The sequence below is a fragment of the Lutra lutra genome, chromosome 3, assembly GCF_902655055.1.
Source record: "Lutra lutra chromosome 3, mLutLut1.2, whole genome shotgun sequence".
NCBI lineage: Eukaryota > Metazoa > Chordata > Mammalia > Carnivora > Mustelidae > Lutra > Lutra lutra.
Window position 1 is genome coordinate 127,761,050 of NC_062280.1, and position 288,358 is coordinate 128,049,407.

The window sequence follows — 288,358 nt, forward strand, 5'->3', positions numbered from 1 at the left end:
GCAATCAACATGTGATTCCATGCAACCAAGTTGGCCATTCTGAGAAAGAAGTTTGTGTTTCCATACCGGGTCAATACTTCCGATTTTCTCAGAAGGTAACGGGGAGGCTGACTTGATTTGGCTCTATTTGCGTGGAGAAATAAAAGGGGAGTGTGGGAATCCGGCCCTCCAATGCAGAAGCAATTCAACTTGTAGTCTGTGCTCTAATGCTGTCTAACAACGTTTGGCATGGTTCAGATGTTGGCTATGTGGAAAGGCACGCATTTGAAAGAGTGACCTTGCCAGTGTCATCTGAGGTCACCAACTCACCATGCTGATGAGGCCAGGAAGGTAACATCAGTAGCGAATCTGGCTGGAGTGGCTGACCAGCTGGAGTGTGCAGGCTCTGTCCAAGGAGGCAGGCTGACCCCACTCCCCCCACCAGAGGGTTGTTGCCAAACGGGACAGAAAGCCCAGAGTTGTCATACCAACTGATCTTTCAAGAGAAGCCAGAAACCAGGATGTTCATGAAACACCAGGAGTGCCAAACCAAATATGTGTAAGGCCAAAGCCAACCTCTGGTATACAGTGGTGGAGTTACCTTCATTCTGGATTCTTCCAAACTCATTCCAGCTACACCAGGTCTCTGAGCCATGTGAAAGGATTTCCTGCAAGAGTGTGAGAGAGGTTTCATAGATGCTCCTAGTAAGGGAATGAGGAGTTCCTTGGTTCTCCAGATCTGGAAGGGAGTCTTAAGAATCTCACTTAGAGCTTTCATGCCGTGACTTATACCAGTGGTGATAATGGGAGGAAGGAGGCCGTGTGGCTCCAAGTGTCTGGGTGACTGGGTGCATGGTGGGGCAGACAGAGGACCCCAGAGAAGGAACAGGGTTGTAGAGACAGGTACTCTGTTGAATTCATTTCATACAGAATCCAAGTGACCTCAGAACTCTGGGGTGCAGAGGTCCAGCTGACATTGGCGGGTGGGTTTGTCTTCTTCGCTGTGGTCCCCACGTGGGAGCAACCGAGGCAGTTGAAAGTGGGTGAAGTTGCCCAGAGAGAGGTTACCTTCAGGGAGAAGAGACCACAAAAGGACTGAGACTTCAAACTGGAGGTTCAGGGGTGAGGTGAGCCAAGGAGGAAAGTGAGAGGGTGAGTCTGCAGAGATGGAGGGAGGACCCTGCACAACAAAGTTCATTCTAGAATGAGGAGGATGCTCCTAGCGGCTCCTTGGGGCTGCGGAGAAGAGCACTGTACGAAGTCACGTAGGTGAGCCCCTTTGGGCACGGGGAGGAGTGATGGCAGGGGTCTGGGGATTCTGCGTGGCTCAGTGGAACCCACTGGTGGTGAGCTGGTGGGGGGGTTATGCAGCTCTGTGATATGGGGGGAGGGGGGGCGCTGCCTTTTGTCTCTGACGAGCGCGCTCCAGGCTGGCATCTGCTCGCTCACGGCTGAGTGTTCTGGGGCCTGCAGTGTGAAGCAAAGCTCCAGACTGCTGTCTCCTGGGGAGGCTGTGGCCTGTTTCTGCCTGTTTCCTGCTCCAGAGAGTGGAGAAGAGGGGGTGGGGGATGCCCTAAGGACTGTGGCCTTGACATCACTCTATGGTGCTCCTTGAATGTGAGGGGACCAGAGAAAGGGCCCAGGACTCAGAAGGATGGTGGGTGCTGAGGAACCCCAGCAGGTAGAAGGAGGGATGCTGAGATCGAAAATCCTGGAAAACGAAGAGAGAAATGTTTTGGAGGGGAAACGTCACTGTGTCATAGGGGCCTGAAGGGGAGGGGAACCCGCAAGACAGCACTGGGTGGGTGGTGCACATGGGTCACTGAAGCCTGGCCAGCATGTGTGTGGAGCTCTGAGCCTACCCTTCCTTCTGGGCAGCCAGGACCAGCCCTGCCTCCCTGGGGAAGCAGTCAGCATGCATCACACAGTCCCCCAAATCCAGGTGCCTGTTTGTGCACCCTGAGCACAGGGCTGGGGACAAGGGACAGGGTCCTGTGGCAGGGTCCTGACTGCACCAGAGATGGCCAAGGCCATGGAGGCCTTGGCCAGACCGCTCCATCCTTCCCAGGCTGCCCGGAGGCCCCAGCTCGGGATGCATCTGTTCCTCACTCCGTGGCTCCCTTTGAACTTCAACCCTGCAGAGCACACATAGGGAGAAACCCGCAGAGTAGTGGGAGCGGCCGCCAAGGGCAGGGGACAGGCGGCGGGGCCGGCCTAGAACCTCTGGAGCCGCCGTCTCTGTTTCTACGCCTTCGGTCTCCCTTTCCCTGCATAAAACTGCTCAGGACCCACGTCAGTTCCAAGTTCCAACGTGGAAAATATAGCAGCACACAATATGTTGTTTTGGCAGAAAGCTATGAATTTTAGTATGGAATGTCTGTCACTGGGGCCCATCCAATTAACTCACTTGTCGAGAAATCAGAATAAATAGTTGAGAGGAGACGTCTGGGGCTTCTGCTCAGACCTTTATTTCTTATTTGTTTTCCTGCTTAAGCAGGTCTGTAGTCACCAGCATGTAGATTTAGGGGCGAGGAGGAAAGAATCCACATCTTCCCCCTTGGTTCTCCTCATTTGAGGGAAGAAAAGGGGGGTAGCATCCCTGCCTTTTGGACACGAATTCTGGTGAACCTCTGTCTTACGGATGTGTTGTGGAGGCAAGCCCAGTGTGGTCCCTTCGGGTCACAGACTCAGTGCTTTTGTTCAGTCTGAGACAAGGCCTAGCCCCAGAAATTTCTCTTCCTCCTTAGGTTTTCCACTGTGGCTGGTAGGCGTGGCCGCACCCCTGGAACCCCGGGAAAAGCCCAGCTTGACACACTGGGAGCCCCGTTGCTTCCATTGAGCCCACTGCCAGGGAGGGCCCCCCAGCACTTCCGACCAGGGGCTGCCAATGGCACCCTGAGTCAGGGTGCAGACCTGGAGCCCCGGTGCTAGAGAATCCTGCTATCCCCGCAAGGCCCTTAAGAAAGAAGCACCCAGGATATGTGGCGGGGGAGTTTCCCCGGGAAAGATGCTGGTCGGGCCCACGTTTCTCCTGTGTGGATTCCCAGGGGAGGCACACGTCCCAGCCCTGGGCAGCCCACACCAATCCCCTGGGCTGCTTTCAGAGGAACTTGGCAGAGAAGGAGCCCTTCCTTGGAGCTCTCTCCTGTGGCTGTCTTTACATCCTTGCTGAGGTGGAGGTGGGGCCCAGCGCCCTCCTACAGGGAGCTGCCTCCCATTCCGGAGTTCTGCAGGAGCCCAGTGGGAGTGCAGGTATCTCATAGCCAGAGGGGCGGACAGGACAGTTAGTTCAGGCGCCCAGACAAACACCTGGCCCAGGGTTCCTGGGCACTTTCCCCAGACCTGTGCTTCTGGAAACCGCCTTCCCCCTTCCTCTGAGCCCCCCCCTCCACATCCCTGCTCCCCACTCCCAGCCTCAGGGCAACCTCCATGTTCAAGCCTTTGCACTCCCAGATGGGGCTGACATCAGTATTTCTCCAATAGCTGGGGGAGAGCCCGGTCCAAGGCAAACGTGTTTTCTGACCTTTACTCTCGGGAGCAAGTGCCCTAACGAGGACCTGGAAGAAGGTAGGGCCATTCTGTCTGAGTTTCCACAGCCTAGATTCCACAACCTGGGCCCTCAGTCAGGAGTCAAAGGCTCATTCTTCAAGGGCTGCAGTATAACTGTCTTTGTGCTGTGGTGCTGCTTCCATTTCAAAGGCTTCGCCAGCGAATCGCAAATCGCGTGAGTCATTCCTGGAACCTTCAGGAGTCTCCATGGTGACGGGCTTGAGTGGGCCGGAGGGAAGCCAGCATTCACTCCACTTTGCAACAAGTTCCTCTTTTCTGCCTTTTTTTTTTCCCTTTTCAATAGAGACTAGGGCTGAGGCTTTTTTTTTTTTTTTTAAGCAAATCACAAAATGGAGACTCCCTAAGCCCCTTTTCTATTTTATCAAAAAAACCCGTCTGTGTAAATAGATACTCCAGCTTTTACCTCTCTAGTGAGACCCTAAAAAACTAAACAAAACCAGAACTCTGCATTTGGGGTTTTTAGCTTTGATTTGGATTTTTTTTGTTTGTTTGTTTGTTTGTTTTGCAAGTGTTTTGAGGAAAGATCCTATTTTCTTGTTTACTTCAAGGAGAAGGCTCTGGGTTGTCATTTGGAACAGAGACGCTGGCGACAGGGGCCCCGGAGGGTGGAGGGCCTTGCGAGCCTACCGTCCTACACAGCAGAAGTCTATCAAAACTCTGAAAATACCGTGTAATCACGAACTGTGGAGATGTGCATGTTCTTCCAACTCCCAGTGCCCTCCACACGCACAGAGCGTGTCTTCGTTCTGTAATGTTCAGGGAACAGTCTAGTCCTCTGGGCACATTAGGGAATGAACATTACCATTACTGTGTTGGTCACAAGAATCTGAGTAGGAATCTAGGGAATTTTTTCCCAAATGAGACTAAAAGTTAAAATTTATCGAGCATTGATTGACATGAATACATTTGTATCATCTTTTGGGGGTACAAATCCTGGGTGATTGTGATGTGTCACACCCATGTTCCCATGTCTGTGGGAGGAAATGAGTTTATAAAACATTACAAACTGAGAGTCGCCTGGGTGGCTCGGTCCTTAGGCGTCTGCCTTTGGCTCTGGTTGTGGTGCCGGGACCTGGGAAAGAGCTCCGAGTCAGGCTCCCTGCTCAGCGGGAAGCCTGCTTCTCCCTCTCCCACTCCCCCTGCTTGTGTTCCCTCTCTCGTTGTGTCTCTCTCTGTCAAATAAATAAATAAAATAAAAGCTTAAAAAAAAAAAAAAACCTGACAACATTGCAACCTGAATTCTGCTTGACTTCATTATGCCCCTAGGCTGCAGCGGGATGTTCAGCTTCCTGAAGCCTTACCTGTGGATTTCTGGGGTCTCTGGAGGCATCTCGTGGGTGCTTTGCTCCGTGGGGTGCAGCCATTCTCTACCGGTGGCTCCTGAAGGCTCAGTGTGCTAACCCTTGGCCAGGTGCTAGGCAGAGGGATGGAGAATACGTTTCTCTGCTGTGTTAGTCCCTCATGGGACCCCCAAAGCCAGGCTGTTTGGGGCCACATGGATCAACCTTTCAATTGTTGCTTCTGTCTTCTCTCATCACCTCAGACCTAGCCTTGCCCCCCGGGTAAAGGCTGCATCTTTGTACCTGGAAAACCTACCCTCCTCTGACACTGGAGTCTTTCCTAATGTGCCAGACTCACCCAGTCTTCCTCTGGGTTCTTAGGGATGTAGCATTCAAAGCCAAAGGCCAAGAAAAAATTCTTGAGATGTCTTTGGTGCAAAAAGGTGGCTTTGTTAAAGCACTGGGACGGGACCCTTGGGCAGGAAGAGGTGCAGTGAGGTGGTGAGGGGTGGTGGTTATTTTTACCTACAAGTGGGGAGGAGGTTAGGGAGAGCGTTAAGTCTCTAAGGAATTCTGGAAATAAGGTTTCCAGGACCTTGAGAGGACTAGTTATTGTTAGGAAAGGGTCATTTACTACCGTCTAATAAAACCCGAGTCATGAGACCCCTCAGATGTGTATCAGTGGGCCATATGCTTGGGGGATGATTGCCGACGTGTATATTGGGGAGCTTAGAGATAAAGGAAATTCCTAAAAGAATTTCTATTTGTTAAAGTAGGCTTACAGGATCCAGGGGTGAGGGGGGCGGACATTAGTCTAAGCCTACCTTTTGCCCTTAGTAAGGTGTCCACACCCTGGCAGTTTCGTTCCTAGAGGAAGGTACTCTGCCCTTCTCAAGGACTTGTCAATGGGCTGTAAGTAGTAAGGAAATTTAATAATTTCTCCTCTGCCTTTGTTTCCCACATCACTTAGGATACAAGTCCTAACTTCTGGGGCCGCGGGGTAGGGGGTGTTATAGAGCCTTTGGAAAAGGTGATAAAATCCCTGAAACCTCACAGAGAAGTATAGACAGTCAGGCTAGCTCTTCAGAGACAAGCTCTGAAGCTTATGCCCCTTGGAAGCCAATGCCTGGGCCTCTAAGAACCTACTAGAAGGGAATTTTCTCGAGGGAACTTTCTTAGCCTGCGTTCTTAACCCCCTTGGGGTCCAGTGCAGCTTGCCCTGGTGCGGGACACACCCAGTCCCGGCTGAGGCCTTGCTGTGGGTGTAGCCCAGCGTGCACAGTCGTGGTCACCTCCCTTCTTCTACCCAGGCTGTATACGAATAAGCATGGGTGAGAGAGTATTTACCATCCAAACCTGTCGCCAAACTCGGGACGACCCAGAGTTCCAGCATTTGAAGTTGGAGGACCTACCAGTTATGGGTGTGAGTCCCCATCTAGCTTGCGTTTTCCAAAAAATCACTCATACTGTTAAGTTTTCAAAATTGCGTTCTGCCGATTGTTTTCTTTGTTGTGAGGAAGCTACTTAGAAAGCGAATTTTATCGAAAAGTAAACTTTTCCCTGCCCTGGATATTGCCTTGATGCTCTTGGATGTTGGGGTGGTGTCTGAATTTGTCTCCGAGTCAACACAGACCGGGGGCTTAGAAGCAATGGAGGTTCATTCTCTCATAGTTCTGGAGGCTGGAGGCGCAAAGTAAAGACATTAGCAGGGTCATGAGTCCTTCTGAAGGCTTTAGGGGAAAAGACTTGCTCACTTCTTCCGGCTTCTGGGGGTTCCCTTGACCTGCGGCTCCCATCTCTGCATCTACCTTTTCAATCCTCCTCCCTGTGCATCTCTTATGATGACACTTGTCATTGAATTTAGGGACCACACAGCTAATCCAGAATGAGCTCATCAAAAAAATCCTTCCCTGAATCCTGTCTGCAAAGACCCCTTTGCCAAGTAAGATCACATTCGCGGTTTCCAGGAATTGGGCTGTGAACGTATCTTCCGGGGGACCACCTCTCAGCTCACTACAGTATTGCTTTTACCTCTCAGGAGCTGATAGTACCTGACACACAGACGGAGTTCAGTCGGTGTTCCTGTTTCTGTACTCCTGTTGGAAGAATTGAGGCTGAACCTTGCCCCCAGGCGCTGTATGGGCTCCATCCCCAATAAAGGTGGTGTTTGCAATAAACTCAATGTCTTCAGCTTTCCCTGACTCTGAAATAGCTCCCGGGCTAATTAGAGTAAATAGTTTCTTGCTTTCCCTCAGGGATTTCTGTTACAGTATTTTATGCCATTTTTTCAACTTGCCACACTTCAAGTACGAAGGAGTTATCTAGGAATAAAGCAAATATGTTTGAAGGCTTTTTTTTTTCTTCCCCAGATTAAGGTCTTCTCAGACCCTCAGCATCCGAAAATAACTTGGATTTTATTTATGAGATTAACCTTTTATGTGTACATTTCATAATATTTATTAGGCTAAAAAAGTGCATTTATAAGAGTGTGATTTTTATAGACCTATATTTTAATAGGTGATCTTATTTCTGTCATATGGCATTTTACTGACACCTGATATCAACTTCCAAAGTACCAAGGAAATGACATGCTTTTTCTTTCTTTAAAAATATAGCTGGGTGTGATGCCTTTAATAGAGAGTAAATGAATATAATCAGATTTTCCCCTACTCTGGAGTGCAAATTTTAAGCTTTCATATTAAAATGTACCATGAAGTCTCTCCAGCCTCCCTATCTGGAATGATTTTATTTGACAAGGTTAAAAGTGGCAATGAGAAGTCTGGCTTGGCCAGCAGGAACTTTTTAAAACAACTTCTCCCTGTGTATATAATTCACACAGTACATACCTTGCAATTTCATGCAGTTAGTCATATTTTATTATGAAATGTTTGGAATCTGGAATCCAAAATTAGGGAAGGTCCAAATTCCTTATTCCCTATTCGTCGCGTAAATTAGTTCAAGTGGCTTTATTTTCACTCCCCGTTGTTTTAAATAGAAGGCTTTGGTGGTGGTGGTGGTGGCGGCAATACTTTATTAATAATTTTTATCATCTGTCCATTTTCCAATGAACAAACAACAGAAGAATCAGAAGACAGACAGAGAGCAAGCCCGTCCCCACTCTCAGTGCTCAGAGCATTACCTGGCACATCAGAGAATGGCAGAAAACACCCAAGCTGAAAACATGGCAGAGTGGCTGACCAACACGGGCAAGTTTAAATGGGAGTGTGCACAACCAGACCTGAAGTTTAAGATGCCTTCACATCAGGCCTTTCAACTTCACGTAGTAATAAAATCCAGCAACAACAGGGCATCCATCAACTAAATAAGACTTCACTAAAGGAGTCCGCACTCACCCCTGGGGGCACCCTGCAGACAGATTCCACTTCCAAGTTGAAAGGATGGCTGGGAGCACCTCCTCCACATCGTGCTCTCTGCTCTGCAAACACTTTGCAATTTTCTTTCTTTCCTGAAAGTATTTTAGCCCCAGTACAAATAGGCAGGCTCCTCTGTAAAGACGAGCTCGCTCCTCTACCACAGAGTTAGTCAGCCTCATTGTTTCAAAGTCCTTTGCGTTTGATTTTTAAACTCCCTGACAACTCTATCTGGTTTTAATTAACTTCTTTGAATTCGGTTATTTTAAACTCAAAAGTGTGCCTGGATAAAAATTAGCATTATCAGTGTGTGTCAGAGTGTGCTTTAAACCTGCCTGGTAAGCGTTCTCCTCATTCTAGCTGGTAGTGGCGGGATGGGATATTCATCAAAACACCGGCTCCTCTGTTATATCTTCATGATAGATACTGGCTGGGATTATTCCATGTAGAACTGCTCCCGGACAAAATAAGGTGGCGGGTCGGGGTGGGGAAGAACAACTGATTCTGGCCGTCAGAAGTTAACGGGTGTGATCGCTTACAAGTACACATGTCAATGACCCCGTCTTCCTTATAACGCTTAGCTAGCTTCATGATACAGGCTTTTAAAGACATAACTTCTTCTTCTTCTTCTTTTTTAAATTTTTATTTATTTATTTGACAGAGAGAGAGAGATCACAAGTAGGCAGAGAGGCAGGCAGAAGCAGAGAGAGAGGAGGAAGCAAGCTCCCCACTGAGCAGAGAGCCCGATGCGGGGCTTGATCCCAGGACCCTGGGATCATGACCTGAGCGGAAGGCAGAGGCTTTAACCCACTGAGCCACCCAGGTGCCCCTTAAAGACATAACTTCTTAAGCACCTTCCATATACCTAAGTGTTGGGCCCTACCCGTTGACTCTTTCAGTTTGCCAGGTACAGGGTAGCCACATAATCTCCTGCCCATGCAAAGACCTTCTTGAGGGTGGATGGGGCGCTCTCCGGATGGGATGCCCGGATAACAGGTGTAAACCTGAACATTATGGCGAACAGGCACCTAGGTTTTCCCCAGACAGATGGCGCTCTTCTGTCCCCTGGGCCATTACCAAGGGCTTTAGGGGAGGCCCTGTGTATGCTGGAAATGTGGCTAACTTCGCCTGCTGATGGTTCTTATAAATCTTGGCATCTTTTCTTGCTGGAATCATCTCTTCCTTCCTTCTTGGAGGAATTCCAGTAACTCACCATTTCTGGACCCTGGAACACTTCTCCCACAGTTCTTTCTCTGCTTCCAACGCTCCTGTCTCTTTCCCATATACACCCATTGAGATCCTAGTGATTGTTCAAGACCTACTTCAATGGTGCCTCTTCTGTGAAGGAGTGGGTGGGGAGTCTTTTTGTCACCTAAGCTCCCACAGGGCTGTACGTGTGTCCTTCTCAAAACGCCTGCCTCTCTGCATTTGATTATACTTTTATGTATAGTGTCATGTTCTTGCTGAACTGAGAGAAGGGACCAAGCACGGAACCTGGCCTCCACATTACTCCTTGGGCTTGAGCCCTTGTTTTAGCTACTTCTCACATTTTATTTTAATTCTGATGTTTTTGGTGTATTTTTCTCTGAAGTGTGATAAGAAACAAGAAGATTGAGGGCGCCTGGGTGGCTCAGTGGGTTAAGCCGCTGCCTTCGGCTCAGGTCATGATCCCAGGTCCTGGGTTCGAGCCCCACATCGGGCTTTCTGCTCAGCAGGGAGCCTGCTTCCTCCTCTCTCTCTGCCTGCCTCTCTGCTTACTTGTGATTTCTCTCTGTCAAATAAATAAATAAAATCTTTAAAAAAAAAAAAAAAGAAACAAGAAGATTGAAAGCCTTGCTATATTTGGGATTTGCAAGGAATGGGTTCACACTATTGCTGGATTTCAATGCTGGTCTCTCCATATAAGAGCTCTGTAATCTTGTGCAAGTTACCTAACTTCTCTGTGCCTATAAAATGGGGAAAATAATGTTGCAGGACTTCTCTGCCTTTAGTGCCTGCGATTCTTGGTCATACTGCTTTGAAGAATGAAGACATAGACCAGACGAAGAGTGGTGGGCAGCAAAACAAAGTTTATTGAGCGAGAGTATAAAGCTCCCAGAGAGGGAGAGGGGCCTGAGAAGATTGCCCTGGGAGTGTTTATGTGTAGGGGTTTTTATGAGCTCTTTTGCGGAACTCTCTGAAGCAATCAGGATGTGTCGTATCGTGCCAATCAGGGCTTTGTTTGGTCACGTATCTGTCTGCCTATTAGGTTAACGTTTGCATGCTGATGGTCTTTTTTTGGTGACATCTGGGGCCTTCAGTGTTAACTGCCTTTTGCCCGTGATGGGGACCAATGCCTTGTGGTTAATTGTCTTGTTTTAGGATGTTTTGCAGAAGTCACTTCGGTAAAGCCTGCAACTTTGCACTGTCGGTGTACTCCTCTCTAAGCTGCAAAGCAGGATGGTAGTGCTGTTTGATCTTAGCTGTCCTGACTCCGTATTTTCTTATGGGGGACCCCGGCCCTCACTACCTAACTGTCCAACTCACTCCTAACAATAATAGTCCCTCCTTGCTAGTGGAGTTAGGAGAACTGAGTCTTCACAGAACAGAGCGCAGTAATATGAAACTCTCGATATCCTAGCTTTTATTGTTCTCCAGGCTGCATTTCTGATTCTTGAACTTTTATTCGCATTTTTGACTTGCATTGTGACCAAAGGAAAAGGGAAAGGAAAAAGAAAGGACCAAAGGAAAAAAGCAGTGAGTGCGTGTAATGCAGTGAGGCCTAACGTCCACCTCCAGATCAGGCACACAAACGATATCCTCGGGAAACCTGCAGCCTTCATGACCCAAGGGACACTTGACACGCAGAATGGTGACAGTGAGCACTGCTTACGGCATCATGGTGAAAATTTCTCTTGAGCGTCAAGAGCAGACAGGCCGCCCCTGCCTTCTTAAGGTGAGGTCAGAGAGTCCCTGCACGTCTCTGTCCTCATCTGTGGAACAGGAATGGTAATGGCGCCCACCTCTTGGGGGCTAAAGCAAAGATCAGTAAGTTCATAGATGTAGAGTATTGAACATAGAGCCTCGTGTGTAAAAAGTCCTGGTACAGGTTTCCTGTTCATAGCCTCTGTCCTGGAGGAGGAGTTGAGTGCTGTTGAGAGAGCTGTGTTGGGCATCCTGGGGAAGGTGCCCTTGTATTTCCTTCAGCTGCCGGGAAGCTTCCAGTTAGCTCCACTGGCGGAAATTCAGCAACCAACTGAGAAGGCAGGGGCCCCTCTTTTAATGGAAGCACTGGTGGGGAGACACCCTTTCCCCCTCTCTGGGAGCACCCAGTGCAGGAAAGCCAACTCAACAGCTGGCAGAATGATTGGGTTGGTACAGATACAAGAGTGACTATCTGCAAGGAAAGGGTGGCAAATTAGGGCCATGGAGTCAAAGGCTGGAGAGAGACAAGAAATCTTTATTAATAACCAAGAACAGGACAGGAACTCCCAATGACTGCCAGGAGAAAGGAGGTCAGAGCACCCATGACGGCCTTCAGGTGGGGGCTGGGTTCAGTGGGTTGGCACGAACATGACGGTGGCATCCTGCATTGCTAAAATGACTCACCCAGCCATGGTGAGTACTAAGGCTGATGCACAGCATCCTTCACAGTCCTGGGGACAGAAGTTTGTTCATTCCCAGGGGACATCGGCACCTAACTCACACGTCTGTGCTTGGTCCAAAAATCCACAAGGAAAGGAATTCCACAAATTTTGCTTGCCATATTGTACCAGTATCTTTTTTCTTTATATCTGCCCTTATGGATGCCTATTCCTTCTTCAGCTCTGCCCATGGAAAGAGAGCAAAGGTGGTTTGCATTCTCCTACAGCACACGTGTTCTCAGAGTCGGAATGGCACAGCTACCCTCTGTTAATTTTCACTTAGATCTTAACCTTCTCAGTTTACCTCGCTTGGACTCTGGATAGTAAGCAGTCAGAAATAATGCTTTGTGACCTTTAAGCCAGCACTGGCTGCTTCTCCAACCTTCCCCCTGTGGTTTCGTGAAACACACGGTCCCATTCTGCAATATCCTTATTTCTGAACTTCTAACTTCTTTCCCAGCAGGGAGATGACTCATGCTAAAAGCTGTGTATTACAGCGAGGTTTACTAGGCACACGAAATGCTCATTGGATACATCCTTTCAAATGGTAACAGCTGTGCTTGCAGCCAAGGTGACATTTAGTGGGGGGGGGGGAGAAGGTCCCAGCTTTGCCCTCACCTCTCTTCAGTTCTGGTCCCTTTACCTCCCAGAGGTAAGGAGAAAGATTTCACAAGTGCACACAATTGTGAGCCTCAGCCCCACCCAGGCAGCTTTCCACCCAGTGGGGCTCTGCTCCATGGGAGGCATGACCTTGGGGTGGGCTTAGAATAAACTCCTCACTGGCAGAAGCTGGTTCACATCCCATTTTTTGCTGGGAAAAGTAGATTCCAAATGGCTGCATGGGGAGGGGCTGCCGTGGGGGTGGGGAAGGGGTAAGGAGAAGTTTCTGTAGTGTTCTCCAGATCTTTTAAAACGTGCTGCCATTTGCCCCCAGATGTCCAGGCGGGAGCTCAGGCTTTGAAGTTGTTACCACTCCAGCCTGGGTGGCTTAGAGGAGACCAAGGAACTAAGGCACTCAAGGCCGGTAGGGTCACTTGTGCAAGGACGGTGTGCCCAGCCCCCACTCACCCACTCAGTCCACCAGACCCTCCTGTCAGAGCCCAGCCCGGTTGCTGCCCATGCCCTCTTCCAAAGAGACCTCAAGGCGGTAGACACTTGGTCAAACTACAGGAGTAGAAACGGGAGAGAATCAGGTGCAGGGAGAGGAGAGAAAAGAGGCAGGGGGATGGGTGTTGGACCAGCTTCGGGTGTAGTCGTGGAGTGAGAAATGGTGGGGTGGGTTGCACATATATATACAGGGGAGGATAAGCTGTGCATGATGTCTAGGGGTCCCCACTGGTTTTTAGGAAAATGAATCAAAGATGGGAGTTATTTTGAAATTCCTCTTGGTCACAGGACTGTGTATGTTTTACTGCTCTCTGAGGGTCCAGGCTGGCGGAAGAACACATGCGGAAGCAGATGATGGACCACTCATCTCAACAGGGCAAGCCTGGGGCAGGTTTTCTACTCGCTGGGCACTGGAGTACAAGAGCGTCCATGGGAGAAAAGTCAAAGGCTGAGGGAGACATGGGGATTTGGGATGAACAGGCAATAGTGCTTGTGAGGGGTGGCTTTGGTGTCTGTGCAAACACGTTTGCCATAAACTTTATATTCCTCTGTGGGGGAGCTGGGATCCTGGTCACCTGGCCAGAGGGCTGTGGCCGGGAGCAGGGATACTTTCAGGTCACCATGTCCTCTGTTGTCTCTGTTCTTGGCAGTTGGAAGGGGGAGAGGCCAATGAAGAGAATACTAAAGTTTAGTGTTCTTTCTATGATCAACTTTTGTTGCTGGCACCTTCCTTTGGAAAAAGACACTGATTCATGACTGAACAATCCCTCCACAGAGAGAAAAAAGCATCCTTGCAGTCTCTTAGTGGGTTTCTGTTTACAGGAATGGATGGTTTCCATAGGCTATTCAGAAAATGGCTGAGAGAAATCAGAGCAAAAAGTTGATGTTTTTATTTCTGTCTCTTTCTCCCCACAGATGAGTTTGAAATTCTTGCTCTGGGCCATATGGAGTGGATATTCCAGAAGGAAATTATATACTGCTCTCTGTTTCTACTCAACTGCTTTTCACTTTGTCAAGTGGACCCTTTGAAGCAGCCTTCTCCTTACCTCACATTCTGACATGAATAATTGTTTAATTGCCTTTCCGTCTACACAAGATAAGGAACCATGTCTCAAAATTGTATAATTCTCTTAACTAAACAATAGCAGAACCACCCAGAGCAGTTTTCAAAGAAAGAAAAGAATTTCTTACATATGTTAAGCATTTTATTATTTTCAAAGTGCTTCGTTCTGTAGTATTTTCTTAAATTGGATAATGCGTGCGAAGCACTGTGTAAATTGTATCATATAACAAAGGAGTGAGATTTATAACGATTATTGATTTGATTTTCCTTGTAGGAAAGTGAGGTGCAGGGAGGGGAAGGTGCAGCCCCAAATCCTGACAGTTAAGCTGGGTCCTCACAATGGTCTGTTTCCTTACTCCTCTGCTCTCTCCTGTGCCTCAGGGGGCCTCCCCCAAAGGAGGCCAAAGACTACCTTGGACCAGCACTAGAGGCTTCCCAGGGTTGCGGGCAGGGGCAGGGCGGGGGGGGGGGGGTACTTCAGTGGAGCCCACAGGTGTGTCTCCTGACCTGGGTTACCTCACACCATACCCACTGTCTCCCTCACAGGCTTCAGGCAGACACTTGGCTTTTTATCTTGTTCTGTTGCTGCCATTCACTATTCAGCAGAGCACTTTCCCTCAGGCTGGGGCAGAAGAGTTGTTACATTTTCGAAAATACAGGTACTTTTTCTTTAAAAAAAAAAAAAAAGTGTCCCTAAAATAAATTCACAACCATTTCCATATTTTTAAAAAGCTGTTAACAAATCCTGGTGGTAGGCTATTGTGATGTTTAAGTGTGTTGGAAGTCAGCCTGGGACAGCCCCTCTGGGGGGCTGAAATCAGTGAATGGAGCTGAAACACCCATCAGCGGAGCCCTCCCTGGGAGGTGGCTAGATACTCTAGCTAAATCCCTTGGGGGATGCCTGGCAGGTAGGGAAGGCGACAAGAGAGTGTTTCCTGTGCATCAAAGGACAAAATCAAAAGAGTGAAAAGGCAACTCACAGACTCAGAGAAAATATTTGCAAATAATATATCCACCAAGGGATTAATAGCTAGGATATATAAAGAACTCTTACAACTCAACAGCAACAGAGAGAAAAAAAAAAAAAAAAAAAAAAAAAAAACCCTTGATAAAAAATGGGCAAAAAGACTTGAATAGACATTTCTCCAAAAAAGATATATGGATGATTAACAAGCATATGAAATGTGCTCATTAGGGAAATGCAAATCAAAACCACAGAGAGATACTACTTCATACCCAATCCTGTGGTTATTGTAAAAAAATACCTCCGCCCCCAACAGACCAGAAAGCAAGTGCTGGGGAGGAAATGGAGGAATTAGAACGCATGTGTGCTGTTTCTGGGGCTGTCAAATGGTCCAACTGCTATGGGCAAGGGTATGGCAGTTCCTCAAAAAGTCAAACAGAATTACCACACAATCCAGCAATTCCACTTCTGGATATATACAGAAAAAGAATGAAACCCAGAACCCCAACAAATATTCAGATACTAATGTTCTTAGCAGCATGACTCACAGTAGCTCAAAGGATGGGACCAACCCAAATGACCCAAACCCAATGATGAATGGATAAATAAAATGTGGTCTATCCATACAATGGAATATTATCCAAGCTTAGAAAGGAAGGAAATTCTGGCAATATGCTACAACATACATCAACCTTATAAACACAGGCTAGTGAAATAAACCAGATGCAAAAATGTCAAATACTGTAGGATTCCACTCATATGAAGGGTCTAGAGCAGTAGATTCATAGGGACGTAAAGTAGAACAGTGGTTGCCAGGGACTTGGTGGGGGTTGGGGAAGTGTTTAGTGGAAGCAGAGTTTCAGTTTAGGGATGGTGGGAAAGTTCTGAAGATGGATGGTGGTGATGTTTGCCCAACAGTAGGAACATACTGAACGCCACTGAACTGTACACTTAAACATGGTAGAGATGGTCAATTTTGTGTGATGTGTATTTTCTCAAATTAAAAAAAAATTAAATGGTTAAAATGAAAATTTTATGTTATGTATATTTCACTGCAATTTTGTAAAAGTTGCTAAAAAGTTAACAGAGAGAAAAAGAGGACTTCAAGGGAAATGTTGAGTCCGTTGCTGTGGGGAGAGAAGGAGACAATGAGGTGCTCTCTAGGGAGGAGAGTTTATCATAGCTGCAGTTTGTGAGGGCCAATTAGGGACCCCCTCCCAGTAAGTGCTTGGTTTGAAAGGGTCAAAGGATGGGGTGTCTGGCCCCTTCCCCATGACTGTCTGCCTATCTGATGGGTGATCTCTCCTGCCCCATCATGGATGGCAGAGGGGACAGATAATGCCTGTCGGGGATGGTTCCCAATTCACTCCCTGATTCAACTCCCAATTCAGCTCCCCCCAATTCACTTTGTCACCCCCCACTGTCCTTGGAGGATAAGTGAAGACACACCCTATGGACAGAGTTGGCAGCAGGGACATTGACCCAGAAGTGACATAGAGCAGAAGCTTGTCCCCATCCCTTTTTCTTTTTAAAAACTCCCTTCTGGTTGATTTTCCTTCTTGTTGGACTATATCTTCTAGTAATTCTTTCAGGTAAGTCTGTGGGTGGGACACTTTCTCAGCTCTTACATGTCCAAAAATATCTTCGTTTTCATCCTCACAGCAAAAAGCTAGTTTGATAGTTTGGTTGCATAGAAAATTCTAGAACAAAGTCACTTTTCCTCAGCATTTCAGAAAGCTACTACCCCATTGTATTCTTGCTCTGGGTGCTGAAGATGAAGTGTGATGTCAGCAGACTGTTTCACAGTCTGCAATAGATGAACTGCTTCTTCTCCAGAAGATGATAGGAGTTTTTCTGTATTCCTAATATTCTGACATTTTACTTCAATGTCAGTAGGGGTGGATTTGTCTCATTCCATTTTTAAATGTATCTTGTTTTTGTCCTTCCAGATACATTCAATTTGAGAACTTCAGTTTTAGGAAATTCTTCTCTCTCATTTCTTTAAATGTTACTTCTGCTCCCTTCTTCTAATTTTTTTCCTTCTGGAACTCTTAAAAGATGAGTTGAAGATCTCCTGAATTTAGAGTGTGTATTTCTTACTCTTCTTTTCTTACATTCCATTTCTGTATCCCTATGTGTGGCTTTCTGGGGAGTTCTCTTCCCTCATTCCCCTGCATCCATTTGAATATGTGGCCCACCTACTGGGTTTTATTGATCAATAAGGATACATCTGAACACTGTCTACCCAGACTGCTGACAGGAGAGCTGGAAGTAACTGCCTCCTACTGGGCCCTATTCTTTCACAGTGATGGTAGGGAGAAAGGGGTCCAGCCAGGGTGGTTCTGGTCCTCCTTTCCCATATAAGCAGGATGCCCTTGTGTCTAAGCTACCCAGACTCCTTGCATCCACCCCCCAGACATGATAGAAACTTGGTACTTCCTGAGCCTCTGTGGCAGGACCCTTCACACACATCTTAGACTGTTCTTTTTCCCTTCCATTTGATCCTTTCTGTCTTTTAGGGATTTTCACAGTTTCTGGTTTACCAAAAATTCCCCTTATAGTTTTCTGAGGATTGTTACATTATGTACATTTTCTATCATCTCTGAAAACCTGATGCTGGAGGAGAGGCCATTGTAATTGCTTTGGCCGCCATCTTGAAAAAACAAGGCTTCCGATAATATCTTGACAGAAGTTTGAGATGTAAAAGATAAACACAAGGCACTGTGGTGAGGGGAGACTCCAGAAGTCAGTTTACTGTCTCTCTCACAATGTCCTACAGGGAGGGTGCAGGGAATATCCAGGACTTTGGGGAGCATGGTGTGAAAACCACTACCAACATTTATATCATGGCTTAACATCACTTTTTTCTCCATTGAGATACTTGGAACCCCTTTTGGACCTTCTTTGAAATTTCTATTTTTGGTCCCCAGAGAAATGATCTCTGTTCCTTTGCAGAGAACTGATATGTTCTGCACTCAGGAAGTTCTTCTGCCATTCTTGGCTCTGTTTAGTAAGCCCCAAGTTCTCTCTGATGACCTAGTAGGGAAGGGGGGTGTCCTACTTCAAACTAAAATATTTCAAGCATGTAGTGACTATAATGGCTCTAAGTTCCACCTATGAAGAGATACTTTATAATTACTTGATGTGACTCTCTCCTGGCTGTGGGTATGGCCCAGATGCAAGAGACACCGCAGGTGAGGGACACAGCTTGTCTGCTGCCCACACAGTGGGCAATGGTTGAGTATAAAGCCTCATTCATCTTCTTGTGTGTTACTCTGTGGAGGCATTCTCAGGGCCATTGTAGTACCTTCCGTGAAGATTTATATCTCTTCACAAGTTTTGCAGATTTAGACTTTCTTTTCTTTTGGGCATATGTCTGTATAAGGCTGACCGAGGGGTGGCAAAACCAGAAACATTATTACCCAGATACATTATTCAGAGGTGAAAGGTATTTTATCTCTCTAAGGAAATGAGAAACACTCATATCTGACTAATCAGTGACTTGAATAAGAGGTTTAAACAGGAAAATTAAAAAAAAAAACCTTGGAAGTATTTATTATCAGACAGGCAGACACTTTTTTCTTTTTTTTTTTTTTAGATTTTTTTTTTTAAATTTATTAGACAGACAGAGATCACAAGTAAGCAGAGAGGCAGGCAGAATGAGAAGAAGGGAAGCAGGCTTGCCACTGAGCAGAGAGCCTGATGTGGGGCTCGATCCCAGGACCCTGGGATCATGACCTGAGCCGAAGGCAGAGGCTTTAGCCCACTGAGCCACCCAGGCGCCCCTACACTTACTTTTTTCTAATAATGTTGATAAATGTTAAAAATTCCCTTAAACTATATGGTCATGATTTGGGGTAAAATAGTGGATTATGGAAATGATTCTACTTATTACCTTACTTTCAAGAGCATGTGTATGAAAATAGCCTTTATGTACATCATAGTATGTCCACTCATGTCTCTGATTTTTCCAAAGACTGAGATTTTTTTCAGTTCACCTGGGACCATAAAATGGATTTCTGGCAGGATAACTGGTTGACTCTTATTTCAAATTCAGCTCACTGAATAGTTTGTTGGTGACATACTTATCATCTATTCTCCTCCATCCTCATTCTCTACCCAGCAGCCAACCACTTTCTGCTGGGGATCCATGAGGTTGAACGGACCTCATTTCACCCCCATCTCCACCAGTGGGGCCTGTAGTATAAACTGAGCCAATAAGTAGTTTCCATTTTTCTGGACGTAGACATTTGTTGCAGAGTGGTCATGTGAACTTAGGAGGCCCAATCAGAATCAATCTTCAGATTTCCCTTGAAAGGCCTGGGCAGGGGTGCTCTCTCTTCCCTTCTGGACTAGAATGAGGAAATACCAGCTATGAGAGCTGTTGGAAGCCATAGAGGACCTTAAGGGAATAAGTCTGAGAATTTGACATCAAAAAGGGCAAACGAAGAGCTGGAAATAAATCAGATTCTTGGTGACATTGTTGAGCTACTAGGTCAAGCCTTGCCTGAAGCCAATTACTTATCTTTACCATTTTCAGTTACTTGAGCTAGCAAATTCGCTTAATGGCTTAAACCATATTGAGTGAGGCTTTCTGTCACTTGCTAATATAGTTTATAGATGATGTATTAGTACACAACTTAACAGTTTACAAACCATATTGTTACTTCATTTTCACATCTCCACAGGGATATTCAGAAAGGCTCTATTCCTCTCATTTTACTTGAAGAAAGAGACTGTGAATGCATTGCCCTAGGTTACACAGATGGTTAAGTAGAAAGTCACAGGAGGATAGGAATTATGAACACATTTTGAAGTTGTATTCTCAGTGTCTTTTCTGTACTTTTCAATTAGATATAATGTTTGTTGAATGAATAATAAATTGAAGGCCAGAACCAAATAGTAAAAAAGTAATAGCCTTTGTTTTATTCATTCATTTTCCAACAAATATTTACCAAATGCTTATTACGTATTGTATTTAATTTGTATTTGTGCTAGCCCCTCTAGTGCAGAAGAAAAGAGAAAAAGAAGAAAATTGTTGATGTCTTCAATATTGTCACACTTTTTAAAAAATTTCAACAGTTAAGAGATCATATATATTGTGAGGGAGAATCTTTAGGTTTTAAAATCTTCTCTTTTTCTGCCTCATTCACCTTGAGAATGGACTTCTCAGGTAGGAAGCCATGTCAACAGTTCTAAGTGCTCAGTGTAGTCGGAATAACTCACGAATATTGAATTATTGTCTTCTCAGTGTTAAGTCTCTGTCTGGCAGCATGTTCCGATGTCCACTCATTCAAATCTCTGGGGGACCATTAAGATCGAATTTTACTATTTTAGTTTGTATCATAGTAGATGAAAAATCCATACTTCGCAGGGAAAGGCAATATAGAGGTTTGAGACCCTGTCAGAGTTTAGAGTAGCAAGAAAGCAGAAGGAAGATCACCTGCCGCGATGAGGCACTAACCAAGTAGTCAGGGAGAGTCTGAATTGTAATTCCCCAGGGACAGAATATGGAGCAGAATGAAGACTCGACCAAGGAGTACAACGCCTATTTCACAGAAACCTCAAAGAAACCTAAACTCAGAGAATCAATGGCTGAAAATGTTTTCACGATTTTAAAACTCAGCAAGGGTCCATTTCCTCTTCGTGTCCTGCATGAGAGCAGAGAAAAGGAGAGAAATGCCTCTTGGATGCTTTCTGAAGGTCAGGCTTGGGAAGGTCAGCTCTGGGTAGTGGCGAGAGCAAAGGCTCTGGACTGAGATGGGGCAAGGTTCTAATCCCACCTCCGACAGTTTGAGCAAGTTACTTAATTCTTCTGCATTGCCTTTCTTCACTGGGAAGGCAGTGATAATATTGACCTTAACAGGGGGTTAGAGCAATTAGAAACATGTAGAGAGCGCCTGGCATCTACCAGTCACATAGGATAGCAGCTGTTATTTTGTACTTTTTATATAAGTAGGACAAACTTGGACTCGTTAAAAAAGTGTTGTCACACTTATTTCTTGCTTTTCTTGAAAGGAAAAAAAAAAGACGTATCTTCAAAAGTGTCCAATAGCACAAAAAAGAAAAAAAGCACGAAATGAAAGAACACATGGTACTTACCAGAGAATCAACATTTCTTACTCAAAATTCAATCACGGCTGCATAATGAGGGTGGAACATTGCCCTCTTGTAGCTTTCATTGCTAAATTTACTAACATTCATCTGAAAGAATGAGGGAGGCTTTAGTTCACATCCTTGAATACCATTCGAGATGTCTCATGTTTCTGATAATGTCCTGCAGGACCTTGAGCAAACGAACAATAAAAGAGATGGATGACTGTGGATTATTCAGAAGGTTCTCGGCATTCCTTTCAGAAACTCTAAAAGCGGTTTCTTAACTGTTCACTCATAAACTGGGTGCTGTTTCCCCTTAAGTAATGTCTCTCTTCTTTGAAGTTGAGTCCATGGCAGCTGTCAAAGGCATGATTTATCCCCGTTAAGGACCAAAGGAGGAAGCAAAATGGTGGACGGCTGTTGGTTCTTGCCGTCGCCCCCTGGGGTGATGGATTCCGAGCACACTGAAGGTGTGCAAGGCTCCGGTGTGAGTGGAGGCAGCACGGAGCAGAGCCCGGATCCCCAAGTGCAGTGGGGCGGCCTGGCTGACCACGTCTGACCTAATTCAATCCACCCTGTTCTGATTAGAAAAAATAACAAAATGAAAGTTTGCAAATACTGCCCATAGAAGTAGCAGTCTTGTGTGATACTAATACATTTGGCAAGAGGTTTATGGACAATCAAAGCCATTTAGGAAATATGAGTCCTTTTCCTCTGAAATATGTGATAATTACCCACTTCTAACTTTTTCAGTTCTAGAATTTGAATTTCGATTTTTTTCTTTTGACAGCACATGAATTCCAATTCTGTGATATTCTAAAGGAATATATAAAGTGTCATTGACATGTTTGAACAATGCCAAATGCTTCCTTGTACCCAGCTGCAGAAACTTGAGTGAGCTTATTGGCCACTCGGAATCAGGGAAGCTGACAGTGGGACATCTCACCTGTCTTCGAGGTTGTAGGAGAATTCTCCAACCTTGCCCTTCTGTGTCTCACTCCTTCCACGTCCTGAATTTGGTAATAATTATGTATACCTCTATATCATTTAATACTGTTCAGCGTGTGTTTATTTACAACATAACAAGCAGAGGAATTTCCTTATTTTCACTTTTTGGAGGGAAATGTTGATGTTCAAAGAAATTAACCAACTTAGATAATGATCGGCTTATAGAATCATTGAGTCTAGAAGTGAAACCACACATATTGGATACAAATTGCAGAGTAAATTTGATATAAATCTGATTTTTAAATGTAAAAAATGAAATTACAAATAGTTTGGAAGAAAATGAAAAGGAATATTGTTATCATTTAAGGACTTTATGACTTTCAGGACAAAAGTTATAATGGAAAATATCGTTAGGTTTGAGTATTTAAAAACACACATGTGCTGGGATGTGTGGGTGACTCAGTCGATTAAGTATCCGACTCGTGATTTTGGTTCAGGTCATGATCTCATAGGTTCTGAAATCAAGCCCCGCATCCGGGCTAAGCACACAGTGGGGAATCTGCTGGAGAGTCCCTCTCTGCCTCTCCTCTCACTCTTGCACATGCCTGCTTGAGCCCTGTGTCTCTGTCTCCCAAATAAATAAGTAACTCTTTAAAAGGAAAGGAAAGAAGGGACACATGGGTGGCTCAGTCAGTTAAGCATCTGCATTTCAGGTCATGATCCCAAGATCCTGGGATCAAGTCCCGCACCAGGCTTCCTGCTCAGGGGGGAATCGGCTTCTCCCTTTCCCTCTGCCTGCTGCTTCCCCTGCTTGTACTCTCTCTCATGCCCGCTCTCTCTCTCTCTCTCTCTGTCAAATAAATACATAAAATCTTCTTAAAAAATAAGAAAAAAAAAGGAAAAGAGAAAAAAAACTTATTTCACAAATGAAGACACAAAGGCAGAAGGAGGGAAGCCCTTGCCCAAAGTCACACAGTTGGCAAGGGAGCGCCTGGATTCAAAGCCAGGTCCTGTGGCTCCAGACCATGCTACGGTAGGGGTATAAGTATGCTTTGTGTGCTCCCTTTACATGGTGAGAGAAGGGGGGTGCGGTGAAGGCAGAGATGCACATTGACCAGTTTTCAGTGTTTATCTCAGGGTGGGAGGATTATGGGGAAAAGCTTCTGTTTATTAATTAAAAAAAATTAAATCCAATATATTCTCATTTCTTTGCACTTCATGCGTATCACTGGGTGGTAATGAATTACGAGGTTTTCAAAGTTGCAAAGTTGTCAGAAAGGGTGAGGAAATACTCAGTCTCCTTCTCGTTCTGCTGCTTTGGTAATTTACAGGCCAAAATAGGATTAAAGAAAACCAGCTCAGCTTCCTGAACCCCCGTCTCTGCTAAGCCCTTGACTGTAAAGCCTCACAAAGGCACAAAATGTGGTATGTGATTTTTTTTTTGTATTTTTTTTTTAATTTTATTTCTTTCTGAACATTCTGTGCCTGTCATTTTTTTTCTTCTAAAAGGATTACTGAACTGAGCCCAGCATTCCAAAGTCCTGACGTTCAGACCAGGAGTTGGGCCCCTCTTCCCACTGCTGTCAGCCCAGCATTGCCAAGATCCTTGTTATTTCTGCTCTGTGTTTTCTCACAATCCCGGAGGATCTTGGTGAAAGGAAAAGTCTCTCTCTCTCTCTCTCTCTTTTTTTTTTTTTCTGATTCAAATCATTCTGGCTTTTGAGATTGTAACAAATATCAAGGGGTCTAGAAATAGTACAGTGTTACCTGGTATTAACTCTTTAAAAAAGAGAGAACACACTAGGCTTTTTAAAAACCTGCGTCAGCTTTGGCAACTTGAAGGTGGGCCTGATCAGATTCCTCCAATAACACCAGTGGTGTGGACGGTGATTCTGAGAGTGGAAACAATCTCTGGGGTTGACTGGGTGCCCTGCCCTGTACAGAGGGCTTTGCTCACACTATTCTACAGACCACGCCTAACAGGAACGGGAGGGATGTAAGATCATCCCACTTCTTGTAGGGTTCAGTGGTTTAGACCCTCCTGGCCCCTCAGAACTCAGAATGGGAAGGACTAGGATCTTCAACCTGGTCTGCCCAAGTTCAAAGTCTGTGCTTGACCATCTAGGTCAGGGTCTAAGACTGGAGGGAACTGTTAACGATGTGAGCTGAGGGGTCCGCGTCCCATTCCCTCACCCACCATAGAGAGCATCGAGGCCACGGGGCCCACCCAAAGTTCGTGGAATGAATGGATGCCTGGGTGAATGAATGTATGAACAGAACCACAACCATCTTGCCAAAGAATGTGGAAAATGGTGGTTAAGTGGTTTCTTTTTTTTTTTTTTTTTTTTTTTGAGAGACGGTTTTGGGGGATTGAGGGCCTGGGTGTGGCTTTTATTTGCTTGTGGTGTGGAGTCTCATACCTGGGGCAGAGGGTTCTGGAAATTCTGGAGAGCTCCAGGGGCCCAGTGTTGCCTAGAGAAGGAGCTGCCACATTGGAGAGGAACCCCTGACTCTAGATGCCAGCCACACTGCAGAGCAGGGACTGGCACTGTTTCTCTGTAAAGGGCTAGACAGTAAATATTTTAGGTTCGAGGGCCAGACAGTCTCGATGGCAACTGTTCCGTTCTGCTGCCATAGCGCACATGCAGGGGTATGTCAGCAAATGAGTGGGTCGGGTCTGTGTTCAATAAAACTTTACTTACAGACACTGAACTTTGACCTTCATATAATTTGTATATATCATGAAATATCACTTGTCTTGTGATTTTTTCCAACTACTTAAAAAAATATTCTTAATCACAACTGTACAGAAATAGGCGGCAGGGAGGAGTTGGCCTGTGGACTGAAGGTCAGTGGGAGACATGAACCTTTTTCCATCTAGGATGTGAACTCAGCCATCTAGAGGAGGATGGGGTTTATGATAAATACTTTTCTGTTGTACCACCTGTGTAAGTTTGGGCAAATAACTGGAATTCTTTGTGTGTCTTTATTTCTCCTTCCATGAAACATGAATATGGAGGGGCGCCTGGGTGGTTCAGTTGGTTAAGTGTCTGCGTTCGGCTCAGGTCATCATCTCAGGGTCCTGGGATGAACCCCCACATCAGGCTCTCCACTCAGTGGTGAGTCTGCTTCTAGCTCTCCCTCTGTGATTTTCTCCCTTTCACTCTGTCAAATAAATAAAATCTTAAAAAAAAAAAAAAGAATGTGGAATACAAATAGGGAGTATGAATAGTCCCTAGCTTGAGTTAATCCACTGAAGGCACTTAGAATAGAAAAGTCCTCACTGACTGCTAGCCATCATCGTGATGGCTAAGGTCATGGCTGATGCTGTAAGGAATACAGGCGGATGGGAAATCCCAACAGCGGCTTGGCACGTTTGTTTCTTCCAGGGAGCAGCAGGGATTTGGAAGTTATTATGGGGTTCACTGGGTCCATCTCCTGGCCCTCCCAATGTGCTCACTTTGAAATAGAAGTGTTCAGAGTTGGGTGGGCTCTCAGGCCTTCTGGCGCAACCTTCCATCTAAGGTGGAATCTTACTCCAGTTACCATTACAGAGTCAGCCTTTCTGCTGCATCCAACCCTGTTCAAAATTCTGGAGATGCCCTTGGTTGCCTCCTGTGTCTAACCAATCCTTCTCTTCCTGGACTTCAAGATCCTCCATCCTGATGTTGTCACTGTATCTGGCTGTCCTCATGTCTTCCTTCTTCCTTCTCTGAGTCTTCTTCTGTCCTCTCTCCCAAAAGTCAGTGAACACTTGTAGCTGGCTTGATTTGAGGTCCCTGGAGGTGGGGAACAGGTCTTCTACATCTTCACATCCCAGGCACCTAGCCCACGCAAGCATTCAACTAGCTTTGGGAGAATAACGTCGAACCTTTATTCTCATATGTGGTACTCAGTAGACTTGCTCTTCTCCAGTCATTGGCACTAAACGCTCCATGTGCTAGGTCCTTCCAGCTGCTCCAACATCCTAACCCACATTCTCCTCAGGGCCCTGACAGCAATCAAAAAGATTTAACCAAAGGGCCAAAGAATGTAGCTGGACTGGCCTGGGGAGGCTTCCATGTGAACCCTGCTACCAAGACGGAGTGCTTATTTGGGCAGACAGGAAGCAGTGAACTCAGAGAATAACACAGCCAGAGCCCAGTGAGGTAAGCACAGAGGGAAAGAAGTAAAATTTTCCATTCTAGTTCAGCCATGACTAAAGTTGTCAGGAATCAGTGCAATAACGACGAATTTGAACTGATTTGCATGGGTAAATCTCTTTGCAAATCTGGGCTTTTATTTTCCCATATGTTCCTACTTTAGCTTTCATAAGACTTCAGCAGCTATAATCACAGAAAAAATGATCTGAAGCATGTTCAGTATATTTTTGTTCATTTATTTAACAAGCACTCAATAGTATGTATTATGTGTCAGGTACCATTCTAAAAACTTTATATACAACCACAACACGATGCTGCCTCTCATTCATTTATTCATTCTTCAATAAAAATAAATTGGATATATTCTGTGGAACCACAATGTACTAGGAATAAAAAGGCACAAGATATAGGGTTTTTTTTCCTCCTTGGTTTTAATGGGAGAAACAAACATGTAAATCAATAGCACAGCGCCTGTGATTAGGGCATGCATGGCATATATCATTTGTCCTGGGGACTAGGAGGAAGGGCATGTAACTTACCCCCAAGGAGGTGATGTTCAAACTGTATCTTTAAAGGCGAGTGAGGGTCTGTGAAGCGATGAGGGCCAGTGGGCCAGGAACAGCTTAGGCACAGATTTGAGGAAAGTCAGCCCACACCTTCAGGGAGCTGTGATCCACATTCCACAAGCTTACAGCAAAGTATCTGAGGTTGGAGAGGGGTCCCATTCTGCCGGGACTGCCGTAACGGAATACTGAGGACAGGAGGCTTAGATAGAAATTTATTTTCTCATGTTTCTGGAGGCTGGAGGCCCAGGATCGGGGGTGAGCAGTTGAGGTTTCTCCTGAAGTCTGTCCCTTTGGCTTATAGATGGCTGTCTTCTAGCCATGTCCCCACATGGTGGTCCTTTTGTGCAAGCATGTCTGGTGTTGCTTCCTCTAATTGTAGGAACATCAGTCGTATTGATTAGGGCCCACCTTAATGGCCTCATTTTAATTTATTCCCCTCTTTAAAGGTCCTATCTCCAAACACAGTCACATTCTGTGGTCCTGGGGGCTAAGGCTTCAACATGTGAACTGGGGGGGGGGGAGACCTAATTCATCCATAAGCCACGAGGAGGAGGGATCAAGGGGTCTGAGGCTGGCATGGTGGCTGCTGGAATAGTCCAAGGGAAAAGTGATGGAAGGCAAAGTGAACGACAGACGTGAGGATGGGAAGAGAGTGTTAGATCCCTGAGGATTGTGAAAGGCACCCCTGCATACAGAGATGCCAGCTGGCTGGGATGGAGGGACACTGGGGGAGGCCGTGGGTGGGTGGAGGGAGGAAGTGAGAGGGTGAGTCTAGGATGACGTCCAAATTCTGAACAGAAGGATGGGGATGCCTCCCTGGAAGGAGGAACAGGGGAAGGGGAGCACATCTGGAGGTGGGAGGAGGACAGTGAGTTAAAGATGCCAGTGGAAAATCACAGGGAGAGGTTAGCAGGCAGTTGGGTCCATGGGTCTGAGAATCCAAAAAGAGGTCTAGCCCAGAGCTAGAAATCTGAGGTCATTGAAGCCAAGGATTTTAACAAAGTCATCCAGGGAAAGGGAAAATAGGCAAGCACAGAACTCTGGGACTCAGAAAAAGGAGTGGCTTGAGATGTGGGGGGAGGACCAGAAGAAGACAGAGAGCAGATGATGATTTAATGAGGGTCTATGTGCCCAGTGGGACACTGGATGCTGTGGGGCATCTCTTTCTACTCATATGGAAGTTCCTGGATATAGGCATAGCACAGAAACTGAAATAGCATAGACAATGTGTCAGGCACACCTTGGAGTACTTGCAGTAGCTCATTAAATCCTCACAAAGCCCTGCTATTTATACATGAAGACACTGAAGCATGTAGGAGTGGTGTACTCAAGATCACAGAGTAGACTGCAACTCGGACCCAGCTGATAAGAACCCCAAGTCTAAGCTCCCCACTATGGAGCTAGTCTGCCTCACCCTACACTGCACTAATTTTAGAGATGAAGAAGTTAAGGGTCAGAGAGGTTAAGAAATTTGCTCAAGGTGACATGGCTAGTAAGTGTCAGAGTCGGGTTTTAAATGAAAATGTTGGCACTTTCTGCTATACTGTGCACCTTCTTTACATACTATGGGAAGTGGGAATTGCAGGGACAAGTGTTATCTAGTGAGAGTGGAACAGAAAGTGTCTTACTACTGGCCACACTGGGGTCAGTTTCAGTGGAGTGATGGGGTGGAAGTCAGGTTGTAAAGTCTTGAAGAGTGAATGACAGGCAAGGAATTTAGATTGGTCTTTCAGGAAGTTTGACTATCAAGATAAGAAGGGAGATGGGAAAGTAGCTAAAAAGAAAAGTGGGATGGAAAACTGTTTAAAAATTAGTTTTTGGTTAAGAGGGAGAAACCTGCAGATATTTGCATGCCTAAAGGAAATCCAAGAATGGGGGTCGAGGTGATGCAACTTTGGTTTTCAGTTTGGTGTGAGTTTGGTTAATTTGAATCAGGGTCTCTAACTTTGGACTTCCACTGAGAAACTGAGCCTATAAGCTGGTAATGTTGCCAAAGCACACAGTCACCCCAATGGCAGCAAATGGGGAATGGTTCCAGTCTTTACTTTGCCCAGCTTTAACAGCAGACATAACCACAGACTCATCAATGGGTGATTGTTCTGCTATTAACAGTCTCCAAATCTGAACAGTAACATCTCAGCTAAACTGTTAGTTTCACTTGTAATCTAAGACATACAAATGTAAATACAGGGAGGTACCATACATCCAGTACCAAAGATTTAAAGCCATGAAAACTCCCTGCTGGTGAAGAGACAATTTGGTACAATTCTTTTGGAAAATAATCACGCACTTTCAATAACCTTAAAACACTTCTCTCAGTAATTCCATTTGAGAGTTTGGATACAGAAACAAGCAAAAGTACAGAGATGTTCATTGCAGCATTGTTTACAACGAGGAAAAACTGGAAACACTTTGAGTAGTCATGAGTAAAGATATGTCCACACAAATAGTAAATCCTCTTGATGGAAAATAACATAGTGGCTTCAAATACCACTTACAAAGACAATTTTTGATACTTGATATATATACAGTGTTAAGTGAGAAAAGCAGAATAACAATTCTACAATATGAACACACCATAAATAAGCCAACAGTATAAAAAGGACTGAAAGTATCTTCACTTGCAGTGATTATGTTTGTTTGGTTGGTTCTTTGATAATAAAAAAGATACTAAACAGGAAAAAGTCTCTATAGTTCTCCACTGATTAGCAATGGTTGACATTACAATGTATGCCATTTTTTTCCCGTTTCCTTTTTCACACCGTTCTCTAGCATTTTGGTAGTACATAAATTATCCATAAAGAAATGCAGGTGTTTTACTGAAAATGCATCAAATGAAACCTCTAGATAACACACTAGAAAAGCATCTTTAGCATGTTTTTTTTTAAAGATTTTATTTATTTGACAGAGAGAGAGATCACAAGTAGGCAGAGAGGCAGGCAGAGAGAGAGGGGAAAGCAGGCTCCCCACTGAGCAGAGAGCCTGATGCAGAGCTCGATCCCAAGACCCTGGGATCATGACCTGAGCCGAAGGCAGAAGCTTTAACCCACTGAGCCACTCAGGCACCCCTTTAGCATGTTTTTATTATGCTTGACACCACTTTTCTGTATAAAACAATACACACTCATTTGGAAAATGTAGAAAAATTGTAAATCAGAGAACTATGGAGAAGCAAAGAAAAATTTCATTTAATCCTTCCATTTAGATAATAAATGTTGATATTTTACTTCATAAAGGAAACAGTTTTGGTGGGAGAAACTGCAGTGTTCATTTAAACAAATTGCATATAACTGTGGCATAAAGCTCTTACGCTACATTACACCCCTTAACAAAGCCTAATCATCCACACAATGTTGAGCTCAGTCTATGTGGGCCTGGGCGGGGCTCTGTAGAGGACCTACCTTCTGTTGACCTTACCAACCAGGAAAACAACTTTTGTAGCTGTTGCTCTTAATAAGTAGATCAGAGATCAGAGAATGCTGTAAGTAAAATACAGCTAGAAATCGTCAATAAGTCTAGACGTGGTGCCAGGAGACCAGCTGTGCTGATTCCTGCATTCTTCCCTCTTACTTGGGGACAGGACCAGCCTCTTGTAAACCATAAAAATTAAACCAGGAAGGTTATCAAGCAGCAGATGAGTTTATTCTGGAGTGGCAGAAGAATTGCAATTTGGGACAAACTATGGCAAACCATGGGCAAGTACAGAGAACAAAGGAGAGGGACTTGCTTTCCTAAAGGAAAGGAGGGAGTTGGGAGGGGTTGTAGTGTCTTCTCATTGGCTGGGTTGTGGCAGCTTCTCATTGGCTGGGTTTGTTTCCCGGCACGGAGAAAATCTTCCTTCCTTCTTCCGGGGTATAGAAAGTGTCTTACTGATGGGTCATAGAAAGTAATGAATGATATGAGTGGTATCTGTATAAGAGCTCTCCCTTCTAGTCTTCCCGATCCCATTTTGAATGAGGTTTGCACTATCAATCCCCCCACCCCTCTTCCTTAATCTTCAGCAAACTGATGGCAGTAGAATGTAGCAGGTGCTCAATAAACATTTGTGGAGGTAAACTAAAGGCTTGGGCTCAAATTCCTACCCTATCACTTATCAGTAGATGCTCCCATCCATTTCTTTGGTTTTAACCCTTGTCTTTGAGTTCATCAGTTTCAAATTTCAATTATTAACCCTGTGTTCTCTCAAAAACTCCAGACCCAACTAATTAACTGCCTCCTTCACTTGTCCACTTGGATGTTCTGTAAGTGGCTCAAAATCTCCACCATCAGCATAGGTACCCCAGTGAGAAACTAAATCTCTCTACTCCCTTGTCCTTCTTCTCCTTTTCCATGTATTTGCTCATAAAATCCTGCTGGTTTCTAGTTCAGAAATCTCCCAAATTCATCCTGTCATCTCCATCCCCACAGCTGCTGCATGAAATAGCTCAGACTCTCATTATATCTTACCTGGACTGTTACATCAGTCTCCTACATAGTTTCTTTGCCTTCAATCTTCCTGTTTTAAAACATCTTCTATGTGACCATAACCAAAGGTATCTATCCAAGGTCAGGCATCATTGTATCAAGCTTTTCCTTCAAAACATTAGAAGGCTCTGCATTGTCTTGAGAATCTAAATTCTTAGACAACTCAGACAGCCTATCACAATCTGGCTCCAACTTCCCATTCTGGCCTCATCTCCTAAAACTCATTCCTCTCACCGTAAATAGGCCTTGTCTGTTTGAGCCATACAGAATTCCCATTCTTGCCCTAATAGACCATACTTCCTCTGTTTGCACAAGTTAGTCCAGGATCTTCTCTCCCAACTTCTTATCCATGTTACTCCTTCACTCGGGAGTTCCTATCCTATATCAAAGTCCAGCCCACTTGTCACCTCTTCTAAGAACCCATCCTGGGGCCTTCCAGGTAGAACCAACCACTCTCTTGACCCTGCTCTTGTAGTACTTAGCCAATACAGCTTTAATCGTACTTCTCTTGATCTCTTTGGGGGCAAGAATGAATGCCCCAGTAAGAGTGTGATGGGTCTACAGCTGGTGCCACATCTGTCCCTGTGAACACAGCCCCGGCCTCTGGGTACTGCCTAGAGCCTCAGCCACTTCACTGCTATCCTCTGTGCCGTGGTCCTCGGGCTTCACTTTGTGAGCCAAGCCCCCTGGGTGCTTGTTTCACGGGCACATTCCCCCATCCTCCCCGCAAAAGACTCTTCAGTCATGGTCCATGCATCTTGGGTGAAAGATTTGTTCAGAGAGAATCAGCAATGGGGACTGATCCTGGGGCAGAGGGACCCATGTCTGGGGAAGGGAATGAACGGAGCGCATTTATATTCTGGGACTGCAACAAAACACACAGAAAGGCTCTTCATTCAACTTGATTAAACCTATGCGGGGGTCCATGCTGGGTGAACAGAAAGACAACTTGAAAGTATCCTTGAAGTTCTACTTAACGTTTAGGATCCAGTTTTGTGTCCTGAATTACTCTACTTCGGCTCCCCACAACTGGGCTGACTTGTCCCCGGCTACGCCCAGGCTTATCCTCAGCAGAGCTTTTCACTCAGTGCATGGCAATTGCTGAAATGTGGTGTCCCCTCTAGGAACCACACTGTAAAGGTAGCCAGGCACAGGGGCTGTACTTATCCATCCTAGTCTGCTTCTAGAAGGTTATTTGGGAAACAGCTGTTTAACTGTATTGAATGAAATAGTCCTTTCATACCTCAGGCGACCGAGCACATTCAGTATGTCCACGGAATGAGCACACAGCTGGCGCTCCAGCATCTATAGACTGACTCAACAAACAAACCGACCCCCGGGCCTCTGGGGCCTCCAGAGCTCAGCCTACTGCGGAGGCGGAGGCGGGGGAAGAGGCAGGACTGTCAAGTCCTTCCCGTGGTCCCCAGGACTCTGTGCCCTGAGGCCGGTGGTGGTCCACGTGCAGGAGGAGCAAGCCGAAGCAAGGAGATGAAATCCACGGCAGATTCATGAAGGCTTTATGCAAAAGGTCCGTGATGATCGGTGGAATTTCCACATGGAAAGGGATCCAGGGAGAGGAGCGAAAATGCAGAGTATGGTGTGGAGGGGAAAAAAAGGAAGAAAAGTTAAGAAAACAAGTTGGGAGGCCGTGGTGGGTAACGGACTCCACATCGGGACCGGCCTGGGAGAAGTCAGTGCTGGTCAGAAGTCAGCACCCGCCCCGCCCGCAGACCCCGGCCCCTCTCCCCGCCCCCAGCGGGGAGAGCCAGGGAGAGGGAGGCGTGGGGTCTCGCGCGCGGCTGTTTGGTCCCCTCTCCCCCGAGGCCAGGCCCAGCACCCCCGAGCCGTCCGTCCCCACCCCGGCCCCCGCGGTGTCGGCCAGGCCGGGGGCGGGCCCGGCCTCGGGTGTGGAGCAGCGGACCCGAGGGGGATGAGTAACTCTCCGAGGCAAGCAGGCGCGGCCGGCCGGGAGCGTGCCAAGTTCCAGCCCGACGCGAGCTCGGTCCGCAGCGTCCGGGGTCGTGCCCGAGGCCCGGGAGGGGCGGGCGGCCTCACCCAGGCCGGATAAAAGGGCGGCGCGGCGCCGGCCCTGCTTTCTCCACGCCGGGCCTGCGTCGCGCTGCTCGCGGGCGGGCACCTGAGGCCGGAGCCGGGAGCGCGAGGCGTGTGGGCGCCGCAGGCAGGGCCATGGCTGAGGTGGCGCGCGCGCCGGCCACTAGGCCGAGCCTGACCTCCATCTCGTCGGGAGAGCTGCGCAGCCTATGGACGTGCGACTGCGAGCTGGCCCTGCTGCCGCTGGCCCAGCTGCTGCGCCTGCAGCCCGGCGCCTTCCAGCTGCGCGGCGACCAGCTCGTGGTGCCCGGCCCCGGGGGACCCGCGGCGGCGCGCGGGGGCTTCAACGTCTTCGGCGACGGCCGCGTGCGCCTCGACGGGCAGCTCTACCGCCTCAGCAGCTACATCAAGAGGTGGGTGGCCTCGCCGGGTCCCCGCAGAGGCCTCCACCCTGCTGTCGTCCCCGGGAGCCCGGGGACCCCTCACTCCCTCTGAGTACCCCTTCCCGGACTCTTCCCCTCTTTTGTGACACTTGTAGGTTTGCCTCATTGCTAACGTCACCTGGAGGTGCACAGCTCCCCCAGCCCTGGCCTTTTCTGCCCTTTGCCTTGGCATCTCTCAGCTGCCGCTTGAAGCCGCCCAAGAGGGCAACAGGGCAGGCGCGTGGTGTAGGGCTGGGTGGGGAGCTCGTAACTGGCGAGTGATTCTCCCTTTCTGGCTCCTTAACTGGGTCAGATGAGCTCAGATGGAGACACACCCTTGAAGGGGTATTTGCAGAGGAGACTCATGCCCTGGCTTTGGATTTGTGGGGGAGGGGAGAGGCTGCTCAATTCTGTGTTCTCCTGGCTTCATTCAGGGAGGAGACCCCCTGGAAAAGCCGGCAAAAGTTCAAAGTCTCCCATCTTTGGCCTGCCTTAGTTTTCAAAAAGAAATAAACCATGGCTGAGAAAGGAACAAAGCCCGGTATGAAGTCCAACCCAGGGCTGTGTGGGCTGTGATGTGGGTAGGCGAATTCTGGGAAAATCGGTGCAATGAGTGTAGCTTCCAGGATCCTGGCGCAGAGCTGGGCCCACACTTAATTTGATGGCGAGTGCCCAGGATGCTTAGCTGTTGTGGCCAAAGTGTCTGAAGCATTTCTTAGCAAACTTGCAGCCAGTAGGCTGCAGTCCATCTGAAACAGGCTTTGATCGTCATGGGATAGAGGAGGGAGCTTCATGCTTGATTCTACGTGGTCTCATGCCTTCCAGAGGTCATCCTGTACTTCCGCGTGTATGTGTGTGTGGGGGGCTGGGGGCGGTGTCTTCCACTTGCGCTGCAGAACTGAGTTTCGGGAAATAGGCAAAGCAGTCTAGATTTTGAATCAGAGATGCGTAAGCCGTCCAGCTATGAAGATATAAAGCCTTTGCTACTGGGAACGACAGCAGTGCTGTGGCACCTGGTGGGTGGGATGGAACCAAGAAGGGCAAGCAAACAAAGTGAGATATTTAAAATGCCTTCCTCAAAGCTGCTGGGGAAAACGTTGCTTTTCCACGCAAAGATAGTGAGAGCTTTGAATGCCTGAAAACTGTTCTGCAGCAAGAATTTCTCCCTTTCATAGTGAATTGAATATTCTGACCCATAAGCAGGGGATGATGGGAGGAACTGAGTTAGAAATCATACTTGCAAAGATGGAAAAAAAGGTAACCATTGTATTTGAGCACAGAGTATGAAGATTAAAATGTCCAAAATTAATTGAAACCATAGGTTAGACTTTTGACAGAGCCAGTTTCCTCAATCTTACCAAGCAGTGCGGCAAAATTTAAAACGATGTTGAAGTCTGGTTATTAAACCCTTGCTTTGAACACCTCCTACACAAAAGACTATTAAGCAGCAGTGGTCTCCTGGCAGTTTAGAGTCCAAAATAAATAATGACCAGACCAGAATGCAGAGAGGTTGCAACAACAAGGTTCTCATTGCCCAAGCAGTTGAGGGAGGGCCTGTGGACCCGGGGACAGAGCAAGGAGCATCTGAGAATAATTTGGGTGATCGAAGGAACTATCTGTGTTTCTCTCAGGGGACATGCTATGGCAGGGGAAGTAGATTTTTAGAGGTGGGTGTGCAGTCCTGAAAGACAAACCTGATCTAGATGGAGAGAGCCTTCTAGAAAGGGAGGGAAGACTGGCTTGTGGGCAGCAGTGAGAGGTTTTGTTTTCATAGAGCAGAAAGTGGGCGCACAGTCAGAATGCAGACATCGAAGTTGCCTCCTCAGATCTGCCAAATTTACCCAGTTGTCTTTGGCTTTGGGGATAGCATACAGCTTCCTCTCTCAGAACATTACTCCAAAGCAGTGATTCATTCCCTCCATCCCTCCCCCCTTCTCTTCCCTTCTCCCTTCCTTCCTTCCTTCCTTCTTTCCTTCTATAAGCTTTGACCAGTTTTACTAAAGAAAAACTGCATGATTTACTTCTTACTCATCTGTTCTGGCACAATTCTAAAGATCACAGAATCACCTGGATCAATGACAGCTAGCGTGCGCCTTTTCTTTTCTGCATGCTATGCCCCATTCAGCAATATTGCCACTCCACGCTGGATGGCAGTTTCGGCCCACAGGACATAGTACTCTCTTCCCGACTTCCTCGAAGTCGGGCAGTGTTGTTCAGGATGATCAGTTTCAATCAGTTTTGCCTTGCCAACCATCACAGTCGGCTTGTACCCTAGCACGTATGTCCCACTTTTCATGTCCAGTCAGGACCTAGAGTTGATGGACTCCAGCAATGTAATTTTTCATCTTTTCTGGGGCTGCCCTATTCCTACCTTAAGTGTGGGATGGTCTCCAACCAAGAAGAGCTGTCAAGATGGCCAGGGAATGAGAAAGGCAAGCAATGATTCTTAATCATTTTAGACTAATAGAGCTCCTGAGAATTTCTGTAGATCATCTCCCCAGAGGGGTGTGTGTGTGTGTGTGTGTGTGTGTGTGTGTGTGTGTGTAAGCTTGGATTTCCTTTCTGAGGCCTCGGAACCCTGCGCTGTGTCTTTCATGAGGTCCTTTCCTCAGGAAAAGGTTTAGGGCTACTGACCCTGACATTCCTCTGATTCACTCTTTCAGACAATAGAAGGATGATAACAAGAGGATGGCTCAACTTACTTGATACTTGAACTTTTTTGAAATTCGTGCCCACTAAATACACCTGAGGGAAGCTGGGGTGGAGGGGGAGGCTTAAGGATGGTCACTGGGGCTGTAGAGCTCCTGAGAGCCTTCTTGAAAAATCTATTCTAAATTAGGGGGGATGAATGGTAAAATCTTCCTTGTTATTATTATTATTTTTTTTCTTTCAAGCTCAGAATTTCCATCTGTGTTGTGAACAAAACCTCCTTGGGCTACCAGGTGTAAATAACCACCAACACAAACACTTTTTTTTTTTTCCTATAACGTGATGCAGTGTCTTAGTGAGATTTAGTGGCATGTGTTTGGCAAAGAGGAAGGCCATCCTTCTTTTCAGAGGTCCCTGAGCATGAGTGATGCTGTTTGGGTGATAAACAGAAGTATGTCGTAATAATGGTGGCTGCCGATGGTCACTTGGGCACCAGGAACAGCACAAAGTATTTCACAACTCTTACCTCACAAAAGCTTGCACAGTTGGCACCATTGGTGTCTCCCTTCTTTTTCCAGGTGAGGAAATTGGAACTCGGGGAGATCAAACAATTTACCTAATCCAGGGGCTGATGGGTCCTAGAACAAGGCCTTCCATGTTGCGTCGGCCCACTGTAAGCCTCTGCTCTCAGCCAGCTCCCGAGAAGCTGAAAGGATTCTGGCTTCCAGGAGACAGCAACGGCTTTCTCCAGAGTCTCCTGAACTGGCAAATAAATAACTGGGATTACAGCAGACAGTACATCTCTTATATAATCAGGCAAAAAGGGGAAGTAAATCTGGTGGCCTTGAGGAGGCCACTGGAAGCAGAGATGTGAGCTGCTCCTGCCCATAGGCGACCAGCTGTTAGATGGTGATGGGGACACGATGATGAGGGGACACCCGTTTAGAGGTCAGCCACCTGGGGCAGGGGCTGCTGGGGGCAGTGGGGAGATGCATGGGCCCAGGTGGGGAGGAGTCAGGGCTGGAGCCTGGGGAGGTCTTGCCCCTACCTGCTCCAGGAAGTAGCGGGCTGTGTCTGTGGGCCCAGGCTAACATCTCTGAGTCAACCCTGACTGGAAGCAGGAGGCTTAGACGCAATTGAGACCCCATTTGCTGTGTGCAGCCCTCAGGGGCTCCGTTGTATCCTTGTGTCTACTACTTTGCCTTGATCTCCATGTCTAAGTCTCAGATTTGGCGCCCTGCCCGGGACAACAGCCCCTCACTAGGACGTATAATGCTAGTGATGAAATCATCGTGTGTTGAGCTATGATTTGTATGAGATGACGTCTAGAATCATTGTGGATGAGCACAGGGGTCAGGACCAGATTGCCTTAGTTTGAATCCTGTTTCTGCAGCTTAGCAGCTGGGGGACTTGGGAGATGTCTTAATCTCTGTGACTCCATCTCCTCAATGTATGATGGTAATAATAGTACCAACGGTCTTATAGTGTTGTTCAGAATTTAAATTCATAAGGTCCTTTAAGCAGTTACTGGCACGTACTGATCGCTGGACACCTGTAATATTATTAAGCAGTCCCAAACCAAGCACCTCACACACATGATCAAATCTGTTAGCTTCCTAATGGAGAGCCTTTTGTTAGCCAGATTTTACAGGTGAAAAAACTAATCTCAGCAAAGCTAAAAAAAACTTGCTGGAGTCACAGAGATAGAACTTGAACCCAGATCTGATGATTCAAAAGCCACAGGCCTTTACTGCCTTCTTTCCTCAGGAGTCTTGCTCTGGACCTCCAGCCACATGCTGGTCCCCTTCTGACTCTCAGCTCACCTGGTCCTTGACAGATGGCCATCTGCAGGCCCAAGTGAGGCCACCCCACAGTCCCCAAGGCTTGACTAACCCGGGACTCTTGCTGGGGATGCCTTCTTCCTGCTTTGGTCCAGCCGGTGGTGGGACCTTTTGCCTGACAGAACCATCCCTCTTGTCTGTCTCAGCTCAGGAAATGGTTCTCAACTCCAAAGTCTTCCTGCTTTGCTTTTTCTTATTTAAATAACCAGAACATAAGCTAGTGTCTCTGGGATCCCTGAATGCAGAGAGCTCTGCATTTCTCTGGCATTTGTACGTTTGAGTCATTAACTTGTTTGCAAGCCTCTTAATGGCAGGGACCACGTCTTCCATCAGTGCTTCTCAAACTTGAAACAAGCACACAGTTCTCCTGGGGAGCTTATTAAAACACAGTTTGTAGGTTGAATAAGACGGGGGAGAGGGGTCCAGGACTCCGCAGTCTCCCCAGCTCCTCCGTGATGCCACTGCTAATGACCCAGTGATCATGCTTTCAGCAACAAGGTTTTACCAGTCTGTCATCTTATATTTAAATGGTGCATTTTCTTATGTCTTTCTAATAGACTAGATGCTCCTCGGAAGCCAGGCTATTTCCTTTTGTTTTCTTTGTGTCCCCAGTGCCCAGCACACGTGCTTCATGTTTATTGCTTGAATAAATGGAAGCATGAATACATCATTTCTGCCCCAGGATGGGGGGCATGTACTGAGCATCAATAATGAATGAATGAATGAGTAGATGAACGTGTGTGTCCTTGATTCAAATCACCAGACAGTAGAGTGATAAATCAGAAAATTTTGCTTCTGTAATGTAGAGCTGGGGCTGAAGGAGGGGAGGAAGTGAGAGAAAAGGAGCCGTCAGACAGCTCAGGCTGAGGCCCCACATAAAGCTGTCACGTTAACACTGGAAACACAGCAGGTTCATCCTGTTTGCTCCCAAGTGCAGAGTGCTTTTGCTTAGTGTCACAGCAAAGGATTAGGAAAGCTATAAGCTATTTCTGGGCCTTCTACACAAGGACTGTTCCACATGCGTTCCTCCTTTCCTGGGCTCCACTCTTCATATTTTTTTAAGTGAACACACACCCAGAGACACACATGCGCACACACATACACCCCCTCAGACAGAAGCCACGGGTTTGAATTCTCATTGGCCTCTGCACACTAAATTGCCAGAGCCGAGGGAAATTTGGAGCAGCTTTGCAGTTTGTGCCAGAAATGATGTGGAACCTGGAGGAGCCTCCAGAGAAAGTAGGCATCTCAGAGGGGAATGATCTGATCTCTAAGACACTCTGGATTTGCTAGAAGCAAAAATACAGCATTCTTTCTTGGTCTCATCTTCCAGACATTGCCTTCGTTAAGCTTGTGTTGGCCTTCCTAACTGAAAAAGGGAGGAGGAAATTGGAGCAAGGAAGGAAAATTCTTGCTCATGTATTTTTCAGATGCTCCTGTTGTCCTTTCTCCTGGTCACTCAGATGAACACAGCCCTGTGTGTGTGTCACAAGTCTGTAGAACTTCACCCTACGGCCAGCAGAGTTGGCCGGGATTAAAGACACTAACCATGTTTGTTGAGCAGCTACTATGGACCCAAGTACAAATGTCTTTACTTGTGCTGCCTTGAATCTTCTCTAGAAGGAGCTCCTGTTATAGCACTTCTACAGATGAAGGCACAGGTTCAGGTGGGTGAAGTAATACATTCAAGGTCACAGTGAGTTGTGGTTCTGCAGCTGAGTTCATACAGTCAGTTGGGGCATGAATTAGATCTTCTTATTTCAAATCACTAAACATTGCATCACATTGGTCTGCCTTTCAATCTCTGGATTGAAGCTGGGCATAAGAAGTTTCAGCCTAGAAGCATTTTGGGGCCAGGGTAAAAGCAATGAAGACATGAGAGTTTCAAGGAGCTGCCTTAAACCCTTTGCTTTTCATCCTCAATAACTTCGGCAAGTATAATAAACATCCAGCACCCAAGAAGCAGTATTTGCATCAGTAATTCAGAAATCCGCATGATTAAAGATGAAATAACTAGTCCCTAAAGTAGTCTGGTAAGTCTTATCTTAAAACAAAGCCAGTGATATAATGTCAGATATTTAAATACCTAGGAGACTTCACAACCAGGTCCTCAGTCTTTTTGTATTTTAGTGACTTATGTATCCAAATTTTGTAACAATGAATTCCAAACGAATGCTTACATTTGTTAATTTCACTGGACTTTGAAGGGGTTTAACAATTGTACCATCACTGGGAGGCTGGGAATGATGAATTAAGAAGGTATTTCTTATTTCTGACCAGGTTTAAATAGAGAGTTCATTAAGTAGGGATCTAGCTACAATCTCTTGTCTGTAAATTCTGTTACAGAGCTCTCACATAAATAGCAGCATTTTCACACATCTGTGGCGTCATGATAACTGACATGCTCTGTGGTGATGTTTACAGCCCCATTAAGATCCTAAAAGTGCCTCTAAATCATCAAAAGGAGATTAAATTATGTTGAGCATAGTTTTATTATTCAGGGCATCTTATTAAATTCAGACTCCAGAAAGGATGACTCATGTATAGGTTATGCATTAAACTCTGTGCAGCTATCTGGAAGGCCCTCCCCCACACCTCCCCTGGCCTGGTCCCCCTTCTCTGATCATGAGAAACAACAGCTCTTGGAGCCCCAAAGCATTCCACAAAACCTTCCACAGTATTCTAGGGAAAACTGATTATTTTCCCAATCAGTGGTCATTCTAAATTGAGATTTTCATCCTTTTCATGTAAGCTATAGGTTCGTCAGTACAAAATCGATGGTCCCTCCAACTGGATGTTGACTGCTCTTGAGGGTGGAGGCAAGTACCACGCTGCCATTTGCCCCATCAGAATAGTAACTGGGATGGCGGATTTTCCAGACACACTGTATATCCGTGCCATGTACATGCCCTAGAGAATGACACTCAGACTGCGACTATTGAGAGAGCAGAGGAGTCACCCCAAGGAAAATAAGAAATGTTTAAATGGCTATGAATTAACTCTGTGGTCTACAATTTAGGAGAATATGCACATCGGCCTTGGATGGCTCAGGGGCTGCCCGACTCTGCCCCAGCACCAGGCATAGATCTTGTGGGGGTTTACTTCAGTCGGACTTGTCCTTTTCTTCTTCTGTGGTTCCAAGGGTTGTCTTCCTCTTCTCCTCGTTGGCGCCTCTCCCTACACCCCTGCAACCACAGACCTCACTGACTCTGCAGCCTCTGCCAGGCCATGCTTGCCTGCCCGTGGCAGGTCCTGGGCAGTTGAAGAGATGATGGCAGAAGGGCTGGGAGAACACAGGGAACCCCTGTCCTCCCACCTGCTATCCCAGCCCCACCTCGCAGGCCCTGAGCCCCTCTGGTGTGATGAAGCATGTGCAATGCTTGTCTGGTGCCCAGCACATTATTGGTGCCTGGCGAATGCTGTTGAATGAATGAATGAATGAGAGCAAATGAACTCCGCAAATGGTAATCCCTCTTTCTCCCTGCTTCTCTTTTGCTTCCTTTCTTTAGTGCCTTTTGGCTGTTGGCCAATTAGGACAAAAGAATGGGAACATTCTCTCCCTGCTGATAAGGAACACTAGGGCCTCTCTCTCTTTCGGGTGTCCCATCTCTCCCATTCTCGCTGGGTACTGTGGTGAGGTGCCTCAGGTGAGGATGAGGCAGGAGAGGAACCACAGAAGGACCGTACAAGATCCCTGGTCTGCATTATCTTCCGCAGTCTGTTACCTTGTCATTTCCGCTGGTCCCCACCGCTTACCCCAGACTCCAGCCCTCTTCACCCTACTCCTGAGTGTTAACACCTGCACACTCCTCCCTCCCCTGGGAACACAGCCGCCCTGCATCCCCTTCTCCACCCCAGGACGAGCCCCCTGGCCACCCCCAGTGCCTCCGGCATGGGAAGCGGAGACTACATTAAAAGCCTGGCGAAATACAAGGCAGGAAGCCTTTCAGAGACTCCATCAGGGGTCAGGTTTTAAAAGCTCTCGAAATCAGGTCTGACAATCCCAGGAAAAAAGATAATGATAGAGATTTCTAAGAAACCAAGCTGGGAGACAGACAAGCCGAAGCTGTGTTTTTCTGCCTTGGGGGTAGGTATTCTCCCACGTGCTCGCAAACCATGCCCCACCGGGTCTTGTGGGTCAGCCCCTCCGAGCTGGTTGTGGGAAGTGGGATGGGGCGGGAGGCTGAGAGGACTGCACGGTCGCAGCTCCCTGCAGCGGAGATCCCTCCAAGGCTGTGATTTTCTTGTCAGGCACTGGACAGACAACAAGCCAGAGAGAAACACTAGAGCTGTTTCTCCCTGTGACTAGATGCAAGGAGTTAACAGATGGCAGCACGGCAAAGGCGTGTCCACGTGCTCTGTGGGCTTGGGTGTGGATGGGAAATTAGCCATCTTCTTGAGGGAAGCCGATGTGTGTCTTCTTATCAAGAAGGCAGGTAGAAACACTACTTGGAAAATTCATAGAATAGGGGGAGGAAGCTGGCATGCTGGACGACAAAGTCAAAATGCGAAGAAGTACTCCCCAGGCTGGAATAATGTATGAAAACCAAGGAGGCTAAATTGAATAGGGTCATGGGCAGAAGTTCAACATTATTGTGGTCTTTTTTTTTTTTTCCCTTCATTGCACAAAGCTCAGGATTACAGAGATATGAATTAGTTCATAGGAATATTGGTTGATTGCATAATCTCTGGAGGGGCTGGAATCTTGTCTTGGGATTAAAGAAGGGAAGAGGGCAGGAGAAGAAAAGGAAAATGTCAGACCCACCAGGTTGGCAGGATGACTGAAGACCCAGTTTATCTCACTCAAGTGTAATTCTTCTTCAATCTGGAGAGACACAGAGCTCTTATTGCTTCGAATTAACTCTTCTAGCCCAAAAGATAGATGGTACTGGCCATCATCTCGTGAGGACTTCCCCTGAGAGCCAAGCATTGCGGCCAGGCCACCCCAAAGACCACAGCCATCTTCGGGTTGTGTCTTGATCTCTCATCTGACTAGGGAGGGGATTTATTTATATGGCACAAAATATGACTGCCTCCATAGGACACATTTTAGGGAACTTCCCTCATGAGATCTGTGAATGTGACAGGCGCCTGTCCAGGACATCCTCTTCTTGACCTAGACAGAGGGGGTATATTACATTTGCAATTATCTCTGCATTTTTCATAGATATGTGGAACTGACCAACTACTGCGATTATAAAGATTACAGGGAAACTATACTGAGCAAACCAATGATGTTCTTTGTTAATGTACTGACCAAAAAAGACACCTCAAAAGGTAGGTTATATAAATATTTTTCGTTGGGTTCTGCCCCTTGGGGCTGTGGGCTGTGTCACGCTAATGATGTAGAAGTTGTGCATGGACTAAGCAGGTGAGTGTCAGCTGTGACAAGGGTTGGAGCGAGAAGCAGTCTGGACTGTTAGACCATCTAAAGCAGGGCACTAGACTGCAGAACCTCTAAGTGATCTGAGGGCAGAAGCCATCTGTCTCGGAATTTGTCTTAACTTCCTGTCTAGACAGGAAGTGCTATTGGTTCTGAGACTGCAGGGTTTGAAAAAATGGCTGGGATGATAGTGATGATCTGTAATATTGTGCATCACATACCAAATGCTTACGCATGTGAGGCATGCTCTCGTGTCACTAATTGACACACCCTGAGGGCTTTCATCCAAATGGGAACATTTTTGAGCATGAAAGTAGGTAGTCTTAATTATGCTGGGACTGAGGTATAAACAGGCACTGACCCAGGGGAACTAGGATGCTTAGTCATCCTACCTATGAGGTGCTTATACCCATTTTATAGATAAGGAAACTAAGGTAAAGAAATAAATAACAATTGTAGATGCTTTTATGTTTTATGCTATGGCCTTCAAATTTCAATTTTAGGGGTACCTCTTTATTGTTTCTTCTAAGAAATCAGATTAACTGCCAACAACTCTATTAACTCTAGCTCCAATATGAAAATATCTCTGTTTTCCCTTCTTCCTGCTCAGTGTTATGTGGAGAAAGTCACGGGCATCGTGCTCTGTGATAGAGGCAGAATTTCTTAATTCTCCTTCTAAATAGCATTCTTAAACGGAGTCCAAGGTAATAAGAAACGATCTACAAATTCCAAATAGACTTTCTCAAACATTCATTCTCATTCAGATTTGTGGAGCTGATTCTCTGTTCATTTCATTCAGAATCATTCAGATTCTCTGCTCACTTGATGATTCAGTCACAATGCTCTCTCAGCAGGAGGGGCTGGGAACAGAACACAAGGTAACAAGCCGCGCTTGTTAGAGCATCTGAGCCCCTGATGTTCTTTGGCTTGATGATGACCGGAAACCCCGAGAGTTCTCCAGGAATGTAATTCACAGACATATCAAGTACACCTCCCGCCTGGATTTCGCAGGAGGAATCTTAAGAAAGATTAAGAGACCTCTCCATTTTAGCATTTTAATGAAAGATGCACGGAATGGTACAGGAGGTATTTGTGGATATGCGAGTGGCCTACAAAAGATACAGAGTTGTCTTACAGCTCTTGTGGAAGGAGGTACAGAAACCCAGTGCTGTGTAATTGTGAGGAAAGCCATGAACTAAAGAGCTTCTATGATACAGAAGCTTAAGATGGCCAAATTTAAATTATGAAAATTACAAGTAAGGTAACATGTCTAACCTTGCTGCTAAACTGCATTTTTATGCAAAGTAGAAAAAAGCCACCAGTGGCTCAACACAATTTACTAATACTTTGCAGAAATTTGTCGTAACAACTATACAAATAGACAATGTCTAAGAACGTCAATGGCATCCTCTCGAGTTGTGCAGTGCACAGCCTGACAACCAGTACAATTGTGAACTGTGGTAGCCCTTAGTATCTAATGAACCTAAAGATCTTAGTTTGGTTTGTGTGAAAGTTAATTCGAGGTATCAAATAGCTTGCTTGCTTTGTTTATCTCTGATCTCAAAGAGGACATATTTAAAGTGCCCCCCCAAAATGGTAATTTGAGAGAAAGGAAATAGGGGTAGAAAAAATAAGATGAATAGTGCAAAAGTTAGCTCAAAATATATTCCTCAGGAGTGTAAGACTCATTATTGATGGACCACAGGTCTGGTTCTCAAAGCCAAGGCAAATATTCAGTTCTCAAAGTCACATAATAGCTGGTCCACGGCCTTTAGACAGAGAGTGACCATCTATGTTACATGTCTATCTAGAAAAAAAACGCTTGACTAATAAAGGCCATTAAGCTTGATTCTGGGGACTGGAAAAGTTAAGAAACCGATGGTTTGTAATACTTCAAGTTTTCCTCATGAGCAAGCAACCTTCCCTTTGCTTAAATTGTATAGAATCAGATAGAATTAGAAATAAGGAATTAAAAAAAAGAAAGAAAGAAAAAAAATCAAAACACAACCATCAACAACAAAACAGCTGTCTGCTAGGGCAGTGACGTGGTATCATTTAAACAATACAAAGGACTTCTGCTGGGGACTGTGTTGGGGTCAGGCGTGGAGGGGACTCAAGTCTCAGATTGTCTTGATCCTTCAATCCCTAGACTAGCCCTTTGCATGCCAGGTCTTTGGGGAAGGATGGGGAGAGATGCGTGATGGGAGAAGAAGGCCTGGAGCAGCCTCCTTCTTTGGACTTGGCTGATGTTCTGCTTTGCACATGAGGAAATGTTGGTGAGAGCCAAGTCTGTTTAACTGTCCGGCAAAGCTGTTATGACTTTAGCCCTCCACGCTGGACACAGGCCCTGGGACTCTGTTCTCATCTGTGATCATTCAGGAGACAAAGTGCAGTTAGGGGACCTGATTTTCTAACTGGCTGTTGCAGTTTCCCAAAGCTTCCTTCACGTCTACAGAATTCTCAGGAACATTTGTAGAAATCTGGTTAGGCTTTGCAGTGAGGGTCTGAGGGAGCTTCGAGGGAAGTTACAAATGAATAAAATCTCCCAATAAGGTAGAAATCACTGCTGCATTGAATGCTAAGAAGTATGTTTATATCACCCATGCACACTTCTATTTGAATTCTGCTTCCTGATTTCTAGAAAGAACATATGCATTTCTTGTGAACACAAGGCACCCCAAAATAAGAAGACAGATAGAGCAAGGGATGGACATGGTAATCTCCTCAGTGATTGGAGAAAGCTACCGACTTCAGGTAAGCCTTGGTCAGTCTGAACCCAGGGCTGCTAACCACATAGAAAGGGGTCTGTGCAGTTCATACAAGGCCTAGTCCCTAGAGCTTAATTATAACCAGACTCATAGGTTTTCTATTGTTTCATTATCACTACCAATAAAATGAGCTTGGTTTCTAGCAACTGATCTAGAAATAATAAATGTCAATTTGACCACGTAGTTCATGGGCTCCGGATAGCTGGGATGCAAATGCCAAGGTCTGTTTTAAAAAATGAAAGTCAGCCGTTTAAATATATCTGTCATAATGAAAAAGAAAAAGAAAAAAGGGGTGTGGTATCTTGGCTATTTGGGCCATTGTTAATTCAACGGTATAATTCTATAGTAATATATAATTCTGTAGTATAACATTATAGTTATATCCATGACATTAATTAAATGCTTCTCTCTCTTTCAGTTTGACTTTCAAGAGGTGGTAAAAAATTTTTTCCCTCCAGGAAATGAGGTGGTTAACGGAGAAAATTTGAGCTTTGTATATGAATTCAAAGCTGATGCATTATTTGATTTCTTCTATTGGTTTGGGCTCAGCAATTCCACTGTAAAGGTGAAAGGAAAAGTTCTGAATCTGTCAAGTACAAGTCCAGAAAAGAAGGAGACGATTAAATTATTTCTGGAAAAAATGAGCGAGCCTTTAATCCGAAGGAGCAGTTTCTCTGACCGAAAATTCAGTGTAACTTCCAGAGGTATGTTAAAAATTCTCAAGTACCTGAGGAAGGTAGTTAAATAAAAGGGTAGAATAATATCATGGGAGTGGAGAGTCAATTAGCTGAAAAAGAAAGGCCTCTTGATAAAGGGGTAACAGAATATCACATCATTCAGAAAGTAAGAAGTGAAAAATATTTACTACCAAGAAGAAATACTATGACTTTTCTTTTTAGCCTCCTTAAAGTTTTCTGAAATAGCAGTTAGAGTGTGCAGCATACCCAGAATGTAATTTTAAAATATACTATTCATTGGGGCGCCTGGGTGGCTCAGTGGGTTAAGCCGCTGCCTTCGGCTCAGGTCATGATCTCAGGGTCCTGGGATCGAGTCCCACATCGGGCTCTCTGCTCAGCAAGAAGCCTGCTTCCCTCTCTCTCTCTCTCTCTGCCTGCCTCTCCATCTACTTGTGATCTCTCTCTGTCGAATAAATAAATAAAATCTTAAAAAAAATAAATAAAATATACTATTCATTGGAATACATAGTACTGCTCATTTAAATATGAACAATAATTTAAATATTAGGAAAAATGATGCTTTCCTGATGTGCACATTCAAGGCAACACATGCTGTCAGCTGGGGGAGATCTGTACATGATCAAGATATCTATCTTTAAAATATTTGAAAGGGTTCTCCAGAATTTACAAGACCACAGAAGAACAAATCTTGAGAATGCTTAACCTAACAGATCTTAATCTGTATTTGAAAATCCAGTGCCTCCTCCCTGGGAGCTGGTGAGACTTTTCAGTCTGCTTTCGGCTAAGGCAGATGACATCCATCAAGTCTTGTCTGGATGTGTCTTCTGCTGAGCCCATTCTACTGTCCCACACTAGTCTGGGCTGGAAAGCAACGTTCTTGAACCATGACTCTTGCGGCTAAATGCAAGAAGAAAAGACACAAAGACGAGCAAAATCATACCCATCACTATGAAGCTGCAGTTTTTTTTTTTTTTAAATATTTTATTTATTTGACAGAGAGAGAGATCACAAGTAGAGAGAGAGAGAGAGAGAGAGAGAGAGAGAGAGGAGGAAGCAGGCTCCCCGCCTAGCAGAGAGCCCGATGTGGGACTCGATCCCAGGACCCTGAGATCATGACCTGAGCCGAAAGCAGAGGCTTAACCCACTGAGCCACCCAGGCAGCCCTGAAGCTGCAGTTTTATTAAAGATGTTCAGATGTAAAAAACAGAGTCTTTATTAATTACATTTAGTGAAAGTTGCTTTCTTCCAATGTTTGTAGCAAACATGCTTACTTCTAAGCATTTCTTGTTTTGGAAGGAGCCCCACCCCCCCCACTCGGGCGCATGCGTATGCTCTCCCTCACCCTCCTACTCCTTCCTCTTTCTCCTCTTCGCCCTGGTCCCTCTGTCTCTCTCTCCCTCTTCCTCCTTCATTGTTCACCGCGGGTGGCCCAGCCCAGATGCATCTGCGGCCCTGGCCTCTACTGGCTCTCTGCCCTGGTGAATCAGCCCAGCTCTGTCCACTTGGTCAAAACGGACCTTGGTTCTAGGTGACTAGGCCCCAGCTGTGGGCCTTTTGTCACAAGTGAGCAAACTCTCTCCATGTCTACTCCGACCTGCAGAAAAGCACATGGACATATCCAGCTGGTAGACAAACAGCCAGAAAAAACTGTTCATCTTTCTGAGTTTTTCCGAGGAAGTCAGGAGTCTCCATTAACCATTGAAATGGTGACTTTGTATGCTGTGTGAGTTTTAAGGCACTGTTGTTTTCTTAATGTTGCTGTTTTTCCAGTGATAGTCCTATGCCTTGTTACTCTTCTCAGGTTCAATAGATGAAGTTTTCAACTGCAATCTGTCACCTAGATCATCGCTGACGGAGGCCCTTTTGGCAGAATTGCCATTTCCGAGCGTTTTGGAATCGGAAGAGACACGTGACCAGTTTATCTGATTGGACTGAATGTGTTGTGGTCGCTGCTACCCGCCGGGCCGGTGCAAGGACAGAAGGCTGAGGAGAGGCGAGAGGCAATGGGAGGCGGACGCTTCCACCTGCTTTTCCATCCCTCTGCTCCCACAGAAGGCCTCTGTCTTCCATTTCCTGGGTGATGCCTTGGCAGGCCCGATGCAGCGGACTTCAGAAAAGGAGGGCTTTGGCCCCATGGCCTGAAGGGGTGTCCTCTCCTTTTAACATTTCTCCAAAAGGGCAGAGGGAGCAGCAGAGTCCTACCACCCTGAATGCTTTGCTTAGTGTCCCGGCTTCCTGGGAGCTCCCCTGGCAGACTTTGAGTGTTAACTCTCCACACTGCGTTAATCAGTCCCTCTGCTTGGGACCTCCTTGTCTGAACCCAAACCCAGCAAGCAGGTGGTTAGCAGTGCTATTATCTTGCAAACGTGGCTGGCAAAAAGCCTAGGACATCTTTCACTGGAAGACAAAGAGGTTTCTCATCCTTAGGAGGAACATTCTAGGTAAGGGGTACCCAAGGATTGGCCAGGTTGAGAGGACAGTAACCTTGCCACCCACTGCCTGAAATTTGAGCTTCCTTGCCGGTCTCTCTCATCAAAGTGGCCTGTGTAGAAAGAGGCCAGGTGATGTGGTATCAAACAGTGACTGGGGAAGGATAATGTACAGGGCGGCGTCCTCTATTGGAAGTTCATTAAGTCAGTTGGGTCCTTTAAATAAGCTTTCGGCTATCCTAACACTAAAAGCAAAATACAAGAAAGCTGTATGTAACATTACCATAATACATTGTTACATCAATACAGTTTTCATCTCATAGCTACAATGGAGTTCTTCAAAAAGAAAAAAAAATCTATTTACATATAAAAACCTGCATGAAAGAATCACTACATATGCTTATAATGAGGAAGATTTATGGGTCCTGAGTATAATTTTTCTATCCTTTTTAAACTTCCTGTATTATCCATCTTGATAGCACTACTGATTGTCCCTTCATTTATATTGATATGTTGGGTACTCTATTTGTGCAATTAAAACTTTTCTTAACATTCAACATGGAATCAATTAAATCTGTGACCAAGTGTGTATGAATGTGTGATTTATCCATTGTGCTTTGCAGGTGGTATATTTGCCTTGTAACTTACTAAATGACAATAAGAATTGTAGTTTTCACAGCTCCTTGCTCAAGAAGAGCTTTTTGAGGAACAGGTCTCTGAAGCATTTGGAGAAAAGAAAAAGACTTTGATACTGATCTTTAACAAAAGGGGAAAAGTTCCTTAATAACAGAAGAGGCTAAACATTTGTTATTCAACTCAGTGCAAAATGAAGAATGTTCACAATAAAATAAGTTTTATACCAATGCAAACAAACCTTAAGTGGATATCAAATATTAAATACTTCCCAAAGGAAATAGGGAATCTGTTCACAAAAGTTGAAAAAGGAGATTTTTTTAAAGTAGCTTAACTGAGAAAAACCATCAGTAATCACTCCGAGAATGGACTAAAGATCTGGAAGTTTTCTTTTATAATTAAAACCTTTTCTTTTCATTGAACTAAAACCAATTTTCATTGAATACATTTGCTTATTCAATATTCACTCAGCAAAGTTTTGCAAGCCGCTTCTAAGCCAAGATACCCTGTGCTAATTTGTACGTTAATGCATGTCACAAAGAAGTGCTATTGGGGATTCTTTAAAATTAGTGAAAAGTATATTGGGACAGATCTTTCCGCATAAACGAGGCTTCCATCTGGGTATAAATGCAGCCTAACTCGAATATTTCAACAGTTCGAGGTCAATGGAAATCTGTAGGACAGCAATGATCTAAGCAATTCATCCATTTATTCAAGCCATTCATTCATTCTACAGTCGGACTGAGCCCCTACTCTAAGCAGTGCACGCAGGTGGGTGCTGGTGTGTAAACATGTCTAAAGCACGGATCTTGCTTTCAAGGAGCTTCCAGTCTTAGAAGACAGGTGTGCAAGCTGAGAAGAACAATTAAAATGAGTGCTACGAGAGAAGTTCAAAAAAGCGAACCTCTGAAACACTTGGGGATCCAGTTTTGGAGGTAAAATTAATGACGTAAAGCTGTAAAACTTGGTTGTAAAACAAATATGTGAGGACGGACTTGTCCAAGGGCTTGATTTGTTGAAGCTCTCAGTCCAAGAGTCACCTTGGAGCTATTAATTTATTCCAACAAGAATGCAAATCCAGACACTATCTACAGAGTAAGGGAGGTTTTTTCTCATTACCTCATGGTTATAGTTTGATTTTTGGCTAAAGGATAACATTGCCCCACTTGATTGCCTACCTTAATTATCAGCTCGAATGTGAATGTCTTTTTACTGTTTCAAATCCCCAATCTATCTTCAAAGAGCCAAGTTATGCCCCTATTTAAGAAATTCAAAAGAAAATGCATCCAGTTCTGAAGGGAATTTCTAAAGAATTTCAAAAATGCTTTAAGCAATGGCAGTGTCATTAGAATAAATTATTACTTTGAAGAAGAGAACATTCATTTGGACGGGTAAATGCTGGTATAACAGATTTGAAAGGAGTGTTCACACTTGATATTCACTACTTGAATACACTTGAAAGGACCAGCAGTGTAAAGCATTAGTAATTACCCTGTGGCTGGCCTGGCCCACTTAACCTCTCAAGAGTTCAGATTAGAGGAACACACAAGAACCAGGGAGGGCAGAGCTGGCCCAGGAGGGAGGAGCCGTTTATATTGGATTGACAAGATTTTGACAAAATCAGCAGTCTGGACTTTCTGTTATGGCTTTATTTGGATAAAACGGGAGTAAGCTTGGCAAGTAGCATTTAGAAGCAGGGCTTAGAATCTGCCCCATTAGATTGGATCGTCCTAACAAAATAGAGAACGTTATAGAATTTTCTTTTCTGGATCTTTCAGTAAAAGGATAGCCATTATTCTTGACTGCTTAACAACAGCCCCTCCGAGTGGCAGATAGGAATTCAATGATTTCAGAAAGATCTGGACCTGTGATGGCTAATTTTATGTGTCAGTCTGGCTGGGCAATGGGGCTCAAACATTATTCTTGATATTTCTAGGAGAGTATTTTTGGATGAGATTAATATTTAAATTGGCAGGCTTTAGGTAAAGCAGAATTGCCCCCTACAATGTTAGTGCCCCTCTCCCATCAACTGAAGGCCTGAACAGAACAAAAGACTGACCTCCCCTGAGCAAGAGAAGATTCTGCACAGGTGGCCTTCAAACTTGAACTGCAATGTCCGCTCCACCTGGGGCTCCCTACCTGCTGCCCTCCTTTGCAGCTTTTGGGCTTATCAGACTGCACAACTGTGTGAGCCAATTAGTTAAAATGAAATAAGTCTCTCTCTCTCTCTTTTTCTACACACACACACACACACACACACACACACAAACACACCCCATTGGTTTGTTTCTCTAGAAAACCCTGAATAATACAGACTCCATCACAGAAATTGAGAAAATGTTTTACAAATTAATGAATCAGCTAAAACAAAGGAGAAAAAGCAATATATATATATTTTTTAACATGAAGACACTTGAATAAAAGCATTGCCTATTACTGAGTAATAGAAAGACTTTTGCCGAAATGTGCTAAGCTGGAGAAACTTCACTCAGTATATCCATATCCAAAGTACTTGGGTAAACCTGAAGATCATCTGTGACCTCTCCCAGGCTTTTGGAAGCAGTCCCTGAATCTTTTACACATCCTTTGTTGGCTTGCTCTTTGAATTCTCCTATCAACTAATTTCCCATTCTCCTTCTCATTTGGGAGACATCCTTGCCTGTTGTAGTTTCTGGAGCAGAACCTCTCCAACTTGAATGTGCCTAGGAAACTCTTGGAAGTCTTGCTAAGCTGCACACTCTAATTCAGTAGGTCTGCGTTCTAACAAGTTCCTGGGTGATGCAGAGGTTCGTCCTAGCACCCAGCTAGGTCCATCTCAAACTTTATGAGTCATCTGGGGATCTTGTCAGAAAAACAGAATCTCAGGCCCTGCCTGACTTACTAAGTCAGAATCCATGCTCCCAAGATGCCCAGGTGTTGTGGGCGTGCCTGTTTTGAGGAGGAGCACATCTGTCTTTTCCAGATCTGGGCCCCACCTGCTCTTTCCACAGCTGCAGGCAAGCTCCCATCTCTCTCCATTTCTTACCTACTGCCTACACACTTGGCTTCTCCTCTCTCGTTTGGGTCCTAACTCCCTACCTGACCTCTCCCTCTCCTCCAGCTGGAGACTTCCTTCTTCACAGCAAAAGCTGGGTGTTTCTATCCATGCTGTCCCTTTCCTTTGCCACCCACCTGTCCTACTCCTTCACGTCATGTTCCCTCTGTGTGTATATGTATGTGTGTATATACCCGGGAATTGGAAACAACCATTTAACATTTAGCCCATTCAATTCAACTAATAATACAAATTATTATACAATACATATTTGTATATAATATACAAATATACATATAATACATATGTATTATATACAACTATACATATCTGTATCATGTAATATACATATATGCAATATACAAATATACTCATAATACATAGAATACAAATATACATATCTGTATTATAATAATACAATTATAGAAATTATACAAATAATTCTCAAATTATTTGTTGATCAATTCGTAACTCTGTAAAAGGCATATTAGTAACCTGCATGTCTTAATTTCTCTTCTGGTAGGTGTTATCTTGCTTCTCTTTCCCCTGGAAAAAGAGTCCGGGATTTATGTAAGCTTCTGACCTGGTCCCTTTGCTCTGTTGCTGTAACCCACTCCAGTGCATAATCCTCCTGCGTGGGGGAAGCCCAACTTCCCAGCATGGCCAGCAAGGCCTTTGGCTCAGTGTTGAGCCCATGATGTCCCCTGCCCCCCAGGCTTTCGCTCTGCCTAGTGGCAGCTCTCCCTCTTCGCTTGGTTGCCTCCTAGGCATCCTTGAGAACTCAGATCAGGCATTTCCTGTTCTAGGGCGAACTCCCCAAGCTCCCATAATATCCAGGGCATTTCCCTTAATATCATCCTATAGCTTGTTTTCCGTGCACAGGCAGTGTTCGTTGAGGGAAAGAAGGAAGGGAAAAAAAAAAATCATCTTAATCATTGAAAGGGGTTGCCTCAAGCAACCCAAATTCAGAGGCAGGAAGAGCGCTATAACGGTCGTGATAAAATGGACTTGTACCAAAAATCCATTTTGAAGCAGGAATGAAAGACTATAAAAAGAATGAGGCACAGAGTAGGAATAAGACAAAAGAGCAATACCTTAGGTTTATGTGGCTTTATAATTTATAAATTATTGTTAGAATTATTCATCTTTACCACCCAGCAAGGCAGGCACTGGTATACTCATTTTACAGATAAATTGGGGCTCAGGGATAAGTATCTGCTGGATGCCAAAGGCCCCAGGTAGAAAGTACAAAGAGATCTCCCAGCTCCCGATTCGGTGTGTGGGCCACAATTTCACAGCTTGCCTAAGAGGAGACAAATGGAAGATATTAATAAGAATTCACTTTTGAAATTCTATAGACTCCCTGCTCTGTTTTTAAAAAAAATATTTTTCTTAAATTATGCTATGCCAATTAGCTCAGCCATTTTCAGACAGTAATCTGTTATTGGGTGTTATTTTCCTCATTTAGATGCCACTACTAAATCCTAATTTAGACTCATTCTTTTTAATAACACCCACAGAACTCTATACATTCTACGTGCTCCACCACCATTCATAGCTATCAAATTTGAGAGTCTAGAATGTGTTATATGTATTCCATTATACGGATAGGACTCCTCTCAGAAAATTCTACTTTAGTTCTTAATTTTTAAGCAATACCTTGCATACGCACTCAGGATGTTTACTTTGATGCCTATTCTGTGTCCTTTGACAAACTCTTTTTTTAAAACGTCACCTTCACCTAAGGTCCTACTTTCTCAAATAACCCTTTTGCAGAGAGGGAATAGTTGTAAATTGCTTTCTAAATATGTTGCCAGCAGTCTCTAATGAGTACTTCCTCTCTTTTCTTTGCACCCAGGTGGCTAATAGCTGTGTCCTAGCCTAGAAGCATTCAATTTTACTAAGTGCCTACTATGTGTAAGGTAGTTGCCAAGAATATGAAGATAAAAGTTCCTCCACATTCTGGGAAAAACTGTCACACACACGCGGGGGCCGGGAGAGACGCAATTGAGTCTGTGGAGATAGAACAATTACATTGTCCATCACAAAACGCAACGGTTCCTGCCAGAAACCTCTCCTGGTGAGGAGAAAGGTGTCATACACCCATCCCTGCCCATTCTTGTTTCCTTCTTAACGCAAAGATCTGTGACAACTTTGGCCACAGTCACTTAAGTTGAAAGTTAGGAAGAGATGAAAATCTTCGCAAATCTGACAATACGACTTTCTCTTGAACCTACTCGTCTTTTTGCTTCTCTCTCCAGATAGATAAGACAAGGCTCAGGAAACCTCACTGTGAGCGAGGACTATAGGAATGCACGAAAGTAAGAATCCATATTACTGGGAACACGTCTCTGCTTTCCGCACCCGGTCCCCCCGGCCTGCCTGATGAAGCGCTCGCCCCACACCTCCAGCACCTGTCCGCCCCCCAGCTGAGCTGCAGGAAGTGACCCGCGTCTCCATGGCGACGCGTCACAAAGCAGCCGCGAGTCGCGCGCAGTGCGCAGCACCCAGACCAGCAGCAGCAGAGGGCACCGCCACGGCCTCTCTTGAGCAAGAATGGCACAGCCTGGGCCCGAGGCCGCGTGCCCCTCTCAGAGGGGCCACAAGATTCAGCCAAGTAAGGCTGCAGACCCTGCCGGCTGGCGGGGCAGGGGGGCGGGCTTTCTCCTGGGAAGGGGGTACGCTAGAGCAAAGGCTGCTTTTGTCTGCAAGGGTGTTTGCCTCCCTCGTATGGGTGGGACTCAATTCATGGATAGTCTTCGAGTCAGAGAGAATGAAATGTTCATGACCTTGTCCTTCTACAGCCTTCGCCATAATTTCTTCAGATTCCCTCCCTAAACCATTCAGGTGTTTTTAACCCACCACCCCCCTCCAAGAAGTGCCTAGGAGGAGATGTCAGAAAGGAGGGAATAGTGCCTTTCCAGGAGAACGAGGTCAAAGACAAAGAAGGTACCGGGGTCAGACGCTCTGAAAACAACAGACCCAGGGGTGACCTGACCCCACACGCAGTATCTAGGAATAGTACAGAAGGCAGGACCCCTTAGTGGATCTGCAGAGGCAGCATCCCCCCACGTGGCTACAGCCGAGGCTGGGAACTTGGCATTCAGCTGCCACTTCTACCTAACCTTTGTTGATTTCTCTTTCAATGGAATTTTGCATTTTACAGAGGTAGAGCTTTTCATGCTAATTTTGCATTCAAATGCAGCCGGTTTACAAAGTCAGCTTTTTGTGTCAGTGGGGGGAGAGCCGGTCTAGCTGTGACGCTAGTGGCCTGATTACTGTGTAGTCAGCTCCATTCCTGGTCTTTCTCATGGCAATAATCACCCACCGCAGCCCTCTAGCTGGGTAATTGTGGTTCCATGGTGGCTACAGAGCAGTTGGGAACGGTTCAGCAGCAAAGTCCCTAGAATTGTAGACCAGCCAGAAAGAATGAAATGCATATTTTCAGTCCATTCATCCCTTTGAAAATTAAGGATAGAAAATGAAAATACTTAATTCATACAAAATATACTGAAAACACTCTGTTTCTATATGAAGACAAGGCGAAAAAGAGAAGCAGGGAGGAGAACCTCCTTCCCAGGCTTTCCCCACTACATTCCTTTTGAATCTCTTCCTCTCTTTCCAGCCACCTGTCTGGGTTTCTTTCACTGCTTCCTCTCCCCCTTCTTGTCTGGGGAATGTGAGAGTCCTTCAAGATTAGTTCTACTTGATTTATGACCTCCGTATAGTGGTCATGTCCTACCAAGGGCTTCAAGCCTACCGAAATGTGCCAAAGGATTTCTAAGCTCTCTCACTCACTCCTAATTTTGAACCAAAGTATACAGCTGCCTACCAAACAATTCCATTTGGATGTCACAGAAGGGCCTTGAACTAATATGTACAAAATGATACTCCTTGTCCTCCTAGACTTTGCAGGCCCGTTAGGAGGGTGCCTGCTGCTCAAGGGAGAAGGGAGGGCAGCTTCATTGACACCTTACTTTGATCAGCAAGGCTCATTGATTCTGCCCCAAAGATCCCCTTCCCATGGGCAAGTTTAACTCTTTCTGCCCAATCTTGGGGCTCTACCAGGCACTCTGTGCCACTCCATCTTCCACTGCCAAAAGTGTCATGCTCCAAAAGGTGGGACTGAAGTGTCACTGCCTAGCTTTGGTCCAAAAATAAGGTGAGATTGGCAATGATTACCATGGGCTACTTGCTATTGAACTATATTACTAGATATGGGCTTGTAATTGCTGTTACTGGTTTGAAGGACCGCCATTAATAACCATGAACGGATGGCTTGGAACAAAGGAAATGTATTGTTTCACATTCTGGAGGCCAGAAGTCCCAAATCAAGGTGCTGGCATGGCTGCATTTCCAACAGTAGCTCGGGGGCGGAAGCCTTTCTTGCTTCTTACAACCTCTGGGTGCTGTCAGCCTTCTTGTGGGCTCCTCACTGTGTCTGGACCTCAATGGTCACATCGCCTACTCTTCTGTGTGAAATCTTCCTCTGCCTCTTATGAGGGCAGTGAAATGGCCTTTAGGGCCCACCACTAATCCAGCGTGATCTCCTCATCTCCAGATGTGTCTGCAAAGGCCCCTTTTCCTTATTTGGTACCATGCCCAGGTTCTGGGGTTTGGAGGTGGATGCATCCTTTGGGTCCCTGTTCAGCCTACTCTAAATGCTTGAATCCACCATCCCCTTTAATCCTCCCAACAGCAAGGCAAACTTAGAATTATCAGGGACTGTTCATACCTGCCCACCTATTGGGTTATTGTGGAGGATAAAACAAGTTTCCATACGCGGAAATGCTCTGTAAAGTGTCATATAATATGCACAGGCTAGTTACTATTTTATAATATTTTCAAAACCTCATAATACATTTTCATAATTGTGAATACCTCCAGGGGTGGTAAAGCGCCAGGGTAAAGCAGGGCAAACCAGACCTCGCAGACCTGTCTTCTCCTGCCTTGCTCACTTTGGGCCACTCGCCGGGTCTCAGACTGTCACATCTCATGCCCCTTCCTCTGAAAAATGCTTCACTTCACATCCTTCTGTGGTCCCTGTCCAACTCCTACTTTAAGCCCTGGTTCAGAAGCTACCTATTCTATGAAGTACCTCCAGGACCCTCCCTCGATGCCCATTCTCTCATCCAGCCAGAAAGAATGGCACCTTCTGTGGGAACTCCCATGGCACACGGCCCAACAGTGAGTCTCTAGCTTGTACTCACTAGAGATTCACTGTCTCCTTACTCACCTGGGAGTTCCCCAAGGCCAGGACAGGATCTCTCTGTCCTAGGGCCTACCAGGGAGCTTGGTCCATGGGAGGGGTTCAGGACTTGACTGTAGAATGAACAGAAAATGAAAGAAGGTAGAAACAGGAAGACAGAATCCTGAGAGAGGTGGACACAGGGTTACATAGGAAAACACCGAGGTACTTAATGAGAATGTAGGCAAAAACAGGCGGTGGCACATTCTGGAAATCGGTGTTTTAGAATATTATGATTATAGATTTTAAAGTTATTATTTCTGTTAATGAAGAGGATTAATTCTAATAACATTGTATTTTCAGAAGCTGTGTCAATGGAAGTAGGAAGCACAGACACAGAGCTGACATAAAGACTTTTAGTAAGAAAAGTCATTAAACAAAAAACTGTAGAAAGATGTACCAGCAATTGTGCATCTCATCATTCTAGCCATCCAAGCAGGTTAGAATTAGGGAGAGGGAAGTCCACTTGGTCTCAGGTCCTATAGGCAGCTGGACATGGCCTCTCCTATGCCTGATGCCTTCTGGAATAGGATCTTAGCAATAGGAGGCTGCCAGCCCCCAGCCTGTCCTCAGGAAGTGGAAAGGCCCCAGATAGGGACACCCGGAGGTGGATCTGGCTTGCCCGTGTGATCGATGGGGAGATGTTACCTGGATGTTGTGTTGCCAGGGTTTTTGAGGCCTGTTGTGGGTCTAGCAGGAAATTGGTCTGGCCTGGGTTAGTACTGTTTGCTTTAGGAAGGAGAAAGTGAAATGGTGTGTGGTCTCTGGGCAGAGGATCTTCCTGAGCCTTCCAAGAGTCGCCCTCCGAGGTTCAAATCAGGTTAAGTGAAGGTTTCTTTTAAGAGCAGCTCTGCCTCCCAATTTCTTCCCACTTACTTGTCCATACTTGGAATTCTCTGAACAAAGAACATTCAATTCTACAATTGGAACAAAATGCTTGAAAGCACGAAGTGACTCTCACTAAAGCAGCAGCGTCAGAGAAGAACGTCGTTTCTTGTCGAGTGGGTTCTGGGCGGGGACACGGGGAGTGTGTGTGAGCAGCAGCACAGAGTGGAGCGTGCGGGGGCTAGACTTTTGTTAGACGGGGGAAGCTGGTGGAGGTGAATCCCAGCCAGAGAGGAGAAGGTGGGGAAACTGTCACGGAGCAGCAGGTCCAGCTGCCTGGCTGCCTGCAAGGGCCTGTTAAATTGGGAACAAGAGCTGGTTGGGAGATGAGGAGATGAGACAGAAAGAAACACACAGACAGCAAAATCTAAATGTTTGGTCAGGGCCCCATATGCTAGGCAGTGCATAGAGATTTTAGGATTCTTTGGGAACTGAAGATGTATTCGAGAAGAATACTTTATAGCAATTGTATTTAGGATGCACAAGTGGGAACATCACAATGAGGTGGCCATGGGGGTCTAGCAGAGAGAAGCTAGACCCCAGACAGCAGTATATTCAGACATGAAGTTTCATGTCTGAATACACTTTTATTTATGTAAAAGCATAACAGGTGAATTGCCCAGGTAGGCAGAATGAGAGGACAACTGAGTTAAATTTAAAATCTTTACTCCTAAGAAGTGGGGTGGCACTTCATAGACAATGGGAGGTTGGGGCAGTTATATTCTGTTGTTGTGAGCATGTGCCCCATGGTTAATTCTCTGTCTTTGTCTTTGTGGACCCAGTCCCCCACATTTGCCATAGGCCTTCCTTACCCCCTGCCTCCTGGAAATCCCTCCTTCCTGTGGCCTTTAGGACACCACATACTCTTGTTGACTGCTCTCCTCTGCCAGCCTCCTCATCTGATTCTCCTTCTCCCCAACCTCTTGACGCTCGTATGCCAAAGGCCTTTGGACTGGTCTCCTCCAGCTCTCCTCCTCTCTTGATCCCACCCACGCTCACCACTTTAAATCTCACCTGTGCTGTGGAATCCGGTGCCATCAGGAGCAAGAATCCATTAGAGCTTCTCCTGATGAGTTGGAGGGCTTTCCCATATGACACCATTCCGTGACAGAGAGAAGATGATGAATTAGGAGGCCACTTTTGTAAAACAAAGATGGTGAAAACTAAAATCCAATGTCAAAGTATTTATAAATCTCTAGGTCATTGTATCAGGAGATGTTAAAGCATGGAAAGAAACCAGCACTGTTGTTCACATGGGGTGGGAGGAGGGCTGAGGAGGAGAGTGACAATGAACAGAGGGAGGAAGGAGAGAGGAGAATGTGCCCAGGATAAAACGGGACATGTGAACCTTGTGTAAAATCATGTCATGTGTGTATAGGTGGGTCTTCTACAATGCATGGGAAGCTGGTCACTAAAGTCATAGTGGGCGCCTTAAAGTGATAGCAGGTCAAAAAACTTCGTTTTATATTTTTAGGTGTTGCCTGAACACTTTAAAATAGCATGTATGAGTTCTCAGGAAAAACAATGGACCTGTTTCTCTTTAGGGAGGAACTCAGATCATTTGACTGAGTTTTCCCCTTTCCTATAAGAGGCCGCAAGTTGGCCTTTGTTCCTTTAGACTTTCAATCACTATCCAAAAATTATTTTCTTTTGCAAAATTATTTTAATTATGAAAACAACATATAATGGAAATATTCTGGTTTGCCACATTTCAAACTGTTTTGTCGTCTTTTTGGCAGGGGATGCCACCTGGGATTCCTATGCCACCACCATGAGGACCGCATACACGCCGAAGACCGGAGCCGTGCCTGCTTTAATTCGGTAGATCCCAATTTGTGTCAGGTTGATGTACACAGCTTATACTGTTCACCTGCATTCTATTATTCAAAGTCCAAAGCCAAGAGAAAGAGTAATCGGAGAAGGCTTATAAAAATGTCCACACGGAGAGCCTATTGCATGCACGGTGCTTCTCCAAGCACCAGATAGCCTCCCCCCTTAAGACAGTATCCAGACTTCTTACAGGAGAACTAAGAAAAGGAATATATGGATCCTTCATAAAGTCACTGCAGGTCATGCTTTACAACAGAGACAGTATATAGGTTAACAGAATTGTGCTACCTAAACATGGAGTATGAATCGAATCTATTACCTAGTACCTAGTAGGCAGGTGGTGACTATTGAATGAATGGCCGAATGAAGAACGGTTAGCACTTCTATCACCAATGCTGCTCTGGGAAGCTGGACGGCCATAACCCGCTCACCCTGACCTTCACTTCTCCACTTACTGCTTCCTCAGATGGCTTGCAGCTTCTCCATTTCCACCTGAATTGTGAGTGGTGAGAATTTCTGTCCATCAGCTGCCTCTTTAAGCTCATTAGTGGGTGAGTGAGAGTGGGGTCAGGAAAGCCCTGTCATCATCCCTTGCATCCACGGTGGGTGGGAAATCAGCATGGAGACACTTCACCTGCCTGTGTGAACTGTTTCCAATAAAGATCTTTTCACTCCAAGAGTTTGAGTTGTTGAGAAGTCAAATGGGGTATGGGCAAGACGTGGCTGAAGAGTCAGGCAGAAATGGGTTTTAGCCTCTGCTCCCTGCTCCTCCCCTTATCTCTTCTACTTTCGGCAGGTAACAAGCCAACTATGGCTCAGTTTTATGGTTGGTGAAGTGGGCGTGATGATCCTGCCTCAGGTGGTGGTTCTGAGGATGGAATGAAGGCACTAGAACAGTGACTAGCATCAAGAAGTTACTCAAAAATTTTCGTTCATTTTTTTTCCCCAGCATAATATCTGATAGACTTCCAAACACTACAGGCCTGCAAGACTCTTGATATCTGACTTCCTGGTTATCCCACTGAGTTACATTATGTCCTCTAACTGGGAGATTTATCATCTCATGGTAATGATCATGCCAGCTTCCCAGTCAGTAACAGTTGTCTCAAGAAGAAACATTTGGGATAAAAGCCAAAAACAAATGGGTACTAATGGAGTCTAGGTCAGTGGTCGTCAAATTTGCGTATTTTTTAAGTTCACAGAACACTTTTTATTATAAATTCAAATGATTGTGAAAGATGAATTGCATAGCCCATCCTAAACATTGACATTTTAAACTAAAACTATGAAGTCATTAAAAAATATATAGCCAATGGGTAACCTAAACACCTTAACTTACCGATACTTACTATGATCTTTTTAAAAAATACACAAACTCTTCTTCAATAGACCATTTATTTCATTCCTTTTGCTTCTTGAGCTCTTATTCCACTCCACTTCCTGCAGAGACTCTTACCCTGCTGTAATATATTTTGTGTTTGAAAGCAATTTATTGATCACTGCATTATACTTTGCTGAAACTATTTTAGTATATTAATTAAAATTAATTTTTAAACATGTTATGTGACCCTAAGTACTGAGTTACCGTAATTATTTTTAGTACACAGTTGCTCAAAGCAATAAATATATTACAAATGTTAATAATTACTAAACACAAAAAGTAAGCTCTTTGGAATTGTAACTTAACAAGATAAATGTGACTGTTCTGTTTGCAATTAATTTATGTATCCAGTTTAAAGTGTTATTATTTTTGGAATGGAACTGCATTCAGCATCCTTTTTTTTCTACTTCTCATGTTTATTTTTCAATTTATAGATGCTAGTGTTGAGCAAACTGGTTCATATAAATAAATAGATGTGAATGAAAGGAGTTAAGTGTGGTGTTGTCATTCAAGACTTTGAACTCTTTCTAAGTTATACGCCAGAAATTATATGGTGGTTTTTATGACTGAGCAGCTGACAACTTGGTTGGGTTAGTCTTTCGGTTTTATTGAAAGGAAATAATTAGATGATATACCATCCAGTTATTGAGTTATTCCCTAACTCATTTTCGGAGAAGTATTCTGAAAAGCTACATCTTAATACATGACTATTAAATTACATCAGTTGTTCTTTCACTTGGGAGAAACTTGTTTAATATATTTTTTCTAATTTTGTTGAGGAACAATTGACATGCATCACTGTATAAGTTAAGACATACGGTGTGATGGTTTGATTTACATACATTGTGAAATGATTGCCACAATAGATTCAGCTAATACCCATCTTCTCTTATAGATACAAATGAAACATTTACTATGCATTTAATGAGAGAGAAAGTTCTACCTGTTGAAAATTAATTGATCTGGCAAGCCAGCATGTACTGCCATATGTCATTACATATTTTACAATATAGATAAAATGAGGAATGGCTGTATTGGATTAAATATTTCATAATATGTTTGGGTTTAAAAAAAGACTTAAGTACCCAATTGAATGGCGGATACAAAAATCTGAAGGAAAAAAATAACAAAACTTTTGTGTATTGGTTTTACCTAGTGAATCTCTCAAATTTGCTAATCTCAGAAAAGATCCCAGTTATGTTTCAAAGTATCAGCATTGCCATCCTGTACTACTTCACCTGTTCAGAGATACTCTTCTTTCTAGCTAATGACATGTCCTAGGGATTGTTTTTTTAAACTGAGAAAAATCTTTAAATATGTGGGGAAAAGAGTCATTTGAAGCACTCTATACTCTCTGCTCTCTTCTCAGAGCGTTCTCCTTAAAGAGGGCTGAGCATTCTGTAATGGTTAGGAAATGAAAAACTAGACATTACTCTTAGCCACAGAACTCTACAGTGTACCTAAATTCAGGACATCCCCACATGGACCACATGTCCTGGTTAGAGAAATGCACTCCCTCTCTCGTCCCCTTTCCGCATGCCCTCCTCACCCTCTCAGACCTCCAAAGGCAAGCCCAAAGTAAGGGTATGGGATTTTAATGAAACTGAAGTCATCAAAGGCACATGAAGATTTTCCAAAGGCAACACAGCACAGAAAGCTTTAAGGGAGTTGATTTTCAGATCTCCATCTCTCAGTGTACTCTTTCTTAACATGCCTCTGCCTGAAAACAAACCTCCGTACCTACACAGGGGCTTTCTGTCTCCCATCTTTCTCTTCCTTGTGTCATGGTTAGATGTTACAACTTCACTTTCATTCAGGACCACAGTCCTACCTGAGCCTACACATCTGAACGATAAGTAAAATATTCCATCATCCAGATGTATCCCACTTTCCAGATGTTTGGTTTCTTAAAGACAGTACCTAGGCTGTCTTTAAAGAAACCCAGGCTTCTTTAAGTCCAACCCAGGCTTCTTTAAAGAAAAAGCCAATATGAAATATTTTAGATGTACACAAAAGAATATACAATAAATTCCTAGCCATTATCCACCTACAATAATCAACACATTGACACTTTTTATGTATATCTTCCACCCAGCCTTCCCACTGGATAATGTTGAAGCAAATTCCAGGCATTATATCACTTTAATTCAAAATATTATTTTTATGTATCTCTAAAAGATAAGGATGCCTTAAAAATATGAAACAATACCATTGTCTCAGCTCAAAAAGAAACAATTCCTTAGTATCAAATGGCCAGTCAGCAAATTTCCCCCAATGTCTCATCATTTAAAAAACAAACAAACAAACAAAAAAACTGAGTCAGTTAGAAATTAAATCCAAATAAGTTCTACACATCGCATTTGGTGATGGTTTTTTAACCTCCTTTAATCCACAGGTTCCCCTTCCTTTTCTTTACTGAGAATTTCTTTGTTAAAGAAACAGATCATTGTTTTGGATTTTTCTGATTTCACCCCCACTCTAAAATATTCTTCTTTTCATGCACTTCCTATAATCTACTATTTCAAAGACTTCATCTGATTCAAGCTGGGTGTTTTGACAAAAATACCAGATAGGTGTTGTATATGTCCATCCAGGGCACGTGATAGCTGGTGGACCATCTTCTTGAACTGTGAGTAGGAACTGATGACCATTGGCTGGATGCATAATTTCATTACGGCCTTGCAAACTAGTGATATCCCAGTTCTTCCGTATCTTCCTTTTATTAACTGGAATACTTCCATAGAGGGAAACATTTCTTCACCAAGCATTTGATTACACTGAAGTACTGTTTATGGGGGAGGGTATCTGCTCTTTAAAAGAATTAATTGAAAAAATTACTGAATTTCAGATGGCTGTTCTTTTAAATTCCATTTTAGGCTTCCCATACGTTTGTGAAGAACTGTCCTAAGGCACAGGATTGTTTCTTTTCAAGGGAATCTGGAAATTAAATTATTTCTGGCACCAAGTGTTGAACCAGACAATATTTAAAAAAAAAAAAAAGTTATAAGCAAAAGTATTTGATATGTATACTGCTGTGAGATTTGGTATTTAATCCCTTATTCTGATTTCCACTATCTTTTCTCATAGCCAAAAAAGTATCAGAAGACTAGGATATACATATTCTCTTAGTGACCCTATTCCCAATCAGACACAGTACAATGATGAGTATGTTTGGAAATCACATTCTAAAGAAGATTTGGTCAAAATTGGGACTTCAAGAGGAATCAGAAGACACAAATGTCACCCCAGTCAAGTAAGCTAATATTTACGTATCTATTTAATTTAATGCTGTATCAGTAATCCATAAGAATGAGAGTCTAAATATATCCCAAATTCTTCATCTGTAGTTATGGTACTACTTATACTATTTTTTGCCTACCTTCTCACATTTATTTCTAACCACTTCTCCCTTATCCTCCAAATTTTTAAAAAGATTTAAAAAAAATTGAAATTCACAGGGCATAACTTTAGCCATTTTAACATGAAGAATTCATTGACAATTAGTACATTCGTAATGTTCTGTAACTACCACATTTATCTCATTCCAAAACATTTCCATCATCCAAAAGGAAACCCCACACCCATTAAGAAATTACTTCCTGCTTCCCTCTTCCCTAGCCTCTGGCAATTACAAACCTACTTTCTGTCTCTGTGGATGACATATTCTGGATATTTTTTACGGAGAATCATACAATGTTGACCCTTCGTGTTTGGCTTCTGCACTTAGTATAATGTTTTCGATGTTCATCTACCCTGTATCATCTATCAGTGCTTCATTCTTTTTTATGGTTCCCTTTTATCGTTGAATAATTCTCTATTGTATGTGTATACCACAGTTTGTTCACTCATTTTTCCATTGATGGACATCTGGGTTGTTTCCACCTTGTGGTTGTTGTCAATAATGCTGGCACTAAGTATTTGTGTTTGGCAATATGCATTCTCAAACTCCCAGATCTTTTGTCATCTTGTTTATCTAGAATCCCTTCTCCTGTCCACCAAAGAAACGTATACATTCTTTAAGATGCAGCTTAAAGAGAGCTGTCTCTAATTCCCTTCTCCTCTAGATGGAAATAGACTCTCTTCTGGGCACTATATACCCTTCTTCTACCGTAGAAAGCAATGCTCAACTATAGTAAAGGATTTAATTTACTTGGCTTTCCCTTGGAAAGGCACCTGGATGCATTCAATAGACATTAGGTGGTAGAATGGGAAGGATTTGGTGACTGAAAAGATCTAAAAGACAAGGAAGAGAAAAGAATGAAGGATAACGTTTCTGTTTTTGGCTTGGATGGCTGGGTGTAAGCTGTTACTGTTTGCTGAGCTGGAACGTGGGAAGGACCAGGTTTGGTGGGAATGGCATGGGAGAAATGTGAGTTCAGCTGAAGACATGTTGATTGAAAATTTGTCCAACGAGCAGTTGCATGTACAGGTCTGGAGTCTGTGTGGAGAGGAGAGGGGTAGATGTAGACTTGGGAATCATTAGAACATACATAACCCGTTTAACTTGGTTCTTCATGGCACCCATTTATTTTAATGAATTTACCCCTTAAATATTTGCCTTGAGATCTTAAAATTAAAGAAAAGCAGTTAGTTACAATATTATACTGTGTAGTATACACACACACACACACACACACACACACTTTTATTTTCCCTTTAAAGGTGTTGACGGCTCCCAGCCAAGAAGAGCTAGAGTGACTGGGTGTCCTGTGCATTCTCAGCCAATGGGCAGTAGTGAGGCAGACGGCCCTGTACACTTTCAAACAATGAGGGTTCCACACTAGGCTGCAGCCGCTCCAGCACGTGAATGCTCTTCCCCTCGACCTGGATTGAGGGCCTGCTGCATTGTTTACTCTGCTGAGCCCTCTTGCTCTGCCATTTATTGTTTTTGTTGAATGGTTTTGACTGTGGCTCAGGGCCTGAACTAGGATGAGACTAGCAGATGCTCCCGCTCTGCTAACAGATAGGATTTGCTTCCAAAGAACAGTTGTCCTGGGAGTTAAAATGTAGACTGTGGTTGGGAGCTCCTTCCAGGAAAGGGTGGTGAGAGGGGCGCCTGGGTGGCTCAGTGGGTTAAAGCCTCTGCCTTCAGCTCAGGTCATGATCCCAGCGTGCTGGGATCAAGCCCCACATCGGGTTCTCTACTCAGCAGGGAGCCTGCTTCCCCTTCCCTCTCTGCCTGCCTCTTTGCCTACTTGTGATCTCTGTCTGTCGAATAAAAAAAAGGAAAAGGGTGGTGAGAAACAAGGGCTGGCTGATATATTGGTGGCAATAGGGATGCATCCAAGTGTGGGCAGTTGGGTGGAAAACAGGCTGGGGGTGGGTGAGTGTTGCCTCAGAGGACTAGCACTACCAGGATGAGGATATAGATGTGTGTGCTTGATGAAGCCCTTGGGAATCCCTAGGTTTGAGGTACAGGGTGAAGAAAGAAGCTGTAAATTGAGACAAAGGAGCAGCCCCAGAGGAAAGCCTGAAAGATGTGGTATCTGAAATGCCTGGGAAAGGGATACAAGAGTGATCCATCATCATGTAACTTATCTCTGCTATCTGTGGAGTGTCCCACCAGAAGTCACTGGTGACTGCAAGTCCCATTCAGGATATTGGAAAAAAGCAACTTAGCTGGGCTTACCAGTGACTGGGAGGGTAAAGTCTTCAGGCAGTGGATAGTTATGTGTACTACCTTTTTATTTACTTATGTAAGCAACCAATATTTACTGAGTGCCTAGTATGGGCCAGACACTCTTCTGAGCCTGGGGATGTAGCAGTGAACAAAACAGGAAAACACCCCTATCTTTGTGGAGCTTACACTTTAGTTGGGGAGATGACATCTGATGATAAATATAACACACAGGCAGACTGTAGTGTGCCATAAAAGATTAGAAAGTGATAGTTTTATGGGAAAAAATGAAGAGAGTAAAGGGGATCCAGAGTGGAGTGGGTGGGGGAAGGGTTTGCAATTTGGGATGGGATAATTTGGGGTTGTGTTGTTAGGATGGTGACATTCACACTAAGACTTGAAGGAGGTGAGAGAGAAAGCCATGCTGATATCTGGGAGAGAACCTCTCTCTCTTTCAAAGGCAAAGCCTTAAGACAGGAGCATGTCTGGTGTTTAAGGAATTGGGAGGAAGTCCTTGTGGCTGGAGTGTGATGAATAAAGGAGAAGGAGGAGGTGAGGACAGAAAACAAAGAGAAGTGGGGTTGGGAGGGGATGAGGGATAGAGGTGTGCTGAGTTGGGGGAAGTAAATCATGTAGAGCTCTATAGGCCATTGCGCATGGACTGTGACTATGACTCTGAAACATTTGAGGAGCCCCTGCAGGATTTTGAGAAGAGGGGTCACGTGATTACGCTTTAACAGGAGTGCCCTGGCCGAGAGTAGACTATCAGAGAGTAGATGTGGAAGCTGAGATACTGGTTAGGAGGCAATTGCAATAATCCAGGAGATAAATGCTGATGGCTCAGTCAGACTAGGGTGTTAGGAGTGGTTGGGAGAAGTGGTTAAATTCTAAATATATTTCATAGGCAAATAAGGTTTTCTGATGTAAAGAATGTGGAATGGGAAGCAAAGAGATGGACCAAGAATGACTCTAGGGATTTAGGACTAAAGAGTGGCAAGGTTGGAGGGATCATTAACTGAAATGTAGAATATTCAAGACTGAGGGGCATGCTCAGGGGTTCAGGCATGGGAATGTGGAGTTAGAGGTATCTAAGATTCCAAGAGCACATCTACAGGAGAACGTTGATATAGGGATCTGAGTTGAAGGAGAGGTCTAAGCTGTAGATAAGAGTCTTTGTATGAGAAATAAAATGAGACTGGATGAGACCATTAAGCTAGAAAAGAGAAGAGGTTCAAGGACCAAACCTTGGAGCGCTTCACTTTTCAGAAACCAGTGAAAGAAGCAGCGAAAGGGACTGAAGAAGGGGCAGCCAGTTGTGAAGGAGAAAACCCAACAGAGTGTGTTATACTAGAAGCCAAGTGAACAAAATGAAAAAAAAGGACTGACCATTGTGTGAAATGCTGCTGGCAGGTCAAAGAAGATGAGGATAGAGTTGGCCATTGATTTTAGCAGAATGGAGTTCCTTGGTTGCCTTGACAACAGCAGTTGTGGTGGAAGAATGCTTGGTTAGTGTGAGATGGAAAGCTTCTTGAGGAACTGGCTGAGTCTAGATTTGGGGTGGGAAATGTGCAAGATGAGTCTGGAACATCTTGTCATGCCACATAGCAAAAAAAAAAAAAACCCATAAGAAACTACTAGAGTTATATTAAAATTAAAGAAGTACCTACAGGCCAAAAATGATTTGAGCTTCTATAAGGATAATATATGCAATAGATTGAAACACATCAAATATGCTTAGATCTGTGAGTTCTGTAAAACACACACACACACACACACACACACACACAAACTGGTGACACTTTCAGAGGATGATAAAAACCAATTCATTATCTTAAAAACTGACAAAGGGGGAAAGATCAAGCTTTTCTTTCTGCCTTATCTATATGAACTATGCCACTGGTAAGATAAATGTAGATGAGGGAAAATGTCTCTTTATAAGCATATTCTAGCTAATAAATGAAAAAGAAATGATGGAATATCACCCCTTTGTATCCATTAATCTAGGCATTAAACATCAATAGTTGCTAACATCACACAAAGAGAAACAGCTGTAGGTTATGGTCCTTCTTGCCGCATACAGTCTTGCCAAAGGGATTTATCCCATGTGTAAGTCAGTCTGGATCTAGCTGTCAATTACAGGAAATACAGGGAACAGAGGAACTTGTTAACCTGCATAATGTGTATGCATTCCACACAATCCGGAGTGTGGGAACCTCTTCACGTCAAATGGCATTTTTTCTTCAATAGATTATAAGGGAAAGAAGGGAACGGAGAGGGACCCTGAAGATTAAAAGACACTTTAAAGACACATTTTAGGGACAGGGAATATATGTAACTATTTTGAAGGAATTTCAGTAAAAGGCAGACTGAGTAACACCTAATAACTAGAAGGGAAAATAGGGTGAAAAGAGAGTGTTCCTTTCTAAGAGAAATGAAGGCAAGCTTGGATATTGGCAACCAGGACTCCAAAGAGAGGGTGAAATGGAAGTTGCAAGAGAGGAGTGAGAATTTGGGGGGTCATGGGCCAGTGTGGGCTAAACGCAGTGGACTGTGGTGTACCAGACACAGTGGGCCCTGCTAAAAGCACCTGCTGCTCCATTCCCATCACAGCATAAGTGAGTGCAGATGTGGTGGCTGGGTGGTGTGGTGGGCTGTGTGTGGAGGTTCTCGTCAGAGGACTTCAGTTTTCTCAGGGAAGTAGGAAGCAAGGTTATGAGAGAGTGGGAATATGGAAAAAGGTGCAGGAGGTTTCAAGTTTCATAATCATAAAACTTCTTTGCAGACAAAGAGAGCCTGCCCTCCGCCCTCCTACATGCTCATTCTGAGGCCTCTCCATGGGAGGCTGGGTGTGTCTCGAAACTTGGGGCTCTCAGGGGAGGCAACAGCTATCTGCTTGGGCACTTAGAGCCAAAGCTAGCATGGGTCTTCTCCTCTGGTCTTGGCTGGAGATTTCTGGTTGCAAGTACAACTCTTTGGACTTTGCAGTCACTTTTTCTTGTCTCAATATGAAAAAGTCAAAGAAATTACAAAGTACCTGTGTTACAGCTGCGTAAATTGTTGGTTCCTGTTGACAGGAACCAACAGTGTGGTAGCGGGGTGTAAAGGACCCAGAGGAATATGTACACACAGATATTCAGAGTCTTCATTCAATTAGGGGAACCCATATGGATTTTCTTAAAAACTGTGTTTGTATTCATAGGACGTCTTTCCCTGGACACTACCTCAAGGTCAACCAGCAGCATCAATAAAGAGCTATCTCCCTTGGAAAATCGCTGCTACAGAGGAAGAGGTTAGGAAGGCAATATCAAATCAGTTTGTTACCAATACTAGAAGAGATTTTGTGGACAAAGCAAAAGGTAAACGTGTTCATTTTTCTCCTTTTCCTGGTTACGTGTTGTGCACTGGCGTTACTGTGGTGAACACCCCAGATGCAGTGTCTTCTCTCAAGGAACTCACAATATAGACACAGAAAAAGGCAATTTGGTAAACAAAGACAGTCAAGTATGAAAAGGTGCACCATGTGGAAAATGCTGTGGGTACATGCAATAGGACATGTAGCCCAAAGGGACAGCCTTCCTGGGCCTGAAAAACGAGGATGGAAGAACGTGGAGAAGATGAAGTGGTCAAGTGAAACATGCTGTTTCCAGTTATTGTTATTTTTAAAAATTGAAACGTACTTCTATTAAACTAATGCATGTATACAGTGAAATCAAATTGTAGCATAAGGGCTTATTACAAAATAACAGCCGTTCTTTGACCCCATTGATAATCAGTTCAATCCTTTTAACTGTTTCTTATGTAATCCTCTATATTTTAAAATTTTATGCATATACTGCTATTTTCTTTTTAAGATTTTATTTATTTATTTGACAGAGACATAGCAAGAGAGGAAACACAAGCAGAGGGAGTGGAAGAGGGAGAGGCAGGCTTCTAGCTGAGCGGGGAACCTGAAGCAGGGCTTGATCCCAGGACTCTGGGATCATGACCCAAGCCAAAGGCAGACACTAACACCTGAGCCACCCAGGCACCCCTATACTGCTATTTTTGATTCATCAATTTTAGACATTATTATTATTGACTTCCTGTTATGGTGGTTAAGGATTTGGCTCTCCTGTAACTCTTTCTCACACCCCTTCCATCCATTCTCTCAAAAATTATATTACAAATTCTTGCTTAATTCATTGCTAATATTTATATTATGATGATATGAAGATACGATTATGTAATCATTCACCACTGAGCCAGGTGGTACTTTATGATTGTTTCCTTTCCTTTACATTTTCTTTTTTTTTTTAATTTTGTTTTTTTACCAGAGTTAATAATTGACTTTTTTATATATATATATATATATATATGCTTAGTCTTCTATGTTCCTGTCACTACTTTTTTCCAAATACTTTGTCACATACTTACCAGGATTTTTTCCAAACACAGTTTCAAACATTCTACCACTTCCAGTAGTTTTCCTATAGGTCATCTTTCTGACACCCTTCATCATTTTCCTCTAACCTAGACTGGTTTTTTTGTGGGTTTGCTGACCAACTGTACCCTGGGACTTCCTTTTTCATCATTCTGGGAGTTGCTTTGGCCTCTGCCTGCATTGGATCTTGTTTCCTCTTCTTCATTCTTATCCCTCTTCCCTGGTTTTGGTGAACCACATCTTCTAGTAGTTTCCTAAGAAAGAGTGCATGGGAGGAACTTTTTTGAGTGTGTGCTTCCCAATTTGGAAATATCCTTTTCTCTTCCTTATATTTGTCTGATAGTTTGGCTGGATATAAAATTCTAGGTTGATAATCACTTTCCCTAAGAATCCATTCCTCCAAATGTCTTCTAGCATCCAGGATTTCTTTTGTAGAAGACTGATGCCATTTTGATTCCTGACCCTGTTGTATTTTTTTTTCTGAAAGCACGTAAGATCCTTTCTTTATTCCTGACATTTAAATTTCACAACTGTATGCACTAGTAATAATCTTTTGCCAATGATTATGTTGGACATTCAGGGGGTCTCGAAGCTATAGTCATGTCCTTCAATTCTGGGCATTGTTTCCTGCATAGTTCCTTCCTACTTTTTTCCCAACTCTTTTTTCTGTTCTCTTCTGGGACTCTTATTTGTTGGATTGATCCTCCAATTTTCTTACCTTTTCTCTCCTAGTATCTTTCTCTTTGTATCTTTCTTCTGCTAACTTGAAAAATTCTTTACCTTTTAATGTAATTCTTCTGTTGAATTTTTAGTGTCCAATCTCTTATTCTCCTTCTTGCTAATTTTTTTGTTTGATGAATAAAATTAATAAGGATATTTACTGCAATATATAGACCCCTGCCCTCAACACGATTATTTTTTTAAACAGCATTCTGTTTTTGTTTTATATATGTAGTAATTCTTACAAATTTTACGATATTTATGATATACTTAATTTTCAACATTTTCATCTATTCCTTGCTTTGTCTCTATTTTCTCTGAATGTTTTAATGGTCTAATGAAAATCTGATCTTTTCAAATTTACAAGAGAGCAGAGGCAGATTTACTATGATGCTTATAAAACTTGTCTCAATTCTGTGGACACTTCTGTTTCTTGATGTGAGTATATGGAAAATATTAATCTCTAAGGTTCACCAAACCTACAAGGGAGATACTCAAATCTGATTGGAAGCTATATACAGAGATGGTGTTTGTTAGCTGGTGCTTGTTTTAGGTGGTTAGGTGATAAGCTTTTTGTTGGGAAACCTGCAAATGCCTGAATTTTAGGTCAGTTTCTCCAGGAAGACAAACACTTGGCTGTTGGCATTCTGAGAGTAGGATTGGGGAAGTAACTGGGATCTTTTTGCTTGCTGTGCAAATTCTCACCGAACCCTTCTTTTTCCTTTTTAGCATCCCACTATACCCACCTCCCACTGTGCCTGATGTTGTGGCATCCCAAGCTTCTTTGGTTCAGTTTTGCACCTAATAAACTTCTGGTTAGGAAAGGACAGTCAAATGACTCATGAAGTTAAGAAGATGATGCAGAAACTCTATTCACTCCTTCACCAGGAGTAAACCTTCACCAGGCCTCTTGTTTTCAGCCTGAGCTGCAGTATCCGCCTTCCCCTGCACCTGTTACAGAAACCTTGGGGTTCTGTAGTGTGGCTGAGCTCACTGTTTCGTTATACTCTTCAGCAGTCACTTAGTTTTAGCTTCCTCTAATTTGCTAGTTAATTCAACACATCTGTATTTGACTTACATCTTCTAAAAATGTGTTGACCTCTAATCTATCATTCTGGTGAACTTTGGGGAAGGAGGAGTAAAATATAATATAGATGATCTTTTATGAATCTAAATTGGATCATATTATCCTGTTGCTTTATTCACTGGCTTTGCATTGCACTTTGAATAAAATCCAACCTTCATTTCCTTCTTTCTGTTCATTCTGTCATATGAGGCTGGCCTGGACCTTGCTTCCCTCTTCACTGTTCTTTCTCACTCCATCTTCCTCATTCACCAGACTCCAGTCTCATGGAGTCTCATTCAGTCTCATCTTAAACTCCTATAAGATGCCATTTTTTCCCCCACCTTCAGCCAGTGTGGAGACTGCCCCCTTTGCCTGCATTGTTCTTCTTCCCGCTCCTTCTGTGATTTTACTGTGTCATTCTATAGATGCCAGCTTAAATGTCACCTTGCCTGTGAGAGATTTCCTTACTATTTTATCTGAAGAGGTGTGCCACCCCCTCATTTGTTACCTTCTCGCTCCTTGCACTTTGCAGTCATTTGTTTACTGATTCTTATTTTTTTGTTGTTTTTGTTTTGCTCTTTCCTCCACTATTCAACGGGTGCCCCAAAAGCCTTTATTCACTCAGAATCTAGTGCAATATATATAGTCCAGTCCTGGTGTATAGGAGATGCTTTGCAAATATTTGCTGAATGATGGAAAAAAAATATATTGGAAGTGCACTTTTTGAAGTTAGATGAGTATAGAATCAAAAGACCTCCATACTTCAGATAAACATTAAGGGTGATGGGAAGACATTTGAAATGTCAGCATTCTTAAAAGATGTCTTCAAGCTTCTAATCAAAGTCCTTTCAGTGTGTGCAAATTATCATTTCCCCATGTGTAGATAAATACCCAAGACCTGCCAAGAGTCTCTACTAAATCTCTCAGCTCCATCTGCTTCTCTTCCTCCCCAAAGCCACTGCTATCCGTGTCTCCTCCTTGGATGACCTCTAATCCAGCTCCCTTTCCAGTTTCGTTGCCTCGAATTCATAGCCCATCCTATAGCCATAGTGAGTTTCCAGATGTGCAAATTGATATCACCTTCCAGTTGAGAACCCTTCATTGATTCCCCATTGTCCTCAGGATAAAAGCTAAATGCTTTAATGTGAGTCTGTACAATCTGGTCTCTGCCTGCCTGCCATGCCAGCATTCTCAACCTCGACAATCCCCACTCTCCCTGCAAGACTGACTGCCCTCCTTTCTCCAGACTCACCATGCCCCCAGCAGCCTTATGCTTTTTGCACACACTGCTTCCTTCCTGTGGAACACCTGTCCTTCTCTTCTTTTAGCCTATGTCTATCCATAAGTTAAGTCTAAATATAGGCTTCATTTCTCTCCTGGGAATCTTCTCTGATCCTCCAAGTTTGGATTGGTGGCCCTCCTATATGTTTTTATAGATCTTATTCTTATCTCTTTTGCAGGGTTTATCATCTAATATTGTAATTTTTTTTCTTTTTGGTATCTCTTTCTCTAATGCTTTAAGCGTCTGGAACATAGGGACCATATCTTATCTTTGTATCCTCATTATGGAATTAAGCAAATGAAAGGGAAGCACTAAAGGGTGCTTGTTTTCAGATTCAGGCTTGGAGAACTTGGCTTTGATGAATTGGAACAGCAGGCAGAGATAGTAGAACTAGTTCTCACTTGGCTATATAGATTATGTGCCAGTGGTCCCACTGGTTTTGAGTAGTCTTTGCTGTAGATGTACTTTTGAATTGGGCCTTTCTGCAAATACCATAATAATCTCCAATGGGCCAGTTTCCCTCTTTGGGCTATAGCTACATTAGTGTAATATCACTGTTATCAAGAGAAAAAGAAACAGTGGGAGCTGAGCTCCTGAGGAACAGGGATGGCTCCCTGGGAGGGATCTGGGCCTTGGAGGTGCAGTTAGCGTTGGGTCTGGTTAGCTGTGAGTCATGGTTATCCTGTCCGTCCAAACTTCAATACCACTATGAGGACTTCAGGGGTTGGTGGGATCCTTTGTATCAAGAACTTCTTTTCTTAATAATGCTGAAGGAACTCATTAACGTGAAATTTTAAAAAGGCAATAAAAGCATTAATTGAGAAGAACTAAAGATTTTACTGTAAGCATATATCACATAGTCACTAGAGTGTGGTTCAGGTTTCTGTTCTTTTTTCTTTCATTCCCTCATTAATAAACATTTAGTGAGGCCTGTTACTTTATTAAGTGCTAAGGTATCAATGAAGAGTAAGACTTAACTTTATCTTCAAAGGAACTCAGGGAATCTAGATCTGAGTTTTGTCTTTTCTGGGTCCTCATCTCCAGGGGCTCCACTATGCTGGTTCATCGTGGTGTATGTTGTAAGGACCTATTTAGCCAGAGCAGCTCCATCCTGACCCTGCCCCCCCCCGCCCCCCCAGGGAACTTACTTAAAAACAAGTCCCGGAAACCAGTCCCAGGTAACAAAGCCCAAATACAAGGGTGGGTCAGGCTAAGTGGAGGTATCCAATCGATGGGGGTGCGTACTGTCTCCCTAGCTACCAAAGAGTATGGGCCCCGCCCTTTGAGTGCCTTTTGGGCGCCAATTCTGACCAAGGTGATAGGCTAGTTCAAATATCTACTATTGGGTAAATTGTAATTCAATTGGTCACTTATGTGTGACCTAGCAGGACTATGCAGCTTTCTCTCTGTTACAATTTCATTGGCCACCTGTGCATGGCCAGGCCCAACCACATGGCCATTGCCCTTAAAAGTTAGTCTATAAGGCAGAGAGAGGGCGCCTCTTTGCAGAAGACAGCACTGGCCAGTCAGTTTGATTCTCCATGCTTGGCGCAAAATAAAGCTTTGCTTGACCTTCGCTTTGTATCAGTCTCGCTCCTTTGACCATGGACCCAACAACGTAGACCGGCCCCTCAAGACCCTTTGCAAACTGACCCTCACCTCTCCTCCTTCACCTCAGCTGCTTCTCCCTGACCTGCATACCTTATCCTCTTACCAGCCAGACCATACTTCACAAACACACTGTGTACCTTCTGCTTCTCCTTCTGCTTCAGTGTTGACGTCATCAAAGCTCATCTTTGCCGTGTTTGCCTTTTAATTCATGTCTTCCTTCCCTCTCCTTTGTATTCTCTCTGGCCTTCTGTAGCACCTACTGAAGGCTCCAAGGGAGTGATTCTTAAGCATATGGGGAGCTTGTTCACAGTGTAAGTGTCTGGGTCCCACTTCTAGAGCTTCTCAATGTCTGGGATGAGGTTCAGGAAGTTTGTTTTGGAAAAACCTTCCTGGGTAAGTCGGATATAGTATCTCCGTGTGAGAACCATGGTTCCAAGTGTTAGGTTTAAGACATCACATTCCATATCTGTTTTTCCTGTATATATCTTTCTAATCACACTAGTTTGAAGTTGTCTCAAGGTAGAACATTGACTAAATAATTTTTTATTTTGGCACAGAATACATATAGGAACTGAAAACATTTTGCTATTAAGTGGTAGCTCTAGGGAAGAGGGATAAGCGTATGTATCAAGTACTTCAATGGGAATTTGTTTTTCTCTTATAAAACTCTTAGTAATTTACAAAAACCAAGTTACAGGTGGTGCTTGCCAAGAACAATGCCAGATGATTTTTCAAAATATCTTGAGATGTCCCAATATTAAGTCCTAGAGTTGCCTCTTCTATATAACCTTGTCTTCTCCTTGGGGAGTGTATGAGGTCATTATGAGGCCCATTGAGTATCACATCCTCTTTTCCTGACTCATCTAAATGAAGAGACAGCATGCAGTGAAACTTTCTCTCACTGTTCTGGTCTAGACAGAGATAATTTTTTAAAAAATCAATAGTAAAACACTCTTGGATGCCAGTAGATAACATCATATACTGTTTGATGTACATTTGAATTTATTTTGAAAAGACCTATCGAAAAATGAGTTCAGAACAAGATTCAAGTTTAGTTTCAATAGTAATTGGCGCTATTTGGATATTGTGTTTGATACCCATATTTTTAACACTTTTGTCCTGAATAAAGTTGGTGTTATAAGATGTGCTTCTGAACCAACACTATAGCAAGAATTAAGGATGAACTCACTCTAAGGGACATGTCTTGCAACTCCTCTAATAATCTGGCAGTGCTTGTGGAACCTGGCATTTAGTCAGTGCTTCCTAGATATTTAATGAATAGTTGTTAGTGGAGTTGTTTCAAAGAACTAATAGTGCAATTGTCCATTGATGACAGCAACATTACCTAATCCTCCAGCAATAAGGGGTAAGCTTCAAGTGGTGGTTTTCCAGATAATGCGAATGATATGCATTGCCCCATCTAGAGTGCTGTGAGATCTAACCAATAAAAGTAAAGGATGACCTGTTAAATTTGAATGATTATATATAGTAGATAAACAATGAGTGCATGTACACACTTATGCCAAGAAATTTTTCATTATTTATCTGTAATTCAATTTAACTGGCATCCTATGTCTTATATGTCAACCCTAGCCTTACCTAAACTCTCTCACTCTGCTCCCCACACCTGCCCCAGGACTAGGCAGGCCTACTGGATTGAGGAATGCCTTCTGTGTCCCCCTAGCAGAACAAAAGAGCACTCCTAACTGACCTACAGTATCTTCATTAGAAGCTGCTTCTGATCATTGGAGCATACACTTCCTGTGCCTGATAAAGCAGAAAATTATTTCTTGGTTGAAGGATCCATAAAAACTACATTGTTTGTACCTCTAAATACAAGAAGAGCAGGTTTAGTGTGACCAGTTGGAAGGTACTGCCAGAAGCAAAATGGGAAAATAGGACTCTTATTTTAAATAGCTTACAAGGACTTCTACACTTGTAACCCCACCCCAGCTCAGAAGATTAATGAAAGTTCTCCGATGTCTCTGGAATGGAAAAATTTACTTCCCCGACCCGCAGACACTGAATTTCGACGGAATTACCAAGTTCCAGCTAAAATTCCTGAGTTGCAGGATTTTAGTTTCAAATATGGATGCTACTCAAGCCTACCAGTTTCTTCTCAGGGTCTAGGTAAGTAAGTACTTTGTAGCTTTGAAAGCAACTTCAGAGATTCTGTTCTTGTTCCAAGATTCTTCGGCACGCAGGGCCCCAGCAGGTAATCCTGGTAATAGTTAGGAAGAATGCCAGTTATCTCTGCATCCCTGCAAGGAATCAAAACTCTGTCTAGCTTCAAACCCAAGGAATGAGTAAGTCTTGGAAAAGAACTGATTGCATATGCTATGAAATGAATATATGCTCTGCCTTGTGGTGGGGAGGCGGCGGGCGGGGGGAAAGCAGTTGTTGGAATTGGAAAACAAAAGGAAGGCTCCAGTTGTTATAAAATTACCAAAGAAGAGACTGGGTAGGATTCAAATTAGACTTGTCAGTTATCCACTGGAGGTTTAACCACATGGTACATCTATCAAATATCTTCAGATTTGACAACCATTCTAATGATCCTGATTCCTACTGTTTTCAACAGAGGTTTTTAAAAGTCCCATGGCCAAGCCATCTCGAAGCTACTGGTTAAATGTATAATTTGGTGTCAGTCTGAGATAGTGATCTATTCCTGGCATGGAATTGGAACCAAGTAGTGCTGTAGACAAAAATCACAGGGATAGAAACTTAGCATCTCGAGGTTAGAAGACAGCCTAGAAATCACCTCATCCAGATCCTCACACCATATGGGAATCCCCTTTATCCCATCCTTGCCAAGGGGTGATGTCATCACTTTCGGGGGGAGTGCCCCACCCCCAAGACAACGTTTTCATTTTTGGATACTGTTGGAAAGTTCTCAACAGCTGGAACCTCCCTTGCTTAAACTTTGGCTTTGGCTTTGGTTCTACTTCCTTCCACCAGCTGGCAGTCCCTGTAGAAGGGACATATAGGATCAAAAGCAGTATTTAAGGTGTCCTTAAGATTTACAAAGGTTGGGCATGTTGTAGAAATTAGGGTCTTCCATCACGTTTTCATTGCTTTTTTTTTTTTTTTAAAGATTTTATTTATTTATTTGACAGACAGATCACAAGTAGGCAGAGAGGCAGAGGGGAAAGCAGGCTTCCCGCTGAGCAGAGAGCTGGATGTGGGGCATGATCCCAGGCCCCTGAGATCATGACCTGAGCCGAAGGCAGAGGCTTAACCCACTGAGCCACTCACCAATTTTTTGCCCCAATAATTCCATGACTATCAGAACCCACATTAAATGAACAATACTCAGATTAAAACAAATGATTTTGATTTTGCTTGCACATGATACATCAGTCTGAATTATTTATTAGTCTAAATGTGCAATGAGTGCTGGCTGGACATATTTTCACTGCTCATCCACACACACCTGGGTCACTGAGGGACTCCTCTTAAGGTGTCACCCAGTCTGCTCAGGAGATGACATGAAAGGGAAAGTAGCTTCTATGAAGGCATTTGTTTACTAAGGAGCTGGTGAATGTTACCATCCCACCATACTGACCTGCAGAAGAGTTGAGCATAGGGAGAACTTTTCTGAGAATGGTAGTCACACTTGCGTCTCTGGCCATCAGCCCCAGTCACCCCCACTGCTAGCATCCACCGTCCTGAGTCCCAGCAGCTCTGCATAGCCTGAATCATGGGAGGAATGTCTTCTACTGTGGCTTTCCAGTACCTCAAGGATGCTGACTAAACTCCAAGTGGGGCTCGGGGCTGTTGGGGTTGTGTTTGACAAATGAGGGCGGGAATTCTTTGCTCAGTGACAGCCTCCGTGTCTTTCCTTCCCCTGTGTCCCCCTAGTTCCTGCTGTGCTGCATAGCCACCTGAGGAATCAAGAACGCACAAAGAAGCAGACTATATACCAAAGCGATTACGGAAAATCCCATCTGGATTTCTTAACGATTTTAGACTCATTTACTCCCTCTCAAGTCACAGAGTACCTTCAGGGTGTTTCTTACAAAGGTAGGAGGTCTTAAAAAGGTGGGAGGAGGTCTCGAGTTACTATTGAATAAATTTACAGATAGTAATATGTTGCTTTTCATGCCAAATAGAAATCGTTCCAATGTTTAGCCACTGGAGCTAAATGTCCACAAGAAGATAAACACTGCCTCAAAGAAATCCCATAGTTCTGTGTAAACCTCAACCCATTGAAAATAAATTTGTCTTAAAAGAGGCCCCAGGGACTGTAGCCCCCCTTATTTAAAAAAAAAAAAAAACATCTAGCCTTTCGCTCCTCTCTGATCTCACTCATTTCGCTCCTTCAGCTTCATGATTGCATTTCTCCAGGATGATCTCTGGTTTTATTACAGTGAAGTGATTTCTTCTGTGGGTGTTTGTGCTGTCTCACAGTTTTGTTTTATCTTACATAATCTTTATTGCCTGTTTGATGGTACTTTTGGTGATAGGCTTTTTAGGGTACATGAGAATCTCTGTAGAACACGTAGAACATCCTCCAAAAGGGCAAAGGCCATTCTCAGGGCAGTGTTAGTTGTATTACGAAGACTTATCCCAGCTCTGGGCCTGGGGACTGGAATCTGCTTGGGAGCATCTCAAGGATGGCTGGTCAGCCTGTGCATGTGTAAAATGTCAACTCAGAGAATAGGAGATGGAGGAGAGGAGACGACACTCTTCTACCAGCTGCCCTCAGGATCCACTGCTGGTGATCACACTTGCTGTTACTCCCCATTTTTGAGCATATGCCCCCATGCAGACATATTTATTTCTATAAAGAATATTCATACCCCACTAAACTAGTGTATTATGTAAGTTATAAAACATATTAAATGCTGAAGAAGGAAGTAAAAAGCAATATAATATAATGTTATAGAACATAAATATGTAGAATATAAATACAGGTTCTAATATTTCTTCCCACATGCCACAGACCACCTTCAACCTGCCACTTGGTACTTCAGGCTATGTGGCAGCCACTGCCTTGTTTTGTGCCCTGTGGTCAGGCTTGACTTGGAATGTCCACCAGGTCCTCATTAACTCCAACTGCTCCCTGCCTCCTAGCTGTCTTGGGTCCCCAATCTCTGTCCTTTGCCTGTCCCCAGCTACAATAAGAAGAGTTTGGTCTTCTGAAATCCTCTCTGAAACCCTTTAATGCTAGGATCTTGTGCCCCACACAAAACTGAAACCTTACTGTAGGCAAGTCTGGTGAGGGGGTGTGCATGGGTGTGTATGTGTGTGTAAGGAGGGGAAGAGGATACCTTGCATGATTGCAGACTGAGGGTTGATGGCCCAAAGGCCGTTAAAAGAGCTCAAATGTTGGGTTTCAAGAAGTACCAGAAGCAGGTGTTTTGCCTCACTCTAAGGCACAAGCAGAAGCCTGTGTTTGCCATCAGGAGCCTTGTTCCTCTCAGCAGATGCTTCTGGGCCAGTTTGACCCCTCAGAAGGAAACAAGAGGCTCCTTGAGGTCAGCTGCTCAGATCTTGCAGGGAGGCAGAACAGAAGCTCCCCATCAAGCCCCAGCCTGCTTTCCATTGTTTTTCCAGCTTGAGTTCGTATGTATAAAACCATAGTCCACATTCTGTAATGGACCCCTTTCATCTCTGGAGCCACATCTGTTTGACCCCAAACAGATGAGTCCACCCAAAGCAGATGGAGGCTTCCAACTGCCCAGGGACTTGAAATGCAGGTGGCATTGAGACTTCTCTGCCTGCGTGGAAAAACCAGGTGGCTGCTGGCACCTCTTTCCTTGGTTGTGTGTGTGTGTGATTTGTAATCCAGCCTTGGTGGTGCCCCCCGAGGGTGAACCAAGGACGCCGCAGGTACTTTGACAGCCTCTGTTCTACTTGGATCTACCTTCTCCAAGATTCCTAGCATAAGCTGATTCAGTTGGACTCTTCCAGTTGGGTTTTCTCCCCAAACAAGTGAGACATGATCTATTACCTAACAAGGTAGCTTTAGGGCCAATCTAGGCCTTGGTTGCTTTTCAGGTATCCTGCTGTCCTGGGGCCCTCAGGATGGCACTGGGGGCAGGTACCTGGATGCTCAGGCCTCAGAGCCTTGCTACTTTCCACAGACTAGGGTCTTTATAGGATCTACGGGTTTTAGTTTCTCTTTCCTAGTTTTGCTTTCGAATGACCTACTCCTCAGCCAGCTATGCTAGAGGCTGACAAGCAAGTAGGAGGTTCCCTTTGAATTATTATGCCCCCAAACTCTTGTCATTTTCTAGTCATTTAATTGTCATTAGTGTCTGGGATGACGCTAATGCTTTTCGGACGGTGAGTGTCTCAGCAGAGCTCCTACATGGTAGGGCTGAGCCAGTATGCAAGAGAATAAAAAACTTGGCAGCTACACTAGGCTGAATGAATTATTACCACCTTGCTTAAAGTATTTTGCTGGATTCTCCCTCTTAGAGAGTATTGGGGCCCAGAAGAGGTACATTTTGAAAGGGGAAGGGAAAGGATGCCCATCATGGCCCAAGACAGGGGGCAAGGGAGATGGTGGGATAGAGAAGATTCCAGGAAGACAAGATGAAGCTGGGGAAGTAAGAAAGGAGGAGCAGCTGAAGGCAAACCTGTTGTTTCCAGTAATCCTGTGTATCGCTATCTGGTATTGCGTTCTCTATGACAACTTGAGAGATTTGAACTAACTGTCTTTAGTGGCCATTCTGTTTTCAGAGTTGTCTTAATCTCCGAGTGATTCAGACCACCCAAAGGCTTACCCTTTGTGCCTCCGTTATTTATTAGTAAAGACTGTTATCTCCCTACTTATCCCCCCCCTTCCTTTAAAAGACAAAATTATCTGAAATCTTGTTTTCAGAGTCTTTCAGCTATCACTCCCTCCCCATCTCTTCCAGTCAAAACTCCCATGCATATGGCTATCCAAATGGGAATTTCTTCCTAGAGTGTGATTCAGTATTGCTCGGAATATATCCACTGACTGGAGGAATTTCATTGACTGAATAAATCACTTGATACAAAGATAAATAAAAAACAAATCCTCCCTTTCAAAGAACTCACCATCAGGGGTGGGAGACAGACACACAGGTGTAATGTGATAAGCTCTGTAATCGAAGTAGTCTATGGATGTATTAGAAGTCTGCAAGGGGTACACCCCCGCCCCTGTGGGTTGAAAGAACATTAGGGAAGGCTGCTCTGAGGAGGCCTCTTTTAAGGGTCAAGGGCAGATCAGCATGACAAGGAGAAGCAGGGCCATTCAGAGGGAGCAGAGGGAACAGCATAAACAAAAACATGGAGACTTAAATTGTATCTGTACATAATAAATACAGGTAACATTTGAATTGCAACTGATAGCCTTTTTGAACAGTTGTTTGATTTTAAATTTGATACCATCTCATCTTTTTTATTCATTCATGCTGAACTTGATTCATCTTATATGCTTATCTTTGACATAAGAAGGATTTGTGTTTATTCATTTGCTTGTTTATTTAAAATTAACTCTTTGGTGTAAGATTTAACATAGAGACCTTTTAGGCTTAAAATGACAAGGACCGAAACCAGCAAATGTTGAGAGTACAGAGAGATCTGTTGCTGGTAGGCATGTCAAATAGTAGCATCAGTGTAATATTCGTAACAGATCTGGCAGTTTCCCTATATCTACCCCAAGACCCAGAAATTCTATTTTTTGGTATTTACCCAAGAGAAAAGAAAACATGTGTCCACTGAAGGACTTCTACAAAAATGTCCACAGCCACTGTTTTCTTAATAGTTCCAAACTGGATACGAGACACATTTCCACCAACAGCAGGCTGTGAAAAACTGTTATATGGACAAAATGAAAAACTGCTAGGTAATTAAAAGAAAAAAAAGAATCAGTTATCATTGTAGTCAACAACATGAACTTCAAAAACATGATGCTGAGTGAAAGAAGCCAGACACAGATCTTATGTTTTGTGTGACTGCTTTTATTCAAAGGGCTCCAACAACAGGCAGCACTGCTCTGTGATAAACGAAATCGGAACAGTTTGTCTTGGGGTGGCATGACAGTTCTTTTTGGAGCAGTGGCAGTGCTCTTATTATATGGGTACGAGTTACATGCACACGGGTATCAACCCATCAAACTGCTCATGAAGGACCAGTGTGTTTCACTTTGTGAAAAGTATACCTCAATTTAAGACAATGCTGAGGTCAAAAAAGATATGGAGCAATGTGGGGATGTCAGGTCACAAAAACAAAGAACGAGGAAGAATTGGAGAGTAAGCCTGGACCACACACACACACACACACTCCTGATCTTTAGATCCCAGCTGACACTGAGCAAGGTCACAGGGACACTGCACATGATAACATGGTACCATTCCCACCCTTCCTTTCTTTTGGTTTCTGCTGCACAGATGACAATTGCTAGGAGTGAGAAAAATTTTACAGCTCCACTTTGTAATATTAAAAAGGTATATACACACACACACACACATATATGGAAATATGGAATGAGAATTAGGGAACTATAGCTGTTCAGAATAGGACAAGATTCCTTTAACTTATCGAGATGAGGATGTGGAGGCCAGGGAATTGAAGGGCCCCCTCATGGTCAGTTGTCAGTCAAAGATAGCAAGGCACACTAACAGTTGATGGGTAGAAAAACAGCCCCAGCTTCGAGGAAACTCTGGGAACCATAGCCTGTATTGTTTTTTTTGTCATGACTATTTATTACTATGTTCTTGGTCATAAAGGGTAAGGCAGACCAGGCCCTGCCTAAGTGTTTCATACACAGCATTCCTAATCTAGTCCAACAACTGTACAAGGTGAGTCCTATTTATGTATTCAAAGATGAGGAAATGAAGGAATGGAGAGGTCACATGATTTGCTAATGCTCCCCAGGACAGAAAAGAAACCCAAATCCACTTCACTCAAAACACCATACTTTTTCCAGGAAGCCTTGCTAATCCTTAAAATATTAAGTTTACTCTTTTTTAATCAATAATTATACACTTGTGACTTTTTAGGTGTTAGACATATACCCTTTGATTATTTTGGTCTTTTCCAATTTGTCTATAGATTACTTTTATACGATACTTGCCTCCTTCCTAGAATTCTCTATTTAGCACTTAATAGTTAAATGGAAAACTTCATTTTATTTTTCTTTAATTTTCAGACAGACAAATTCTCGATCGCTTTCTCCGCTCTCACCGTGACTTTGGCATGGGACAGAAAGATAAAGGAAACAGTTCAAATGAAAAAAATTGAAAATCAATAAAAACACTGGATCATTTTCTCAATAATGGAAAAAAATAAGATCTAATTTGTTCCAAATAATATATTCATGGATTTATGTAATTTTGTTTTGTTTTACTTTGTTCTTAAACAGTAAAATCATTTAAGGCCATAAATCCTCCCCCCACCAATGTATCCAATAGGTTTTGCTATAATTTTTTTCCTTTTCTTTTCTGTGTATTTACTTTATGGTTTCAATTTTGATTATATCTCTGACCTAGAAATAATGTAGAAGAGGCTTTTTAGTTTTCCAAAAATTAAAGGATTTTTTAAAAACTTTTTATTGTTGACTTTCTATATAAAAGTTTTTAAAAAAATCTTTGTTTTGGGAAATTTAGCAAAGTTTCCTTTTATGCTAAGTGTGTGATTTGTGTATTACATGAATATAAGAAGAGAAAAAAAAGTATGGTTTATTGTATTTCTCAAATCCCTTATATCTTTGCTTTAATTGTATATTTGAACAGTCAAATTCTGAAAGAATAATATTAAAAACATCCCACAGTAAAAATGTTTCCATTAATTTTCTTATATTTCTGGGGGTTCATGTATATTTATATACTATATATTACGTATACATTTATGTTTATATATATAAATATATATATATAGCTGCTATCTTGTTTATAAATGTTTTTTATAAACTCATATAATATATATATTATATATTTATATATTTATAAACTCATATAAATGTTTTTTATAAGACTCATAGAGAGCTTTTTCAGTGATTAACTTTTTTCTCTCATTACATACAATTCCTCTTTGACTTCATTAATAATTTTGGCCATGAGTTACATTTTAATTGATATTAAGGTTGCCATTCACGCTTTGTTTTTCTTTACCTTTTCTTGGTATACATTTGCCTTCCCTTAATTTCCAATCATTCTTTGTAAATTTCTTTCAGTTTGCTGTTAGAAATACCTTATGTAGGGGTTTTATATTATAACCAATATAGGAATTTAGTCGATAGTATACAATAATTATGATGCTTAACATACTTGGTTTTATGATTTCCATATTGTTTTTTCTTATTCTTTGTTGTTCTTTTTAGTCTTACTTTTCCTAATTTTCTTCATTTTTTTCTTACACTGTTAATTTATTTTTAGAGAGAGAGAGAGAGAGAAAGAGAGTGAGTGGGGGGAGGGACAGTGGGGCTACTGCAGAGCCCCATTTGGGGCTCAATCCCACAAACCTGAGATCATGACTTGAGCCAAAATCAAGAGCTGGATGCTTAACGGACTGAGCCACCCAGGTGCCTCTTACACTGTTAATTTTTTTTTTTTTAGGATTTTATTTATATATTTGACAGACAGACATCACAAGCAGGCAGAGAGGCAGGCAGAGAGAGAGGGGGAAGCAGGCTCCCCGCTGAGCAGAGAGCCCTATGCGGGGCTCCATCCCAGGACCCCGGGATCATGACACGAGCTGAAGGCAGAGGCCTCAAACCACTGAGCCACCCGGGTGCCCCTACACTGTTAATTTTTAAATCATACTATTTTTCACTATACTAGCAACTTTTTAAAATCACACATGGGCATTGCTAAATTTGGATTTCTCTATTAATATATAAAAATTACACTTTCCTATGCTTCCAGTATCTTTTCCTTATAATTCCACCCTTCTCCAGCTTGAGAGATCATCTTTAATTTCCCATCCCATATCGTACTTCCTACTCCCACCTGAGCACTCACACAGATAGTTTGGAATTACTGCATCAAGCTTTTCTTAGGGATTTCCTTACAATTTCCTGTCCTATTTAAAGAAGACTTAAAGCATATAAATTTTCAGTCATATCATCAGTATCATCCATTTATGTTTAACTATCACTTATTCATGCATTATCTTGTTTTCCCAAATGACTAGATCCACGCTTTGACTTACTTTTATTCAGTTAGAATAGTTTCTATGTATATCCTCACATGAGTTACAAGGGTGGCGACACGTTGAATCCTTACTTGTCCCAAAATGTCATTCTTTTGATTAAATGATATCTTGCCTGGGTATAGGATTCTTGGAACTTCAATTTTCTCAAGAGGCCACAGTCATTCCATTGTCTTTTGGTTGAGAGTATAATTTGTAAGTCAGATACTGGTCTGGTTCAATTACTGCCATAAGTGATCTGGGCTTTTGGTTTTGTTTTTCTGGAAGTTTATAAGACTTTCTCTTTACCTTTGGAATATTTCAGTAACTTTTTGAGGCTATGTTCAGTTTCATTTGGAATTTTTCTGTAACTTCAGGTAATTTTATTTCATATTTTTTTATTATGGCCTTTCTTCTCTATGATACTTCTTTCTTTCTGAATATAATAATATTTTGGAGGAGAGGCTTCCTGGATCTGTCTTTTGAGTCTTTTTGATTTTTTTGTTTATAGCTTCCCTTTTTTGGTATTATTTATTTATTCATTTATTTTTATTCTGTTCAGTTAACATATTGTACATCATAAGTTTTTGTTGTAGTATTCAACGATTCATTATTTGCACCTAGTGCTCACCACATAGTTTCCATTTTGAAAAATGTTTTTGACATGTGTTGTATATTTCCTCCTTTTGCCCACTCAGAACATCAGTTTAGTTCTTAGCAATGAATGTTGTGTTTATCCTCTTTTAAAATCCAGGCATCAAATTTTATTTTACCATTAATTTTGTAAAGGTTAGGTCAGTCATTTGGGGCCTCTGAGCCAAGAAAAATGAGCCTTAGAGGAAGGATGGTCTTTGTGTGTTTACTGGATGAGCAGTGTGGGGTGGGGGTGGTGCTGGGCTAACACAGAAGGGGTTCACTTGCTGCTGAAGTGCTCACAAAAGTTCCATGCTCCCTCCAGGCTGCTCCAAGAACAGGATTGACTGCACAGACTGGGTAAAGTTTATTCTAATTGCAAACTCCTCCAGGTTTTATCTTGTTATCTAAGAGTAGCTTGTATATAGTTAGTATATGTTTATCTATGGGTAGCTTGTCTAAGAACCACAAGCCACGAGGGGACATGTCTGGCCATTCTGGAAGGCATAGTCCCACATCTGCCCATCTGGACCTATCAGAGAAGCCTGAAGTCTGAGATCCTTGTGGTGGGCTCCAGTAGACTGCCTTCTCCCATGGCTCTGTGCCTGCTGCTCTCTCATGGCACAGGGTTCGAGGAAAACAAGATTTGTGTCTACTTCAAATCTCTGAACAACATGCAGCTTCACATACAGCCCAGCCTCTCTCAATAGTGTACAGTTCGGTTGTTGTGAGGCATTGGAGTGTAGCCTTGTCTGCTTTCCTGGAAGTCCTGTGGGGCATCTCTCCTCTGCTCCCTTCCCTGAATGACAACTGCCAGCAAGATTTACATGGAGGGGGCAGCTTGACCACTAAGGTTTTTATGGGTCTCTTATTTGGACCTGTTCCACTTTCCACTTTCATTTTGTATTGAAGCAGTAACATCCCCACGGTGTCTCATTTCTTTCAGATGGGTGATTTTCTACCTATGAGCTGGTGTTTGCCATACTTTAGCAGTTGTGGGCCAACACCTGAACATCAAGCTGCTGTTGATGTCTTTCTTGGAGTACTAGGGATTTAGTTGTGGCCGGCCCATAACTTCACATGGATTCTTTCTTGGTTTAGTGTGTGCGGTGTGGGACTTCCTGACTACCTTCGTGACACTCACTCCCCAGCATGGTCCACGCTCCCCTGGGCTCTTGAGTCACATATCAAACATGAGTAGCCACTTCAGTAAATGTTTATTGAACATCTACTCTATGTTAAGCAGTGTTTTTAGGTAATGGGAATTCATTAGTAGTGAAAAGAAAGATACGGAGCATACATTCTAGAGTGAGGGACAGATCATAGGTAAAAACGGACATAATTACAGAATATAAGTGCTACACAAAATATGAATGGTGCTGTGATAGAGAATAATGAGAGGCTTCTACGGGGAAGGAGCATATAAGCTGGGCCTTTAAGAGGAGAAAGATCGGGGCGCCTGGGCGCCTCAGTTGGTTAAGTGTCCAACACTTGATTTCCACTCAGGTCATGATCTCAGGATTGTGAGATCAAGCCCCATGTCAGTCTCTGTGCTCAGCGAGGAGTGTGCTTGGGATTTTCTCTCCTCCTCTCTCTGCTCCTCCCCCTGATCGCTCTTTCTTTAAAATAATAAATCTTTAAAAAGAGAGAGAGAGAAAGAGCAAACCAGGTGAAGAGATGAGGCAACAGCTTTTCAGGCTTGGGAAACAGCAAGGCAAGGCCATTCTGGTAGGAAAAATCTTGAAGTGTTCTAGAAACAGGCAGAATGCCGAGTGATTGAGGTATGGGGAATTGGCTGGGCACAGGGTGCAAAGGGACAGTCATAGAAAAGGAGGCCAAGGAGGCAAGGCTCAGATCACACACGGCCTGAGTGCTGCTGACTGTTGGCTGTATAGTCTCTGTTCTTGTTTCTGTGCTCCAGATTACTTAATACATTCCTGTTGACTCAAGTTGTAGGTCACTCATGATCATGGCTTGGTTGGATGCTAATCCTCCTCTTCAAACTTGGCTGGTAAAACTTTGTCTAGGACTGGATTTCTTAGCCACTGCACACCATGTAGATGCATCTTAGGCTTTCCACCTATCTCTAGAAGAAAGCTCCACACTCTGGGACTCCTAAAAGGGATCGCTCACCTCCCTCCTAAGACTTTTTTTAATGTTATAAAGTTTAATTTTTGTGAAGTTCTATGGGTTTTGACAAAAACATCGAGTCATTGTACAGAATAGTTTCACCACCCTAAAATATCACCTGGGTTTCACCTATTCCATCCTCCCTCACTCTTCCCAAACCTCTTATTGCTTCTTTTGGAAATGGTTTTGGTATTCTAGGGCAGGAGGGCCAAGAAAAGCCACACCAAATCTATTGCCTCGTGGCAGACAGCCTGCAGATGAGTATTACCATCCACCTGGCTGGACATGAAAAGGTATGCTACATAGAGTTGTAGAACAGGTAAGTGGCTGCCATTGTAGAGCCACACATTCTGCCTATAAATACAGTAGTGAGACGGGTAATTTAACTGGTTTCTTCTTGAGGCACTGTGGGAACTGTGGTATTGGCTCCAATTCATCTCCTTCTGTATGTATCCACACCCTTAGCTATGCAACTTTGTAGTCTCTCCTACCAAGTTTGGAACATAGTTCTCAGCCTTTGCCAGGGAGCTTGCCCATGTGACTTGCTTCAGCCAATGGGATGGTAGCAGACATAATCCTGTCCTGGTTCCAGGAGGAGGATGAGAGACTTGTGGAAGGAATCTACTGCTATGGTCTGAATGTTTGTGTGTCCCCAGATTCATACGTTGAGATCCTAATCCTTGAAGTGATTATGAGCCGGTGGGGCCTTTGGAAGGCAAAGCCCTCATGATTGGGATTAGTGTTCTTATAAAACAGGACCCACAGAGTTCTTGGCCCTTTCTGCCTGTGAGGGCCGCAAGACAGCCATCTGAACCAGAAAGCTGTCACCAGACACCTAATATGCTGGCCCCATGATGTTGGAATTCTAGCTTCCAGAACAGTGAGAAATAAATGATTCTTGTTTATGTACTACCGAGTTTATGGTATTTTGTTATAACAGCCCAAATGGACTCATACAGCTACCCCAGCTGACCTACCCTAGTGACCCACAAACAAACTGTGAGTGGGAAATAAATGGGTTTTGTTGCATGCCACTGAGATTAATGCAGCATAGCTAAGTGATGCAGGCACAGTATCTAGATGAGACATCTTGGGAAACCTCAAGATGAAATAAAAGGCTTGGTAGAATCAGTTTACTCTCTTAAAAATATTAAGGCTAATCCCCACTAAAAATGGGTAATGTTTAAAAAGTGGAGAGTGTAGTTGTGGTTCTTTTGTATTTTAAAGACTGCCAAATAGTGAAGGCATTTTAAATACTGAAAACTTCAAATGTTCTCATGAGGCCAGTAGCCACTGCTTATTTTAATGTGCCAAAGGATGTGAATGATTGGTTTAATACTGTTCCTTCTCAGAGCAGATTGTTGAGACCAGATCAGTCAATGCATCCAGCATGAGTTAATTATGTAATACTAGTACCTCTATTATTATATTTCAAAGAGAGTAGTGTTTCAACACAGATAATGATTCTGAAATTATTTCTCTTGTGGAATACCCTGATGGCTTTTTTGATTCCCTTTCTACTCTCTTGCAAAACTCACCCCCGCACACACACACCCAATAAAAAAAAAATTACATATAACAGATTTCTATGCTTTCCAGAAACATCTGTTCTTTGTATTTAACCTCCTGAGGAAACTGTGATATAAATGTTTAAATTTGTTCTATTTTGTTTAAAAAGTGCTTTCACAAATGGAAGAGTAGAAAAATAACATCACTTGAAATTAAAGACTGCACTAATTTATTTAAAAATGAAAGAAAAAGAAAAATCACAATGGGGCATTTGAAGTTGAATTTTCATTATGTCCTAATAATCTTTCTGCATAGGAAGTGTATGAGCCAGAGTAATGCTTCTCAACCTTGGCTGCACGACAGAATGACCTGGATAGATTTTTAAAATCCTGATGCCCTGGCCACTTCCTGGACAAGTCACATCAGAAATTCTGGGCGTGGAACTCAGCAGCACTTGGTTCTAAATTTCTCCAGGTGATTCTAATGTTTATCAAAGATGCAAAGCCACTGACCTAAAGAAGTGACCTAGCTGGCACCTGTTAAGGTCAAGTTGTTAATTCAGTCAAGGTCTGAGCAGGAAAGAGAATCCACCCCATTTGTTTCATATGAGAAAGCTTAAATGGAGTACTGTTTAAATGGACCAGCAATAGAAGGAAGCTATTACCATCTCTAGGCTTGATGGAAAATGTGACCAGAGCCCAGTGAGACCCTGATGCGTGAAGAAGCCCCTGTCCCCCGGGGAGCTGTAGTTAGGGAGGGATAGAGACACACTGCCAGAGACATGGAACAGGGAGAGATGGGGGAAGAAATACTCTGCTCTCATTTTCTTTTTGCCCTTGAACAGAACCTGACCCCTTGTCAATGGCTCCCATTGATCAAGCTCAACGGACTCCCTCCAGAAAGATGTTGAGGGAGAAATAGTGCAAAGGGTCAGCTTCCAGTGGTACAGAGTAGCTAGAGAAGGACATTAAAGGGGCTTTGGGGGCCTAATCAAATTTAAGTAACACAACCAGGCAAACTTTCTGAACCAAAACCAAAAGCAGAGTGTGCGGCCAAGTACTGAATATGATTTCTAAATGTAATTTTATAAAATGCCTTACAAAATATAATTATTCATTTAAAGAATCATCTTAAAAAATAATCACACTTCATGAAAATTGGGATTGTTCCAGAAGATCTAAGGTATATGATTATGAACAGTTTAAACTTTATCATTCATTCAACATTTATTTCAGAATATTTTTTAAGAGCTTTTGTGCCAGACACTATGCCATGCTAGATACAGAATCAAAGACATTAGAAACCATGTGTACATACTTCTGGGTAGAATATTCTGTAAATGTCAATTATATCATTCCTACAGTTCAAATCTTCTGTATCTTTACGGATTTGCTTTTGGAGAGAGGAGTGTTCAAGTCTCTGACTATAACTGGGATTTATCTATGTATCATTTCAGTTCCATCAGCCTGTCCATTCCCTTCCTGTATTTTGAAGCTGCTTTGTTAGGGGCAAACACAGTTCTATGTCTTCCTGAAGAACTGACCCTTTTTCATCATCTATGGGTCCTCTTTAATCCTGATAATACTCCATATTCTGAAGTCTACTTTGTCTCATAGTAATGTAGCTATTTCAGATTACTTTTGGTTAGTTTCTGTGTGATATGATTTTTTCTATCCTTTTACTTTTGTTTTTTTGTTTAAAGTGGGTCACTGTGTGTGTATATACCACATCCTCCTTATCCATTCATCAGTTGATGGGCACTTGGGCTGTTTCCATAATTTGGCCATTGTAGATAATGCTGCTATCTACATCAGGGTGTATGTGTCCCTTTGAATTAGTATTTTGTGTGTGGGGGAAGAAGGAAATAGGTGATAGAGGTGACGGAGGGCACTTGTGTTGAGCACCAAATGTTGTATGAAGTGCCCAATCCATGTATTGTATGCTGAATATTAACTAATTGGAATTTAAAATAAAAATTAAAAAACTAAAGTGGTTTTCTTGTACATAGCAATGGTTGGATTTGCTTTTTTATCTAATCTGATAATCTGTCTTTTTTAATTGGTGTGCTCCTGGAATGCACATTTGATGTGATTATCATCATGATCAGTTTAAGACTTACCATTTTGATATCTGTTTTCCATTTTATTTCATATGTTCTTTCCCCACTCTTTTTCTCTCCTCTCTTGGATTAATTCAGCATATTTTTATTATTCCATCTTTGTCTCCACTATTATTATTTATGCTGCTTTTCCAAATAATTTTTAGTGTTTCCTTTAGTTTCTCCAATATGCATCTTTAATTAATATATATCCAGCATCAAATATTTTACTACTTCCTATGTAGTTTAAAGACCTTATAATTGTATATGCCTAACTCCCCCATTCTTTCTTTTGTGCTATTGTTATTATACATTTTATTTTAACCTATGCTATAAATATATAATACATTGCCATTATTTTTCAGGCAGCTTTCTTTTAGAAAAATTAAATTTTATATTTATTTATTGTATTTCTGGCTCTCTTCATGTCTTTGTGCCGATCTGAGTTTCTGTCTGATGCTATATTCCCTTAGCATTTCCAAAGCTTTTCCTTCTGGGGTAGACTTTAGTGTGAGAGTTAATGTTAATCTTGTCATGAGCTGGGCTGGCTTTGAGGTTTGTTGTTGGTAGGGTTATCCTCGGTACTACAAAGCCTTCGAATTCTTCTCAGATTTTGTTTGAGAATGTTTACTTCTCTTTCATTTATTGAAGATATTTTTGCTAGGTTCAGAATTTTTGTTTGACAGATTTTTTTTTTTTTTTGCTTTTAACATTTAAAGGTGTTACTCCATTGCCTTATTGTTTGCACAATTTCTAACGAGTGTTGTAATTCTTATTCTTAGTCCTCTGCAATATGTCTTTTTTCCTGTGGTTGCCTTCAAATTTTTCTTTTCTTTCTTTCTTTCTTTCTTTCTTTCTTTCCTTCCTTCCTTCTTTCCTTCCTTCTTCCCTTCCAGGAATTTGAGTATAATATTGAGGTTTTTGTTTGTTATTTTGTTTAATTTTTGTATTTATCCTGCCCAATGTTCTCTGCTTTGGCTTGGTGTCTGTCATTAATTTTGGGAAATTCTTAGCCATTATTTCTTCAATATTTCTTCTGCCCTAGACATTTCTTATCGGGCATTGTCAGACAGCTCTTGAATATTCTGTATTGTTCACTTATTTCTGCCCTATTTTCTCTTAGTGTTTCAGTTTGGCTAATTTCTATTGGCCTGTCATCAAATTCACTGATTCTTTTCTTGATCGTGTCAAGTCTACTGATGAGTCCATCAAAGGGAGCTCTTCATCTCTATTTCTACATTTTTCATTTCTAGCATTTCCATTTGATTCTTTCTTATGGTTTCCATCTCTTTGCTGACATTACATATTGTCTGCATTTCCATTAGAATTTACTACAATAATCAGAGTTTAAAATTTCCCATCATATAGTCCCAACATTTTTGCCATCACTGAGTCTTCTTCTGTTGACTGCTTTGTCTCTTGGCAGTGTACCAATTTTTTTAAATTGTGCTTCCATGTGCTTCATAACTTTTTGCTGAAAACTGAACATCTTGTTTGTGACGGTAGAAACTGGAGTAAACAGCTTTCATGACAGGAAACTGGTGTTCTTTTTCTTCCAGTAGACCTTCTGTGTGGAAGTTAGGGTTAATACAGACAGGATGGGACTAAATTTGAGGTTTGTTGTTGCTATAGTTACCTTCAGTGCACCACAGGCTTCAGTTTCCTCTAACAATACCCTGTAGTATAACACCACTTTGTAGGGCAGCAGCTGGCTTTTCAGATGATGTTTTCAATTCCTGCTCCCTCCTCAACTTTGTGTCCTTTGTATATAATGCACCTCTTGAGAATCCATTTGCAATTCTCCCAGCAGTATTCTGCTGTTACTCATTACTCACAGCTTGTTAGTTTCATGGTGGGAGGGTGTTCTTTGTTGTTCTGGTTAAGCCTTATTCTCAGTCAGATACTATGTTCCTGGGTCTTGGGATGTGGCCTTTTTGGGTCTCCTACCTCCCTTCCAGCCATAGTTCCGAGCCCAGTCCTTGTTTCTGTCCCTCCCCCATGAGTAGAGGATGTTTTCATTTCCTTTCCCTCAGCTGCAATGCGTTTTCACCTGTACCCTAAAGGCAGTGTTATTTTCTTTCCCCCTACAGGTTAAAGTTTTTATTCCATAGGGTAGAAGAGAGTCTGGGTAGGGTTTCATGTTCCTCCTGTTGTAGCTGTTCTCCCTAAGGCTTGCACCGTGTTTTCTCTGGAGAATCACCAGTCCCTTCTATGAACTTCTCTTGGCATCCACAGAGAAGTCTGCAAGCAGGTGGGAACTTCCCTTATATGTGCTGCCTCACTGGGCTCCACACACTCTTGCCAGCCCATATTCAGTCTCCATCAAATTACTAACTCTTCTTGTTGAATTCTTTCTGGTGTCCAGCTCTTCTGTCCCCGGTCAACGATTTCATCCTGCAGGTGCCTGTATTTCCTTAAATTTAGGACTAGTTGGTTGCTCTCTGTGATAAGCACAAAACAAGTTGCAAACTTGCAGCTTATCTAGTTTTCTGTTCTTCTACGTGTGGAAATTCTACTCTTTCTAGGTTCCCAGATCTCTGAGTAGAAACGGAAAGTCAGAAATGTAATTTTTTTTTGTCTTTTAACAGTTTTCAACTTCCAGTTACAAGACAAATAAGTCCTGGGGATGCAATGTACAGAATGAAATAATTTGCAATTCTGTATCATATATTTGAAAGTTGCTAGATAAGAGATCTTAAATGTTCTCCTGGCAAGAAAGAAATATGTAACTATATGAGGTGATGGGAGTTAACCAAACTTATTGTGGTGATCATTTATAATATCAACATTTATCAAATCATTACATTGTATACCTTAGACTTATACAATGTTAGGTATCAATTATATCTCAATAAAACTAAAAAAAAATAAAAGGATGAATGTTTTGGCATGTTAATTATATCAATAAAAAATCATACAGTGCTTTAAAAAATCTTCTTGACTAGCTTTTTATAATTGGTGGATATAACTAATCAGTAGTCAGTTATTAACTAATTTTATTAGTTTTTTGTTTTATTTTATTAGTTTAATTTTCTCATTTTTATAGTAACTATATAAACTCCCATAAAATAATTTGGGTAACATGTAATTAGAAATGTACAGGACCAACATGAAGAAAATTCATAAAATTCTCTAAGGAACATGAAGTAAGTCTGGAGTAAATAAAGAGGCAGGATAGTTTCATACAGAGGATTCAATACTGCAAAAATGCCACTTTTTCCTAAATTGACTTATAAATTTAATACCAATAGAATTTTCATGAGTATGGATAGCTGTGTATGTAACTTGACAAAAAAATTCTAAAGCTCATTTGGAAAGAATAAATGTCAAGAATAACCATGAAAATTTTAATCCAGAAGACAATTGGAGAAAATAATTAGGGGAAAATGTCCCTTACAAATATTAAAATGTGTCATAAAGTTACCATACTACACCCTGTCACAGGTGCAGGGGAAAATGAACAGATTAATGGAACAAAAATAGGCCAAGAAAAGACTAAAGTATATGTGAGAATTTGGTATATAATAAAGGTGTCAGTATAAAACCATGGGAAGGAAATGGCTTATTAAATAAATGTCACTGAAAACCAACCACTGGGTGGGGGGGGCATATTAGATCTTTCCCTTAATAAATTGCAGATGGATAAAATAAGTAAATGTAAAATGTCTAAAAAATGAAACCATCCAGGGGCGCCTGGGTGGCTCATTGGGTTAAGCCACTGCCTTCGGCTCAGGTCATGGTCTCAGAGTCCTGGGATTGAGCCCCGCATCGGGCTCTCTGCTCGGCAGGGAGCCTGCTTCCTCCTCTCTCTCTGCCTGCCTCTCTGCCTACTTGTGATCTCTCTGTCAAATAAATAAATAAAAATCTTAAAAAAAAAAAAAAATGAAACCATCCAGACCCTAGAAGAATTTTTTTTTCCCCCTAGCTGGGGTAAAAAACAAAACAAAACAAAACAAAAAAAAACAGATTCTTAAAGACACTACTAAATTTGTCCACCCCAAAATTAAAAACCTTTAGTATGGGCAAAACAGCACCTACTTACCCCTTCCCCCCCCCACCCCAAAGAACCTCTGCCATAAAAGTGAGAGACAATGGAAAAAGTTTTAGTATCACGTATAACAAAGTAGCAATAGTAGATTCAAATAGGTTTTATAAATGAATCAGAAATTCACAAACACCTTAATGGAAAGATGGGCAAAGTTTTGCCATGCTGGCAAAGATGAAACAGATAGTGTTGACAAGGTGGGAAAGGATGCTGTCACGTGTGGCTGGGGAGTGCATCCATTTGTTGCTGCTATTATAACAAGGTACACCAATTGGATGGCCTGAGACAACAGAAATTATTGTCTCACAGTTCAGTAGCCTAGAAGTCAGAAATTAAGGTGTTGGCAGTGCCCTGCTCCCTCCAAAGCCCCCAGAAGAGAATCCGTCCAGGCTTCCTCCAGCTTCTGCTAACTCTAGATGTTGCATGGTTTGTAGAAGCATTCAACCTCTGCCTCCATGGCACACGGCATTCTTTCCATGTCTTTGCAAGACCATCTTATCTCTCTGTGTCTCTGTCCAAATTTCCCTCTTCTCATAAGGGCATTCCTGAAATTAGACAAGGCCCCACCCTATAGAATATGACGTAGTTTGGCAATATGTTTCAGAGTTCCCCCTCATGAATTGACCATAAGGGGATCTTTGCACAAATGGGAAGAGTTACATACCCGGTTTGGTTTTTAAATCAAAGCACTCCCTAAAACTGGAGAAAAATGTCAATGACTTCTATTTCCATTAATAGGGGAGTGATAAGTAAATTCAGAGTGGAACACCATGTGCACATTCAGGTCTCTATTTATTGATAAAGAAACACAGTCTAGGGGCACCTGGGTGGCTCAGTGGGTTAAGCCCCTGCATTCGGCTCAGGTCATGATCCCAGGTCCTGGGTTCGAGACCCGCATCGGGCTTTCTGCTCAGCAGGGAGCCTGCTTCCTCCTCTCTCTCTGCCTGCCTCTCTGCCTACTTGTGATTTCTCTCTGTCAAATAAATAAATAAAATCTTAAAAAAAAAAAGAAAGAAACACAGTCTAGAAGTCTTGCTAAGTGAAAAAAGTAGACTACAAAATGATGTGATGCCAATTCTATAAAGTGGTACAACTTCACATCAGTGTAACATAAAACAAAAATACACTGTTGTATTGTATGTAAAGTGCACGCTGCCCTTTATCTGGAGGAATGGATATCAGATATCTCACATGCAGTGCTTCAAGTCAGAGTGTCTCCAGAGGCTGGGGGCTTAGTCAGTTCAGCCTCTTCCTTCAGCTCAGGTCATGATCCCAGTGTTCTGGGATTAAGCCCCACATTGGGGGTTCCCTGCTCAGTGAGGCGTCTGCTCCTCCCTCTGCCCCTCCTCCTACCTATGCTCTCTCTCAAATAAATAAATAAATAAAAATCTTTTTAAAAAGCCAGAACATCTCCACACTTTTTATAAAACACCGAGAGAGGGCGCCTGGGTGGCTCAGTGGGTTAAGCCGCTGCCTTCGGCTCAGGTCATGATCTCAGGGTCCTGGGATCGAGTCCTGCATCGGGTTCTCTGCTCGGCAGAGATCCTGCTTCCCTCTCTCTCTCTCTCTCTGCCTGCCTCTCCATCTGCTTGTGATCTCTCTCTGTCAAATAAATAAATAAAATCTTAAAAAAAAAATAAAATAAAACACTGAGAGAGACCAAAGGTGATGGAGTTGTATGTAGTGAAGTTCAGAGGAAGAAGAGCCAAGCTAGCATATCTAGCAGCAGAAACGGCTCTGCCATGTACTGACCATGTGTCTGCAGATGAGCCACACCCCATGTGGAAACGAAGATCACAACCGTTTAGGAGTTTATCCCCAAAGAACAGCAGATGAAGTTTTAGACTGGTAAAGTGAGAAGTGCTATTCGTTCATGCTTCTCCTGCACTAGGCATATTTCTAGGCTCTGGGGATTCAGCTGGAAAAAAGATAAATTTATGTCTGTGGAGCTTATATTCTGAAAATAGAAAATTGATAACAGGGGTATCTGGGGGGCTCGGTTGGTTAAATATCTGCCTTTGGTTCAGGTCATGATCCCATGGTCTTGGGTTCGAGCCTCATGTTGGACTCCCAGCTTTCTAGGGAGCCTGCTTCTCGAACCTTTCCCTCTGACCCTGCTCATGCTCTCTCTCTCAAATAAATAAATAAAATCTTTTAAAAAATTGATAACTAATAAACAAATGCATAATGTAATGACAGTTACAGCAGTATGAAGAAAAACATAAACCTATTATACAAATATGTATTTCACATATAATACATCATGTAAGTATATGATACACTGTGGAATTCAGGAATATGAAGAAAAATACAGCAGACTATTGACAGAAAGGCATGAGGGGTTACTGTTTCAGGTGGGTTGGTCAGGAAGACATTTATAAGGTGGCATTGAGCTCATTTCTGACAAAAATCAGAGAGAAGGGGAAAATCTTGTAGATAGCTGAAGGAAGGGCCTTCCACATAGAGGGAACAATGGCAGAAGCCCGTGTGTTCTAAGAGAAGATCACTCTGATACTAGAGAAGCCAGAGGAGATAAGGTCAGGCAAGTAGAAGGGTGGACAGATCACAGGACCCACTGCAGCTATGGATTTTGTGTGTATGAGATGAGAGTCATGGCAGGGTTTTGCATAGAAGATTGACATTACCCAACTTCTGCTTTTAAAAGATGGCTCTCCATATAGAATGTATAGTAGAGAGGCAGAAATTAAGACAGGGAGACCATCATGAGGCTAGTGCCAATGTCCAGCCAAGAGTCACGAGTTAACTCAGTCTAGAAGGTGTTGGTGGGGAAATTGAGGAATGGTTGGATTCTGGAGATATTTCAAAAGTAGAATCTATAGAATTTGTTGGTGGACTGAGAGGGAAAGAGAAGGAGATACTCCAAGAGTTTTTCCATAAGTAATTGGAAAAATGGAGCTGCTATCTGAGTTAGGGAAGGTGGAAGACTGGGGTTGGGTAATCAAGGTTCAGTTTTGGACAGGGTAGCAGTCAAATATAGTTGTTATTATTGCACCCAAGCAGGACAAACTGATAAGAAAGTAAGTTTAATACTAGAGTTACTTTCCTCTTTGTTTCGCTCCCTGGTGAAATTTCCTCTCCACCCCACCCCCAACTTCATGTTAGTATCAAGTATCAATTACCTTCTCTGGTGATGGGATTAACATACCTGGGGAGGAGCAGAGAGAGGAGAAATCTAGCCTGATACTCTAATCACAAACCCTGGAAGTGAGGGGTACGCCACCACCGTGGGCAGAGCTCATCAGCATTGGCTGCTCCCAGCAAAAAAGCAGCAAGATTTTCTTTAGCAGGCATCTCTCTAATCATTAGTAATTGCTCTAGGGACCGAGTGGATACCACTCTAATCAATAAATGAGTACCTGGCAGGTTTTGCTGTCTGATAGCATGACCTGGAGAAGAAGAGCAGGCTCTGCTTTGGGAAGGTTAGAAACATCTCATGTTAACAGGTAAGAAAAGTTACCCTCATTCCTTGCTTTTTTTTTTTTTAATATCTCATAGAATTTTCTAGAATTCTGCTTAAGTATAGAGAGCTGTTTGCCATAACAGTGGATGTTATAAGGTAATTGTTTATGTTGTCAAGGAAGCAGATTTTGCTCCTCAGGAGGAAAGTAAAGGGAAGTTTGTCTCATTCATTGTGGAGCCTGACCACACCCCCTGGCCTGGCACGAACATCAGTGTGCAGCAGTGGATTGGGCTCAGTGTGCTTAACTGGCTGTTGCTATGGAATTTTTGTCTCTGTAATCAGAGCCTCTGCCTTGATCATTTAATTGCACTTAAAAAAAAAACAACACATGAACTTGAGTAAATCCTGAGAACATCACGAGAGGGCTTTTGATTAATGCAAAATTAAAGCTCTTTCAGAAGCAATAATTGAATAAAAAGAACACTATTCAAAGAGCTTTAAGGACATCCCAAACCATTTGAAGATACAGACTCTACAGTCATTATATTAAAATCTGGTTAATTAAAGTACTAAGTGTCATCAAACACTTCAACTTCGGGGTACTTTATTTATATTTGTTTCCATCTCATTTTTTTGTTGCCCTAACCATTAGGTATCTATTTTTCTTTTTTTCCTACATTGCCCAGTCATGTTGGCAGGAGAAGAAGCTTTAGCATTTTTCCAACTCAGTCTTTCAACCCATCTTTCTTACTGGCCAAATGTTGATGAAGTATCATAATTAAATGTGATTTGTTTCTTTGGAGGTGCTAAGATAAAATGTGGTTTTTGCTTGGCAGAAGAATATGTTTTTTGACTGTGGAAAGAAACAAACTGTAAACATAGTATTAGATTAATATTGATATTGACAAAGAATACACCTAAAAGTTTGTTAATTGCTAGCTCCCCAAAGAAGTCAAAAGAAACTATTAAGTTACGGGCAAAGCATCACCTTCAAGCCCTTGGCATAATCATGCTACCAGTAGGCGTGGGTCACTTTGCTTTCTGTCTTGTGAAACTGCAGGTACCATCTGGGGGGTCTTGGGCTAGTGGTCATAGAAGACTCACAACACCTACACATCTAGAAAACTGATTACCTTACAATATCACTTTGTTGGCAGGGAGTGCTCCGAGTTTGGTTAATTCAACAACGCAAAGTGTTACTTAACACAAATGAGCCCTCCTATCCTCCTTGTTCAGGCTTTTGGTCTTACTTTCATCCGGGCCGCTTGTGGTTTTGGCATCTCCAACCCGGGTCCACATCTGAGGCAAGAGAAGAACTAGGTGTCATTTTTTTCCCTTTTTAAAAGCATGAAACCTTTCCCAGTTTCTACCTAGTGGACTTCCAGTCACATTTGATTGGCCAAGTTGTGCCATGTGCTCTTGACTAAACCCAAACCTGCAAGGACAGTGGGTTACTTTTGTTGCCTTAAACCCCAGGATTCACCCCCTGAGACTAGGGAGGAGTCCTGCTTTTCATGAAGGGCACGCCCCCAACACCTCCACAGACAAAGGCAGAGTTCTGTCATCAAAGGCAGGGTGGGGGAGAGATGCTGCTGGATAGAAATGCATGGGGGCAGGGCGGGGAGGTTCTTGTTTTCTTCCTATTTTTTTAGCTGCTCAGTTGTGATCCTCTTACTTTCCTTCCTCTGCCAGTCCTTGAAATTCTGGGATTCCTCAGGACTCAGACTGGGCCCTCTTCCCTTCTCCGTGTACACTCTCTTCTTAGAAAATCTCATCTAGTCCTGTGGTTTTAAATGCCATTTACATGCTGGCAACCCTCCAAATGGGTATCTTCAGCCCATAACTCTCCTCTGAGCTCCACATTTGGCATCCAACTACCCACTTGACAGCTCACTTTTGTGTCTCAGAAGCATCTCAAACATGTACATCCAAAACGGAACTTTTAATTTTCCCCCAAACCAACCCTTCTGCAGAGGCTTTCCCATCCTAATAAACAGCACCTCCATCTGCCCAGTGTTTCAGAACAGATGCACAGGAGTCAGTCTTGACACTTACCTTCCCTGACCACCCATCACAATCACTTTTCTTTTGTTCAGCAGCATCTAGCATGCCATTCCAAGGGTCCAGCCCATAGTAGGTGCTCAATAAATACTTGTTGAAAATTGATTGAATGTGCTTGTGTGGTACATACCTTGATTGGAGAATGGAAGTGTGGAGGTTAGAAAGAGCATGAGGGTAATAATGGGTGGCATTCTGATAAAGATGTTCATTCTGCGATAAATCGAAAGAAACATTCACGATGCTTTCTGAGAGTTCTATGCCATTCTTCCTCCATTTCAAACATAATCCCACCGATCTTTTGACAGAATTTCCAAGGGCACTAAAGTAGGGATGAACATGAAATTTTACAATTTACTTGGATTTCTCTCAGAAGCATTGGCCTCCATAATGCTCCTGATAGCAATGCCACATTTGGTGGTTCAGTGTATGATGAGAGCCCAGTGTGGACTGAAGTTGTAATGCATGACCTGAATTTTCCTTCAATAAGACTTGTGATCAGTAACTAATGAAATGGAAAACTGAGGGATATTATTCTTGTCTTTTCCATCATCAATGATGCTGATAAGCTATGATGTTGAAAAAATGGAGAATTAGGGATGCCTGGGTGGCTCAGTTGGTTGGGCGGCTGCCTTTGGCTCAGGTCATGATCCCAGCAACCTGGGATGGAGTCCCGCATCAGGTTCCTTGCTTGGCAGGGAGTCTGCTTTGCTCTCTGCCTCTGCCTGCCACTCTGTCTGCCTGTGCTTGCTCTCTCTCTCTCTCTCTAATAAATAAATAAAATCTTTAAAAAAAAAAAAGAGGGGCGCCTGGGTGGCTCAGTGGGTTAAGCCACTGCCTTCGGCTCAGGTTATGATCTCAGAGTCCTGGGATCGAGCCCCACATCGGGCTCTCTGCTCAGCAGGGAGCCTGCTTCCTCCTCTCTCTCTGCCTGCCTTTCTGCCTGCTTGTGATCTCTCTGTCAAATAAATAAATAAAATCTTAAAAAAAAAAGAAAGAAAAAGAAAAAAGGGAGAATTATACCTGTCAGCTACTGCTGCATAACAAGCATCTAGAAAATCTTGATGGCGTAGAGCAGTGAGCATTTATTTCCTGTGGCTCTTCAGCTTGCCTGAAGTGGCTCATCTAGAGTGGGCGTTGCTGGGGTAGTTCTTGAAGCTGGGTTTGACAAGGGTGACTTTGTTCCACTTGTGGGTCCCAACCAAAGGGGCAGCAGCTTCCCAAGGGAAGTTTTTCTCAGGTTGATGAGAAAAATAAAGGCACAGGAGGGCAGATGGAAACACTTGAAGTATCTAAAAGCCTAGGCTAAGAACTGGCACACTGCCACTTTGGCCAACTAGTCAAAGCAAGCTATAGGACCAAGAGCAGTACATTTGTGGGAACATCTACCGAACATCTACAGGGCAAGTTGCATGGATATGGGAAGTGTGATGAATCAGAACAATACTTCCATCTGCCCGAGTATATATTACATGTTAAAGAAAACAAGAGAAAGCGGGGGTTCAGCTTGAACTGATCAAGCCCAGGGTAGGGCTGCCTCTCCTCTGTTCCCATCTGCCTGTCACTGTAATTCAAACTACCCCATACGGTCCTTTTGGAATAAACTACCTGAAATAGTCTCCATCCTTCCCAAAGGCATTCCATTAGCTATCTGTTCAGGAATGCCCAGACGATTTCCCAGGCTGGTGCCCTAGATGTTGGTTCCTGTAGTATGGTTGTTATGGGAAACATTTCATTTCACATCTGCTGACACAATTTGCTGCCTCTCTACTTTTTTTTTTTAAAGGAGAAAGAGAGAGACTCATATTCTGATGGCTGTAAAGGATAATGAGTAATTTATTCAGAGCTATATACAAATCAGACTATCGTCTTCCAGACAGAATCAATAATATAATTTTAAGCCCACACACATTTACAAATGCTAACACTCCGGCGCAGCTGGGTTGCCATGGGCAACCAGGGCATGCCAGCTCGTGATCTGAAACAGGCCCATGTCTCCCAGCCTGGTAAGCACATTCTGCAGACAGAATCCAAGGGAGCCAAGGATGTTAGTGTTGGCTCTGATCTGGCTGCCGCACAAATGCACCCCTGTGATGGTTTGGATTAGTTCTTGATTGAACTGCTCAGCTTTTTTAAACTCCTATTTGCACAGGACTTCTTCAATATCCCTTCTGTGACTCTGTTTAAGCAGGCTGGGGGACGGAGTGGGGACCAGGGAAGGAGCTGTGTGGATGGGAGCAGGTGACAAGAAACTCTGCCATAGCTGCTAGAGGTCAGGACAGCAAAGGGTGGTGCTCAGGTCAGAGGTGAGGGAGCAGGCTGGTTAGTAAACTATAAAAGTGGGCCCAATCGGTCTTCCTGCAGGATCAGATGTTGGGAGCTGACTTATGTTAGTTGAGAAAACAAGAGCAAGAAACCAAAAGGCATGAAGGGAAATGGGCTACATGTCCTGGGCAAATGTCAATGCTGGGAATGGGGTGAGAGACATGCAGGTCCCATTAAAAGGGCTACAGGGAGGGAGGGCACACAGGAATGGCCCATGATGGTTCCAGTTAAATATGTCAACACAAACCAGAATTCATGTCAAAGAAGTCTTAGTCAGCTCAGGTAGCCATAACAAAACACCACAGACTCGGTGGCGTAAACTATAGACATTTCCTTCTCACAGTTCTGGAGGCCAGAAGCACAAGTATCAGGGCGAGCATGGAGTCTTGCTGAGGGTTCTCTTCCTGGTTATAGAAAATCAACTTCCTGTATATTCACATTATGGAAAAACAGACCATCCCTCCCTCTTATGTTTATTTTCACAAGGGCACTTATCTCATTCATGAAGGCTCTACACTCATGACCTTATTACCTCCTAAAGGCTGAATCTCCAAGTGCTATCCCACTGGGGATCAGGGCTTCGGCATATATACTGGGTGGGGACACAAACTGAATTATGAGATGTTCCAGGTGAAAGAGCCACTGATATTCACAAAAATCATGAAAACACTTAGAATTAGGTGATGTTTTATGATGCTAGAACATGACCTGTCTTCTCTCGCTGGCCCTTGTGTTGGTCAGAATTCAAAGAAGTGAGTTGGGGGAAATTGGAGGCGGAGACAAACCATGAGAGACTGTGGACTCTTCAGAAACAAACTGAGTGTTTTGGAGGGGCAGTGGGTGGGAGGTTGGGTGAGTCTGGTGGTGGGTATTATGGAGGGGACCTATTGCATGGAGCACTGGGTGCGGTGCATAAACAATGAATTCTGGAACACTGAAAAGAAATAAAAAAAAATAAATAAAAATTAAAAACAACAACAACAACACACAATCAAGAGCAGATGGACAGAGAGATCTAGGCTATATCCCGCCCTGGCCACTGAACAGCAACATGCCTTGACTTGTGAGTGAGGCTTCTACCTCAGTTTACACACCCACTGCAGCCAGGACGTGCCTCAAGTAACAACAACATGAGCAGAGGGTCTTAGGTGAGACTGGCACTGTTCATTCCTAGGCTGGGGAGGAGACTTATAAGCATGAGAGTTATGTGACTAGGGGTAGAGACCTATCAGGATAGTCTTTATTTCCCCCTTATCTTTCTTTAAGTGAAAACATTTAAGTTCTACTCTCTTAGCAAATTTCAATTATGTAATACAGTATCATCACCTGTGGTCACCATGTTACACATTAGATCTTTAGACCTTATTAACCTTATAACTTTGTACCCTTTTATCAACCTTTCCCTATTTTCCCTACCTCCAGCTCCTGACAACCACTACTTTCTTCTCTGTTTTTATGAGTTTGCTTTTTTTAGATCCACGAATAATTGATACCATACAGTGTTTGTCTTTGTCTGGTCTATTTTACTTAGCATAATGCTTTCCAGGTTCATCCATGTTTTTACAAAAGACAGGATTTCCTTCCTTTTTCTTTTGGATAAATACCCAGAAGTAGGATTCCTGGATCATATGGTATTTTTATTTTTAATTTTTTGAGGAACCTCCTTACTGTTTTCCATAACGGCTATACCAATTTACATTCCCACCAACAATGCACAAGAGTCCTCTTGTCTCCACATTCTTGCCTGCATTTGTTATTCCTTGTCTCTTGATAATAAGACATCCTAACAGGTGTGAGGTGAAGAGAGTCTTTGAAGTATAGCAGAGAAATCATAAGAAGCCCTTGGGAGGGGCGCCTGGGTGGCTCAGTGGGTTAAGCCGCTGCCTTCAGCTCAGATCATGATCTCAGGGTCCTGGGATCAAGTCCTGCATCAGGCTCTCTGCTCAGCAGGGAGCCTGCTTCCCTCTCTCTCTTTCTGCCTGCCTTTCTGCCTGCTTGTGATTTCTCTATGTCAAATAAATAAATAAAATCTTAAAAAAAAAAAAGAAGCCCTTGGGAGATCAGCTGACCCAACCACCTCACTTAATAGGTTAAAAAAAAAAATAAGGTCACATAAGTTAAATGATTTGCCCAAGGTCAGAAAACCAGAGAGCAGCAGGCGTGTACAGACAATAGGGCAGTGTGGAGCTCCTGGGCTTCCAGTAGAGGGATGGCATGAGGAAAGGGTCTTCAGGAAAGCAGATCTGGTGTCAAGAAGAATCAGGGATGACAGAATCAAAAGCCAGGGAGACCAAAAATTATTCAGTTTGGGGGTCATGGGAACAGAAGATAAAAGGATGGGATGACTTGTGACTGGGCGGGTCAAGAGGATGGAGGGTGAGAAAGAAGAACGTGATGACCACACTTATGAGTTTGGGCCGCTGTTCAAATAGTGGTTCTGCTTCTAGGTAAGTGGGGAGAAGAAAGAAGTAAAAAGGTCTCAGGCTCTTGGACTGGGCAGCTGGTTCAACAGTGGGGTCATTCCCAGGGAAATGAGACAGAAGCAGCTTTCAGCATACTGGGATCCAAGAGCCATAAGGACAACCAACAGGAGAAATCCTGTAGCCAGTGTAAGATTGCCCTGGATTTCAAAAACAGGGGAACCCCCACCTCCACCTTCCAAAGCTCATGTGAAGACAAGCACCAAGGTCTCTGGCTCCAGAGTTTGCCTCTTGCTCTTCTCTCCCTTGTTCTCAAGTCTTCTGATTTCCTATTTCCCAATATCTGTCCCAAGACCTGATCCTTTTTTATTAACCTGTGTGCATTTATTCCTCTGAATTGTTGACCTTGAGCATCACCATTAGGTGCTTGGCTACTGGTGCACAGGCATGTCCGCGGCATTGACATTTCTGACAACAAGACACTCTCTACACACCTTCCTTTCCTGCCTCCCCTCATGCGCCAGCGACCTCTGTGGGGAGGTCTCCAGTCCTCTGCACTCTAGCCCTCTACTTCTGCTTGCCTGGCGGACCCCTGTTTCTAGCTATCACTACAGGAGCTTCAGTTCAATATGATCTGAAGTGGCACATCTTTTTTCTTCCCCCATGATTTTCTAATAGCCTCTCCTCATTTATATCATCCAGAACTCTGGAGCCATTCATTCTTCCTCTGCCCAGCAACAAAGGCACGGAAGCCTGTTACTTCATACATCCACCCACGTCTCCGGTCCCTCTACTGCTGTGGTTCAGGCCCTCTGCAGTTCTCTCTTAGACTGCTGCAGATAGCCTCTGTCCCTTCTAATCTCTCCTTGCTGCAGAAAGAACCACATTTCTACAGTATCTTGCTAAGGTGGCTCTCCATTGTTTCAGCATGAAATCTCCTTAGTACGACACACCCGCTCCTTTAGGATCTGAACCCCGACTAATTATTGGCCCGTCTATCTTTCGTCTCTCTGTTCAGCCGCTTGCAGCCCCATGACTACAACCAGCATCCAGCTCATTCTTGTCCCTGCACTGCTTTACTTGCTTTGTCTCTTCCCGGAAGGCACTGCCCCTCTAGTTTTCCTGGAAAACTAATACTTATCTCTCCAATAGCTTCTCCTTCGGGAAGCACCTCGCCACCCTGCCTGTCCAGCTTCCTCTCTGTTGTTACAGGGCTCCAACAGGTACCCTCCGACATGGCACTTACGGCAGTGTTAAAATTTTTGACTCACCTGTCTGTACTCTGTTTTATCTTCATAGTGCCAGGGTCTAACCCAATGTCTACAGGTCAAGGGCTTAATAAATGCTGATCCAAGTAACAGAATGAATGAAGACATGAATGGAGAATTCTACCAATGTTATGCCACCATGCCTACCCTCATTCTGAAGGATAACCACTTCCAGAACTCAGGAGCTAGTAGAATAGGTAGGGTTGGTTTGGTTGGTAGATTTGGTAGGGTTGTGGGGAGGGTAGTGTAGATTCAGCTAAGCTGGGTAATAAGTAGAATAACAACAGTGTTTAGAAGTAAAATGGAACCTAGAGGGATTCCTTAGCCTACTTTTTCATTTTAGGAACATGACTGGATGATGAGAAAGCCACTGAAGATAGACCTGACTTAGACTTAGTCTTTCTCATACAAACTTTTCTGTGTGCTACAAATTAGTGAGCTAATTCTTTGATTGTAAAAAAATATTTTTTCCTGGTTACAAAATAAATGTTGATTATAGAATATTATAAGTTGATTGTCTAGGCTCATTGTAGAACATTTAAAATGTAGAGAAAAACAAAGAAAGTAGAAACCATGTGTGGACCTTCCACCAGAGTCAATTTGCTCTTTTGATTTGGCTTTTTGGACTGCAAGGGAAAGAAGTCGCTTCAAGGTAGTTCAAGCCAAGGGATGTTGTGGTAGCAAGTCATGTGGAATCATAGGGATTCTTGTGAAAATCTCAGAGCAGGACACCATCTCTGCATGGGACCTTGATGGGGCTGGAGTGGGGAGTAGCTTTGGACGCAGAGGCTATCTGGGAACCAAGTAGCAGTGGCTCAGAATCTCTCCTATGGAGCCCCACCGTTCACATACATCAGCTTACACCATATGTATGCTTCTTTCCATCCTGCCACAATTCTCTGAACACTTTTCAAAAACCCAGTTTAAACGCTGAGAGAAAGAGACTTGTACTGACTGGCCCAGCTTCTCTTCAATAATCCTTCAGCTTGATGGACATCTTTGATACCTCACCCAATCAGTCATGGGCAAGAGGGTCAAGGGCGCCTGGTCCACTTGCTGTAGGATAGGAGGAGGCAGGGCAAGACTTAGTAACAAGAATAGCAGCAATAGTTAGTAATAATAGCTGACCGGCACGGAGAACATACTCCTATGTCTTGTACATACATTCTCACATTTACTTTTTACCCTGTGAGTTAGGTACTATGATTTTGATCATTTCACAGTTGGGGAAATGAAGCTTTTAAACCACGGAGCCATATATTTATACTCTACCACCCTAAAAACCTGGGGGCGAGTTGTGCATCTGCAGTGCTTCCATTTCCTATCCTCCCCTCTCCTCTTTGTCCCCTTCCTGCAGAGATCTAGTGCCCTCACTTTAGTTGTCCAAAGTAATTCATTTAAATGCCCATGCTCCCGTGTTATCCCTACTCTTTCTCCCCTCTGCTACTCATCCAAATCCTACTCTGTTCCATTCTCCACTGGCTCTCTTCCCCTCCCTTCCTGTTAACCCAGAAAAGCCTGGTTTGGCTGTTTGTTGTTTAAGTACTACCATTTTGGGGGAGATTTTACTCCAGGATAGAATCTGTGTTCTTTTGGTCACATGGAATGAAATTTCAGGGCACCAAGAGTAAGAGACTCTTCAAAGGTTTTTCACAGGCTCTGTAGACTCCGTTTCTACATCCGGCATCCGAGCAATATGAAGGATGATCCGAAGGGGGCGCTCTTTATCACTCAATAATCCTGAACCTCCAGGAAGACCCACAGTTGGCTCTGTAGTCTACAGTTGAGCCTCTGGGTGGGATAACTGGCTTACTTTTTTTTTTTTTCCTTTCTTTTTCCCAGAGCCCAAATTATGGGACCAATAAAATGAAATAAGATTACAAACTTCTTTTGCCTTACTTGGCAACCTAAGAGATGAGATTCTTTCAAATCCTTGTATTTCAAAAAGATCCAGTGAGCAAGAACTTTAAACAAAGGGAGTTTAAGTAAGGGACTAGCAAGCATTACTCTCTCTGAATACACGTGCAAAAGGGCACAGTATTATGTAAAAAAGTCTAGGATCTATTTTTGCCTGTTTCCTTAAGTTTGAAATACAAGGAAAAAGCAACAATATCAGGCACCTTTGGGAATTCTCTTGAGCAGCCCCCCATAACGATTTTGTAAAATTAATAGTAATTAGGATTATTGCTTAAACAACTTGTCATTTATATCTAATTACCAAGCACTACAATAAAAATTATCATGACAAATTCACTTTGTTGTAGGCTTTATTTAATTACAATCCTTAACTTCTATGGATTTTGTCTTAATAGTTTACAGCTTGTTATATTGTCTGTTCAGAACTGAAAATGTTTAAGATACTGTAGTTCTGGGCTTAGATGGGTCTTTTTCTTTTCTTTTTTAATTCTGTTTTCCTTAAAGCAGACTGGGAAGGGCTCCACTTGATGTCTTCCATCTTGGTCAGTTAAGGCAGAGATCCCGCCTCCACACCCCACCCCCAAAGTCCTTTCCTACTTTGGGTGTCCCCTCTGAGAAGGTGGCTGCTTAGGGGGCCTACAAGGCAACTGCATGTGAGGTCATGGGCCATGTTGGTGGGGTGGGAGCCAGTCTCCTTACTGAGATCCCTAATGTGATTGTGTTCTGGGGTGGAGTCTGGATGGCATCTTGGACGCAGCAGCTATCCTGGGCGAGCCGGTAATGCTCAGAGTCCAGACTTGCCCCGCTGGACCTCGGCCTTCACAGGAGCAGGGGCTGCAGAGGGCCAACCCCCTGGCCTGGCTGCTTCGGGCCTGCCTGACCAGGCAGAGGATGCGCAGCCACTCCATTGGAATGGAGGACCTGGCTCAGGGAAGGACACCGCCACACCATGCAGACCTGGTTCGGAGCCTGAGGGCGGACAAGGTAAGGACACAGCAAGTGGGACCATACCTTCGTGGGCCATGCAATCTCTTGGGCAGGATTCCAGGACTTGGCTGGAATCCCCTACGATCCATGGCCTATAACCCAACTTAAAGCCAGCATTCATAGTAGGTATGCTATGTGCTGTGGTCTCCCCCCAGGTAAGGTCTCATTCTTGTGTTTGCTGCTCTTAACCAGCCTTCCCCTGATGCACACACCTCCCAGAGCCTCTTCTGTAACCCACGTGGCCAGCTTCACCATGCTGCTTCCTCTCTCTCCTTTCCATGTCTTTCAGCATTTTTTTTTTTAATGTCTGGCTCCTTTCCAGTATCATTCTTTGCTTTTCAAGGTCACAGTTGCCTCTTTGCATAAGTCAGATTCATGTCAATATGTTAAGGGTGAGAATAAATGCCATCTAATCCATTTTATTTTATTTCAATTCAGCAAACATTTATGGAGCAATATCATGTACTGAGCCCCAGAGAAAACTCAAACTTAAACAAAATATAGTCTCTCAAGACTTTATACAACTAGCACAGATTTTCCTCCAAGGAAATGGTATTAGGATGAGATTTTTTAAATTGTAGTATTAGTAAATATTTATGTAAATGTACACTAGAAATCTCACAAGCACATCAAACTCATGATTTCATAATTTCTATTGTTTAGAATGAGGCTAAAGAAGGTAGAATGCGAAATAAACAAGTCTATTTAAGGAAACATATTAACATATTAAGTAAATAACACAGAAATGACAAAAATTTGTGCAGGTTATGATGGACTCATGGCTAATTTTTGAAGTAGGAGCTCAGTAAGAGAGAAAGATTTGTAGACAAAAGACTCAATCTTAATGAGGAGACAGGAAGATGACAAAGAAGGTTTCATGGAGGAAGTGACAGTAGAGATGGGTCTTCAAAGATAACTAGGAGTTTTTCTAAAGTTGTGAAGGAGATGCCACCCCACGTGGAGGAAAAAGCATAAGCCAAGACACACAAGTGATTGAGGTACACAGGGTCCAAGGAGCAGAAATGGGATTTCAGGGAAGTGAGGCTAGAAGTGGATCATGAAGAGTTAAGAATTAGGTTTTGTTCTTTTTTCTTTGTGACACATGCAGCTAATATACCCAAAGGAGCTTTCCTCAGGATAGGATCTCCATAGTGTGGGTTAGATCAGTTAAATGGTCAGAAGACTAATTTATGGGAATATGACTGGAATCTAAGAAAGAGAGAGACAGGAGTTAATACCAGAGTGCATCTTCCAGAACAAGCACAAGTAGTATATTGTGGAACCTTTGTTTTCTGAGGGTGCATTGAGTCGTGATGGAAAATGGGTGGTAATTCGAAAAGTCTGAAACTCGTGGCTCCCATGTAGGCCTACTCCCACCTTCACTTTGCCCATCAGGCTCTTGTTCAGTCTCCCACGACGATAGGAAGTTTTGGTCATTGTCAGAGGACGGCAGAGCTGTGTGAGGCGTTTTGTGGTTGAGGGTGAGCTGGTTTTAGAGGTGAGGGAAGGGCAGAGGGAGAGAGAATCTTAAGCAGGCTCTGAGCTGGGTGTGGAGCTCCATTTTATGACCCTGAGATCATGACCTGGGCTGAAATCAACAATCAGACACTCAATTGACTGAGCCACCCAGGTGCCCCGAGGGTGAGTTTTTAACTGTTTGTGGCCAGCCTGGGTTTTGGTCCTTTGTTAACTGGGTTAGCCAGTCTGGACACATCAGTAGCACTGGCCACATTATTTGTGACTGGGCTGTGTTTGGCAGGGGACTTGTGAGGCCTGAGGCTTCTGTCGCCATCTTGGAATAGTGACAGGATCTGAAGTTTCTGGCTTGAAGTGTGTGTGGGATGGTGCAGAATCAAGGCTAGGCAGGAGGGTGTGGGTTGAAGCCACTTCAAAGTGAAAGGGCTGGCCTAAGTGGCACAGATTTAAATCAGCTGTGGGAAAACAGGCACATAGCAGCTATTTTTAGTTTGTGTTAGAAACTGTAAAAGCCAGATTTGCTCATAGAGTAGAATAGTGGCTTTGGACTTTTTTAGCTCTACCACTAACTTCTGTGCTGACAGCCAGTGGGAAAGAGCCAAGGAAAGATAGTAGGCAGCAGGGCTGGCCCATTGTGGCCTAGTTCAAGTTTATCATCACTATCCCCAAACTCATTTCATCTGAGAGGGCTCCAACCTTGTTGCTGTGCCATCATCCTAGATCTGCTTCATATAATACTCATCCCTCTCTCAAAGCCTGCTCTTGGGGAAAGACCCCAAAATTTCTTATTTGGGTGGAAAAGACTGCTAATAGCCTAAGTTTACCTTTGCAGAAGTGTTTGTACTTCAGTGAGGCTGAGTAACTTAATGTGGCAAAGGAAGCTCTAGCTGGACTCCAACATCGGTCAGGGCAGTGGGGCCCTTCTTGATACAGTTACAGTACAGTATGTAGGTATTCCACCAACGCGCACACTCAGATATAGTTGGGACTACTTAGAACCTGGCTTTTAAGGCTGGAGAGAGCCTGATCAGGTGTCCTTCCTTGATAAGATAAAGAAACCAAGATTCAGAGGGATGAGGTTAGTTAGGTTTAACTGAACAGGTGTGTTTTGAGCATTTACTCTTTGCCAGACACCATGCTTGATGTAGGGAAGCAATGATGGATAGGATACAGTACCTACCCTTCCCCTTCCCAACATCCCATGTCTATCTGCACAGACTCGGGGTGGGGTCATTGCATCTGCAGACTGCTCTGTCACTGAGAGCGGACAGGCAGGGCACCAGGATGGGCCATGTTGGAAAAGATGCTTTCATTTGGTGGAGCTGTGTGTGACTGGTGACTCATGATTTGTTTCCATGGAGCCTAGAAGAGGAGCCAGCAGAACAGTAACTGTCCTGTCTCTGAAATCTTGGGAGATAAGGTAAAATCCAGCAGGCAAGGATCAAAAATGCAAACCCCGGAATAGTGTAGCTATAAGCTGCTCTCAGTTCAACCAAATTCAGCAGATATTTGTTGAGTGCTTGTTTGTGCCCATTAGAGAGAAGGATATGAGGATACAAAAATGAATGAGGCCCATTCGCTAACATGAGAAAGTCTGTGGCACAGAAGGCTGAGGTTTTTCAGACTGCAGGTGGGTCATGAAATCAGTTCAGTGGATGATAAGCACAATTTAGTGGGGGTGGGGAGGGAAGGGAAGTAGAATAGATATTGAAGGTAGGGGCACCTGGGTGGCTCAGTCAGTTAAGTGTCTGCCTTCAGCTCATGTTATGATCCTGGGGTCCTGGGATTGAGCCCTGCTTTGGGCTCCTGGGTCAGCGGGGAGCCTGCTTCTCCCTCTCCCTCTGCCCCTCCCCCTGCTTGTGCTCTCTCTCTCTCTCTGTCTCTCAAATCTAAAAAAAAAAATCTTAAAAAAAAGTTAGTTTTCACCAAAGCATGACTTTCAAACATTCTTTGATATTATAATCCTCATGAGAATCTGTTAAACATACCTATTATATATACATACCCACTATAAATCATATATGTATATGTGTATGCACTCACAGTGTTTTGTGAAATTTTATATTTATACATATAATTTATAACATGTATGTGTATATATATATATATATATATTTAACAGATTCTTACCAAGGATTGTAACATCAAAGAAAGTTTAAAAGTCATGATTTACAGTATCTAACATTGGAAGGGCTGATATTTCAGGAATTTGTGCCTATGGTAGAACCCCAACCAATACATTAGTGACAGTGTATCAGTTATCTGTCGCCATAGTGACACTGCATAGCTAACAACACAAAACCTCAGTAGCATCCAACACCAAGCACTGGTTTCTCACATGTTTGCAGGGTCAGCTAGAAAGTTCTGTTCATCATCTGGCTACCTCACATGTCTGGAAACCAGCAGGTTATCAGCTGATCTAAGATGTGAATGGCTGGGATGACTGGGACAATTTGAGATGAGTGTCTGTTATCTTTTAACAGACTACTTAGCATGTATTCATGTTGATGGCATGAGCAAAAGGACCTGTGCAAACACTTTTTAAGCCTCTGTTTGCATCACATTTTCTAATTTTCCACTGACCAAAGCAAGTCACCCAGCCAAACTCAGAGACAAGATGGGAAGGCATGGTAATTTGGCAAAGAACATGGGCCATTTGTACAGTTTGCTGCAACAATGAGCAATGAAGTTGGATTTGCTTCGATTGATTCTCTCCTAGACTACTGGTCTTCCCTTGTCTGATCTTGGTTCTCAATCTCCAGTACCTAGAACTCTAGAAGGCATGGCAGGAGCTTCTCTTCCCTTTGCAGACTAACAGGTAGAAGAATTACAGGGGTAGGCAAGGAAGTGCCCTCAGGAGACAGACTAAAAGGGGACATGGGTTGTGAGTTAGGGACCTGGCACCTCCTGGTGAGGCAGGGCTGGAGTGAAGAACAGTGAGGAAAGATGATGTGAAGAAAGCTCCAGGGCACCCTGATGACAACTGGGAACATCCCTGCCCTTCTAACTCTACACTCAGTTTAAGGAGAAACATCTAGTCAACTTGGTCCCGCAATGGGAAGGTTATCCTATGTGTGTTGTAGAAAGAAACCAGACTCTTGGTACTAATGTGATCTTGGGTTAAGTTACTTATCTTCTCTGGTCCTCAGTTTCCCCACTGTAAAGGAAGCGGGATGACCATATGGGTTCTAAGATCCCTTCCAGCTCTCCTTCTTGTCTCTTTCCCTGGTTGCCTTGTTCATGGTGCAGATGTGTTGCTTCAGTTCTCACTCTTCCCTCCAGTGATCATGACAGACAGAGTGAATCCATCCTGGCTTTTCCCTGCCAAGAGTGAATATTGTCTCAGAATTCTCAACATAGTACTTGACCACTACTGTTGACCAGAATGCACATGCAAGGTCAGCTTTGTCATACTTATTTGGTAAGACTGGAGGAAGAATTTCTGTCTCTGTTTCTCTGTCTCTGTCTCTGTTTCTCTCTTTAAACTACTAGGAGGCCATGGAATCTACCCAAGCATCTGGAAAAGCAGCAATATATTCATTTTAGATTAGAGAAGCACGCTGGGAAATGCTTGGGCTTCTCCTTGCAACAAATTTGCATCCTTTTAAAAGCTTACATAAGCTCTAAAATCTCCCCCATTGTGGGAAGTCTTTAATACTCACTGAGGGAAGGGAGAGGAGTGACTCTTCCAATGTCACCATACTTTTGACCATATAACATATAACCATAACCAAAATAAGTAAGAATAACTCTAAGTAAAGGGGAATTTGAGGGTCACACTTAAGGTACTAGCAACTTGAGCTGAAATAACCCACTCTGGTTTTTAGTCTCTCCAGAGGAGGAATATGAATGATAGTGAACAGTATAGGTCTTGAAATCCACATGCCTCTACAATACACTCATCTGTCTGTGTTCCCCTGGGAGCAGGCCCAGACCCTCAGGGGGAGGCTGGGCAGCAAAACATCAAGCTGGGCAGTGAGTGACCCGGTCAGCAGCACAGACAGCCTGTTTTGGGATCCTGGTTTCAGCTGTGGCTAATTGTGCAAAGCTGGGAAATTGCATTGGTCTCCCTGTGCCTCGGTTTTCTGACTTTAAGCTAGGGATCATAATAAGATCTCCTTTACAGAGTTGTGAAGATTAATGGAAATATGCAGAGAAGGTACCCATTGACCAGCTCACAATACACTCAATAAAGGTTGGATGGTAGAGGCAGTGCTGCCTAAGGCTGCAGTAATTACTTTAAAATTGAGGCTGCTCTTTTAATCTTCCTGCTTCTAATATGGCTAAAAACGATCACCTATTTTTTTTTTATTTTTTTAAGACTTTATTTATTTATTTGACAGACAGAGATCACAAGTAGGCAGAGAGGCAGGCAGAGAGGGAGGAGGAAGCAGGCTCCCTGAGGAGGAGAGAGCCCGATGTGGGGCTCGATCTCAGGACCCTGGGATCATGATCTGAGCCAAAGGTAGAGGCTTTAACCTACTGAGCCACCCAGGCGCCCCACAATCATCTATTTTAGACCCATGGCAGAGGGTGGGTTCCAGAGTTCCTGGGATAGTCACCCAGGTCCCCATCCCCCCACCATTTTCTCCTCTACTTCCTAGGTTAAGCTATGATCCTCTTGCACACAAATGCTGTCCCCATCTAGGTTCACTGGAGAACTCCCTGTAGCCTGCCCCCTTTCCTCTTCATCTGGATGGTCTGCCACGGGATCGCCTAGATTTCAACCCATAGAACTCCCCAAACCCTCTGGAGTCATTTTCTCTTTCAGAATCTTAAGACCACAGGATCATATCTATTTTCTGAAGCTATAGAGACAACCTCTCAAGGAACAGATTTTCAAAGGATACTTTATTCGATTAATTAGTCAATTCCCTTGTCGTAGATGTGAAATTACCCCTAAACCAACCCGACTGAGGAGACTCTTACAGTGGGAAGCACAGAGATGTTGGGTTGTAACAATATGAGAGCTCATTTGCAATGCAAATGAGCAACCAGCAGGCGAATGAATTCTTATGGGAAAACCACTCTAATCATAAAAACCACTTGCTTTGGGGAGACTGCAATGTAAGGACAAGCAGAATCATAGGTCCATGAATCCCCTCTAATATAGGATATTAGAGAATTATCCAGGTAATTTTCTATGAAATTGCATTTGAGTAAAGCAAAATGCATTGCTGGGCTATAGATAATATCTTTAAAATTTGACTCCACAATTGTAGACTGAATTATTTATGGTTGTCACTATAGCTATGATAGTTTGGAAATAAAATAGTCAGGCTTTTCTCCCTGTTTTTATTTGTAGGAAAACAAGTCATTCAAGCTTTTTAGTGATACAATGTGACTTGCTGTCGATGGCAGTTACGAATTTTCAAGCTCTGCCAAGCACAGGAGTACCCAGAAGGGACATATGTTTTCTCTGCTTTGTGTTCCAAATTTGCCTTTAAAAACATGCAATTATGTGAAGGCCTGATTTATATTTTCAAGGAAAAGCACAATAATGGCTCTGTTTTGTAGCCGTGTTTCTCCAAAACGTATTTATTTTGCTGCCTTTTCAAAAGAAGTTGGCTAATGATCATTGGTTTTTTGATTTCCGTCACGACATATGAAAATTTGATGAGGTCTGTGAGATTTAAGAACTGTTTTTCTTAAGTGCAATGGAAATTTAGTTAACATAGTTTTGTACTGCAAGCCTGAAAAATACTTACCTTTCATCCATTTCCTTATTTTTGTGGAAAGTGGGAGAAGGGGATGCAGGAAAAACTCCATTTGTAGCTAGGATGGAACAGAATGACGACAATAACAAATAGGAAACCTCGAAAGATCTGAAGATCAGAAGGCTGTATGAGGGTCATGAGTGTAGGAGGAAGTGGGGAGGGATAGAATATTTTCTGGGGATGGGTCTGGGGAGAAAGTGAGGCTTTTTGGGTACATTTTATACTTAAATGAAAATTACCATAAAGCACTTTATAAATTATATAATCCCTCTGGCAGTAGATTTCACATCCTTCATTACTACTATTAGTGATGGCGTTCACACTACTCTCTCAGCAGCATTTCTAGTAAATTTATTGAGAGAAGATGAGCTTGTCTCTTTCTGGATTGGGGAGCCCCCTCCTGGGAGGTAGGGCAATTTTTTGGTTGTTTTTTCTCTTTCAGTAATGGAAGTAGAGAAAGGTCAAAGGCCAATTTTACATAATAAGGGAGTTAGTGGACAAATAATTACACAGTATAGAATATTAGGAAATTTTGAAGCTAAGAGGAAAAGGTATCAGGGGCAATGGAAAGACAGAAGTATAACATATATGTAATGTTTTGATTGCCCTATACAAATCTAGAGTTATTTTGTTTAGGAATACAAATATCTTATTAACATATAGGCTCATAAAGTATTTATATTGTATATTTAAAATCATAAAGGCTCAGAAAAATGCAATGTAAAAAAATGGAAATAATAGCATGTCTTCCCCATAATTTTTCAATCTTAAGAGAAATAATTTTCAAATTCTTTAAAATATTGTTTCACCTCCTGGCACTCACATCTAGGGTGCAGGAAGAGAAGTCACACGCTTTTAAAGGTACCATCTTGTTAGGCCTCAGATTCACATACCTTTTCCTGATACATGTTGTGTGTAAGCCTGGTAAACTCTCATCTGCTTTTTTGGATCTAGAGAAGGTTTGGTCCAAGATGATTTTGAATTCATTCAGTGGTCATAACTTTTGTTGGCTAAGTGAAATGGCCCCTCAGTGTGATGGAATCATCTTTCATACTATTGAGATCATTCCCCTAGTCAGCCTTTTAATATTACCTTTCAGGCCTTGCCAAAAATGTCCTACAGGGAAATTTTAATAGAATTTTCAGGTGGAGTGTTTTCCCATTCTAGAGCTAGGTTTCCAATTTTGTTCCTTGATAAAAGCAAATAAAAAGTAATTATGGGTCCGTTCAAGACAGAATTTGAAAGGTACTTCAATTTTATAAAATGATGGGTCTCTCAATGGCTTTGGTGTCAGTCTGAGTTTTATGGTAAAGGCCATCACCTTGGAAGCTTGGAAGCTGGTCATAATGATTTCAGAGAATGATCCTATTGGGGAAATAGCCAGTTCCATCCTTTGCTATCTTCCTTAAGACTTATGAGATGATGCACAAACACCAGAGCTTGACTTGGCTTTACCAACTGGTCACAGTTTATTCAATCATTCTAAGCCAGAAATTTAGAGATTTTCAATAATGAAAGCCAAATTGTTGAGATCGTAGCTCAGAAACTGGAGGCAATAGGAGACATCCTCTGGTGGTCTGTTTATTGAGCTAAGGACTAAAAGATGGCCCATTTCCCTAACACCAAGAACCTCTAGACATAGCTTCAGAAAATGTACCCCAGAAAAAGAGAACCCAGATAACTTCTCTCTAGACCTCCTCCTGGTTTAGCCTGAGGTGAGACAGAATGGGTGGGATGGGGGAGAACACAGAGGACATGGCAGAAAGCAAGTCTAGTGCACAGGTTGCCTGACAGGAGAGAATCTTTGGACTATGATGTAGCAAAATATTTTCAATCTCCCTTTTCCCATTTCCATCCAGGTCATGATTAGTCTGTGCCCTTCTCCTTTCCTTCTACTACCTCACCTCTTCCTTCCTTCCAGTCCCATCCAGCCAACCTTCCTCCAGAAGTGGGGACTGAAGAGTCAATTGAATTGGAGTAGAAACTAGGAAAAATGTGGGTTGGAATAGCCTAAGTATTACTCAGGGGCTCAGCTATTTCATGGGCCTCTCATAAAGAGAGAAACAATGGGTTCCCAGAAATTGCATTTTATGGGCATTATCATTAGTATTATATGTTTTTAAATTTATTTTCTTTTTGTTTTGATAAGATCGAACATCAAGTGACCTTAGAAGAGCTACAGAACTTGAGTGCACTCTTTCAGGTAGGAATTGACCAGGTGAGCTGTCTAAATATTCATCTGGGTAATTTGATTCTCCCCTTGATGGTTTCAGTGAAAAGTGCAATCCTTTTAATTCCTATAAAATAGCAATGAAGAATAAATTCACCTTAATTGTCATTTTTTAATGGAATTAGAAATAATTTGTGAGTGCATCAGAGAAATGAACGAAAGAAATACTATGTTAGAAGTTGACAGGGTTTAGGTAAGTCTAATTAGACATTCAATCCTTTGGGCTCTTACTCCTAGACTAAACAAAATGCAGCTATGTTCATCATTAATTATTCTTTTTCCCTCCTAGGAGTATGAAAAGAGAGGAAGACAGCTGCTGGACATGGAAACTTTCAAATGCATAATGAAACAGAGTATGAGGTCACAGAATAAAGAAAATGGATTTTATAAATGTTGGATGATTGAAAACCACAGTTAAAACTTTACCTGTATGAACCAATTAATCTTGATGTTCTCTCTGTAAGATCACTCTCAGCTCTAAACTGTGATTTCTGCTAGTACCTACCTGATTCATAGAACAGTTTACCTGGAAAAATATTTTTTTTAAAATTATTGAAAATATGCTAGACCAGCAAGATATTTAGAGACTTTTATTGAAAAGGAGAGAAAGGCTCTTTCTCTATCACTAATTATTTCTGTAGATGGTCCCCAACCTAGGATGCTTTGACTTCAAGATAGTGTGAAAGCCATGCAGTTAGTAGAAACCATACTTTGAATCTTTATCTTTCCTCCAGAGCTAGTGATATGCAGTCTGATCCTCTCTCATGAGGCTGGGCAGCAGCCACAGCACCCAGTCAGCCATGTGCTCACAAGGGTCAACACCTGACAATGCACTGAGAACCATTCTGTACCCAGGCAAACCATTCTGTTTGTCATTTTTAAAATAGTATTCAACACTCCATCATAAAACAGACTTTGTATTAGAAAATGTGGCCCTGCTGGAGACTAATATTTAAGGTGGGCTAGGCTAAGCTATGATGTTTGGTAGGTTAGGTATATTAAATGCATTTTCCACTTACATTATTTTCAACTTAGGATGGGATCATCAGGATGTATCCCATGAAAACTTGAGGAAGATCTGCATACCTATTATTTCCAAAGAGTGTGGATCCCCCTTCAATACCCGATCTGCTGGAATGAAACAGTTTAAACATACCCTCTGCCATATTGTTTAGCCTGGTTATTAACTCAAAATATGAAATCTTAATGAACGGGTATTCAGGCTCCTATAACAAAATACCACAAACTGGGTGGCTTACAAAAAACAAACATCCATTCCTTACAGTCCTAGGGACTAGAAGTTTGAGATCAGGGTCAGATGAGGGCTCTCTTCCAGGTTGTAGACTTTTCCTTGGGTCCTCCTGTAGCAGAAGGGACTTGGGAGCTCTGTGGGATCTCTTTCCTAAGAACACAGATATCATTCACAAAGCTTCCATCTTCATGACCTAAGGACCTCCCAAAGGCCCCACCTCCTAATACCATCACATCCGGCATTAAGACTTCAACATATGAATTGGGGTGTGGTGAATACAAACATTGAGTCCATAGCAATAAATAAGGTTTTATTCCTGAGATAAAATACACATACAAAATGAGAAGCTCTTTAAGTACTACTTGCTAGGTTTCCTGATTACATCTTAAATTATATATAAAAACAAACTCAAGGTAAACCTCTTTGATCTTGTCCCTGAGATTTGAACAAAAACATGCCCCCTTTTAAGTGCAAAGCCCAGAGTTTCAAGGGCTACAGTACAAGTTTAGGTGTGTTTAAAATTTCTTCTACAATGAGAAGTGATCATTAAATGGAACTATTTTTAAACAGTCTCCCCTCTATTTGTGCAATACCATACAAAGAACTTCTGTTGGGAAGAGAGAAGAGTGTTTTAAATGGATAAATTCCTCGGTGTTTTACCAACATTCTAGATCTTTTTAATCAAAGCAGTCTAATTATCTATATTTTTAGAATTCCTGCCCACCTAGTCAGCCACTTATTCCCTTATCCTCTCATTCATTCATTTACTCACTCATTCATTCATTCATTCACTCATTCATTCATTCATTCAGTAAATCTTTACTGGGGCAATATTCACTTAGTAAATATTTACTAAGGGGCTTTATTTTAGCCCCTGTGGCACACAGTCAGTCAAGATACAGCCTAGAGCCACTCTAGAATTAAGCATGGTTGTTATGAGGGCATGTCAACCAGACCAGGAAGTCAGGCCTAAAGGAGTTAAATCTTGGGCTGAGTTTTAAGGGATGAAGGGAATCACTGCATGAATGAAGGAAAGATGGGCAAGGCCTGCAAGAAGGAACAGCATTCCCAGAGGCTCAAAGACAAGAGCCAGCATGATGCCTGTTGCATGCATCTAGGGGAATGTGTGCAAAGGAATGTGGAACAAGGATCAGATTATTTGGAACCATTTGTACTAAGCTTAATTTTATGCAGTATATCACCAAGGAGCCATGAAGCCATGTCTTTCTTCATTTATTTATCAAACAATTAATTGATTTTTGACTATGTGACCACACTGTCTTAGGGTCTTTTCATATTTCATTAGTCTCCAGAATATCAGAATAACTTAATTCAGAAGGAATTGTTATTCTTATTTTGTAACTGAAAAGACAGAGGTTTAGAGAATCTGAATAACTTGCCTGAAGTCCCTCAGCTACTAAGGAAAGCATCTGGGATTCAAATTCTGGTCTACAACTAATGCTCAGTATGTCAGTTAGCATTAGGTTCACCCACAGAGTGACAGAAAACGCTAAGCCACCAAGACTGAAGCAAGGTAAATATTTTCTCTCATTTAAAGTCAGGTGGTCAAAAGGGCCTCATGAAATCATCAGGACAGACTTGTCCTGCTTTGCTGCTCTCCCACCTTCAGCACGTGGACTCCTCTTCATGGCTCAAGATGACAGCTTGGACTCTAGCCAACATGCTCTCATTCTAGGCAGCAGGCAGGGAGAAGAGGCAAAGAGAGATCTACTCCTTTCCTTTAAGGACAATTCCCAGGAGCTCCCTGTGACATTTTTAATTTCTTTAGTCAGAAATTAATCATATGTCATATCTAGCTGTGAAAGTTGGCAGATAAATATGGTCTTTTTTTCTGAGGAGGCATGTATCCAGTTGAAAGTTGCATGGAGCACTGGGTATAGTGCAAAAACGATGAATACTGTTACGCTGAAAATAAATAGATAGATAGATAGATTAAAAAAAAAAAGTTGTGTGTTCTTTAGTAAGGAAGAATGGCTAAGAGGAACAACCAAAGCCCCAGGTCTTCTCCACTATTCTAGGGTTTCATATTCTAGTACTGGCTAAAAAACAGGAAGTATCTCCTTTGCTCTTTCTAGGAAATGTTAACTTAATCAAAAGCTAACGCCAAAAAGGGGAGGGAGGGCACGAAAGAATAACATTTAGGAAGAGCATAGTGTATAGGGTGAGCATTTTAGACAGAGGTAGCATCTACAGGAAGAAGGGTCTTAGTCTCCAAGTCCACTAAGCCTTCAGTGTTGGGGGGGAGCAGAGAGAGTAATGACCTATTTTCTTATTTCTATACCTTTACTATACTTTGCTTAGAATGCTCTCCTCCCCTCTCTTGCTTAAGTAATGACTCTCTGAATTCTGATTTTTTTAGAATATTCCAAGAATCTAGCACCATGTTTGGCACATGCAGGTGCCATGTTGAATGAATGAATGATGTTAAGGAAGTTCAGCCATTGTGGACTTGAAGGGGTATATCCTAACTTCCCTAGAAATTAATAGATGCTTCTCCTTTTAACCTGATAGTCATCTATAGCTACCTGTAGCACAGAACTAATCATTTTGTCTTACACTGTTTGCTTGTTTGTGACCCTACTATACAGTGAATGCTGTGAGGGCAAGTAACACACTTTTCAGTTCTGAGGCCTCAGCATCTGGCTCAGGACTTGGCATACCATTGGTGTTCAACCTGTGCTTCTTCTGTGAGTGAATCCATGTGTGGAGGAAGCAGTCCAGTGTTCCTTAGAATCCCACATAATCATGCTGAGAAAGCAGTACCTTGGGCAGAGCCTAATTATTCATAGACACAGGTCCTCCACCACCAAAGTGAGACCATCTGGTGGCCCATGCCCTGCCTGAATCCTGCCATGGCTTGTGACACTGCATGACCCTTGTCTGATGTACCTTGTTTGGAGTTCCAGGATGCCCAGGCATGCCCACAGCTCTCCCACGCACTGCCTTCTGGAGACAAGGTGGTCTGAGTGGGCATCTTGAGCCCAGGCAGTGATTGCTTTCATCCTGAGCTTTTCTGTTTCCCATTCCTTCTGTGGCCCTATGCTCTTCTTGAAGTTATCCCTCTGGGTGTTTTGGTTTGTTTGGGCATTCATTTCAAAAACATTTGTTGTATATTATGTGCATGGTATTGTCTAGTTGCCATGGTGAAGTCTGCACTGTCATCCTCAGAGGAGTATGATGTGTCTCCATTTGAGCCTGACTTAGAGGGAAGTGGGGCTGAGCTGAGGTCCACAGCCAGGGCCTTTCCTCACAACCCCTCCACTGGCACTGAGTGTTGATTCATCAAGGGGCAATGCCTTGGTGTCTTGAACACCAGGCATCATCTTATTTTCTCCCTTTTACTGCCATTACTACACAATAGCAAATACCCGTGGGACTTATAAGAGAAAAGCCAACATCTTACTCCCCCAAAGAGACATATAACCTTATTATTTCTGTTGAAGTTACCTTCCATATATATTCCTGAAATTACAGAATCTTGGGGTTTCAAAGGACCTTATATAGTATATAGCCCCTTCAATGCTCACATTCTCTTCTTTGCTAAGCCCTGACTCAGCATACACTTGAATACCCTCAGCTAACAAAAACACAATGCCTTACAAGGCAGTCTATTTCAAGGTTAGAGAGCTCTGATCTTGGAAACCTTCCCCCCCTTGATGAACTGAAATTGGTCTTTCTTCACCTTCTACCCATTAGCTCAATTTCTATTCTTTTGAGCTGCCATAGCAAATTACAACAAACTTAGTAACTTAAAACAGATACATATTTATTATCTTACAGTTTTATGAGTTAGGAATCAAATCATGGCTTAGCTAGGTTCTTTGCTTCAGGGTCTCTCACGAGGCTGCAACAAGCTGGTAACTATGGCTTGGGTCTCATCTGAAACCTTGACGGGGGAAGGATCCACTTCCAAGCACATATGATTGTTGCCAGGAATCAGTTCCTCGCTGGCTGTTGGCCAGAGGTTGCCCTCAGTTCCTTGCCATGGGGGCCTTTCTATATGGCAGCTCATAACAGATCAGCTGGTCTCATCAAAGCCAACCAAGGAGAGAGCCTGTTAGTAAGACCAAAGTTAGGATCTCATGTAATCTAATCATGGAAAAGGCATTACCCTCTACATTAGGTATTCTATTGGCTACAAGTAAGCTACTCAAGGGGAGGGGATTACATAGACCATGAATACCAAGAGGTAGGGATCATGTGTGATGTGTGGGTCCATTATGTAGTCTGCTTACTATAGCCACACAGAAGAAATCTACTCTGCCGTTCATAGAATAATCTTTCTAATACTCAAAAATAATTTTTTGAAGTGTTCATAGGAGCTTTTTTTCTTTCTTTTTTGGCTCACCCCTCCATATTTTTTAAATTCTTATTAACACATAATTTATTACTTGCTTCAGGGGTATAGGTCTATGAATCATCAGTCTTACACAATTCACAGCACTCACCATAGCACATGCCCTTCCCAATGTCCATAATCCAGCTACCTATCCCTTCCCCCAACCCCCAGCAACCCTCAGTTTGTTTCCTGAGATTAAGAGTCTCTTATGGTTTGTCTCCCTCCCCACTCCCATCTTGTTTCATTTTTTCCATCCCTACCCACCACAAACCCCCACCCTGCCTCTCAAATTCCTCATATCAGAGAGATCATATGATAATTGTCTTTCTCTGATTGACTTACTTTGCTTAGCATAATATCCTCTAGTTCCATCCATTTCGTAGCAAATGGCAGGATTTGGGGGTTTTTTGATGGCTGCATAGTATCCCACTGTGTGTGTGTGTGTGTGTGTGTGTGTGTGTACCACATCTTCTTTATCCATTCATCTGTTGATGGACATCTAGGTTCTTTCCATAGTTCGGCTATTGTGCACATTGCTGCTGTAAACATTCGGGTGGATGTGCCTCTTTGAATCACTACATTTGTATATTTAGAGTAAATACCCTGTAGTGCAATTGCTGGGTTGTAGTGTAGCTCTATTTTCAACTTTTTGAGGAACCTCCATACTGTTTTCAAGAATGGCTGCACCAGCTTGCATTCCCACCAACAATGTAGGAGGGTTCCCCTTTCTCCACATCTATGCCAACATCTGTCGTTTCCTGACTTATTAATTTTACCCATTCTGACTGGTGTTAGGTGGTATCTCACTGTGATTTTGATTTGAATTTCCCTGATGGTGAGTGATGTTGAGCAATTTTTCACGTGTCTTTTGGCAATTTGGATGTCTTCTTTGCAGAAATGACTGTTCATGTCTTCTGCCTATTTCTTGATTGGATTATTTGTTCTTTAGGTGTTGAGTTTGATTAAGTTCTTTATAGATTTTTGGATACTAACCCTTTATCTGATATGTCATTTGCAAATATCTTCTCCCATTCTGTCAGTTGTCTTTTGGTTTTGTTGATTGTTTCTCTTGTTGTGCAAAAGCTTTTGATCTTGATGAAGTCCCAATAGTTCATTTTTGCCCTTGCTCCCCTTGCCTTTGGTGATGTTTCTAGGAAGAAGTTGCTGCAGCTGAGGTTGAAGAGATTGTTGCCTGTGTTCTCCTCAAGGATTTTGATGGATTCCTATCTCATGTTGAGGTCTTTCATCCATTTTGAGTCTATTTTTGTGTGTGGTATAATGAAATGGTCCAATTTCGTTCTTACGCAGGTGGCTGTCCAATTTTCCCAACACTGTTTGTTGAAGAGACTCTTTTTTCCATTGGACATTCTTTCCTGCTTTGTTGAAGATTAGTTGACCATAGAGTTGGGGGTCTATTTCTGGACTCTCTATTCTGTTCCATTGATCTATATGTCTGTTTTTGTGTCACTACCATACTGTCTTGATGATTACAGCTTTGTAATAGAGCTTGAAGTCTGGAATTATGATGCCACCAACTTTGGTTTTCTTTTTCAACATTCCTCTAGCTATTCAGGGTCTTTTCTGGTTCCATATAAATTTTAGGATTATTTGTTCCATTTCTTTAAAAAGGAATTGACAGTATTTTGATAGGGATTGCATTAAGTGTGTAGACTGCTTTGGGTAGCATAGACATTTTCACAACATTTTTTCTTTCAATCCATGAGCATGGACCATTTTTCCATTTCTTTGTGTCTTCCTCCATTTCTTTCATGAGTACTGTATGGTTTTCTGAGTACAGATTCTTTGCCTCTTTGGTTAGGTTTATTCCTACGTATCTTATGGTTTTGGGTGCAATTATAAATAGGATCAACTCCTTAATTTCTCTGTCTTCTGTCTTGCTGTTGGTGTATAGCAATGCAACTGATTTCTGTGGATTGATTTTATATCTTGACACTTTACTGAATTCCTGTGTGAAGTTTTGGAGTGGAGTCTTTTGGGTTTTTCACATAAAGTATCATATCTGCAAAGAGTGAAAATTTGTCTTCTTCTTTGCTGATTCGGATGCCCTTAATTTCTTTTTGTTGTGTGATTGCTGAGGCTAGGACTTCTAGTACTATCTTGAATAGCAGTGGTGTGAGTGGACAGCCCTGCCATGTTCCCGACCTTAGAGGAAAAGCTCTCAGTTTTCCCCATTGAGAATGATATTTGCTGTGGGTTTTTTATAGATGACTTCGATGATATTGAGGAATGTACCCTCTATCCCTATACTGTGAAGAGTTTTGATCAAGAAAGGATGCTGTACTTTGTCAAATGCTTTTTCAGCATCCATTGAGAGTATCATATGGTTCTTGTTCTTTTATTAATGTATTGTATCACACTGATTGATTTGTGGATGTTGAAACAACCTTGCAGCCCAGGAATAAATCCCACTTAATCATGGTGAATAATCCTTTTTATGTACTGTTGTATCCTATTGGCTTAGTATTTTGATGAGAATTTTTGCATCCGTGTACATTGAGGATATTGGTCTATAATTCTTTTTTGATGGGGTCTTTGTCTGGTTTTGGGATCAAGGTAATGCTGGCCTCACGAGTTTGGAAGTTTTCCATCCATTTCTATTTTTTGGAACAGTTTCAGGAGATAAGTATTGATTCTTCTTTAGATGTTTGGTAGAATTCCCCTGGGAAGCTGTCTGGCCCTGAGCTCTTGTTTTTTGAGAGATTTTTGATGACTGCTTCAATCTCCTTATGGTTTATGGGTCTGTTCAGGTTTTCTATTTCTTCCTGGTTCAGTTTTGATAGTTTATATGTCTCTAGAAATGTGTCCTTTTCTTCCAGATTGTCAAGTTTGCTGGTGTATGGTTGCTCATATGTTCTTATAGTTGTTTGTACTTCTTTGGTGTTGGTTGTGATCTCTCCTCTTTCATTCATGATTTTATTAAGTTGGGTCTTTTGTCTTTTCTTTTTGATAAGTCTGGCCAGGAGTTTATCAATCTTATTAATTCAAGAATCAGCTCCTAGTTTCATTGATTTGTTCTACTGTTCTTTTGAGTTCTATTTCATTGATTTCTACTCTGATCTTTATTATTTCTTTTCTCCAGCTGAGTTTAGGCTTTCTTTGCTGTTCTTTCTCCAGCTGCTTTAGGAGGTTTAGGTTGTGTTTAGGTTTAGGTTGTATACTTGTAGGTTTAGGTTGTGTACTTGACCTTTCCTGTTTCTTCAGAAAGGCTTGTACTGCTATATACTTTCCTCTTGGGACTGCCTTTGCTGTGTCCAAAGATTTTGAACACTTGTGTTTTCATTTCCATTTGTTTCCATGAACTTTTAAAATTCTTAATTTCCTGTTTGACCCATTCATTCTTTAGTAGGATGCTCTTTAGCCTCCATGTATTTGAGTTCTTTCCAATTTTCCTCTTGTGGTTGAGTTCTAGTTTCAAAGCATTGTGGTCTGAAAATATGCAGGGAATTATGCCAATCTTTTGGTACTGGTTGAGACCTGGTTTGTGACCCAGGATGTGATCTATTCTGTAGAATGTTACATGTGCACTAGAGAAGAATGTGTATTTTGTTGCCTTGGGATGGAATGTTCTAAATATATCTGTGATGTCCATCTGGTCCAGTGTGTCATTTAAAGCCTTTATTTCCTTGATGATCTTTTACTTAGATGATCTGTCCATTTCAGTGAGTGGGCTGTTAAAGTCTCCTATTATTATTGTATTATTGTCAATGTATTTCTTTGATTTTGTTATTGATTTATATAATTGGCTGCTCCCATGTTAGGGGCATAAATATTTAAAATTCTTAGATCTTCTTGTTGGAATAGTTTAACTAGGGATTTCAGTAGCTAAGGAAAGTTCCAAGAAGGGTTTCCTAAAACTAAGAAGTAAAGGATACACTTGTCATCTTACCCCAAAGCAAACATGAAACACCAGTGAGCAAGAAATTCTATGAGCAAAAAACACCTGATGATAATCAGATCAGTTAACACATGTAAGGTATTTAGAACAGGGACAGCCACAAAGTAAATTCTCAACAGATATCATCATCATTAATAATCCCCAATTTGAGTTGTGTAATAATGAGCTGAGACATAGTCTTTAAACATTCTCTGCCATTGCGTCTGTCAGTGCCCTTCTACTGTCCCAGGATGAATTAATTTCTAAAATGACAACTTGAACAGTAAGATACCTCTATTCAGACCTTGGGTCAATTCCCCAGCAAAATCAAATGGAAGCATTTACATTATCATCTGACGTGAATAGGAAGTCAGGATTCCAGAGAAGAGAAGGGGAGGCTCTAATGAAGTGAGGCTTTGGGGAAGTGGAGAGAAAAGAAATGTTCCAGACCCTACAGTATCCCCACCCCTTCCCTCTGACCACAGACTTCTTTTCCCTAGGTGTACTGCTGAGATTCTAAATGAGGCATATACTGGTGGGTGGGAACTGTGCAGTCAGACTGATAAGGACTTCAGTCTCTGGCCAGGCACTTACTAGTTGTTTGATCTTAGGCAAGCTATTTAACCTTTCAAAGCTGGGGTTTCCAGATATGTAAAAGAGAAGAACAATAGTATCTATGTCATACAGTTATCATGAGACTTGAAGGGAAGGTCTATGTTGCATGGAACGTAGTGTACTGTCAATCACAACCCCCACCACTATCATCATCATCATCACCATCATCGTCATCACCATCACCACCATCTCCTTTAGAGAGAGAGACCCTGGGAGTGGGGAAGGGAGCCCAAGTGGGTAACAGACTTCCAACCCCAGCTGAATGGGCACATCCAAGTTATTACCCTTACATTTTTGGCATACTGATGAGCTGGTGAGTACTAATAATTATGGCATGTCCAGGGGTGGAGTTACCCATACTCTGATGGTAAAGAGAAATTTTGAAACAAAGGAACGTAGTAGATGTTTAATGAATTTTCCTTTATCCTCCAGGATGGCTTGTGCACGTATCTGCAGCTAGAGTATTCAGAGCAAGCGGATGCTTTGGCCTGACAGAAAGAGGTTTCCTTCCAGCTGCCTGCTGTGCTACAAGGGCTGTCATATGGGGGTCCCGTACTGCGCATTCTCTCTATGCCTGACGACACCTTAATCATGATCAGAGAAGATGGAGCGATTTATTTCTGGTCCCTGCAGCTGAAGTTGAAAAGAAGAAAGAGAGTTTTTGTATGTGATTTTCATTTGATAAGGATGCTGAGTGCTCCAGTTTGATTTTATGTGCTATTTTAAACTGCTCTTCAAGTGGCATGATTACAGAAATTGTGTCCTTGAATGTAATATATTCATGTTGGCTTTTGCTAGTCTATAGAATGCAAATAAAATGTGATCTCTATATGTAGTACAAGATAATGCTTCATTTTGCTTCTAAAATCAAATGGAGTAATGAATTACACATGACTCCATCATGTAATTTATCATATGTCTTAATGAATGACAAATGGAAAAGAATTTTTTATTGTTTTTTTCCTGTTAATGATTATTTCAGTTTAGGCAGCTATGCTAGGGTTTGGCTTCTTATTGAATCACAGAATCAGAAATTCAGAAGGCAGAAGACATTTGGGAAGTAGACTTAGGATAGGAATAAAAATGCCTGACCTATTTCACAATATAGCCTATCTTTAAAATCATTTCTTTTTTTTATTATATCATTCAACAATATTTGAGCCCAGCCTAGGCTCTCTGCTGGGTACTGGGGATATAGAAGCCCATCTCAGCCCTCCGGAAACTTATCGTCTACACTAGAAGTTACAGCTATCCTAAACCCCTCAGGGTGCCAAAAGAAGCCCTCCCTAGAGAGAGGAAATAAAGGGGGCTCTTCGAGTCTATGTAGCAAGTTCTTTATACTTGAAGGAGAGCATCAATTTTTTTAAAAAACCTATAATTTTAAGCATGCCTACTGTCAAACTGTCTTATCATTAAAAGACATATTTTTGTTTATTTCCACTCTTCAACACATTAGGACAAGTCCACAAGTCGGAAGCCCAGGTTGGTAACGGATGTCATCAGCATGCCACAGTACAACAAGCTGCTCATAGTGACTGGGTGAGTGTCTGCAGCTCTTCAATTGGAAGTAAACAATCATTGTGTTATGAAATTCATTGCCATGTGTGAGTTTACACAGACACATACACATCTGTGGTATTTAAAGGTCATGAAGCCCTTTTTAAAACATGTTAGAACTCATAATATCAGTCAAAGCTACTTTGCAAAGTTAAGGCCTTGTTTGGCCCATTTCAGTGATGTCATTATCTCCAACACCGAAAGAGGCCTTCTTCTGGAATAATTCCAGAGTGACAGTATGGGCCAGATGGGGGAAAAAATCAGTCTTATGACCTCTTAGCACATTTTATTTTATATTCAAAATAATATTCCTATTTTATTATTTACCAAAATTCAGTCTAAAGTGCTTTGGACTCATTCAAAAAATAAAATCTAGAGGAGTCAAGATGGCGGAGAAGTAGCAGGCTGAGACTACTTCAGGTAGCGGGAGATCAGCTAGATCGCTTATCTAAAGATTGCAAACACCTACAAATCCAATGGGAGATAGAAGAGAAGAAGAACAGCAATTCTAGAAACAGAAAATCAACCACTATCTGAAAGGTAGGACTGGCGGAGAAGTGAATCCAAAGCGACTGGAAGACAGACCGCGGGATGGGGGGGCCGATTCCTGGCGAGCGGCAGAGCAATGGAGCACAAAATCAGGACTTTTAAAAGTCTGTTCCGCTGAGGGACATCGCTCCAGAGGCTTAACTGGGGTGAAGCCCAGGCGGGGTCAGCGCGGCCTCAGGTCCCACAGGGTCACAGAAGGATCGGGGGTGTCTGAGTGTCACAGAGCTTACCGGTATTAGAACAGGGAAGCCAGCTACAGAGACAGAGCTGAGGAGTGAGCTCTAAACTCGGGGTTACCTTGAACTGGTCGCGGGCTCAGTCAGCTCGGAGCGCGGCCTGAAGCCAGGGTGACGGGAGTAATTGGGCGCTATTCTCTGAGGGCGCACGGAGGAGTGGCGCCCCGGGCTCTCGGCTCCTCCGTGCCAGAGACCGGGAGGCCGCCATCTTCATTCCAGTCTTCCAGAACTCTACGGAAAGCGCTCAGGGAACAAAAGCTCCCGAAAGCGAACCCAGCAAACCCGGGCGGATTACTCAGCCCGGCCCCGGGTAAGGGCAGTGCAACTCCGCCTGGGGCAAAGACGCTTGAGAATCACTACAACAGGCCCCTCCCCCAGAAGATCAACAAGAAACCCAGCCAGGACCAAGTTCACGTACCAAGGAGTGCAGTTTCAATACCAAGGAGAGCGGCGGAATTCCAGAGGAGAAGAAAGCAAAGCACGGAACTCATCACTTTCTCCCCATGATTCTTTAGCCTTGCAATTAATTTAATTTTTTTTTCTTTTTCAATTTTTTTTCTCTTCTTCTGCTAAATTTTTTTAACTTTTACCATTTTCTTTTTTAACGTTTCTTAAATAGTTTATCTAATATATATATATATATTTTTCCTTTTTATATTTTTTCTTTATCGGCTTTCTTTTTTTAATAGTTTTTTTTTTCTTTCTGAACCCCTTTTTATCCCCTTTCTCCCCCCTCACGATTTGGGATCTCTTCTGATTTGGCTAAAGCATATTTTCCTGGGGTTGTTGCCACCCTTTTAGTATTTTACTTGCTCCTTCATATACTCTTATCTGGACAAAATGACAAGGCGGAAAAATTCACAACAACAAAAAAAGAACAAGAAGCAGTACCAAAGGCTAGGGACCTAATCAATACAGACATTGGTAACATGTCTGATATAGAGTTCAGAATGATGATTCTCAAGGTTCTAGCCAGGCTTGGAAAAGGCATGGAAGATATTAAAGCAACCCTCTCGGGAGATATAAAAGCCCTTTATGGAGAAATAAAAGAACTAAAAGCTAACCAAGTTGAAATCAAAAAAGCTATTAATGAGGTACAATAAAAAATGGAGGCTCTCACTGCTAGGATAAATGAGGCAGAAGAAAGAATTGGCGATATAGAAGACCAAATGACAGAGAATAAAGAAGCTGAGCAAAAGAGGGACAAACAGCTACTGGACCACGAGGGGAGAATTCGAGAGATAAGTGACACCATAAGACGAATCAACATTAGAATAATTGGGATTCCAGAAGAAGAGGAAACAGAGAGGGGAGCAGAAGGTATATTGGAGAGAATTATTGGAGAGAATTTCCCCAATATGGCAAAGGGAACAAGCATCAAAATCCAGGCGGTTCAGAGAACCCCCCTCAAAATCAATAAGAATAGGTCCACACCCCATCACCTAATAGTAAAATTTACAAGTCTTAGTGACAAAGAGAAGATCCTGAAAGCAGCCCGGGAAAAGAAGTCTGTAACGTACAATGGTAAAAATATTAGATTGGCAGCAGACTTATCCACAGAGACCTGGCAGGCCAGAAAGAGCTGGCATGATATATTCAGGGCACAGAAAAACATGCAGCCAAGAATACTATATCCAGCTAGGCTATCATTGAAAATAGAAGGAGAGATTAAAAGCTTCCAGGGCAAACAAAAACTGAAAGAATTTGCAAACACCAAACCAGCTCTACAGGAAATATTGAAAGGGGTCCTCTAAGCAAAGAAAGACCCTAAAAGTAGTAGATCAGAAAGAAACAGAGACAATATACAATAACAGTCACCTTACAGGCAATACAATGGCACTAAATTCATATCTCTCAATACTTGCCCCGAATGTTAATGGGCTAAATGCCCCAATCAAAAGACACAGGGTATCAGAATGGATAAAAAAACAAAACCCACTATATGTTGCCTACAAGAAACTCATCTTAAACCCGAAGACAACTCCAGATTTAAAGTGAGGGGGTGGAAAAGAATTTACCATGCTAATGGACATCAGAAGAAAGCAGGAGTGGCAATCCTTATATCAGATCAATTAGATTTTGAGCCAAAGACTATAATAAGAGATGAGGAAGGACACTATATCATACTCAAAGGATCTGTCCAACAAGAAGATCTAACAATTTTAAATATCTATGCCCCTAACATGGGAGCAGCCAACTATATAAACCAATTAATAACAAAATCAAAGAAACACATCGACAATAATACAATAATAGTAGGGGATTTTAACACTCCCCTCACTGAAATGGACAGATCATCCAAGCAAAAGGTCAGCAAGGAAATAAAGACCTTAAATGACACACTGGACCAGATGGACATCACAGATATATTCGGAACTTTTCATCCCAAAGCAACAGAATACACATTCTTCTCTAGTGCACATGGAACATTCTCCAGAATAGATCACATCCTCGGACCTAAATCAGGTCTCAACCGGTATCAAAAGATTGGGATCATTCCCTGCATATTTTCAGACCACAATGCTCTGAAGCTAGAACTCACACACGAGGAAATTTGGAAAGAACCTAAATACATGGAGACTAAACAGCATCCTTCTAAAGAATGAATGGGTCAACCACGAAATTAAAGAAGAATTGAAACAAATTCATGGAAACAAATGATAATGAAAACACAATGGTTCAAAATCTGTGGGACACAACAAAGGCAGTCCTGAGAGGAAAATATATAGCAGTACAAGCCTTTCTCAAGAAACAAGAAAGGTCTCAGGTACACAACCTAATCCTACACCTAAAGGAGCTGGAGAAAGAACAAGAAAGAAACCCTAAACCCAGCAGGAGAAGAGAAATCATAAAGATCAGAGCAGAAATCAGTGAAATAGAAACCAAAAAACAATAGAACAAACCAACGAAACTAGGAGCTGGTTCTTTGAAAGAATTAATAAGATTGATAAACCCCTGGCCAGACTTATCAAAAAGATAAGAGAAAGGACCCAAATAAATAAAATCATGAATGAAAGAGGAGAGATCACAACGAACACCAAAGAAATACAAACAATTATAAGAACATACTATGAGCAACTCTACGCCAACAAATTTGACAATCTGGAAGAAATGGATGCATTCCTAGAGACATATAAACTACCACAACTGAACCAGGAAGAAATAGAAAGCCTGAACAGACCCATAACCAGTAAGGAGATTGTAACAGTCATCAAAAATCTCCAAACAAACAAAAGCCCAGGGCCAGATGGCTTCCCAGGGGAATTCTACCAAACATTTAAAGAAGAACTAATTCCTATTCTCCTGAAAGAGTTCCAAAAAATAGAAATGGAAGGAAAACTTCCAAACTCATTTTATGAGGCCAGCATCACCTTGATCCCAAAACCAGACAAGGATCCCATCAAAAAAGAGAACTACAGACCAATATCCTTGATGAACACAGATGCAAAAATTCTCGCCAAAATACTAGCCAATAGGATTCAACAGTACATTAAAAGGATTATTCACCACGACCAAGTCGGATTTATTCCAGGGCTGCAAGGTTGGTTCAACATCTGCAAATCAATCAACGTGATACAACACATTAATAAAAGAAAGAACAAGAACCATATGATCCTCTCCATAGATGCTGAAAAAGCATTTGACAAAGTACAGCATCCCTTCCTGATCAAAACTCTTCAAAGTGTAGGGATAGATGGCACATACCTCAATATTATCAAAGCCATCTATGAAAAACCCACCGCAAATATCATTCTCAATGGAGAAAAACTGAAAGCTTTTCTGCTAAGGTCAGGAACACAACAGGGATGTCCGTTATCACCACTGCTATTCAACATAGTACTAGAAGTCCTAGCCTCAGCAATCAGACAACAACAGGAAATTAAAGGCATCCAAATCGGCAAAGAAGAAGTCAAACTATCACTCTTTGCAGATGATATGATACTATATGTGGAAAACCCAAAAGACTCCACTCCAAAACTGCTAGAACTTTTACAGGAATTCAGTAAAGTGTCAGGATATAAAATCAATGCACAGAAATCTGTTGTATTTCTCTACACCAACAACAAGACAGAAGAAAGAGAAATTAAGGAGTCCATCCCATTTACAATTGCACCCAAAACTATAAGATACCTAGGAATAAACCTAGCCAAAGAGACTAAGAATCTATACACAGAAAACTATAAAGTACTCATGAAAGAATTTGAGGAAGACACAAAGAAATGGAAAAATGTTCCATGCTCCTGGATTGGAAGAATAAATATTGTGAAAATGTTTATGCTACCTAAAGCAATCTACACATTTAATGCAATTCCTATCAAAGTACCATCCATTTTTTTCAAAGAAATGGAACAAATAATCCTAAAATTTATAGGGAACCAGAAAAGACCTAGAATAGCCAAAGGAATATTGAAAAAGAAAGCCAAAGTTGGTGGCATCACAATTCCGGACTTCAAGCTCTATTACAGAGCTGTCATCATCAAGACAGGATGGTACTGGCACAAAAGCAGACACATAGATCAATGGAACAGAATAGAGAGCCCAGAAATAGACCCTCAACTCTATGGTCAACTCATCTTCGACAAAGCAGGAAAGAATGTCCAATGGAAAAAAGACAGCCTCTTCAATAAATGGTGTTGGGAAAATTGGACAGCCACATGCAGAAAAATGAAATTGGATCATTTCCTTACACCACACACGAAAATAGACTCAAAATGGATGAAGGATCTCAATGTGAGAAAGGAATCCATCAAAATCCTTGAGGAGAACACAGGCAGCAACCTCTTCAACCTCAGCCGCAGCAACATCTTCCTAGGAATATCACCAAAGGCAAGGGAAGCAAGGGCAAAAATGAACTATTGGGATTTTATCAAGATCAAAAGCTTTTGCACAGCAAAGGAAACAGTTAACAAAACCAAAAGACAACTGACAGAATGGGAGAAGATATTTGCAAACGACATATCAGATAAAGGGCTAGTGTCCAAAATCTATAAAGAACTTAGCAAACTCAACACCCAAAGAACAAATAATCCAATCAAGAAACGAGCAGAGGACATGAACAGACATTTCTGCAAAGAAGACATCCAGATGGCCAACAGACACATGAAAAAGTGCTCCATATCACTCGGCATCAGGGAAATACAAATCAAAACCACAATGAGAGTTCACCTCACACCGGTCAGAATGGCTAAAATTAACAAGTCAGGAAATGACAGATGTTGGCGAGGATGCGGAGAAAGGGGAACCCTCCTACACTGTTGGTGGGAATGCAAGCTGGTGCAACCACTCTGGAAAACAGCATAGAGGTTCCTCAAAATGTTGAAAATAGAACTACCCTATGACCCAGCAATTGCACTGCTGGGTATTTACCCTAACGATACAAACGTAGCTGGTGCAACCACTCTGGAAAACAGCATGGAGGTTCCTCAAAATGTTGAAAATAGAACTACCCTATGACCCAGCAATTGCACTGCTGGGTATTTACCCTAAAGATACAAACGTAGTGATCCGAAGGGGCACGTGCACCCGAATGTTTATAGCAGCAATGTCTACAATAGCCAAACTATGGAAAGAACCTAGATGTCCATCTACAGACGAATGGATAACGAAGATGTGGTATATATACACAATGGAATACTATGCAGCCATCAAAAGAAATGAAATCTTGCCATTTGCGATGACGTGGATGGAACTAGAGGGTATCATGCTTAGCGAAATAAGTCAATCGGAGGAAGACAACTATCATATGATCTCCCTGATATGAGGGAGAGGAGATGCAACATGGGGGGTTAAGGGAGTAGGAGAAGAATAAATGAAACAAGATGGGATTGGGAGGGAGACAAACCATAAGTGACTCTTAATCTCACAAAACAAACTGAGGGTTGATGGGGGGAGGGGGGTTGGAAGGGGGGGTGGGGTTATGGATATTGGGGAGGGTACGTGCTATGGTGAGTGCTGTGAAGTGTGTAAACCTGGCGATTTGCAGACCTGTACCCCTGGGGATAAAAATATATGTTTATAAAAAATAAAATTAAAAAAATATAAAATAAAATAAAATAAAATCTACTGTAAAAAGATAATGCTCACTGCTGAAGATCCTAAAGGTTTTGATCATGACAACAGGAGGAAAATGAACAGGCACCATCCTGGGCTGCTTGGTTAACCTCAGTAATGGGCCACAGAGAAGGGCGTGTGGCTTGGTGGGAAGGAAATTTGGAAAATTTCAAATCAAGGGTAGAGCAAAAAGTTCAGCACAAGGGAATGGTGCGGAGGCAGGGGTGTGAACTGCAGTCCAGGGTTGGGAGACTGAGGAGTCAAGCTGCTAAACACAGGGCTCTCCCGGCATGGGTAAGGGAAGGCGCAGAGCTTGAGGGGGATTCCTGCAGCCCTGCCTACTGGGCTTCCTCTGACTCCCCCTCCCAATCTAGGGGTTTCTCTTTTCTATCTAGTCTCCTCCAATGGCCCCTGGTTCTCTAGTCTTCAACCACTTTAATGAACCAACAGTTACTCCAACCTCAGATAATAGAAGCTATTAAATACAATCGAATTTAATGTTAAATCTAATAATTAAAATACATTTCTTAATATATTAAAATGTATCAATATAATTAATACTAACTACTGAAAAGCAACATGCCTGGGTGTGTGCATTCAGCCCAGTTTTGTTTTAAAAGCCGTGCCCAATAATTCAATTATCATGTCTTTTGTGCACATAGCAGTTCAGTGATTGCTCAGGAACCTACTAGAGACTCTCTGAGCTGACAAATCAGAAGATGAGGCAAGCCTTATGACACCTGGAGGCAGGGAACCACTAGAGCTACATGCAGGTGAAAAGAGGTGGGAAAAAAAGACATTTCACACTGAGGGAAAGGCAAGATTTTGGAATTTAGAGAGTGACCTCCATTTGTTCTATGCCAACAGGTCAAAGCGTGAGTTGTGTTTCTCATACCCACAAACTTGTTCTTCTCTCAATCAGCTGCAAGGTGGACAAGCTAACACAGGAGGGAAGGGGTCAAGAGTGCAGGCTGGAAACATGGGAAATTAGCAGAGCACTGAGTTAACCCCTTAGTTTCTAGAAAGGGGTCTCTGCCCTCCACTTGGCAGATCTAACCATCTTTAGTAATCTGCAATAAACAACAGCTCACATTTGTGAGCCCTTAGCAAGTCCCAAGTCCTGGACTAATCACTTTCTCATGTGTCCTTTCAATCCTTGTAACCCTCCTGAAAGACAGGAGATCCCCATTTTACAAATGAGGGGACTAAATGGTGAGCTGGGATCTGATGACCCAACTATTGGCATCCAGAGCTCATATTGCTGGAAGCTGTGCCAGCCTCCTGATGGAGAAGGATAGGCCAGACTGATTTAGAACCAAGCAGAAGAGATGTCCCCAAATGGTAGAACAGGGGAGGGAGACCTCAGATTCAGCCAGAGAGGTTGCTCAGTAGGGCAGGTGTTTCACTGGCCCAGTGTCTCTGCTTTGTGGAATCCATGAAATAGAAAAACTGTTCTACAAAAGTGAAGTGGGGAATTTAATTTACTCCAATGGTACTTGATCTTTGAACAGAAACCGTGAAATCCAGCTGTATGAACTCTCCAACCTGGAGCCTTACTGTCAGATTGGTGGCCTGGAAGCTGTTCCTCTGAAACTGGATTACTGGTAAGAGCATCTCCAGGGCCAGGCAGGCCTCACAGGGCACTCTCCCCTGGCCAGTGGGGCCTTCTCTCCTCTCTCTCGGACAGTTCCATTCATGTTCAATCAGTAAATGTCAGGGCTTCCATGCAGCCTATCTCCTCTGTGTCGCACATCACAGTACTACCCAGAAAGGAGGGACCTTCCTGCTTCTAGTCAGGAAGGGGAAGCACAGAGAGGTGAAATGATTTTTAGAGTCATATAATTATGAATTCATCTGTTTTAAATGTGACTGGATTAATTTTCCTGAAACTCGACTTTGACCATGCTATTCTGCTTTCTAATGGTTGCTACTTCCCTCTCCAAAAACATCCATACCTTCAGAGAGCATCCAAACTCCCCTCTGCCTTTTCAGCTTTCATCCCCTCTGAGCCATCAGGTCTCCCAAGCACCAGCATAGTTAAACCCAGGCCTTCAACTTGGGCCAGGCATTGTCACCACCACAGTATTCTCAGGGCTGCCCCCTTCCTCATCCATCCATCCCACCATGTTTCTTGAGTACCTACTGTGCACCCTTATTGTTGGATGTGGGACACAGGCATGAATGAGACAAGATTCTTAGGGGCTATCCCAGTATCAAAGAATAGGTAGTTCCTGCTGAAATCCTACCATTCTTCATGAGCCAAACCTCCGTGGATTGCCCTGAATCTCTTCCATACCCAAAAGCTGACATCTCCTAGAAGTCTCCCCAACCTTTGGCATTGATGGTCCTGCATGTCACGGGGCGCAGGTCCTGAGTAACTCTCAGGAAGTACCAGTGCCTTAGTCACTGTTGTGTGTTCTCTGACACCTACATACTGACTGGCAGGCTCACAGCAGGTTCTTTTAAGAAATGTTTGTTGAATGACCAAGACAGAAAACTCTCATGTAAGTTGACAAAAGGAGGCTCCGGTTTTATTTTGCCTTTCCTTCCCTGCTCTTCCTTTTTCTTGTGTGTGTGTGTGTGTGTGTGTGTGTGTGTGTGTGTGTGTGTGTGAAGGGCTAGGGATTCAGGAATTGAACGTACAGGACACCTAGCCCAAGAGGAGTACTGTCTGGTGGATATGAATGTGTTGGTCTGCTTGGGCCACCATAACAAAATATTATAGACTGTGTGGCTTCGACAACAGAACTAATTATCTCACAGTTCTAGAGGATGGGAAGCCCAAGATCAAGGTGTGGGCCTGTTCTGTTTCTGGCGAAGTCTCTCTTTCTGGCTCACAGATGTCCACCTTCTCACTATGTCCTCAGGTGACCTACCGGTGATACGTATACATGGAGAGAGGGAGCATGCGCAATGTCTGGTGTCTCTTCTTACAAAAACACCAATCCTATCATGAGAATCCTCCCTTTACAACTTTATCTACCCTAATTACCTCCCAAAGGCCCCATCCCCAAATACCATCACCTTGGGAATTAGGGATCCACATAATGAATTCTGGGGGACACAAACATGCAGTCCGTAACAGTGAATATTTACTGACGTGGGTAGTGCTCTCTAATCATGTTATCTGTTCCTTGCTGAGGTGTCTTCTGGGTTGGCCACTCACCAGTCCCATCAACTAATGGGGTTGTCTGTTGATGATGTCATTCTCCGAGAGTCCCTCCTCTGTTGAAGGGCTATCCCAGGAGAGTAGGGGTGAGGTTTCAGATACATCTCTGCTCCTGTGATGTGGAGACTAGTTTTCTCTTTCTTCCTTTCATCTTCTGATGTTTAGCTTCCAGACACACCCAACACAAAACCAATGTGAAACAGCACTTGTGAGCCATTATAATCCCCACAGACTGGGTCTGGGCCTGTATTTGAGGGAGATGACCTATGTCACCCGAAAACCTCACTTAAGAGTTGCTGGCTTGATTCCTTACTGATTTCTTTCTATGCAACCAGAACATAAACTTTGCATTTTATCTCTATTTCATCTCACCACTCCCTCACACCCAGACCTAACAGCTTAGAGCAATATTAAAACCAACATGGTATTTATCACAATATCCTGGGAGAGTAGGGTTCTGGTAAGTACAATGAGAGCTAGTTACAGGGACTGAATGCTCCAGGGAGCATTAATCATGGTATCTGAGTGCATTTGTGGGAGCACATTGTAAACTAATTGCCATGTATGGAGCTCACTCTATCATTACCTTTAATATACAATTTCACATACAATACAACTTCTGTTTTGTTGCTTTCACATTACTGTAGACACACTCTAAGGTGTGTTTCAGCTTTAAAAATGTTAGATATAAAAGTAAAAAAGACAGGCAAGAAAAATATTTTTGATGAATGATAAATGTATCTGCCTAATAGAACCTTTGGATCATAGGAGATATTCAATAGCTTTTTCCTGACTAAACAAATATGGAAAAAATAAGTATTTTTTTAATCCTGGCTTGATCTACTGCTAATTTGCCTGCTAACCAAGGGCAAGACATTGCCTTCCTTAAACATAAACTGACAAAAGCAGCAGCAGCAGCAGCAGCAGCAGAAGGAGGAGGAAGAGAAGGAAAAGAGAAAGAAGAATAGGAAGAAAGGGGAGGGGAGGGCTCGGGGAGGAGGAGAGAGAGGGAGAAGGAGTATGAGGAGGAGGGAAAAACTCCACTTTGCTCGGGATATAACATCAACTTACCTCAGAAAATTTCTTGGAAGAAACTCTTAAGTTTTTCTATTGTTAAAACAATATGTCAGTAAAAGACCAAGTAGAGATTAGCTTTACTTCTCAAATTAGAAATTCCAGCTGTTATGTTTAAAAAAAAAACATGTTTGTATCTTCAATACCACTTCTCCATGAAATGAGCTCTGGAATGTAGATTAAAAAAACACTACTTTCTCATAATGTTTGCACCCCAGTGAGGGAAGTAGACAAGCCAACCAACCAATCTTTATAAAATGAGAATTAAGTGCTGGATAGAGATGTGCATGAGGTGTGAAAGCAGGGGTCCCACTGGTTAGACTGGAGGAGAAATGGCAGCTGAGAGCAAAGGCTCCACAGGGAAGTGACCTTTGAACTGGAGAACAAATAGGTAGTGGGCCAGAAACAGAAAGGCATTCCAATCCATGACAACGGTATAAGTATAGGTGGGAAGAGGAAGGGGTTGAAGATGTTGAAGTTTTTGGAGAAACTAGTATACTTTGGAATGAAGAACATCTTTTAAGGAAAGAGAAGAAAAGAACATCAGGGAAGACAAGAGGTTTGCTAATGAAGAGTCACTTGTGTCCTGCTAAGCACTTTGTCTCGCATCCTCAACTCTATGTTGATTTTATTTTATTTTATTTTAATAAATATTTAATAGTCTACTTTAACTCAGTCTTAGAAAAAGAAATAGAGGGCACCTGGGTGGCTCAGTGGATTAAGCCGCTGCCTTCGGCTCAGGTCATGATCTCAGGGTCCTGGGATCGAGTCCCGCATCGGGCTCTCTGCTCAGCAGGGTGCCTGCTTCCCTCTCTCTCTCTCTCTCTGCCTGCCTCTCCGTCTACTTGGGATCTCTCTCTGTCAAATAAATAAATAAAATCTTTAAAAAAAAAAAAGAAAGAAAAAGAAAAAGAAATAGAACATATATTGTATACTACAGCCAGCAATGTATTTTCATTTTTTAGGTCTAGCATAGTCAAATAATGGCAATTTCTTATAATTCAACCTGTTCTATAAAATACACATGAAGGTCACAAAACAGAATTTTGGTAGATTGTAAGTTTGGTCCCAAGAAATATATTAGCTCAAACATGTCTCTAACTTTATATTTAATGACCACATTGCTTGCCTGATTTAGAAATGCTCTTTGGGATAATTTGGATGACAGTTTTAGAAGGTTTGGATTACATATTTTTTAAAATTTATTTTATTTATTGTCTTAAGAACACTTAACATGAAATCTAACCTCTTAACAAAATTTTAAATGTTCAGTAGGACTATAGGTACAATGTTATACAGCTATATCTCTAAATTATTCCTCTTGCTTAAATGGACTCTATGGCCATTGATTAGTAACTTCCCATTTTCTCATCTCCCCAGCTCTTGGCAACCACTGTTCCACTCTTTGATTCTGTGAATCTGACTACTTTAGATGCCTCATATAAGTGGACTCACGCAGTGTCTTTCTGTGACTGGCTTATTTCACTTCGCATAAAACTTTCATTTCCTTTGCTTTGGGTATCCATGAACTCACTAACAAGACCAATGTCATGAAGCTTTTCTTCTAGGAATTTTATAGTTTCAGGGCTTATGTAAGTCTTTAATCTATTTTGAGTTGATTTGTGTATGATGTAAAATAGAAGTTCATTTGAATTCTTTTGCTTGTGGATATCCAGGTTTCCCAACACCAATGGATGAAGAGACTACGCTTTCCCCATTGTATATTCTTGGCACCCTTTTTGAAGATCGGCTGACTGTTTATGTGTGGAATCATTTCTGGGCTCTCTATTCTGTTCCATTGGTCTGTACATCTGTCTTCATGCCAGTACCATAATGTTTCAATTATTATAGCTTTGTAATATAGTTTAAAATGAAGAGGTATGATGTCTCCAGCTTTGTTCTTCTTTATCAAGATTTATTTGGTAACTTGTGGTTCCATATGAATCTTCAATTTGTTTTTTCTACTTCTGTTAAAAAAAATGACATTGGGATTTTAATAGGGATTGCTTTGAATCTATAGATGGTTTTGGGTATTAAGTCTTCTAATCCATGAACACATATCTTTCTTTGCATTTGTTTGTGTCTTGTTTAATTCCTTTCATCAATGTATTATAGTTTCCAATATATAAATCTTTCACCACCTTAGTCTTACTCTTAAGTATTTTATTCTTTCTGGTCTATTTTTTATTGCATTACTTTCCTAATTTCCTTTTCAGATAGTTCATTTTTAGTGTGTGGAAACACAACTGATTTTTCATGCTGATTTTGTATCCTGCAACTTTACTGTTTGTTATTTCTAGTAGTTTTTTGTTTTTGTTTTTAGTAGAGTGTGTAGGGCTTACTATATGTAAGATCATTATGTTTGCAAACAGGAACAATTTTAATTCTTCTTCTCTGATTCAGATGTCTTTTATTTCTTTTTCTTGCCTAATTGCTCTGGCCAGGTCTCCCAATACTTTGTTTTGTAGTAGTGGCAAAAGCAGGTATCCTTGCCTTGTTCCTGATCTTAGAGGAAAACTGTTCAGTTTTTCAGCATTGAGTGTGTTGTTAGCAGCAGGTTCTTCATAAATGGCCTTTACTATATGGAGGTACTTTCTCTCCATTCCTAGTTTGTTCAGAGTTTTTAGCATGAAAGGGTGTTAAATTTTGTCAAATGCCTCTTCTGCATGTATTGAGACAATCATGTAATTTTTATCTGTATTCTGTTAATGTAATGTATTACATTAGTTGATTTTTATATGTTAAATCATCATTCCATCCCAGGAATAAATCTCACTTGGTCAAGGTGTATGATCCTTTTAATGTGCTGTTGGATTTGGTTTGCTAGTATTTTGTTGAGGATTTATGTGTTTACTTTCTTCAGAGATATTGCCCTGTAGTTTTCTTTTCTGGTGGTATGTGTCTGGCTGTGATATTGGGTAATTCTGGCCTTATAAAATGAGTTTGGAAGTGTACTTTCCCTTTCCTTTATTCAGAAATGTTTAAGAAGGATTAGTATTAAATCTTTATTATTATTATTATTATTATTATTTTTAGGTTTGGTAGAATTCACCAATGAAGTTATCTGGTCCTGGGCTTTTCTTTGTAGAAGTTTTTTGATTACTGGTTCAATCTCCATACTAATTGTACATCTTGTCACACGTTCTATTCTTTCATGATTTAGTCTTAGTAGGTTTTATGTTTGTAAGAATTTGTCCGTTTTTTCTAGGTTATCCAGTTTTTTGGTGCATGATTGTTCTTCGTAGTCTTTTATGATCCTTTTTATTTCTGTTTTATCAATTGTGGTATTTCTTCTTTCATTTCTAGTGATGTTTGAGTATTTTCCCTTTTTTTTAGTTAATCTAGCTAAAGATTTGTAAATTTTGTTAATTTTTTTGAAAAACCAATTCTTAGTGTTGTTTTGTTTTATTTCTATTCTAATCTTTCTTATCTCCTTCCTTCTGCTAACTTTGCACTTAGTTTGTTCTTCTTTTCCTAGCTCCTTTAGGTTTAAAAGTAAGTTGTTGATCTGAGATTTTTCTTCTTTTTAAATGCAGATATTGGTCACTATGAAGGTCCTTTTTACTACCACTTTTACTGCAGCCCATAAGTTTTGGTAGGTTGTATTTTCATTTTCATTTTTTCTATTTTCTTTTTTGAAGTTTTTTGACCAGATGGTTATTCAAGAATATGTTGTTTATTTCCCAAATATTGGGAAGTATTTTCCTTCTGCTATTGATTTCTAATTTCATTCTGTTGTGGTCAGAAAAGATACTTTGTATGATTTCAATCTTTTAAAGTTGTTAAGACTTGTTCTGGGTCATAACATGTGATCTATCCTGGAGAAAGGTCTGTGTGTGCTTTTTTTTTTTTTCTCTCTGTGTGTGCTTTTAAGAGGAATATGTATTCTGCTGCTCTCATGTCAGATGTTCTGTATAGGTCTGTTAGGTCCATTTGGTCTACAGTGTTATTCAAGTCCTATATGTCTTTATTGATCTTCTGTCTCAATAATCTGTTCATTATTGAAAGTGAAGTATTTAAGTTTTTTACTATAATTGTATTGTTATCTTTTTCTCCCTTCAGTTCCATCAATATTTGTTTTGTACATTTAGGTGCTTTAAGGTTAGGTGCCTATATATTTATGATTGTGCTATCTTCCTAGTGGATTGACTGTTTTATCATTATATAATGTCTTTCTTTGTCTCTTGTGACAGTTTTTGACTTACTGCCTGTTTTGTTTTGTTTTTGAATATAGTATATCTACCCCAGCTCTTGTTTTTTTACCATTTGCATGGAACATCTTTTTCTAGTCCTTCACTTAAGCTTATGTGTGTCATTAAATCTAGAGTGAGTTTCTAGCAGGCAGCATACAGTTGGGTATTATTTTCTTGTTCATTGATAGAAGAGTTTAATCCATTTACATTAAGATAACTATTGATAAGGAAGAGTTTACTATTGCCATTTTATTGTTTTCTGTTAGTTTAATAGTTCTTTTGCCTGTCTTGTCTTCTTGCTGTCTTCCTTTGTGTTTTGCTGCTTTTTTGGTATTGATATGCTTTGACTCTTTTTTGTTTTTCTTTTGTGTTACTTCCATAGGTAATTTTTGTGTGTGGTCACCTCAGGGTTTAAATAAAATATCTTATAATCATAACAATTACTTTTTAGCAGATAACAACTTAAGTTCAATCACATACTAAATCTCTACACTTTAACATGGCCTTACACACAAACTTTGTTATTGCCATAAATTTGTTTTACTTAATACATTTTATAGTTATTTTAATAGTTTTGTCTTTTACTTTTTAAAATATCTTATTTATTTGACACAGAGAGAGCACAGACAGGGGGAGTGGCAGCCAGAGGGAGAATAGGCTTCTCAGTGAGCAGAGAGCCTGATGCGGATCTCAATCCTAGGCTCCTGGGATCATGACCTGAGCCAAAGGCAGACACTTAACTGACTGAGCCACCCAGGCACCCTTGTCTTTTACTTTTATATTAGAATTGAAAGTGATTTACCCACCACTATTATAGTAACTCAGTATTCTGTATTTGTCTACATACTTACCTTTACCAACAAATTTCCATTTCCTGGATCTGGATGTCCATTCCCTTCTCTAGATTTGAGAAATTTTTAACCATTGTTTCTTCAGATAAGCTTTCTTTTTTTCCTTTCTCTCTCTCTCACTTCTCTTTCTGGAATTCCTATCATTTTTGTATTAGTCTACTTAATGGCATCTCATATGTCCTTTCAGCTTTCTTCATTCTTTTTTATTCGTGCTCCTCTGACTGAATTATTTCCAATGTCTGATCTTTAAGTTTGCTGATCTTTTCACCTGCTTGAGCTAGTCCATTTTTGAACACCTCTAGGAAACTTTTCAGTTTAGTTTTGTTCTCTTCAGCTCCATGATTTCTATCTGGTAACTTTAATATTTTCTGTCTCTTTGTTGAGATTCTCATATTGGTCTCTTGACTTGTGAGCATCTTAATGACAACTATTTTGAATTCTGTCAGGTGAATCATAGAATTCCACTTTGTTAGGGTTGGTTTCTGGGAACTTATCTTGTTCCTCGGTTAGGACTAGCTTTGCCTGAATATTTATTTCCCTGGGCTCTTTGTGTTGGTGTCTGCTCATTAGACAAGGCAGGCATTGTTCCCAACCTTTATAGACTGTCTTCATAGGGTAAGATCCCCCTTAATCAGTCCAGCCAAGGATTCTGACTCCCTAGAGGGAAGCTGAGAGCTGAAAAGTTGGGATGCTGGGCACACAAACCAACCCTTTCCTACCCTGGATGAAGCTGGGAGTAAGAGGGACTCTTCCTGATGATATGGCACTGTACCAGTCAGGGGTTCTCGTGAGAAGATGTCTTCACCTCCCTACCAGCTTCAGGGAGGACATTTCATACTCTTCCATGATGCTGGAGGATTTCAATTACTTTCTGGATTTCTCACAAAGGAAATTTGTCTGTGGATTGTTGCTGAATTAATGTGTTTGTGGGGGAAGGAAGGCCCAGGGCTTCCTACTCCACCATTTTGCTGGCATCCTTTCAATGCATATTTTATTTTATTCTATTTTTAAAGATTTTATTTATTTATTTGAGAGAGTGAGTGAGCAAGCAGGGAGAGGAGCAGAGGGAGAGGGACAAGCAGACTCTGCTCTGAGCTCAGATCCCATTGTGGGGCTCAATTTCATGACCCTGAGATCATGATCTGAGCTGAAATCAAGAGTCAGACTCTTAACCAACTGAACCACCCAGGCACCTCCAATGCATATTTGAAATCAATATCTAAGGAGAAATAGAGAAATGAGGGATGGGTTAGACTGGGTTCAGAGAGACTTGTAGAGTATTGCAAAAATTCAGGTGCTTCAAGATAATCATCTGTAAAATGAGTTTGTTTTGAGGATTAAATGAATGAATAAGTATAAAGTCCTTGAACTAGTAACTAGCCTATAATAAGCACTCAATAAATAGTAGCAGTTATTATTATCCACAAGACAAATGCTAAAGATAACCAACAAAAGCTGAAATAAGAGATGGGGTGGAGAAGAAAAATAACTCAAGTTTTTCAGAAGACCATGTAAACCGGGCTTGTTACCGATTGGAGATGCAGGCCTGAGAGCACCTGAGCAGAGAGGTCACTTCAAGTCTGGGTAGTTGATGGAGTCTTTCACCACTCAGGAACTAACATAATTATTTGGTTTTGCTCAGTTTAAGAAGATGATCATTAAGATGTCTTGCATTCTCTCCTTACCTGCTCTTCAACACCTTATCTGTAACAATAATAGAGAAGAACCAGGATAAAGGAGAAGGACAAAGAAGAAGGTCTCAAAAGTGCCTCCTGCCTCAGCTTACTTGGGAATCTCGGATATCCTGCCTTTGCCTGTCAGGCTTTCCTCTAAGTACTTTCCTTAACTACTGAAGATCTCAGTTGCAAATAACAAACATTGATTAAGCTTGTTGTATGCATCAGTCCTTAAAGAAGTCAAATGATGAGTAGGGAATGAAGATTAAAGGAAGTGAAGGAGATAGATATGAGTATAGTGAAGAAAAACACACTCCAGTGGAGCTCACTTTAAATTCATGACCATGCAGCTCAAGTGATCCCTTGAGATCCCAGGCAGTCATCTACACATCCCAGGGGTACTCCAACCTTGTTCCAAGTCTATAATTTCATTCTTTTTTCTCTCTCCTCAAATCACCATCAGCCCATCACTTATCCTCATCTCAGCTAATGACCTTGCTTCTTACCTTACTATGAAAGCTGAAACAAATAGGAAAGAAATTTCACCAGCTTCCATTCCATCACATCCCCTACCAGCGTCTATACTCTGCCTTCTCACTTGCTATACCAAATAAACTTCCCATGCTCCATCAAAAGCAAATCTCTGTATTCAAATAACAGAGTTATTCTCTTTCTCAAGATATCCCTCCTACAAATCTCTCCTTTTTCCACCAACTTTTTATTCTCCACTGGATACTTCCCATTAAGTAATAAAAATGCTATTTCTCCCATTATAAGCAAACAAACAATGTCCTGCTCTATATCCCACAGGTACCGCCAGCTCATATCCTATTTTTTGGCAGCAGAACTTTTTTCTTTTTTTTTTTTAAGATTTTTAAATTTATTTATTTAACAAACAGAGATCACAAGTAGGCAGAGAGGCAGGCAGAGAGAGAGGAGGAAGCAGGCTCCCTGCTGAGCAGAGAGCCTGATGCCGGGGCTGGATCCCAGGACTCTGGGATCGTGACCTGAGCCAAAGGCAGAGGCTTAACTCACTGAGCCACCCAGGCGCCCCTGCAGCAGAACTTCTTAAAAGAATCAATCTAGGGCACCTGGGTGGCTCAGTGGGTTAAGCCTCTGCCTTCAGCTCAGGTCATGATCCCAGGGTCCTGGGATCGAGTCCTGCATCGGGCTCTCTGCTCAGCAGGGAGCCTGCTTCCTCATCTCTCTCTGCCTGCCTCTCTGCCTACTTGCGATCTCTGTCTGTCAAATAAATAAATAAAATCTTAAAAAAAAAAAAGAAAATCCTTTTAGTCAACTCAACTCATCCTTTAAGCACATCTGACATAACCCATCAGCTATACTTGATCTAGCTGATCATTGATATATTTTCTTCACTTGCCTTTCTGGACACCATACTTCGGATTTTTCTTCTATTTTACTGGTAATTCTTTTTAGTCTCCTTTACTGGTTCCTACCCTTCTCCCTCACCTCTTATACTTGGAGCATCCCCAACTTCCATTCTTGCTCTATATACACTCATTCCCTTTGGGGATCTTTAGTCTCTTGGCTTTAAACACCATCACTATGTTAATGGCTCAAATTTATATCTTTGGACTGCTTCCTATCAAACTCCAGAGTCTTACATTCAACTACCTACTGAATGTCTCCACCTTGAAATCTGGTTGGCATATGCACACACCAGAGCATGTGACTTTGGAGATACCTTGACTACACTTACCCAACTCTCCCACAGCCCTTCTCTTGGACATCATGTTCTAGCCCCCTGGGTGGCTTGCTTTTCCCTGCATGCGTGAACTGTTTTCCACCTAGGAGCCTCATCACAGTTTTCTTCACCTACACACCCATTCAGTATCCACTTATGACTGCTGATATCCTGCCAATTTCCAGGATCCAACTCAGAAATCACTATTCACAAAGCTTTTACCAATCCTCTGAACCGGAATTAATTTCTTCTTCTGGGCTTCCATTGTACATTATTTATATATCTATTCTAGGCCTTATCATTCTCTGTGTTTTTGTATAGTCCATTGTGTTCATTCACTCAACAAATACTATAGAAGGACTGCTGTGGACCAGACACTATTGTGGGTACAGGGAACACTTCAGTGTACAAAATAAGTAAGATTTTCTGCCCTTAAGATGTATCCATTCAAGGGGAACCTTGGTGGTGCAGTCGTTTGTGTGTCCAACTCTTGGTTTCAGCTCAGGTTTTGGTCTCAGTGTCTTGAGGTTGAGCCCTGTGTTGGGTTTCATGCTTGGCACAGATTCTCCTTGAGTTTGTCTGCCTCTGCCCTTCCCCCCATTTGCACTCTCTCTCAAATTAATAAATAAATAAATAGCCTTTTAAAAAATATGTATTCTGCAAGTTGGTACAACCACTTTGGAAAACAGTATGACGTTTCCCCAAAAAGTTAAAAATAGAGCTACCCTATGACCCAGCAATTGCACTACTGTGTATTTACCCCAACAATATAGATGTGGTGAAAAGAAGGGCCACATGCACCCCAGTGTTCATAGCAGCAATGTCCACAACAGCCAAACTGTGGAAGGAGATGAGATGCCCTTCAACAGATGAATGGATAAAGAAGATGTGGTCCATATATGCAATGGAATATTACTCAGCCATCAGAAAGGATGAATACCCAACTTTTGCATCAACATGGATGGGACTGGAGGAGATTATGCTGAGTGAAATAAGTCAAACAGAGAAAGACAATTATCGTATGGTTTCAAGTATATAAAGAACATAAGGAGTAGCTTTGAGGACATTAGGAAAAGGAAGGGAAAATGAAGGGGGGAATCAGAGGGGGAGATGAACCATGAGAGACTATGGACTCTGGGAAACAAACTGAGGGTTTCAGAGGTGAGGAGGGGTAGGGAGATAGGGTAGCTGGGTGATGAGTATTAAGGAGGGCATGTATTGTAACAAGCACTGGCTGTTATATGCAAACAATAAATCATGGAATACTACATCAAGAACTAATGAAGTACTGTATGTTGACTAATATAACATTTAAAAAATGTATCCATTCAAGTGGGAGGAGTGAATTTACAATAAATAATAAATATTATAAATACACAAATAATATAGTATTGTTAGAAGATGATAGGTGCTATGGACGAAAGAAAAGGTGATGCCAAGTATGTATGTGTATGAATTGCGAGGGATAGGGGCTGTCAGTTGCAGTATTAAGTAAGATGGTCAGGGACAGCTTCAGTGAGAAGGTGACATTCAAACAATGACCCAAAAGAAGCAAGGCAGTGAGCCAAGGAAGCCAGGGGGATACCTGGAAGACAGCAGCCCAGACAATGGAACAGCCAGAGCAAAGGCCTAAAGTGGGACATGTCTGCTAACCCTGCATGTTCAGGGACTCATAGTAGCCTGTCTCTGGTCCTCTGCTATGTACACATGACACCATCACTGCCAGGCTTCACAACCTCACTATTTCTCGCTGGTCCTAATTCAATGACCTCCTAACAGGTGAATCTTTTCCCTCTTTTAAGTCTTCATTATGTCTGTGACATAAACCATTTCTCTCTCCTTGACCTCTGCAATAGTGGCCTGTCTCCGGTTCGCCTCCTCTAACTGGTCCTCCTTCTCCCTTCTTCATCCTCACCCCACTCACATGTTGACAGCCTCTCAGGTGCTACCCTTGGTTTTCTCCTTGTACCACATTCCTTAAGTATTGTCTTTCTTTTACTGGCTTGACCATTATTTAGAATCTACTTCTTGACACCTGCATTCAAAATGCTAGATTAAGTTCCATATGGATAGCTTGTAGGCCTTTCAGACTTGAAGTGTCAAAAGACAAGTGCACTCTCTTCAAATCCTGCCATGCTCCCTATGTGTTCTGTCTTGATTTCCAGCTCCATTTCATCACTCAAACTGAGAACCTTGGGATTCCCTGTGGTCACTTCTCCTCCTCACCTTCCACTTATAATCACTGGCCAAGTCTTGTCCCTCTTCTCCTCTCATTCCTGTTATCACTGCCCAGTGTGCATCCTCCCAGTTTCTTACATGTGCTAGTTAATTGGCCCATGGCCTGCAGTCTCTCCTCTTTGTAACTTGGCCCACACACTCTGGGAAGACTGGATTATGCTTTGCTCAATCCTGAACAAAACCTCAATGGTATTTGGCTCCTATCCTATGGGCCAAGGTCTTTTGGGATAGTGATGCTTGCCATATAATCTGAACTCCCTACAACTTCCTCGAGGCACAAAAGTATGAACATCACTATTGTTTTCTGGTTTTCTTCCAAGATGACATTAAGACTTTGTCTGGCTCTCTCAAGACATGGTTCATCCCATAACAGCAATCTCCACAATGCCGCAGACGAACCTTCTCACCAAGTGACAGAATCGCAGCTACCCTTCAATGCCTTATTATAATCAGCTTGTTTCAGGTCAAGTATGTGCTAAGTAAAAATGGCCTGCATTCTCTTCTTAGCTGAGTTACGAATTGGGAGCACTGCTCATCCATTCACTGTATTTCTGGAAGGCTGATGTCTAGAGAAGAATCCAACATCATAACTAGAGACATATTTTACCACCTAAAGGAAGGCACTTGTTGGCGCCTTGTGGACAGTTGTCATCAGTATCAATCTCCTGGATCACCTTTCTTAACTGGGAGTCAGTGATTCTCCCCACTCTAAAGGCGAAAACCAGATTTGTTCTATGCTTTATCCTACTGCACTCCAGACAGAAAAATATATGGAGTTGGTAAGATCGTTAGGATTTAGAATACCAAGACTCATCGGAAATTGACTCACTTATCATTATACTTTGCAATTTAGAAAAGTTCAAAGAAACAAAATCTGGAACCAATCCCAGCACTGTGGGGTACTTCCTATTTCCTGGCTTCCCTGTTCTTTCCAGGGACATATTCTGAGCTTGCCCTGGGTCTGGGGCCCTGTCCTAAGCACGGAATGAAAGCTGCAGATTATTAGATGTGACAAAAGGTTCTCATGAATCTCTCAGCAGCAGCTGGTTGGATAAAACTCCTCTCTGCCACCTCTAACTCCCAAAGGAACTTGAGAGCTTTTGCTTCTTTTAGGGAGACTCAGATACACCCACTGATTAGCCAGAGAAATTTCTGAAGAAGGAAGGAAATTATCAGTCTTTGCATCTTAAAAAGAAACCAAAGATACCCTCTTTGTAAACACCATCTTTCTGGATTGTTATCACCGGTGTCTGTTGCTGTTACTGCAACAATGAAATGCTTCGGATGCCTTGATTCCAGGAATCTGGTCTCTTGCCAGAGCTGCAGAGTGATATGAATAATTTCTGGGCTCTGATACTCAGGATGGATGTGTTTCTGGGATTTTTTTTTTTTTTCCAGTAATACCACCGGGGTCTGTCTCTCTTAGAGAAGTCAGGGATTTCATGCCACAAGGCAAGCTCCTCGGCTCCTTTCAGGGTGAGCAACAGCAGAACAGAGATCTCCACTTGAGGCAACTCTTCCCATTTTTCCCAACTGTCTTGTTGTCAGAAAAATAGGCCAACATCCAGGAGCAAAAATTGTGAAAAATAAGCCGGGATATACCCACAGTATATGTCCCCTTATTTTAACGTAATTGTGATAATGTAGCAAGTGTGAATCTCATTCCATAGCTTCGGGTGTGCAAGAAACATCACTTATTTTGTTTTCCGAAACTTGAGCTTAGTTCTATTTTGAGTTCCTACCATCCACTATAATATCAGTCACTTCAGGGGTTCCCCCACCAACATCGTGGCACAGTTGGGGGGCCCACTGGTGGGAAGTGCCATCAAGGCTACTCAGGCTCTGTGGTTGGTTGTCTTGGACACAAGACCCTAATTGACACTGCACATGGACACTTCTGTCACGGGGAACCACTGCTCCCCCTGGCAGCCCTTCTAGGATGTGGGGCCTGGTACCCACTATGGGACCCTCAACCCTCTCTTCCTCCCCTGCTTGTGGTACTTCTCCTTTCCTACTCTTTCCCCAGACTGTGGAGGCTCTCTTTTGTTTGTGGAAGAAATCTTCTTCCTCCCTTTCTGCTTCCTCCACCCCATTGCATCCCTACTCTGACCCTCCTGCTTGCTCAGCCTGCTCCAGACACCAGACTCCTGGCTGTTTGTCAAGCACACTTGTGCCTCAGGGCTTTCCCCACTATCTCCTCCTGAAGCATTCTTCTCTCCTGAGATCCATGTGGCTCAATCCAATGTCACCCACTCAGAGAGGCCTCTCTGACCACTGTACATGAGAATACACTCTCCGCACCATACCAGCCCCCAGACCCAGAATTCCTTATTGCCCATACCCTGCTTTATTTATCTTCATAGCAATTACCATCACCTGACATACGATGTCCTTATTTGGTTATTTATTTATTATTTGCCTCCTAATTAGACTATAAGCACTATGATGGTGAGAACTTTATCTATTATATCCCATTGGCTAGAATAGTGTTAGGCATGTGGTATATACTTAATATATATTTATACTTGAAGAATGAAGGAACAAATGGTTTGGGGAGAATACTTAGACTGTGACAGACAGTGTCCTTGACACCAACATTCATTCAACTGGAAGACAAAGCCCAGAGTGGGTGAGGTGGTCCCTGAGTTTGGCTGAGGTTCAGAAATCAAAGAGGCCACATGTAGTGGGAACACTGGGACTGAGAAGGGAAGTCTGTTGACATCCAGAACAGGCTGTGATATTGGCTGGGGCTGGTCACGGCATGGAACTTGGAGGCTAAGCAGCCAAGGGTGGATGGGGGTCACCCTGAGGAATCTGAATAGAGTGTGCAAGCTAGACACAGGGCATCCAGCTAGTGTGGACTGTTTTCCAGTCACACACAATGATAACTTTTTAAAGGATGTTTTCTAAGTAAGTACTTCCGCAGATGGATGCAAGGCATGTTTGGGCTACCAGGATAGTAAAAGAGGCAGGTACAAGCTATGCTCTCAGGGAACTTCCACCCTAGTGGAAGAGAGAGGCTATATGCAAAACCAGTGGGTAGTATGTTAAGGAGTAAGGACTAAGGAGAGCAAATGTAGCACAGAGGGGACTAAAGCATGGGGCAGGGGCAGGGCAGAGCTTGCCAGGTGCCAGTGGGGCAAGGACTTGAAGGCAGCACACCAATGAGCCACAAAGTTGTTCTAGGCAAGGCTGGGCAATGGAACACACCTGGTGCGTGCAAGGACTTTGTGTGGCCAGCCTGGAAGGGTATGAATGCATCAACAACAAAGATCAGTGTTGCTCATTATGGGCCCAGCACTGTTCTGGGCAGTTGGGATACATTAATGAATAAAAGAGGCAAAAACCCTTGCTCTAGCAGAGCCTGGCTTTTAGAAAATAAACAGTCAATATATGATTACTTAGGGATGCTAGGAAGTGGTAAGTGCTATGAAGAAAATGGACCAGGTAAGGGCATCAGAAATTCAGGGTGGTTGCATCTATGCATGTTCTGTGGACTCAGGTCATTGGCATAAAGAGACAGAGGTAAAGCCCTGAGGTTGATGGGCGTGCTCATTGCTGGCACACAAGCAGGTAGCAAGGCCCGAGTCCGGGGTACCCAAACCCGGGGTGACCAATGTCAAGCACAGCTGCTGGAAAGTTGAGGACCCAGAATTTCCACTAGAGGTCATTGCAGTTTTGCAAAGTGGGGCGAGAGCTTGTTGGGAATGCCTTCATATAGGAACAGGAAGGGAAACAGAGGCAGCAGCATGAAGCCTTGCCTCAAGCAACTCTTTTGTAAAAGGATGGAGAAAACTGGGGTGATAATTGGAGGGGCAAAGCGATCAAGACAATTTTTAAAATTTTTTCCCAAGGAGAGAAATAAGAGCATGTTTGTGTGCTGATGGGAATGATCAACAGCACTGATAAACCAGGGGGATCTGGTGGGATCTGGTGGAGGGCCTCTGTAGAGCGTTTCCATTTTCTCGGAGACTTAGAAAGCAAGATCTTGATCTGAGAATGGGAATTGGGAGCTGTCGGAGATTTTCAGACAAAGGAGGAAGTGGAAATGGTCTTGGAGAGTGGGAGACGAAGGAAGGCTGCCAGGAAGCACTGAGAACTTATTTGTGGTTTGTGGTCATGAAGTTGAAGTCAGACCACTCAGCACAGTTGTGTGGTTTGTCTCCGGCCACATTTTCATGCATGGGGTGGGTGGAAAGTCAACATGAATCAGGAGTGTGCTTGTGCCAAGAAAGAACAACAAAAGAGAAAGTTGAGGGCGCACATGAGGAAGTGGTTATAACTGACAGAGGAACCTAAGTCACACGGGAAGGAAAGTGAGGCATGAAAGGGTTGTGGACAGTGAAAATGTGTCTGGATCAACGGATGGAAAGTCCTGGAATTAAATCTGCAGTACAGTGTGAATAAGCTGGAAAGACTGGAGGTAGAATGTTTGAGATTGGGGTTTTCAACTGAAGGTTGCAGTTATTACTAATGACAATATCAAGGGCATGACCATGGCGGTGAGTGTCTGCAGTATGGTAGAAAACAAAACTGTCGTAAGGAAATGAGAAACTGGTAGATTGAATGGATTATTTATGATTGATATTAAATCCCAAGAATTATGAAAAGAGTAGTATGGGAAGAATGACAACGTGCAAGGAGCTAAATTCTACATTTTAAATCTTTTATATAAATATGAGGGAGAGAGAAATTTGGTCCTAACAGGTCTTTTTTTTTTTTAGATTTATTTATTTATTTGAGAGAGAGAGAGAAAGAGAGAGAGCGGGGGAGGGACAGAGGAAGAGGGAGAGAGAGACGATCTCCAGCCGACTCTGCACTGAATGTAGAGCCTGATGTGGGGCTTGATCTCACAACCTTGAAATCATGACCTGAGCTAAAACCAAAAGTTGAATGCTTAACCAACTGTGCCACCCAGATGCCCCCAAACAGATCTTTTTGATATCTTAGCAGAGAGCCTCAGATCTTCATCTTCTTGAGGGACATGTATGACTTTTTTTTTTTCCTTTTTGTAATTTACTTTACTGGCCAACTGTTCTTAGCCAGTATTTCCAACATTGTATGTGGGCTCAACCGGTCTTTGCTGTGAAATTGTATGTCAGGAGAATTGTATGTCAGGAGAATGTCTGCATAATAAGTATACCTTGGCTATGGGGAACTTGACTCCTGACTATTGTTCTTATTTCTTCTCTAAGGAAGAAACTGACTGGCACATAATTGAATATTCCCAGAAAAAACCTTTAAAAAATGTTAAGATAGAGAGATAACCTTCTAAAAACATGAAAGAAAGCCCAAATAAATGGGAAGCGACTACATTCCCAGATGAGAAAATTCAGTTTCGTAAAGGTGTCACCTTGCCCCAAGTTAAATGTCAGATTCAAAGGAATTCCAATCAAAATCTCTATGAGATTGTTTTGGAGCTCAACAGGTTGATTCTAAAGTTCATCTAGAAGAGTAAATATGTGAAAATGGCCAAGAAATGTTGAAAAAGCATAATGACTTAAACTACCAGATATCAAAGTATGCTGCTAAGTTACAGTGAATGAAAGAGATAAGATACTGGTGTGAAGAAGAGACAAATGGATTGATGATAGACCTATGTTTATGTTGAAAATAGTATTTGATAAAATAAGCATTTCAAATTAGTGGGAGAATAGTCTAACAGATAACTCCTGGCAATTTAGGGGAAAAAATTAAGTCCTTGTATCACAATATACATAAAAAAAAAAAATTCCAGAGAAAGATCTAAGAAAAAATAAGAGAACATCTTAACAATAATTAGGGTTAAAAAAAAAAGTCTATTGTGGGGTGCCTGGCTGACTCAGTAGAAGGAGCATTCAACTCTTGATCTTGGGGTCATGAATCTGAGCCCCACTTCAGGTATAGGAATTACTTAAAAATAGGATCTTTTAAAAAAAAGTCTTTAGCAAAAGCAGGACTCTAAACATAGAAGTCAAGAAAAGATTAATAAACAGTTTTGACAACAAAACTCAAAGAACATTTCTTTTACTACAGATTATAGTAGAAAAACTTCAGGAGAGACAAAAATACATTTATTGGTATTTTTGTTTATTAAAAACCACATGGTCTAAAAGAGGATTTGGGAACACTTATAGCAATGAGTATAGAATTGGATAAAAGATAATACACATGCACATATTTGAATGGGGCTGAAGACAAAAAACATATATAGAAAGATAAAGTCAATAAGCAAAATATATTCTATAATACTCTAAACAATTTTTAGAAATGAATAACATATTTATTTTTGGACTTCCTAGAAGTCAGAAAAAAAGAGGGAAACAACATCCATTAGCAGCTTCATATTGTCTATAAGATAATAATTAAGATGTTTAAGAGACACTCAGATTTCTGGTACTGACACAAAAAAGAAACGTCTCTCTAGGTCCCTTCTTGTGTTTGGAAATGAACAAGAAATAAATCCAATATAAATGGACAAATGATTTGCCAGATTTAATGTGGCTACATAATGTCAAACAAGTCTTGCAGTTGTAACATTGATGCTTCCCAGATATGGGTGGGTGTCCACCTCTTGCATCCACATAGCCATTTCACTGGTTTTGATGAGAAATCCAACCGCAGGACGCCTGGGTGGCTCAGTTGGTTAAGTGTCTGCCTTTGGCTCAGGTCATGATCTCAGGGTCCTGGGATTGAGTCCTGCACGGGGGGGGGGGGGGGGGGGGGTGCGGGTGATCCCTGTTCAGCAGGGGGTCTGCTTCTCCCTCTGCCTGCTGATCTCCCTGCTTGTGCTCTCTCTCTGACAAATAAATAAATAAAATCTAGAAAGAAAGAAAGGAAGGAAGGAGGGAAGGAGAAAGGAAGGAAGGTAGGTAAGTAGGAAGGAAGAAATCCAACCACACCAAGCATTTTGTGATTTTTGCAGATGAAGCTGAAGATTCCGGGGGTCACAGGGAAAAGTGGTGCACTCGGGGTCTTGCTAGTTTCTGCCCACTCTCCTCACTATCTCCTCCTGTCTAGCCTCTTCATCCCTCCTCCCTGCCTCCCTGCCCCTCCTGCCAACACCACCCATGCTTAAGCCTTCCTCCATGGAGCAGTCATTACCCTTTTCCTGGTACCAGCCAGTGTCACCCAAACCATTAGAACCAGCCATTTACTCAAAGTGGGGAGTTGCCACATTTTCCCATAAAAACCTGGCTCCTCTTGTCAAAAGAATGTCCGCACTCTTCATCTTACACACGTGGACTGCGGAGAGCCAATGGTCCCTCCATCCTTTCTCCAACTCCCACCTGATGGGAGGGATCCCTGCCACGTGGGCTGTGCCTGCCACGCCTTCCAGGCTGGCCAACAGGATTTAGCGTCAGCTTCACAGAGGAGCACCTCCTTACAGTTATCTCTCAGCTCTGGCACTGACTTTATAAATAAGTTTCTTATTTTAATTACGAAGCTGCACAGGGGAAGTAGACAATTAAATGAAGAGAATCTGAAATCACTTCTGATCTGGGCGAAGTAAACAAGTGTCTATTTCCAAGACAGTTCTACAAATAGAACACGGGCATGACATAAAGGACACTTGTCAGATTCACCCCACCCCCACCCCTGAGCTTGTTCTTGATGTCTGAAGATGTTTTCCCTTCATGTTCTCTGCTTTAGTTATGAAGATCCTGACAAGTGCCTGATTCTCTACGGTGATGATCAGGTAGGTGCCGAGGGTAGAAGGAGAGCGGTAGGCATTTACTCAAGGGTCAGAAGACCATCTACCATTCTTTCAGGGAGAAGCAAGGGGGAGAAAAGGAGGGTGGGAGCATCTGTGTCTTAAAGCAGAGACGAAGAAGAAATACAACATTATGTCAAATAAAATAAAATACGAAGAGGTAACATGTATGAAGTGATGGTTCATATGCCTGGTGTTGTGCTTAGTGCTTTCCATTTGACCCATTCAGTTCAAACCATGAGGTGATGTTAGACGGCCATTTGTGAGAATGGGGAAACTGAGGCATGGAGCAGTCATGCAATTTCTGAGTGTACATGCTACTGGGAGGTGATAGACTGGGGCTGGAACCCAAGCAGTTTGATCCAAGTCTGTGAGTTTCACCACAATGCTTTACTGGCTTCGAAGTAAAACAGAGGGATGTTCTAGGTCAATGTGTGAAGAAACAGGGCCCGAATGAAGAAACCAGTCTGAAAGCAGTGACATCAGAGCACAGGGAGAAAGGGCACATCTGATTTGTCCCCCATTAGGCAGGAGAGGGTCTTGCAAATCAGGGCCAGAAGGGAGAAGTCCCTTCTCTGTACTCTGTTTCCCAGTTACAAATAAGATTTAGATGCAGTTTCCAGTGGGAGAGGGGACGGAGTGCTGTAAACACAACTAAGGTTGAATGCTCTGGTAGCCTAGGATCTGCCTGAAGAAAGTATTAGCACAGGGCAAAGACGGACCACCAGGAGGGCACTAGCTCCTCGAGGGAATGGAGGAAGCTGGGCAGAAGAGGAAGGAAGATGGAACCATCGCCGACACTGAAATCCAATAGGTCCCAATTTCTAATTTTGCTCTCTACTTCCCCTAAAGCCTTTTAATGCAGATTTAAAATACACACACACGCGCGCGCGCATGTATACATACATACATACACACATATTTAAAAAACAAAACAAAACAAAACAAAACGAGCCGCAGGGGAGAGAGCTGACAGGCTCTTGTGCACTGACCTGGAGCCCAGAGGCCCTACGCAGGGGGAGCAGGCAATGACCTGCGCACTTCCCAACTGTAGGGGGCGCCGTTCACACAGACGAGGAGGTGAATGGTGTCCTCGGATTAATGCAGCGCAGCTTCCCCGCCTGGAATCTTTCAGATGGACTCTGGCCCGGGGATAGGATGGAAGAGGGGGGCATCCCCACCCCCACCCCTGCCGCGGGTCAGTCGTGCCCCTGTGGTCACCAGCCCCAGGCCCCTGGTAAATCGGGTCCCCCGGCTCCGCCTGTCTCCCTTGCTGCAATCCTGGGTGCGGTTCAGCCGGGTGCCCGCGGCGGTGGCCCGGCAGAAACCGGGAGGCGAAGCCGGGGCTGATGCGGGCGACCCTGCCTGTTCATTATCATGCAGGTTCATTGGTAAAAATGCAAATGTTTCGTTTCACTTCATCCTTCTTGCAGACTGTGCTGGGAGCAATAACTGGCTGCTCCCTACACCTGTCATCGCCGCAGCGCTGCTCACTTTGTGTAAAAGGCCTGCCACACTTCAGGTGTGTATATAGCAACCAACCCGCACGAAGCCCGCCTGCTGGAAACTCGATCATTCACTGCCCCCTAGTGGGCTATATGTGAATGAGCCGGTACACCCTGTGTTCTTTTGATTTCGCCTCTAAGCAAATCAGAGTCGCAGTTTAGGTCAGGAGGAGTTTGTCAGAGTCCTGCTTTGGTCATCGCTGCTGGTTTCTGTAGTTCTTAATTAACAGCATTTAAATAACATAAAATGTCAGTCGTGGGGGACTCTTTGTGGAGCTGTATTTGAATGTTAAAAAGCCAGGACATTTTCCAACAGTGTTTGAGTCCTCATTTGATGTTTCTTTTTTAAAAAAATCAAATTTTCTTTAGAAAAAGGCTTACAGTGAGTGCAGCATCTACGAGTTCATGTTGCCAACCTGGCAAAGCCATCAGTTGCGCCCGAGAGAGAAAGAAGTGTGTTTTAAGGCAGAAATACTGGCTGTGCCTGTCTTGTCACCTAAGCATGCTCTGGCAGGCTTCAAGGTCTCCACAATTTGCATACTTCTTGGAGATCACACACTGATGACCTGGAATTGAGGACCCAGTGACACTCAGCAGAAGGGAAGCTACATTTATAATATGCCCACGAAGGCCAGGGGGACTGGTTTCACCAACGTCATACCACAAAGGTTCTCTTGATGAGTGATTATCCTTGGGTTTCATTAGATGATTGCCTCTAGCCCAGGATCATGCACTTTCAGATCATTTGATAATATTCATCAGTGCTACTTACTCGGCATACTGAGAAACTTGTTTCTTAAAATTAATAGTCTACTTTCATACCCTTTCTGAGCTATTTGCTCATTGCAAGGACTTGAGCAGACTTGTAATTATCTCAGAGTTGAGTGACTTCATTGCTCTGACCTTTTGGCATATCTACTACTAGAATATTCTAGACAATAGAATAACTCCCTTTCCATAGCCTGGACTCTTGCCATAAAGACCTCCATTGATAGAGTCTAGGGCGACCACGCCCAAAGGCTTCCCTTGTGTATGGATTAGCTTCTCACTTATGCATCTAGAGTAATGCTAGTTCAGTACCATCCTTGGGAGAATTGACAAAATCATCCCACAAACCATTTTCTGGGCTTTGTGGTACAGATGAGGAAATTGGGCTCAGATGGTTACAGAAGTGGAATCTGGGTGAGACAGGCAGAGAGATGCTATACCCATCTCTAGGTCAGCCCTGTTCGTTTGATGCATTTATTTCAGGCTGATTGTAGGGTCAGCAGAGCCCTGATGAGAGGAAACTTCCAAGAGAGAAAAATGTTGGTGAGAAAGCTTTGGTGGATAGGCACAGAGCAGAATTCAAATTTTTCCACCCCATGTACATCAGAAACGGCAGGAAATGAAATGCTTCAGAGTTCTTCCGAAGCAGACTGTAGTTTTCCTCAGACGATCACAGGAAGTGCTGCTGGTGATTCACCAGGTTAAACTTTTCCTCCCAGTCAGAAGTAAGTGGAAGTTGCTGTGCACAGTGGAGGCTCAGAGGGCTAATGGGCATGGGGCGGGGAATGGGGAGGCTTGTTTACTAACTGGTCAGAGCTCCTAGCCGTAAACTCAACGAGCCTGCTAAAGAATATGGTGAAACTCTCACCATGGAAACTTCCAATACAATTATAAAAATTAAATAGGCTTGGGGGATAACTTACCAGGGAGAAATAGGTCAATAGCAGTGCCTTCCTGTAAGTCCCCATTACAGCCCAACGAAGTCCTCTGACTGCCTATTTTATTAAAGTTGGGCAGGCTGCCCATCGAATGGCTCCATTTTACCTGGCCTAGTTTCCCCCCGGTCAATCAACACGTGTCATAGATCCAGAGGCCCCAGAATGGGGCGATCATCTGCTCTATCCCCGGGCCTCCCCAGCCCATAGCTCCGAGATATCATCTCTAAAGAGGTGCTCGAGTTGGGACTGAATTAATTGTCAGAGGCACAGAGAAGGCACAACAGAGTAGGGTCATGGGTGAAAGCTAAGAATATTCTTTCATCTGCCTGGGGAATTTTACAACCTAACTGGGAGAATCAAGACAGAGCATGTGTGAAAAGCTTTAAAAAGTGCACATAAAGGAAACACATAGAGCGCAGCCCGCAGCCTGTCTTTCTGCTTTGGAAGCTCAGCTGCTTCGGATGATGAGAATGACCTGGGTGCGTGTCCCTTGTAGACGGCGGGAGTGCTCCAGCAGGCAGCCGTGTCCAGAGACAGTCCCTGATCCGAGCTGGTCATCCTTCAGCAGAGGAGCTGGCTTTCCCCAAGGCTTCCCCCATGGCCCGATGCTGCAGCCTCCCCTGCTGGTCTCCAGCCAAGCCGCCTCAGGGGTCAACAGGAGTGGGTTTCATCTAAGGGGTTTGGAGCTGCTGCAGCTGTGGCTGCGGGCCGCTGGGGCAGTGGCTCTAACCCGGCCTCTCCTGTGGCAGTCTACACAGATGCATGATTGAATGAAGGATTCGTCCAAGCCCTGTGTCACATTGGCCATCTGGAAAGGAGCCAACCACTCATTTAGCAAATTGCTCTGTTTAAATGCAGCTGCTGTGTCTCGGCGTTTACACTACCAAGACAGATCGCGTGATTCCTCTTCCTTCATTTATCTAAGCCGTTCCTCTCAATCCACCAGGAACTTAAAAAGGCTGTTAATGCATGACAAGGCACTTGACCCGCATGATTTCCAAACCGAGGAGGAGCATCAGTCTTGTGCCGGGTTGTCCTTCCCTCAAAAGCAAGGGCACCTTGCCTGTGCTCCCTGTCTTAATGAAAGCTGCCTTTATTAAGAATCCCATTAAGCTCCACAGTGTCCAGCTATCCAACACTGTAAATATTATCCTTTAGAAACACATCCAGAGGCCCCGCACCGGCAGCTGGCTTGGTCATGCGAGCTTGCCACGACAGTCTGACCTCGGACCTCAGGACTCTGGACAGAGCGTGGTGTTTGGCCCCCTGGTGCCTCTCTCCATTTGGAAAGATGGATTCCAGTCGTTAACACAGAATGTCAACAAAGCCTCTGAGATGATTTGATAAGACTTGGAAGCAAAATGATTTCAGACTAGAAGTGAGCTCTCCATTTTTGTTTTTTTTGTTTTTGTTGTTTTGTTTTGTTTTGTTTACCTTGGTTTCCTTTTTTTTTCTAAAGGAAATGGTTTTAAAAAAAAAAAAAGGTACTCCTGAGGCGAAGCAATTTATTGTCAGGCTGCCACGGGTCCCCAAGACCTACTACTGATTATGATCTGTTATTTATCAGGCAAATAATCCTGATATGACCACTGGCTTCATCAACTGCTTAGCTTAATTGGGGTCACGGTATCATTAAGTCTGGAAGCCGGAAGCCAGAATAAGTGAGTGTTAATTAAATTAAATATCATCCGATCAGCCCTTAGCTAGGCCCACTGGAAGAGAAACTAAGTAGTACAATAAATGATGTTTGCAGTTAAATCCTATGGGGGACAGGGAGCAACACATACAGGCGTACTCAGCACAGGGTAGCTGTGAGGCACACGGGCTTCGAGTCATATCAGGTGCAAGGAAGTTGCCAAGAGGGACAAGGCACCAGCAAGAGCTGAGGGAGAGGGGATGTCTCAGAGGAAAGAGCTGCTTAACAGCGGAACATCCAGGGAACTTGAGGGACACGAGAGCCTGAGAAAATTCCATTTGATTTATTAGAAATGGAACTAGTGGTGAGAAAAATGTCAGCGGAAGAACACGGAGACAGATTGCAGGGCTCTAAGGAGGGAGTGTGGAGTGAGAAAACAACACATTAACTAGGAGAAATGTGGAGAGAGGGGAACTGTATATGGTGGTTTCTTGAAATAAATCAAGGTTCTAAATGATACTATAATTGTATGGAAAGTGACGGGACCTAAGGATGAGAACATAATTCTCATTAATAGATTATGCACTGGAAAAATATTACATAAGTCCCATGCCACAGAATTTTGGGGTGTATGTCATACTAAGGTAAAACAAAAACAAAACAAAACAAAAAAACAGCATAGTGAGAGTCCAGAGATTTCCAGAAATGTGTATCCAGACCGAACAAAGAAATGACATTACAGAGCTAGGCATGCCACATATCGTGAACCCAACTAAGACCACAGCTGGTTCCACTGCTGATTCACCTGAGCTCAGAAACCACATGAAATTTAGCAAGTTCAGTGCTTATGCCCCTTAACACTTCTGGTACTCTGGGTACACCTTCAACCTCTCTCTGCCTCCATCTGCAGAATGGAAAGAATCAAAGTGCCTACCCCCCAGGATTATTGTGAGGATTCAACGAGATGAGGCATACAAAGCAGTGTGTGCAGACCTGCTACTTGTTCAAGGAGATATTCTTTAATCACATGGATCCCAGAGAATACTGTAGCAAGCCCCCATCCCCAAACCTGTAGCAGTTAGTTCCTACAAGAAAGGGCGTGTTTTGCTACTTTATACACCTGCTATAATGCCAGGGTTTTCCTCTGTATCTAATGCTGTTCCAAGTGCAGGTCATTGTGAGAAATGTCCTGGAATGAGCAAGGTCCTCTGTGTGCAGTCACTCACGACACTCTGTGACCCAGGTCCGGGCATTTGGACCGTATGGTCTGGCCATGCTCATGTCCCATTCAAGGTTATGGCAGTTCCACTTGCTGAATATGAAAGCCCATCTGCTCAGGGAGAGACAGAGAAGCCTGAAAAACTCTCTATTCCCTTTTAACTGGAAAAAAACATTGCTTGTTGATTCTGCCAAGAGAGCACAAGCTATTTATTAGAGCATGGGAAATAAATGGAATGTGTTGGCTCCTTACTTCGGGAGGGAATTTATTTTTCTTTTCTTTTTTAAACTGTGTTGCAGGGATGTGTGAACATTCTGTCTTTGGCTTCTGTAGGTGAACTATTAAGGTAAATATTGAAGTTAAAATCTAATTCTGAAAGAAGGGTATAATACATTTTTAAGCAAGGACATAGTCTCTTTATGTAACTATCCACATGGGGTAAAATAACAAATGGGAAAATGTTCTTAAGACAGCTTAGGGTTTGGATTAGCTTTTTCTTCCTTTCTTAGACTGTGTCTTCACTTTCCTACCCCCTGATACACTCAGTTCTCTGCTCCAATCATGGAGCCCCTATCATAGCTACAGTACCACTATGGCCCGCCAAAATTGGTACGTTTATTCATTCCCTCAAGATATGCTTCCTAAGGGTAGGTCCAGCCATTTTGCTTCGTTCAGGGTAGAGAGCAGTGAAGCCCAAACTAGTCACAGACAAAGCCAGGATGAACAGTTCAGCTAAACAGAAAACATTCAGAGGCTCAGATGAAGCACAACCAGTCTGCCCGATGTAGGCAAGCTGCTGAAACAGACAGCCCCCCTGAATTCGGTGGCTTCTCACAATAGAAACGTATTTCCTGCTCACCTAACAGTTCACAGCATGCATTTGGTGAGTGGCCTCTGTGTGGTGGTTCAAGGACCCAGCCACCCCCAGGACCTTGGACCCTCTACGTCCAGACAACAGATGAAGGAAGAGAGCTGAGTAGGGTCAGACAGGAGGATTTGGGGACCACATCTAGAAGTGCTTGGATTGCTTCTGCCCATAGTCCAGAAGTCAGTCACATGGTCACCTTAATTGCAATGGAACCTGGGACAGGTGAACAGTCACCGAGATGGCCGTGTGTGTGGTAAACGACTAGCCAGGCTTTACTACAAAGCCTGAAACTGAAGTACCAAAACCCCAACACACCGGGTGTCTTCTGTGATATGTCTCCAGGGGGCATGGACCCCCTCCCCCACCCGGGGAATTCTCTCTCCCTGTCACCTCTCCCTTTTGCCCCTTCTTTACATTCCTCTTTGCCCTGCCCAGCCTGCCGAACCCATCTCCTCGCAGGCTCCAGTGTGGGCCATGCCAGAATCTCGCGTGCCTCCAGGTCTTGGCTTCCAAACTACACATTTGAAGTATGCCGTTCCCTCCATCCTGGCTTTTCAAATCCCTCTCCCACCCTCAGTGCGTGGATGGAATCCTGTGCCTTCTGGAGCCTGCCCCATCACCGCGCGCAGCCCTCCTTCTGTAAGTCTCACCGTCTGCGCTGCCCCTGCAGCTTTCTCACTTACCACCTAGTTGGGAGGCTCTAGAGCGACGCCTCATCTTTTAGTAGAATGGATGCTGTTAGAAAGGACAGCACCTGTCCTCCAGACAGGAGAGCCGGGGGAAGGAGGCTGAGGAGATGGGAGATGCCGGCTTGCAGATCCGGTCTCTGTCCGTGTGTTCCCTGCAGTGTGGCTGTCTCCAGATCCTTACCTCTGCTCCCATGTCCCCACTCATACCCTGAAAACACCAATACTGACCCCCTTTCTTCCCCGAGGGGTTTTGAGAGTTGAATGAGGTAATGCAGGTGTATCCAGAAGGAGGACAAGGAAGATGAGTGCCTGGGCTCATCTGACTGAGAAGCATAGCCCATGAGTGTGTCCTGGGACTGGGGCTCAGGTGGCGGGCATCCCAGCACCTGCCAAAGGGCCAAAAAAGCCCTCGCTGTGTCAGCCGGACAGAGAGGGGAAGGAATGACCACCCGGGTGCTTCTTGGAATCTGGAGAAGTTTCATCGGAAGTGAATAGGAAGGGGTACGACAGGAATGAACATCCCTGGCTTTTGGCTTTGATGTTCATCAAACACCTTCCTTCAGAAGAAGCTGGCTAAGATCACTCTGTGGTAGCTACTCGGAGGGACATTTAATGCCCCCACGATAAGCGTGCTGTAGCACTCAAGACCGCCATGTAAATAAGCCCGTTCACCTGCCTCCCTGCAAGCTTTTGCTTTGCTTGGGCTGGGTTTGCTCCTGGAATATTCCCCACAGCAGCTGGAGTGGGCACAGGAGGACCCGGGGAAGCTCGCTGAAGGAGGGCCTGGCAAGTCCCACATGAAGAAGGTCATCTCTGGGATCTGGGCCACGAAGGGCTCCGGCAGGACTGCGACCTCCTTCCGCTTTGCTTTCCCCATCTGCAAGCCCGGGAGCCAATGCAAGCCGCGTCTTGGAGCTACTGAAAGGACTTCATTGTTAATGCTGAACACCAGTGCTACAACCATGAAACATAAATACCGCTTTGCCAACAATGGCCTCTTGATGAGGAGATGCAGGATTCCTCTGAATGGACGTATCATCAGGGAATTTGAAGCTGGCTGGAGAAAGTGAAAAACACTATCTCTGTAGGACATCTCGTTTGCTCCCTTTGGAGAAAAGTGGGTTGAAATCCAAGTGTCTCTTGCACTTTTACATCATTTTTGGAAGATGGCTAGAAGGAAGGATGCTGGACATGTGCCCTCTTCTATCTCTCCAGTTAGTCCTGGAGGTGACAAGTTTGTGCTCTTATCAGCTGAGGCCTCCCTCAGTATAAGGAGGGTGCCCTGGGAACAGGGTGAGGACCGCACAGCTATGCACACCTCACAGGAGAGAGCAGGAGCTCACGGCTGGTCCCGTCAGGAGAGAGGGACGCCCAAGCCATGTTGTGCCCTCAGAGGCCAGCTGTGTAAAGGAAAGGCGTTGGCAAATCACGGTTGGTGACGGGAACGTCCCAACGAGAGCTGCCCACTGTGGCCAGGGAACTGGGTCTGTCCCAGTCACACACTGGGGACAATGAGGCACTAACGCAGGATAAGGTGTGCTTCTGTGGGAATTTTCTGAGGTCATTTTGCCTTCACATATCATATCTCCCAGACACACATACCCGTGGAGGGAGGCACAAGGATCTGAAGACACCCCCACACCCAGCCACGCCGTCCCAGGAACTTGCCCACAGATATTCCCACAAATATTTCCTAAGGCAAATGGACAGACTCTTCACAGATGCCCCCAAATCCCCCTTCATGCTGCAGAGTAGCATACCCCTACCCACTCCTACCTACTCACATTCACCCCACAGATACCTGAGATATTCTGCAGTCACTCTCACACACCCCACCACCCCACACACACACCACTGACACCACATGGACTTTTGCTGTCACCCCCAGCATCCTCCGCAAACATCTCAAAATATACCCTCCAAACCCTTGCAGACACCCCTCCACACGTCTGCCGCAGATTTCCCTTGCAACACTCAGCCAAAGACATCTCTTAATTTCACCCCACAATTTCCCACCCAGACACAGCTACCCGGACAGAACACCACGCGTTACCCTCTGACACCCACATGGGCACGACAGAGTTGTGCTTCAAAACACCATCTAGAGATCCAGAGGCACACACACAGTCACTACCCCACATCGATCCCCTGTGAGTTACACACATGGATCCTGTGTGTACACACACACACACATGCACCGTCACACACAGACCTTGTACACACACACACTCACACACGGATCCTGTGTACACACACACACACACGCATGCACGGTCACACATAGATCCTGTGCACACACACACACTCACACATGGATCTTGTGCACACACACACACATAGTCACCCTGCACAGGTCCTTGTGTGCACACAGAGATAGACACAAGCCAAACATGCAAATATGTCCACCCCTCCACTCCTCGGCAATACTACCCACACACACAGACTCACACAGAGACTCATCACCTGCAGAGGCCTTTGCGAAGACCTCACAGAAACTCTCCCCCAAACACATGTAGCCCAGCCCCTCACAGGTGTAACAAACACAGATGAAGACACGGACACGTAGCTTTACTTCCTTGATTTGTCACTTCAGACAATCTGCTAGCTATAATCTTATAAATCAATAAAAGTTCTATATTGCAAACCACTGGGGATAGGGTGCACCCCTCTTTGGTCATGGGGGATTGAAACAGAATTTTTCCATTGCCCTGGCTGGCCACTGAGAAAGCCAGGAAGGGGACCAGACATCTCGTTGTGCCCACGAAGAGTGCTGAGCGCAGCTGGAAGACTGAGGTGTGGCTTCTGGATCATGCCAGATGCATTTGTCCCCTACAGCCCTGTCAGGGAACAAAGTCAGCTCTGACCCCTTTCATGCAGGAGGTTGTTGTCCTCCCCTTGGAGATAGCTTTTCTTCCCACACGTCCCTGCAGCTGGTTTTCCTTATAATACGAAAGCAAAAGCCAAAAAAAAAAAAAAAAAAAAAAAAAAAAGGTAATGCTCTGAAAAAAATCGTCAAATTCTCTTAGAAAATAGGTGCTTCCAAAGAGGGGTATAATAGTATGGTGGCTGTTAGAAGGAGGAGGGGCAAGACACGGGAGATCAAAAAGAAAACCAGGAGGACGGATAAAGGGATTAGAATGCAAGAAATAGCCCCGACCAGCTGGCGGCCATCTGGGAACTATGAAGAAAGGGAAGAACAAAGTTGTTGAGTTTCTAGCAAGTGGGTACAGTTTTATCATGAGAGGAGGTTACTGCTTTGAGGAACTGGAGAGAAGCCAGAGCCTTGCCAGCCATTAAAAAAAAAAAAAATCTAGTGGTTTCCCTAAGGCTTGGATTACAGTGGGTTTGCTCCTGTTTCAAGTAAACCAGCTAAGGACATGATCATTTCAGGGAAAGTTAGAGGGTGTCTGAGGGTAATTGGGAAATTGAGAATTAACCTCTGGGTGTCAGTATGGAAATGGACAATAGAGAAATGAGGAAATGTACTCAGTTGTGCCTCATATAGAGGTTGTTTTTAAAGCATCAGATAAAGGACGTCTGGGTGGCTCATTTGGTTAAGCGTCTGCCTTTGGCTCAGGTCATGATCCCAACAGTCCCACATGGGGCTTCTTGCTCAGCGGGGAGCCTGCTTCTCCATCTCCCTCTGTCCCTCCCCCCAGCTTGTTCTCTCTCTCAAATAAATAAAATCTTACAAAACAAACAAACAAACAAACCCTCAGATAAGAATGTAGGGAAGGACAATGGCTATAGGATAGGCTGTCTAGAGGGGAGAGAGACCATAAAACCCATATGTACACCATAATACATAGAGATAGTAAGCATCCACTCACCTTTGTCTTTGCCATCCACCAAAAGTTACCATCTCTTCTCTCTCCTCGACCTCTGCGACTGGCATCCCTAGCCCTGTGTGCCTGCTCCAGGTTGGTTATCCCAGTCACTCAGCTCTACATTCAAATAATTGGTCACCAAGTCCTGAAAATTCTCTCTCCTTAGTAACTACCACCTGTGCCCTCCTTTCTCTCTCCTCAGCCACTTCTCACATCCAACCTATCATCACCATCACAGAAACAAATTTTTCGCCGAACTCCCCAGCCTCCAATATCAAACCCCCGCAGATCATTTCCCATATATTTTTATAAAATCTTTCACTCATTCGACAAGGATTTATTGAGCATCTACTGTGTGCCAGTCTTCATCCTAGTTGCTTGGGACACAACAGTGAACACAACAAAGATGTCTATTGGATACCTAGTTAGATAACTTCTAGTGGGAGGAGAAAGACAATAAACATAATAAATTATATGATATCCTTGAAGGCGATAAGTGCTGTGGAAAAAAGGGAAAAACAAAGCAGGGCACAGGGTATCATCAGTGCCGAGGGCATGTGTGTGTGCATAGTGTGTGTGTGTGTGTGAGAGTGTGTGCACACACGTGTGAGTGTGGATTAAAATAGGGTAACCAGTGTAGTCGTCTTTGAAAGTCTTGTATTTGCGCAAAGGCAGTGAGGGAGCCACAGGGATATTGATGGGGAAGAACATTCCTTGCAGACAGAACATCCAGAGAAGGGCTCTAAGGCAGCACAGCAAGCATGCCAGTGTGGCTGGAACAGAATATGTGCAGGGGGTGGAAGGCATGAGGTCGGAATTAAGGGAAGTTCCCTGAGGTCTTGTTGTAGGATGGAGCCATGGCAGGATTTTAAGCAGTAGGGGACATGCTCTGACTTCTGTGTTGAATGATTGCTCTGCTGCTGATGGTGACTCAGACCAGGGGGAAGCAGAGGGGACTGTGAGAGATGGTGATGTCTCTGCTTTGCAGAAAATCCTTCAGTGACTTTCTTTAGTCAGATAAAATCTGAACGTGTCAATGTAGCCACCAAACACCAAACACCAAATAAGCAGGATTTGGGCCCTGCTTAGTTATTCAGATTCATCTCTCATGGTATTTCCACACTGCAATGGCCCCCATGTTCTAAAGCCAGGTGGGCATTTAGTAAGCATCCTCTTCTCTTCTCTCATGATCCCATGAGTCTGTGTAGATGACTTCCTCTGCCTCAACCACAGTGCCCTTCTGGGCTTTCACTAAACCTCTTTTCCTCAAGGAAGACTTTCTCTCCTCTCCATACCATGCATCCCAAAGCAGTCCATGCATACTTCAATGATTGGGATTATAGCTCTGAGACAAAATGTTCTGTCCACAATCTGTCTCTTTCACTAAAATGGGAACTTTTAGAGGGTAGTAATTTATTTTTGAGTCCTTCGTAGACATTAAATAGACAGATGGACGACTGATGGATGCATGGATAGAGACAAGGATGATGGACGCATGGATGGATGGTTGCTGGCTCTTCATCAGGTCTTGAATTTAAGGGATTTTATTTTTAGTCAAAATTAGTTAAGCATTAGAAAATGCATAAAAACGATTTATAAGACATTAACTTCTTCATTGTTGAAGAGATGGCTGAAGGAGTGTGCTCAGGTAACCACTTGTGAGCATACGTACTCATCAACTGCACGTGACAGCTGTGTTGCTGGAAAGTTGAATATAAGAGGAATTTTGATAAATGGCCTCTTATTTGTCCGTTGACCAAATATAATTTCAGCCATGCTTTATTTTCTTGACACGCTATTCAGTTAGCAGTGGTTCACACTATAACTTTATGTTCCTTGATATTCAGTTATTCTCTACCAGCCTCCCTCAGACTATCATTCAGCTGAAAGGATCCATTTCTGTTTGGCAAAATACTGAGGAGGAAACTTTTAGAACAGGAGGGGTCTTTTTGCAACACATAAGCATCTCCTAGTTCATCTCTTTTTCTAGGGTTGTCATCGCCCAGTTAGGGCTTCAGCGTCTTCTTCTTCTTCTTCTTCTTCTTTTTTAAGATTTTATTTATTGATTGATTTGTCAGAGAGAGAGAGAGCACAAGCAGGCAGAATGGCAGGCAGAGTCAGAGAGAGAAGCAGAATGGCAGGCATAGGCAGAGAGAGAAGCAGGCTCCTGCTGAGCAAGGAGCCCGATGCGGAACTCGATCCCAGGACCCTAAGATCAGGACCTGAGCCAAAGGCAGCAGATTAACCAACTGAGCCACCCAGGCATCCCAAGGGTCTTCTTATCTTGAGAAATGCTTTGACATGTTGGTTGTAAGGGTTATACCAGCAGTGGATTCCTTCCCCACCTATTGCTTCAGGAAGGCAGAGGAAACAATTCCCTGATGGTGGCTAGAGACATATTTCTCATTCCCTGTAATCTCTGGAGGACAACACCAGAAGGAGAAAATTCTCCCTCCAAGTGTCACTTCTTCACCAAGGCCATCGCTCTACAAAAGTACACTGTAGGCTGTATGGAAAATGAAAAGAAACAACAGCACATTTTCTCAGATTTGAACATTTGAACATTATTCCAAGCCTGGAGTAACTGTAATGTAGTCAGAGGTTTAAATAATAAATGTGAAGGATTCTGAGTGAGGTCTCAGGTAGGCATCATATTTAATTTGTGACCTTCCAAATTGGCTTGCCCCCACCCCCAGAAAAAGGGAACTTCTATCTCAAGGCAGTCCCCCAAAGTGAGGGTTATTTCTAGATATTAGAAGGCAAACCCTTCATGACTCCAAATAGACTTTACACCCTTCCAGGAAACAGGATAGGTTGAACACAAGCCTCTACTTTTACTCCCACCCAAACAAAATTCGTCTGAACAGCAGGAAAGGGATTTTCCCTCCTTTGAAGGCACAACCCCACAAGGATAAGGTGAATGGAAACAGCAGCAGCAAAATGTGGAATTTGGAAAGCGGATAAACACATGGTAAGTAACTTAGGAGACCCCAAAAACTAAATCCTTAGGTCAGCCATGGGAAAAGCTGAGAGCCAAAAAACCATTCTGCAAGGAAGAACCCCATGCCTCTCCAGCGGCCCCAGGTTTGGCAGCACTACCAGCTAGATCACTGATCCCATACTTTCTCCTTTTAGGCAGGAAATAGCAATCCAATGTAATTATTATCTTTGGAGGAACAAGATAAAATCCATTAAACAAGAAGTTGCCATTACAGAGGAAAATTTGGGGAGTAAAAAGTTCTTGGAATTTAAAATTGCGACATTTTTTTAACTCAATAGAACAGTTAGAAGACAACATTCTCCCAAAACATAGAACAAAAAGACTAAAAAATGTGAAATAAAAGAGAAAAGATAAGAAAACCATAGGACCAGTCCAGGAAGTACAATATCCAAGTATTGGGCACACAAAAAAGGGGAAAAGAAAGGAAAGAAAATAATCAAGTAAACAGTTTGAGAACATTTCCCAAAACATTAAAGGCAAAAAGAAGATTCTAGAAGTGCCAAGAGGAGGAAAGTCAGTTCACTATGTACAGGGTTAATACTCACAATGGATTTTAACTTCACCACAGCAGTACTGGAAGCAAGAAGGCAATGGAGCAATCTTTTCAAAAAATCTAAAGGAGGTGGGCCTGGCTGGCTTGGTCGGTAGAGCATGTGATGCTTGATCTTGGGGTTGTGAGTTCAAGCCCCACATTGGGTGTAAAGATTACTTAAAAATAAAATCTTCCCAAAAAATCTGAAGGAAAACTATCTCCAGTGTTGAATTCTACACCCAGATAAACTATTATGGAAATGTGGGACTAGAGCAAAGTAATTTTCGACGACGTAAAGTTTCAAAATGTACTTCTCACATATGGGTACTTTTCAGAAAAGTTCTGAAGGATTTTCTATATAAAATGAGGGAGAAAACTGAATAGGGGAAGAACCAGGATACAGCAAACAGGAGATACAAAGAAGAGGAGCAAATGGCGTCCCCAGGATGACAGGAAAAAGAGGGCCCAAGATGGCGGCTGTGGACCAGGTTAGGGCAGCCAGAGCAATTCAGAAGATGAAGCCAATGAAATGAATGTTTTGTGGAGCTGGATGTCTTGAAAGAAGATTGAGATGGTGGGTAAAAAATGCTAAGTACTTAGAAGTCTAAGCAAGTGAAAGCAGAGGGTCAAAAGATAATACCCCAGTCTGAGAAACCAAAAAAAAGCAATGTAGGTATGTTATTTAGAGACATGGAATAGATACCAAATTATCATCAAAAATAATGTGGAGACCCTTGGGGATGGAAACAAGGAGAGGAGTTAAGTATCTCAAATTTGCAGAACTATTTTACTTTTTAAAGCAAGTATATACAGCTTAGATAGAGATAATAACTTCTAATAGGAAAAGAAAAACAAAATATAATTACTCACCCTGTCTGGAGTATTCAGTACTGGATACCACAAGGCACCGTTCCTCTTGGCACATTACCTCCTGCATTCAAGCCATGTATTCCTCATGTTTTTCTTATAAATTAATGTTTTGAACCTAAATCCAGAGCTTTCCTTCTTGCTAAATTTCACCTTATTGATTTTTTACATCCTTAATCCATTTGGTTAAAATAATTTTAAATGCTGACATTGACATCCAGGAGATTCTCTCTTTTATCTTTGTGCAGTCAATAAATTTAATAGTACTTTAGTGAATTCTTACAGGTCCTAGAGAAGACCATGGAACAGTGCACAGTGAGAGGTGAGTCCTAGGGCATGCCACTGAAACCTTCCCGTAGGGTGGGATTTACCTTGTATTTTTCATTTCACTTTGACTAGAGGTGTTCACTCATTTGCTCAAAAGATATAATCCAAGACCACCTTTGGGGGAAGTATGGGAAAGAACTGGTAATAACAATTCCAGGAATATTTGTTTCTCTCAAGTCACAGCAGGACAATTCACAGTATTCTTCAGTTGCACTTGGGTGAAAAAGAATGAATCTGCTGGAGCTTTGCCCTGTAATGGATGAGTCGTCTCCCCCAACATGCACAGGAACGCATGTACACACACACACACACACACACACACACACACACACACACACGGTGAAACAACTTCTCAGTGTACTGCTGGGAACCAGAGAACCAGAGTCTCAGGGGATACTGGCCTTCCACAGCCGTGGATCTTCTGAAGTATGGGAAGGTTTCTCATGTGTCACTGTGGAGAGCCCCACACTGCTTCTTAAAGGGTCCTGGATGGTGGGGGTGGGGACTTGAGGTTCCATCTGCATTGATAGCCTCCTCCAATCTCTGCTTCCTTGGAGATTCATGCTGGTGCTTGGATAATGTTAGTTTTGTTTTTTGTTTTTTGTTTTTTTTTAAAGCTGAAAGATAAAGTTCAAGGTGAACAATGGGCTCCTGATACAAACATACTCAAACTTAATCAAGCCAGCCCTATGGAGAACAGTTTAGAGTGGATGAAGAATTGATACAAGAAAGATTATTTAATTCTGTCCTGTAGGCCTCTTCAAACAAGAACAGCTTTTGTCATAAGTATCCCAGGAAATTTATCTACTTTATGCCTGGTGGGGATTAAAAAACAGATTATGAGTCTTGTCAGAATTAAAAAAAATATTAATGGACTGGTGGTGGACGTTTTGAGGGCAGCTGACCTGTAGCCTGCGCGACCCGGACCGCCTCCGGTGGAAGCCTGAGCCGGCCGTGTAGCTTTCTCCCTTTGTCTCATAACCATGTCCACCAACGAGAATGCTAATTCACCAGCTGCCTGCCTTAACATATTCAAGAACAAGGGGAAAGACAGTACAGAAATGAGGCGGCGTCGAATAGAAGTTAATGTGGAGCTGAGGAAAGCGAAGAAGGATGACCAGATGCTGAAAAGGAGAAACGTAAGCTCGTTTCCCAATGATGCTACCTCTCCACTGCAGGAAAATCGCAACAACCAGGGCACTGTAAATTGGTCGGTTGATGACATTGTCAAGGGCATAAATAGCAACAATTTGGAAAGCCAGCTCCAGGCTACTCAAGCTGCTAGGAAACTGCTTTCTCGGGAAAAGCAGCCCCCCATAGACAACATAATCTGGGCTGGTTTGATTCCAAAATTTGTGTCCTTCTTGGGAAGAGCTGATTGTAGTCCCATTCAGTTTGAATCCGCTTGGGCTCTCACCAACATTGCTTCCGGGACATCAGAACAGACCAAGGCTGTGGTCAATGGAGGCGCGATCCCAGCGTTCATTTCCCTGTTGGCATCTTCCCATGCCCACATCAGCGAACAGGCTGTGTGGGCTCTAGGAAACATTGCAGGTGACGGTTCCGGTTTTCGAGACTTGGTTATCAAGTATGGTGCAGTTGATCCGCTTTTGGCTCTCCTCGCGGTTCCTGATATGTCATCGTTAGCATGTGGCTACTTACGTAACCTTACTTGGACACTTTCAAACCTTTGTCGCAACAAGAACCCCGCACCCCTGCTAGATGCCGTCAAGCAGATTCTTCCTACCTTAGTTCGTCTCCTGCATCACGATGATCCAGAGGTCTTAGCAGATACCTGCTGGGCCATCTCCTACCTGACGGATGGTCCAAATGAATGGATTGAAATGGTTGTGAAAACAGGAGTTGTGCCCCAGCTTGTGAAGCTTCTAGGAGCTACTGAATTGCCCATTGTGACTCCTGCGCTAAGAGCCATAGGAAATATTGTCACTGGGACAGATGAACAGACTCAGGTTGTAATAGATGCAGGAGCGCTTGCTGTCTTTCCTAGCCTGCTAACGAACCCCAAAACTAATATTCAGAAGGAAGCCACGTGGACAATGTCAAACATCACAGCTGGCCGCCAGGACCAGATCCAGCATGTTGTGAATCACGGATTAGTCCCATTCCTCGTTGGTGTTCTCTCTAAGGCAGACTTTAAGACACAAAAGGAAGCTGTCTGGGCTGTGACCAACTATACAAGTGGTGGGACAGTTGAACAGATTGTATACCTCGTCCATTGTGGCATAATAGAACCATTGATGAACCTCTTAACTGCGAAGGATACCAAAATTATTCTGGTCATTCTGGATGCCATTTCCAACATCTTTCAGGCTGCTGAGAAACTAGGTGAAACCGAGAAACTTAGTATAATGATTGAAGAATGTGGAGGTTTGGACAAAATCGAGGCTCTACAAAACCATGAAAATGAGTCTGTGTACAAAGCTTCATTAAACTTGATTGAGAAGTATTTCTCTGTAGAGCTGCTCCAGAATTGGCAAGTTTTGGCAGCCCTCCCTCCCCTATTCCAATACTGAAATGTGGTTCAGCATCAAAGGTGTGATAAGCAGATGAAGAGCTTAAGAGTAAATACAGACTTCTCGGCAGACTACTGCCTGGAAATGTGCTATGTTTGCGGAATTATATCGTTTGGTTTTGTTTTTTAATACTTCCAGGAAGAGGAAGATCAGAATGTTGTGCCAGAAACTCCCTCTGAAGGCTATACGTTCCAGGTTCAGGATGGCACTGCTGGGACCTTTAACTTTTAGCTTGTACAGCCGATGCAGAAAGTTGTTTGTGGTGTGCTTTGTTTGGTAGAAGTTTGTCTTACTGTTTCTCTACTAAGAACTCTTTTTAAATGTGTTTTGTTATTGTAGCACTTTTTACAACAAAACTCTACTTGACCAGTTCCAAACTGTAAAAACTGTATGAAGCTCCTCCTCCCAGTGGGTTTCTTATTTCTATGTGGACTCTCTTCTCTTGCAGTGTCCTGTAAATAAAGATTAAATTCCACCCTTTTCTTTACTTCAAAAAAAAAAATTAATGGACCATAGAGAAACTATTATCAAAATGAAATATAAATTAAGATCAAGCCCTTGTTCCTTATTTTAGAGACTTTGTCCCCACCAGTTAATTCAGCACAAGATACTTAACCCATGTTTCCCAGCAGAATTTAAAAGTTTTTTCCAGAGTTTATCTCTTGAAATATGAATGCACGTTCCAATTAGTTACCTTTGAGTACTGAGCACCATCACCATCTCCTTAATCTCACCAGGTCTGTAAAATTGGCCAGTTTTTCTCTTCTGCCCCATTTCTGTCATGAAAATTCCTTCCAAGAAATTAAATGTATCCAGAGAAAAGTAACACAGATGAGGAATGGTATTATGAAGGAGAGGTTAATGGAAGAAGGTCAGAAAAGTTTTTATGTGAGAGAAATTTAAACAGGAGATTAATTGACAGAAAAAGTGAGTTGAGGGATTCTCAAATACCACAAAGGAAGGTGAAGGCTGAAGAGACATACTTGTTATTCCCTCTATTGTTAGAGAATAGACACTTCATAAAGTAACAATGCCAGACATTTTAAACTGCTTCTTGAAAATTGTTTTTAAGAAAGATATTCCATTTAACCAGTGAGATAAGATTCATTGGGGGTTATTGTTATGGAAGCCAAGTCAATTTAAAACATAAAATAAAATTTAAAAGGACAATTCCACCAGTAAAATGGGGGTTGTCAGGTAACCAGCATTGGTTTCTGAAGTGCCATAATCTGAAAGCAAAAACAAGACAAGTAATGGATCCTGAGTTCTGAAGTTTGGGAATTGATATCTACTCAATCCGTAATTTTCTGTACTCTTTGGCTTAGATGGGTAGGGGATGAAGGGTCTTGGGTGGAAAATTCAAGAAAAATCAGCAGCAAACTGCTTCATTAGGTATGGATGGTTGGGAAGGCATGTGCAAGAGGTGAGGTAACCTGACAGGAAATTTGGAGAGAAGGTGAGTACAAACATAGCCTCCCCTTCAACCCTCTATGACATGAGACAGTAGAGCAAAGGTTACAACAAACTAAGAGGGAGTGCTGAACGATCACCGATTTAGAGGGTCTCTTATAATTCTGACAGAACCACTACTCACAGAAAAATCTCAAGGAATCATTTTTGAGTGGATTGGGACATACAAATTTACTGCTTCAAAATAATCAAAAGTAATGATCAACTTCAATGAAAAAATAAACTGCCGTGCTAACAATGAAAAAGTACAGAGTAAGATCAATTAAAAAATAAACAATAAAATGAAAAGTGCAGAGTAAGAGAACTTTATTATGATGGAACTAATAAAATGGAAAAAACACAATTACTATGGGGAAAAAATCCCATATGGAGACTGCTTTGGGGGGAGCTAGTGTATTTCTGTGCTTAGTGATGGTGTATATAAAAATAGCTTACTTACAGGCTTCAGCGATACGATCACCACTCCAGCTTATATTTAACTCAAATATTTTCAAGGTCACCTTAAAGCATCCCTCAAAGCTCTAAACAGTCCATAACTCTGTGACATGTTGAACCACCCGAGCATCATTTGTAGACTATGGTGTACAGTCAGTCCAACCACTAAGAACGCTTTCAGCTGTAATCCAGGCTGCTTGGGTTTGAATCCCAACTCTTCCACTTTTGAATTTTGGCAAGTTAGCTAATCTGTGCCTCACATTCCTCATCTTTAAAAAGGGGACAATAATCATGCCTATCTCATAGGCTTATGGTGAGGAGTAAATGGATTAATATGTATAATGTGCTTGGAACAGTACTTAACACAGAATAAAAAGTGAAATGTTTGCTATTTTTAAATAACAGGAACAAATGACTAGCACAGGATAAAGGAATTTATCTTTCTTTCATTAACAAAAATGTCAAGATATAGATGGTTTCTGCATTGGTTTAGTTTATCGGTGGTGTCATGAAAGCCTCAGTCTCTATTATGTCACTTCACTATCTTCATTATGTTGGCTTTTTGTCCTTCAGCTTATGCCTCATGGTCTCACAATGGCTTCCATAGCTCTAGACATCATCTCACATATGGACTGTGTTTCAAAATCAGAAAGAGGGGCACCTGGGTGGGTCAGTGGGTTAAGCCTCTGCCTGTGGCTCAGGTCATGATCTTAGGGTCCTGGGATCAAGCCCTGCATCGGGATCTCTGCTCAGCAGGGAGCCTGCTTCCCTCTCTCTCTCTGTCTGCTGCTCTGCCTACTTGTGATCTCTCTTTGTCAAGTAAATAGATAAAACCTTTTTAAAAAATCAGAAAGAATGCTAGCCAGGGAAGAAGAAAAATGACAAAGAAAAATGAGAGAGAGAAACACTGCCTCACACTATTTTCATGTTTTCTGAAGATGCAAAATGTTTTCCCAGTGCCCCTCACCGATTTTACCTTATCCAGTTGGCCAGAACTGAGTCACAGGAGACCCTGGAGTCAAGGGATCTGTGCCTTGGGTTTTGAAGAGTGGGAAGAAGTGGGAGAGTACCTGTTGGGCAGACATGGGTCCCCCGCAGTGAATCTTTCCTCTGTTTTGTTCCAAATGCTTTGTTCCTGCTTCAGCTGTGAATGGACAATCTGTCTCCCAGAACATTCATGTGAATTAATAATTAAAGAGTTTTTATAATATGTGAGGTCATTTTGGAAATGGTCCATGCCACTGCCAACTTTTTCCCATTTCACTTCATGCATGGTACCTACAAGCAAGGTCCACTTCTTTGTAAGACTGACTTCAAAAACTCTATCTTCTTCTAAAAAACTGCTCAAACCTCAACTGGGTCACATAAGAATACCTAGAGTCCTCAGCCAGTCAACACTGGTTGAGTCCTTATTTTCTGCCGGGCCCTGTGGCGCTCTGAAAGCCTTCTGGTTTTACAAGTCTGGGCGAGAAAACAAGAGCAGCACATATTAAGCATATCCTGGAGTCCGGGAAAGGGAGGGATCAAATGGTCTCGCACAATCAGAGGGGATCCCATGGAGGAATCAGAAAGGCCTCAGAGAATAGGATGGAATTTGGTGGCCAGAAGGATAATTTGAGAAAAGGCTCCTCGTTGGGATAGCGTGGATGTGGGAGGGATGGTTGTTCTTACCCATTTGAGATTTTTTATATCTTTCTCCTTAGAACATGGAAGAAGCTGCCCCAAATTGAGAACATGCCAAACATTAGCATTAATAAGGCTGTGATCTCTCCAAATGTTAACTCTATCCGCTGGAAAGTGCATGGAGACTGGGTTACTCAGGTAAAAGAAGGAAGGAAGGATGGGAGGGAGAGAGAGAGAGAGAGGGAGGGAAAAGGAAAAGAAAAGAAAGAAAAGTTTAAGTAAAAGTAAATTGGGATTTGCCAGACTGATGTCTCTCTCCAGGTGTAGCAGCCAAACAATCAAATAAATATATATATTCTTTAAGAAGCGACCACTGTTTCTGAGGTAACTGTATTAACTTAGATGAAAACAAATAAAAAGAAATTTTGCATGAAATACCGGAAGAGTGCAAAGAATGATAGACATCTGGTTTCTGGCAATTATTCGGTTTGAACTTCCAGGCATGCTTGTTTTTGCGGCCACTGTTTGGGTCTGAAGGCAGTAGATGTGTTTTCCTTCCTCTTTTTTGGAAGGGGGGGTGGGGAGTCAACTCAAATGACCCAAGTATTTAGGACCAATAATATGACTTTGGACATAATAGCCTTTTCCTTGAGATTTCTACTGGCTCTGAGAAGCTAAATGTGTGTTTCTTAAACACATCAACAAGCAAGACATTGTTCTTAATGTTAAGGCAGCCTAGAAACCAAATACAGAGTGGACACGCTGTCCAGAGGATTCAAAAGAGAAGAGGAGTTTTTCAGTGTTAATAGAGCACTAGCTAGGGGAGGAGAGACTCCTGCCGACATCTTTTGTCTATTCCTAAACACATCAGGCTTAACGCAAGAAAGAAAGTTGCCATATTAGAGGGTAAAAGGAAAACTAGGAAAACGACCAAAATTTATTTGCTAAGTGAAAAGGAAAATTCAAGGGGAAGAAAATTTGGGCCAAGAAAATAACATTTGCTTGAAAGATTAACACCAACAAAGTTTCAGACACAAAGAGAAGAAAATAAAATACTGGGGTAGAAAGGAAATGTGAATTAATTAAGAGTACAAAAAGGAAACAATCCAACTAAATAACCACATGTAGAATTGCCATATGTAATCCCTATGTTTCTCGAAGGTGATTGGCCCAAGATCCTTTTCTTCTTCAGCTTTTTTGAGCTATCAACATATCATAAATTTATTCACTTTAAGCATACAATTAATGACTGTTGATAAATTTACTGAGTTAGGCAATTATCACCATAATGCAGTTTCAGAACATTTCCATCACCCCAATAAGACCTCTGTTAACCATGTAGAGTTAATCCCCATTCCTACCTCCAGTGCCAGGCAAGCATTAATCTACTTCCTGTCTCTATTGATTTGCCTTTACTGGCCATGTCATTTACATAAAATCATACACTATGTGGCCTTTTGTGCCTGGCTTCTTCTACTTTGCAAAATGGAGCCATGCTTAACGTGTGGACATTTTGCCCTACTGAGCTGCCAGCCCCCATTGCCTTGGAAGGTAGAAGGAACAATACCAAAATCCAGAGTCAGTGCCATCCAAAAGATGACCACACATGTAGCATTGGCTACATAGAATGGGAGCCAACAGAGGGGGGCCATACCATGAGAAAATTCTCCCACCACCCCACAAGGTGTGTTCATGATCTCCCCACTCAGAGGCCAGCCACCTGAGAGCCTCTTGAGGAGGCTGTTCCAACAGGGAAAAGACAGAGATAGTTCTGAGCTCTGTGGGTTGCTCGGGACACTGAATCTTATTATGCTTAGTTAGATCCCAAGCTCCAGAAACCCTCTCTTCACCTCCCAGACTTACCTTTTGTCTTCCTGTGTCTCTGGTCTTCTGGTTTCTGCCCGTCGTGGAGGTTAGAACCAAGGTTTATCTTCCGTAGGTGCCCCCTCTGAGCCTAGCATAGTGCCTGGAAGGTCTAAAAGAGAAACCAGTCATCCCTTGTAGCTAAAATGTTGCTCTTCCAACACTACTACGGCTTTACCCATTTCATATGTTTATAGTCTTAAAAAGGACTTCCTCCATAGGGAGGTGTCCTAAAAGCAGGGAAATGTTGTAAATCCCACTGACTCCAGTTCCCTGAACTAGAGACCAGCCCTGACACCTGCCAGAAGGCTCTGGTTCCCTAATCCTGGCATAGCTCCTTCAAGAGCCCGGCTCTCCATTTTGTTTTTGTTTTTATTTTTAAGATTTTATTTATTTGAGAGAGAGAGAGAGCTGAGCAGGGAGCCTAATGCGGGGCTCGATCCCAGGACCCCGGGATCATGACCTGAGCCAAAGACAGACGCTAAACTGACAGAGATACCCACGCACCCCATGGCTCTCGATTTTCAAAGACAGGGGAAGAGAGCCTTTTACCCTGCCCAGTATGATCCTCAGCATAGCATCCAATTTAAATGTGATTTATGGTGAAGGATAAGCTGTTTTCCCCATGAACCCCCTGCAATGATGCAGGCAGCATTCCGATTTTCTCAGAAATATCTAAAATACGTAGTAGAATCTTCAGCACAGTCTGCCAGACAGGATACCCAGGAATTGTTGTTCTGGTGTTAGCCTGGAGCGAGCATCAAGGAGAGAGAACACCCACGTGTTCACACTCTGCCAGGCCACCTACACACGTCTGCCCACTCCCAAAAGTGGGTTTTTTAAAATGTGCCTATCCTATGAGCAAGTGGTTCCTCTCTCCTTCTCAAAACGGTTGTCAGGAGAATGCTTTCAATATTGTCACAAACGCTTTCTTGACCTGGTGTGTGATCTTCATATTAATTAGCGTTTTCTCTCTTTTTTTTTTTTTTTTTTTTTGGTCATTTCTAGCTGAACTACTATGATTCTATCAAAGCCGTCATTTCAAGCTCCAACCATGAGCCCACCGCTCTAGTAATAGGTACTGCTCACACTCCCCTTACGTTTGTAGTGTTCTCTATGTGCCAGATCCTTGGATGTCTCCCACCTTTATAATTTCTGCATTGCAACAGGCATCCCACACTCTGCAGCTCAAAATGTGACATCCTCCACTGTTCTGTTTGCTTTATAAGCCTCACACTTGGCTCCTGGAGAAGCAGAGTGTGGGAGGGCACTCCTATCACAGGGCTTCACACATACAGAGAGCTCGATCAATATTTGTTGATTTGAAATAGGAGCAAAACCCACTTTGAGCACCCTTAATGTGTCAGAAGATATTAAATACACAGTAATATCAACACAGGACCGTGGTCTTGGGGGATTTGCGTGAAGTAGGATTGGGAATGCCTGCAATTCAAAGGCATGCTGGAAATAACAGTTTTCAGTGATGGCAATAGGAAGACCCAGAATCTGAAAACCTTTGCATTGTCTGGAAGCTGGACTTTGGCCAAGTGCATTCAGAGAAAGGCCAAGGGAGAACCCAGATCCCAATCCATCCCTCACTTTTACATCCCTAAATGCACCACTAGTCTGGACATGGGCTAGGCCAGGCTGATCTTAGGTCCATGAAGTTGGGAATATGGCAGAACAACTCTTTGCTATTCACATGGGAATCATTTTGTCTGGACCAGATGGAGGAGAGATGTCCTGGTACAGAGTGAAGAACTGGTCTAGATCTGAACCAAGAATCCAATCCCTCTATAATGGATCATTCCCAGGATAACAGCTCATGGTCAGAAGTTGTTGCAATCTCTGGCCCTGAACACTAAGTATCAGACACTGTACAAGCTCCTTCTATGTATTATTTTATTTAATCTCCATTAACAACCTTATGGTTTAGGTCCCACTGTTAGTCCCATCTTACAGTTGAGTAAAGTGAAACACAGAGTATTCATTAACTTGTCCTGGGGTATTGTTCAGGACTTTTTTTTTTTTTCAGTATTGAAAAAAATGTAATTCAAATGCGTAAGCAAAAGGAGAATTTTTTTGGCTGGCTCATATAATATGAGAAGGGCAGAAGTGCAACCCAGAGTTGGAAAGTCCTGGAACAGGGACTCAGAGGGTACTCAGTCTGTCTCTCTCTCTCCTCTGCACAGCAGTTCCCTCAAAGGGTGAAGAGCCCATCTCTTATGTCACTGACACTAAGAGAGACTGGCTGCCACTCTTAGTCCCCAGTCCCGCTGCCCCTGGGAAGGTTCCCACTGGACCTGTTGGGCCCATCTTTGGGACAATTGCGAGTCAAGTGACCCAGGAAAGGCAGGGACAATAAGAACTTGGCAGTGCCCATTCAGCCACATGACATATGAAGAAGTATACTTTCCAGAAGTGGGGATGGGAAGAGGGGGTTTACTAGTGACAAAAAAGTGAAGAGTGAAGACTGCACTGAGTCACACATTCAGAAATGAAGACCAAGGACAGGAATCCAGGTCCTGTGTCTTCAAGGCCTGTGCTTGTCATCCTTGGACCTATAATAATGGCATTCCCTGGGCCTGTGCTAGAATTGAGTCCCAGTTTCCTCTTGGAACAATGAAATCAGTCTGCACTTGAAAAAGAACTAAGGGTGACTTGTGCACATGTCCAGTCTGAGAGACATCCTTTAATCACAATAATATAAATTTTTCTATCATTTTTATATTATTTTAATATTTTTCGAATTTTTTTCCTGCTAATTTGCCCTTTGAAGATCTTCTCAATTCCTCACATTTCCTTTATTAAACTTCATACTTATCTTGTGAAGCCCTTGAGAGTATGTTGGAAAGACCCAAACAAATATTCAGCATCATGATACTTAATTGTATCGTCATACTTAATTTCCAAGCTGATACTGACAGTGGTTCCTTCCATGTGCTTAGCACTTACTAATTTATAAAGAACTTTCACATTCATTAGTGGTTCTCAGTCTGGGCTGCCTTATTGGATCATCTGGGGACTTTATAAAAGCTGGTTGCCTGGTTCTTATCCTCAGATATTCTGACCTAATCGGTCTGGGATAAAACCTAGGTATCAGGACCTTTAAAAGCCGCCCTTCCCCCAACCAGTGATTCTAAAGATTTAAATCCACTATTCGAGGAGGTATGGCCTAGGCATCTGTATTCTTTGGACACTTCACAGTGACATTAATTTGTGGTCAAGGGCAAGAACTACCCACATGCATTATATTTCTTATATGATATTCATGATAGCCAGGTGAGGTATGAATTGTGTGTACACACTCCATTTTACCAGTGAGGACAAAAAAGCCAACGTTTTTTGACCCATTTAAGTGACCCATTAGGACACTTAGCCGGAAGAGGTGGAATTGGGACTCAAGTCCAGTTTTTCTGACTCCAAGGCCAGTTGACCACCTGCCATCCCCTAGAGTTAGGCTGGGAAAGTCTATCCCTCAGCTCCTGGGACTTGTTTTAGGACAGCCTAGTTTCAAAAGGAAAATTCTGACCCTGGAGCAGAATAAATCTCTGCAGAGAAAAGAAATGTTATTGTCCACCATGGCATAGAGAGAAAGTTGTGGCCGATTAAAGCCACTTTCGATCATCTTAGTGCTCCCTGGATGGGATCCTCACATACCTGGGCTTAGCAGCAGGCTGAGAAAGGAACTCGTGAAGGGCTCAGACACAGACACTCATGACTGCTGCCCAGCCTGGCTTGCTGCAGAGAGAAGGGGAAGGCTAGGAGGCAGGAGGTGTGTGTTCTTCACCGAGAGGATAGGCATGACTTATGGCATTTCATTTCATTTGCAGGTATTTCCGTTGCTGGGATGATCTTTATCTTTTTCTCTTGGCCTTTCTAACTGGCCCTTACCTCCTCTTTTCCTTCCTGCAGCTTCACCCCTGAATTTTCAGGACCTGCTTAGAACTCTCCAAGCAGTGCATTTGTAATGAATAAAATAGTTAACACTTTTTTTAAATGACTCAAAAGTCAACCACCCACATAATGACGACAGCCGTTTCTTTCGTGATGCCTTTCAGCCTAGCTGTGCCTGAGCATTTCTGATATTTGGAAAGGCTGAAATCCTAGGAGTTTCTTTTTCTTTTTCTTTATTCCTCCTTTCCTTTAGAATCTTGTCCTAATTTCACTGAACATCATGGAAAAATCAGTCATGAGTCATGCCTGCGATCTCAGCCTCCTATCAAATAACCACCTTGCTTCTCCAAGGCCCCTTCTACCTCTGATTCATAGACTTCGAGCTCACATTGTCTTTCAAGGAAATCTTCCTTTATACATTTCTGATTCACTGACATTTAACTCTCCAAAGCGTTAGAAAGAGATGTTCAGTGGCTAAGAAATTTCTTGGGAATTTTCATCAGATGTTCTTAGAACTGGGAAATTGTGGTTTTTCTGGAATGATCATGGATATGAATGCTAAGAAACTAAAATTCAGCCTTCAGAAACTGAAACAGCTAAAATTCAGTGTTTGTGCAGAACAGAAACAACAAATCCAGAATGAGGATCTCTGAGTTCTAGCCCCGGCTTGGCAACTAACAGAGCTGTGGCCTCAGGCCTCCATTTCCTTCCTAGTTCAATAAAAATGCTGGATACGAGCTCTAAGGAGCCACCCTGCTCACACTCCTTGATCCCTAATTTTGCCATGAGTCTCCTGTCCATCCCTTCTTTCTTCTCACGTTCCAGAAAGCAAGGACCACTAAGCGGCTCATACTCTGAACTGAGATTAATTGTCTCTAGAGGTCTAGACAAGTCTGTGATAGGAAGAGTCAGCGCCTTCCCCAACCCAATACCACCCTTGTAGTTTCTCGGACGTGTACCAAGATGAAAATACTAGGGCTCAGAGAGCCTTTGCAGCCAGACCCCTGGAAAAAGCTGCCTGCAGTTGCACTTTCCAAGCCCTCACCTTCCAATCTGTCTAAGACCCACTGCAAGCTGGCCTGTGTTCCTGCATGTCTCCATGACTTGCTGCTGGAGTCCCAGAGTTTTGTCCTTGCTCTACTTCTCTTCCATTTTCATCAACCCCTCAGTGAAACCCCTCCAGCACCATTGCTGTCCTTCCCCAAATTCATGTGTTCTAGCCTAACTCCACCCCCAAACTTCAGTCTGGCATTTCCAACTGCCATGGGTCTCTCTCTACAGGACCCCTCCATTTGGATGTCTCATAGACATCAAAATTAAATCCAAACTCAGATCCACATCTTCTCCCTCACACCACCTTCCCCAACTCAGTTAGTTCTAGGTCCATCCTTCCAGTAGCTCTGGCCAAAACCTACTAGTCACCTTCAACGCTCTCCTCCACAGTCCACATCCAATCCGTTGACTCTGTCTTCATACTGAACCCAGGATCTGGCCATTTTCCCCAGCCCCGTCCCCACTACCATCTAGTGGAATTCACTCTCTTCTCTCCCCTGGATTACCACAGGAGACTTATGATTCTCCCTGCTTCTATCCCTCGCCTATGGGCTCTTTTCTACACAGCAGCCAGAGAGCCTGGAAAATTAGATGTCATTAGATCCAAATCCTCCATTGGGCCCCTGTCTCCTGCACAGTAAAAGCCAAAGTCCTCCAGGGCCCTGTGTGTCAACCCAGCCCTTACATCTCTGGCCTGGTTTCCTACGTCTCTCCCTCATTGTACTCCATCCCACTCACACCAGTCTCCTGGAATATATTTAAGATCTTTTCACCAGATCCTCCCTCTGCCTGGGAGGTTTTCCCTGCAAATGTCTACATCTTTCACTCCCTCGTCTCCTTGAAGTCTTCCCTCAGGTGTTGCTTCTCGCTGAAGCCCTCCTTGCCCACTTCATTATACATATCCTGGAAGAGCCCAGTCCCTGCTCCTGGTGTTCCTAATCTTCCTTACCTTTTCTACCCTTCTCTAAATCCATAAATCCAATCACTTTCTAATAGACTATATAATTTATCTCTTGTTTGTTATTTATGGTCTGTCCTCTCCTATCAGAAGGTGAGCCCCCACAAAGATAGAGTTTTCTGTTTTATTCACTGTTGTGTCTCAAGTGCTAGGAAGAGTGCTGGTACATAACAGGTGCTCATTAAATATTTATTGAATGGACTTACCTGTGGTCAAAATTCAAACCACATACCTTTCTCTCCCCAAGTGGTCTTCTGAAGCATTGCCTTCCAGGAAACGTAGAATTCTGTGGTGACAAGTATTTTCCTCCTGTGCTATCTATCCCCTTTCCATCTCCCCATCTACTGCCCCCCCAAGCATGTCCCCACAGTGTCCTACACTCACACCACTGCTTCCATCAGCTATGCATGTATTCTCACACACACACACACACACACACTCTCTCTCTCTCTCTCTCTCTCTCTCTCTCTCTCTCCTCCACAGGGTGCTATAGCACCAGTTCCCCATCCCCAAATGGGATTTACAAGAGGGCTCTGTAGAGTAAGAAGTGGTTTCAAGTGCATTCGTTTACTCAAGATGATCAAAGATAAGAATCTCTGACTTCATTCTGGTTACATGTGAACATCAAAGGGAGATACGTCTTGGCTGAGGCCATGGAGAAACTAAGGCTGGGTCTTGAATGTCTCCCCTCTGCAGACCTGGGCAGCACTCCATTTGTCACAGCAGAGTTGTGGGTTCCTGCCACACTGAGGAAACTGATGGAAAGGAGGAATAAGATAAAAGGAAGGATGGGTAGGAGACACTCCAAGATCTACCTCAAAAGAGGAAGAGTGAAAGTCTGAGCTTTGGGGAAACATGCCCACCTCGTTGCCAATCCTATGGGATTCTGGGAGCCCAGAACTGTGAATGTGGTTTCTGGGTCAGCTCTGGTGTTAGCAGCCACAGAATCCACCTTCCTGTAGGACTCCAGCACCTGAAGACTTATCTGCTAGCTAGTGTGCTGGGGATCAGAACCTGCCTTGAATCTGCTCTAGGTTTCCATGGTGATTGCTTTAAACTTTTCATCATCTTCCTTCAGACCTTGGGGGAGAGCTCTGCTCTCTGGTTTCCATGACAACCATTTAAACATGTATCTCTGTCTGGCTCTGTTGGAAGAGAACCGCTAGAGATCATGCAAATGAACTGGCTGCTCTCCTTTTACTTAAAAAAATAAAAATAAAGTGACACACCTGCTTAGAAGTTTCAGATCTTTGCTCATAACAAGAAGGGTGAAAGCATCAAACTGGTGTTTGAGGAGGGTTTGCTGCATTGCTTTGATACTGCAAGTGCTCACCCAGATACACAGGTTCACTCTGCCATCTTAAGTAATTATCTGCACTCAGCACTTATCCTCCCCTCCCCTCTTCTAGCAGATGAAAGAGCTCTGAGTTCAAGGTTGTTTACCTTCCTGCTGCATACCAAAGGAGAAAGGGAAGGACAGGGCCAGTGGGACTAGCTAGCTGTCCTACCACTGCTGAGAGAAACTGTGGACAGCAGGGTGTCTCCTCAACTCACCGTCAATAAACTGTCCTAGCACTCAGACTGTAGCCTCAAATAAGGTGGAAATCACATACCCCAGTCATCTGGAAATGGAATTCATGGTCTGGAGTAGAGCCAGGTGACTCTGAGGAAAAAAGTTTCAGAAGAAGTAGAAAGATCATGGCCCCCTTTCCCTTCCCAGACACCTTCCTGTCCTCCCCCGCAACAACAAGCTCCCAAACTAGAGGTCTCCAGAGGCAGCGGTGGGCCAGGCAGCCACAGACAGATTAAAAACAGGATCCTGTTTTGAAACTGTGCATCAAACTTTAAAATTCTGGAAGTTTCCAATGAAAATAGACACTTCCCATTTCTCCTGAAACTCAGCAGATCTGCATCAGAGTCCTACTTCAGGAGAGTCTGCTGGATTGAAGAAGAATAACCCTCTGAGATGAAGCAGGCACTGGCTTTGGTCCAGCTTTCCCGAATAGCAAACCCTTCTCCTTGTTCCTGGAAAACAATTGAACTGGTAACTTGTGATAACACACACGTCATCCAGACAACACCAATCATCCCTCAAGTAATCACTGACATCACAGACCATGAAAGAGAATTCTTATTTGGGCATGGGGACAAGGCGAGGATAGAAGATGAAATAGTCTTCCATCTTTTTCATCTGATGCCCTTCAGTCACCTTGGACACAGCTAAGGTCAGGGGTCAGGGTAAGTTAGATGGGGATTTCTTTCATGATCATCTGGTGAGACTATGTCTCACACCGACAGGAAGACCTTTGATTGCTTCAGTATGCTACTACTATTCTGATTTTACTGTTCAGTAGGTTCGTAAGCCAAAAAGTCATTTGGCTAAAAATATATGTCAAAATAATTGTAGCAGAAAGTTGGCTGGTTCGTGGATGAAACTGATAGGTCAACTCAATGAACCCTCATTTAGGATTTGAGATGTGGTTTTATTGCCTTGTTAATGACAAGTTTGTTAAATCCCATAGTCTAAACTTTCTTACCTGTCCCATGGAAGACAGGTGCTTGCCTCACTGAGTTTCTGGGAGGTTCAAACAAAATTGTGTACAGAGAGACCCTGGCACAGTGCGTGGTACTCGGTACAGATTTATTAGAAGACAGTTTCCTCAGAATGAGTTGGCCCTCTTCACATTTCCTCCTTCCCCCAGATGACCCTTCTTGGCTCTATCTAGAGAAGGAGGAGAAATGAATCTTGCTGTTCTTACCAACACCATTTTCATCCTTCGGACTATCCATGGTGTAACACCAGGGGGTGAAAGAGAAAGAAAAAAGAAGTTCTCACTGAAAGCAAAACCAGGACCTTTAAAAATCAGCAACTTGTCAGGAAATTGATCATATTAAGAGGCTGTGTTTTGTTTTTCTGTGAATATTTTTAGGGTGCACTATGGGAACAACAAATGTCAAGCAAAAGATGAAAGAGATAAGGGGCGTTAGAAAAGATGTCGAGGCAAGAAGAAAACAAGCATTCCTTGGTTTGCCCCAAAGGCGGGCAGAATGTGATCAAACTGTTTTTCACATCTACAAAGGAGTCAAGGCATTTTCATTCTGTAAGAGAAAGAACTTGCTGCTGACAGGCGGAATGGATCGAATCATTCGAGTCTGGAATCCTTATCTGCCTGGGTAAGTTTTCTTTCTCTCTCCAACCATAAGTGCCATTGATCTAATAAAGTACATGAGAGCAACACAGGAGATCACTAATTCCCTTTTAGGATAATTTAAGAAGCCCTGTCCAAAACTGGTCTCCCATACACTCAGCCCGAGAAACTTCTGTTGATACCCACTAAAGACTCATTCTTTGGGGTTAATAAGTAACTCATTAGCCCCACTTACCAATGAAGAAACTGAAGCTTAGAGGAGTTAAATAATTTTTTGAACATAATGCCAGAACTGGGGTACAAACACATTTTGGCTGATTCTAAAATCCTATGCCATTTCTATTGGTAAGTGTTGAAGATGGAAGGAGAGTGGAAAATGGGGAATAGACTTTCTGTGTACTGATAGTGGGGATTTGGGGACATGAACAAGTCACCTAGGGTGCACCATGCTTCCTCGCTGAGCCTCTGTACCAGGCATCAGTGGAGGACCTGCAAGGTGACCCATGCCCCTCAGCAGGGACAGGCAGGGGTGGAGGCAACACCACGGGGGGTGGAGGGCACGTGGGATCTGGTGCTGCTCCTGTCACCTTCTAACACAGTGACCCAGCACAAGAGATGTAGCCAGTGTCCTCCTCATTACTGATGATCACAGGAATCCCCACCCTTCTGGTAGAAATAAAGGTCACAGATGAGGTCATCCACGTATAGGGCTCTGCACAATGTCTAAACAGAAAGAAAGAAAAATGATTTTCTACCTACTTCTATTACCTTAGACTCCCATTTGTCTGGTGATGGAGAACAATTTGCTTACCTTCCAATAATGTGGTTATAAAATGACATTGTGGTCTCCCTTTCAACCTCAGACCTGCTTCCCTTCTCCCCACCTCCCCACCTTCTCCCTACACACTCAGCCCTGCGACCCTGAGGGCATTGCGATCCCTCAGAGCTCCTTAAAGTAAACTTACATTAAAAAGACAGTCCCCCAAGACCTGAATACTGTTAACTCTGGCCTGCATAGAGCAACCATGTGCCATAGAATCTATTCCCACACCACCCTGTGCTCTTCCTCGTTTATTCCTTTTATAGTGATATTGTCAGCAGTTGGAGAAACAAAGCCTAGAGCTTCATCTCACACTGAGTTGTGTTGCTATAACTGGGTATTATTTGCTTCAGTCCTTTTATCACACAAGATATATACTTGTGTGATTTCAGAAGGAGACATAACCCTCCTCCAGGCTGAATAGAACTGCCAGATCCGGGCCAAGTTTAGTCTTGCATTTTTATTTAGAAATAGCACTTAGAACTGCTTGGTGTTCATCTGTTCTTTTTCCATTCTAGAAAACCAACAGGTATGCTGAAAAGCCACACGGCTCCAGTGATCTACATCCATGTATCTGCTGAGGATAACAAAATATTCTCTATGTCCACCGACAACACTATTAAGGTCTTTGCCCTTTCACATTTTGGAGGCATTGTCCAACAGTTTCAGATAGAGATTGTGTTTGTTTGGTGTTTTCTTTCCCCATCTTTGCAGCTCTAGAGGTCTCTGCATTAGCAGATACTCAAATGGTGGTTACATTCGTGGGTTTGCTTTGGAGAAGGAAGATATGTGGGCAATTGAAGGGTAGTGTCTTAGAGAATTTTCTGTACCGGGTGTTTTGCTGCGTTGAGTAAACCTTGAAACATCTCAGTCCCTGTTTGCATGCTGTCCTGATTCCTCTGGAGAAAGTGTGTTGGAGGATGAAGAGGGGGAATAAAGGATGGAATGGGGACATGGGGGAGGCAACTCGCCCTCGCTACTAGTGCTTATCTTATTTTGCAATACGCATAGGGCAAGTGGGCCCTTTCTGAAATGTTTTCTGTAAGGCTTAGAATTTAAGCACTTCTGGCCCTGCTAGAGGTTGTGGTAACATCACCTTCATTTTGTTTGCCTTCACACCTCTTTCTATATGTAGGGTTCTACCCACCTCTAAAATTCAGCTGTCCTGTGACCTTTGTAATGCACTATTTTTACACCAAAAAAAAAAAAAAAAAAGAAAGGAAGAAAAGAAAAGGAATTTTGCTGATTTGCTTTATCCATCATTTCATAAGCTTTTCCAATGAATATGAAAAATTTTCATGATTTCATCCATATTTCTTTCTGTAATATCATGGGGCCAGAGGGTAGGAGTTTAGAACGGTCTGAATCAAAGGAATGCTGAAGCCTCAAACAGGTCAGTGGCATTGCTTTGCATGGGTACATAAATGAGCTTATCAATTACACACGTAATAAATGATTTATAGATGCTATGGGCTGAATCATGTCCCTTCAAAATTCATATGTTGAAGTCTTAACCACCAGTACCTTCGAAGTGACTGTATCTAGAGACAGGGCCTATAAAGAATTAATTAATGTTAAATGAGGTCATATTGGTGGGCCCTCATCCAATATGATTGGTGTCTTTGTAGTAGAAATCAGCACACTGAGATGGAGGGACAATCATCTCCAAACATGTGAATACATGGCAGCAGGGGGTCATGTGCAAGCCAAAGAGAAAGATTTAGGCCTCAGAAGAAAGCAGACCTGCTTATATCTCGATCAAGGACTTCAGTCCCTTATTTCACCCCATACACAAATGTTAACTAAAAGGCTATAGACATAAATGTAGAAAGAGCTACAATTTCAAAACTCTTTGGAGAAGACATAGGAGTAAATCTTCATAACCCTGGACTAGGGAATGATTTCTTAGATGTGACATCAAAAACACAAGAGACAAAAGAAGAAAACAAATGAGTTGGATGTTGTCAACATCAAAATCTTGTGCCTCAGAAAACACCATTAAGAAAGTGGTCAGACCACCTACAGAATGGGAGAAAATGTTGCCGATCACACATCTGATAAGGGATTTTCCTCTAGAATACCAAAAAAAAAAAAAAAAAATCTGTATGCTCAACAATAAATGCACGAATATCCTGGGCATAGGACTTAAATGGAAATTTCCTCAAAGAAAATATTCAAATGGCCAATAAACACAGGACAAGATCCTCCACATCATTAGTCATTATGTAGATGCAAAACACACCCGTCATGAGTTACTACTTCACACCCATTGGGATGGCTAAAATCAGAAGTTAGATGATAACAAGCATTGCCAAGGATGTGGAAAAATTAAAGCTCTCCATACCTTGCTAGTGGGAATTTAAAATGGTGCCGCCACTTTGGGAAATATTTTGGCGGTTCTGTAAATGCTAACCATGGAGTTACCATATGACCCACCAATTCTACTTCTAGATTTAAACCCAAGAGAACTGGAAACTTATGTTCACATAAGATCTTACATATGAATATTCATAGCACATTATTCATAACAGCCAAAAAGTAGAAATAACCCAAGTGTCCATGAACAAACGAATGGATAAACAAACTGTGGCATATCCATACAATGAAATATTATGCAGCAACAAAAAGAAATGAAGCACTAATACGCATCACCACATAGATGAACCTTGAAAAAGCTTATGTTATGTGAAAGCCAGTCACAAAAGACCAAGTATTGGCCGATTCCATTTGTATGAAATGCCCAGAATAGGCAAATCCACAGAGGCAGAAACTAGTTTAGTCGTTGCTGGGGGGATGCAGTGAGGTGGGACAGGGAGTGACCACTAATAAGTGTGGGGGTTCTTTCTGAAATAATAAAAATGTTTTGAAGTTAGACAGTGGTGATGGTTGCCCAGCCCTGTGAATATGCTAAAACCCACTGAATTATACACTTTAAAAATGCAATTTTTGTGAGATGTGAATTATATCTCAACAAAACTATTATTTTGTAAAGGAGGGGGAGGGGAGAGATAGAGAAGTCAAGGGAGACGCCAAGGTTTTGGGCCAGAGCCCACTGAGACATGGTGGGGCAGATGGTGGGGAAGAGGAGCATCAGACCAGGAGCTCAGTTGTGTATGTGTTGGATAGAGTCATCCTGAGTTGAGGGGAGATGTCGGGGCTGGAGACATAAATTTGAAAGTCATTAGCATTTAGATGGAATTTTAAGCCATGGAGGGGATGAGATGGAAAAGAGAGCAAGAGTGAGCAAGGGGGAGAAAAGCCTCAAGGAGTGTATTCTCACTGTGTGTGGGGTCTGACATGGCTCCCGTAGAGTGAGCTCAGAGTCCATGTCCTGGCAACCAAGAGGACACTTTACACAAAATTAGGTGTTGAGATCATGGTCAGTGATGTAACTAGGACCCAAACTCAATTCAGTCCTCCAAGCAAATTTGATTAAAATAGGAAGACTCGTGGACTTCAATATTTGATTTCTTTTGAAAATTGAATCTATCCTAAGGTATCCTCCAAAACCATAAAGTTGGAGACTTCATATTTTTAATGAGTTTTTTTTTTTCCTTAAAACTTGGCACCACCAGATAATCATAATTCTGTATGTGAGGACACGTCTCCTATCCTATTTTCTTTTCCTAGTGCCTCTCCATTTTCTTCCAATCTAAAATCATGATTACAAGATTAGCATCTTGCCTGTGATGATTCAGGCATATTGAATCACTTCCCAAAATGTGTTTAAAATATATTGAAATCCTATCTTGGAAATATGGTGTGTAATTTATTTCAGAATACATTATTCCTATCAAATAAAAAGTAATCAACCAGGAACCAAACAGCTAAATTTCTAGCATGCCTGATCAGATAGTCTTCGTTCTTCAAATTGATTTTTCAGCTCAAATATTTCACTTTTCTATATCGTGGGGACACATGAAACGTTTTAGGAGTCTGCTAGTTTCTGGTATTACCCTAAAGGAGAGTAAAGTGACAGGTTTGGTTTTCTGTTTTCACTTGTTATTTTCTGTGAATGTAATACTGCACACTACAAAGAGGGCTGTTTTGTGTCAACAGGAATTAGCATAGAAAGAAAGTTATTTCCTGAAAGAAGATAGCATGTATATTAGTTAAGGTAATGCTTGCCACTGTAACAAATAAACCCTGTATTTTTCCATGGGTTGAGACAGTAGAAATTTATTTCTGTTTGCTGTCATACCCAAGGCCGGTACTCCCAGTAAGGAGCACTTTTTTCTCCCATTTAAAAACCATGCTGTCTTCATGCAAGGTCCCTAGGTTCTCAGAGTCTTCTTCATCCCAGGACAATGGGCATGATAGCAGATACGGCATATCTGCCTCTTAAAAATCCCAGCTATAAATGACCCATCACTTTCTCTTACACTCCACCACTGAATTCATAACTCTGGGTGAAGGGAAACCAGGAAATCCCTTAGTTTGGTGTCCACTCCCCAGCAACTCCTTTCCACTGTGGACAGAGAAGCCTGCATTTGGGGGTTGGTACACAGCATGCTTTGGAGAAATACAGACTTGAGTTATACTCTGAAACTACCAGGAACTAGATGACCTTGGGCAAACTATTCAACCCTTCCGAACTCAGTGACTTAATTCTCTTGGACATTGGTCACTCTACTGTAAAATGGAAGAAAGACCTGCCTTGTAGGTTAGTTGTGCTCATAGAAGATAATGGATGAATTGTGCTCACAACAGAGTAGTTTTACTAGGTAAGACTCTTTTGAGCCAAAGAGACAAAAATCGAACTCAAGTAGTTTAAGCTAAAAAAGGCAGATTTATGGGTTATTGAAACCAGATCACCAGACAGATGACCTCATGGACAGCTGGGTTCAAGAATGGCACTCTTTTTCCCACGCTCTCTGCCTATACTTCCTTGGTGCACACTGATATTGACTTCTAGTGCAGAAAGGCAATCTCCTTCTGAATGCCGGGATCATTGATTCCCAGTCTGAACTCACAGCCCAACTACAGATTTGCTATCAGCTCCGGCCAGAAAAATCTAAGGGAAGACACAGATTGACCAAGTTTGTGTCTCTTGCCTACTGCTTCAATCAGAGAGGCAATTCTCCTAACAGAAGACAGAAGGGTGCTAGACAGGCCATACATAAGTCAGTGATGTCAATTTGTTGTAGCTACTTTGGGGATATAATGCCAACTTGCCAACTCAACCTCAACAGCAGTAGGAAGACTTCCTTCCTACCTTTCCCTTTCACAGACCTCACAGGGGTCCCTCTATAGCATCAAATAAGATCACTCTGCCAGGCTCCAGAATTACCTCATCCTCCCCCTCATCAAAACTTCCTCTCTTTCAGTAATATTACCTCATGAAGTAAGAAGAAATTACCAGATTAATGAATTCCCCTGGTGGTATAAGTGACTGATAAAAAAACTATGTGTGTTACTTTTCTATCTAGGAACATCAGCATTTTCAAACAATTCAATACTCCAGAAAGGAGTGGGAGATGCCCCTTGAACAAGTAGTCCTTGTTTCCCTAGATCATGTTTCCATGGGATTATTTTACCCTGATCGCTACTGTCACCCCCATACTTGCCTCCCAGAGTGTATTGCTTCCCACCTTTTACACCATGACCTAAAATCACAGATGAAAAAGGATGCTAGAACTTTCTACATGACTTTGCTACCTGCTGGGGAGAACTAACGAAAATCAACAGTGTAAATACAACAAATAAGAGTCTGGCTTACCGGGTAAAGGCTTCCAATTTCTTGCTAGCTATTTCACTTCCGGGAGTCAAAAAAGAGGGGAAAGAAGCCCCATGTATATCCCGCCCAGTTTAGTCCTCAAATTTTCCAGCGCACCTATGGAGGGAGAGAAGTCTGAAAAGGACTCCTACTTTAGCTGCTCACTGCGCCTTCTCCCTCTCTCTGTGTCTGTCTCCGAATTTCCCCTTTTTACAAAGACACCAGTCATATGGCCTGGGGGTCTGCTCTACTCTGGCTTGACCTCTTCTTAATTAGTTGCACTAGCAACAACCCTATTTCCAAAGAAGGACACACTCTGAGATACTGGGGGTTCTTCAACATACAGACTTGGCGGGGAGGGGAGAGACAGAATTCAACCTGGAACAGAGTAAATGAAACAATGCATGGGAAGCATGTAACGCAATGCCTAGCTCACTGAACAACAGCTGCCTCCGTGATGATTCCTTCTTCCCGGTTTTACACTTGGCCCATCTGCTCTTCCCCATGGATGAGGCCATCCCTTGAGCTCTCATCAGATTGCAGTACCTTAAAATAATACAAGAGCTGTGGCATGGCTTGCATAATAATCCCAATAAATGATTAACAATAATATTATCATTCTAATCATTTACCATTATACCATGGCCCAGTTGTGATGGTAAACACTATTTTTTAATTAATATTTAAAAATCCCCAAGATTTTAAATCCTGTAAGATAGGCATTATTATTAGTCTCCCTATTTTACAGAAGAAGAAACTGAAAGGAGGTATGGTAATATGGCCAAGGCCACAGAGCCATGAAGCGATAGGACTGGGATTCCAACCCAGGCGGTTGGGAGGGTGATGGCGGGGGTTTGGACCTCCATGTCCTTACCCAATAGCCCTGCTGAGGTTTGTTCCCAGAGCCCTCCACATATCCGCCTCAGGGCTGATTTTGAGGAACTGTATTAAGAAATAGGAACATATCTAGGGGATAGAGAGGGAGTCTGTGTGCCCATCAGACCCACGATATCAAAACTTCACGGTATCAAAACTCCAGGAGCGGAGAAGACACTGGCGGCTCCTGCTTGGTGGGTGGTGAAGCTCAGCTCCAGGCCCTTTGGGCAGCTTCAGCATGGCAGAGGGGCTTGGGAACAAGAGCCCCGCTCTCTGTTTCCTTTACAAATGCAGAGGGGAAAGGAAGCACTTTGAACATTTTCCTTTGGGTGAGGGGAGAGTGGGGCAGCCTTTAAACTTAGGTCGGTCCTAACCAGACCCCCGCCACAGGTGACAGCTTTGGAAAAGCACAGCAAAGCAGCCTGTTCAAGACCTCCGGTTAACTTTTTTTCCTCATCTCCCCACTCCCCCCACCCCCCCAGATCTGGGATCTAGAGACGGACAGCTGCTTGTTTACCGCATCCTCCAAAGCCAGCGGTATTAAGGGGGACTTCGCAGCCTGCCTCTACCTCCCTGAATCTAGATCGCTGTGTGTGGCCACTGACACGGTCGCACTCCTACACCTGAGACTGAGGTATGAGGTTAGCCTCTTGGCCCCAGGCTGCTTGCAGCCTTCTATGGAACCGTCCATAGCTGAGATCTCTGGGGGAGCTCCTGAGCTCTATGGCCCCATGTCTTTATCTCACAGCATGTATTTGGTGAGCTCCCTTGAACATTTCCCATTGATTACTCCGGCACCACCTCCTTGGATCACCCAAAACTCTGAATCTACCTCTTAAACCCCTATTGACCCACTGGCCCTACCTCTCTAGCGAATTGTCCAAGAAGCCCTGGGGGCTTTTAATTCAGTCCAAAAGCATCAGACCCACTTGCTGCAGCAGAGGCCCACATGTGAGACCCTGTCCGTACACAAAGGTAGTCACTCAGGGACAGCACAAGCTCCAGTGACGGACAGGTCCTTATGGAGGGTCCCCTAGTGGGCTTTTCCTGCCCAGGGCCTCAGTCTCAGGGAGCTCAAATGCCTTCAAGACCCATCTCCCTGATTCCTCCACAAATGAGTCCATCTTGATTTCCTTGGCACAACTTTGCAAGCCACACTTCTTTTCCTCCTTGGCCAGGAAAGTGGGTGCCCGGTTTCTTTTTCACACTCAGGGTAGTCATTGAGACATTCATCTCCTTAGCATGAATGTCCACTTCAGTGCCCGTCCCTGTCCTGCTACACTGAGACTGCCAGGTCTTACTGAGGAGTTTCAATCCTACCTCCCAGGAACCCACAAGTCACCCAGGACAACGCTGCTGTCAGATTTACAGATGAGCGAGCAGAGGCCTGGAGAAGGGAATGAATTGCTCAAGGTCGAGCGCGGACTCAGGAGCAGAGCTGGGACTAGAATGCCTCTCTCAGGATGCCCGGCCCACTCCCTCCCACTGCGTGGTGCTCCTCCCACTGGAAGGGCAGAAGTCTGTCTGAGACACTGAAGGCAAAGGAGAGCTCAATTTGTCTGTCTGTTTGTTTAATTAGACTACAGGAGGTGCATTGTCTAGTCTTCCTTCTCCAGAGCCTGCAGAGCTCCTAAGAGGCACCTGTGAGCAGTAGAGAGAAGGCTCTGCCTCCTGGGCCCAGTGGCCTTGGGGTGAGTCACACCCCTGTCCCTGGTCTTGGCAGGGCTGGCAGAACGTACCATCTGTGCTTTGAGAATTTTCAGGCTTTCTGCACACCACAACTAGGAGCATCATTACAGCCTCACAGTTCAAACCTGGCCCATGATTAGTCACCCCATGATTAGTCAGCCACCCCCACTTGTTGCTCTGACATAAATCCATCCCTCATTCCCCACCTGCAGCTTCCCCTCTCACTGTTCAGCAAGATAACAGATTCCTGTAGTCTTTGTAAACTAAGGAGAGGAGGCAGAGAAGGATTAGGCTGAATATTGTGGTCTGCAGGGTTCACATCCCATCTATATGATAATGGCAACTGGATTTCCCGAGCCAAAAATTATGGCATACTGTCTCGACAGGTGGGTTTTAAGGGGAAAAAAATGTGTTTGGATGTCTGGGTGGCTAAATTGGTTAAGTGTCTGCCTTCAGCTCAGGTTGTGATCTCAGGGTCCTAGGATCGAGTCCCACATCGGGCTCCCTGCTCAGTGGGGAGTCTGCTTCTCCCTCTGCCTCTCCCTTCTGTCTGCTGCTCCCCCTTCTTGTGCTTTCTCTCTCTTTCTATTATATAAATAAATAAAATCTTTAAAAATTGTGAACATATGCCTAAGAGGAACCTGAAATATGTTTATTATGTCCAGTGGTTAAATCACAGATCAAGAATAACTTTACAGAAAAGTGATCAGATTTCGCAGCATCAAAACCCTACTGAGAAGTCCAGAACGTAAGGCTGCTGCCTATGCCTGGACCCACCCTTCCTCATGTTTCCCTGAGGCCATGGGAATGGCCAGTGAGGATGGGGAGCTAGGGCAGAACAACCATCCTACCACAGGGTACCGTCAGACCTGCAAGGGCATGCCCTTGGCTCAGGATGCCAGAGCAACCCTCTGAAAGATGGGACTACAGTCAGTCCAATGGCCATTTGTTCAACCTGGCATCTATGGGTAGAAAGACAGCCTAGCCTGTTGGATTGATTTCCTTTTTTTTTTAAGCAAAGTGACTGAAATTCCACCTTGCAGCGAGAACAGCCCTAATCTCTTAGCGCCAACCCTTAGGCAACAGATGACATCTGCCCGTCCCTGCTCTGTCACAGGGAACTTTGTGATGTTGATCAAGTCACCTGGTCCTTCTTAGCCTTCTGGAAATGTCCTCATCTGTGAAGTGGGGGGAGACTCGGCGCCTTCCTCCCCACATTGGGGAAGGGGTGTAGGTAAGATCCAGAGGTTCTGGCTCCAGGCCTGGCACTTTCTCCCTGGGACAGCACCCCCACTCCCTGCCTCCTCCTTCCCCACAGGCCAGACTTCCCCTGGAGCAGTCCAGAGACCACTCATGGGAAAGTGCTCCTCTCCTTCTGCCAAAAGCTATTCTTCCTTGAAAAGGATTCCACCCTCTGGGAATCTTCTGGCACTAATTTGGAGGCTTCAGGTCCACCGAATCCCTATTAGGGTCCTAGCCTTGGGGCTGAGCACTGGAAGGACCATCAAGAGAGAGGACAGAACAGTAGGTCTGGGAACCAACATTCATTTATTAAGTGTTCCCCCCACACCAGGCTTCTCCAGACATTGGACATCCTTTTCCTCACTTACTCCTCACAAAATTTCTATAAAGGGTTCCATTTTACAGATGAGGAAATGAGTGCAAAGCAATTGGATTGCATAACTCCTAGAGCTATCCCTTCTGTGCCCTGTCCTCACAGAGGGGACGCACAGGGCAAGGCCTGAGTGCACAGAGGCGCCCTTAGCCCCAGGTGCGTGTGGGAGGCACACAGCAGGGCCTCGTCCCTGTTGTGATCGAGAAGCACTGCACTCCAGGCTTGAAGACTCGGGATGGGATGGTACAGTTGGTGTTTGTTTGAGGGAAGATGTAAATTCTTAGGGAAGAAGGTCCACTGTGTAGTTGTGGGAAATCACACTTCTCTTGCCCTAAATAAGAGGCATGTGGTATCATTTTTCATGGTGAGCAGCTACTGCTCGCTGAATGCCAATTAGATAGTATGGGGGTCTGTGGGAAGGATATTCCATAGGTTTTCTCAAACAAATACTCAAAACAACCCTTTATAATAGATAACATTATCCCCATTTAAGAGATTAAAAAGGTTAGAGTTTTCAGCATTTAAACAACTTGTCCAGGGTCACAGACCTATTTTTATCCTCTTCACCTTTTTTCTTTAAAGATTTTAATTAATTTATTTATTTGAGAGAGAGAGAGAGCATGTGCACAGGAGGAGAGGCAGAGGGAGAGGGAGAAAGAGAGAATCTTGAGCAGACTCCATGCTGAGCCCGGACCCAACAGGGTGTGGGACAGGGAGCCTCAATCTCATGACCCTGAGATCACAACCCTGAGATTGTGACCTGAGTCGAAACCAGGAGTCATAAACTTAACTGACTGAGCCACGCAGGTGCTCCCTATCCTGTTAACTTTTCTTAATAAAGCAATAGATGCCTCATCCACAGTGTCCATGGCATACCTTCAGTTCAGGTTTTCATCCTTTCTGTTTTTCCTGAGCAAGATCTCCGCCAGAGCCGTGCCTGGTGGTTTCCCACCAAGAGCCCGTGGTGTGCTGCTGCTATAACCTGGCCTTCAGGCAGGTGGTCAGCTGCTCCGAAGCATCTGTAAGTATCAGCTCTCGCTTTCTTTAGCAATGATGGATTTGTGAGCGTGGGCCCAACCCCATCGTCCTCGCCTTGGAGCTGAGCAGAATGTTCTGGGGACATTCTGGCCCCGGAGGTTAAGAATTCTCCTAGACTTCTTCAACTCTACTATTTATCAAGTATCGTTTGGACACTCTTCTTTGAAAGCTGGGTGGAAGAGCTCACAGTTTCCCCAGTGGCTTGTAGTGTGAGCTCTTTGGAAGACCCATCGGGTACTAAGGAATGGTATTATTTCATGGTCCTGTAAGATGATTAACGCAACCCTATGACTTAGCTTGTATCTCTAATCTGGAGCTGAGGGTATGGAGCATTCCACGTTCACTTCCCCATTCACTGGCACTCACAAGGATCATGCTGGCCCCCTCCTGGATGAGTGATGCAGTGTCTGGTCTACAGGAGAGGACATAACCAGGGTTCCTTGAATAAGGAGTGAGATCAGAGAAGCACGCACATCCCATAACCCATGTCCTCTGTCCTTGAGCTAATGCGGGCAGGGCAAGTACATCCCAAGTATACTCAAGATGTTTAAGTGTTTTGAAATCTAAATCATTGGTTCATTCATTTTCTGAATCACTGGCCTAGGCTCTTGCATTATAAGCCAGTGTCCCAGGCCATCTGGCTGTGCCCTCTTTCCTTCTTCCTGTAGTTGCCTGGCACACCCTGTCTTTAGGTTTTATAGTCCTGGGGGGCACCACAGTCTGGAAGTCTGGACCTGTGCTCTTCATGTTCACACTCACGTTGGCATTGCTCCCAGTGAGACACAGTTGTCTTTGCATATGTTCTTGCCAGTCACTCAGCGATTAGTCATCAGCACAGTTTTATTAAGTATTGAAAGAAATAGATTATTTGGTCTGTTGATCAAAAGTTTTTTATGATGACTCAGTCTCAATTCATCTCAAGGAATGTAGATTCCTGCATAGTTGGGACTCCTACTTATAAAGGAGCATTTTCCCTCCAGATTTATCAGAACAACCTGTGACTCTAAGGACGCCAACCTTCTGGTCTCAGCATCCTGCCCAAGCCTGTCCCTGGAGCTGTCCAACATTTTCCAATCTCCACCCTGGAATCTCCTGCTTCCTCCTCTTCTCTTACACTCCACAGCAATCCTTCAAGGTCCAACTCAAGTGCTCTCTCTTCCACAGATCTTGCCTTCACTGCCCTGGACTCATATAGGCACCTCCTTCTTCCTGAACCCCCAAGTTAGTTCCTCCCAGGTGGTGCTAGGTTCAGTTCTCACTTGTCCTGCTTTGGGTCACACGTGTGAGCCTTTGCATCTCTTATCATTCACCAGGCACTTAGGGCAACCTGCAGCTCATCTATGTTTCCCTCCTCTTCCTTCTTGATCTGTCAAAGCCCTTCTTATTCTTCAATGCACAACTCTGGATATCAGTTCCTCTGAGAAAAGTTCCTAGATCCCTCCCACACCCAGGCAGAAGGAAGGGCTCCATTACCATTTGGGCTCCTAATTCTATGCTAACACAGTCAGCCTCCTTCAATAGCATTGCTTTTGATAACGCATATCTTCCCTGTGGGTGGTAAGGAGATGTTGAATTGAGATATAAATACTCTCTCAGCTCTTAACTGTTTTAGGCACATGCTGGTAAACTCTCAGGTACTTACTGAATTGAGTTATTGATTTGAGTATTTGCTCACCTTGAAGATCTGTGTGAAATCTTTATAACCCATGCCCACTGTCATGACTCACAGTATCTAAGCCACATTACAGCCTATATTTGTGGAGGAGAGAATGTAGCCCAAGGTCTTCATGATGCCTGAAGTTATTAATACCACTACACCATATTTTATTCATTGAGTTGCCTAGCAGAAAACTAAAGACCACCAACTTTTAATGCTTCTGAAAATTTTATGCTTGAAAATGGCGCCATGTAAACTTAATAAATACTCAGTCAAATGTTTACAATGTATGACATTGTATCGATATATCCAGTTATATGTACCATGGAAGTTTATTTTTCAGGAATAATGAACAATTTTTCAAAAAAATAAAAATTTAAAAATTAAAAAAAATAATGAATAATTTTTCAATGAAGTTTAAGGCTACAAATACTTTGTAAATTTTTTAAAATGTAATAGCAAGATTATATTTCATTTGGGATGTGGTTGCATTTTAATATGTTTAATTGAATGGGAACTTCAAAAGGAAGCCTCGCTTGGGGCAAGGAAGTTCTTAGAGGAGCCCTGCTAGGGCATGAAATCCCATCTACAAAATGCACCTAAAAAGTATAAATAGCACGTTTAGACTTTTCTTTGTTCTATAAATAGAACCCTAAAGTCATTTTTAAAGATATTTTAATTGCTCACTTCAAACTTTTCACTCCCATTTCCTGCAGTAGCTGGCGGTGTTCTTGGGGGAATTTCTTTTTAAGGAAACAAACATGTGACTATTTAATCACTAATGGGAAGACAGGTCCAAAGGAAAGATGTCTGTGTTGGGTATCATCCAGGGCTTATCTGCCCCACTCTGGGCCCTTCTGCTCATTTTTCCATGCCAACTCGTACTTCATTCAATTCTGGACCTCAACCATATTACAAATCACTGTATGTTCTGAAGCTTTGGGATGTTTGCAAATGTTGGAATAACTAAAGTAAAACCCAGTAATGCTAAGGGTCTATTGCAAAATTAAGGAGAGCAAATGGATGTACCTGAGTTGTGGACATCTCCAGGAACCCTGACACTATAAGAGGACAGAGGGGAAGGAAACAAAGTGTACACTACAAAAATCTGGTCTCAGGTATTTGAAATCAACAACAGTGAGAGGATGCCTTCTGGTTTTGGGATCAGAGACCTGGAAGTCTCTCTAGGTTGATGAAGCAGACTCTTTCACAAAGTGAAAGACTAAGAGGAACATTCAGTAGTTCTGAGAAAGAGTGTGTCCTCAGGCATTTTCCCTCTCTTCCTGTCACTGCCTTTGGGTACAGGCTCCAGAAAGCCTGCCCCAGAGGATGCTCTTCCTTAGGGTGGGCACTTACCTACCCTCAGTCATGAAAGATGCCTCCCCTCTCCCTTCACAGATGATTCTCATTCAAAGGTTGCTCAAGGGATGGGGCTGAAAGAAAGCAATCCCCCCTGGAACTAGTTGAACTGAACAATATCTTAAAGCTGAGGGTTTAGAAGATATGTCCATCCCCCCAATAGGCCGTTTTTCTCATTTGGCTTTGTCTTGGTGCCAAATAAATTTTGCTGCTCAAAATTCAATCCACACTTATTTCTCTGATCCTCAGTAGTCAGGAGATTTTTATCCAAAGATTTCTAAATTTTCTCATCTTCTCACTGAGTGTTATGGGATAAATTGTGTTCCCCCAAAATTTGTATGTTGAAGTCCTCACCCCAGCTGTTCAAAATGTGATTATATTTGGAGATAGAGCCTTTAAAGAGGGGATTAAATTAACACAAGGTTGTTAGGGTGGGCCCTGATCCCATCTGACTGGTGTCTCTATAACAAGAGGAAATTTGGACACATAGAGAAACCCTGGATGTGCACGCACGGGGGAAAGACCATGTGAGAACACAATAAGAAGGTGGCCGTTTATGAGCCAAGAAGAGGCATCTCAAAGGAAACCGAACCTGCCAACAACTTGATCTTGGACTTCCAGCCTCCAGAACTGTGACAAACTAAATGCCCATTGTTGAAGTCCCACATTCTGTGGTATTTTGTTATGCAGCAAACAAATACACTAAGGTAAGCCAACTTGCATTGGACTTACAGATGGATAATTTCAGGGTAAATTTTCATCTTTCATATCCAAGACAATAGACTTCTAAATGCAAATTCCCTTTAATTTGATAACCATTCTCTCTGTGTCACTTGTTTCCAACTTCCGGATACAGGTGATAAAAGTGTGGGACTTCGAAACAGGAAGACTGTTGTCTGGATTTACTGGGGCTCATGACAATGCTGGAATCACATGTCTGACCTTCGACACCAGTGGAAGAAGGTATGTGTCTTCTTCAGTCTCTTCAACCATTAGGCAGTGAGATCCCTGACATGATTTCCTGACAGGAGAGTGTTTCCTAGGCTAATCACCGGGGGCAGAGACGGCTGTCTGAAAATATGGAGCTACAACAACGGACATTGTCTGCACATACTGAAACACGGCAAGTCGCTTCCTACCAAGTGTTCCTATAACATAATGATGTGGGATTGGGCATTTGTTGTCAGTGTAGAAGAGACAAATGAGATGGAGTCTAGAATGCATGTAACAGTCCTGCGTCCCTTCATTTTACCAATGACTACACTTCTACTGAGGAGAGCCATACGTTACATAAACATATGTGCTCCCAGCCGAGCCTCGTGCACTCAGTCCTTTATTACCTGGTATATTTATTTGAGTTCTCGAACAAGCTTAACTTTTCCGAACATTTTAAACATCACACAAGTCAAAATCTAGACAAACAAACTAAAAGCTAGTCTGTTTTGTGCGTTATGGTGATTCCCCCCCACCCACCCAAGGCGGCTTTATTCCACTAGTTCACATGCTGTGCCTGATCTTGGTAGAATTTCCACAATTCTGGCCTGTCACCCTTGTATGAGCAAGATAAAAGGCAGATGGTTTTCAACTCTCAGAGAATATAAATGAAGTCGAAGTAAAAAAGACAAAAATCACTCAGGGTAATGAATTTGTGATTCCCAGATCTGCTTTTGACTTGCATGCATTCACTTGTTCACTCACGCTCAGCAAGTGTCGGGCACCATGGAGGGTCCTGTCAGCAGAAGGCCAGCCTCTTCCCAGAGCTGAGCAGGGGCGGGGCCAGCCTTTTAGGGCAATGAGTGTAGCCGGAAACCAGCAGTGCCGTGGGGCCTTGAAAGACAGCTAACTGTGATCTGAAAACTAGAAAGTCATTACTGAAGTTTTCCCCAGTTATCAGTTTGTTTGAGTCAATATATTCAAGCTGGTTCAAGAACCGGTAAAGAAAAATATCTAATATACTTTGATAATGTGATCTTTCTAGATGAAAAGCAAAGTGAAGTCTGTGATTGCACCTACGTGGAGGTGAACCAAAATAAGTGAGTTTTATTTGGCTTGGATATAGAGAGGCATCTTTCTGATACAAAATCTATCCTGGAGGAGGACACCAAGAGAGTGAAGGGAATTTTCCAGAAGGAAATGGGTCAAAGAATTTCTGAGGATGCCAGTTGCTCCCTGATGGTAATTCAGGCGGCTAGGCTCTTCTAGAATATTATAAGCAATGCTTTGCCCATTTTGATGACTGCTTAGAGGTAGAGATAGGGAGCACTGTCTCTCCACCAAATGCTTTCTAAAGGAGTAAAGCAGACTAGATCACTAGAGTAATGAAATTTAGCACCCACAAGTCAAAGAATAAACATCCCATAACTCCTCTCCTGAACACTATGAGTGAAAACAATTCTTGATCAGTTTCTGTTTGTGCCTTGCCTCCATGGTTCAACAAGGCTGTTAGGATAGAGTAAGCCTCGGGAGTGCAGCTGCTCACAGAGCATCATCTATAGATCTTGGAAACTACAGATCCCTTAAGTACCAGTGAAAACACTGACCCTAATTTATCCAATTACGTTTTATCTTGTTCTTCATAAAAACTCTCTGGCTCTCTCCATTTATCCACAAAGACATGGCAAAATTAAACCACAGCCTTGACTGCAGGCAAAAATTAAAGAGATAATAAGCTTAAGTATTGAAATGTGCTACTCTGTTACTGTTCTAGGTGTATCATAGCTGTTGGATGGGACAGAAGAATAAATGTATATTTTGTAAGTGGAATATACAAAATTAGGTATTCAAAACCCTGCTTCCGATTGCCATCCTCCCCCTACCCATGGATTCTTTTCCCACTGAAAACAACGTTTGTAGTAATTCCTCATGCTTCTTCTCTTTACTACAAGTCATGATATAGACAGAAGAACTCTCCTCTCCTTCCCTTTCTCCCTTTAAAAAACCTTTTTTTAAACGTTTTTTGTTTCAGTCTCTTCCCTCTAGTTCTCTCCTATGGGAAGAAGTGTAATGACTCTGCACACAGTTCTGGGAGGGGGTGGGTCCTACACCAAGAAGCAAGTGTCTGACACCAGCTGTTGTCCTATAATTCAGCTCAATCCTGACACCATCTCCCTGGAGATGGTATTGGATCCCACAGGTTATGGGCTTAGTCTCACAAGCTGGTCCTTCTTGTCCCTCAACTTCAGAGACCTCCCATGCTCCCATCACTTAAGAAATTCCAAAGCTTTTGGGAACTATCTGCCAAAAATGGGGACCAAGACCAAATAGCTGTTTCTTATCATAAACCACAATACCACAAAGTGTTAGCTAGAATTGCTATCAGAGGCACAGAGGACATCCCCAGGAATCCAAAGCAGACCATGCCTTGAACGCGTAGCTCTCCACACCTTGCCTTGTGCTCTTACTCCTTGTACAGGCTGGCATGCTCCCTCCTCCCCTGCGTACGGGGCCTTCAGCTGTATCTCACATACCCTTATCCCTAACTGAGGGTTAACCTCCCTATCAACTGCGCAGCCCTTTATTTATTTCCTTCTCCCTCCCACTTTGTCTTTCTGCCCTAGTTCCTCTCTAAGTGGAAAGAGGAGATGAAATGCCATCCATAAGCAGCTCTATGAGGGAAAAAATTCTTTTTTTATGGCTTAGAGAAGGGGAAGGGATTCAGAGACAGGGGAAGCTGAAAATGCTGACTGCAGCTAAGTTTTAAATCTACCTGTGACATTTTATTTCCCCTGCTTGCTATGCTGGATGGTCATGGATTTCCGACGGTCTTTAAACATTGTAAGTTCTTTATTCATTTGAAGGTGTACCATATTTCACAGCCTAAGCCTTGCATCCCCAGATGATTTGAAAGATGGCTACCTGAGAAGCCCTGGCGTTGAATTCGTCCTTTGGTATTATAGGTTCCTGAGCTGAAGGCTTTTGTTTTAACACATGCAACAGCTATGGGTCTTATTACGAAGGCAAAGCTGTGCAGACCATCCAAGCAGGGTTTGTCAGTTGACATATGATTTGTTGAAATGCAATCACCCAAACGTCAGAAGTGGATTGCTTTTTATTCCCACCAGCACTAGGGGAATTTGCTTTGACATTTCGAAAATCTACATCACTGGTGGGGTGAGGGGTAGGGTTATAAAATGTGCCAACACCTTCTCTCTGAAGTTGTGAGTGTGTTGGCAGCTCATTTCACTGCTTATAGAACGTCTCCTCTTTGGCTTTACATACAGGATGCACCACGTGACTTTCATCACTTCTGGAAGCCCCAGCCACACTGGCAGGATGACCTGGTGAGCCCCAGTCCACTGTCTGACTTCTACCCAAACAGGGGCACATGAGACAGATACCTTTCAGTCCAAGGCTCTGCTGTGGCATGATTCATGATGGGTCCAGGTAGAGCTGGGAGCTTGAGCTCCAAGTAGCCACTTTCCCTCCAGGAAGAGTGACAGCTGGGGCATGGGGCCACAGAAACCAATCCACGCAACTCTCTGTGAGCTCAGCCACGACTCATGTCGTGCCAGAATGGCAGCCCAAGACGTGGTGGGTGTAACTTTGCTCAAAGAAGCCTCTACTTCCTGCTTCTGCTTGGCATGCAAAATTATATGCAATTACTGTGTCATCCTTGGGCAGCCACAGAGCCTAAGAGCTTACATTCCTGCCCTGTGATTTGTTGGGGACCCATGAGCAGGGAGTTCTTGTGATTCTTATTAGCAAAGTGCCCCCCCAACTTTCTATAGCCTCCCAGGGTTGAATGACCTTTCTCAAAATTGCCTGGATGCCAAGCCAATAAGACAAGTGCTAAGAAAGAAAAGTCACTGTACCCAACCATCAGCTGCCATGGCTCAACCCTACCTTATACCCCCATAAATATTCCAAAAGGGACAAGTCACTAGAATACAAACTCCAGGAAACCAGACCTTGTCTGTCTTCACCATGGTATTCCCAGGACCTAGCCCAGCATCTAGTTTATAGCAATGCCCAATTCATTTGTTTTCATTCAGCTAGCATATGCCAAAGGCCTATTGTGGGCCAAGTCTGCTTTATTCACTGAAGATGAAGTGATGAGCAAAGTGGTCATCTCGTGATCTCTGCCTTCTGGGGGTTTGTGGGTTAGTGATTATTGACTGAAAGAACAAAGTTATGCAGAAAATGCCCCGGAAGTGATGGCCACTGTAAGGATGGGCATCATGCAAGTCCGTGAAGTTCAAATACTTACTCATTCAACTATTAATTCACTCAATACATATTTTTGAGCTGCATGGATTGGTTCCAGGTGAGTCTTCGATGTGGGCAAGCACAGAAGGAGGAACCCATCTGCATCCTCTGTCTTAGGCATCAGATGAAGGGGAGCTAGCTGGGGGTGATGGGGGATTTGACTTCTTCCCCATCCCTCTCCATCTCTCTCTTTCTCAGAACCATGGGCACAAGGAGGACATCCTGTGTGTGGCTCAGTGCCCACCTTTTCTTCTTGCTACCTCCAGTTATGATGGGGAGGTCATCATTTGGAATGTCATCTCAGGCCACATATACTGCAAGCTAAATACTCCCACCCCCTCTGATGATGCAGAAGATGGAAAGGGTAGGTCAGGGGTAAGCTCCTTGGCTACTATGCGCAGGCCCTAGCAACCTAGGACTCTGACATGTCCTAAAGAGATCTCAGTTCTGGACAGCTTCCTGGTTTGTAGGTATTAGCCTGGTTTCAGGTTTAACCTGTCAGCGGGAGATTCCCAAAGCTGGGAGGAAATTTAAGAGTTTGGCTAGCTCAGTCAACTTCCCCAGGTACTCATCATCAGATGCTGTCTCAGTCCAGCCCACCACCTCCGGGAGTCTTTTCTCATCTACTGTCCATCTAAAGGACTCTCTGCTCTGTTGAGCCCCCTTGGGCTTTGCTTCAGTGCTGATTAACCCCTCTGTCTTCACAGGCTCCTTTTGCCCAGCTAACAAGGCTGCTCTCCCAAGCCACCTCAAACATCATCTTCTGTTGTGTCACTCAGCTATATGCCCAGGCTTTATGCCACCTTCTCCATCAGCCCCCTCAGGTGGCACCCAGGGTCCCAGAGTCCTCATCCCCTACACTCTGCCACATGGGTAAATCCTTATTACTTGTATGTATGCATACACACCCACACACACACATACTTGTATATATATATGTGTGCGTATGGTATGTGTGTATATATATATATATATTTCACATATATATACATACTTATGTATGTGTGTGTGTGTGTGTGTACATTAAAGATTTCATGTATTTATTTATTTTGAGAGAAACCGTACACAAGCAGGGGGAAGGGGAGGGCAGTGGGGAGAGAGAGAATCTCCAGAAGACTCCCCACTGAGTATGGAGCCCAAAGTGGGGCTCAATCCCAGGACCTTGAGTTCATGACCTGAGCTGAAACCAAGAGTCAAACACTCAACAAACTGAGCCACCCAGGCATCCCTTATTACTTGTACATTTTATTCCAAAACTTTTCCCCAATCTCCCACCCCATTCTCCCTAAAATTCCTGCCCTGGTTCCATTTCTTCATGACCCTCTTTCTCTGCTAATGTGATCATGGGCCCGTTCATTCATGGTTTCATTCAAAACTCACTGTTGAGTTCCTGCTATGTGCCAGGCCCGGTGCTAGGTGTTGGGGCTGGTAACCACACCCCTCTCCCTCTAAGTCACGAACCCTTTGAAAAACACACTTATCTATCCATTTCATGGCTGGCTATGTTGAATGGAAAACCATGGGAACCCATAGCCAAAGGCTTGCTACTACTCCTTGCCTTACTTCCAGAGTCCAGGTTCATCCTTCCCAAGTGGCAGTCTGTAGACACCCATCTGCCAACAGCCGAGAGACCTACTACCTCACACCCATGGAGCCCCAACCAGGAGATACTGGAGATTTTACATAAAACTGGGGGATTCTTGCATCTCCTGAAACCCAACCAGCAAACCCTCAGAAAACCCCACCCTGCAATCTCCTGCTTGAGGCACCTGATAACTTATTAGCCAAAGAACAGCTCTAATAACTCATTTGATCAGAAAATATCTTTGAGCCATTCCCATCGACAGAACCCTGAGGGAGATGCATAGAAAAGACTAGAGAGAGACTTGAGGCTTGATGCTGCCTTCAAATGGCTCACAGTCTAAATTAAAACACAAGATGTGCATGCCCAACAGATAAAAGAAGGCTAAAGCAATGCCTCGGGACTGCTGTGATTGAGACACTCTGGAAGGCAGTGGCTAGAAACTGAATACCACGAGATTAAAAAGAAATTCTTACCTGTAGACTTTTTTTTTTTTTAAGATTATATTTATCTCTTTGTCAGAGAGTAGAGAATGAGCACAAGCAGGGGAATGGCAGGCAGAAGGAGAAGCAGACTCCCCGCTGAGCAAGGAGCCCATTGCTGGACTCAATCCCTGGACCCTGGGATCACAGCCCTAGCAGAAGGCAGATGCTTAACTGACCAAGCCACCCAGCCATTCCAACCTGTTCCCTTATTACTCATTCTGTTCCTATCCCCTTTTCTATAACATAAAAAAGATTCTTCTATGAGGCTCTTCCTGCAAGTGCCTAAAACTTTTAAAAATCTTTGAGGGAAAAGCGGTGGCATTTCCTTCTAATGATTATTTTCTTTGCCATTAAAATGAAAATAAAGTCACTGGCCAAGAATGCAATGTTGACCTTTTAGCCAGCAGCTCTAATTTAAAACCCTGTTTGTAGCAGCATTTTTTGCTTAAAGTTATATGACTGCTGGCTTTGAGAAACCCCTTTTCTCCCCCAAATATGAAGCCAGCCATAGCTACCAATAATTCATATTTCTACATTGCACAAATGAGATGAAAATATGGGAAAGTGCCCTATCCTTCCAGGAAAGATGAGTATTGGCTCTTCCTGAAGGTCAAACCAGAACCCAGTGGTCTTTTCACATGGGATTGGTTAAGGGGTCACCATCTTATTTGGAAAAACTGTCCAGACTGTTCTTCTGAAGTAATTTTTAGTAGAGAGAGGAGCTAAGGGAGAAAGGCAGTGGTGTAAGCCAAGCCAAATGAGACCAAAACAAATACTTTCTGCTGGCTTTTTGACATTTTAATTTCATTCTTCCCTATATTGGGGATTGTCACATCTTCCTTGACATCAAAGAGAAAGAATTTGACAGTGAGAGAGATCGACGGAGATTGTAACCAGACTAAAACCCAGGAAAGCAGTGGGCTCACCGAGAGACTAAGACTTTTTCTTTTTTTCTCCTCCTTCCCCTCTCCCCTCCCCATCCTCTTCCTCTTCCTATTCCTCTCCTCCTAATCCCTCCTCCTCCTCCTCTTTCTTTGTTTATTGTGGTAAAATACACACAGCAATGTATACAGTGCAATGGTATTAAATACGTTATGTGGCTGAGTAACTATCTCCACTACCCATCCACAAAACCTTCCATCATTCCCCGCTTAACACCAGCTCCCCAGTCTCTCCTCCCTGCCGCCTCCCCTTACACCTTCTGTCTTCATGATTTTGACTACTCTAAGTCATTCCTGTAAGTGGAATCATACAGTATTTGTCTTTTTGTGACTGGCTTATTTCACTTACCATAATGTCCTCAAGTTTCATCCATATTGTAGCTTATTCAAGAATTTACTTTCTTGGGACGCCTGGGTGGCTCAGTTGGTTAAGCAGCTGCCTCCGGCTCAGGTCAGGATCCCAGTGTCCTGGGATCGAGTCCCACATCGGGCTCCTAGCTTGGCGGGAAGCCTGCTTCTCCCTCTGCCTCTGCCTGCCGCTCTGTCTGCCTGTGCTCGCCCGCGCTGTCTCTCTCTCTCTCTGACAAATAAATAAAATCTTTAAAAAAAAAAAAAAAAGAATTTACTTTCTTTTTTTTTTAATTTTTTATTTTTAAATTAACATCTAATGTATTATTAGCCCCAGGTCTGTGAATCACCAGGTTTACACACTTCACAGCACTCACCATAGCACATACCTTCCCCAGTGTCTATAACCCCCCACCCTCTCCCTACCCCACTCCCTCCGGCAACCTTCGGTTTGTTTTGTGAGATTAAGAGTCTCTTATGGTTTATCTCCCTCCCGATCCCATCTTATTTCATTAAGAATTTACTTCCTTTTTAAGGCTGAATCATATTCCATTGTGTGTGGATATGCCACAGTTTGCTTATCTGTTTTTCCATCCGAAGACAACTGGGTTGCTTCCACATTTTAGCTATTGTGAATAATGTTGCTATGAACATAGGTGTACGAATATCTCTTCAAGACTCTGCATTTCACTGATTTGGGGTATATACCCAGAAGTGGAATTGCTTGATCATGGGGGTTTTTTTTAGATTTTTTGAGGAACCTCCGTACTGTTCTCCACAGTGGCTACACCAATTTACATTCCCACCAATAGTGCATAAGGTTCCAATTTTTCCACATCCTTGCCAACACTTGTTCTGTTTCTTTCTTTCTTTCTTTCTTCCTTTCTTTCTTTCTTTCTTTCTTTCTTTCTTTCTTTCTCTTTCTTTCTTAATAGTCATCCTCATGGGTGTGAAGTGGTATCTCCTTGTGGTTTTGATTTGCATTTCCCTGACGAGTGAAGTTGAGCATCTCTTCATGTGCATATCAGCCATTTGTGTAGCTTTTTTGGAAAACCGTCTGCTCAAGTCCTTTGCCCACTTTTGAAATAGGTTTTTCTGCTTTGTTTTGTTTTTTTGTTTCTTCTTCTTTTTTTTTTTTGTTTTAATTTTAGAGGTTCTCTCTAGTCTAGATATTAATCCCTTATCAGATATATGATTTGCAAATATTTTCTATCATTCTGTAGGTTGCCTTTTTACTGTGGGTAGTGTTTTTTGATGCACATTTTAAAAAAATTTTCATGAAGTCCAATTTGTCTTTTTTAAATTTTATTACTTGTGCCTTTAGTGTCATATCCCAGAAATCATTGCCAAATCCAATGTCCTGATGTTTTTGTCCTCTGTTTTCTTCTAAGAGTTTTACTGTTTTAGGTTTTACCTTTAAGTCTCTTATCCACTTTGAGTTAATTTTTATATGTAGATAAGCATCCAACTTCATTCTTTTGCTGGTGGATATCCAGTTTTCCTACACCATTTCTTGAAGACCGTCCTTTCCCCATTGAACAGTCTTGGCACCCTTATCAAATATCATTTGACGATAAATGTAAGGGTTCATTTTGGGGCTCTCTATTCTATTCCATTTGTCTACATGTCTGTCTTTATGTCAATACCACACTGTTTTGATTACTGTAGTTTTATAGTAGTATTAAAATTGAGAGGTGTGAATCCTCCAGTTTTGCTCTTCTTTTTCAAGATTATTTTGGCTATCTGGGGTCCTTGAAATTCCATACAAACTATAGGATGGGTTTTCTATTCTGTAAAAAATACCATTGACATTGCTTTGTGTAGTTTTATTTTATTTATTTACTTTTTTTTTTTTTTTTTGAGGGTGGAGGGCGGAGGCAGAGGGAGAAATGGACTCCCTTCCATGCAGGGGACCTGATAAGGGGCTCGATCCCACGATCCTGGGATCATGACCTGAGCTGAAGGCAGACACTTAATTGACTGAACCACCCAGGTGCCCCTAGATTGCTTTGCATAGTATTGACTTTTTAACAACATTAAGTCGGCTAATCCATGAACATGGATGTATTCCCATTTATTTATGTCTTCTATTTATTTCAGCAATGTTTTGTAGGCTTCATTGTATAAGCCTTCCACTTCCTTAATTCCTGAATATTTTATTCTTTTTGATGCTATTGGAAATGGGGCTGTTTTTGTAATTTCCTTTTCAGATGGTTCCTTGTTTGTATATAGAAATGCAACTGATTATTGTGGGCTGACTTTGTATCCTGCTACTTTGCCAAATTCATTTATTATTTCTTAGATACTAAGCTTTTTAACTAGGAAACTAGTATAAAAATATTTTTATAACTAATGATATTTGTTTATTATAACAATATAATATTTAATAAATATAATAATTTAAGTAGTATTTAGTATTTAATAATATAATTATAATTAATATAACATATAAATATTTTTAAAATACTATATTTAATCTTCTATGTCATTTTCTTGAGTTCTTTTAATATTTTATCTCATTTAGGTCTCACAATGACCCTGAGAGATAGGTACTATTGCACCCATTTTCATAGATCAGGAATCTGAGGCCAGAGAGCTCAATAACAATGATTATGAGAGGGCCTGAGTCTACCATGTTCACTATGGTTTCCTGAGTGCACAGCACAGTGCTGAGCTCAGAGGCCAGAATAAATATTGTTGAATGATTAACAACCTGATACATGAGTGTCCTCACGGTATTAAGTACAAGGAGCAGCACCCCTCGTATTTAACTCCAGTACCAACCCCATTATTTATATGGCCCCTTATTTACATGAGACCATTCATTGCACCTCTACTCTGGGCAACCTATGTACCCTGGAGCCCACAGACTCAAAGAGGGCAATATAAAGGGAGTTCCTTGCCCACAACCTCAAGTAGCAACGTTCTTTGTGGCTCTCACAGCTTTGCTTCTAAAGAGCTTATTGGACTTTTCTTCTGCAGCAAATAGTTGAGTTCTGTGTGCCAAGCACTGTGAGGGGATTACAGATAAGTGATAAACAAGACAGATGTGGCCCTTGTGTGGAGGTCCTGGAAATCTAACCAGGAGACTGGAAGACCAAGGTGAAGCAGGGTGGTGGGCTTTGAAGTTATTCAGATACTTGGCTGTGCTGTGAAGATCGGGGCTTGACATCTCTCCCTAGAGAGCCCTCTCTGCCCCCTGCCCATGGTATCTTTCGAGATTACAGATCGGATGCTGCTTCCCCTGAGAAGCCTTCATCCTGCAGGTGCCATCAGCATCCTGTTCATTCCTGGGGCCAGTTCTGCTTTGGTTCGGCTCTCTGCTTCCCTTTCTCTCTGCAGCCCTTAGTGCAATGCCTCGGCTGTACCAGAGATTTAGCAGATGTTGATAAAACAAACAAACAAACAAGTGAATAGAAACATGAATATCTTTATGGCCTTGAGCGAAGCTTTTCACCTTTATAAGCCTCTACATCCTCATCTGGCCGTGGGGTTAATAATCCAATAAACCATGGGATTTCACATGGTTTTCCATCTTGGTAAATGTCGAAGGTGACATAAGATTAATTCGTATTATTCCAGTCCAGGAATTTTTGGAGAGTGGGGCTTCTTGAGGAACACCCATAAAATCCCGGGCAAATTCTCCCAAATCCTTCACTCTCTCCAAAAGCCCTAGGGTCCTGCGCTGCCAGGGCCATTAGCCTTCACACCTGACTTCACCTGGGTTGGTTCTTAACCAGCACAGGTGCCTGCTTGCCTGAGCACCCCTGTATGCTCAGCTCCAGCTTCAGGCCCACGGTGGGGCATGGAGGGGTAGAGTTGCAGGAAGGGGGCAAGAAAGGGCTGTGAGCCTGATGGAGATCACAACCAAACTTTCTCTGGTCACCAGGCCCAGACTGGTGTGTTTCCTGCCTCATCTTCCTGAAGTCTCGGGCTGCCAAGTTTGAATCAGCGGCTGCTTCCCTCATCACCAATGGGCCTGGAGGTGAGAATGGCATCCCCCAGAGGCTGTGCTGCTCTTTGCTAAGACTTGGTCACTGCAAGCCCAGGTTTGGAGAGGGGGGTCCCCAGTCACTCATTCCTGTTCTCTGCAACCTCTCCTATCCCTCCCTCTGGCTGCTGTCTCTCCTTGGAACCCAGGCTGACAAGGCCCCCACCCTGGCCTTCTCTGGCCCAGTCCTGCCAGCCAGCGAGGTGGTCACATGGAGAGTGAGGGCCTGACTCCCCCTTCCTCCAAATCAAGTTTCCTTGCCCCAGCTGCCCACTCAGAGGCCCTCTGCAAGTGAAGCGGACCACAGAGGACATCATTAAGTCAGGCTGAGGAAACGCCAAGCACAGTCTGTAAGGGGAAGGCCACAAGCAACCACAGGAGGCCTGACCAAAGAAGAAGACAAACAAAGAATCCTGAGTGGAGATCGGCTACGTAGCTTGCTCATTTTAGGACAAAGAAGCTGGGGCTCCCCCAAGAACTTGAGGATGAGCTTCTGAGTCCAGATCTGCCACTAACTAGCTTGGTGACATTCCACAAATGACATGACCCCTCCGGCCCCCCATCATGGGCTTTAGTAAAATGTAACAAGTGGGCCACAGTCCTGTTCCAAAGCTGTAGGATTTTAATTAAAATTGCGAGTTGAGAGCAGCCAGCCACCTGTGTTCCGGTAGCAAGGGAAGGCTTGAGATACGTGTATTGGTCCCAGGGTACTTGGTCATCTGTGTTCTTCTCATCATGTAGTGACGGGGGCTGCGGACTCAGGGTCCCAGCAGCCCCCCAAGCTGCAGATGTCCTTGGATGTTTCTCTCTACCCTCTACCATGAGGCGTCCATGGCTTGTGCTTTACCCAGTGGGAGCACAGAACCCCTTTGCTCCCGAGAGAAGAGGAGGAAAGTGCATTCATTAGGGAGCTCCTAAGAGGATGCAGTACACATGGGGTCCCCCTTCACAAAGGCTTGCTTCATGAACATCCACGTATAAAACATGGTCAAGAATTGTGCATAACTGGTAGGCCAAAAAGGACCTCGGCCCCCCTCCCCAAATTCCTTTGACTAGGCAAGTCCCACAGTGTGTGTGAAATAAGTGCTCATACATACAGGCACACAGATGAGCACGCGTGCACTCACACACATACACTAATTATTGCTGTAGCCCAAATTTCTGGACCCTTCCTCTATGGCCCTTCTCATCAGGAAATCTGCCCAGATTAATGGAGAAAGAAAAGGCTACTGAGCCAGTTAATCCAAAACCCATACAGAAGACCCCCGCCCCAGTATTTACTGATAATTCTAACTGATCAGTTAGCCAAGGGAGAAAGAACAAGGTCCTGGGTCATGAGGCTGCAGGGCCTGTCAGCAAAGGCTCAGACACTCAGCTCAGGGGCGGGGGGTTGGGGTGGGGTGGGGGGGGCTTGCACAGCCACGCTGCCCTTCCTGCTGTCCCCTCCTCACAGGTTCTGTCACCTTCTGGAAGCTGTTTGGTGGGGCCTGTCCCATTGCAAACTTCACTCCCGTAAGTTGGGAAGTTGGTTGAAAATCACTTCCAGGCTTTGGGTCTGTTGTTTTTTGTTTTCGTTTTCTTTTTTTTTTTAAGATTTTATTTATTTATTTGAGAGAACGTGTGAGAGTGCATGCAGTGGTGGGGTAGGGGAGAGGCAGCAGGAAAGGGGAGGGAGAAGCAGACTTTCCCCTAAGCAGGGAGCCCCATGCAGGGCTCTATCTCAGGACCCTGGGATCATGACCTGAGCTGAAGGCAGTTGCTAAGTGACTGAACCACCCAGGCACCCATGTTGTTTTTATTCTTTTTTGACACTAGCCTGGCTATGAAACACAGCAACTCTTATGGGCTCCAAGTTCTTAGCTGTATTTTTCTATATAGCATTTCCCTCTCTCACTGAAAGATTAACACAGGCACAGTGATTGGTTCTTGCTATAAATGAGATATAGCATTCCACTTGCCATTGTCTGACAAGCAAGATAAAGACATTGCTTTATCTGCAATGACCCTGACCCCACGTGTATCTCTGATGGACTACGTATGTGTGCACGTGTGTTTGTGTGTGTGTCATGGGCCCTATGTGTGTGTATGTGCGTGTGTGTCTGGCTATCTACGAGTGGCCCCATGTGTACATGTCTGTGAAAGGCTATGCTCATGTGTAGGTATGTGTGAGGGGCTATGTCTGTGTGTGTCTGGGATGCACCATGTGGGTGTCTCTGTAATGGGCGCTGTGCATGTTTCTTTCAGTCCAGGGACAAAACGCAGGTCAGCAGCATCGCGGTGACAGCAGGAGATGCCCTTGTCTACGTGGCTGACCAGGAAGGTTTTGTGCACGTTTATGACATCAAAGAGTATGGCCTGCAGGGACCTGAGCTGCAGTCCCCCAAGAGTAAGCAGTGAAGGCTCCTTGTTAAATACCATGATTAGCACATCTTCGGTTTTAATTGAATGTTTTCATTGGTAAAATGAAATTGTACCAGTAAGGATGGGAGGGGCTCTCTTCAACCCTTTACAAATGGATGTAGTAACAAATAGTTTCATGAAAATATTCACAGTTGGCACAGATACAGGAAAATGGGCACTCAAATGCTCGTAGATAACAAATTGGTATATACTGTCTGAAGGGCAAGTTGACAGTACGTATCTAAAGCTTCAGACCAGCAGTCCTACTTCTAGGCATGTGGCCGAAAAGAATAATAAGACAAGTGCGGGGCACCTGGGTGGCTCAGTGGATTAAGCCTCTGCCTTAGGCTCAGGTCATGATCCTCCTGGAATCGAGCTCTGCATCAGGCTTTCTGCTCAACAGGGAGCCTGCTTCCCCCTCTCTCTCTGCCTGCCGCTCTGCCTACTTGTGATCTCTCTCTGTCAAATAAATAAATAAAATCTTTAAAAAAAAAAAAAAAGACAAGTGCCCAAAGATTTAGTTATCAGGTTATGAATCAAAACATTGTTGTATGAAAGACAATCATTAGAGACAAGCTAGATATCCAACATAAGGAGAATTGGTTCAGTACATGATGGTGTAACAAATACACTGGAATGCCACCTAGTCATTAAATAATAATGCTGTAAATGAAAATGTATTCACAGGAAAAATATTCATGGTAAATTATTAAGTGAAAAAATTCAGATTGTGAAATTACTGAAGTACGAGTCTTTGTTAAAACGAAGAAGTAGGGGCGCCTGGGTGGCTCGGTGGGTTAAAGCCTCTGCCTTCGGCTCAGGTCATGATCCCAGGGTCCTGGGATGGAGCCCCGAATCGGGCTCTCTGCTCGGCGGGGAGCCTGCTTCCCACTCTCTCTCTCTGCCTCTGCCTACTTGTGATCTCTATCTGTCAAATAAATAAATAAAATCTTTTAAAAAAAAAACGAAGAAGTATATGGAAGACTGAAAGTCTGGAAGGACATACACCAAAGTTTTAGCAAATGTTAGCTCTTTGTAGATGAGGTTATTTATTTTTTATTTTTGGAAATGTGTATTTTCTAAGTTTTCCAGAAACATATTGGTTTAGCAGTCAGAAAAATGTTTAAAAATTTAAAACCCTTTCAGCAATTGTAAAAGTGCTCAAGTTTGGAAAAAAAAATTAGACAGCACAAAAGAATGGAAAATGGAAAGTAGTAGTTGTTAACTGTGACCTCTACTGCCTCCTAACCTGCCCTTGCTGCATTTGGAGAACACTGTTAATGAATTTTCATTTTTCATTTTAGATATTTCATTTTAGATATATTTTCATTTTAGAAATTTTCAATTTCTATCCATACATATAAGCCATATATATATATACAGGGGCACCTACATACTCACAATACATAATTTTCAGGACTTGTTTATTTTTTTGTGTCCCTTAGACAACTTTCTAACTAAGCATATTTAGCTTTGTTTAGCATATTTAATATCTAACATATATAAATGGTTATATGAAACCCCATATACATTACTATATAACTATTCTATATAATATAGAATATAGCATTTCTATATTTCTATATGTATATATAAATACATTTCTATAAAGCCAATAGAGAGGTAAATATTTGCATACTTCCACTGAGTCATCTTTTCCTGTTCGCCACAGAAGTTCAAATGCTAGAATAAGAGAAATTGGAATTTAAGAGTAAGAGCCACCTGCCTGGTCTAGGTCATTTACTCCAAGTACTGGGAACATAGCTCTTACCTGGCTAATTCACAAAATAATTCTCATTAGTTGTCTGCTTCTGCATGCTTACCAAACCCTAAGCACTGAGGGAAACCATAACATAAGCACCTTGCACAGGACCCATTTTGTACGTCTTTGGTGGGATAGGGTCTTATACATAGGAGGTGCTGGATAAACACTTATCAATTAATATAACAAAACCAATGACTGCCACACCAGTACCTCTCCCCTTGCAGGACACTCATCCAGATCTGACCCTGTCCTGTAGGAATGGTTGTACAGCATCTCGCATTAACTCCCACTGTACTCAGGTGTGTTCTTTCTTTTGATTTAGATGTGACATTCTGGCGGGCCCATGTCAGTGTGGTGACATCGTGAGTACCATCCATTTTAGAGTTCGAAAATTTGTAAGAGTTAAAATACTTTTCAGAACTTTGATCACATTAACCCTCTCAGAAGGTCTCTGAATTACTTGAAATAGGAAGACAGTATTCCAATCCTGCCATTGGTGAAAGAAAATATAGGTATTGTTTGCACAAGACTGACTGGAAGTCTTCATTTTTCTTGTAAATGGATGATTGTCTTCCTTGACTAGATCTGATCTGGTATTTTACTATAAGTTTGGAAATTTAGTTAATTTATTTATTTATTTATTTATTTATTTATTTATATTTATTTAATTTTTTTACTGAGTTGAAAGGCGTCAGTGCTAAAGGCATGACCTGAACTCTGGCTGGGCTGTTTTTTACAACCTTGTGATCTACCCCCTAGGCCCATCATCCATAAGATGGTTTCCAGTGTATCTTGTTTGATACCTTGGGGCTGAAGCTGGAGAATTTGAAGAGTGTGGTATTGTAGAAGGCAGGGAAAGAATGGTACCAGGAATAATTGGGGAGATTGACTTGGTTTCTATATTCCAACTGTAATTAACGGAGCACTGACATATTGATCCAATGTGTCTTTCATGCTGGACAAGCCTTGGAGCATCTCTCCTCCCTTTCTATCTCATTAGTCTGGAGCTGATAGAAGAAAAGTTTCTGCTGTCGTCCTCCCTTGACTGCACTGTGCGCCTGTGGAGTGTGGACGGGAAGTACATAGGTATGGAACATCTACCTGGCCATTGCCTCAGTCCCAGTTCAGGGTTTCTGATGTAGCCTCTGTTGAGTCAGGAATTCTCCGAGGCCAAGTGTATTAGTCAGCTCAAGCTGCCTAACAAATACTATCCACCAGGCAACTGAAACAGTAGACATTTATTTCTCACAGGAGAACAGTTCTGTAGACTGGACGTCTGGGATCAGGTTCTAGCACAGTTGGGTTTTGGAGAGAGCTCTCTTCCTGGCTTGCAGAGGACCATTTTCTTGTATCTTCACATGGCAGCAAGACTGCTCTGGTATATCTTCTTATCAGATCCCAGTCAGATCAGGGTTTTACCTTTATGACCTCATTTTCACCTTAATGACTTTCATAAAGGCTTTATCTCCAAATATAGTCACATTGGGGGTTAGGGCTTTAGCATGTGAGTTTTGGGGGGAAAACAAAATTCAGGCCATACAGTAAAGTCAGCTTACTTTCACAAAAATTAGCAAAATCAAAGACAGTTAAACTTTAAGAATTCAGCCAGACTGAGCTCAGTGAGTTTGGTAAGGAACCCTGTTATCATAGGGTCATGTTTCTGTAGGAATGATTCAGGACTGGAGGGGCTGTGTATGGGGAAAGGCCTAGCCAGGGTCAGCTAAAGTAGTAAGATTAACCTGACTTACTGTGTAGAAAGACTCTGTATATTTATTTCAGCAGGTCATCTTGTTTCCCTAACTGATACCCCTTGAAGTAAATGTTAAAACTGTTTAGAATTTATTCTGTAAATCCTTAGTATATTACTGAGTAGATTAAGCACCCATGTGATGCATTTTGTAGGAGGCATACCAGGCTCAGGTTTCCAGAGCCAACTGCCCTGGAGTTGTTTCTTAAGGAATTATGAAAGTGGAACTAAATTTGATTAGGTTGACCTAGCCATCTTAGCAGTAAGCTTTGCTCCAATTAGAAGCCAGGTTAGCTCCCATACTATGCTTATTTGTCTCTATTCTTCCAGGAACTTTTGGGCAACAAAATCCCTGGGATATTTTCACTCCTGCCTGCTGGAGCCACCCTAGAGTGCCCTGTGAAATTTTGACAGATCCTCAGAGCACACCTGCTCACCCAGTGCTGGGAGGGGATGTGGCTGTTCTGCACACAAAGGAGGAGGAACAAGACAAGGTGGTGGAGGAAAAGGCTAAGGTTGGTCCTGGCACATCCAATTCACATCTTTGCATTTTGGAATTTTGTGGCTTGGAATACAAACTGCAACCTGAAAGAGTCAAGGAATGACCCAGAGAACCAAGTAAATACAGGGATTAAAAGTGTGTCCCTAGATCATGCTACCGACCAGAGCTGTGTTAGGGGTTGGGAGGGTAGGGATTGTTGGTCCATCTGTGGGAATGGTTGAAACTCATCTCCTAGGGTCACTTGACTTTGTCCTCCTTTTGACCAACAAAAAGGCGACTGTGGCCTTGGACTGTAAGGAGGAGACTTAGCATCAGGCTCAGCCCTGTAGTCACATCTGAGAAGGACAGACACTGACAATTCAGCCCACTGCACACACTCCCCTTTAAGAAATACACACAAAAGCTAGGCTTCCTAGCAAGTGATAGGAAGAAATGATCAGGTGAGTGCCCTAGTCTATGAAAGTCAAAATTGGAGCAAGAGATTTTGAGAGGGCTCTGGTAGATGCAGTCTGGATTTAGAGCTTAGTGAAATATATGGATTTCCAAGAAACACTTGCCCTTTAATAAATTGAAAAGAAGGTCATTTCATGAGCTATTGCTCACTGGTTATGTTACAACTCAAAGCAGAACACCTGCTCTGCCAGCAAAATAATGTGTCTCAGATTTTTCCTTGGCAGCCTCCTAGAATACTGATCACACAGTGTAACCTCGTTGCTGACTTTTCTGTAGAGCTCCAAACATACTCAAAATAGGAAATAAAGGGACCCGGCAAACATAGATCAAGAAAACCTTCTGTCTTGTCAGAGACCTCTCAACATTGCCACAATCGTGTTCTCATAAGCATTCCCAAGGTTATAAAGAGGTACCGTGGTGGCTCTCAGGAGATCAGAATGTGTCTACCCAGCACTATCGGTCTATTTAGAAATATAATAATTTCCGTGTGCATTTGATATAGAGCAAATAAATGAGTTCATTAATTTTGATAGACCCGCAATTTGGAAACAAAAGCACAGAGGGAGGTGGGAAGAGAGGAAGGCCAGGATGAGGGAAATGTGCTGACGTGCGCAGAAGCCAGACGGATGTTTGGCTGGAAGCAGTCCTAGAGAGAAATTCTGACTGCAAAGTCTAATGTAGGAAGCGGAAGGAGGGAGCTGAGGGAGGAGGGCAAAGCAGGAGGAAGAAGGAAGGGAGGGGAAGGGAGAGGCAGGGAGGGGAGGAAGGCTATTCGGTTCAACAAATCAAAATAGATAATTTACATGATGTTTGTTCTCTGAGAGTGAAAGGGGGTGGGGCAGTGGACTCCAGGATTGACCTTGGTCTTGTGTAGATAAACCATTAGGTGCTTCTGTGTTTATTATCCTGTCCAATTTGACTGCTGTTACCTCAGGAAACAGTCTGTCAATTCTTTCTAAGAGAAATACATGGGGAAAATAAGAAAAGAATCTCAGCCCTGGGGCGCCTGGGTGGCTCAGTGGGTTAAGCCGCTGCTTCGGCTCAGGTCATGATCTCGGAGTCCTGGGATCGAGCCCCGCATCGGGCTCTCTGCTCTCTCGGGGAGCCTGCTTCCTCCTCTCTCTCTGCCTGCCTCTCTGCCTGCTTGTGATCTCTCTGTCAAATAAAAAAAAAAAAAAAAAAAAAAAAAAATCTTTAAAAAAAAAAAAAAGAATCTCAGCCCTTACGGAGTGTATTTGGGCCAGTCAAGGGGAATCCAAACTGTGAAATTGCAGAATAAAGTGTTTGCAGCACTGTTTACAAGGTAGGGTCTCCTGAGTTCTGGTCTCAAGTTCACCTTCATTAGATGTGTGACCTTCACCAATCACTCCTATTAACCTACGAAATGAGAGGAGGATTAGCTGATGTGTGTGTTTTGTTCCAGCCCTAAAAATGTTAGGTTTCTCTGAATGTCTGTTTTGCAAAACTGAATGTGTTGATTGGATTCTGGGTGTCAGTAGCAATTCTTCCAGAATATCAGCATATCAAATACAATCACAACTAAAATAAGTTGACAGAACGCAGAAAATCATTCTCCTGGAAAATATCTCGTATGAGTTGGTGGTTTGAAAACTTGAGTAAAATCTCAGGGGAAAATGTTCTTGTTTTCCAGCAGATTCAGCCAGGCTGGATCTTGTTCCAACATGGAAAATTCATGTAACTGACAAGTTATCCCTGTTCCCCATCACCAGTGTGATCTTGGGTTCTCAGTCCCATAACTGTTCCTCCTTCTTTCAGCCTGAAAAGACCCCTAATCCTCGCTCTCCAGAAGACCCCATCCCTGAAGTTGAAATGAAAGAAGACATAGATCAATGGTATGCATTTCGCAATGGCAGGTCAGCCTAATAGGAATAGGCAGGTCGAAGTGAGGGCCCCCCTGAAGTAAGACAGCCTTTCCTGGCTGAGGCATCCCATATCACTCTGTCATCAACATGGGTCACTTGTCCCTAAGCCCCCAACCTGTGACTATAATGAAGTCACCATTCAAATCTCGCCAGTGTGATGTCATACCTACATGACTGGACACCCCGAGCCCCAGTTTTGTCTAGCCATACCAGGTGGCCAAGGGCGACCCTCTTGAGTTCTTCACCTTGAGCTCCATGACTGATGTTGCTGCCTTCAAAGCTATGTGGGGCAGTACTCCCTCACTGTTCTTCTTGCAGCCGCTCAGACTTCCTGAGGGTGTGGGGTGAGGATCCAAAGCTCAGAAAACATGGGGTACCCCAAAGGCCTGTGTGCCCTCTAGTTTCCCTGCACCGGGATGTGGCTGGGTTCCACAGAGAAGTGAGATGAATGAAAGCGTCTCTCCAGTTCTGTGAGGTGTTTTGTTCTCCAGGCCCCATACCAGCTGTCTTGGGTCCCAATCATCAAGGGACCTGGAAACAGCTATTCAGTGTCACCTGTTACTCCTTTCATCATGGGATTTAGATCTAGGCTGTGGGGGTGCATGAGTGATGACACCACCCTGACTTGCCCATTTCCATGGTGCAGTGGTTCCAAATCATCAGGAGCCCAGAACCCTTCTTTGTACTTCAGCCCAGTATCTTCGTTCTGGTTTCTGTCTTCACTATCATCTTATGGTACAAAGAGCCGCCAGGGCCTCCCACTTTCCAAATAGTCTGAAGAAACAGGAACATGGAGAACAGATGTCCAGGTCAAAAGGAAAGCACATCCCAGCCAGATCTGCTCCCTTTATGAACTTTTCCAGGAGGTCCTACACACTTCTGCTTACATCCTGTTGGCCAGAACTTAGTCACATGGTCACACCTAGCTGCAAGAGAATTCAAAGTTCTGCAACCAAGAAGGAAAGCAACAAAGGACTTTTAGTAGGTGACTAGCCAATCTCTGTTCCAGTGGGTCAAATAGTCGGATGTTTCAGATGCTATCAAAATCAGAAGGCATCACACATGGAAACCCTACCTTGTGTATCGTGCCAGAAAAAAGTTGACAGCCATGAATCTAAAGTTTGGTTAGAAAATGGCATGGACAAGGGGTGCCTGGTTGGCTCAGTTGGTTAAGCAGCTGCCTTCGGCTCACGTCATGATCCCAGGGTCCTGGGATCGAGCCCCACATCAGGCTCATTGCTCAGTGGAGAACCTGCTTCTCCCTCTCCCTCTGCCTGCCACTCTGCCTACTTGTGCTCTCTCTCTCTATCTATCTCTCTGTCAAATAAATAAATAAAGTCTTTTTAAAAAAAGAAATTAAATGGCATGGACGAGGATTAGAGTTACAGGTCTGTCTTTGAAAACTGTGACCTCAGGCAAGGCATTTAGACTTCCTGTTGATACCCAGGATCTCCCAGGAGGATCTGTGATCTAAGGAGACAGTGAGCATGACGTGTTTGTCTGGAGACAGAAAGGGAGCAGGAGTCTCCATCCACAGATACCTTGGATTTTCATCATTATCATCATGGGCGAGGGCAGAATCAACATCATTCTTTAAACACCTTTGCAGAACCAACGTGGGTTTTATTTGCCTCTCCTTGGAGTCTTAGTCTGCTCAGGCTGCTGTAACAAAACACAAGACTGGGTGGCTTACCCAACAGAATTTATTCTTAGAGTTCTGGAGGGTAGAAGTCCAAGATCAAGGTTTGGGGCAACTCAGTTCCAGGCGACGGACTTCTCACTATGTCCTCATGGGATGAAATAAGAATCTCTCTCTTGTTCTTCTTCTAAAGACACTAATCCTATTCTAAGGGTCCTACCTCATGACCTTATCGACCCTAATGACCTCCCAAAGACCCCATCTCCAAATAGCATCACACTGGGGGTTAGGGCTCTAACATCTGAGTTTTGAGGGACACCATTCAGTCCATCTCCAGAGACGGCTCTGGGTGTGGGGTGGGACAAGGCTGCCAAACAACATAAACCAAGAGCAGGAGGCAGCTGTAGGAAGATACCATCATGCTCGTTAGGTCCACGCCAAGAGGGGAAGCATGAATGTTGGCTCTGGACTCAGCATCGATTCTCTTTTTCTCTCTGCTGCAAGGCCACAAGAGTGGAACCTTAAAGGGGGAGCTGTGAGCAGTGAAGAAAAGAGGCCAGAGTGGGGCTGCTTAGAGAGTCCCAGCCAGGAGGGGAACCAGTAGAAATATTCTCATCCAGTTGGATGGACACCAGTTTGTTGGGCTACTTAAAAATCTATGTTTTTTAAGGCAGAGAACCCTATATAAAACAGTAAATGTTTTACTTCAACTTGCAACAGTAAGATGTACATTTGTTCCCCGATCTTTGGATTTGGGACCAAGACTTTCTCTTCAACCAAGAGACAAGTTCAGCACAGTCTTCCATAAATACATTATATATGACTTTCAGTTTCTGCTCTTTTTAAGTAGAGCAAGAACTGAAAGATACTTGCAAAGCAATATGAGCACAGTACCCTCCTAGATTTTTAGAATTTTCCACACACTTTAAAAAGTTGTCCCATCTATCCTCAATTCAATATCACCCTTCTTCTTGTCTTCCCAAAGAATTCATCTTAGTTTTCACAAAATGAAAACTATTCACCCGAATTTCATTAAATTTCATATCATGTAAATTGATTTATGACTGCAATAAAAGGTACCACTGCCATATAGGTTTGGGAACAAACACAGAGGGTCTTTGTTAAGCACACAACTCAACCCTCAACCATTGGGAGAAGATGTGTCATTGACCAGCCATGACTGTTGGGAAGCTGCAGGCATTGGGCATGGTGTTTACAGGGTCAGTCAAACCATCATTTCAGTTAAGAGGGCATCTACCATGTGTGATCCTTTGAGTAGCAAGAATCAAAACAAATCAAACGGATGCCTTTCTCTGGACAGCTTGGCTGTAGCATTGAGGACGAGAAGAAGAGAACCCGGGCAGGAAGGAAGAGGGGGATGACCCTGTCCTTGGTCTACCCATCAGATACCTCACCTGCACTCTCTCAGTGGGGCCTGCCTTCTCAAACAGCACACACCTCATCCAACACCAAAAAATGTTGGGGATCTTCCAGGCCACCTCTGATGTTTAGGCGGGAATTACTAAATGATCTTGTTTCATTCTCATAGCATCCTAGAGATGGACTGTGTGTTTTCCACACTTATAGATAAGGAAACTGAGGCTTGGGAATTGCCCAAAGTCAAACCACTGGTCAGTATAAGGCTGGCACATGGTGTCACCGGTCTGTGAAAAGACCAGGCCTCAGAGAAGGGCTTTTATATGAGCATAGAAAAGAAGTTGTAGCTTTTTTTTTTTTTCTTTTGAGGCAGTGGAGAGGGGCAGAAGGAGAAGGAGAGAGAATCCTCAAGCAGACTCCCCACTGAGCATGGCACCCCAAGCAGGGCTCAATCTCATGACCCAGAGATCATGACCTGAGCTGAAACCAAGGGTCAGTTGCCTAACCAACTGAGCCACCCAGACGTCCCCCCGAAGTGTAGCTTTACAATGCTCCAGATAGGAAGTAGAAGCTGTTGGCAATGGGCAGCTGATCGTGGAATCAAGCACCCTCCCCCAAACGCAGGCCAGAGTGATGGCGCTAGTGTTAACTAGCTGGGATTCACTTGTACACAAAGGGGTAAGAAAGCAGCCAGGAGTAGGGCCTTTCGGGGCTTTGTGGGGTAAAGCGAGTCTGGGAGCGGCAGACTGGGAAAAGACCCTGTACCAGGAAGGCGAGTGGGTGACTCAGCGACCATGCATGGAGCAGAGGGAGGGAGAGGATACCCTTGGACTCTCAGAGACACGGGGCGGGGGAGGGGCTACTGACAGAGGCCATGGAAGCCAGGAAACAGACAGAGAAGGGTACCACAGAGACAAACGGTGCTCTAGGGAAAGGTAGGCAAGTATACCTCCTGTCCCTGATAGATGCAGAACATTCAGGCTTGGTCTCAAGATTTTTGCTGGAAATTGTACATGGATACTTTCAGGGCATTTACACTGCCCTCGGCTGGGCGCGGTGAGAATAGAAGAGTCTGTGACCCGAAGGAGTTCACACTCGGGGAAGCAGGGGGGTTGTCTCCAGGCTCTAGCCCTTCACCGCTTGGCTGTCCTCTGACAGCAGGGGTGCAAAGCATCGTGGAAACAGTAGTGCGGGCTTCCTGGAAGAATGATTCATACCCAGACCTGTAAGTTGAATAGGACATAGCCATTTGCAAGGGAACCTTTAGAGAAGGAAGAGCGGCTACAGCCTGGATCGACTATAAGGACATTAAGCTAAGTGAAATAAGCCAGAGGCAAAAGGATGAATCCCGTGAGACTCCCCTTACAGGAGAAACTAGGAGGAGCCTCAGAGAGACAGAGAGGCCATTGCCAGGGGGCTGGGGGGAGAGGGGAATAGGGAGTTGTAGTGTAATGGGGAATAGAGTTTCCATTTTACAAGATGCAAAGAGTTCCAGACATGAATGGAGGCGATGTCTGCACAACAGTGTGAATGGGCTTAATGCTACACAACTACACTGTCGTTCACAATGGCTAAGATGGCACAGCGTGTGTTGTGCGAATGGCTCGGAGTCTGGGGTGGGGGAGGGGGCGACCGTGGCAAGGACTTGACTATGAAAGGATTCTGAGAGGTGGGAGTAGGTGGCTTTCCAAGGTGTTGAGAAATAAACAGGAGGGAGATGCGCTGCTGACAGAGGGTGGATAGAGGGGTGAGTAGAAGAGACCAACATGGGGCGCCTGGGTGGCTCAGTGGGTTAAGCCGCTGCCTTCGGCTCAGGTCATGATCTCAGGGTCCTGGGATCGAGGCCCGCATCGGGCTCTCTGCTCAGCAGGGAGCCTGCTTCCCTCTCTCTCTCTCTCTCTGCCTGCCTCTCCGTCTACTTGTGATCTCTCTCTGTCAAATAAATAAATAAAATCTTAAAAAAAAAAAAAAAAAGAAGATACCAACATGCCCCTGGTATTGCTAATGGAAGCTGTAAGATGATGGCAAGGACCACCGTGCTGAGCAGGGGTCTTACGTTTCAGCAGGAGGGAGCAGGGGGCTGAGGAATCCGCACGCTCACCTGGTTCTTTCCCTCCAGGCTGCCGCTGGACTGGAACCCGCCTTCCAGGAGAACATGTGGGCTGGGGTGGCCGAGCATCTACCAGACCCTCCGGTGCCACGAGGTCGCCTGCACGTCCGCTGTCGGGGAGAAGCCAGACTTGTCTATTATCGGCTCGGATTTGTTTAACGTAAATTTCCTCGTGAAGGAACAAGAAGGAGGTGAAGCTGCCCAGAAGGAGCACTGATCACACAGCAGTTTCCCTGTCTGCGCTCTGAAGGGACCAGGTTGCTATTTTCTTGGCAAGTTCTTCTTTCCCAGTTAACCTAGATGTCTGAGCGAGAGCCCGCGTTGCCCATCAGGGGCCAGGAAGAAAGACCAAGGAGTGATTTCGGCCAGTGTGGGCTTCCTCCCAAAGCGATTAGAGCTTGAATTGAAGCCAACGAGTCAGATTCGAGGTTTTCCTTCCTTGGAAGCCAAGATTTCATTGAGGGAAGCCAGCGCAGAGCTGACGGGCTGCAGCTCCAACACACCGCAGATATCACCAACCACCGCCATCCGCCAGTGGGATGGGGCAGCGGACAGGAAAGGGAGGTTGCTGGGAAAAAACGAACAATTCCTTTTTTTTTTTTTTTTTAAACCAACAATTTCTAAAGTTTGTCTTATGCCAGGCAAGCCACGGTTAATCGCTGGAATGTATTATCTCCTTTATTCCTAATAACACCTCTATGAGTAGATACTATTAGTGTCCCATTTCACCAACAAGGAACCTGAGGCTCCGGGAGGTTAGACGGCTGGCTGATGGCTATCAGTTAAGTAATGGCAAAAGAAAATCCAGAGCCCACGGTCTTAACTACCAACAATGTGGACCGTCAGAGCTGAGAAAAGCAGGCTCTGGGAATAGAATCAGGAGGCCGATTGCCCTCTCCTTTCCAAGCGTGGTCCTAGAACAGCCATTCTGAAGCTCTCAGCCCTCTCAGAGACCCTGACAGGGGTAGAAAAAGAATAACAAAGCAGCTGCCAGTCACAGCGACTTGCTATGCCAATCTCCCCATGGGCGTCTTTCAACCCTGAAGCAGCCTAGGGAAGGTGCATCCCTGCTTTAGAGATGAGAAAACGGTCCTTGGAGAGATTCCGGGTTTTTTGCACAAAGTCACACAAGCCAAAATTTTCAAACTTCAAACCTTAGGGTGGCCCCAGTCACCAGGCTATAAATCTCCACCCCTAATTCAAAGCCATCACTTTGCAAATGAGGGCAACAAGGTACAGAGTACCGCAAACACAGGAGGTCTCGACCCTGCAGTCCAGTACTTTCCAGTACCGGCTCACCTGCTCTTTGGTCAGTCCATGAGCAGTAGGCTTCTCAGAAGGGCAGGAGAGGTACTGTCTTGACCATGCTCCCCGCCCCACCCCCGCATAGGGCAACGAGTCTGCAGGACTGAGAAGTGTCCCACTTCTGGACCGTGCTACAGGTCCTGGGACCTGGAAATGTCAGCCCAGATGACCTTGAATCTGTGTCCAGAGTCATGCCGCATCCTCGGGGATTTGTCCATTCGTGGAGAGACCCACACAGTCCCAGCTCAGCAGGGCAGCAAAGGGGGCGGGTATGTGCTGGGGTGCACGCACACAGTGGACATGTGTTGGGGGAGGGTGCCCATACATGTGTCTGTCATGGTGCAGGAAGAAGCCAAGGGTGGAGGGAGCAAGAGGGTGAGCTGGGCGCTGGGAGCCAGAGGCTGCCCTCCCTGCATTGCCACATCCCCATGGAACTATGAGGATTCCAAAAATTCTACAACCATCCTGGCCTTCTGGAGCCTTCTGAGTGGCCACGGTAGGAGGAGAGAACACTCACCATCTGTTAAGATTTTAATGAACACTTTGTTAACTTGATATTTAACTTTTAAAGACTGAGCCCCCATTTGTACTCTTGCCCTGCCCCCAAACATCAGGGGTGAGCCTGCCCCTACTTCTCTTTCGCTTCTAGACTCCTCTTGTCCCCCACCCCAAGGCTCCTGTGACCTTATACCTTATTTCACCCTTGCCAAGAATGTTGGATCCTCACTGAGTGCTTTTTAGGAGCCCCCTCTCCCCGAACCCTCATCTTGAAGGGCATTCCACAGGTTTCTGTATTTTCAGTAGCTCCTGGGGAGATGTTGCTCTGCTTCCTGGCTAAGTTGTCTGCTTGTTCCCTGACATTTTTCTGACCAGCCACGCAGGAGCCCAGACCTCAGTAACTCCAGCTGACGCCGGTAGAAAACGCTCACATCAGGGAAGACTCCTGGTTCCCCATTAAATAATCCAAGCTTAGGCGAAATGAGAAATGTATTGATTCATAGAACCATGGGGAAAATGGTGACCAAGAACTTAACAACCCCATCAGGACTGACCTTCTATCTTTGTCCCTGTGGTACTGTCCTCTTTTTCTCTGCAGACCAGCTCTGTCCCCCTTGCAGGAAACATGGCCACAGCAGTCTCTGGGTTTAATTTGTAGCTCTAATTCCACAGAGACTGACTTCAAGTTCTCTTGCATTCCAAGCCTCAAATCCCTAGCAAAGAGATTTGCTGCCATATCTTGGGTCAGCACTTACCTTGGCTCAAACCAAGTGAAGGCTGGGGACTGGTTCCTTTAAAAATGGCTGGTCCCTTAGATCCATGGTGATGCAAAGGCCCTGCTTCTCCTGGAGAAGAGAAGGGGGCTGGGTACACAGACATCCTCTGTATGCCTCTGAAGTCTAGACAATTGATTCCCACTGCCTCTGACTGTCAAACTATGCCTATCTGCCTGCCTTTTCCTTCCCCATCCCTCCCTCCCTTCCTCCTTCCTTGCCTTCTTCCACACATGGGTTTAAATCCTGGGTTTTCTCCAGGCTCCAGAGGCACAGAGAGGACCTGCTCGCTGCTATGTTACCAGCTTGCTGCTGGGCCAGAGCATATTATTACTTTATCCCTTAAGCCTTAATATCCTTAACTGCTGAAAAGGGAAGGGGGAACAATTTGCTCCCCACACAGGCTTTGCCCTTCTGTTTCTGAATCTTTGAGCCTCCTAAGCAACCAACCTACCTTGGCCAGACCACTGTTCCCACCCTGCTTTATGTAAACCTTTAAAATACTGGATCTCTCCTTATTTTAATGAAGTACTCATTTTTAATCCTTTATTTTTGGACCATAACATTTAGAGTTTAATCCTTGGGGTTCTAGCCTGCCTACTTGGTACTATTTTAAATTGAGAGCTCTGCATTAATGCTGTTTTGCTGAGGGCAGTGTTCCTTTCATTAACTAATCCCTTGAGGAAATAATGCCATTATATGAAGTCAGCGACATTCAAAACAAAACCCATCTTATAAATCATGCCAAGCAGGGTTCCAGATACCTCCAGGTACAACTTCCAGTTGGTCTGGCCTTGTTGGAAGAAGATGGGGCAAAGCAGTGAAGAACATCAGACCTTTGTCTGACCCAGGTCTTCCCTCTGCCCCTTCCCACTCCTACCTCGTAGCCAGAAGCCTGCTTTCTCAACTCCCTGCTGCCCACCACAGCAGGAGCAGAGACAACCCCAGCATTACCCCCAAGGCCTTGCAGAAATGAGTTTGGGAAATGCTGGATTAAAGACAGTTGAGCGAGTTTGTTTACCTCTGACCCCATCTCAAGCTAATCACCTCCCAAAGGCATCGCCTCCTACCACCACCACATGGCAATTAGAGCTTCAACATATGGATTTGGGGGTGTTACCAACACTCAGTGTATAACAGAGAGTAATTTGTTCAGGATCATAAGCAAGAAGGTGGCAAGAGCCACGTCTGGGACGAAGTCTCCAGATTCCTCCATCTGTCCTGTTTCCCTTGTACATAAAGGACAGTGTGAGGCTTCATGGACTATGGGGCGTATGTGCTATGCTGGGCAGCTGGTGGGAAAGATGAGACTGGATAGAATATGAAAGGCTGATGATGCCCGGCATCTGAACAGTGGCCCTGGGGAATCCAAATCTGCCCCGCCAAATAACCCCTTCTTCTGGTGAGATCCCAGACGGAGACAACAAGGAACAACGGAAGATGGAAGCAAGTGCTTTTATTTTATTTATTTATTTTATTTCTAACTGAGATACCCGGTAGTCCCTTGGATGGACTGCTCTAGGAAGCTGAGCTGGGGCTAGGACAGGCTCAGAGCTTGACCAGCTCTTTCCTTCTCCTATCCAAATCTTACAACTGGACTTTGGTGAGCTTAAGACTCTGGTGTGAGTGACCCACCATGAGTGGTGAAGCCCAATCAGGCTCCCTGTCTCTCACCAGTGGCATTAGAGTGATGGCACTGTCTTCTCTCCTCTGTTGGGGACAACCCAGACTATACCACTTGGCTAAGCCTTGGAGCACAATTTGTTTGCCTTTCAAGGTTGCTCTGTGGAAGGTAGGGGTCCAACAAAGAGGAACCACAGTCTCTTCTCCACTCCACGAGCTTGAGGGAGACTAGCTACAGCTCCTAGATGCTTGGTCGGCTGCCTCAGAGATTTGAGACCGAGGCAGGATCACTCTTCTAGACCCTGAAAGCCACTCTGTCCTACCTGAATCCTGACTGTTCCCAGGCCCCTCTCTGAGGCCAGCCTCTACCCTCCATCCCTCATACCACCCCATGTCCTATCTGATCAGGTTAAACCTGGGTTTGTCCTCCCATCACCCTCAGTTCTAAGGTCCCAAAGAGAATATTCTATAGTTTAGATGTTGGTCTGCAATAATTTGGCCAGTTTGATATATCACGCCTGCCACCCCCATCCCAAGACACACTTTCTAGCCTCCCCTTTCACTTCTGCCTCCTGTTGTGGTGACTCTCATGAAGAAAGATGTCATTTGTGTGCTTCTTTATGACGTCAGAGGTATTACTAAGGGCTTACAAATTTTAATTACTGGCTTAATATTCCTACACAATGACAAAGCAAGCACATTTATGTGGGAGATTTCTCTCTGGTGAAATACAGACAGGAGGACATGGTGAGGAAGACATAGGCACTATTTCTTCTTGTCCACTGTGGGGCCAGGTAGCGGGCTGAGGAATGGCTGCCCAGACCCAGCAAGTTCCCATCCCCAAAACCTATGAATGTGACCTTACCGGGAAGTTCTGCAGTTTTGCAGTTCTGATTAACCTCAGTATCAGGAAAGGAGGAGATGACCCTGGATTATTTGGATGGCTCCTAAATGTCATTCCAAGTGTCCTTGTGAGAGAGGCAAAGGAGAGAACAGGAGAAAGGGGAACAAGGTGGGGGGGGAGGTGACATGGAAAAGAGACATGAGGCCACACACCAATGGACACTTGGAGCCACCAGAAACTGGGAGAGGAAAGGAAGGATCCTCCCCGCAGAGCCCTCGGAGAGAGGGGAACCTGCCACCAACTGGATTTCAGACCTCTGGGCTCCAGACCCATGAGAGAGGGCGAGACATGGAGAGCAGTGAGCGCTACGGAGCCACCAGAGGAGATGAGGCCCAAAAGGTCTCCAGACTTAGCCCCCAGAAGGTTCCCTGGTGATTTCTGAGAGCAGAGCAGTTGGAGTGAATGGCTCTAAGGAAACAGGGGACACGGTGTTTGCAGAGCACTCCCCCACATGTAGACTTAGGAGAGTGAAGAGTAAACCGGAACCCTAAGTTACTTCCAGGACCTGTATGTCCTTTGTCCCACTGAGCAAACAGGCCCTGGAAACCAGAAGCACTTGTTTCAGCCACTGGCATCAAACCCAGAAAGAACCCCTGGGCATCCTGGTCCTCCCTTCTGTCCATCTCGTGTCACCCAGTTCTCACCCCATTGCCTCCACCTGCTTCCCCCCTGGGGCCCTCCTGAAACGAATCTCAGCTGCAGTTGAGAATTGACTTTCGCATGCTATCCAGAGTTTTAGCCAAGAGTGGGTTTCAAACTCTACCCCTCACAGACACTGTAAAGTCCCATGACTCAAAGATCTCTTTGGAGTACAAGAGCTGGACACAGAAATCCACATGTGGCCAGTCCTGCTTTAGCTTTGTCTCATGGGGGCAGGGAGAGGGCATGCAGGGGGCAGGGGGCTGCCATCGTCCCCGGAAACAAATCTGCAGAGGGGTCTCACAGGCCATTGGGACCAACTCCGGGCTGAAGCCTTCACAGACCGTGTTCTTGACAGGGGGCATCATTTCTTACATTAGCTAATAAATCCTCGTCTCCTTGTAGGGGAGAGGTCAGGGTGTCCTAGCCAGTTTGGGCGACCAGCAGGAGCAATCTGAGGCTAGTCTCCAGTCGCTGCCTGGGGAAGTCGGGGCTTGTCGAAGAAGGTCCTTAAGACCACGATCAGCCTCCCGTTGGAGAAGGGGAAGACATGGGGATGTTGGAGCAGGACTGTGGCTTCCCCTGTCCATCTGTGGCTTCCCCCTTGCTTCCCAGGGGCCCTGCGCCCCCCCACACACACTCTTTCACGGGACATAGTAGCCCTGCTCACCCCACCCTCCGACCACCCACCCTTCCCCCTGGCTCCATGCATGGCCCACTTTTTCTCCTACACACAAAGCCTGAGACATGGCCTCCGTGAAGACTGGCGGTCTGTTTCCGCTCAGCCCTCCCTCCTGAATCCGGCAGCTGGGAGCCACCCCCCACCCCTCACTGGCTCTCGGCCCTGGTCTGGTCCTTGGCAAGTATTTCAAACTCAACATGCACAAAGGTGAAGTCAGCCCCCCTCACCTCCTCCTCCACCCTGGTCTCCTCCTGTGGGCTCCATTTTGAGGAATGACACCAAAGTCAGAGACCTGGCAGTCAGCCTGTCCCTGTCCCCGCTGTTCATTGGGAGCCCACAGCACAGCAGGGTGGAGAGGAGCGGAAGTGACCAATGAGAGCGCCGAGGTCTCAGGGGAGGCAATCCTTCTTGGGCAAACCATCAGGGCTGAGTTCAGAGACAGGGATTCATGAATAGCTTAGGTTATTTGTGGTGACTCCCAGTGACAGGAAAGAAGAAGAACTGCCTGCTTCCCTCTCAGCATGCCCGCCCATCCTTCCTGTGCACAACTTTGGGACAGTTGGGGACAGGTGGACATCCTCAATGCCACCACGCACTGAAGAATCACTTCCTGGCCACTTTCCTCCATGCCCCACAAGGGTACTGTAGAGATGCGCTGAGCTGCTGGGAAGAGCCCAGACAGCCCCCGGGAGCTGGCAGACCCCACGACTGGGTGTGTCAAGCGTCTCTCGTTCTTCCCAGAGCAGCTCCTGTCCTGAGAAGTGCTCCTCCTGCCACGTCACCCAGGGCTTGAATGCAAGTGGTCATGTTCTTACAGAGCTCAGCTTGGGCAGTTTGGTCCCCAGAAGGGCACCCATCACAAGTCCCCTCCCCCCCCGACTCCAGGATACAGGGAGGTGTGTGTCAGCACTGGCTGCTGGGGGACTTCCCACCCTGCCCAGGGAGCAAGCATGTGTGCAGGAGACAGAGCAGACAGGAGCAAGGACAGAAGAGACGCGTGCCATGATCATGCCAGTCCCAGCGTTCTGGAAGATGAGTCATGCCAGGTTATCCACACGCTAGTTATTCACTGCTCTTTAATCACATGCCATCATTCTTCCTATAAATTCCCTTTGAACCAGCACACTTGAAGTTGGGTGTCTTACACTTGACAGCTGAAAAGCCTGATCAGTACTGCAAAGGCAGCACCTCCTCCTGAGGGTGCAGCGCTCATGACCTCAACACATCAGCTGTGTGTGGGACATGTAGGGACCTGCAGTGTCCCTACCCGCAGGACACACACCTCTGTCCCACTGAAACACAACAATTGTAAAGTGGAGCTCTGCTAGTCTAGATTTGATTTTTGTGGATGTTAAGCAGTAGGGCTGTTCGCTCTTGGATGTGTCTTATCTACTAACGGAAGAGTGTTTTGTCCCTAACCATGAGCTTTTGGGAACCTAACCCCATAGCTTTTAAAAGATGAAGTTGATCTAAGTGAATACAAGTACTGTCTAATTATTTCTAATTCTTCTAATTCCTCAATAAAGCTCTCCTTAGGCCAAACACTTATGAACAGTATTGCTGTAAAATGTCCAACATTCTCAAACAAAACTTAATTTACATCACTTAAAAAGAGTTGGACGGATTATGGCAACGAAAGGAAGTGTATAATTCTTGATCGTATCCCAGATTCCAAAAAACAGCTGTAAAGGACTTCGAAGGCACAAGTGGACCTGATAATGCTGTTGTGCCAGTGAGAGGTACCCTGGATGTGGCAATGGACTTGTGGTTTGGGAGGAGGAGGTCCCTGTTCTGGGAAGGTATGTGGAGAAGAGACAGGTGAGAGTTGCCATGATTGGCCAAGTGTTTGCTGTAATATTTTGTTAACGTTTCTTTTTTTTTTTTTATATTTTATTTATTTATTTGACAGACAGAGATCATAAGCAGGCAGAGAGGCAGGCAGAGAGAGAAAGGGAAGCAGGCTCCCTGCTGAGCGGAGAGCCTAATGTGGGACTCGATCCCAGGACCCTGAGATCAGGACCTGAGCTGAAGGCAGAGGCTTTGTTAACGTTTCTAAGTAAAAAGGTAGGGGCACTTAAAAAAAAAAAAAAAAAAGAATGCTACTCTGGTATTTGTTGTTTTAAGGGAAAAGGATATTATTAAGGCAACTCTTTCAGAGGTTTTTCTTTTGTTTTGTTTTGTTTTTAAGTAGGTTCCATTCCTGGCAAGGACCCCAGTGTGAGGCCTGAACTCATGACCACAAGATCCAGATTTGAACTGAGATCAAGAGTCAGACATTTAACCGACTGAGCCACCCAGGCACCCTCCTCTTTTAGATGTTTTTTTAATGATAGTAAACAGGACAATTCACAAATCCCGACAATCATCACTTCTTTGCAGCTGGAAAAGTACTGTCCTCTGCTTATGGACTATAAAGTCATGGTTCCCAAGAGCCATTTTTGGGCACCATCTGGCTTTTAGAACATTCCCAAATCTGGAAGTGGTTAGCAAAGAGGTAGTCCTGGTCACCCAGCACTAATAAATAGGTTGAATTTCCACAAAGCGCACAGCACCTGGTTTGTTCCCTGAGCAGGAAGACAGGCATGCTTTGACTGCCTATGTCTATTTAAAAAGCCACGTTTTTTACAAAAGACATGAAAGAGAGGAAATTTTAAAATACTGATGTGTTTGTGTGTGTGCAGTGATAGCAGCTGAGGAGTAAACAGTATATGCTGATATTGGAGAAGAAAACTAGCGAAAAGAGGAAACGACTCCCTCCTCTCCGTGTGGCAAGCCTTCCGGGTGCTCGGTGCTGGCTCTGTCCCCAATTGCCAAGCACTTCCTGCATATAAATTCCTTCAATCCTCACAGCCACTTTGTGGAGGGAGAAGCTGAGCTTACAGAGGAAATTGGTTAGGGCAAGTCAATGCCAAAGCCATGTTGATTGTAAAAATCGGAGCCAGAATGGAACCTCCAGTATGTTTGACTTAAAAGCTATGCGAGCACTTAATTTATTATCCAGCACAATTCGCAGCTGAGCCGCAGCCAGGACTGGATATATAGGGGATTGTTTCCTGATTCCCTCTGCTCGGCTTATTTGATTTTTAGTAATAAAAGACAAAAGCATGTAAAAGGAGCACATTTGTAGGAAATCTCTGGGCTGGGTGGAGTAGGAGTAGAACAGGCAGACAATGCTGGGGTGAGGGGTGGTGGTGATGCAAGGAAGGGCCCCCCCAAGAGGCACTGGCGCAAATAACCATGATCATTCATTCGGTTGGCTGCACAGGGGCTCATTCTCAGTATGACTCAAGCCTTAAGTGATGAAAACAGAAGCCATGAAAATGACATACACAGACCTATGGAAAGGCGCAGCCACCATCTCACATCCATCCCCAAATTCCTCTCATGCGAAGCGACGGGACAGGTGTAAGGAAGTTGGGGAACTATAAGTGCGAACTGAACATCTGTAGCCCATGAGAAAAGGCTGCATGCAGAAAAAGGGAGACAGATGAGCGTCTTTGTCAGCTTGCAGAACAGAGTATCAATGCTCGGAAAATGAAACTTACAAACTCTTAGGGCGGAAAGATGCCACATATCCAGTCAATAGTAGCTCTGTGGCTCTTGAGCCTGCACCTTAGCCTCATCTGGGAAGGCTTAAAAATCCTGATGTCCAGGTGCCATCCCAGACCAATTAAATCAGAACTTCTGAGGGTGAGTGGTTTTTTGTTTGTTTGTTTGTTTGTTTGTTTTTTAAGCCTCTGAGACAATGTAAGTTGGGCCAGTGTTGCAAGTCACAGTTTCCAGGCTGGAGTTTAATGGAAGGGCAAACTTGGTTTCTGTTTTTTGTTTTGTTATGTTTTTTAATGAATAATTGCAATAGCCTAACAAAAGCATGAAAAACAACTACGATTGTCTAACAGAACCAATACTCATCTTGACTCTTTTTGATACGTTGATATTTTGCTTAATCCCTGGCACCCTTTCCCTTTCTCTCTCTCTTTTTTTTTTAAGATTTTTATTTATTTATTTGAGAGAGAGATTGGGAGAAGGAGTGGGAGGAGGGGCAGAGGGAGAAGCAGGCTTCTGGCTGAGCTGAGAGGCCGATGTGGGACTCGATCCCAGGACCCTGGGATCATGACCTGAGCTGAAGGCAGACACTTAACAGACTGAGCCACCCAGGCGCCCTCCCTTTCTCTCTCTTGACCAGGGTTGAAAATACTGGATTGGGGTGCCTGTGGCTCAGTTGGTTAAGCGGATGCCTTTGGCTCAGGTCATGATCCCAGAGTCCTGGGATCAAGCCCTGCATCAGGCTCCCTGCTCAGCAGAGAGTCTGCTTCTCCCTCTCCTCTGCCCGCTGCTCTGCCTACTTGTGCTCTCTCTCTGTCAAATAAATAAATAAAAATCTTAAAAAAAAAAAGAAATGATAGAAAATACTGGATTAAGAGTCTGTATTTGGTAAAGAAAAGCTTTGGTGTTTCATATAAGCATGAATTTACAAAGCGATGTACAGCCTGGTGAAAACAACAGCAAATTGTAATATGGTTGAATTCAACAGACAGTTTCAAAAAACAGGATTCTGAGTCTTCTCATGAAGTATTTGCAATGATGATAAAAGTGTATTTTGACAGTGCTGACCAACTTTTACACCTGAGTAAATGCTCAGGTTATTCGCTCTACTGACATAGAACACAGGCTTTAGAGTCAGTCAGATCTAAGCTCTGATTAACATTGTAACCTGGTCGGACTGTCTTCCCGCTCCATTTCTTCACCTGTAAACTGGGCGATACACACCCCCTCGGAGGACGGTGAAGCCGGAGTAGGAGCACCTCTCAGAGTTCTGGGACACTCTGAGGCAGGTAGGTGTCAATTTCCGACCTTCCCTTTATGTATGATTTTGAAGTTGTCACTTTTTTTTTTTTTTTTTTTTTTAGTCTCAGGAGTTTATTTACAGGGATGCTCAGTTATAGATAAAGCACTTTCTAGTATCCACATGCCTTCGCTGGAGCTACTTGGTTTCAGGTTTCTTGTCTCCTGCTTCAAGCTTGAGACTCTCAGGGGGCTGGCGATAGGCAGGGAAAGCCTCCCATGGGCTGTTCAGGTCAAACTTGCGGAACTCCTGGGCCAACTCCACTGGCTCAGCCACCACCCACTTCACCTCATCGTCATAGCGTAACTCAACGTAGCCAGACAGGGGAAAGTCTTTCCGGAAAGGATGTCCCTCAAAGCCATAGTCTGTCAAGGATCCTTCTTAGGTCAGGGTGGTTAGCAAAGAAGACTCCAAACATGTCCCAGATCTCCCTCTCATACCAGTTAGCTGCCTTAAACACAGAAACCGTGGACTCAATGGGTGTCAGGTCATCTGTATAGGTCTTCACACGGATCCGAGAGTTGAAGCGCAGAGAAAGCAGGTTGTAAACAATCTCAAAACGGTTCTGCCGAGTGGGGATGTCCACTGCTGTCAAGTCAGCCAAGGACTTGAATTGTGCATTGGTGTGATCCCTGAGGAAAGTCAGCACTGGGATGACTCCATCAGGATGGATACAGATCTCTAACTCATTGAAGCAAGACACCTGAACTTGCTGGACGTACTTGGGCAGAATTTCAGCCACATACTCTCCAAATGCTGAGAGCTGCTTGTGGGCCACATCATCCCGTGGTCTGACAGTGGGGCGCGTGTCGGCCGCGGTGCTTTCCCTCCTCACTGGCAGCAACAGCACCGAAGGTCGCCCGGCCCCCCTGGCCAGCGCCACGGACCCCACAAGGCCCCGCCACCAGCCCCTCGCCGCCGCCGCCGCCATGTTCCCTGATGTAACCAGGCCTGAAGTTGTCACTTTTGCTAGAGTGGATCTCAAGGGGCAGGGGTCAGTTTTGGTTGTCACAAAGGGGCATCTAGTGGCATCTAGTGGCTGAGGGATGCTGTTGAACATTACACAACGCATAGGTCAGACCCCCATGACACAGTATTATCCTGCCCCAAGTGTCAGTGAGGCTGAGGTTGAGAAACCCTACCACTGAGGATGCACAACTTCAGAGACTCTACCGAGGGTATGTGATGTCACTTTGGATGAGGAAATGGGAGATTCAGGAAAGTCGGGTGATCTGTCTAAAAACCATAGTGTACTTGGGGAGGGGGCTGAGGGAGGCACAGATTGGACCCTTGGACGGGAAACCAAATCCTTTTTTACCCCAAAAGATGCTCTTTCCACTATATCATAGTGCCACCTGTCCTGAAGTAGAATAAGAATTGTTAAGGGACCCACACCATGTGACAAATCTGAGAAAATAAAACCACTAGAGACTGGAACAGCTAATTATTCTAAAGCTTTCAAATGTGTCACACATGCTCATATTATTTACAAAACACATGCAAATACAGACTCAAAAATAACTAATTTTGACATGTTGTCTTTTAGGAAGTAGCCAAGGCTAGACCCCTGAGAGAAAACCATTGCACATTTGCCAGAGCTAGCCACAATGGCAAAGGGGACATGTCCCCATCACCCTAGCCCCTACAAGAGCTTCCCCATGTCCAAGATCCTCAGTTCTTTGGGGAAGTGAATCTCTCTCTCCAAATATCATTGAATCAGGACTCAATCTCTCCAGGGAAGTATGACGTGGTTGTTTTGTGCTGATTACATATAGATAGTGAGATATTTCCGCACAGCAAATACTACGGGCAAGACAGCAGTCTGGGTAGAAGTTGACAAGTGGTAATGTCAGAAATATTGAACACTGCTGATAAAGGCGAGTCATTGGCAACAGCTAAAGTTGATTTTTTGGTCTTTCTTTTAGAAACACTTGATAGCTTTTTTTTTTCTTTTAGTAACACTTGATAGCTATTTCTAAAAGAGCTTTTTTTTTCTTTTAGTAACACTTGATAGCTATTTCTAAAAGAGCTATATTGAGCTTTTTGATGAGAAATCAAGGACAACACAAATCAAGTAAATATTAGGGATTTTACCTATGGAAGTTAATCATTGCTCAGATTTAACCAATGTTCATGAAGAACTAGACTCCAGAGGTCCATTATTGATTGCTAAAGTCAGTAGATATTTTTATTTTTTCAAGTTTTTATTTAAATTCCAGTTGGTTAACATACAGTGTAATATTGGTTTCAGGAGAATTTAGTGATTCATCACTTAAACATACAACACCCAGTGCTCATCAGAATAAGTGCCCTCCCTAATGCCCACCCCCCACCTAGTCGGTCCCCTACCCACCTCCCCTCCAGCAACCCGCAGTTTGTTTCCTACAGTTAACTATTTCCTGGTTTGTGTCTGTTTCTCTTGTGTTCATCTGTTTTGTTCCTTAAATTCCACCTACAAGTGAAATCATATGTTATTTGTCTTTCTCTGACATATTTCATTTAGGACAATACGATCTAGCTCCATACACATTGTTGGTAACAGCAAGATTTCATTTTTTTTATGGTTTTTTCATTATATATACCACATCTTCTTTACCCACTCATCAATGAACACTCGGGGTCTTTCCATACATAGTTTGGCTATTGTTGATGCTGCTGCTGCTAATATTGAGTGCATGTATCTCTTCCAATCAGTACTTTTGTATTCTTTGGGCAAATACCTAGGAGTGTGATTGCTGGTTTGCGGGGTAGTTCTTCTTTTGAGGAAACTCCATACTATTTTCCAGAGTGGCTACACTAGTTTGCATTCCCACCAACAGCGCAAAAGGATTCCCCTTTCTCCATATCCTTACGACAGTGTAAGAGGGTTCCCCTTTCTCCACATCTTTACCAACACCTGTTGTTTTTTGTATTACTATTTTTAGCTATTCTGACAGGTGTGAGTTTTATATTTCCCTCAAGAGGAGTGATGTTGAGCATCTTTTCATGGGTCTATTGGCCATCTGTAAGTCTTCTTTGGGAAAATATCTGTCCATTGTTTTTGGAGTGTTCAGTCTTTTAAGTTATTTACATACTTTGCATACAAACCCCTCATCAGATGTCCTTTGCAAACACCGCCTTCCATTCCCCAGGGTGCCTGTTGGTTTTTTTCCTTCGCTGAACAGCTTTTTATCTTGATGAGGTCCCAAGAGTTTATTTCTGCTTTTGTTTTTCTTGCCTCAGAAGACCCATCTTGTAAGTTGCTACAGCCAGTGTCAGAGGTTACTGGTTATTATTCTCCAGTGAGTTATCATTTTTAAAAATAATGGTCATGAAAATTAAATATAAAAATCAACACTTTGTTAAATAGAGAAGCCAAACTAGTCCGTCCTGAGGATTCTAGGTGATTGCTAGATATATATATCAACTGTGTGCACCTATGATTAGCTATATCATCAAGTAGTCAGTGTTGACAATGTTTTATGCTTTTCCCCACATCCAAAAATGCAACAAGGCCTGCAAACTACAGCCAGTTGAGCCATTTTAAAAAATATTTCATCTTTGCAGAAAAGTGATACTACAGAAAATTTCCAACCTTTAATTATAAAACGGACTTAGAGCAGACTGTTAGTTCCTCTATCATTATCACTAGGTACTATTTTGGGGTGGAAGAATAAAAGTTTTCCCATTCTTATTTTTAAAAACCATTCATTTTTTCTGAGATTCCCATTTGTACACAGAACACTAACGTATCTTTACTTCTCAATGGGGAACCATATCCTAGATGAGCATATATTATCATGCATTAAGAGAACATAAGAAAAGCCACAAGAGAGAGACTCTAAATGGTTTAAAAAAAGGAAAAGTAATTACAAACTGGGAAAATATTTGAATGTTGGCAAATGGTTAAGATCCTTAATAAGAACATTTTATAAAAAAATCAACAAACACCACAAATAAGAGTTATTTAGGAAAGAGGAACAGGCAAACAAGCTTACAATGCTGAAGTACACACCACACACACAGACACACACACACACACACACAGACAAGTTATTTAGTGCTTAATTGCTATTTGGAGTGTGGACTTTAAAACTTCAGTGACTGGGGTGCCCAGGTTTTGAGGACTAGCCTCTGAAATACTTGGTACACAGTAGCCAAACAGTAGCTATTATAATAGACTTGCAACAGATAAACGTGGATTCCGCTGCTTGGTTGAGGGAAAGCTGGCCCTCGTTGAAGGACCATGAAACTGTGGCCTCTTAGAGGGTAGTGTAGTTATTTGCTATCTATTGTTACCCTGCAGGTCTTGCCCAGCACGCCCCCAACACTTGTCCTTAGGAAATAGCAGATAGACAGGATTCACTGCAACATTAGAGAGCAAAAACCAGAGAAACCTCTTTCCACCAACACTGGGACTGGTTAAAATATATATATATTTTTTTGCATGGCTTTATGTTGGAACTCAGGAGAGCAGTGCAGTTACAACACCTGACTGTGTACTTTTTCCCTGGGTTACACAGTTTTTAAAAACAGACTACACAACAGTGTAACATGCATACCTGTCCCAACACAGCTCCATCATTAGGTCAAGGCTTGAAGGATATGCAACAAGCTAAATAATGCTTTTTTCTCCAGTGTGGGAGTTACATTCAACTTTTTTAAAAAATATTGTTTAATGTAATAAATATATGCCATTTCTCTATCAGGAAAAAGCATATGTAAGGAGCAGCAAAAAAGAAAAATTGGATTTTCATAGTAAGTAACTTCATTTTTGCTACAATTTATATACCTTCCCCCTCCCAGCTGCATTTTTTAGTTAATGACAAAACCGTTTAGAAATGACACCATAAGATGAACTTTATTTTAAAGCTCATAAAAGGCTTCACAATATCAGTTACAAACAGAATCAACATTTCTTCCAATTTACACCTTCACATGACAATGTACTGTGTAACAAGAGATAGAGTTGAAAGATTTTGTTCTGCATGCTGCTAACACATTTCACTAGCTTTTGCTTTACTCATTGATTTTTAATATCAAAGCAAAAAGTCATACTCTATTGGACAGAATTAATATTAGAAAGCCCTTATGAAATCAGACTTAGTCTTGTTTATAAACATCCACACCCACACACATGCTGAAATGGAGAGCAAAATGCAAGAAAACTACCTTGGCAGGAACAATGCTTCAAGATTTTTAATCACAGCCCTCTTGAACAAGCAGTACAGTTTGTTTTATTTTCTCCAAAAGACAAAAGTCAATTTCATCCTCAGTGATGCAAATGGTAATACTGCACAGAAGCTTAGTATGAATTCACAATTCCACAGGAATCTGAAAGTTACCAAGGCAATTTTCCCTTTTAGGATCATAAAGACTACAGACTTAAGCTTTTTTTTCTCTTTCCATATAATACACAAAATTTCTAAACATCCTTAAAAAAGAAAATATAAATAGTCTCAGTATGTTATGTAGAATCACATACTATGGCAAAAATATTTTATTCATTGAAGGACTAAGCCAACGTAACGTTATCTAGTCCAAGTCCATATTAATGGAACTCTTCTCATTAGGGTAACATTCCCCATTCTGATGTGGAGGCTCAGCACCAAAATTTTCTTTGCCTTCTAAATCTTCTTCCTTTTTATCAGTATTTGGGCCATTTGGAGTTCTTTCCAGCTTGGGTGATTCAATTTTTGGCTTGGGTTGTGTTACGACGGGTTCACAAGTGTTATTCAACTCCTAAGCAAGGAAAACAAAATTGGTAATCAGGTTAACTCTGATCCATCCAGTCATTTTCAATTACTTTCCTAAGACACCACCTGAGCTATTTATTTTTCTATCTCAAGGAATTCAATTTCCTCATTACACTTGCCCAAAACTATGGCTGAAGTCTGGTGAAAACAGCAGTGAATAATCTTCTATGATAATCAGGAACCTGGTAAAGTCCTCACATCTTATTACCTCATTTAATCCTCACAATAATATTAAAAGGTAGAAATTATGATCCCCACCTATGAAAGATGGTTCAGAGAGGATGGTTAACTTAACCTCAAGATCAGGAAACTTAGTAAGCAAAGAACTGGGATTCCAGATCATAGCCCCCTGACTTCAAAGGCTCACAATTCTTGACACTCCTGGGTGACTCAGTTGGTTGGGCTTCCAGTTCTTGACTTCTTTGCCTCTGGTCATGATCTCAGGGTCCTGGGACTTGGCCCCTCATCAGACTCCGCACCTTGGAGTCTGCTTGGGAAGTTCTCTCCCCCAGTCCTTCTGCCCCTCCCCCTGCTCACATGCTTTTTCTCCAAAATAAATAAAATCTTTAAGAAAAAAAAAAAAAAAAAAAAAAGGCTCACAATTCTTTGTGTTTCAACATTCTTCCAGAGGAAAAGCATCCCTTGGTTTTCTTCTCAACTTTCTTCAAAGCCTCACACACCTCAGCAAGGCCTTCCTTGATAAAATACCTGGGTCCTTCTCTAGTGCCCAGTATCTCCTAACCCTTTGACTACTTAATTTTTGCCCTCAGCACCTGACCGCATCTGATACACTTCCTCTCCTCGTTTGCTGTCAAGCCTTCCTCAAACCAGCAGGTAACTGCCACAATGGCAGGGACTCAACAAATATATTTGTTGAACTGAATGAATAATGAAAAAATGGAAACTTAAGAGAAATATATACCATTTTCTATATTTTGTAGTATCAATAATGAACTAATAAATCTGGTCTCAATCAGGATGAGGTTAAAGAATGGTCAAAGTGGGCACGTGGGTGGCTCAGTGGGTTAAGCCTCTGCCTTCGGCCCAGGTCCTGGGATCGAGTCCCGCATCGGGCTCTCTGCTCAGCAGGGAGCCTGCTTCCTCCTCTCTCTTTGTCTGACTCTCTGCCTACTTCTGCCTACTTGTGATCTCTATCCATCAAATAAATAAATAAATAAATAAATCTTAAAAAAAAAAAAAAAAAAAAAAAAAAAAAAAAAGAATGGTCAAAGAAAGAGTTATATTTAAGGTTCACAGGATTGCAGCTTGAGTCCCTGAGGAAACACAGCACCAAACATTAGACAATAATACTTACCTTTATTTTTGCTTTAATTTCCTGAGCACGTACAACTGGATCCTGATCAAGACTCTTTTTAGCCTGAGCATTCATGATATTATTCATCCACTCCATCACTTCATTAACAGACTTCTCAACCTTTTTCATCTCAGATTCATCAATATGATTGTATTTCTCATCCTGAATGGAAAAAGAGGCATGGTCATTCTGTAGACTTAAATATTTGACAATGGGGCACCTGGGTGGCTCAGCTCATGATCCCAGGATCCTGGGATCAAGCCCCACATCAGGCTCCCTGCTCAGTGGGGAGCCTGCCTCTCCCTCTCCCTCTGCTCTACCCTGGGGCTCATGTTCTCGCTCAAATAAATAAATAAAATCTTTTAAAAAAAGAGTATTTAACAGTAACCTCTAACCTGACCCAATTTTCCATGAAGTTCAAATCTATCTCTGGTCTCAAATACCAAAAACATATTTCTCATGTGTTCACAGTGAAGGTTCCTCAACTTAGTATCAGTTTGCTAAAATCTAGGGTAACTTCCTTGCAACGCACAAAAAGACTTACATTATTTCTGAAGTCTGCAGCTACCTTGGCATAGTGTTGCAGCCTCTGTCCCAGTTCTTCAAACATTTTTGGTCGTTCCTCAGCTTCTTGAAACCGAACTTTAACTGGAGTGCCAATTTTCTAAAACAAGATGTAATAAATTAACACTTGTCTAACTGCATTTTGAAAGTTTGTAGTCTAAAACAGAGGTACCATGTCCTAGGGGGAGAGAAGGACCTACCATTAATTCTTCCAACTTGTCAACATATGCTTGTTTAGCTTGGTCCTCTCCTTCTTCATAGAGCCAGTTTTCGGTCTCCGTGAGCAATCTCAAAAAATTCTGGTGATCCTGTATATGGAACATGAGAATCCGTATCAGTGGCAATTTTACTTTAAAAGTTTTCACAACAAGATAGAGTCATCCTCAGAAGTGCTAAACACTAAGTCACCAATCTTATTTCTAAGAAAGGCACTCTGATTAGCTGGACTCTCTTTACTGAAAAGTATCAAGGAACAATGAACACTACTAGTAGATTTTACATGAGAGATTAACAGTAATTTCTTGGCTTCTCTTTTACACGGAGACAATGTTAAGTACAGTAAACCGCTTACAGACTTAATAATACTGTATCTCAGAGTCTACTCTTGGACAATCTATACACTGAAATGGGGTTATGGAAGAGCAATTATCTTCCTGCTCTCCAAAGCAATTAGGTTTTGATGAAGTAACTTTCTATTCACTCCCACAATTATCAAAGGGAAATAGACAAGTTGACAATTCAATCACTGAACCTGGAAAAAAAAATAATAATTCCTAACCAATTCCCATAATATATTTCTACTCTAGTCTTGGGAGGTCTACACACCTTAGGTCATCTCTCCTTCAGAATCCCAACCTCAAGAAATCCAGGAAATGTCAGGGCAGAGCCAAAAACTAATGCTTATTACAAGGTAGCCCAAGGAACTTAGAACTAAAATAGACCCCTAAGTTGAAATTCTTTTAACTTCAGAATTAATCCCGAAACCATCCCAGATTTGTATCTAGCCAATTGTTTCTAAGCCTCATTTTCACAGTTGTGCTTCTGGGATTTACTCAGAGCCACAATGACTTTGGGAGCTTAGAAAAGGGCTAAAGGGAATAGTCTGCCCGATAAATTTTAGAATGACTGGATGAACCAGTCTTACGGGATAAAACAATGACCATGAGTAACCAAGGGAACCAGAGTCACAGTAACAACAACAAAAAACAAAAATATAAGGATGGAGGTCTTTAAAACCAAGGATTTTCTCCTATTTACCTTTCTAGCCCCCAACCCTTTAATGTCATGGACCCTAAATAAATGTTTGATAGGTTCTTTCTTTTGGAAAACTAAAAAGTCATTGGGACGAGTTAGAATAAAACTACATATTACTAATGAGCCGCTTTCCAGGACTGTTTAAACAATTTCAAGTTTTCTGTTTTCAAAAAGCTCATTACATAATCTAGTAGAGATTTAAATGTCAAATTTTACATGAAACACTTTTATTATCTGAATAAAACAGAGCTCTATACATACCTGCTCACATATAAATTTTTCATATGGTCCACACAACTTGTCCCTGAACTCATACACATACTCCTCCACAGCATTTTTAGCATCATTTCTTTCCTTCTCCAGTTTATCCTGCATGATCATCTTACCCTGCCAGAAAACAGGGAAGATTAATTCCAGCTTTAGTCTTCTGCTATCTGTAACTAAATGTTAACTAGACTCTGCTTGTTAAAATCAACAATTATACAAAAAAAAAGTGTTCACAGCTCTAATTGATACCTCATAAGTTTGTAACAAATCTTACGAAGTTCTTCATTTACTAAAATACACACAGTGGGTTGTGACTTTTTTTTAAAATTACATGATAAATTACATAGCTTTTGCATCTCAGGCTTAATACCAAGAAGAAAAAAAAACTCAATTCACTACAATTTTCTTTCCTTTTAGGTAGTTACATGGTTGTCTCCTATTGGGATTAATATTGGCCAATATATAATGGTTACAGGATGCTGCAACTGTATTTGAAATCAAGGATTGTAAATTTATTTATCCACTTATTAATGAAATGCTGCCATCTCAATAAAACAAAACTGTATCTCAATTATTTCACATATTCTAGACTACAAAGAAGCACAATGTATTTTAACAGAAATATTTAATATGAAAAAAAAAATATTTAGTGTGGCCTGAGGTACCAACTGTACTGCGCCCTGTCCTAGAACAGAGTGGCATCCAATTTCTGTCAAGACCTTGGGCAATCAATTATATACTAAGCAGAATGATCTAGAGTATAGATCTTTTTCATAAGGAGGCAAAAATATAAACACACTTCTTAAAAAAAATTAAACTGAGAACCATTAGTTTTGGATTCCTCCTATTCTTAAAACTACACAACATGGGATATGGGAAAGAAGCACAGCTATTCCTCTATTAGGAATATGGGTAACTGGGCCAACCAATTAAATAATTCCAGAATGGAAAATAATTACCTGAAGTACTTACCTCTGTCTCAATATACATGTTAAGAAGGTCTTTCCCTAATTGCCAGACCAAGTTGGCTTCAATAGGTAGCTCAACATTCACCACCTTTATTTTGGGCTTTTTGGCTTCTGGAGGCTGGTCAACTTTCTTTTCATTTGCCTTAGGAAGGGGGGAAAAAAAAAAAAAAAGGAAAAATTCCTAAATCTTCAGAACAACAAAAAAAATCTCCCTATCATACTTACTAAAAATAAACTCCCTAAAATCCTGAACTGGAGGAGCACACATCATCTAATTCCCACCCACCCATTTTAAACCAGACTGCAGCTACAACTGAAACATGTCATACTTTCTCTCAAGAATTCACCAGAATATTTTTCTCTTTGCATATTGAACTTAAATTTAATCTTTCCTGCTAAAACTTTTCTTCATAGGTCTTTAATTTTTAAGCCTGTAAGCAATGCCTAGGACTCCAAAAAAAAGTCTAAACTATTATTAAATTACCACATCTTTAAATACAATCTAGACTCTAACTAAAACAGACTGTGACCAAAGGTAAACACATTAGGATCACTTCTATTCCTCCTTTATACTCGAGTCCCCCCATCCCAGTATTATACCTGGTTCGATTACAACTAGCACTATACCGATGAGTGCCTTTTAAAGTTTCCTAATGAATTTGGGGATTCTAAACACACACATACATAAATGTATGTATACATATATAAATATCTTTATTCCTACTATCTGCCCTGGAGTCATACTCCTTTTCTTAAGCAAACATAAGGTAAAAAAAGAGACAAAAGAACCTTAAAATAGAAAATGAAATGATGCAGCAAATGCTAACAGTTTGCTTCAAGTTTTTCAAAATATGTAAATACAGGGCTAAAGAAGTTAAGTATCTCCTATGGCCTTTAATTTTCTAAGACTTTTCTATGTATTCCCCTTTCTACACGTTCCTACTAGCTGAGATAACAAAGAACACAACTTAGGAAACTCAGCTGTGGAACAGATTAGAAAATAACAAACAGAATAAAACACACACCCTGACTGGCTGGGACAGTCAGATAGGAAGGACTAGCCTATCAGTACAATAAATACCGCCACAGGATAATTCTGAGAATTTAAAAAGTTTAGAACTCTAGGCACTTCACAGAGGAAACTGGGACTTGAAAAAGGTTCAGTGGCTTGCCTAAAATGACGAAGACAGAGATGGGACTAGAACTCATGTTTCCCAGACTGCTGATTCAGTACTCCTAAAAGTCACATGTCTCAGAAGTGTAGCCAGCTGTCTCACCAGCAAGGATCTAGTCAATCAGCCTGCAGTCCCAATCTCTAGCACACATGAGAACCCCCCAATATACTGAGCATGCTCAGGGGGCACACACCACAAGGAAAATGAACTAGAGGACACCCATACCTCATAAAACACAGAAGTACAACAGATATTTGGGAAACAAATGGATGACGGTACACACGTAGCAGTTAAAGTCAGTGTAAGACTCTGACGGTACAACATTAAACCAACTACTGACTAAACCGATAGATCACAAAATGGCACTCAACAAGGAATGGATGAAGAACCCTCCAAAGGGGTGTGTGAGAATGTTCCAAAGGGCTTGATGCTGGCGTTCCCACCTACAACTATGAACATGAAATGGTACTCCATGTCATGTTCCAGACAGGCACTGAGACTATCAGCACAAGTCAGTTACTACTCAACACTCAGTGAGGGGAGGGACAGGACATTCAGGAGCTGTTGTGGCAAAGAAAGCAATGCTGCTCCACCATCATCATCATAGAACTCTTTACGAGGAGAAAAAAAGCAGCTTTCAGAGTCAGGAACTGAAGTTCATATTAGGATTCCCACAGGACCAATCAGGGCATGAGATTAAAAACGAAATGTTTGGAGTGCCTGGGTGGCTCAGCGGGTTAAAGCGTCTGCCTTCGGCTCAGGTCATGATCCCAGGGTCCTGGGATGGAGCCCCGCATGGGACTCTCTGATCGGCAGGGAGCCTGCTTCCTCCTCCCTCTCTCTCTGCCTGCCTCTCTGCCTACTTGTGATCTCTGTCAAATAAATAAATAAAATCTTAAAAAAAAAAAAAAAAACCACGAAATGTTTACCAAGTATAAAACAATTCTGTGATTCATCTAAAGGTAAGAGAAAACCAAACCACTAATGAAAGGTTAATAATTTACATGCAACGTGTACAAAGAGTGAAGTTCTGCAAAGCACAGAATGATCTGGAGAAACAATGTCAACTTCCCAGTATCTACACAATCATGAATTTTAAAAGGTTTGATTAGAAGCTGTCATTTTTCAAGGGACAAGCACAAATATTTAATTTAGCTTCTAATACATACTGTGGAAGCATGGCAAAGAAAAATGACTTTGAAGTACAATCTGGTTATTAGCACACTATCAAATTAATTTAGTTTTGACAGGTGATTTGAGAGGAGAAAAAAGTTTACTAGACTCCTATAGCCCGTGTATTTATCATTCAGACTAATTCAAGTGAAAACTCCTCACATTAGCAGATACCTCTGACATTAGAGAAGATAAGACATGTCATGCATTCATCTCTTGTTGCCTGGAGTGGCAGTTAATCAAGAGAAGCTACCGTGTCTAAAACAGGATATTCAATTCCCTTAGTTGGGCTTGAGTACGTCTAACTCATTTTAATTGAAAAACACAAAAAACTAAAAAACCAAAACCTATACAGAATAAGGTAAGTTGGTGCTTGCTCTTGAAACTGCAGATTTAATATCATTAATGATCACATGTTGCAACATTGTCTAAAGGAATGAACTAGAAGAGTCACTCACTTTGTCAGCATCTGGGATTTTGTTTTCTTCAGAGGTAAGTTCAGGTGAAGGGGGAGACTGTGAGGTTTGTTGACCATCAGTTTGTACCTGGGGCTGTGTTCCAGCTTCACTGTTGTCTTGCTGGATATTTTTCTGAAATGAAAGCCCAGGCACAAAGGATGTAGAAAGCAGGTGTACTTATATAAATTTAAAAGGTTACAGGGCACCAAAGACAGTACACTCAATTTCTGAAATCTTAATAGGTGGGGGAGAAAAGATACTGGATAAAAGCAAAATAAATACAAAATACTTGAAAACTCCTTACAACTCTTAAACCTGTAAGAAATTCTTTGAATGAGAGCAGTTAATATTGTTAAATAACCAAGCAGTAGGCATTTTGATTGATGTGATGACAACCAAGAACTCTCCTTTAGGAAACTCTGATCTAGCTTTGTAGAGCTATTAACTCGCAAAAGCACAAGAAATAGGTTTACTCCAGGCCTCTCTCCCAGAAACAAGATTCCAAAACTTAAATTCACCAGCAGCCATCAGCAACATATCGCCATTTCAATGAACTGAACAGTTGCATAAAAAAGCCAACGATCAGTCATTCAGGGATTCCTCATTTCAGCTTACAGATACCCAAGGCTCCTCCTGTCCCCACCTTCTTTTTGTGATTTAGCTATTTCCACTTCAGAAGATCTCAGGATAAAGATATATACTACGTGTTAGTAGACCTCAATCCCCAATAAATCAGTGCTTGCTCTAGTCCTTTCCCATCTTTGGGAGAAACCTGAAACATTCTCATTTAACTACTTTCTGTCCACCCTGAAGCCTCTCACATTTTTCTTTCAGAGCTTCAAGAGTCTAAGGCAGACACTGAAATATTCAGAAACAAGGCACTCGTGATGTAAATATCCAAAAAGTACAAAGAGATTGATGCAACAGGCATTAGAACAATGGTGTCCATAGCCAAATGGAAAAGTATACAGCACTGATCATTTAACACATCATTTTGCAATTTTTAAAACTGAGAACAAAACTAAGGCTCAGATACTAATGTTCCTTAAATGTTCTAGGAATAATAGCTGTAAGAGCTGTCTGACCACAGGATACTACACTTTCTCACATCTTAACTAAAACACTGTTCACTTGCCTCTCCATTTAAGCTATTTCTGATCATTATCCAGAAGTAAACTCTAACAGCTAATCCATTTTGAAGTTTAAATTTTTTCTGCACTCATGCTAACTGGAAGAACATGAACAGTAACAACTTTCTTTCTATATTCCATGCAGGTATTTCTCTTCCTTCCCTCCCACAGTATAAAAAATCACGTAAATAAAAGTAAACAAGTCCTGAAATACCAAAGCCAATTTTGCAATAATCTTTTAAAAATCAGCTTTAATATTTGGCATATATTTGGTATATATTCCAAAATTTTTTTAAGTCTTTTTCTTTTTTTCTTAATCATCAGTCAAAACTGCTTTCTCAATATGTGGTCAATGCCTTTAACAAACAAAATTAACATTTTAATTAAATCTGTTAAATTTTGTTAATTAAAATATCAAAATTATTATTTTGTAATAATTACACTCTTATTTTGTAATATGCCAGTTCAAATTAGCTATACAGAATTTAACCATAATTCACCAAATTCTGGGCCATATATATCATCACCTAGCAATGCTATCATCATCATTCCCCCAAATTCTAGTATATGTGCTGCCGAAGCGAGCACGTCATTCTCCAAAATTCTAAATAAAATTAAGAAAAATGTATCTGAACCCTTCCCTACTCTTTTTCTATAGAGTTAACTCAACTATATATCCCAACTCAAAGGCTCATCCACAAACTTACATCAGTGTCTGAGTTTTCTGCTGGTTTCTGATTGGGACACTCCATGTCTGCTTCAACAGAAGACCCTTCATTCTCCTCAGTTGGGATCTTCTCCACCATGGACGCTGTAGAGATGGTGAAAATGCCATGTGTATTGACTCGCACTTTGACTTTCACTCTCGATTTTTCTCCGTCTTTCTGGGCAGAAACATTCTGAACTATGAAACGGCCTAGAACAAAAAAGAAATGGACAATTGTTGAAGTCAATCTAAATGTCTGTAAAGACGACAAAGCTTCAAAGTACTGCTATTCCCAAATCTTCCCATTTTCTCTACCAACTGAAATAAGACCTATCCGACTAACATAAAATAAACTTAGGTGTATGGTACTACTCCAATACTTGGAATTAGTTTTAATATCCTAAAAAACCTTCAAAGGCATGGCACTCCTGTGATTTTTATTTAATACAGATTCTGTAAGATAGATGACAAGAAGTCCCTGCCTCCTCCGATCCTATTTCAATAAACATAAGCGCAAATTAGACATGAAAATCTGTCAGCAAGTGTAAGGCAGAGATCTCAAGCGATACTAAGCATTTTAATCCTACAGAGTCTTCAGGAAAAACGGTTTTCCTGAGGGAATAATCAAAACATTTTTCTATGTGTTAAGTAAGGAGAGAGTTTAATAAAACCTGATGTCAAAACCTGAAATTATAATGCAAAATACAGTAGTTGTAGTGCATTTCTGAGTAGGAGGTAAGAGTATGGACTCTGACCCAGTCTCTGGGCTTGAATGCTGGCCGTGTAACCCACTGCAAGTTATTTAACCTACCTATGCTTCTATGGATTGAGGTGATAAGTGTTTACAGTGAGCACATAAAACCACAGAACCAAGTGGTATACATTAGCTATCATATCCACTAATAGCCTTGTTATTCCAAAGGCCACTAAACCAAAATTAAGTATTTTGAACCTAGTATGCGCAAAGCACTGTATGGGATTTGACACCTTTATATTTAAGGTGCTGTTTATACAAACACAAGAAGTTACAAATTACCATGTCAGTGAAAGATATTAGAATAGACATTCAGTAATTACCAGATCACTGGGGCTCAGGAAATAATTACTGTAAGACTCATTTAAAGAAACAGCATTCACTATGGGGTATCCGAGATGAGTCAGAGGAGAAAGAAAGATGTAAGATTGTTCTTTAAGCATGTGCAAGCTTTTAAATTTTGGCAATAACATTGATTTGATGTCGTACTAAAAAGGCTTGGATTTTATCCTTTGCACGATGGGGTACTAATGCATAAAATCCAACCTATTAAATTTTTAGTCTCTATTCAACAATTTCTCAAGCTAATTTCCTAGTAATAAATTTGTAAAAACAGTTTAAGAACAAACCAAAAAAAAAAAACAACAAAAAACAAAACAAAAAACCACACACACACAACAACAAAAAAATCTGTGTTGAACATTTTTGGTGTTAAGTGCTAAGAAATAAAACACACTGGTCAGGTTAGACCTCTATAAACAATTTTGTTATGAAAAGGTGTGGGTAACAGTGAGTCCTAACAGATCTTGCAATACTGGCAAATTTTTACCCTCAGCCCGGGAAAGACACATGGCCACTCAGGAAGGGATCCGTAGCTCTCCCATAAATTTCCAGGTACTGAGAGTCAAAACAGATGGACAGCGCCAAACCTCTCAAGGAAAAATGTACCAAAAAAGATGTACTTTTAAAAGAGATTACAATAGAAAGGTCCATTTGAGAAGTTGCTGCAATGGTTTCTGAGCCAGTTTTAAACTGGAAGTAATATTCCATCTAGAAGAAAGGTTAATATTAAAAACAGGTGGTGATCCTTTAAGCAGAGACTGTATCAGGAGAAAAAAGACTGTCATGTTTCTAGACACAAACACATGGATGTGACAGCAGCACTAAGCAAGTCATTTCATCTCTACAGGCCAATTCATTCATCAATAAAAGGAAGAGATTTCTTCATCACCATTATTCTAAATTGACGATACCTTTACATGGAATTATGTTCCACCCAACTTCACCGAGAAGAAAATTTTTTACATTGGTACACTATGTCTTTCAAATTAATCGCTTACCTATTTTTGCTTCTGGATATGGAACTCCTTGAGGATCAGAATAGAAAGCTTCTAGCTCAAAAGGTCCCCTTCTCAAGAAAGTGAGAACTTTGGAGAAAGGAGCAGCATGGTTTCGACTAAATACTTCGTGGACCCTAGAGGAAAGGAAAAGGCATTCAGTATTCCAAGCGCTTAAGATTGCAATGCTACACAAAATGGAATAAATGCTCTGAAATCACCAATTCTATCTCACCATTTATTAACACCAAAATGAGAGAAATATTTTGATAGATTTGGTTGTTCAAAGACTCCAATTGGACTCATCAGACCCTCAACTGTAAAAGTCATTTGTTAATTTTTTCTCCTTTATGTTAAAATAGTTATCTGAATAAACTTGCTACATACCCTTCAGTATCTTCTGAATCATGGTTCCACACCAGAGATATTGCAAAAGGAACAGCATCTGTGATGGAAAATTCTCTAACTTTAAACGCTGGGGAAAGAATTGCACACTTGAAAAGAAAAAGAAAGGATTATCATAAGATCATGAATAACTGCACTCATCTTTTAATACAAAGCTCGATTCAAATTGGATGGTAAGTTTAAATTCAAATTCAAAATTGCTTAAAGTATATGTCATCTTAAGTACAAAGAATAGAACATCTAAATACTATGCCAGTTACTAAATATAGACCAGTAATACAATGGATCTCAGGATGACAACTGTTGACCAATAACAAGTTTCATAGGAGCTTAGGGAAAAAAACCACTGGCCTTGCCAGGAATGTCCTGATAGCAATCTCAATTACAAGCTGTACCACTCGAGTCTGTGTGTGTTTCCATAAACAACTCTGTCCCTATCACCTTTCAAATGTCTAAAAACTTTTGAAAAAGGATAAAACCCAAAGTTCATATTTTCAGGTAATTTTATGAAGGAAGCAATGGTAAATTCAAAGTTGAGGTGGAAAACACCCAACTGACAGGTGGATTTAGAGAAGTCACATAAAACTGACCAAATACACAAGGAAAGTGAAAGTCAATCTCTGATTAGCACAGGATCCTTCAAAAGAAAGGTCAAAATAAGCTCTACTTCTAAAGAACCGATAAACTTCCAATTTTTCGGGGAATTAGAGCCTTAGTTAAGGAAGTACACTCCATTATCAAGGAAAAAACAAAAACCCCAGATGCATCATGTGGATACAATGGACTACCAGCAGTAATGAGTACATATTCTTCCCTTTTAAAGTATTAGGTATAGTCCTTCTAAAAACCTTTGTGTACAGAACCGCTTGCTGTTTTGTAAAAATAACTGTGCTAGCTAGATTAAAATTTAAGCATGGTTATCTTGAAACTTTAGTTAAAACTACTTGGTGACTATAATATTATCCTAAATATAAATACTAATTTCCTCATCAGCAACTTCTAGTTTTGGTGTTTTCGCTTTGCCAAATGAACTTAAGCCTCTGAGTGGCCTTCTTACTTGATATGTAAGTTACAATCAGCTTGATGGAGGAGGAAGAGCTATTTCCTAAGACCACTTGCTAACTAACACTCTCAGCAAATTCCCCCCACCCCATCACTTCCTCCTTACACCACACTGCTGTTCCAACTGCCCTCTCTGTGCCTGGGAAGGACTGCTACCACCACACAGCTAATTCATGCATGATTCTTGTGTTTCCTGGGTCCCCTCAGAGTCATGCCTGTTCCTGACCCACAGTTTAAGAAACATCAGCTGCAAATTTCCTTCCATCAAAAATTTCCTAGATGTTCCAGATCTGAAGATCCTGGTTTCCCCACAGCCTTATGGCCATTGTTTGGAAGTGCACTCCCTCGGGATAGCTAATTAGACACAGGGCTCTGCCTATTATACGGTCTCATCACAGTGAAACAAAGCAGAAATGGTTAGAGGCATGAACACCTAGAGAAAAAAGGGCCGAGACAGCAGTACCTGTAGTGCACACCCTCTAGCCACGGCTTCATCTGCATTGAGTGTTGTGCTAATGTCTTTTCCAAAGAATCGGGCAATTTTTTCTTTCACAGCTGGAATTCGGGTAGTGCCTCCAACTATCTCCACAGCACTCACATCTTCAACTCGGAGCTGAGTCTGTTCCATCAGTGAGTAAAGGGGAACTTCTATCTTTTGCAGGAGGTCGGCACAGAGTTCTTCAAATTGTGCCCTTAGTAAAGAAGAGGAATGCTACTAATCTTTGGAAACATTATCTTAAAGCCAATATCCTGACCAATATTTTAAACAATATTAACCCAATGAATTTCTTTTTCCTTTGACAACCTCAATTCCACATGGGTCAAGTTGAACTGTACTGTAATTTGTAATTTTTTAAATATATATATAAATATACAATACAGGTACAGAAAAGAGATGGGGGAGAAAATTAGTTCTACTGGTTTCTTGGAAAAAAACCACTTTTATATTAAGACTGCCATTTTATTCCTTAAAATTTTTTTTGTGTGTAACCATTATTCAATTACTGGCCTAGAAATACTAAGAGATGATAAATACCAAAAAGACTCCACCATAAGGGCACCTGGCAAAGTGCCTCTTTTTTAAAAAAACATCTTTGCTTGGGGTGCCTGGGTGGCTCCGTTGGTTAAGCATCCAAATCTTGATTTTGGCTCAGGTCATGATCCCAGGATCGTGGATTGAGCCCTACATCGGGATCCCTGCAGGGTGTGTAACCCGCCTAAGAGTCTCTCTCTTCCTCTGCTGCTACCCCCACTTTAAAATAAATAAAAAATCACCTCTCTACCGAAGTGACTCTAGTTTCTAATGATGTGAATAGTCCTAGCGAGTAGCACACAGTCTTGAAATGTAGGCCAAGACTCTCAACACCATAGCTAGACAGACACCTGAGCAATAGTTTCAGCAGGAAGTTTCTTCTATTTAATCAAGAGAATTCAAGACGCACCTGTTCATCTTTCCCGAAACATCTTTGTCATTCATAAAGCACTCAATATTCAGTGGTAGGTCTGTGCTGTTAGAACTCATTAACTTTTTCAATTTTTCGCACTCTTGATACAGACGAAGGAGTGCTCGTATTTTGGATTTTGCATCCAACTTGTACTTAGTTTTAAATTCTGCACAAAAATGTTCCACTAACTTTTCATCGAAGCTTTTTCCTCCTAAGAAAGGATCGAAGGCTGTTCCCAGTACCTAATTTAGTTAAAACAACATATAATCTGGTTATTTTCAATCGTATTTTTAACTAGAATCTTAAATACTGCTACTCAAACAACTGAAGACTACAGGATCAAGACTGCTACTTTAATTACAACATGAAATCCAAGTCAAGAGAAATGTTACTACCAAAGCCAAATGAAATGCTAAATCTCTGATTTACTCTTAATGATTACATAGGATAATCTTTAAAAAGCTCTTTCTTAAGCCAGAATACTTAGAAGTATGCTAAGATAATTACATCATCTTTATAGAGAACTTTAGGAATAATTCTTTGTTAATATTGTTACCCCAAACTCTTCATTACCAAGAAGCAAAGTCAAGAAGCTCCGTTGTTTGAAGTAATGATAAATACAACACATTTTAAATATGTTTTGGTCACTGAGTTCTAATTTATGACTTTACCTTCAATTTTCCCTTATTAAAGGCACAGGCAGACACTTGAAAAGCTGAGTGTCCCATATCAACAAAAACTACTATCCGAGGTTTCTCATCCAGGCCTGGAAGATCCTGCTTATAGATCCCATAATTCAAAGCAACTACAAAAACAAAACAAAACAAAACAAAAACCAAAAAAACACAATTCTTTGGTTCACATTTTCTTAGGAATTTCATCATTTCCAAAATAATTACACATGCAGGAAACCTGACTATACCTCAAACGCTTAAAGGTGAACACATTCCTTTTATACCTGACTTTGAACTCATTTTCATGGCATCAATAACTTGTTCCCTTTCTGATTTTAGAACAATGCTTTATTCGCTTTGCAATGTATAAAGAGATACCACAGAGAAAATGTACAGGTGCAAACACAATGAAATGTAACTACAAACAATAGCAGTCTCATCACATAATACTTACATTTGAACCACAACCTTTGAGACTGCTTATCCAAAAAAATTAAGAATTTAATATACAACTATAGCAACTGCAGTTCCTACCAATTTCTTTTTAGATTCAATGCAAAAAGCTGATCTACCTTAAAGAGACTGTCAGCTTTTTCTGAACTTCTAAACCACTGTATTTCTAAATACATATAACCTAAGAACACATCTTTATTGATACTTTTAGGAGTTTTAAAACACATATTAGATGTGAAAGACATGTATGTATTAGATATAAAACACGTGTATATTAGATATACACTGGAAAAAAAGTCTTACTTGCTTTGTCTGAATACACTACATTGTAATTGACCTTTTGTTCACCTGTAATCTTAAAAAACTAGTAAAGGCTTTAGGAAGAACAGTCATTGCTTTGCTTACCGCTATATCTGTAAATACAGTGCCTGGCAAATGATACAGTTTAAATCAATATTTGATATAAGATGAATGATCAATGACTAACTGCATATATTCAGGAAATGTAGAAGGGAAAACTTTTTTTTTTTTTTAACTCAATCAATACTTATAGTCAAGGCAGTTGTAAAGCCCCAAATCTTAAGGTTTTGGGAAAACTTAATTATAAAAACCACATAAGGAAATAAAAAACTAAATTCAACACTCATAATTCAAAAGATTAAAATATATATATAGAATTTAATGAAAACAGAACCATAAATCTGACAAAGTGTCAATTTCTCATTAGATAGAAGCATCTGAAAAGTTGAATTCCTTAATTTCAAATCTAACCCTTATTTTTTTTTACTAGGCTACGTTTCTACAAGTACATGAATTATAAACCTTAACTCTAGTTTTGATAGTATATTCACTACTACACAGAAATAGTTCTTTTCCCTTACCAGCTGTCATGTCATTCATAAGTCTCAGGCAGTTCAGGCCAACTATTTGTGCAGCATCTAATACAGATCGCCTTTCAGCATCTGTGAAGAAAGAGGGAACCTACCAACAAGAAAGGAAAGAATTTTAACTTGTCTAGAATACACACATCCGAATTCCTCATACCCACTTATAATGAAATAAAACAGTATAGCTAAATAAGTGCCTAGCAAAGTTACAGAACATAAACAGAACTCCCAGACTTCATTTCCAGCAAGTTCCTTAACTTTCAGAAGAATACTTTTTAAAAAAGTGTCCCAAAATTGTATTATCAAAGTAATTTTTATTATAACCAAATTTTAACCCAAAATAAAAATCAGGAGTATTCACTAAGACATACCGACAATTACTTCTATGTAACAAAAAACTTCAGGTGTAGGAAATACCATTTCTGAACCAGTCTTAAATTTCTGACAGTTGGAAATCACAGCACTAAGTCAAATGTTAAATATAATTGAATAACAGGTAAATATGAAGGAACTTAAAGATAATACAGAACTAATTCTAGCATATGCGACTGCTCTCTAGTTTTGCTATTCATTGCATTTAAGCATTAATAGATGATGGGGTACCTTCTAATTCTATAGAACCGTTAAGATTACAAAAACATTTTTAGGCAAAACCTGTTGATATTCTTCAAAGAAGGAAGAGCAAAAAACAGCTCAAGGGATGGGATGAAGTTTCTTACGGTGCTGACTTGTGCTTCCAGCTAGGTTAATTCTTCTGATCGCTTTCTAGGACAGCACTCTAACTAGGACACTCTTCAGGAGGTGTGTCTAACAATACAGCCATAGAATCACTTAGCTAACAGAAAGTACCGAAGAGAAAACTTAGTACAGTGGCTTTCATTTGTCCCCCAAAGTATTTGTAGCTGCTTCAGAAAGAGAGGCAAAAGCAAAAGTGGGTCTCTGCTCACCTTTCAAATCGGAACACTGCTTTCATCAGTTTTCCATATTGCTTATTTAAAATAAAAAAAAAAAAAAAAAAAAAGGAAGAACCACTGACTTATAACTTAATTCTTTAATTTTCCCAGAGATTAGATACTATTTTTCCAAGCGACAGCCAGACAGTCTTATAGAACACCTTCTGTCTTTTCTGTCTTGCAAGGGCAGTAGGAGAAATTTTAAGCCTCTGACTCTACTCTTCCATTTCCCAGGATATACTGCCATAAGAGCTTCTGAACGGTCTGGGCAGGCCATGCTGCCCCTGTTATAATGCAAAGACCATGCAAGATGCAGGTAACTCCATCACAGACTGTCTTGGTCCAGGGCATAACCACAGAAGATCAAAAAGTGACCCTAGACATTTGGGAGAGATTTCCAGCTGCCTTTTTGGTGTCCAAATAAAAGATGACTTTTGTCCATTTCAAATACACCTTGATAACCTACCAACTGTCCACTGAAGGTAGTGGGCTTGTCAGTGTTAAAAAACCTTTTAAGTTTTGGGATACCTAGGTGTCTCAGTCAGTTAAGCATCTGCCTTCGGCTCAGCTCATGATCCCAGGATCCTGGAATGAAGCCCCACATTGGGTTCCCTGCTCAGCAATGAGTTTGCTTCTCCCTCTGCCTCTCTCCCCACTTGTGCTATCTCTGTCCCTCAGGTAAATAAACAAAATCTTAAAAAATCTTAGGTTTTATCACTACTAGGAGGTGACATTGTAAAACTTCTAATGAACTGGTTGTCAATTGATGGCAGAATTCTGAAAATGTCCCATTAAGTATACAAATAGAAAATTTGTTCACTGACTGTATTAGAACATTCCCCATTCAGCCAACCAGTCTCTTCCAAGGAGCCCCACAGGAGACTCTGATTTGCACCTCTGATCAAGAGCCTCTGCAACTTCGGGCCAGAAATATCACTCAAACATACTCTGAAATGCTCCTGAGCACTATGCTAATACAGTCCAGTAGGATTTTGATCTCTAGTAATAGAACAGTTTTCACACATTTAATACTTAAGAGTAGCAAAAAAGGCAAATTAAAATAAAACACACTGCCTTGCTGAATTCTACTTACTGAAATAACACAATCTGTTACTGGTTTCTTGAGGTTGTTTTCAGCAGTTTCCTTTAACTTAGTCAACAGCATAGCTGTTATTTGCTCCACGCTAAAGAGATGTTCTTCATCCATGTACATTACCTACATTGAGGAAGGAAAATATTTTAAACATTGTAGTACTTAAAACTACATGCTCATACTAACTTTCAAATGTTATTACACATTCTCTTCCAGAAAACCTTTATTGTTACAGCTGTTAGAAAAGAAGAAAACAGACAAGAAAAAAAAAAAAGAAAAAGAATTAAAAAAAGAAAAGAAGAACTTTTCTCTAGAAGTGAAGGGAAGGAAAAAAGCTAGGACAGATTTTTTTTCCCTCTACCCAAAGTACTAGTCAAAACATTACAGAAAGTAGTAAATTTCCACTTTAACTGAAGAGATCAATCAGTATAGCAATTATTATTTTATGCAGATCCTAAGATAAAAATGCTTCTGCTAATTTAAAAACAGATTTCTGGGGCACCTGGGTGGCTCAGTGGGTTAAAGCCTCTGCCTTCGGCTCAGGTCATGATCCCAGGGTCCTGGGATCGAGCCCCACATCGGTCTCTCTGCTCCGCAGGGAGCCTGCTTCCTCCTCTCTCTGCCTGCCTCTCTGCCTACTTGTGATCTCTGTCTGTCCAATAAATAAATAAAATCTTTAAAAAATAAATAAATAAATAAATAAAAATAAAAAGTAAAAAAAAATAAAATAAAATAAAAACAGATTTCTGGTTTTGTTATACTACTGCTCTCCAAACAACTACAACTGGGCTGTCATGGAATAGACTTTTGTATGATAAAACAACACAACTGAATTTTTTTTTAACACTAAGGAAACCTAAATTTTAACAATTATAAAGAACTTATGAGACACTAATTAAGTTATAGCAATATAATTTGAATAATTTTCAGGCATTAAGACATAACTACAGTTTACAAGAACTTGACAAAAAAAACTCATCTAATTAAGAACTTTAAATATTTACTAAGAATTACGTGTTTTTTGTTTTTTTTTTTTTCTATTCCCAACTAAGGACTCTAAGGTTGATCAGTTATATTACCTTTATTCCAACTCCACCATTTTTCATTGGCACCAAATCATAACTTAAGTTTTCCTTCTCCCTCTGAATGAAGGGGTCACTGAATGCTCGGCCATGAAACCTTTTGAAGTTAGACACTGTATTGTTTGCATGAGTGATTTGCTGCAAAAGAAATTATAAATTTAATTTTTTTTCTAATTTGAACACCTATCAGCTATTACAATTTTATAGAAAGTCAAGTATACAACCCAAACCATTAAGAACATAAATAACCTTCTCAGCAACCCCAGGAAAATGACAGAAGGTAGGCAGTGAGAGGGAAGAGGAGGCAATAATGTCACCACAGACTTTAGTTTTAAAAAGATTTAAAAATCTGCACGATAAAATAAAAGATGGTGAAACTATCACTAAAGCCCTGAACAAACCAAGAACTGCACCCCTTTATTTCTTTTTCTCCACTAAACTTGCAAGTTTTATATGCAATGAATAAATGAGATCTAGAAGCACTGCAAGTCAAATTACTTAAAAAAAAAAAAGAAAAAAGTTAAAAGTTGTTACAGTCTAATAAATTGCTAAGTGGTCAGGACAAACATTTTGTGTCACAAAATACATGGATTGGGACAATAATGGAACGTTAATTATCTATACCAAAAAGCAAGAGGCAAGGATAATTCAAGAAGTTTCTAAGTGACTTAATGCTTTCAACTGCGTATTTTTGATGATTAGGCTCTGGATTGAAAAGTCCCACACTTCAATGTATTTCACTCACAGAAGTCAGCAGTGGGAACTTTATTTAAAATACAGAAATAATTCAAAGACTAAAAACTGAGGCTTCTGAAGTAACAAAAATCCCAAAACAGTTTACGGTTCTCTCTGGTCCGCTTCTTTTACAGGGAGGAATACAAGTTGACAGCACTAGTTTTTCAAACAATACAGAACTGAAGCATGTTTACATACTAAAATACTTTTATATACTAAAATATCTGACTTAAAGTATATCCAGTAACTTATAGACTAGATCTGAGCCTCAACTGATTCTCCTCACATAACTACAAAAGACTGCAATAGTTTTAGGTCTGAAATTATTAATATTCTAAACGGCCATATTCAGGAAGATAGTTACTTCACTAACGTGTTTCTTTCGAGTATATTATTTTAAACATACACAGCTATTTTTCTCTCCCTTGTTTTCTTTTTTATCTTGTATCTCTTCCAACTTGCTTTACTGTAGCATTTCAGGGATTAGAATTTTGTTTCTCTTTCAGCAATGCTATTTTCTGTATTTAAAAGAACTTTTTTAGTTTCTCTTTAAAAGCCTCTCAGAAGAGATTTCATATTTCATGTTCTTTTGCTTTAATTTTTCCTCCCCAACCCTATGGGCTCACCAGTTTTAACGTGAGACCTACATGGGAGGGGCATACATAAATTTTCTATCACATTAAGTAACAGGCAAAATTAATTTCAGTAACTTATTTTAAAGCCTAATAGATCCAAAATACTATCATTTCAACATGTACTCAATATAAAATATTGAGGAGATACTTTATTTCCTTTTAAGACTTCAAAATCTCATGTGTATTTCATACTTACTCCACATTTATACATTTCAAGTGTATCTAATGGCTACCCTATAAGACAGCACAGGTCTATACAGAACATGCTCCCAGTCTTATCTTAATTATTAAATAACCTGAAAGTGCTTCTAAATACAGAACTTCTGGAAGGAATCTTTAACTCTTAAATATGCAAGATAAGAAATCTCACATGAAAGAACTTCAAGTGTCTTATTTGTAATTTTTAAAAATTAGATAAATTACAAGGTGGCAAAATTACTAAAAATTAAGGTTGGCAGATTAGACAGTTAAAGTGGTTCTTAGGAGAAGAGGAAGGCAACAGAAGGAAAAATCCCCACCTAAAGGCTCATAAAGAATACCTGCGTTACATTTCTAACTCAAAAATATGTAGGCTTAGATATTTCATATTCTTGTATGCCCTTGAGATTTTACCTTGAAAGTCTCTCCCTTTAAAAAAATGACCAGAATTCTCTAAAGAACATACCTGATTTTTAGCTGCAACTCCAATTGTTCTGTTTTTTGATCCAAATGATATGACTGATCTAGAAGATATACAAACCACATGTCTCAAAACTGTTAAAAGGCATAGGGGCAGACATCTTTAACTGACAAGAAAATATAAATTTCTTACCCACAGTGGGGGGGTGCGGGGGTGGTTTGAGGATAGCATAACTATAGCACAAGTTTTGGTCAGATACTCAGTGGAAGTCTGCTTAATTGCTACTCTGAGAATCCAATCTAGGTAGCCATCTTACCCAAAAAGTCTGCTCGCGGTTCAGGGGGCATTTTCCAATAGCTCAAATACCAATATAACTGTCCAGGTCCCCAATTATTAGGAAGTGCACATGAACTCTGAAAATACTTTGAATAAAAGGTAACATTAACTTGGCCTTAGATGCATGATTGACAAAATATATGGTGTTAATTCCACTTCTCAGTTAGCAACTCCGTACAAATCTAAGTTATCACTGTCATACCCACTGCTGTTCTGATACACCATTGGCCTCTTTAGGATCCAAAGGTTTATATAAACCCAAACAAGAGGGCCTAAGTTAGGTTTCTGGGTTTAAAAGCTCAAGAGAGGGTCTTATAGGGAAGACTCTACTTGAAACCAAGTAAGAATGACACACAGCAACTACCACAAAAGGAGGTAATAATTAGTTACATTAAGTCAGCCTTGAAGAGATGAAAAACGACTTCTGTGAGACAGCCTTCTCGGCAATAGAAATGGAATGGTAGCACAGAGAGAGAGAAACTCAAAGTCTTGTCAGGAGGAGGTAAGCAAATTAGGTTTTCAATCAGAGAGCAGGTAGGAGTAATAGATGAACAAAATGGGAATATGCTGAGAGCATTAAACACCAGGCTAAATCAACTTTAAATCGGCTATTAAGGAGACACCCTAAACCTAAATTATCTGAGCAAGTACTAAACAGCATTTTAAAAGCCAGAGAAGTGTTCAAGCAAAGGCTAGAATCTTCCAAAAAACAGTGTATCATTCTAGGCTCAGAGTAACTATTCACTTGCAGAACGAATGAACTCATTTTCCACACTGAAATTAATACTGCCAACCCAAATGAGTCAAACATCTATTCCATCAAAAGATTAAAGGGCATTCCAATGCTGCCCTGTTAACCCTCTTTAAAGACATATCTGTTGTCTCTAGTTTCACAATGGTCACTACAGCCAAATACACATTTTGTTCCTACTCTCATTTGAACAGCTTTTCTTCCTTTTATTGGATCAAAGAGAACAAAGATGTAAACTGTACCTAAGCATGAAAGCCTGGTACACTTTCCTACTATACTCCAATTACAGAGCCTTTTACACAGCTGAAGAACATACTGTAAATTTGCAAATATGTGAAATCATGGAGTAAGTATTCCCAAGGCTATTCACTGTCAAATATTTGGCTATTTTCTGATTTTCCATTCACTTTCAAAAATAGCCATCTGTACTCAAATTGTGACATATACAGTCATTCTACAATCTTTCGTTGTACATTCTACAGTCAGTCATTGGGCCTTCATGTCTCATTCTATGCTTTTTACCTTGGATTTAAGGCACTTAAAAAATATCTACATTAATTTCCCTGAGAAGTAAGCAATTGTTTTCATTAACATACATGCAGGCATGTTTGCATGTATTATCTTCAGAAAATAAGCCCCTCGAAAAAGTTGCTTTAATAAAACGTTACCTTTGTCCACCTCGTGCCGCTATAGAATATAATATTTAATTCAGTGACAACATTTATCCCCGAGTTCTAGCACAAAACTGTGCAATTCTCCTTTTATCTCCTTTATTTAAACGGGGCAAAATTAATAAACTAAAACACGATTTAGGATTCCCCTTGAATGGCTCTCATAAAACGAGCAAAAGGACGTTTACATCTTCACAAATGATCCCAGGCACTAAGGCTGACAGCGTTAGCAACCAAAAGTGCGCAAGAAGAGGTATCTATGAAAGGAGTGATTCTCTGGTCGCTAACAACAGTCCGCCCGCTCACTGGACAAGCAGCAGCGTACAGGCTCTGGAAGCTTCCAGTTCATTTCGAGATTCACAATGCGGAAGAAAAAAGCTCAGAAGCCCCGCATCTGCGGTGCGCAAAGATATGCTCGGAGGGAGGGAGACAAGCTGGGGGCGGCAGAGGCAGCTCAGAGAAGCCGCATGGGGAAACGGGGGCGGCCGCGGAAAAGGAGAACAGAGGCTTGCCAAGAAAACGAATAAAGTCGCGGGCCTGGCAGTAGGAAGCCCGCCCCCGAAGCGACGACCCTGGGCCACTCCACTCTAGGACTTGACTTGGCCCCGTGAATCGCCAACACCCCCACCCTCCCCGATCCTGGCAAGCCCCCACCCCTACTCCTGGGCAAGCGCCCTGCCCGACGCGGCCGCGGGTACCCAGACCCTACGGAGGAGCGCAGCACTCCGCACGTCGCCCTCCGATCGGCCCCGCGCTCCGCAGCCAGCCCGCAAGCCCCGGGTCTCCACGCTCCCCAGCCCCCCGCCGGCTTTCCCTCCCCACTCCAGAACCCCTCCTAGCGCCCCCGCAGGCTCCCACTTACGGGGTGCACCGGTCGCTGAACTCGTTGGCGATGGTCTCGATGCCCCCGGCCCGGGCCACGGCAATGTAGCAGCTCTGCGAGCCCACATCCAGCCCCACCACCGACATGGCCGGCTCGCGGTCCGCCTCCGCCCGGGCTCTGGGTCTGGGTCTGCGTCCTCCGGCCGCCCGCCCGCCCGCTCCTTCCGCAGCCGCTTCCTGCCCCGGCCGCGCCCGGCTCCCGCGGAGTCCAACCGCTCCTCTGTCACTCGGACGGACACACGGACAGTCGGCCTGGCTGGCGCCTCCGGCTTCCCGGGGACAGTGGCAGCTCTCAGAGGACTAAGCACGGGGGAAGGCGACCAACGGTCTCCGCAGGTCGGTCCGCAAGCTCGGGATGGCGGCCTCGTTCTGCACCCACAGCTCACCGGCGCGGCGCTGAACTACCGACCCAGAAGGGGAGGTCTCAGTTCCTCAGCCTTATGTATCGTACTGATCAGAACTTTCCAGAATCTGCGGCATTTACTCACCGGCGCCTCCACCGGCCCCTCCACGTGCCACTTCCGCTTCCTTCTTCTCGAGCCTTCTCGAAAGATTCTACCCAATGGGTGGCTGGTCCCTCTGGGGACGGCCACGGTTGCCATAGTGGCAGAAAAGCCGCTCCGGCGCTATTGGCTCAAGCCTGCCAGGCTGACCCACCTACGTCCCCGCCCGCCCTAGCCACGGACTCTTTGCTGTCCTAATAAAACAGAAAAATGAAGAACGGAAAAATGGAAAATCGTAATCCACAATTTACTAGTGGGTGATGGCGTCCGACCCTGGGAGGCTGATCGGGCGGAGACAAACCCCATTCTGCGGAGACCCTAGACCCCCTAGACCCTGAGGAGGCCGACCCGTGGTCCACAGAGCATGTCGGGAATCGTAGTCCATCTTGGGAGATGGAGTGCGCCTTGCGTGCTGGGATGTGTAGTCCCGGCCGCAGTGCGTGTCGGGACCGGCTTTGTCTTGGGAGACTCGGGGGAGAGGCTGGGTACCTTCTAGTGCTTTTGTGCGCGTTCTGTAGCAGCGGCGTTTTGTTTGCTGTTTGTTTTGCGTTCACTTCTATTGTTGTATAGGTTACGCCACAACTGGAGAATTATGAATTACAAGAGGGAACTTCCGCTTAAGGCGCTAATAGGCGCAGTGTGTGTGTTAAATGTTCTTGTATTCGTCAGTCCGCGGGGTAGTCTTCGGTGGAACAAAGCGTAAAAGGTTTTTTGGTGGTGTTACTGATTTGTTTTTTTAAGGGAAGCATTTTTAGATGTGGCGTAATATGGAAAGCTGTCTGTAATATCACTTGGTGCTTATTTTTTATGTCTGTCTTCAGCGGACCTTGTTCTACTCTGTCACTCCTAGCCATAAATTAAGTTTTGCTTCTCGGTTTGATCAGAAAAAAAAACTTTTGTTTCTTTTCCGGAACAGGGATGTTGCTATCAACTTATTTTCGGTAAAGAGACAACTATGAAAAAAATTCGCACGCTGCTGCTATTATCTAGTCTTTTATACACTTATGTATCTTTCAAGTTTTCGTGATAGCTCTCTGCTCACTCACCCTAAGGCACAGAGAAATACGAGCACAGTTCAAAGGTGTGTAACTGGTTAAGTTAGGAGTGTGACCCAAAGATATAAAAATCTGTCTTCTGAAGAGTATGACAACTCTTAGAAGGTTGTATGAGAGAAGTCTAGGAGGCCAGCTTTTGTTACACGTGAAGTAAATTATATGTGTTTTATGATGGCTGGCCTGGCGCTTAGACAAGCTAATAAACCTTTAAATGCTTCATTAGCTAACTAAAGGTGATTGTATCCTTATCTTTGGAAAATATTGGTAGCCATGAGGATTTTTGTTTTGCCTTACAACTTCTCTTGCCTCCACGTTGTTGGCATAACAAAATTTTATATATTACCATCCATGGAATCGTAGCATTTTTTAACAGAAATAGAACTTTGAGATTTTTTTTTGGTCTTCTCACATTTTTGTATATGAGGAAACTTCTGCAGAAAGGAGAAAGGAACAGTTCTTGGTTTTTAAAACTAGACAGATTTGAGTCCGTTTCAAATCCTGGGCAAATACAAAGATAATTTATAGCAGGGCTTCTAAGACTTCATGGGCTTTAATTCTGGCTTTAGACTTACTATTTTGCCAGCTGTGAGGCCTTGAGATAATTGCTAAGCTTTCTTGAGTTCCTCCTCATAGGTTGTATATAATGACAAACTGTATATAAGCCACCAAACGTACGTCATAATTATGTGATAGCTGTGTAATCTTCCGATTCTTACTTGGGCCTTGGTTTCCTCATATGCAAAAATGGAGATCATACTATCATATTGGAAGTTTGGAAGGATCACATATAAATAAAACATCTAATATGGTAGGCACTCAATAAATTGTAGCGACAATAATATTCAAGAAAAGTCAGTATCAGAATTTATATCTCAGCTCACACTGCTATGAATGCTGAGTTCTACATTTTTGTAGCCCCCTTTTATTTAACCTTATCTAACATTTTATATAACCTTAACTAATTATTGGGACAGGTGAGCAGGGGCCATATGAACTACCACATTTATTACCTAATTAGATAATGCTGCATTTGTTATCTAATTAGAATCCTTATTTTTTTTTTAAATTTTATTTATTTATTGGACAGACAGAGATCACAAGTAGGCAGAGAGGCAGGCAGAGAGGAGGAAGCAGGCTCCCTGTTGAGCAGAGAGCCCAATGTGCGGCTCAATCCCAAGACCCTGAGATCATGACCTGAGCTGAAGGCAGAGGCTTTAACCCACTGAGCCACCCAGGTACCCCTAGAATCCTTATTTTTATTACTTTATCATATTTTGTTACTTTTTTAAAAATTAATTTATTTATTTGACAGACAGTAGGCAGATCACAAGTAGGCAGAGAGGCAGGCAGAGAGGAGGAAGCTGGCTCCCCGCTGAGCAGAGAGCCCGATGCGGGACTCGATCCCAGGACCCTGAGATCATGACCTGAGCTGAAGGCAGAGGCTTAACCCACTGAGCCACCCAGGCGCCCCGTTACATTTTTAATACACATAATTTCTCACACTATTTGTCATAGTGTCAGAAATTTTAGGATGAAACTAAGAATAGACAAACATAATCCCATCACATCATTGGTATGTAATTACGGAGCCGAAGGTAAACAAAAAATTAAGGTAACTTTATCTTAAATCTGCTAGCTGCTATCATTGCAGTTACTGGGGGTTTTCCCCCCATATTTGTCTTAGAGAACGAAAGAGTCATCAAAATCAGAAGCAGAAACAGCTCCCAAAGTAGAATAAAACAAAAACACAAAGAAAAGCCTAAACCAAAATGCCATTAAAAGAGAATGTGCGGGCGCCTGGGTGGCTCAGTGGGTTAAGCCGCTGCCTTCGGCTCAGGTCATGATCTCAGGGTCCTGGGATCAAGGCCCGAATCAGGCTCTCTGCTCAGCAGGGAGCCTGCTTCTCTCTCTCTCTCTCTCTCTGCCTGCCTCTCTGTCTACTTGTGATCTCTCTCTGTCAAATAAATAAATAAGGGATGCCTGGGTGGCTCAGTTGGTTGGACAACTGCCTTCGGCTCAGGTCATGATCCTGGGAGTCCCGGGATCGGGTCCCGCATTGGGCTCCCGGCTCCATGGGGAGTCTGCTTCTCTCTCTCTGACCTTCTCCTCGCTCATGCTCTCTCTCACTGTCTCTCTCTCAAATAAATAAATAAAATCTTTAATAAATAAATAAATAAAATCTTTAAAAAAAATAATGTGCAGTTGTGATGGGCTTCCTTATGAGGAAGGAAGAGATGGTCAAAAACAGTGGATATGTAGGGCACCTGGGTGGCTCAGTGGGTTAAGCCGCTGCCTTCTGCTCAGGTCATGATCCTAGGGTCCTGGGATCGAGTCCCGCATCAGGCTTTCTGCTCAGCAAGGGTGCCTGCTTTCCCCTCTCTCTCTGCCTGCCTCTCTGTCTACTTGTGATCTCTCTGTGTCAAAGAAATAAATAAAATCTTTAAAAAAAAAAAACAGTGGATATGTAGGTAGAGTAATGAACTTGGAAGTGCTCAGGATCTTCAGCTTTTGGTGTGAATCATTATTATTGTGGCAGCCTCTGTTTTCAGCATGGTGTCAGGTGCTGGGGGTTACAGAAGTAGATAAAACTTATTCTAAATCAAGATGAGTTTTGTATAGCTTCTCCAGCGTACCCATGCATCCAAATGCTCAAATATCTGAAATCTCATCCATTTGAGTTTCTTTCAATATTTGCTTTCTAAAGGATTTTTTCCATATATTAACTTGAAAATTATTCTTTGAAAGCTAATTAGTAAAAAAAAAAAAAGCTAATTAGTTTTGATAAAACCTATTTTGTCGTAATTTTAAGTGACATTAGAAAGAATGATTACCTGAAAGTAGGAATGCATGGAAAAATCCTTAAGGAAATACTGTTTTTCTTCTCCAACCTAAATAGGATCACCTTATTTTATAACAAATGTGGTTAGCAAAAGCTTGAATTAGAAGATAATGTTCCTATCTGCCCCTCCAAGCTTACTGTGGACCATTTTCCCCTTGAGCACCATGGCCTCCTTTCCCCATCTCAAAGCTTTTGTGCCCCTTCCTTCCCCCACCCCCAATTGCCATACTCTTCCTTGGGCCCCTCACTAGGCCAGCTCCTTCTCATCCTCCAAGGCACAATTTGAATCTCATCTTCTACAGAGAGTTTCTGAAAGTCACCCAGTAAGTACCTCAATCTTCCCACTGTTTGTTTAGTTGTTAAGGAGAAGCTGATGCCAGACCCTGTGCCAAGGGTGGGCACTGGTTGGCTTAAGCCAGTCGGCACATTCCATTCCCCTTGGCCACAGTCATTGGTTCAGGGGTGGGCACGTGACCTACACAGTCCAATCAGGTGATTCTCAATGCTATTGCTTAGAGCACTGGGATGTGACTGTCTTTTTACCTGTGTGCCCCATTCCATCTCCCTTGCTTTCCTTGAAGTTCCATTGTGTGAGGTTATGAGACCTCATGATTAGAGCCAACCTTACTGCCATCCAAAAAAGGAAGCTGGATATAGAGACTTGGATAGAAATTGGAGCCTAGGCATTAACCCAATTCTGGGACTCATCCTACCTCTGGATTTAAGTGAAACCACGTTATTCCCAAGTCAGCTTGAATTGGGAGTTTCTATTATTTGAAGCTAAAAACATCCTCATTTCCTCAGCAAGGTGTTCTTGACTATATTATCAAAAGCATCTTCTAGTTATTCCCTATTGTTATCCATTTATTTCCTTTGCCACATGTACCAAACTCTGAAATTATGTTGTCTATTTAGTTAGTTATTTGTTTATTCACCTATTTCCTCTCTTTAAATTGTATGGCTCAAGAAGGCAGTGATCTTGTTTTTCTTCTTCACTGTGCCATAATAGATGCTCAATAAATTTTTGGTGAATGAGTTGGATGATAGAAAACAAACTTACTGGGGAAAAGGGACATTTGTCAGCTTTCCTCTAATACAGGGTTTCTCAGGCTTGGCACTGTTGATATATTAGGCCAGATCATTCTTTGTTGTGTATGGGCTGTCCTAGAGTGTTTAGCAGCACCCCAAGCCTTTACCAGTAGCAGAAAAAAGCAAAAGTGTCCTTGACTGAGAACCACTGCTATGCTATCTATAAGATTTTATTTAAGCTTAACTGGCACAAATAGAGCATAGACATTTTTGAGAGAAAATAGAGTGATGTTTGATTGTGAAACCAGAGGCTAAGAGATAGGAGAACAATAACCACTAGGATAAGACAGCCAGCTCCATCCTGTGTTCCATGTAGTAGGTGAGGAGGGATGGTGTGTCTCCCAGTTAGCTACAGACATGCTTGCTGTTGTGAACACTTGCCCTGCCTATTCCAAGGAGTTGATTTTGACTGTGACTGAGAAGTACTTTTGTGACTATAAATTAATTCAGATGAATATATGTAACTAACCACTCTTCTTTGCCTTATTTTTCCCACCTACAAACTAATAGAATTCCCGCTCTGTTACTGAAAATTATTAAGCAATTCTTATATCTATGGTTACCTTAACCGTTCTGTGATAGTAGAAATAAGAGATTTCATATTTGGATTATAGTGGTCATTGTTGCCCTACATAATATTCTGATTTTCATCCTGAAAACTAAATTTGTAGGCCAGGAATAGGTTCTTCTTTTTTTTCTCTTTTCTTTGTTTCTTCAGCATGTTTGAGAAAAAAGGAAAGGAAGGAGAATTAGTATCCTGTGTCTTCTCTTTTCTGAGCTATAATGGGGTAAATCCAAAGTCCTCGTACACAAAGATGAGTCATTTCACTACACAGTATTTGGATTTGCCCTGTTGAAAGGAAGCACCTCCATTTCAGTGGGAAACAACCACCAAAGTGTTAATGTTTTTTGTTTTTTTTTTAAAGAATCAGGTAGATTCTGAGACCAGCATGTGTCTGAATTCCAGGGATGTCAGTGTTTTTAATGGACGCTATTGCTAGATGACACCTTAGGTTCATGGAACCAATGTATGTATATTCAATTTCCCAAGTGAATTAATAACCCAGTCAGGAGGGTGGGAGTGCTAGGATAAATAACATATTCAGGATTTGTTTTCATGGGGCAAGTGGAACTGTTATTTCATCTGTGCAGCGTGAAATGAAATCCCTCTTTCTAGATCCTTCAGGAGAGTTGGCTCAGATCTCAGAAAAAATGGATATAATCACAAAAGGTCAGTTGTCTAACGGTGGATAGCTAGAATAATTGGATAAGAGAGGGACATGAGAACTAATAGTCTTGTAAATTAAAGTTGCTTTAATGCCCCAATAAAAAAGGAGAAATAGGGGTGCCTGGGTGGCTCAGTGGGTTAAGCCGTTGCCTTCGGCTCAGGTCATGATCTCAGGGTCCTGGGATAGAGCCCCGCATCGCATCGGGCTCTCTGCTCAGCAGGGAGCCTGCTTCCTCCTCTCTCTCTGCCTGCCTCTCTGCCTGCTTGTGATCTCTCTCTGGCAAATAAATAAATAAAATCTTTAAAAAAAAAAGAGAAATAGCAAAAAGGAAGCAAAAATTCTTGCCAATTCTGAGTAATGAGGCGCTCCACAATAATAGCACATACCTTCCAACTGCTTTCTGTACCAACAAAGGCTTAAGGTATGTTTTGAGTAAAGCATTGAAAAGACTGTATCCCTCCACCTCCCCAAGAGGGAAAAAAACAAAATTACTGTTAGGAACCTGATATTGCTGACTAACAACCCTGTAACCAGGTATTTGAATTGTGGTAGACTAAGCTTGTTTCCTGAGGAAGTTTGTGTGTTGTTATTTTTCATTTTAAAAGGTACACTCCACAAATATGTTATTGTACTTTATTCTATATTTGCAAAGTCTCCCTTCTGAGAAGTTCACCATTTGTCAACTGTTTTTAACTTTTTGACAATGTAAATTTCTTCTCCTTTGTCTCCACTGGAAGGAACAGGGTCACCCCAAAACAAAAGGTCGGGAATGTCTATAGTTCCTAACCCCTGCCTTTTTAATACCTGCCTCCCGCCTCCCCATTTTCTACTGGTTGTGTGTCTTATGTGGCCCAAAATGCAAATCCCTGACCTGCCTCTGCTAAGGTTCTATACATATGTATATTTTGTTCTTACTGTTTTCTCTTTGACCTTCCAAGGCCTGAGAGGCCTACCTGCAAAAAACAGCCCCGGTCCTGGTTTACATCATCTAGTGCAAAGCAGTGAAAAACGGGCCTCTTTCTCCTAGACCAAACCACTACAGAACTTTTTTTCCTCTCGTCCAAGGACCTTGTTGACTTTTTTCAATAGCAGTGGATGTCTAGGAAATTAGCCGCAATAAAATAAAACCAATATGGCCCAAACTTGGTGCTTTAAATATGTCCTACAGTTTACATAATTAAAATGCCTATTAGCCTTCAGCCTGGTATGCTTTTTTTCTAATGAGTCAACTTTGCACCTTGCTTAGTACAGAGTGGCACTTGTCATCACCTACAGGGGATGAGCACCTTCAGCGGGCAAGACCTTCGCTTTGTACTGAAGACATGCTGGCGATCACCCCATGTCTTGAGCAAACTGAAGGGGCTGCAGCTCTTAGAACCCAGCATGGTAAGGTTCACGGCGTGGACAGCAAGGTTGTGAATTTGCCTTTACAGTGAGAGTCAATCCACCAGCCTCCATGTCTGGAATCGGATGGATCTAGGTGTAAATCTTTGCATCTGTAACATCCCTTGGGCAAACTACACACCTGAGCTCTCTGAAATCTTACCTGTGAAATGTGGATAAGAAATCCTCCTGCATCCTGGTATTGTGGAGACCAGGTAATTCAATCATGCATAAGCAAAGGGCCTGCCACAGAAAGGGAACATGATGGACAGAGGTTATGACTATTACTGCTTTGATCACTTAATCACCCACCACGCCTCCAATTAGCTTCGTTCCCTGCCTAATCCTCTCCCAGTAAGAGAACCTGAAACTCTTTCCTTATCTTCACCTTTCACAGTGCACTACTCATACTGCTTAGGCAATCAACCATCCAGATTTCAAAACATTAGATTAATCTGTGTTAATATCCCTGCAGATAATTCAAAATCAGAGAATCAGATTGTAGCAGGGAGGTTAAAGTGCATCCTCTCTGTTGTGAGAGATTCTTAAAAATATTCTGAATACCACAGATCTTAACTTTGTCCTTGTCCTGGAAAGATTAACTTTTTTTTTTTTTTAAAGATTTTATTTATTTATTTTACAGAGAGAGAGATCACAAGTGGTCAGAGAGGCAGGCAGAGAGAGAGAGGGAAGCAGGCTCCCTGCTGAGCAGAGAGCCCGATGCGGGGCTCGATCCCAGGACCCTGGGATCAGGACCTGAGCCGAAGGCAGAGGCTTTAACCCACTGAGCCACCCAGGCACCCCTAACTTTATTTTTCTTTACCTTTACTTCTGTTATATTGTTCTTAAAGCCCTTTACTCACTGTTATTTTCTCATGCATTATGCTTCTGTTTAATGGATTGCTACAGAGATATTGTACATTTTCTAAAGGACTAATCTAATACCATGCACTTAATGGACTAGACAGCCACCTGTGTTTGTTCGGCTCTGGAAGTTTCCCCCAGTCTAGGCATTCACCTATTCATCCAACAAATATTTGTGGAATTCTTCCCATGGGAAGTCATTATGTAAAAGTGTTACAGTTGATTCAAAGATTATGATCAACAGAAAAAAGTTTGCCTACCTACTGGGGTGAGGGATATGGTGAGGAGGAGGTAGAAGGCTATAGGGAGGTGTAGGTGAGGTCCAGGCCTAAGGGCCAGAGAGAGCTATGTTCAAATCTTAGCTTTCTCACTATAACTGGGTGACGTTGGGAAGTAGCTTAAGCGCTCTGAGCCTCAACTTTCCTCTTCAGAATGTGGATCTACCATCATTCACTCAACATGCAGGACCAAGCAGTGCTAGGTATGCCTCCAGGTAATTTACTTATGCTGTCTTGTGAAATTCTTACCACAGTGCTATAGTCCTCAACAAATGTTAATTTATCTTCTCCTGTCCTCCTAATAATTTAATTTATATTCATTTAATATTTATTCATTTAATAAACTTTGGGCCAAGCCCTGTGCCAGGAAGCACCT

At 42.9% G+C, this 288,358-nt stretch overlaps 6 protein-coding genes across 8 annotated transcripts; 4 read left to right on the top strand and 2 right to left on the bottom strand.

Moving 5' to 3' along the window:
• Window positions 1-33,260: 33,260 nt before the first annotated feature.
• Window positions 33,261-50,004, top strand: MEDAG (mesenteric estrogen dependent adipogenesis). The gene is made up of 5 exons (XM_047723082.1): window positions 33,261-33,638; window positions 43,305-43,414; window positions 46,162-46,274; window positions 46,707-46,992; window positions 48,788-50,004. Exons 1-5 carry the CDS (start codon window positions 33,361-33,363, stop codon window positions 48,910-48,912), a joined length of 912 nt encoding a protein of 303 aa, XP_047579038.1. The 5' UTR covers window positions 33,261-33,360; the 3' UTR covers window positions 48,913-50,004.
• A 5,565-nt stretch (window positions 50,005-55,569) lies between these two features.
• Window positions 55,570-86,880, top strand: TEX26 (testis expressed 26). The gene is made up of 7 exons (XM_047723083.1): window positions 55,570-55,699; window positions 60,955-61,036; window positions 65,514-65,679; window positions 71,243-71,399; window positions 79,096-79,272; window positions 81,004-81,165; window positions 86,270-86,880. Exons 1-7 carry the CDS (start codon window positions 55,639-55,641, stop codon window positions 86,359-86,361), a joined length of 897 nt encoding a protein of 298 aa, XP_047579039.1. The 5' UTR covers window positions 55,570-55,638; the 3' UTR covers window positions 86,362-86,880.
• Window positions 86,881-102,032: 15,152 nt separating this feature from the next.
• Window positions 102,033-238,227, top strand: LOC125095612 (WD repeat-containing protein on Y chromosome-like). The gene is given in 30 exon segments (XM_047722051.1): window positions 102,033-102,127; window positions 112,807-113,056; window positions 122,402-122,455; window positions 122,772-122,874; window positions 127,763-127,815; window positions 133,037-133,267; window positions 134,061-134,143; window positions 142,509-142,601; window positions 163,536-163,581; window positions 169,962-170,008; window positions 185,916-186,033; window positions 188,707-188,776; window positions 196,537-196,780; window positions 198,094-198,199; window positions 204,650-204,801; window positions 208,390-208,492; window positions 212,382-212,488; window positions 212,569-212,648; window positions 213,504-213,558; window positions 214,233-214,278; window positions 215,746-215,805; window positions 216,929-217,094; window positions 223,976-224,071; window positions 225,531-225,589; window positions 226,322-226,463; window positions 228,565-228,604; window positions 229,243-229,328; window positions 230,320-230,504; window positions 232,721-232,797; window positions 237,963-238,227. Coding segments are annotated over 30 exon segments (3,255 nt in total). The 3' UTR covers window positions 238,171-238,227.
• Window positions 180,723-182,794, top strand: LOC125096277 (importin subunit alpha-1-like). The gene is made up of 2 exons (XM_047723084.1): window positions 180,723-182,271; window positions 182,446-182,794. Exons 1-2 carry the CDS (start codon window positions 180,757-180,759, stop codon window positions 182,536-182,538), a joined length of 1,608 nt encoding a protein of 535 aa, XP_047579040.1. The 5' UTR covers window positions 180,723-180,756; the 3' UTR covers window positions 182,539-182,794.
• An 11,040-nt stretch (window positions 238,228-249,267) lies between the features above and the next one.
• LOC125096286 (NADH dehydrogenase [ubiquinone] iron-sulfur protein 3, mitochondrial-like) lies at window positions 249,268-250,168 on the bottom strand. Its single transcript, XM_047723103.1, is given in 2 exon segments — window positions 249,268-249,595; window positions 249,597-250,168. Coding segments are annotated over 2 exon segments (792 nt in total). The 5' UTR covers window positions 250,155-250,168; the 3' UTR covers window positions 249,268-249,361.
• Window positions 250,169-254,044: 3,876 nt separating this feature from the next.
• HSPH1 (heat shock protein family H (Hsp110) member 1) lies at window positions 254,045-279,359 on the bottom strand. Of its 3 annotated transcripts, XM_047723087.1 has the most exons (20): window positions 279,227-279,359; window positions 278,899-278,962; window positions 278,723-278,776; window positions 276,148-276,205; window positions 274,111-274,251; window positions 273,032-273,154; window positions 270,980-271,079; window positions 269,643-269,776; window positions 268,969-269,213; window positions 267,990-268,218; window positions 266,447-266,553; window positions 266,063-266,196; window positions 263,970-264,178; window positions 262,133-262,264; window positions 259,331-259,468; window positions 258,353-258,478; window positions 257,038-257,145; window positions 256,818-256,937; window positions 256,274-256,435; window positions 254,045-254,944 (listed from the first exon to the last, which is right to left on the bottom strand). In XM_047723087.1, exons 1-20 carry the CDS (start codon window positions 279,342-279,344, stop codon window positions 254,738-254,740), a joined length of 2,709 nt encoding a protein of 902 aa, XP_047579043.1. In that variant the 5' UTR covers window positions 279,345-279,359; the 3' UTR covers window positions 254,045-254,737. The 3 variants fall into 3 exon arrangements, with proteins under 3 accessions (XP_047579043.1, XP_047579041.1, XP_047579042.1); XM_047723085.1 differs by having other exon boundaries at window positions 278,723-279,228; XM_047723086.1 differs by lacking the exon at window positions 262,133-262,264 and having other exon boundaries at window positions 278,723-279,228.
• Between the last annotated feature and the right edge of the window lie 8,999 nt (window positions 279,360-288,358).

Excerpts from the sequence above, each read along its gene's own strand:
- LOC125096277 (XM_047723084.1), top strand. The coding sequence starts at position 180,757 with ATGTCCACCAACGAGAATGCTAATTCACCAGCTGCCTGCCTTAACATA. Across the intron at positions 182,272-182,445 it reads AGCTGCTCCAGAATTGGCAA|GAAGAGGAAGATCAGAATGT; the intron begins GTTTTGGCAGCC and ends TAATACTTCCAG.
- HSPH1 (XM_047723087.1), bottom strand. The coding sequence starts at position 279,344 with ATGGCAACCGTGGCCGTCCCCAGAGGGACCAGCCACCCATTGGGTAGA. Across the intron at positions 264,179-266,062 it reads ATATCCAGAAGCAAAAATAG|GCCGTTTCATAGTTCAGAAT; the intron begins GTAAGCGATTAA and ends TTTTTGTTCTAG. Across the intron at positions 257,146-258,352 it reads AAAAATTTATATGTGAGCAG|GATCACCAGAATTTTTTGAG; the intron begins GTATGTATAGAG and ends TTCCATATACAG.
- MEDAG (XM_047723082.1), top strand. The coding sequence starts at position 33,361 with ATGGCTGAGGTGGCGCGCGCGCCGGCCACTAGGCCGAGCCTGACCTCC. Across the intron at positions 33,639-43,304 it reads CTCAGCAGCTACATCAAGAG|ATATGTGGAACTGACCAACT; the intron begins GTGGGTGGCCTC and ends CATTTTTCATAG. Across the intron at positions 46,993-48,787 it reads ATTCAGTGTAACTTCCAGAG|GTTCAATAGATGAAGTTTTC; the intron begins GTATGTTAAAAA and ends TACTCTTCTCAG.
- TEX26 (XM_047723083.1), top strand. The coding sequence starts at position 55,639 with ATGGCACAGCCTGGGCCCGAGGCCGCGTGCCCCTCTCAGAGGGGCCAC. Across the intron at positions 55,700-60,954 it reads GGGCCACAAGATTCAGCCAA|GGGATGCCACCTGGGATTCC; the intron begins GTAAGGCTGCAG and ends TCTTTTTGGCAG. Across the intron at positions 81,166-86,269 it reads TCAGGGTGTTTCTTACAAAG|ACAGACAAATTCTCGATCGC; the intron begins GTAGGAGGTCTT and ends TTTAATTTTCAG.